Source organism: Hirundo rustica, chromosome 1 (genome assembly GCF_015227805.2).
Source record: "Hirundo rustica isolate bHirRus1 chromosome 1, bHirRus1.pri.v3, whole genome shotgun sequence".
NCBI classification, from domain to species: domain Eukaryota; kingdom Metazoa; phylum Chordata; class Aves; order Passeriformes; family Hirundinidae; genus Hirundo; species Hirundo rustica.
The window spans coordinates 43540566-43828923 of NC_053450.1; the positions used below are offsets into that span (position 1 = coordinate 43540566).

At 38.1% G+C, this 288358-nt stretch overlaps 2 protein-coding genes and 1 non-coding gene across 10 annotated transcripts in view; 2 read left to right on the forward strand and 1 right to left on the reverse strand.

The window, feature by feature from the left end:
* NOL4 (nucleolar protein 4) overlaps positions 1–48292 on the forward strand; it is a 190692-nt gene extending 142400 nt beyond the window's left edge. For all 8 annotated transcript variants that reach the window (XM_040081638.2, XM_040081648.2, XM_040081612.2 and 5 more), the window contains 4 exons: positions 12548–12661; positions 36621–36801; positions 40256–40336; positions 46340–48292. In XM_040081638.2, the coding sequence (XP_039937572.1) occupies positions 12548–12661; positions 36621–36801; positions 40256–40336; positions 46340–46533 (570 nt within the window). In that variant the 3' untranslated portion in view covers positions 46534–48292. The remainder of the gene's footprint in view (positions 1–12547; positions 12662–36620; positions 36802–40255; positions 40337–46339) is intronic.
* A 47080-nt stretch (positions 48293–95372) lies between these two features.
* Positions 95373–226181, reverse strand: ASXL3 (ASXL transcriptional regulator 3). The gene is made up of 13 exons (XM_040080988.1): positions 226012–226181; positions 201158–201221; positions 199251–199333; positions 167082–167190; positions 165627–165738; positions 155858–155979; positions 143367–143484; positions 142333–142452; positions 137728–137891; positions 113757–113853; positions 113178–113283; positions 105661–107602; positions 95373–103286 (listed from the first exon to the last, which is right to left on the reverse strand). The coding sequence occupies exons 1-13, from the start codon at positions 226179–226181 to the stop codon at positions 99615–99617; spliced, it is 6879 nt and encodes a 2292-aa protein (XP_039936922.1). The 3' UTR covers positions 95373–99614.
* Positions 226182–284840: 58659 nt separating this feature from the next.
* TRNAG-CCC (transfer RNA glycine (anticodon CCC)) lies at positions 284841–284911 on the forward strand. The gene has a single exon. It is a non-coding gene; the product is annotated as a tRNA-Gly (tRNA).
* The last annotated feature ends 3447 nt before the right edge of the window (positions 284912–288358 follow it).

The window sequence follows — 288358 nt, forward strand, 5'->3', positions numbered from 1 at the left end:
TTTTGACTTAAAACCCAGCCCTAGTTTCCATCAAAACCCCATATGTAAATCCATGGCACTATTTTGTTTTCATCCTAGCGTCTTTATTTTTTGTTTGTTTATTTTTTCGGTAATACCGGGTCAGAGATTTCTTTTTCCCTTCTTCATTCTTCCTGAATTTATTCCCCTGGATTTAAAAGTGCTATAAGACACTAGAGTTCACAAAATGAACTAATATGGATCTATACAAAAAGAAGAACAAAGCAAGGCATAAGGAGGGAAACTGAACTATGGACTATATAGTGACAGATTTCTTACCTAAAGTTACAGTTACAGATTTTTGCCTGGAAAAATCATGCTGTAAGATGGACTTTTCTCTAAAATGCCTATGCTAGCTGGATTCCAGTAAGCTCTGTAAAATTGATCCTGCTAGAGAAAAGCTATACTGAAGAAAATGCCCAGTGTAGTAACATCATAGTGGAAATGGCTTTGGCTTTGGGTGTTTTCTTGTATGCCTTAGCCAATTACTTATCAGTGAAAATTACTCCTTTGAAATCTTTCAGTCGATATATAGGTGTGCAAAACATGTTTAACGGTTGTAAAACACAGACATCAAACTGACAATTTGAGCATCCCAATAATTTAGTAGTTATAATGGAACCAAACTCATGAAGATTATCATGGTATACAACTGACAGTGTTTTCAGACATCGTTATTTTAATATTACACAGTAGCACAACAATGGGTAAAAAATCTTCTCCCTAATTGGCAGCTTCATTATCTCTAGAAAACCTATTTCCAAAATGGAGGAAAGTCAGAAGAAATTAGATAGTTACACACCTTGGGTTTAATGTCTTAGCTATCTCTCTGGCCTTTAGATGACAACAAAAACACCTCATTGTTACAAATAGATATCATTTAGTGATTAAACATACTATTTTTTTTAATGAATCATCTGCAAACCCATTGATTACATTAAAAAATTATTTGAGATGGTTGCATTTTACTGCTTTTCTCTTTCTCTCTGTCTTTCACTTTCCTGCAGTTTTTGCAGAATATTTATTAGTACCATATGTTGCTTTAGATGGTAGCTAGCAGTTTTAAGAACAAAATATCAGGCTTATTTGTAGGATAAGACCATTATTTGATAACACGAAAAGCGAAGACAGAAACAAAATTTTTGTGTGTGTTTGGCACTCTAATCAACTGCTTGGTTTTATTATTTGAAACATTGAGATAACACTGTTTCTGAACAATGGAAGCTCAGATGAAGAAAGACAGGTAGAATAAAGGACATCTGTACAGACAGAAGTGCCAAAGATTGACTGGTGGTGTACATGACAGATTGTTTAGCCCTCCAAAACAAAAAAAAATGGACAAATAGAAAATAAATATTTCTGACAATATACTAAATAGGATTAAATTGCATCTACTTTGACAATAATTCATCAATTTCAGCTTTCATGAAGCCAAATATTTTATTTTGCTATACTTTCAATTGAAAATGCTTACAAAATTAGGCAATGCTAGCAAGTCTCCTCACTGTTCCAATTTATGGTCTTAATACAATCATTATTCATGCTGATGAGCAGTTATGTGGCTGCTGGCTCATTTTTGTCACCTGAAAGACTTGTGCACGGTTTTGCAATATGAACAAGGGGCTACAGTCTGACCCATAAGAGCTGGGTTGGCTTTACGTCAGCACACATTTGCAAATGTTACTTTCATATGAATAAAGGTTGTGGGATCAAATTTATTCCTGGGAGGGGAAAAAGAGCAGAGATTACCAGGAATATGATCCAGATAGGCAATCTTTATGGTTCAGAAATATTTCCTGGTTTTATAATGTTTCATGACAATTTATTATGGGCTTTATTTCTTTTTAAACAAACAAATCACCCCCTAAAACATTGACTTTTTGCCCATAATGGAAGTGACAAGGCACTGAAACTCATGCCAAAAACTGCAGCCCTCTTGGGCCTGAAGGGATATCCATCCTGTGTCCCTGTTTGCTGGTAGAAATAGAAGCCAAAGACTATCCAAAGTCTCTGGAGGAGATTCCATCGACTTCCTAGGAGAATAAGTAGCATTTTATCTGTATGTCTTGAATTATTCTGAAATTTAATGTGATTCCCTTTGGGGTTTTAATTTTTTGATTTCTAAGTTACTGTATCACCATCTCTTGGTTATAGGCATTTTTTTAAGTGCTACCATGGACAGAGGCATTTGTCTACTTGATTGTTTTAAATGTACTTACCATTTTGGTAATGGAGAAGAATCACCTTTTCTGGTTAATAACATTTGTTCACAACAATCATGAAGGGGCATTATGCTGTTGTTTTGAATAAGGGGCTACCCTCAAATACAGCAAACCAGAATAATGATCTTCTCTGCAGCAGTACCTGTACCATTGTTATATTAAACAGGATGTCAGATAATAACCTCCACAGGAGATGTCTTTCACTATATACATGTTAAATACAAGTTTTTTTTATTTTGTTCAGATTCAAAATGCTACATTTGGGGTATCTAGTTGTATGAGAAGAAGAGAATATTCTCTTTTATGACATATGACAGTTCAGACTGTGTGTGGAACCGTGCAGCTATCTGCAGGGTCATACTGTAAAGTGAAGAGAAAATGTAAACACTGTGTTAAATTAGTATAAAACTGCATGGTAAAGATGAAAAAGCATGCCTGGAGCCTGATTCTGTCAGTTATTTGCCATCTGTAATCCCAATGACAGTTCTTACTGCAAAACAGGCCAGTTCTAGCTTTGAGGCAATAAAAGAAGCTCAGTCTCATGAGTGTTCATATTGTTAATTAACATGATTCTTAATATTATTATGTTTGAGAGATTATTTATAGTTATTCTGCTTCTACTTGTGACAGATAGTTGTCTGTGGACGCTGAAGCAGCTTAAACAGCTTCTTGTTACAAATATATCTTTGAGAAGCTCCCTTTCTCATTGGAAATGCTCTGCCCATTTGACTGTGCAGCTTGTAGTTGTGCAGTTTTCATTCTCACACAAGTATATACCTCAATAAGGCACTCAGCTTTCCTCATGAATTGAAAGATTGTTTTTCAACTCCTATTGTCTCTTGCTATTGGATTGCTGAGGATGTTCTCTTACTAAATTCTATGATCTTGCTATGAATCTTTCATTGGGAAGGAAATCTGTCAAATACTGAAATCACTTGCTTTTGGATGGGCTTTCTAGGTTGTGCTTCTGCCTGCATTGTGCTGTATTGTGTTGCTTTGAGAACTTAGGAGGTTTTTGTATTCTTAAAGAAATTATTTCTTTTTCTCTTCATTAGCCCATAAACAAAAGAAAAAAAATTCTTCCTCATTCTCAAAGACTGATATCAGATACAGGGAATTTGTGTACATAGATTAGGTGTTTTTTGACCTCTGTAGGCTATGCAAGAGGAATTTTCTCCCTGAAAGATAGTCTACTTCATTAATGTTTTTCAAATCCTTTGTGTAGACTTGTCCCAGCCTCTGTGATAGAGAACTGCCTATTAAAAAGAATTAATAGACGGTTGCTGGAGATATGTAACATGCATTTATTTAGTTATAGCCCAGAAAAACTTTAGATGCTAGAAATAATTGAATGAGGTTGAATTGTCTTAATAGTTACATTTTCTTACTACTCTCTGCTTCCTCCCATCTTCATGATCTCCTATGATCAGTCTCACTGCATTCAATTTCAAATTGCAGCTTACACTATCTTTTTCACAGATGTACCATTTTTTTTTGGTGAGCATCCCAATGCAAAAGTAAGACTTTAAACTCTTATTCACAAAGAGATTCTTCCTTTTTTAAGCAAAAGGAAACCCTCCTTCAAAGTACTTCTGTAATACAAGACAATAGTATCAAAGAAGTGTTCTCTGTTGGAGAGAAAAGGCTAGTCATAAATGCTTTTCATTGTCCAAAGACAAGTTTGTATGTGTAGGAGGAGTCACACTGTGCCTAAAGACAGCCCCTGATTTAGGTCCCAGTGCTGTTCATGTCAGCTCCTCCTGTCCTACTGCCAGCCTCGAGAACAAATAACTAAGCTCTGTGTCTTTCACTGCCACTGTCACTTGGCTGTGCCTGTTGGCTGAGGGAGGTGTTTTAACAATTTGTGACTGTGCTCATGTTAATCAAGGTGTTTTAAATATGTCTAGTGGCTTATCATGCATTTGTATTGAGACTGAGCAACTTTGATGTGGACTGGTTTCTGGAAGGGGGATGTTTTCTGAAATCTGCCTCATTAAGCTTACTTGGGGTAGGTGTTTAGGTTCTGCTTTTAAGTTTTAGAAAGAGGACTCTTTCAATATTTACTGAATTTAGTGCTGAAAAGTCAAGCTGCCCTTGAGTCACATGGGTTTTCAATCCTCCAGGCTTTTATGTCTGGAAAGGTCGTAAGCATTTTCAGGAAAATGTGGATCTGTAGATTCAGGGATGCATATCTAATTGATTAACAAGCTGGGAAGCATTAAGAAAATTATAACAAGAACAGTTACATGAAGATCTTCAAATACTAATAGAGTTATTACTTTGTGTTATACTCCACATTCTGTCAGTTGGGCACTTCCATTTGTAAGCATCTCACTCTTGTTTGATAGCGATTAATTTATTTAAGTCTAATGGGCAACTTGGTTGAAAAAGGCCGAAGCTATTCTCTGATACACTTGGACTTTTACCATTAGATATCATATAATCTTGAAAAAATATTTGAGAAATAGTTTTTCTAAGGCTCTTAGATGTGTTGTTCTTTTTTTTTTTTTCCACCACAGAATACTTAAGTGGATACTTTTGTGATCTTTAAGAACTTCCTCATAAATCTTCCTCAGATAGATTTTTGTTCTTCAATGACTTTTTAAAGTATAGGCAATTTTGGAAAAGTGAGCAGTGGAAGAAGTAACACTTCTTCTACTAACCTTGCAAAATAAAAAGAAGTTAGCTTTAAAAAAGACATGGTATTTGGAAAAAGAATTAAAACTAAAAGTCAAAAATACTTACCAGCCTGACAGGACTGAGTTTTCTACATCCTGTGAGAGAGGAAAATATAGGAATGTGATTTTTTCATTTGTTTCAATTTTTTGTTGATTTTAGAATAAAAGTAATCCCCTCTGAAATGGCAAGAAGTTCTGATTAGAACAAAAACCCCTTTCTATTGAAGAAACAAAGAATAGGTTAAAGAGTGTTCATTCTGTTTACCTGTAATCTTGAAATTTAAAAAAAAAAAAAAAAAAGTAAATATTTCAGTGGGTTTTGATACTGTGATTCTGACTTAGATTGAGAGCTCTTGTTGCAATGTTACTTGATTAACTGACCTGTGCCAAGAGTTTAAGGATAAGAAGACATTTCAGTATATTATTTAGGGAAAACAGTAAATAATACTAAATCATACTCAGTTTTCCTAAGTCCTCTGGAGTTTTGCTAGTAAAGTGCTATCAGTGTTCAATACAATCCCCACCTGACTCTGAAGGAGTTAGGTCAGCAGGATGATTCCTGGAGTTCTCTGTCACTGCAAAATAGCAGATAAATCTTGGATAGAGATAATTGTGCCTAGGTTTGTTAGAAAAATTAGGTGACTTTGGCTCCCTCAGCAGTCAGTGAAGCACTTAGATGAACCAGTCTGAAGAGGTTCATCCGCAGCTGTCTCATAAGTGAACAATGAAACAAAAAAGAAGCCTGGATGACTACTTTAGACAAAATACTTCATTTTTATGTGAATAAAGTCAGATGGATATTCTTGCTGTTGTTCACATAAGTAATTTAAGTAATTTTCCACTAGCCCTGCTGAAATTGTTCAAAGAGGCAGAGCCAGACATGGTCCCATATGGAGGCATAGCAGCAACAACAGCAGCATGGTGGTAGATTGGAAAGAGTAATTTGCTATACTTTTAGACAGGAATATGGATATGTTAAGATATATCTGGATTTATTAAGGTGCCATCATAATCAAGGTTCAATGTTTCAATTCAATGTATTTCAAAGCCTAAAACTTAAAAAAAAAAAAGTGATTTGAACATCATTAGATGTTTCAAAAAGCCATTTAGAGAAAATATTTATAGCTATTTCATTGAATCCTCTGGTAGGAGTTACAATTGGGTATTTATCACAAGACTGCAAGACAGAGAAAAATATATAAAACCCAACTGAAATGTAGTGCTAGAGGCATTAAAATGCTAGTCTAGTTGTTCATATTCCACTATTCTGTACTAGCAATTCATAGAATTCATTGAATTACAAAATTTTTTGGGAAGTGGGAAGTCACTTTAAAATTCATCTAGTTGCAACTCCTCTTCCATGGGCAGGGACAACTTCCACTGGATAAGATTGCTCAAAGCCCAACCCAACCTGGTCTTGAAGAGTTTCAGAGGCTCCCACTGCTTTTCTAGGCAATCCAATCCAGTGCCTCATCACCCTCACAGAAAGAAATTTCTTCCCAATACCTAATCTCTTCCAGTTTTTGACCACTATAAAAGTACATCTAGTATAGGGCAGTATTGTACTTCATTCAGTCTTTAAATTTAAAAATACACTTCTGAGTCCTTTGCAACTCTGCTGTGTAGGGCAGTTCTGTCCTCCATTTCACTGCATTGTTATGATGAAAAACTCTTATTTGAAGGTCATGTGTTCCCTGTCCTGTAACGTCTTTTGCTTATTTTCTGTGAAAAAGTGATATTTAGATATTGGACGCTATTACAAATATGTCAGACATTGTGTTAGGTCTGAATAATTTATTATGCGAGAGTTGTGGCATATTTGCAGTATTTAATTTTGGAAATGAATTGGTCTTACAATACCTGAGGAAAAAGCTGACACACAGGAGAACACTAAGGGCTGTCTAGTTTTTAGGAGCCCAATACGCAAACAAGTGCTTAGTAATGCCTTTGGAAAAATTCAGTTACTGTCAGTGAGGCATCTTAGGCATTCATCTTCAATTTCGGATGCCAGATCACTTTTGAAAATTTTAAACCATATTTTTTAAAGTTTGAATAATAGTTAAATAGTTCCTCATTCTCACATTTATATTAATCTCCCAAGCAGCAAGCAGTAGGAGTAGAGGAAATGGCCTCAACTTGTGCCAGGGCAGATTTAGATTGGTTGTTAGGAAAAATTTCTTCATCTGAAGAAATTGGAACAGAATGTCCAGGAAGTGGTGGAGTTACTATCCCTGGAGGTGTTTATAAGAAGTGTGGATGCAGCACTCAGGGACGTGGTTTAGTGGTGGAGTTGGGAGTGTTGTTTTAATGGTTGGACTCAATGATCATGCACATCTTTTCCAACCTAAATGATTCTGTGATTTTATGATTTATGTTAGGGTTTCTATGAACAAAATGAAGTAACTTGCATGTTTAGGTGTTTGCAACTGTCTTATACTGAAAGATGTGATTTTTGGTGTTAGTTTGCCTAAACTAAAAGGTAGTACTTATGCAAACATCAGCTTGTGATGTTTGGCATTTCAGCAGATGTACATGTGTGCCCATTATCTGACTAAACAGATAGATGCATTTATTCAGAACTGAGCCAGACCAATGTAACATATAAAAGTACGTAGACCAAACATTTGTAGGACAAAGTTAGCTTTTATTTATTTATACTGGATCTCAAAAAACATGCCAAAGCAGTAACTTTAGAGATGATGGATCTCTAACCATGGGTGGACTGCATGCACAGTAAATTACAAAATTCTTTTTAGTTAATATACTGCTCCTAGTGGTTTAGACTGAAATATAATCAGTTATCTTGTATACCAAAACATGGTAAATTTATGCCAAAAATTTACATAAGAAATTAAAGCATAGAAAATTTTGTTTAGATTCTATGTAGAAATACAGGAATTATGTGACTATGCCAGAAAAGGTATTTGGTTTTTCCCATGAAGATACTGCAAATGTACCTCACTTTAAACAGCACACTTGATGATGTTGCACAGAGTTGTTATAGTAAAAATGCATATTTTACAGCATATTGAACATGCTAGTCTCCCCTTTGTTAAAGAGTCAGAGATTATACCAAGAGAGTTAATTTCTAGATCAACTGGGCAAGGATTTCTAATTTCAACTACTAAAAATCAACAGTCTTGCAGAACTACTCTGTAACTCCAGAAAGGCTTGTTGTAAGATGCTTTGATATCCAGATCTAAGGAGCATTAAAATCATGGAAGGACCTTAATTAGATTTAACATACTTCAGGCAAAACAGCACTTATTAGACTAGAATGAAGTACTGAGCATTTTTATTTTCCAACAGGCAGCTTGCAAAACTATATCTGTCAATGATTTATAAATTCTTCAGAAAGACAAAAGAGATGAGTGTATATAAAGTTCAAACCAATTTGAACAAAAAATTATTTCTCATAAAAGCATCCAAAAGTGTATATCCAAAAAGGAGGTGGATTAGTGTGCATGTTGCTTTGTTGTCACTGTTGTCATCTACAAGCTCTGTGGTGGTCTCAAATTAGTTTCAAATATGAGGACTGAAGGTAGTTGGTCATCTCCCATAGGTCACTGGGGGAATTCCAGCCACTTCCTAAAAGTCAGTCATGTCAGAAATTGTGATAAACAAGGGCATCCCTGTGAAAATGCAATCTGGCAGGTTTTCCTTACATCATTTGTCAAAATGCTCTTCACCTACGTTGTGTTCGAAGCTGGATGTCAGTTGTGTGTCAGCTGAGGAGATGTAAAAAACCAAAACCGGATGTGTGTCCAAAATGTGACTCCTGCTTTAGTGCAGTCATGAGCAGTATCGTGCTTCCAAGTAAATACAAAGCAGTTCTGTATGCTGCTTTTGTGTGATGGACACACAGTCTGCTCAGAAGGTCTGTATTACACTGTTCATCACATTCCTTCTAAGTTTTATTCATCTCTTCACCTATAAAATTTTCACATGTCTTTTCTATCTGTCCTTGGGTCAAAATGACAAAAAATGTTATCCTGCCTTGTGATTTGCTACTTTTGGTAGATTAAGGATTGATAGGATTTCTTATTTTCTTTTGTTTTACACATGGGTAGTTCCAGTACAGTTATTTTAGTTATTTCCTGCTTTATATTACTGTGAAGTGAGAGAAATACCAGGCTGGGGCTGTGAAGGTTATGCCTCAAACAACACTAGGCACATTCTAAACCAGCTAAAGCTGGTTGAGGATTTCTTGGTAATGCCTTCCCCCCCACCCCACCCCCCCCTTTTTTTTTTTTCTTTCTTTCTTTCTTAAGAAATGTTAGTTTGTCAAGGGTTTAATATTTTGTCGTAAAATGAAACGTGGTTTTCTGCTGGTTCAGTGAGCAGGTTGTGGATCCAGGGATCGTGGGGGCAGCCTGGCAGTGAGCAGGTTGTGGATCCAGGGATTGTGGGGGCAGCCTGGCAGCCCCTGGAAAAAGTTCTCCTCGGCTCCCACATTTCCTGCTGCAATTCCTAACATGTAGGAACTGGCACTCAGCACTCAGCTCTGCAGAGGGCAGCCTGGGAAATTGCAAAATGTCCTTTGGGCTGAGGTCTGCAGGCTTCCTTCTGCAAAACTGAATGATATCACTTTTGCCATGTTTTCTAAGGCCTTTGAATCTCATCTTTCCCTTAGCTTGGGAATTGAGAGATATTCAGAACCCAACAGGGATGTTTGAGCTTCTTACAGAATTGGTTTTACAGCTGTAGTTATGAGAGAGATCATGAATAATCAGAAATAGAGAGGAAAAGGAAGCTGAGCTAAGCCAGAAAGAGGCTTCTGAGCTTAGAAGATGGAGATATTAATTCAGTTTATTTAAAAACAATTTTTTGAAGTGCTTATTTCAAAGTAATTTTTCCTCTTGGGCAAGTGTTTTCAAAATTGATCTTTTTGACACTTTACAGATATGGAATTTTGTGAAGCAGAAAATCTCCTTTTTAACAGCTCTGCTCCTAGTGACAGAGGACTGTGTTCATCTTCTCAGTCAATGCCATACTAGAGCTCTGTTGATAGAGCCTGAACCCTGAGCAGATGTGCTTTGCTAGAGTAGTTTACTCTCCAGGTGACTGGGCCATGTATTCATCACATTTTCCCTATGGTTCACTCTAGGTAGTTCTTGATATGAACATCTCAACAGCCAGCTGCAGTGATGATTGAGAGAAATTATGGGTTAACATGTATTTCAAGAGGAAGATACTCCAGTACCCGGAGATTTCCTCTTTTTGCAGGTGCTAACTTGAGTTTAATATTTCAGCAGTGAGCACATGACCACTACACCCCTTTTTAGAGAAAAGATAACTGCTTGATTTTTATCATAACACTTTTTTTTTTTTTTTGTAAAACACTTCAATAAGCATATTCTCTCCCATAAATGAATAAACTGGGAAAACTGGTGTTCAATTTACTTTTTGTTCAGAACATTAGGTTTTTCAGCTTATATATCACCTTCTAAAAATCCACTGATGTGTAGATATAGTTACAGGTTTAGCTAAAGACCTGAGATGAAGGAATTAACCAGGTGTTTGCTCACCATTTTCAAGAATAACATTGTGTGAACATCACTGTTACAGGACCACAGTGTGACTTCCATGCAGTCAACAGAGTGCACCTTGAACATACATAAACCAGTGGGATGTACAGCAGTGCTCGGCCAGCAAATACAGAGAGGAATCTAGTGTGATGCAGCAACAAATTCAGAGTAACATCACCATTCTAGGGATGCAGTTTATTAAATATAATGCTTTGTCAGTGAAAGCCTTCCACACAGACTAACTTCGTCCTCTGGAGCTCTGAGTAGGGTGTCTACTTGTACTGCATGTAATGTTAATTTCTGTCATGACACTGGAGTTTACATCAATAAACCCTTATCTCCTAGGCTGAATTATTTTCAAACTGGAAACAAGTTCAAGAGTTTGTTCCGTCAAATCAGTCCAAGTATAATTTTTTGTAGTATTGCAGCCTCTGGTTGCCTTTCTTGTGCTGCTGCTATGCTGATGCCAGAGACCTTGTCCTCATGTAAGTGGGGAGAAATAAGCCTATTGCACTAGTGAGGAAGACCCATAAATCCCTATTTCTGAAAGCTAGTTCATCTTCTGGTCCCAGACAGACTGTAGTCCCATGCTTTAGAGAAAGTAGAGTGCCAGATTAAAATTTGGCATTCTGCAGAACATATCCAAAGTCAGTAAATGGACTTCAATTTTTAAAGGTAAAAATCTTATACTGATAATGGCTGGCTCCTCATTTTCTGAAATTTTATGGAAACCATAAAATTGGTTGAGCCTATATAATTAATCTGAAGGCTATTGTCTAGGAACTGAATGGGAATACCTTCAAATTTTTCTTCCAAAATTAATTGACACTTCATAGCAGGTTCATATCCATGTTTTTGGGAGTAAGAAAGTAAAAATCTTCAAAAAAAAAAACCCAAACCAAACCCCAAAAATCAAAAAACAAACCCAGAAGCAAAACAACAAAAAAAAGCAAAACCCACACCCAAACCCCCTCACACATGGTCAAATCCTCAGTAGGTAAAAATTTACATAGTAAATGTAAATTTGGGTTCAATGAAGCTTTGAAAATTTGTAGAAGTTTGGAACTGGGCTCAGTAAAATGCAGTCTCTGTAATGGGCTTATATGTACATCAGTATCTCTGTTATTATCCCCACTTTGTTTATTTTCTTGGTAATTCTGATATGTCTTTGTATATTAATGAAGAAGATTATTATGAGCTTCATCTTTTAGGAAGATTGTTTTGTATGTAATCAGGAGAAAAAAAAAAAGCTGTGTAAATATTCTTCCTAATGAAATGGTTGGCAAAATCATACTGGAGTTCACAATCAGCAGTGATGCTAAAAAGGTTCTATCATTCCCTTTTTTGGAGGGGATTCACTGCACCTTTAACTTCAAATGTGTAAATGCTATGAAATTAGCGATGACAGGTTTTGAATCGGAAAAATGAACCATATCTAGTTGAACCACAAAATATCTGGAGTGCTGGAAGGCTGGCATTATCGAAAGAAAAACAGATTTTTTTTTTTTTTTTTAAGTCGTTTTAATCACATCAGTCATGTTGCAGCAAGGAATGCAAATATTCATATACTACAGATTGAGGCTGCTCTGAAATGTTCTGACAATCTGTTAGGTTTTGAGTGATGTTTCAATGCTATCACTTGAGTGGGTTTTTTTGTTGTGGTGGGTTTTTTTTCTGTTTTTGTTTTTTTTTCTTTTTTTCTGTATGACTATAAAAAACACTACTCATCTCTGTCACATGCTGCACAGGATAAAAAGCCTTTCAGTTTTCTTAACAAGAATCAGACGGCCAGGGTGCTGCTGGAACGCAGAGAATATGCCACTGTCTGTTCAAAGTACAGCTTAATGAGCCAGACTAAACACACTGGACAATAGAGCTGTGGGGGGAAAGGGCTTCTCGTGGATCTGTGGATCAGCTGCGGCTTTAACATCTAACTAGTTTCATTTTTCATCTTTGCAAGTTCCATTTCCCTGTTTTGTTGGTATAAACTGCATTTCAATGAGCAGACTTTCCTGCCTAGGTGATGGTATGGTGTACTTTGAAAAAGGATGTTGTGGATTTTGCTAGGAATAATTTCTGTGTTTCTTTTTCTCTTTCATAGTCACGACCTATTCCCTCACACCTTACTTCAGCAGTTGCAGAGAGTATCCTGGCTTCCGCCTGTGAGAGTGAAAGCAGAAATGCTGCAAAAAGGATGCGGTTGGATAGACAGCAGGTACTGTGTTGTTTGGGGGTCTACCACATCCATATTTATAAATGCACCGGACTCATTTACATAGGATGCCATGCAGAAGGGTGGTGCAGCCCCTTATATGCTTCTTGCTAGCAAGATTATTTAAAATACAAAAGCTGTAGGTTTTTAATGAATACACAAGCATGTCTTTGTCTATATTTACATAAGCTGTGTGAGGGTGTCTAATATATTTATAATGTCCAGCTGGATAAAGCTATATAGTTACTTTTGGATGACTGTAGATTTTCGGAGCATAATGTGTAATCTCTATAGAAGAAATAAAAAGATCACAACATGGAGTGGATATAATGTACATAAATAACAGAAATGGTGCATGTGTTCATGAATCAGTGTATTTATTTGTGCACATATTCTCTTTCAAAAAGTGTATGCATTTTAAATATAAAATGAAATAGTGTTACTGACTGAAAATATCTATTTGCCTGAAACAGAGAAGTTTCTGTGCTGTATAACAAAATGCTGTCAATTAACTTACTAGTGAGTTTTTAAAGCTTGTATCTTTTTTTCTTGTGTGATTAGTCACCTTTTGTAGTGGATGTTACAATTTTATTACATTTAATTTTCTGGAAAAATGCATGTTTTCTTCTAGTTTTTTAAAATCCAACTGGTAGTTCATTCCAGGCTTTGATTATTTACTCACTTCACAGATACAGTGAAAGTCTAAAATTCTTATTACAAAGGCTATTATGCTTTATTTCTCTTCATGATTGTAACAAAGTAAAAATCTTAGTGATATCTCCTGTGTTCCAAAATGTGCTTCTATCATGGCAGATGAACTTTTATTTTGTAGAATAGAACATTTTTTAAAGAACATTTTCCTTTTATGCATAGTCCATTGAGTTCTTTCAGGTCATGCCCTGACTGTATAAAGGACTATTACTGCTATACTTATAAAATTAATATTTTAGGATCTGAGTGTGTATGTTGCTATTTCTTTTTGCTGTGATATTTTCTGCTAGTATTTTCATTATTGTGCTACATTTGCCTTAAGATTTACAAATCACATGGGATGTCAAGGCATTGTAATATTTACTATAATTTAGTTTAGAAGCAGTGCTCATTCAGACTGTGCAGGTTTAATATTCTCTTATTTGCACTCTGATTTTTCAGTAATAATAAAAAGAAAAGCTACAAAGTCAATGTGCTCTTAGCCCAAGGGGAACTAGAAATGACTTGCCCGACCATCAGTTACTTTCATTGCACAAAACTAATGGCTCAATTCCTTGGTCCAACCAGGATGAGGCAGAGTTTTCAGGGGATTTAGGTGAGAATCTCTTTATGCTCTTCAGGGAACCAGACACCTGTTGAAAAAAAATCAATATTAAACTGTAGTCAGAACTTGAAAAATGTATCAATATGATTTTTTTTTTTGGTAGTAGTAGTAGTAGTAGTATTACTCTCACAGAAAGATTTGGTATCATCTTTGGGGGGAGAGGCATTTCTTTACTTTTCATTACAGAATTAAAAACCTGTAGTCAGAATATCTCCCAACTCATCACCTTAATTACAACAGTGACATTAAAGTAGCAAAGCTGCCTGTGAACAATGGGTGTTGGGTTCTGCTGCCTCTAGCTCTTCCCCCTTCTTGATTGTTCTGGCAATGCAGTGGAGTTGCAAATAGCACCAGCCATTTGTTTCAGCAAGCAGTAAATTAGCTGAGCTGGTGTAGCTTTGGTGCTTGCAAAACTACTTGTGAATTCAGGACAGAAATGCTGAGTAGATATTCTGAACATGCTGGAAAAAATATGGCAGTGTGTGTTGGGTAGCTTCATAAAACTTAGTGAGAAATTTACCCTTCAGGGTGGAATAGAAAAGTCATTAGAGAAGTAGAAAACCCTGGGTTTAGCCCCAGCTCCATTTAAATTTAATTATTTATTCTGAGGATGTGAAATTAATGAAGTAGACAGAGAACAAAGCATTCCAAAATATTTCTGAGTATGGTATTTAATGGACAATAGTGTGCTCAGTTCATATGTTGATATGGGAACTGGATCTGTATCCTCACATCCAGAGAGTGTGACTAATAGGTAAAAGGATTCTAATTTGCTTTTTTTCCTATTTTTTCCTCTTAACTTACTATTAAATTTCCTTTACTTTTCTTACATATATCTAAAATGTTATATTTTCATTAGATTTTTTTTTTCTTAAACAGAGAAAGATTGGAAAAGTTCAGTTCATCATGTTGTTTGTCATTCCATAGCTCTTACAAAAAACCCCAAACAAACAAACAAACAAAACCCCAAACCACCCCCCCCCCAAAAAAAAAAAAAAAAAAAAGGTCCCTTATTTTCCAAAATTGGGTGTTATACCACTAGGTAGACTCAGGCTTTGAGGATATCAGTGAAAATTTGTGAGGGACAAAGGGGAAATAAGATAAATAAGATTTTGATGATGAAAATTACCGCTTCATAAATTATATCAAAAGATTTTCTAATTGAGGACAAGCATTAGACAGTCATGGAAAGTAGATTGTCAAGAGGATCTGGCAAAGGCACTCACTCAGTACTTCTCCTCAGAGCTGAATGGAAACATTGCATTAAGGCTGCTTTATTGTTGCATGCAGTACAGTGAAGTTCCGCCTTTTGTGTTCCAGGCAGGTGATCTGCCTCAAAGTGAGACGTGGCACTCAGTGCCATGGTCTAATTGATGTTCTGGTGATGTTCTTGTGATAGGTTGGACTCAATGAGGTTAGAGGGCTATTCCAACCTAATTGATTCTGTGATTCTGTAATTTGTACCTCCACCACATTTTTCAGAATATTACCCATATTACCCATTAATTAATTAAGAACACAGTGAGTATTATGCCCAATACCGAAGCTAAGATAAAACTTTGCAGCCTCATGAACTCCTTTTCTTGTCTTGTTTATACTCTTTCCTTCTCCATTTTTCCTTTTCTCCCTAATACAACGCAGGACTTCATCAGGAAGTTCTGAGTATCTTGCATGTATGTCCCTTATGGAAGTCTCTATTTCTTAAAATGACTTGAATTTCCAAATTAAATAGGTTTTTTGGCTATAGATAATTTTAGCAGTGATTTGATGAAAAACCATCTCATTATTGCTCAGCAAAAAGAAGCAGCTTAAAAGTCAAAATTAGGGATGCTTTTAACACCTCATTTTTTTTTTTAAACAGTGTTGGCCATGCTCATGAGTATTTGCTGTTTCTTTCACAAGTGTTAAATGTGAAGGATTGGCTTTTTATACCTACAGCCCCATGCGCCCATTTGTTTTCTCTCCAGAAGAAACCTCCTCTTATCTGTGTGTGTCTCTGCACACACAAATACTTCATCTTATGGATTACTTTCTAGAAGTATTTCTGATAGCTGCAGTGGTTAATATAACCCTGATCTGGGGCAGTGTTAAGTGTGATAAAGTTAAGTCTGGGTAACAAAGAAACCATCCTTCAACCTATGTCTTAAATTCCCCTTATATGATGTTTGTATTTCCTAACGCAAACCTGAAAACTTCTGCCAGCAAAAATCCAATTTTAAAAAATAAGTTAATGAAATCTGGTCTCATTGGCATCACTGTCTTATTTTCAATATTGGGGTTTTTTCATGACAGGAGTTCATTTCTTAATGGGAAAAACCAATGTTTTCTTGTCTTCCAGGAAACTAGTAATTTTCCATAGTTGTTGTGAACTGCAACAATAAAAACATTGTCAGTTTATGAGACTTCTCTTTAAGAAATATAATTGTATTTACTAGGCCGTGGTAGCTCAGAGTGTAATGCTTTGGCTGTCTGACCATGCTAGATGTTACTCAAGTGCTCTCTTAAGCTTCAGTGCATTTTCATTTTCTTGAGATCAAGGAGTGTTTGGTTGGCCAGAAGCTTTAATGCTAAGAAGTTATATATTTTATACCTATTACCCAACTGAAGAATCTTGCCACTTCTACTTTTAAATTCTGCCTGGTACCAAAAATAATTTATTCTGTTGAACAATTTGTATGGATTTATATGTGGAAATTGTCTAGGTTTACTGGTCGTACTGCTGAACAGTGAGATGCTTGTGACGCTGGGCTAGATTTGGTTGATCTTTCCCAGTCTAGATCAGGAAGATGGTACAGAGGCAACACAGAGCTTTTGTGTCTTTCTCCAGAGCACCTCTGTTGAGTCTAGGTACTGAAACAGAGTAACTCTTGAATTTTAAAGACATTGTTGATCACAGTTTATGAAAAATATAGAAACAATAACTGAATCCACCTTACATGATTTTGCTTCGATTAGAGATAGAAGAGGTGTTATTTGAATCCTTAAGATTTTCTGTGCTTCTTCTCCTGGGATAATCCTTCAAGATCCTTATTATACCCCTAGCAATATTTGGTATGAAGCAGTTGCATTAAGTTCTGAACTACAAAGAACAAGGAAGTCATGACACAAAGTAAGCAGAGCTAAAATACAGCCCTATTCACTTGTATTCATTGCATATGGTGAACAATATAACCATTCTTCTTTTGCCATGCTCTTCACTCTACAAATCAAATTGCATCTTTGTTGGGCAAAAGAAGCATGGTTAAATAAGTAGAAAAATCTAGGAAAAGTAATCCTGTCATTATGCCCTGGGCAGTGAGCAGGGGGGCAGGATATCTGCTTTATTCACTCCGGAGACCTTGGTCTCGTGGCTCAATTTGTTGTTGATCGCAGAAATTGAAGTTTTGTTCTAAGAGCTGAGCCACTGTCAGTCTCTGCTTCTTCCAAACCGATATGCATGTGCTGTAGTTTTTGTAAAACCTGAACCTGAAACAGCGTGGAGCAGGGCTGGCCTATGAGACTCTGAAGAAAGGGAAGCTGGATTGGTGCTGCTACTGTTCTGTATGAGATTAAAGAAAACCCCACAAAACAATGAAAAGTCTTCAAGAGAACGTGTAGGATTAAATAGGAATTTATATACATCAGTATGCGAGAGGACCTCCCTCTTTATTTGCCCTAAAGAAGATGAAGTAGTGGAATCTATCTGTAGAAAAGCATGTAAGAATGATAGTAGGAAAAAATGCCTTCCCCTTCATTTGGACACAAGTTTTTTTTTGTAACAGCTGCATTTTGTTTAATTGGTTTTTTGTTTAGAATTTATACTTTTTGCATGCTGTCATGTTGCAAAATTTATGAATGGGCATTTTTCTCTAATTGAAATAAGTAGTTTTTGGCAATCAAGACAAAATGTCAGCACTTGGGAATGAGGAGACAGGATGAATATGGGAAAGCAGGAAAAGAGCTGAATCAGAGAGTAATATGACTGTAGAAGTATATGAACCTTTTTATGGACATGTCATGTATAGTTAGCCAAATCATTTAGAAAATTGATGTTGCTTCATTCACAACATGTTGATTTGTACCAGTTAGGAATCTGGACCTTTGAGAACACATTGTTATATTTTCAGATAGAATAGTGGTCACATATGACTGCAAAGCCAGTGGCCTGGACGCTCTTCTGGATTCAATCCATATCATTTTAGCTATTTTTACTCCACTTCAGTGACTAATGTCATGGAAAGGCTGCAAAAGCGTGCATGATTTTTTGATCAGCCAAAGGAGGGAGCTACATGCGCTTCTTTCATCTTTATACCCTTACGCCTTCTTTGGACATTCAGTGTGTGATTCTATTGTAGACACACCGAATGACAAGTTGAGCCCAAGAAAAACTTAACCTCAGAGGAAAATGAAAGTTATTGTTATCTTACATATTTCCCATCCTAACAAAGGCATTTCTCAATCAGAGCTGGTGCTTTTTAAAGTAGTAGTCTCTTCACAGAATGCTTGTCTGTCAGTATTTTATAGAATATACATGATAAGAAAAAATTATTCTGCATTTCTTTTTTTAAAAAATATGAGTTTAAAAGGTACAGTTTCCTTTCATTTCAGAGATTACATGAAAATAGCAGTAGTCAGACAACTTTATAGTCTAATAAAGGTGTTGTCCTCATACATTCACTTTACAGATATCACAACTCATTTGATGTGCTAACCTCAGTTAAAAAAAATCTTTGTTTATTTGACCTTTTCAAGTTGACAAGGACGAGTCTGTGTTCACAGAATATTATGCACTATGATGCTATGAAGCAGTTCTTTGTGATAAACACTGAATACATTTTTAAGGAAATCTCTCATTGAGATGACAGCTGCAATTTTTTTCCATGCTGTGACTTGTAACCAGCCAAATTAAATATCAGTAATCATCATGGTGGATGGAAAGATAAAAACTAACTCCCAAGGAGAAAAAAAAAATTAATGATCCCAAACTGTATGAGTAGCAGCTGAGGTCACTTGGTCTGTCCAGCCTGGAAGAGGAGACTGAGGGGTGACCTCATTGCAGTTCTGAGCAAGAGCAAGAGGAGGGGGAGGCACTGATTTCTTTGTGTGACCAGTGACAGGACCTGAGGGAATGGCCTGAAGTTGTGTCAGGGGAGGTTTAGGTTCGATATTAGAAAAAGGTTCTTCACCCAGAGGGTGGATGGGCATTGGAGCAGGCTCCCCAAGGAAGTGGTCACAGCACCAAGCCTGTCTGAGTTCAAGAAGTGTTTGGACAATACCCTGGGTACTTGGTGAGACTCTTGGGCTCTAAGAGACTGTGCAGGGCCAGGAGTTGAACTTGATGATCCTGATGGGTCCCTTGCAACTCAGCTGATTCTGTGATAAATTTGCAAATAGGCACTTTAAACACATCCTTCTCAGCCATTTTTGTTTTGGGGGATAAAAGCAAGGAAAAACTAAGGTTTTCAAAGAAAAAGCTGTTAAGGATATTGTAACATTCAGTAATTTTAACAATATTGTTTTTATCTGTTAGAGGAGTAGGAATAGGTGGCTGTTAGGTTTCTGAGAAATGAATTATGGCCTAGACACATATGCTGAGAGCTGACCTAACATTTGACTCTGGATAGTTGTCATAGCAGCAACCTGAATAGACCGGATCAGTACAAGAGCTAGTTGTACAACTGGATACAGGTTTTGTGCTAATGCAATACATCTGAATATTAATAAAAGTGCACATGCACTGCCACTAGGAAATCACTGACTGCTATGGTGTTTCCTTCTATTTATATCTTATTCCTAAATTTTTAAAGAAATTGAGGTTTGTGAGGAGATGTTACTGATCTGACTCCATACAATTTCTGCTGCTGTTTTGCTCCATGAAATAGGGGGGTTGACATAAAGACTCTTCAAGTACTGTTTTATTAACAAAAATAATGTCTGGCTGTTGCAGACCAGGACCAGTTTATGTTTTGATTAAGAAAGAAAGGAAATTACTGGTGGACAAATTACAGGTAATTGTGAAACTGCTTTGGAAGGAACAAATTAAAAATCTAAATTGCAGCGAGGGCATGGACCTCTGTTGCAAGATCAGTTTCTGGCTTTCAACAGTGACGGATAAGAGACTTTTAAGCCTTCATATTTGGAGGACAGAGAGAATTTTGCAATTAATGCCCAGGTTCTAAATCTTGACCCTGTGGAGTTTTTTCATTTATTACTTCTAGAGAGCAGGAAAGAAGGAAGAAAGGTATACATTTGTGTCCTTGATTGTATGTTGTTCTCTTTCCTGACAAATAGAGCTCCCAGGAGGAAGTAAAAAAAATTGTGTGGTTTTAAAATGTTCTCTGTATTCTGTTATTTATATAGTATAGTGGTAGATTTGGACAACATTGATTACAGAAAAGGGAATTATGCAAAACTATCTCTCAGCTGATGCTGGGAGATGCCCTGCTGAGGCAGTGCTGTTGTGGCAGAAAGATGCAAATGCAGAGAGAGCACAAAGAAGTGGTTTTGTGTCAGGGTGATGGAGTCCTTGTCACAGCTATTCAGTATGCAGGAGGAGCACATCAACTGTACATCCTTGTAAGAGGTGGAGGAGAAAGCATCAGGAGTTCCCTTCCTTTTGGGTTTCACAGAGCCTAATTTGCTCCAGAGGATGGAAGAAAAAAGGCACTTCATCCAAGTGGCAGCCGTGCATAGGGATAGGGCCATGTCCGACCTCTGTTGCATATTTATATAAGACCTGAGAAATTCCAGCTCAAAGTGATTTTTGCTTCAGAATAGGAGGCTTGTGGAGTCTTAGAAAAGAGCAAAAGGAGGCAGATGGTTCACTTAACATAAAGCAAACAAATAGAAATCGGAATCCCAGAAGAGGCAAATGTTACTTTGCAAAGAGCTCAATGCCTCTTATACTACGAAAGCTTTATTAATAATAGCTTTTTGTGTTTAGACATCTCTTTGTGATTTAGTATTTAATAGGGATCAGAATGACTTCTGTACTTCAGTACTTTATCCTTTTTTATCTGTGTTCAAAATGCTCACTAAGGTGACTCTAATATCCTTGGATACCCTCACTCTAGTTTGCATTTCAGGCCTTGTTCACTTCCATCATTTCCCCACCTAGTGATTATTTTACTTCTAGGTTGTTCTTTGGTTTGTTTTCGTGGTTCCAAATGATATGCCTTAACCACTGAGGCAAAAAAATGTTACGGAGGCACCGTTTAGCTGCATGTGGATTATTGTCAGGAGATCAAATTATGTACAAGTATGGGGAAGCTTAGCTTCCTACCCAGAATGCACTGTCCATTTTGTCAAGGGGAAGGAAATAAGTGGTATGCATTGTAATTTTAAATCCTGCTGCCTTTCAAGTCAGTGGCAAAATTCCTGGTTTCAGCAGTGCTGGATAGGGTTCTGTCATTAGCAGATGCAGCTGGAGAGGATAGCGAGGATCACAGGGCAGCCCCCCTCCCTCCACACTCCAGGCCAACCTACATTAGATTTGCTACATGCAATGGAAAGGAATAATGTGCAAGGCATGCAATTCCAAATAATTTCATGCCTTGGATTTTCAGTCAGGCCCCAAGGTGAACGGCTAATTTTTCACCTCAACACAGAGATCATTAAATTAGAAAGTGCTGTATTTTTTCAGGCTCTTTATGCTGAGCATGTGTAGTTGAATTTCAAGCTGGTGATTTCAGAATATACTTTAAGGCACCCTAAGCTGCAATAAGATCTTGAATGTGAGGTAAAAATTATGTCAATGTACGTTTTCTGTTCTGGAGGTTGATAAAGCTGAAGGCTCAAAAATGGAATATTTTGTTGTTTCTTGGACAGGAACTTTAAGCAATCTTGTCCTCCTTCCTACCACAGGTGGAATAAAAATGAACAGCATTGGGAACAGCTTTCTTCCAGGTGTCTTTAGCATCCATTTTATGTCAAGGAGGCAGAAAAGGAAAGGCCAGTGGAAATGTAGATATAAGAATTCTCTATTCAGGTCTGAAGATTAAGCTTTTAGAGTCAGGGCTTCTGTTTTTCCTGCTCCAGCCTTAAAAGCCAGAGATAGAGAGCTGTTTACTTGTCCCTTCCTTTCAAATGTCAAGAAGGTATTAAATGCGAAGCATTTTCTTGCCTCTCAGATGTTTCTATCATAGTTACAAGTGTGTCTTTCTTTTCCTGTGTTTAGCTAATGACTTCCTTGCACACACCCTCCTGCCCACAACACGGGAAGGGAATAATGCTTCTGATGAGTAAACTCCTGTTATCACACAGAGTTTGGGCCAGTTTAATGAAATCAATGCAAAACCAGTGTGCATGAGCATAACCTTATTTTTCAAGAGAGGCAAATTCTGCTTTTGGTTATTGAATTGGTAAGATTTAGAAGATTTTAAAGAGACATAAATTACTTCTAAATTCCAAACATCAGTTGCACAATAGATTCAGAAGTATTCCTCAATTAGAAAACACACTTCTGCCCACAGAAAATACATGTAGATGTGTATGCACAGACTGCTTATGTTTTGTAGCAAGGAACATGTTTGTGATTCAACAACTGGCTTGATGTCCTAAATTTAGAAACATATTTTTCCAATAAAAAAATTAGACCTATAATAAGCTTTGAGAGCAGGAGCTGAATGCAGTGCCTGAGAGCAGCACCAGCTGCTAAAGGGGCTAGGCACAGGACAAGGCAGCCAAGCAGGCTGTGGCCAGCAGCCCGGGCATTGTGCCAAATGAATTCTCCCCTGAAATGAGAATATTTGGGGAACAGATTTGCGCTGCAGTACACATATTTCATGCTTATTACTCATGGTGTTTCCTATTAAGCTTCAGTTTTAGTGTCTCCATTAATAAAGCAAATAAGAAAGTGTGTCCTCCAAAGGCCAGTCAAAGTTCATTTCTTTGTTTCTTCTAATGGCATACGCTACTTCGGTTTGATGATTATGGAGTCAAAAGGCCAGGGCCCAAACATCACTTCTAATTTACTTAATCTTTTAAAATACAGAAGTTCACTTCACAATACTGAAGTTAAAGGATGTATGCCAAATTCTATGAAAATAATTAGAGCAAGTCTTCTTCAGTAGCAAAATATTCTCTTTCTACTAAATAGTTGGAGACAGTGTGTGGATATCAAGTTTGCTTGGGTTTTTTAATACCATTTATTTTTAAAATATTTTATTTTAACTGTCTAAGTTAAGTTTTACTTGAGACAGTGTTCATAAACAGACAATGCAGACATACCCTGCATTGAATTCATAGAAAGAATTTTGTTTTCCACAAACAAGATGCTCAAGTTTTAATGCAGATTTGAAATAAAATAATTAGCCTTCAAATGTATCAAACACAGGGTACAATATCTTTAAAGTATCTGAACCTACCTTTGGAAAAAAGAACCAGTCATTAAGTGAGTGCAAAAAAGTAATTGTTCACACTCTAACAGACAAGAAAACTGGGGTTTGTGTTTGCTTGGTTTTTTTTTCTTAGAAGATCTGTAGCTTCCACTATAATTTACCCATGGAAGCAAAAGGATGGAATCTCCAGTGGGCTTACTTTTTTCCTTTTCAAAGTAGAACATACAGATATTTTTAAATAGTTGAAACTGAGGAAGTTAATTCAGTGCTGATCTCAAATGTTTCATGTCTAGGCTGTCATCTGTTTCTAAATGCAGAAGAATTTAATTTGGAATCTAATATAAAGTGCTTTGGTCCATTCTTCCTGCCACATGCTCCAATACCTGCAATATTAAAAGAAAGTCTGGAGCAGGAGAGAAATAGGAAGATTTACTCAAAATCCAAATTGTACCCTATAGTTTTCCATAGAGCCTTTTTCAGTGGTTGCATCTCCATATCCCCGATCTGGCAGGAGTATGGAAAACTGTTTTGTGTCAACAAAATAGGCTGGCAGAGGTGGGAGTGATATCAGTTGTATCGCAGTAGACAAAGAGACCTATACTGGGAGGTTTAGTTTTGTTGACCGTGATGATATTGTAGTAATAAATCTGCAAAGCTGGCACAAGCATTGCTCCAGTACTCCCACACACTTATCCTTGTGCGCTTCTTAAACATTTGTTTCATAAGTTTAAAGATTTTCTCTGTTGGTGCTCTGGTGCCACAGTCCTTCTTGCACTGAATGGAGTAATGCTCCATGGAGTAATGAAAATGTTGCCCATCACAGTCACTGGAAAATGGCATTTTGACAAGAAGGGAAAGAAACTCCTGCAGGAGTGCCTTACTGAGATAATTTCTTTAGGACAGTACACATAGGCATGAAAAGTACTGAGAAAAATGCTTCATTGTGATCATAAAAGTGGAGCTGCCTGAGGCATAGCAGGGCTTGTTCTGAATGAGAGGAATACACAGCAAAGGAGGAATTTCTCTTGCTTTGCATATTTCTGGTTCAGCAGTAAGTACTGCTACTCCTTTGTCATCACGCATCAGTTTCAGTAATACATTGATTCATTCAGCACCATTACCTGCAGGCAAAACCACTCTTGGGATGGCAAAAGAGGACATTGTTTTCTTGCAGTTTATGTTGTTTCTCTTTTGGAAGAAAAGTCAGATATTCAGACTCCTCCATTAGTACTGCCTGTCAATAAAGAAGCAGCAAAAATGATCAGTAGCTATGATCCTCTGCAAGGTGCTGGACTCTGCAGAGATTGACTTTGAGGAGGTTTATGTAGCAAGATGAGAATAAACATGACATAACCTCTGCTTCATTTCCCTTAAAGTTTCACCTTTATTTTCTTCAGATTCTTAGCTACTCTAATTCCAGCAGAGGCATCCTAGACCATGGAGTTCATTATGCAGTTCATCACTTTTGGGATCAGGCATGTACCAAATGAAGTCTTTTAGGAAAGAACAGGTTTAGCAATCCTGTGCCCACAGTCCTGTGTTCTGAGGGATCTTAGTCTGAGAGCTCTGTGGAGGTGACAGAGAGAAGGAAAGAATCCTTTCATATCCTGTGTCAGAGGCTGAGGGAGTTGGTGTAGTCTTCCAAGGGAAACGTTCTTTCCTTTAAAAGAAAATGTGGGCTGGCAGTGGGTGGGGAGGTGTAAATAGAGGAGATAAGGATTCTCAAGGTTGACTGCTAAGAAACAAAGCCTCAATCAATAACTTATCATAAGGTCCAAGGCAAGGATCATGCTGTGCTGTTCTTTAGGTCAGAGTAGAAGTCTGCCTTTGTTTTCTGCCTATCCTGAGAGGAAGAAATTCTGTATGAGGCCTGGGCCCTAACAATTCTCTTCCCTCTTCTGGCACCACAGGGAGGAAAAAAGTTCTACTTTGTGGTATTTCTTTGTGAGACTAGACGACCGCCGATGGCAAAAGGAAAGAGTCTGCTCTCTATCACTGAGTGGGATATAACAGCTTTTATTCTCAAGTCCTGCCCTACTTGTCTGGAGCTCTTCCTGGTGGCTCACTGGTGCCAGAGAGACCTAGACCCTGCCCGTGCAGGGGCTTTTTCCCCGGGGGGCAGCGCCCAGAGGCAGGGACAAGCCACTACCCAATCAGGGATAAAGTAGGAGTGGAACAGAGTTGGGTTACAGCTGAGCAAGGACAAAACCCACGCGATTACAAATCCGATGAAACACAATATAAACCCAATTAATGCATTACAACACTACTTGCCCTCTCTCCTGTTGTCTCCCTCTGCAAGGCAGAAAATGGAGGCTGAAGACTCTTCTGTTCTTCGCATGACACCTATGCCTGGACTTGTACTGCTTTCTCCGTAGGAAAAGTCATGTATATTTTGTGAAATACAGTCACCCATAGGAGTTTTGCCAAAAATCAAAGGCATGATTCCTATATTTAGCCAGGCCGAATCCTGCCTCTTACATGTCTCTACCTGCTTGTAACCTGGTGCTAGCCATTGTTGGACATGTGATTTAAATTTGCACTGAGGAAGTCACTGCTGTGCACACACTGTGGTGCAGTGTGCAGTCTTGCACTGAGCATCTGTCTTGTATATTTCAGAGACAACTTTCAATTAGTAGTGGTGGAATACCTAGCTAACGAAATTATTTCATATAATAAAATTCTTTAGAAAAATAAAGAGCATGATCAGTATGATCATAACTATGACATAGTTTATGAATGGTGATAACTGCAGCCTAAGAGAAAACCACCAGGAGCTATAGAAAAAAATAAATTGCAAGGATGCTTTCTACCATTAGTCCACTTCAAATGGGATTGCTCAATTGAGTTATGCATTTTAGTATTTCTTTTAATATTTTAATAATTCCTTTAATATTCCTGATGGGAAAAAACACACCAGGGAGAGCACATTCAAAAATCAACTGTCTAGAACTTCACTAAAGAGCAGTAAGTTTATCTTAAAGGCCACTGGAAAATATAAATGCTATCCCTTTCCATCTGGGCAGAGAAACACAGTCCTTTAGTAGAACACAGTTTCTCTTTCCCCAGGGACTGTGCCTCACAGTTAACTAAACTGTAGGTGTGGCTCGTCCGTGTGTCCTGGCTCAACCAGCAGCATTAGTGACCTCTGAAAGCTCATGTTGCAATTCTGCTGCCACAGTGGATAATGAACTGAAAACTATGAACAGTGAGCCCTCTGCTTAGGGACTGCTCCAACAAAAGTGGTTCTCCAACAGCTCCTTGCAACAGCCATACAATACCTCTTCCCAAAGGATGTTTTCTGTACTGCAGGTGATGTGGCACTAGTGAAAAAACAAGACTCAAATCCTGCAATATGTGTGGGAGATTAGGGACAGGCGGTCGGAAGATATCGTGTTGTACCGGTAGACAGAACCCCTCCCTCAACTCTTAGTTGGTTAGTGTCCTTGATAAGGTAAGCAACACCTAACTTGTAACGTAAGCAGACGGAAGTGATGTAGCAAACAGAGGTTTTATAACTCCATGTAACCAGTTAATAAACGCCATTAGCCGTCCACCACACTGGTGTCTGTGAGCTGGTGGTCCGAGCAGCCTGGGTGTGGCTGCCGTGTCGTTCCTGAACCAGGTCGCTACGCCTCAGTGGAGGTAACAAATTTGAAAACACCAAGCTTTTATTTAAGGTTAACATACCTATTCCAGTTTATAGATCATGTGTCATTGTATCAGAAATGCAGAAGTTTGGGATTCATTTATCTTTCTCCTACACAATAGAACCTTTTTATTTTGATCTTCTTTTTCCATGTCAGTCTTATGCTTTCATTGCTGAACACTGACTGATATAATTTTTGATGTCTGGTGACAACACTGATGGTGACAGTTCATTTCAGTGTTAATAATCTGAAAGCAGAAGGAACCTAGAAGATGTTCTAATCTGAAGCTGAAGCATAGCTTTCTTTTCTTGGCTCTATACCCTGTGTCAGGAGGACAGTTTGAAGACCCTTGAAGTGCTGGCAGCTAACAACATTTTGATAGGCACTCTTCAAGTTTCCTCATCACTATTAGCAGTTTAGATGCCTAACTGGACTCTGTATTACACTCAATTCAACTCAATTAGACTCTATCAATATTTCACCACCATCTAAAAAATTCTATTTATAGTTCTTTATCAGAAGTGTGGGAAAAAAAAAAATTATACTGGACTTCAGAGCAAAATCATCATTAATACTTAGACGTCTGGCAGTGACATGTTCATTACAGTTGCCTCTGCAGGCTAGGAGGCCTTTTCATGTAATCTCAGGGTTTTGGGCCAGAAAATTCTCCTCTGAGACTGATGTGCTCTCCATGTAATGATGAGATGATAGACTCACAGCTAAAGCATGATTGTTCAGCTTGGCTGGAATAGCCAGCTCCAACTGAGCTACAAATTGAGTAGTATGTCACACAAGAATGGGCTTTCTCATTTTTTATACATACTTGATTTAAGTAAGTAAAATGAAGAAAATAATGCAGAGAGCATGGCAGAGAAAAACAGTCTAGATCTGATAACAGGGAGTGGAAAACAACTTAGCAATCCCCCAGCTGCTCCTTACGAGAGGAGAAATAGTGTGCAAACCCGAAAAGAGCAATTACGTCCCTCTTGGTTTCACTGCTAAGTCCAGTCCTGAATTATCAAAACATTTCCCAGTCTGAGGAATATATGGCATGAGTTCTGTTGCATTATTTGAACTTTACTTCATGTTGTATTTTAGCCAGCTTGCTCAAATTTGCGTTAAGTACTTCTGGATAATATCTCAGGTATCCTTCTGCTAGCTGTAAGCAGACCTCATCCAGAAATCTAGTGCCTTTTCCTGCAATGCTATTTTGCAGAAAAACTAAACTTAAAGGGAAAGGAATCTGTCTAAAGGTGCAATTATTTTTTTAAATCAATCTGTACACATGGTTTTGGACACCAGGTTATGGGACTGTCAATAGATACATCATTTTAAGGAATACCGTGAATGGCCTGAGAGGTGGAGAAATACCCATGGAGAGATATTATGTGACAAATATAAATATAAATGTAAGTCTTGAAAGGTTATCAGAGAATAACTCTTCCCCTTAAATAAAATATTGTTGTGTTATATTTAAAGTATTTTCCTAAAGAGGCTATAAGATTCTAACATTCAGGTTTCAGCTAAGGTCCGGTACAGGAAGTTGAAATTTCAAGTAGATATAAATTTTTTATTAATAATCTCTCAACATAAGGACTGGAAATTCCATAGAACTTTATTCAAAATAGTTTTGAGGTAAGAAGGCATGATGCTACATGGCAACTAGGTCACGGGTTAGCATTACTATGTGCAAATCCAGAAGCTGTGGCAAATGCTTTGCTTTTCTTACTGTGAATACTTAAACTCTGCTGACTTGACTGAAAATTTTGCTTTTGTTCATTCCATTGTAGGAGAAATAAAGCTTTCTGGGGAAGGTAGTATCTTTTCTTAGATCAGCTTTTGGGCACAGAAGTTCTCCTGGTCTTGCCTTACATTGCCTTCATGCTGAGCTTACAGCTGTAAGAGCACACCCTACAATATTAAAAGAAGTCCTTTTTCAGGGCTATAAATATTCAGTACTTTAGATATGAAGATCAGCCTATGCAAAGGACTAATCTGTAGCTTCATTTGGATTTCAAACTTAGGAAATTATGTAGGTCTATGAAACTATGAATTATGTAGGTATATTTTCTTTTTGTTCAAGCCTCACTAGTCTTGAACAGGCCTAATTCTGTGTCATTTATTTAGTAGCAATCCCAACACAAACCTTAGCAACTGGAGAGGAGAGAAATAATGTGCAATGGAAATCAAAATTGAAGTGAAAACTCTCATCCGTCATTTGCAGAAATGCCATTTCCACTATTGCTAAGCACACTGAGTCAACAGCCTTACTGCAGAATTAAGGGGAAGTATAGCCTTCTGTGATGTGCCAGAGTAATATTTAGCTGTCCAGGCTTCCAAGATATTGGCCATAAAATTAAAAACTGGGTTAAAAACTAGAGAGTTACTTAAATGTAATTAAAGCTAATAAAAGATCCAGTGTTCTGTCAGAACAATCTGTGTCATCCAAGCAGTTGGTAGAATCATTGCTGATTAAGATTACCTGACATTTCCCATTACAATACTAGGTGCACTGTTCAATGATAACTTCATGACCTTCAGCCCACAGGATTGCATTTACTGTTCCCTATGTCTTCCATCTGTTGAACTCTTTCAGAGATAATTACAACCATTTTCAAGAATGAGAAAAATTTTATCCTGTAGGTGTAGTTTGATCCTTAAGTATATTTACCATTTCTTAAAAAAAAAGTAAAAATAAAGCTCTGTGTGTGCTCTTGACAATATAATGGTGTCATTTGTACCAAGGATGTGACACTGGATGCACATGCTTACACAATCAAAGTATTTTAGTTGCTAAATTCTAATCTCAGTGTAGAAAAGAGGATAAAAGTGTTGGGGCTGGGGCCTAATGAGGGTTGACAGGAACAGTGAAAACAAGAGAGAAAAGGAAAGTGCCATTATGAGATGGGGTTGGATGAGGAAGTTGAGTGAGCTGAGGCTGGCAGTGTGATGGAAACTTTAGTCCAGGTGGAATAAAGAACTAGTGGTGAAAGAGGACCAGATGCTACTAATGAGAAATAATGTGAGTTATTGTAACCAGGAGCTGCTCTGGCTAATTATGGAACCTGGCTTTGATCCCTGTGGGACAAGATTTTTTGGGCTTAGGATACTTACGGGAGTCTGAGCACAGAGAGAAAATCTCAAATGGAACCATCAGTGTGTGTAACACTGATTAAATACAAACAAGGAAACAAAAGGGCTTGAGTTGTTGAAGCTGCTCAGGGTCTGGCATCAAGAGACTTTTTTGGAAAGGAGAGATTAGGATTTGCAAGGCAAGAAGTTTGAAACTGAGATGAGGAGTAGAAGATGAGACTGGAGAAGCAAGGAGGATGGGGTGAAGTCTCAGGTATTTCGCAAAGACAGAGCACTAGGTGTACACAACTGGTCCCGGCAACAGCAGATTGGTGTCTAAGAAGGGGCCAGATTCTGAGCCCTTCAGTGGGAGCCAGGTTTCAGGTGGCTTATCCTCCTTTAAATACCTTGCTCGATGCAGATGATGATGGCTGCTTTCCCTGGCAGCCGCTTCTCTGTGCAAAAGCTGAGATGGGCAGCGAACTCCCAGCCCCATAATTCTCTGTGGATATAGCAGGGTGTCTTGTGATATAACTTCTGAGTTTGTTCCCAGTTAAAAACTTCAGAGTTTTTAAAAATTAATTTACACAAAGAGAAGCTCATTATGTCGTTATGGTTGCCGAACTCAAGTATTTTACGTATTAGGTAGTTCTAGCTTAAAGTTGCCTTTGTTGCCAGAATCTCACCATCTGAAAAGCACTGATAAAAGTCCTATCAATCAGGAATATTGTAAGGATTAATTTGGTGTGCTTTGAAAAGTGTTATGTGGTTTTATCATGTTTCTATTTATTTTACTTTTGATTCAAAAATTGTAGAATTAAATTAGTGGGATTCAAAGAGAAAAAATATATGAAACATCTCCTTTCTTCTGAAGCCATATTACAAGCTACTGAGACCCAGCAAAAAATTTAAAGCCTCCTTTGTTTTTCAAATGAATGAATTTTTTTCCTATGCTGAAATAATGGAAGACCATATGCAAATAGGCTTGCCTATTTGTTTGAAGACTTATCTGCATTTGAGTTTTCCTAACCTCAAAGTGATATTCTAAAAGAAGTGTTTATTGACAAGAACAACAAGCAATGCACATTTTTCAGTTTATCTTATTAAAAAAGGCAGCATCAAGAAATGCGAGGCAAAAGAGTGTTTGCCTTTCAGTCTCCTTTCTAATTCATGGGGAAAAAGTCACACTGACTTAGGGGCAGCTAAAAGCTGTTATTTGCAGAGTCATTGATTTGTCAGTCTGGGAAGTACTGCATTATTGAAAGCAGTAGCTTAATGTGTGTCACCACCTTTGCGTTTTTGGAACATTACCATTTAAGCTCTTTTTGCAGAATTTTTGTTAGCTCTGTGGTGAACCAGTACTGGCCATGTGAATTGAACTGCACACACACTCGCTGTTGGGATTTAGATTTACATGTTAGCAATGCCTGATGCTAACAGGGAAGCCAAGGCAATAGTACTGCTCTCTCTTAATTGGAGTACACTGATTTTCCGACACTTGTATATATGAGGGATAAAAACTCAGTGTAGCACTCATTTGCTGGGGCTTTCTATTTCAACAAACTATTACTTTTTTTGTGTTATTTTGGAGGTAGTAAAGGAGATGGAGAACAGAAGGGATCAGTGACTCTGCTAAAGATGTTTCCATGAAAACTGTTTGAAAAGAGCTGTGTGTGCTGTGCCTCTGCTGGCAGGTGAACAAGAGGCTGGGAACTACCAGTGGGCTTTGCTCTTTGTCCTGACAATCTGCACCAACATCATGTTGCTGTGGATGGTTATTCCTCTGTAAACTATTAATTTGCTGCTCAGACCATCAGTCAGAGCACAGGAGGGTTTCTTCCATATACGTGTTATGCAACAGCTCATGGAAAATTTTCTTAGGAGGTGCTGTCCTTAGAGGGTTACTAAATTACTTCCCTGATTAAAAATAAAATCAAATAATTTTTTTTCTATCTGCTTTTTTGTGGAAAAAATGACTGTTCTCCCAGTGCAGACCTTGACATAAAACTGAGACATAAATATCTCTGGTGTATATGAAGTTGAGGATCACAGTAAGGATCTCATGCTTCCTCTTTTCAGGCCAACAAATAAGTTTTTATTTTAGCATGCTTTTGTACCTAAGAAATATTTTTCTATATTCTGATTTCAATCATTTTGCAGGTAATGTGCTCAAGACTTAAATTGCTTCTCCTCCAAAATAAATTCAGAAGAGAAATATTTTAGAAGGATGATTTGTTTCCTTTGGCATATAGTAAATTAAGATAGTATGAGTCACATTCTAGATGAACAAAAGTTTTATCTGCACCTCGGTCATACTTCTTATTAAAGGTAAATTATAATATAATTTAAAAATACTTAGTTAATACTTCAAAAGTTTAGTATATTGTTATGATGACAACAGTGTATGTTCCAGGTAGTTAGATCAAACCTGTCACTAAATGGTTAGTTAATTGCTAATGATTGTCTTGAAATTAAAGGATTTTTAAATAAAATTTTAAATAAATAAGCCTTTTCAGTGTAAACATTATATAGGGAGAAACAGGAGGTGCTGAATAACTAACAGAATATTTCAAAGATCTCAGTTCTCAGTGGAACAACAATACATTTTATTTCTGCATTACTTTAAAATTGAAAGTGGAACAACAATACATTTTATTTCTGCATTACTTTAAAATTGAAAGTATTTCAGGTGAAAAGAATGAAGAGAATGAATCTATGAAGAATGAATCTCAGGTATACAAAAGTAAATATGATAGTCATATTCTCCATCCCCAAGAAAAAGACAGACTGGCTTCTTTATCCTTGGCATGGCTGCAAGGAAAAATGGCACAACTTTGCCTTTTGAAGGACAAAACATTTCCAAAAAAATGCTTAAATTCCAGGGGAATGTATGAGAGGCAACACCTAACCCCCTGGGACCAGGCTAATGAAAGGTTCGTAATCCTATCAGTAGGGCTGAGGCCTGAGCTTGCTCAGAAAAGCTTGACAAAAATCCTGCCCTATTTCTGCGTGTAGTTATCATGAAGACAGAGGTAAACACTTAATTAAGGATCATATTTAATTTCTGAAATGTATGGCAACTTATTCATCATTTAGGGGCTGTATAATATTTAGAGGAATCCTCTTTTTCATAGTGTCCAAGGGATTAGAGTTCAGGTGCAGAACCAGGAGTCCTGGTCTTGGCTTGAGGATGAGCATCATCCTCAGCTCCTTTAGCCTGCCTGAGAATGCTTTCCCCCCTGGAGTGCCCAGACTCCACCTCAAGCCCCATCCCATGGCACATCACAGTGTTTCATGGGGCCATGATTAGTTCTGTTCAAAGATCCCCCTCAGTAGCACAGCTCCAGCCTTGGCTTTCTGACCTCAAATCTGCCTGTGGATTTAGTGTTAGGGAGCAGCTGGAAGGGAGCCTCCCAGGGCAGCACTTCTGAGAGGGAACTGAGAGTCGTGCTCCCTTTTTGTGTGCTAGCTCTGTAGCCCTGTGAATTGTGCATTCCTTCCCGCACAGTGGCACAGCTTCAGTGACGACTCCCACCCCAGTTTTGCTTGGAGCCTGGTTGCTAGGAGATGGCAGCTCTGAGTTCAGGTCCCCTCCTCGCCACAGCCAGCAGAGACCCTGCATCCCAGTTTTTCCGCCTCTTCACCATGTACTGCAACAAGTAGCCAGAGCTCTGGTCTCCCACTTCTTGGCCGTGTGCTCCAGAACACGTGGGCTGGTGTGCACCAAGGCGCGCCAAGCGCCCTTGCTGCATCCTCCAGCCAGGCTCTGCCTGCTGGGCTTTGCCAGGAGCTCAGTGCATCTGCTCTGCAAGAGACTTCCAGTTAGGGCTTCAGTGCCTTGACCAGAGGGGTTCTGGAGGACATGTAAATTCAGGGACAGCAAATCTGTGGATTCCAGACAGTGAGGATAAGGAGACCAATCCTGAGGCACTCTGCTCAGCTATACGAGTTAGTCCTGTTTGCACTGTGCCCCTTGAACACAGTTGAGTCCTTGATGGTTTTGCAGAAATTCTGCTATTGAGCTCTGTGAGAAAAATGAGGCTCTGAGTGAGTCTATGGCAGGAAGTATCATTTAGTTTTAGACATAAGGAGGCAGAACATCTGAGTCTTGAGAATGTTAAAATTTTGGATGATGTGTTAAGCTATGTTGCCAAGATAGAACCTTACTGTGAATTATGTGATTACCTTACTATGTATATTCTCTGAGAAAATAATATATTTTCTCTCACAAGAGACATCAATGACATTGGAGATAAAAGGTAAATTATATTAAATTTGAATTCCTGGCAAAAATATGTTGCAATTCTGGCTATTTGTTTAAGATTACTATTACTTAAATGCTTAGGAGACCACTTTGGCCAGCTCTCTAAAAAATGTAAAGTTTTGCCTTAGCTCATAGTACTGCCCAAGAGGCCCCATTATTACTGTTTATGGATTTGTCTGATGGTTCAATGTTCCGTATTAAATATTAAAACTTCTGTTAAAAGTATATATCCCTTCTCCTGAGTTATCTCCATTGTACTTCAGGTGAAAGTCTCTTTCACCAGTAAATACCTGCAAGACAGGGATGTCTTCATCTGAGAAAAGTCAATAGTTCTTTTTTGAGAAGTAGAACCAACAACTGCTTCTAATGCATACAGGGTTCACAACCATATTTTACTTCAACACAGAGACTGGATGCTGCTTGAACTATTTGATCTCTCTAAGTAAAAACTGTAAAAAAGGTTTCATATATTTTATAGAATTCCTAATAAGTTTGGTATATTTATGAACCATAAAAGGATTGTGCAGAGGTGAGATGCATAAAATAGACAAAATCTTACACAAAGGGGCAGTAATTTTAGCAGGTTTTTTGGGGGGGGGTTGTTTTGTTTTTTTTTTTTTTTTTCAGTTAACTACTCTGAAAAGGTCCTTTAAAAAACAAAAATCCATTTTATTTGAAAACACTGAAATATGTTTTCATCAGATGAGAGGGTAAAATCAAACCCCCAAAAAAGTCAAGAAACAAAGAAAATGTTCAAATACATATGAGTTGTTTAAAGCCAATATAATCATGGACAAAGACCCTCTAACTAATTAAAGTTAGAAAATGGTATGTTTATTCACCAGTGGGTGGCACGGGAGCCATCTCCGAAAGGCGTGGCCACCCCGAACAAGGCTTTTTCTCTCTATTTATTTTCCAAGATCTTCATACAATACATATGCATAACCCCAGCACCTCCCATCCCCGCTCTGTATTAAAATGAGTCTATTAGTCCTTCAGGCATGCACAATTCTTCTCTTGAATTGGGTTGGTGGTCTCGAATTGGGTCAGTTTTCTCAAAGGATGAAGTCGGGAGAGTCTTCATCACGTCTCTGTGACCCTCTGGCATGATCCAAGGTCCCCTGCTTTGTGACTGATTGATATGAAGTCCAGGTGCTGGCCATTGTTCTTACTGGTTTCAACCTGTTCTTATAACAGTTTGGTTACTCCACTTTTTCTATAAACAAGCTCATAATATAACAGTTAGCTCTAGCTTAGGTATCTAATAATCATTAACCTACCATTTACTGATCTAACTTACATCTTGATCGATATAAATTGCTTCTAACTCTTAGCTAAAATCTTAACTCTTTAAAATCATGGTTCACATACAGACTAAATCAGATTTTGTGTGACATCCCTGTGGCAGGATGAGCGGTCACACACTGATAGTTGTCCTTGTTTCCAGCTACTAAAATGCATTAAATCTTCTCTTAATGCTTTTCTTTATTTCACCTGTGTCATTAATAAAGTTGCTACTGTGGCATTCTGTGATCACAAGTGGAGGTGAGATACTCTAAGCAGTACATACAGTAAATACAGATGGGGAGTAATACACTTTCACCAGAAACATCTCCTTTCAGGGAAAATTGAAGGGCTGTTGTGCTAAATTCTGTTAAATATCATGCAGTCATCAAAGAGTCAAACAGAAAGTGTTGAGGAAAACTTAGGTTGTACCAACAGTCACTGCTCTGACACAGATAACAGTATTCAAGGTCACTTTTGTGGAGGTATCCCTACTTTATAGCCTTTGTGTGGAAGGGCACTCACTCAGACTTCTCCAAACATGGAAATGCAGTTTTATTCCATTTCTCTATTCCTTCTGTCATTTCTGAGACTAATACATCAAAATAAGTAGATGGTGCATTCTGTATTGGTTTATCTTATCAAGAAATATATGATTCTCTGACTTTTAAGAGTCACTCCGGTACTCAGGAAATGGTTATTTCCTATCCTTTCCCACTATTTCTGGACAGAGTTGGGATTTGAACATTTCAAATTTGAAGAGAGCTCTCAGGGTGAGAGGGTACATGTTCTCTGAGAAACAATATGGTTGGTTTGTGGAGCACAAATAAATGAATATTCTCAGATTTTTAGGAAACCTGTATTCTTGCTTATTTCCTTTGTTTCTTTTGTGCTGATATTTGGACAATCATAAACATATCTGTGCTTGTTTAAGATGAATTAACCTTTAATACTTTTGTGAAAGCAATAGATGTAGAATCTTAATGGAAAATACCTTCATATGCAAGGTGAAATGTAACCATAATTCCAAGCCTTTTCTTTTTTTTTTTTTTTTCTTCAGGATGAGGCTGCTCCAGCTGACAAGCAGTGCAAACAGGAGCCAGCCCAGGTCACTTACTCAACATCAGCTGTTTCTAGCACGCAGGAGGTGTTGTACATCAATGGCAATGGGACCTACAGTTACCATAGTTACAGAGGGCTCGGAGGTGGGCTGTTAAATCTCAATGATGCTTCTAGCAGTGGTGAGTTTCCTTACAAACTGTGCCTGTGTATATATGTGCCTATGTGTATTTCCCCCTGCCATACAGAGAGCTAGTCCATGGGGTTCAATATCCATAGGCTATTATCACATAATGAACAGGAGCACAATCCTGCAAACAGCTACTACTGAGCAAAATACTTACTCCCTGCATGCTAGTCACTTTCCAGTTTCAAGGGACTAATACACAATAGTGCAATCGTAAGCCTCTAAGAAAACAGAGTAAAAAAATGTCAGGTGAGATCTTCAGTTGGTTTGCATTATTTTATAGGACCTTTGTTACCTGAAACTCTGGAACTATGAGGGTTTATTGACTCCCAGGACTGTATTTAAAAAATGTCTCAGAGGAGGGAGAAATCCCTGTGGTTTTGCCCTGGCTCATTCTTCTCTGGCTGATGAGAGTGCCAATTCAGGTAGAGGGGCTGACTTTGGCTAGATGATAATTACTCAGCTACAGCCTCTACATTTGGCATGCTCAGCAATTTTCAAAATGCTATCAGCGCTGCAGTCTGAAAGGAGTTATTGGGGTGCGGTGTGCTGGGGACCTTCATTCACATCCTTTTCCTCACCCTCTGCCTGCAAAATTCTCCAAGGTCTGTGGACAATTCGTGCTAAGTTTTCAAAAGCCTTTAAATAGATAACACTTTAGTTGTTAAAAGTCTTTGACTCAGAGTGAATGATGATTACAGTTGTTTCCGTACACGTGAAGGCACTGAATATGGTCTCTGATAAAATATTTTCATAAGAGTAAGACAAGCCATGGAAGTCTGTTGTTTCTTTTTTTTTTTTTTTTTTTGAAAATGTACAAGAACTTTAAAATTGCCTTTTACATTATGTCCAGAGAGGATCTGAACCAGTTTCCACTGAAAACAGTTGGCGTTTGCCCTTTTACCCAACTAAGAGTAGGATTAAGCTCCCCATGTGTTATTTGTCAGCATAAGCCATCAATATTGTCCTGGTTTATATAATCTTAAACTCTGAGGAATCACAACTGTTTTGTGTACTTATTTTTCCCTTCAAACTTCTTGTAATAAGATACATTTTCATAACTCCCATTTTGCAGTGGATTGTGGTATTTAGGCAAAAGTATTCTATGTCACTTCAGCATGCAATTTTAAAAAATTATGTACAAATTAGACATCATCAATTCTTCTTGCCTTCTGATTAGAAGCTGCATCTTCTTTGTGCCTTTAACCTTGAGGACCCCAGTGTATTTTTCACAATTAAAACTCAAGACAGCTTTGTATAGAGACATATGCTCAAACATTTTTTCTTCCTTGCCTTTCCCTACTTGCACTGGACAATTTTATCTGTATGTCCTTTTACTTGGAAAGACTGGTAAGCCATTGTCGTCCTCCCATGTGGTTGTGCACAGTTGGAAGGTTGTGCAAAGGTGTCCATCTTCTCCACAGGGATCCTACACAAACCAAAGTACATAAGCTGTGAGAAACGAAAGTCTTTGTGTGCCAGGACTTGGAAGCCAGTTGTTGATGCTGACAGTCTAGTTAGCTTGGTGATTTGTGATCCACTTGCCGTTTCAGGAAGATCATTAGGAAAGTTGTGGAACGCAACTCCGTCCGTTCCTTAGTCTCATTGACATAAAGCCAGGAGCCAGTCTAATTATCTCTCAGATATTAAGGGTAAATTGCTCTGGCTTTGCTAGCAGGTTTCCCCACAGAAGTGGGAGAACTTGGAGGCAGTGCCATCTATCAGTCCTCTCTGATGTGTCCATTAGTAGACAAGACAAGTGGTTGGAGTTGCAGTTGACAGGGGTAGCCATTGTCCTCGTGACAGACCTCATAGGAACCTTGTTTGCAGTCATTATGCTGTTTCAAGGACTCTTATTCCAAACATATGCAAGGCTGTTAAAATGGTTAATGAGATACTTCTCTGGAGAACAGGATATTTACTCGCGAATTGTTTTCAGGAGCTAAGAACTAATTTAAAAATGCAATTCCTTTTCAATATAGTAACCTATCAAATGTTCTTGCCACATTTACAGATGTTCTCCTGGTGTAAAAACAAATATGCACCTCAGTCAGATTGTGCGTATAAACAAATATGGTCTGTTATTTTGCATCTGCTAAAACAGAAAAAAAGGAAGTGGCAATAGCTGCAATAGCTTTCTAAAACTCACTGCTTGATCACCTATTTCTTCACCTTCCCCCACAGTAATATAATAACTAATGTCCAATTAACTCTCTGCCTAGTAGTCCAGATGATGTAGGTATTTTGTATTCTGCGACTCGTTTAATTTGGCTATTTCCTCCATATAAAGGTCATCCCTACTCTGACCTTACAGACTTAGCTATCTGTTCGCCCAACTGTTTGGTTGCTCTGGCTCAGAGACCTCTCTCTGCCTGCTGTTGCAGAGCTTCACTCCGCATGGGAAGGTCTCTCCTTCCACATGGCTAATTATAGAGCCATAATTAGCTCCTCACACAACTGCACGGGGCAAGCCTTCATGAAACTGCTCAATATGAGCAAACAGAATGTAGCAGCTTGTGCAATGACCCCTCCTTTATTATGGGCTGGCAAAAAAGCACAGAAGGAAAAGGCTTGGTCTTACAGCACCAAGATGTCTTTTCCCCCTCCTTTTAAACTTTTTAGGCCAATCCAGCTTGGCTGGAAACATTCACCAAGCAATCTGTGGGTTGACATAGTCTCTGTCAGCCTATGTGCATGGCCTGGGGAGAAGCCTTTGGTCATGTTGTGTTGGATTCATTTAGATGGTAAAGGAGAGCTACTCTTTGAAAAAAGTGGATTTCCACAGCTCTCTTTTTTTAAGTCTAATGCAGTTCCTGTTACTGAACTGAATGGAGAACCTCCAAGGTGCAATAGCTTAGTGAATGTAAACAAATTTGCCTGCCAGCTCTTAGACAGCCATAAAGGCTTCAGCTGTCCCCCCTCTATCATTCCTGAACTGAGCTCAGAAAAATATCCAGCTTGAGGGCAGGAGGGTGAGGATAGGAAATAATGTTGGGAGCAAAATCTCTTGATACCACCAGAATCTACTGAAGTCCCTGCATGTAACCTGAGCATCTCCTGAGGCAGTGGGATTGGCTTGTATTGGCTTCTATCTCCCCATGTATTTCAGTCCAGTGGGTTGCTGTCTGCCCTCTCCTGATGACTTTCAGCACTCTCTGAAGTCATGTTGGGCTCCTTGGACTCATGGTCTTTGCAGCTGCTTCATTTCCTGAAGTCCATTTCCTCTAAGAATTGTGGATTTTTTTTCTGCTGCCATACCTGCGTTGCCTAGAGGTGATTTCGGACTGTTTCTTCTGCATCACTGTCTGGTTTTCTACCCAGAAATGTCAGTCAATTCCTTTTGTGTGTATAAAAAGAGGATGTTTCAGACTCAGTGTTGTGCTGGTCATGCAGGATATGCCCTCATGTCACAGTAAGACAAAGTGTTGTGTCTCCATTTCTCTCCATAGATCTGCAGCCTACCTCCACCACAGCCACAACTCAACACTGCATCCCAGGCACCACGAACGTCCAGTCCCCTTCCAGCTCAGGTGAGTTCCTTGGCTGAATCCCATTAAGTTCACACCACGGCAAACGTGGCCCTGAATTTCTTACCCATGTGCCAGTCAGCCTTCCTGCTCCCGGTCCTTCTGCATCCTGGTGCATCCTCCAGATGGTGCAGCCCTTCTGAAGACAATGGAGCTGCTGGGGGAATCTCCCAGAGGAGGTGCTGCTGATCTCCAGGGATCAGCATGACCATGCTGATCTGCAGCAGGGAGAGGAGTACTGAGCACTCTTGTCCACTTGTTCTTGAGACAGCAGGGAAAGGTGCCTCCTTTCCACATCCAAAAATTTGGTCAAGTTGTAACCTTCTGTAAAATCTTGGCACTTGCATGATTGATAGCAGTGATAAACTTGGTGATGTTCATGGTGACAAACTCAGGGGAAAAAAACAACAGATAAGAATATCCAACATGTAGCTAGTTTTTAAGGTTCTGAGTGGGTTACTTACAGGTTGGCTAGCCAGGATGTAGGGGTTACATGGGGTTTTTACTGTGGTTCCTCTCTCCAGGTTTTCTTTATTACTCTACTCTTGCACAGTCTTTTGTGTTCTCAGTGCTACCCTGATAACATCAAAGTGGAGAGAGGGGAAAGAGAACACAGTTTGTCTCTAACACAGAGCCTGGAGCATGAAGAAACAGATCAAGAGTGATAGAGTTAGGAACCTGGGACAAGATGTTTAATCCCATTTAAGAACCCAAAAGGTGGGGTTGGAAGAAGTTAAATGGTTTCACATGTATTTTGGCAAAAGGGAATTTCTTGCTGGAAAATGCTGGCTGATTTTTCTGTTAAGATCTTCCCCACATTCCTCTTCCTCCTTCCTCATCCTCTTCAAATTGTCAGATACATGGCACAGGCAAGTACTACTCCATTCCCACCGCAGGGTCGGAAATGGAATGTCTGTGGATGTACTGGGCAGTATCCTACTCTCCTACCTCTGTGCAAAGCTGAGGTGACAACTGTTAAGGAAACACAGTATAGACCTCATAATTAATCTCCTGTGGTGGATTGAAAGGACATAATCGTTTAATCACAGACCACTCTTTCCTGATCACTGAAAATGAATTATGGCTGTAGGCATTTCTGTGTTTCTCATATCACTTTCCTCAGGCAAGACAGCATTTTTTTTCCTGCTGTCTAAAGTAGCAGAAGATGTGTCTTCCAGAGGGAGAGGTGTAGAAGGGAGAAAGAAGCTTAAAAAGTCCAATTTATCAGTCCCTGTTTTCTTGATTTCACCTGGCACTTGATACAATCCTTTTAGGCACATCTGCTCTATGTTTGAAGGCAGGAGGAAAAGAAACATTGGCAGATACATAATATCACAATAAAGCATTCTTATTACAATAAATACATACGTTCTGGAAGAAAAGGTAGCATACTTTGATAGATTTTTTTCTATTTAGTTTTATTGGAGTATATAAAAATGTAGTCCAACCTCTTCTCTAAAGCCTCATGGGGAAAAAAATGGGAGAGGAGAATAGATGCAATGGAAAAAATACATACAAGAGATTTCAAAGCATGGGCAAATGTATTTCTCTCTAAATAAGTGTCACTGCTTTTTGCATTATCACTGGTGAAAAAGGTTGCTTGACTACTAATGAATGAACATGTATATGCTTAAGCACATAAAGCTTTTAAAAATTATTTTTTATTCTACATTATTATTTACAATAGTGATCATCATTTTGAGAGTCACTGACACATATATTATTCTTTCAGTAGTTGTTAATTATAAGATTTATAGCTACCCAGTGACAACATACAATTCTTAAGGGAATTTTACTGAGTTGATAGTGTATAAGCAATCAGTATCAGCACATCTACATCTGACCCATATTTTGGAATTTGATATAAATCACATTGCTAATGAGTAGTGCATGAGGCAATAACTAGTTCCATTTAAGTCTCGTAATTTACAGAAAAAGCCATTTGTTCCACCGTGTATTTAGTGGCAGACATTTCTAGCAGCTAATTTGATAAATGTTTGTCTAGCACATGAAGAGTGGGTTTTTAGAGTTTTCATATTCAGCCTGATGTGGTTCCAATGAAAACAATTGCACCTCATAGGGGAAATTAGGTCAATGTAACTAGACAGAGATTGTAAATCAAACATATTCCCACGTTAAAGTGTCAATCAGGTGGCCTGAACAAGAGACAGAAGAACAATACTTTAGTCTTCTGAAATAGTATAAAGGAAAGGGTCTGTCTCAGCAATTTGTTTAATCCACTGCTTGTGAGAATGTTGTGCTGTTATAAAAACATGGAAGGTGACAATTTTGTGTTATGGCAATATGCACTGAGAAAGAAAGAAATGGAAATAAGTCTCTTGTCTTAATCACTGTGATATATGCTTAATCTTGCTCAACAGACATTGTGGAACCTGATAATGTTTGCAATCAAGACTTAATAGTCCTGAAGTACTCCAGAATAGGAAACAGTATGCTAAAATGTGCACTAACATCTTGGAGGAACCTGTCACTGCAAAATTCATTGCAAAAATATTCAGTTTTTCCACTTTGCCAGTTTCTTGTTCCTGTGAGGGCTGGCAGCCTAATCAATAATGTTAAAAACACTGAAGACATAGTAAAGATAGTTATTAAAAGATATGATGGTGAAGCTGTTCAGCTTTTTTCAGATCTAGTAACCTGTAGTAATGTCTTCTGGAGATAGATGTACATGAAGTGTCCTTAACCAGCTATTTTAAGCCTCCAAAATAGCTGTGATTTATTTTTCTGATTAAAGAGATATGGTAGGTAGGAGTAAGGTTTAGGTTTCCATGTTTCAATGGATGATTTGCATAAAATTACGCGGGAAAAATCTACAGGACAAGAAAGCACTTATAGGTTGCACTTATCCCTTGGTTTTTAAGTGACCGGGTATGACTGATGAAGCCACAAATAAGTTATAATATTGTAGTATTTAGCAGCCTGGCCAACCTTTGAGAATCTCTATTACTGTCAGTGAGTGTCTATCATAGCTATTAAAAGCTGAGACCAATATAACACATCCTGGGACTAATCTCTGAGTGAGGTGTTCTCCCAGATATAAAGCTTGGGCTGTCATAGGTAAGCTTTAGAGGTAAGATGTAGGGGTCACATAACATAATTAAAAGAGCTAAAATCCTTATCTCTACATGAAGCATGTCTCTTTTTTTTTTTTTTTTTTTTTTTTTTCCCTCTGTTCCTTTCCTGAAAAGGCATGGGTGTTTTCACTGTCCCAAAATCATAGCTATGAAATTTTCTCCGTGTGTGTATTCCTTTGGGTTTTTTTCAAAAACCCCCTCAGGGTTTTTTGGTTTTTTTTTTTGTTGAGGGGGAAGGAGGACAGCACTGTGGGTTGTTAAGTACAAGGCAGGAGCTGGGGACTGAAGTAAAATCCCATTTTCCTAGTAAATAGAAGTAAAAAAAAAAATAAAAAAAAATAAACCTACCAAGTAGTTTGAAGAAGCTGGGTATGTTAAAATTTGAGATATCTTATTTTCTTTGTATACAAGAGCTCTGACAAAACAGAGATCTCCCAGGTCAAGAGGATTTTTGTGTTGTGATTGTCCCTTGTGTATGCAGACTGCCATCCAGCTTTTTTCCAGTATCTTCAGGATCCAAAGATAAATATTCTGAAGGATTAAAGAACTTTCTTTGTGAAAGTTAATCCAGACATCTAGGAATACAGAGCCAGCCAGATCTTCACACTATGTAAATAACTGTGACCCTGTAGAATTGTGAGGACTTAGACTGGTTTGTGCATGATGGACATCTGGTCTCCTCCCAGTTTTACTTTCAGAGCAGTGCACCATCAGTTTCTCTAAGAGAAACCTGAGAGGTATGACCAAGCACATTTCCATGTATATTTTATTTATGAGTGATATAAACTGACATCCTATTCTGTCACTTAAAATATAGATTACCAATGAGAAAAGCCCTTCAGTTACATTTCATAAAATGATGTGCTCTGCTGCAGAAGCTCTGTTCTGCCAGATATTGAGTGTGTGCGTGTGTGTGTGTTTTTGGCAGTGTCATGAATGAAAGTCAAAGAAAGAACATAAAAGTTAAAGTAGCACAATGCCCTCAATATGTCAATGGCAGCTTTTTCACTACTGCATCAATAAATATAGAAGTCTTTAATGGCTTCTTACAATAATTCAGCCCAACTGGCATTATGATTGGTATACCATTCTTCCCTGTGCTGTATTAAGATTTTATTTAAAAATATCCTCTGAGCTGCTTCGCAGTCATCATTTTCCTGCAGCATGAGGTCACACCAAAACAAATTCACTGAGCTAATTGTGCTTAATTTATCCTTTATATGTTGGAAGTCATTTAAAAGTCGGTTCATTTATACCAGTGTAAAACCAGATAATACAAGTTGTAAGGCTAAATGCTGCTCATTCTAGTTGCGTACTAGGAAATCAGATCTAATAGGACCTTTTCTGTTTGAGGAGTTTCTTTTCATAGTCTCAGCTCTGCTTTTATTCACTCAAGGGGAGCTTTTTTCTTAGTTTCGGATTTTGTAGGGACGATACAATCTCCACATTTTTTGTGGTCTCACCTGTACATCTGCACAGGCATAGAAAGAAAATTAAATAAGGTTTATTACCAGATCTTCAGTTTCTGGAAATCAGACATTCCTTTCCATTAGTGCTTATGACTGCAAATCTGTGTTTTTGAATTTTATAAATGTTGTGGGATTATTTAGAGTATGAAGTGTGTTCTGTGTTCTACAGCTGCATATGCTATATTTTAAAATTATTCCAGTCTTTTCTAGAAAACCTTGGCATTGACATATATTGTCCTGATCAAACTGAGGAGTGACATTTTTCTTGTTGGAAAGCAAGATACATTACTTTGGATAGTTTGGTCCCAATTTCCATGAGAGTATTGAGACTAGGGTCAGGCTAGACTGATCTTCTGCCTGCCTATAGATTTGCTACACTGCCAAAATGAGAGAGTAGTATTTCCTAGATTTGCACAAAATATACTGTTAAAAAGGTATAGTTGCCTTCTATGTATGTTCAAAAAAGTCCTCAGTCCCATTCTACCTGTCCATATTTACACTGCAGGAAGAAAAAATGGGTTAGGCAGAAATAGCAAACACTTCATTAAAGCACAATGCCTCTTAGCTGGTTAATAACTCAAAGAGCCAAGGAAATTCCACACAAAGCCAAAGTTCATGATGGCAGATGTTTTGCCAATCACAGTAACCTGCAGACTGCCCTCAGGAATGCTGTCTTCTGTATGAAGTATTCATGGTCTTGAGAATTTTTTTTAAGAAAAGTGCTAAGCATATTGCTGTGAGCTGCCAATACAACAGCATGGTTATTGCTGCAGAATCTCTTGTCAATGTTCTGGCCTTACAAGATCCTTGCAATGTGTTGCCAGCTGTATGCAGCCCTCACAGATGATGGTGTGCTCCTCACTATGGGAGCCAGATTGTCACCAGCCTAATCTCATTCATGAGCAGCAATTTATGTAAGTGATCAGACAGCATCAGGCAAGTCATGTGGATGACCATTTATCTACGTCTGCAAGGGGTTCAATCTGGCCACATGCTGATTGAAGCATAAAATGTGAAAATAGCTGTCTAGAGAACATAATTTGGATTTTCTGTGATAAAAATTGCGAGTGTGCATATTGCCATGAAGCCTATGATGGCAGTTGGAGCTGGGGGAAGGCGCAGGAGATGAACCTTCTGCCGTCATTGGATCCTAGAGCAGGGTTTGGAGAGCAAGTGGCTCACACTGTTGGAATATGCCCCTGGAGGGAAATTTTCTGCTGGCAGTGGACTTGCCCACCATGTTCTGTAAGTGGGGTCTGTGATACAGAAATGTAAATTGCTGTGGTTCCTGTCAAGGTGACCGGTAACAGAACACTTACTGCTTATTTCTGCTACTTGCAGCTGAGAGCAGGTCCTACTAGTCTGCATTTGTATCTACAAACCTGTGAAACATCTTCGGCAGCAAATCTGAAGCTTCTTTTCTTTTCCTTTGCTGTCTGCAGGTCCAACAGATCTCAGTATGAAGAGGCAGTTAGCAACCAGCTCTGGATCCTCCAGCAGCTCCAGCTCCAGGCCCCAGCTGAGCCCGACTGAAATAAATGCAGTGAGGCAGCTTGTGGCAGGGTACCGAGAATCAGCTGCGTTTTTATTGCGCTCTGCAGATGAACTGGAAAACCTTATTTTGCAGCAGAACTGAGTCATGTGACCTTCACACCGGCCTGGTCTTATCTCAGAATTTCCACTAATGACATTTTGATTTCCCAGAGCACACACTTCAGTTACTGCACAGTCTTTTAGGAGAGTTAATTACCATAATGCCACACTGTTCTTGATCCATAAAGTGATGTGTTAAGGTGCTTCAAGTGAACTTTGACCTCTGGTATTTCTGAGGTACTTTACTGTGTCCAGCCTATTGCTTTTGTTTTAGTGTGTCAGCATAAATATCGAAAAAGTGGCTAGAAATTAACTCATTCTAACAAGTGGAGGAAACAGAAGATGCTGTGATGGTTTTTTTAAAACGAGTGGTTCAAGATCCAAGTGCAATATTAGTGGAATGTGATACTGACTCATTGGACTTAAAGCTGCAGTATATGGCAAAACATTGCCAAATGTCCTGTTGCTACAGGGCACAATTGCAATTAAAAGGCTCTTGTATTTTAAAAAAATGTAATTTTTATAAAAAAAACGAAACAAAAGATTTTTGTTTTCATTCAAGATTTTTCATTTTTACTTTGGTAAACTTTTTCACTGGTCCTGAAAATGTTTTGAGGAACTATTTTAAGTCCCCCTTCCCTCTCTTGAATCCCTGGCTGTGCCCTTGTCCCCAACTTCATATTCTTTCTACAACGAGTAACTCTTGATGCTGGATAATTTCCTCCCCTGTGTACTGTAAATTGCCATCTACTGAATACCTTCCAAAGGAAGTATGCATTTCTGCATTCATGCCATTCTCAACTCCATTCTGTAATATATTGCAGCTTTATTAGCAATTAATAAAGAGTTGAGTGTTTTTTAAAAAAGACATATCATTGAGAAAAAAAAAAAAAAGATGATTTGATTTCTTATGGTGAGCTCATCTGACTCCATGATCACTGCTGCTGTCTTATACGAGTCCCTCTAGTTGTGATTGGATATAGATGATGAATGTTAAGAGGTTGCAAGTGACAATCTGAAAATTTGCACTCTTGTGTGTATTTATTTTTTTTCCTTAATTTAAACAAAATTCTTACCAAGGAAGGTCATAGACGCTTCTGGTATAATTTGTATAATTCCCAGGCCTAGCTAAAACCTGTACAAAATTGTAAGTGGATGCAGCTGCAACTATAATAAAACTCTTCTCTCCCCTTCCCCACTCTTCCCAACCCCTCTATTTCTTATTTTATAATATTGATTACACATTAATGGTGTTTTCTTTGTGCACTATGGCAGGCTTCTTTTTAAGTATATAGAAAAATATACTTTAGTTTATGCTTATTGTACTATCTGTTCTGTTGTTTAGCTTTTGTTGAATAACAAGTTTCTTGTGCATTCCTAAATTTGCCTTATTTCATGTACAAAATTTTATGTAATTCAGTTTTTGACAATGAGTTTAAGGCATCAGTGATATTTTATATCTACTTGTTACATATAGTTTTCCAAGTAATGACTGTGATTGTGACCAAGTAATGTGCACTTTTTCTTGTAACTGTGGACATTGCTATGCTTTTTTTTCTCTAGTGTTTCTAGAATTACTGTTGCTTACAGTTATGTAAAAGAAAAAGAACTTTTGTGATACTGTTGGTGAATATTAATGTGAAAAAGCCTATGAAATATGAGTATTTTGGAGGTACATAGATACACAAACATCTCTAAGTTGTGGACTCATGTTCACATATTTAAATGAGAATTCAAAACCTGAGGGCTGGAATCATTTCCTCTGTTTTGTTTGGGTAAATAAACAGATTTCTGTGTTTAAATACATGATTGTGAAACATTATAACATTTAAATCGAACAGCATTTAAAGCTGTAACTATTACGGTCTTTAAACAGGGAAAAAGACCTTCCAGTCTAATTCATGCAGCACCTCAAACATAATTTCTCAACATTACTGAGTAAATCCAGTAGGATTGAGTAACTAGCATATATAATTTAAAGTTAGCAGGAGAGAACACCACTTTGCCATTCTACATTTTTTCTTAAAAAACGATTGGATGTCCTTTTAGAGGCCGCTGTTCTTGGATATGAGAATATTGTTCCAAATCCTTACAGTTGTTTCCCATCACTTAGGAGGTGCATTTGTTTCTAACATCATCTCCCTGTGCCCCTGAAAGCCTACAGCTCATCTCTGTCCTGGATGTGGGGTTGCTTCAGATTTTGTCTCACCAGAAATTCAAAAGCCCCTTTAGACCCAAGAGCCTTTTTCCTCTCTTTGACTTTCAGATATCTACACTCCCTCCTGTCTCCTGCATGCCCAGAGGGGATGAAGCAGGTACTTTGTGCCAGGTCACTGTGTTGTCCTCACCCAAAAAAAGCTCTGGCATATGTCTTCCACACACAAGAGTGGCAGCTGTGCCTAGGCTTCCAAGTTTCCTTGGTCCTGTTGTGTAGGGCAGTCACACTGCCAACTAAGCAGCAACCAGCAGTTTGCCTGAGGCTGTTTGCCAGGCAGGAATCATCACCTGAGCAGCCTCACCACTTTTGAAACTCTTTTGCTAAATCCAGGTAAGGACAAGAAGCTAGAGGACAAGGAGGTAAGAATTTTAATTCATTGTTCTATCCTCTGATGCCTCTTTCTTCTCCCTCAGTTACTCCTTCTCTTGACGGAGAAGTAGGAAAATTTGGGTTCACCATACAACCTTCAAGGCCCATGACTAATTTCTCCTTTATCCAGCTCCATTCCCAGCCTACTTTGATAGTTCTCCATGTCTTCCACAATATGTCTTCTACACGCATCCTCTTCTTCTGGGTGCCTCCTCCGGAATATTTAGGGTCTTCTTCAATCATAGGAGCAATTCATGTCCTCTTAAAGTCTCATACAGATACTGTGTCCTCAAGTGGTTTGTCTATACCAAATTCCATCAGTCAGATGGAATTTTTTATTCTACAGCTGCTTCCACCCCTACGTACTGCGTTCAATAATTTCTTCTTTGGAACAATCACAGATTCAATTATAGTTTTAACTTCCTTTTCTAAGAGGGTACTGAGATTCAGACCTATCCAGTGAAGGAGAGTCCATAAACCTCCGTTGGTTTTTGTGTGCACAAATCTAGATCCAAGCATTGCAACTAAATTTGTCCTCTTGAATCCAGGTCTCAGAGCCACCTACTTTGTGTCTGCTTTGAACCTTCTAAGGTAGTAAAAGCACAAGGGAGAACATCTTGCTCAGGCACCCAACGACAACCTCAGGGTTGTTTCTCTCATCCACATCTTCTGTAACAAAGGCCTGATTACCTCAGCCTAAATATTGCTGTCAGGATAAGGCCAGCTTCTACCAACATGGGTGTGTCCACTGAGTATGACTGTTTAAGGCTGCCTTATATCCAATATCCTTCTTAAACTAGTGCTTCAAGTCTGGAGAATGTCTCACTACGGAACTTCACCAGTGCAGACTGGCAGGTGCTGGTCCTTCTTGAGACAGCCTCCCATCTTCCCAGCTGTCCTGGAGTTTCTTTGTGAGTGGTCCTGTCATATCTCTCATCTTCAAGGGATTGCTGGGCAGGGAAGGATGGTAGGAAAATGTCATAATGTCCATAAATTTCCCTACAAAGTACCAAACCTGACCATGGTCTGAGTGTGTTGAGTCTCTTTAGGCTTACATACACACTGGGAAGACAAGTCAGTCATCCAGTCTTCACTCCCTGATTTCCAGGGTAGTTCTCATGGACAGATGTGGGTAATATCTTTAGATGCAGCTTTGGGTTATGAGAGTCGACAATCTGGCAAGCTTATCAACTAATCAGATTGATTTACTGCTTTCAATGGCTGCTGAGAAGCTGGAGTCAGAACACATGAAAAGAGACCTGGAGTCAAACATTTTTATCTAGATTGGCACCTTGCTGCCTGTCATTGAAGGATAACACCACCCTACCAGCCATACCAGCCATGGTGAGTATCAGAAGCAACAGAAAGAATTGACAGAGGTAAGCAGGTATTTTAGAGTTCTAAAGCTGCCCATCCTCTACAGAAAATAAATTTTCTGAATGAGGGAAAGCAGGTGTGTGACTGTGGCTATAACACTAGTTGAAAAAAACCAGAGTTATACTATAGTGACAGGATATTGCTGCAATGGCCTGAGTCCCTGCTGAACACAATGTAGGCGGAGGTAGGTTTTGTTGGTAAAACTCCATTGAAAATGAGGAGCAATTTCATTTCTTCGAAGTGCCTAGCACTGTGTTAAAAGACCCCATAAATTTGTTGAAGCTCTTTTTAATCTGGCTTTGAAAGTCTTCTGAGGAATTCATAAGGAAGACATGTTTTTCTATATAAAGAAAAGCTGATCTTGATAGATCCTGAAGTAAGGATCTAGTCTGGGCTCCACCTACTATTGAAAAACACAAGCATGTGAAAAACAATTGTGAAATAATGGGAGAAATCAAGCAATGTCATACACGTGGTTACTGGATTAAGTATGTAAGAATATAAAATGTCTGTGCTGAATGACATCAGTTGTTCACAGCCTTGTAGTCTGTCTCTGAATAATGTGTAAACCAAATAAAGATGTATTAGATACAGCAGGCCAGAAGAATACAGCAAGTCTATAGCAAGGATTTCTAAGTGCACGTCCAAGGATTTCTAAATGCAGGCCTACAACAGCTTGATGCTGTGGTGGGTTGTCCCTGGCTGGCAGGTAAGTCTCCACCCGCCCTCACACTCCCTCCCCACAGTGGCACAGGGAAAAAAATCCAAAGAGCAAAAGTGAGGAAAGAAACTGGGTCAAGCTGAGTAAATGAAGAATGAAAAAGAAAAAGGGATGCAGGGGTAATCCCTCATCACTTCCCTTCATGAGAGGTAATTCCCAGCTGATTCCCAGGCAGTGGCTACTTAGGATGTGTACCCTACCCCAATTCCCCCTACTTCTTTTTGGCCTGGCCAAGAATGATGTCATGTGGCTTGATATATCATTAAAAAATATCAGGCAAAAAGAGAAATGGGTTGCTTGAGGCCACGCAACCTGTGAATACCTGGGTTTGTTGACCTCTTTCCATTGTCAGGAGTAAATCAAATGTTGTACAACATGGTGCAGAAATGTTTTTTTTACCTCTACTCAAATTATCTGCTTAAATCTCTTTTTCACCACTGAACAAAGGAGCACAAAGGAGCTGGAAAGGATGGAAAATTACTAACTGCTTTGTGAAGAGAAACTTTATGTTGTGCCACATAATTCAGCTAATTTCCCAGAGTCTGGGTAAAGATATTCTGTGCAAAATTTTTTGCTCCTTTTTCTAATGATGTCTGGAAAAACAATGTAAGGGTTCTAATTATTGTGATTATATATCTAAAACTTTTCTGTGAGTACATCTTTGCTGTAATTAGCCAACTATGATGTAAGGAGAGCTGGGAAAAGGATCCAGCACACAGATTGGTTTGTCTTCCTTTTCTTGACTCAGCAGGGAGGTAAATTACAGTAGCTAATTAAAAAGAAACAGTCTTACTGAATTTTCAATGTTTTCTAGAAAAGAACTTAAAGTTTTTCTTAATATTCCCCTGGAAACTTATGTCAGATAATTTTTCTTTAATTCCTGCGAGGCTGCTGTTTTGTTATTGTAGGGTTGCTAATCAGTTCTTGGTGCTGTTTCTTTTCATGCTCACTCACAGCACAGTGAAGTACTCATAGCAGGAAAAGCAGCAAGAAAAACTGGAAAAATAGGTGGGATAAGTACTATTAATATTTCAAACATGTCTCTGTTTAACTGTTTTAAATTAATTTTATTTGTGGTTCCCAGCTCACAGTGCTTTAGCACCACGAGCTTGACCTATTTATTTCCTCTCATATTTGGTAGTAGGAAGGGGAAGATTTGCTCTGTGGAGAAATAGCTTCTAGCTGAGAAAAGCTCGTATTGCCCTAGCCAGCAGACAGCCTTAAACAATGTTCATTTGCTGCACCTGATGTTTGAAAATTGCAAGCTACAAGGCATGCTTAACTCGTAGCACCATTCTCTAATAATTAGGGAATTTCTTTTTTTTTAATGTCTTTGTCCAATCTAATTATACTATATTAAACCATATATTAATTGGTTTAATCTATACATAACAACGAAATAAAAATAAGGATTTAATATAAATCCTTAATATCTAGCAGAGTTGGAAAATTTGTCTCAGGGTTAAAGTATAAAATCATATGATTTCTCCCTTAAAAAAAATTACTATTAGTATTGTTTGTTTACAGTATATGGAGTCCAGATTTCTTCTGCTACTGGGAGGAAATCTCTATGGTGTAAATCCACTTTCTTGTTTGGACTCGGCTGTCAGGAAGACAGCATATCCCATTTAGTCTCCCTGCCATTCATCATTCTGCTGCCCTACAAACAATGATGATAAAGGGTTTGAAATCATGGCAAATTAAAAAACTACCACACAGTTGTTGACTAAATTTTAATGGTCCAAACACTAAATCATTTACATTCTGGTAGAGTCATATAATCTAGTAACTGTTTGGATTGGGAGGACCTTCCAAGCTCATCTAATCTGACCTCTCTCCATGGGCAGGACTTTCAAAATCCCATCCATCTTGGCCTTGAACATTTCCAGAGATGGGGTACCCACAGCTTCTCAGGGTAACCTGTTCCAGTGCTTTACTATCTTCATTGTAAAAAATATCTTCCTTACATTCCATATAAATTTACCCATTTTCAGTTTAAAATCATTTCCCCTTGTCCTGTCACTGCAGACCTTGGTGAAAAATCACCTTCTGTCCTTCTTATGTATCAAAAGTCTTCTCTGGCTGCTCCAGAGCCTTCTTTTCTCTAGGCTGAACAACTCCAACTCTCTAAGCATTTCCTCATAATGGGGGTGTTCCAGCCCTCAGACCATTTTTGTGGCCTTCCTCCAGACCTGCTCCAGCAGGTCCATGTGCTCCTTGTGTGGGGAACTCCAGAGGAGGCCACAATTTTCATTAGGCAGGCAGTGTCAGTCTTTCTGGCCTGCAAGCACTCATGGTTGGCTTGTGTCCAGTTTTTCATCCACCAGTATTCCCAAGTCCTTCTCCAGTCCCCATCCATCCATTCCCCAGGCTATACTGATACTGAGGTGCAGAACATTGCACTTGACCTTGCTGAGCATGATGAGGTTCACACTGATCCACTCCACAAGCCTGCTAAGGTCCTTCTGGATAGCATTCCAGAGGATCCAAACTCTTGGCTCATTGTTAGCCTAGGAGAGGGCAGTTATGAGTTCTGTAGGATGCTACAAAAAAGCTCTCATTCCCAGTAGCCTTTTGGCTGGGGGCTGCATTCCCTATATTTCTGGGCTGAGAAGTATCTGGAAAATCTCTGTGGAATGATATAGCTTAGGTCTTGTGGGCAGCTTGGGAATGTTTCAGTGGTAGTTCAAAAACTCTTCCAATGGCAGCTTGTCCCAGCATCACTGTCATCGGGAATTCAGGCTGATATTTTAGAACTTGAAAGAGAATTCCACTGCCAAGAAACTGAGAGAGAAATGTGGTTACTAGCTGCCTCTCTGTACATCGTGCAAAGATGGTACATTTTTAGGATGCAAAGCAGTGAAAATTGTTCTTCTTTGCTTAAAAAAGACCATCTGCCCATCCTTGTCACTTAAAGAGGGCATCTTTTTATTTTCTTTTGAATGGGAAAATGAGAATACTAGCAAGGATACTGACTTTTTATTAGGCTTCTCTTGCTCCCCACCAATAAGAGGATGTCTTTGTTATGGTAATACAGTGTGAATGGCAAAATATGATGACAGAAATCAGTGGGTGTTGGGTGTCTGGATGAGCACCAGGCCCTGAAAGGACTCTGCAGACCCAGATCTGTTTGTCTGAAGTTACTTGAGTCAAGACTCAACTTGACACATTTTGAGAAGGCACACTTTTTGTTCTCTAAACTTATATTCATGAACTACCAGGAACTGCCAACTACAAATTATGGAGATTTTGTCCCAGGCTGTGAATAAAAATTATTGGGGCCACTCCTGAATGGGAAAAGGAACGGAACCCATTGAAAAAAGATCAGATCTCAGGCTAAGACTTTTGAAAATCCTTATAAAAATGAATTCACCTCAGTCATAACTTCAGGATTTGGCAAATGTCACAAAGAGGGTGCAATTGCCTACCACCCAGTCAGTTCCTGAGCAGTGGTCCTGCCCAATTGTCCCTCTTTTCCCTCCCTCAGGTTGTATATGGACCCATATGGTGTGTGTTACCCCTCTGGCCTGTTGGGGTCAGCTGTCCTGCTTCTTGTGCCCCCCATCCTTTTCCCTGGTGGGGTGGTATGAGAGGCTGGAGCATCCCTGGCCACTACAGAGCAACAACTAGAACACCAGTGTGTACTCAACGTTGTTCTCATTCTAAATCCAACCACAGCACTACACCAGCTACAGGGAGGAAAATTAACTCTACTCCACCCAAAAGTGGGACAGTTGATAACACATCTTAATTATAATACCTTTTCCAGCAGAGTTACAGCTGAGCTGGGAGGTTTGCACCAAGTACTCTGATCATAAGTTGCTTTCTAGAAGGGTGACAGCTCTAGGATGAAGGTAAAAAGCTCATTTATTACTGATTGAGACTCCTCCAATACAAAAAAGCGTAAGCATTTGGGTTGGGTGCTACAGACTCTGTGTTCATCCACTGAAACCTCCTAGCTAATTTGGTATGTTCACTTGTAAAATTTGCCAAGTAGTAGATTCAGCTTGAATGCTAAGAAATGGTAAACCACTCTGAAGTGGGCTAGTTGTGACAAGCAGGCTCACTGTGGTAGCTTCGCCTCATGAATATTTCACTGTTGTTGAATTCAACAGAGACCAGACTTCTTCCCAAAGTATTTTGAGATACCAAAATAATGTAGTGATCTTGTCTCATTTCCTTCAAGAGTGACAGTATGACATGCTGGAGGTGTGCTGTGTAAAACCCACTCTTGTCAGAGAGGTTGTATTACCAATCAAGAAGTTTGGGTTCTGTTCTGCAGATGGCAGTGCTTATCAGCCAACGCTCAAGTAAGACTTGGGTGATCAGCCCCTCCAGGTCAGAGGTCCAGAAAGGTTTCTCTGTGGGTGTTGGTGAGCCTGACTAAAGGGTTCCATCAAGCCTTGCCTGACTAGAAGTCACTCACAGGCTCCTTGTGGTTAACCCTGTACCATGGTACCTTCCTAACCTCCATGCTGTCTTTTCTTGCACTCCCTCTTCACTGAATTTGCAGGGTTAGAGTTTTCACTAAAACGAAGTGTATATTCTTAAATATTTTTTGCTTCCGTCTGTGCTGAGGAATCCTTTTAATGAGCCTCCACTTGTTTTTTCATGTTAACCCCTTAAGAATCTAGAAATTCAATTATAAACATAAATGTCTTAAAAACAGAAGAGTACCTTCAAAATACGGATTGAAAAAATCATTAAAAACACCCGGAACAGATTTACATGATTCCTGAAGTTTAGAGTAAGAACTTTGCTGAGAACATGAAGCAAAGGTAGACAAAAGAAGGTTTAGACATTTCTAATAAGACTTTGAACTTCAGTTTTTATTCTCTCACTGAATAGCAACAGGCACTTTCATGTGATGTGATGGGGGTGGGTTTGGGGTTCTTTTTGCCGCCTTTAAAGGGCTAAGATAAATAAATTTTAAAAAAAAACAAACAAGCCATCCAAACAACAACAAAACCCACAAATAAACAAACAATAAACCCCAACCGCCCCTCAAAAATTTAACAGATGCCTTCATTGGGAGCAGGATAAGTGTTCAGGAGAAGTCAGCAGTCCAGAAATCAGGTCAAACTTTAAAACACTGCTACTTTATTCTTGAAATGCAGCATGCCTGTGTCAGGAAAAAATTGAAAACTAAACACCCTGCCTGGCATTAGCACCAAGCTTGCTGTTGGCAAGGTGAGAGAAAACTCATGTCATGCTGTAATTTGCAGCAGTTCTGAACGGATGTGATCCTCGTTAGCGCAGACACCTGATTGCCTATCCAGCATATCACAGTTCCATTTAATTGATTTCCCAGAGTAGAAAGCCTTTTTTTTTTTTCTTTTCTTTTTTTTTCTTTTTTTTTTTTTTCTTTTCTTTTTTTTTTTTTTTTTCTTTTTTTTTTTTTTTTTTTTCCAGAAGGATGAAACCAAAGCCATCACAAAATTGGACATGGCTGAGAGTTGTGCTTTGATGTGTGGGACAAAAATATCTAACTGGACTGCTCTTAGACAGCAAAAGTGAATCTCTTTCTTCAAAGGAGAGGTTATCATTAATTTCTTTAGAGAATGTCACTTGTCAGTCACTTCCCCACCCCTTTATTAGCGTGCCCCGCTGAAGGGCAGGTACCATTCTTAGAATGAGAGAAACTGGTGTATTCCACAAGCATCAAAAAGAACTTTTGGGGGCAATGACAGAGGTTTTCATTTGCAGCACAACCAAAACAAAGCCAATAATATCTGTGTGGCAGTATCTAGCAAAATTAACCATGCTTTTAACCAATTATTTAAATAAAATTCTGTAATTATTAGTTTTTATTTAACCACTTTATCTCCTGCTCCACCAAGAATTTTCACAGGTTGCTGTATCATGACACCTACTGGTAGAGATAACCAAAATAAATAGATGCAGCTCCTTCTGAATGATGGAATAGATGCATCTGCCAAGAATGGGATTTTTGTTTCCCATTGGAGTGATGTATGTCCATTCACATGGGCAGCACAATCACTGCAGCTTGCAAAAGGAGGGGGTTTGTTCAGACACAACAGTGTCTACAAGGGGCAGCTGCAACCGGGATCAGTGTGGCCCAGGGTAGTGTGGCATCCCTGGTCCTGGGGTCCAGACAGGCCAGTTCATTTTATCTTTGGCTGAAGGGATTGTGTAAATGACACCACCCCTATCTGAAAGGTAGAGCTGCTGATTTAACCCAAGGCTTTGGAATGCTCATCACGGACAAGCAGCTTCCACAGTCACATCCTACAAGGGCTGCTGAAGTTAAGCCTGAGTTCCTTTTATTTGAGGTAATGTAACCGTTGATGGAGTTTTCTGAAGACATCAGGGGTGGATTGAAGGTAATGTGAAGAGAAGCAGTAGAACCACACTTTTATAACCTTATTTTATTGTTATCATCATCAGGGGGTTTTGTGACTTACACACCTTCTCCTTATATCATCTGTCTCATCCACACAGAAAACAGATTTGTAGGAACTATAATCAGGTACTTGTGGCTTAAAATTAAAATAACATATTTTACCATATCACTCCATCAAAGGGTGTAGAATTTTCCAAGGTGTTTCTAAACCAAGCAACTTCCTGACATCTCCACAAAAAGCAGGATCTTTCCACTCCTCAGTGCTAACTGCATTGGACTGTGACTTTTCCAAGTCAGACCCATGCTTGTATTTCTATTACCCCCTGGAAAGTCACCTGCTTCCCTAGTGCATCCTGTTTCATTACTGAACAGACTTTCCCTATTTGACAGCACACCAGCAGTGTTTTCATGTCTCAGGGTATGGTTTACCAGTGAGCTATTATGTAACTCTACTCAAGATTTTGAGATCCAGTCTAGGTTTTCTCCTCTAAATAAATTACCATAACAATGTCACTTATCAAATTGTCATCCCTGTAAGTTCTTGCACTGTGCATAAATCCATTTTCACACTGCGCAAAGCAAAATCAAGAAGCTTCTCCATCACTTTGCAAGCTGTATGTCTGGCCAATACTTCATAAATCATTTTATGTCACACAAATATGAATGAGAGCTTAGCTGTATGGAGAGAGAGAGAGGAGCAAAAGGTAGTAATGATACCAGCATTTCTTATTTGTTCTTAGCACACAAAAGGAATTTTTTTTTCCTATTGCAGTTTCCAAAGCAGTAAAACAGATGGCACAGGTTCACAGTGGAAAATGTACCTTTTGCTTTAACCATTTTGAAAACTTCATTTTGAGATACCAAAGTTTTTGGTTTTGTTTTTTTTTCACATGACTATCCCTTTAAAAGCTGCAGTTGTATCTTGGACACATTCAGTTGGATTTCATCTGGGAGAAATTTTTGGTGTTTTTACATTAGTTAGAAGGGCTCCTAAGCATTTACCCCATGGTTTTGTCAGGGAGGAAAGTGCAGATATGAGTTTTTTTGTTAGATCCTTTTTCACTACAGCTGCATTACCTCAGTAGTTTGTGCACAAGACAAAAATGTACCTACAACTTCCTTCACATGTATTTTCTTTTTGCAAATGAGGTCTTGCTCTTGGATATTCCTTTAAACAGTAAATTACCTCTCACCTGAAATAAGACAGCAGAAGGAGCCTTCTTGTTAGATCAACCTCTCCTGAGACCTGTTGCTGATGTATTTACTGTGCATCACAGCCAACAGAGGCCGAAGCAGGAAATTTGTCACCTAAATCCTTGCAGAAAATGATTGGGTTTTTTCCCATTGATTTATAGAAGATAAGGTGATACCTAAGACATGTTTTTTCTTAAAACAAACAAACAAACAAACAAACAAAAAACCCCCACCTTAACTGGCTAATTATAGCTGCAACTCCACTTTCCACTTCCACTGTCCTATTTCATCCTGGGTAAAATTTTGTGCCAGTTCACAGAGACAAGTAAGTTAAAAGGTAGTACCTCTCAAAGAACCAGATTTTCAGCTCTTTCATGGTTATGAGAAATCCCTTCCCAATACCATTCCCTATAGTAGTGCTATTTACAACCTCAAAGGATGGCTTGCAAGTTCGGTGAACTGTCCAACACCATCCACATCCCTATGCACTGGCATTGCACCCCTCAGCCTTAACAGGAAAGACAGCTGCCACTTTGGATGTCCTGAAGGTCGAGCATGGAGCAAAGCACCTGCCTGGACTTAGTCATGGAAACAAACCTAGGTATAAACAAACATGGGGAAAAAAAAAATAAGGAAACTAATTCAATTTACACATCTACGTCTAACTGTGTGTAAAGACTGTGTAGGCTGCATTTATGCTTTATTCATTAATCCTCCCTTTTTCTGTCAGGGTTTTCCAAGGTTGATTATTTAGTAGCCCAAATCCAATCAAACACATACCATTACTGTAGTCCCTTTTCCTACCCTTTCCCCTATGTCTGGGGCAAGAGGGAGCAGCACTTAGGAGGAGGATCAGTTCTGTGCTCCCAAACTCAGAGCATCCCCACCTGCTCTTGCTAGGGATGTGGAAACTCTACCCTTAGGGATCCCGGGCTCCTGACAGAGCAACCAAGTTTTCACCTCTGTTCAGACAATGAAAACCTTAAGCCTATCCTGAACACATGAAATCGGGCGTTTCTTTTCTTTGTGTGCCATTGTGTGTGTAAGAGGAAAGAGTGTGGATCAACAGCTGCCTTTAGTCACCACAGTCAATCGGCTTAAGAATGTAATCATCTACAAAAAGGAAGGGAGGCTAAACTGCTGTCACTTGCTGCTAATAAAAGTTACAACATTAAGCAACAGTGGGAGACAGGCCTTTGTTCACTCCAAGTGAATGTTTGGCTCTCCATGTGCCTTACACTGTGGTAACACCCTACACTGAGAAGGGGTCTCACAATGGAATGAACTTTGAGGAGGCATTTCTTCAACGTGCTTCTTACTCTGCCGTTCATTTCCAGTGTCCCAGCTACCTTGCTGAACATTAATGCTCAAATAAAGCTTTTCCTTCCTCCACCGTCTAATTCTGCACTGTTAGGCACAATCCAGTGGGTTTTTTTCTTACATTTTTCAGGGGGTTTATTTTTTAGCAGCAGCTGGTTGGCTTTGGCACAGTAATTACGGTTGTGTCATACATTCAGTTAGATGGCTGCGCTGCAGGACCGAGCAGACAGGCTGTGAGGCAGCAAGTCCTTACTTAAACAAAAGAGAGCTTTGATAGATAATCATATTGATGAGGAAAATTATTTAAAAATATTTGCAACAAAGTATGGGCTCAGTTACTTGGCAGACACCATATTTTAACCGGACTACCCCTTTGAATATATCATCTCTCTTAGCTTATTTGGGATTGTGAGGTTGAGGGGGTGGTTAGCAAAGTTTAATTCTCACATAGTGAGCATTAGGAAGGATGGTGAAGTCTTGTTGACCTAAAGAAGAGATAAACATTTATTCAGACTTCTGCATTGTCCACTGTTTCTAAGGACAGATATGGGAAGTACCTTGGAGGTAGAACTTACCTGATGTTCAGATCTTTGTGTCATTTCTGAGACCATGCGCACTATGAACTGTAAGGAGGTCATAAAATCATTTTAGCTAGACAGACACTGAAGAGTTACCAGGAAGCAATTCCCTGTTTCAGTGCTGCTAATATTCTGCGGTGAAGGAAGAAAACCAAGGCTAAGGCAACTGAGGAAGCCCTGATGAAAAGAAGAATTCAATATCTAGGTACAAGACATGAAAAACCAAACCTGACATCCTAACCAAAACAACAGTCCAGTTGATTGATCTACTGGCTATTTCTAGTTGTTTCTGTGAGGAATCTCAAATCTGATGGGTTTTCTAAACTCTACAAACTAGGTTAATACATAGCTATAGCTGTCTACATAATAGATATTACACTGAGGCTCTTGGACTGGGAGCAAAAAAGGGCTGACCTTCCAATACAGAATGATAAAAAAGGAGGCATATTTTAGCCTGTCAGTGGACCAAGTAAGATTCTGAGACTAGTTTATAATTTATGTTTTGTTGGGGAGGATGAAGTCAGAAAGCCCTATAAATATGATTGCTTAGATTCTGAGAATGAGAAACCTGTAGGTGAGATAGAATTGAAAGTAAGTTTTGATGTTTGAGATGTCCTAGCTACTGGATGTCTGGGAAAACAGTTATGTGACCAGCTGAAGGTCACCTGCACCTAGACCCAGAGGTCAAATGGAATGTCCAGTCTCACCCCCAATGTATGGTTCATCCCACACCTGTACCCCTCCCCTGAAGTATCAGGTATCTGTAACCCCATTGGCCCAAGCCCTGTTCCAGCCCACCTTGAGACCCCTTATCAGGGGGCTTCAAGGGTGGGTTGGTCTCTTTGCTCTTGGCTCTTTACTCCTCTCTCCCTACCTCTCCGTTCCCCCACCTCCCTAGGTCTTGCCATGAGCTGCAGCCTGGCAGCTCAGAGCAAGGCCTCATATCCCTTACAATAAACCTCATCTTCTAAAACCCAACTTCAGAGATCTCTCGTCTACATTCATCTACACTGTCCTGGAGTCCACAGCAGAGAAACAATTTCTACAGTGTTTCTTTTTTTTTTTTTTTTTTTTCTGTTATAGTATTGTGTAACATCACCAGTATTTGGAGAGCTTAGGATGACAAACTATGAAGATTCATTTAAGCATTATTTTTCCTCTGAGCTAGCTTCTGTACTCCACTCTGTATACACTGCACCTGGGATTACTGCAAGCACTTAACAAGTGCTTAATGTAAGCCAGCATTAAGTGCATCCAAGATGTTGGGACCAGCCCCTTGACAGAAATCTGAGTGTGACATTTCAGATAATTCCAGACACTTACAGCACACATTGCTGTCGTTCACGATGAGAAACTCTTCTCTGTGCGGGTCAGAAATCACAGCACGCCTTGAAATGCCCGAAGCGTGACTCAAAAACAGCAACGAAAACTTCTAGTTTGAGTCATTGCTCTCCATTCTGTGCTGACCAGGTTAACAGTGCCAGGGGCCTATCCACCAGTGGAAAAAGACAGGCAAGGCACTGTGAGGATGTGCTCCCCTATCTCCCAAAAGCGGGCCTTTATTTCCTGCACAGCTGCCCAAGGGAAAACTATGAGTTATCATCCAGTTATCATCTGGTTATCATCCGTGTCCATGGATGGATCTGGTCCTGATGGCTGCATCTGACTCCTAATGGATTCAGGGAATGTGGAAAACAACACAATAACCAAGGGCTAACCTGAGTAAAACACCCCCACTCCCTCATCATAGACCTGGATGAGGTTTGACCCAAGCCGGGTTTGGCAGGAATAAACTTCCGTAGCTGATGTGCAAATAGGACTGTAAGTCATTGCCCTACTCCACGGACAGCCAGGGGCCTGTTGAGCCCTCCTGCACAACCGTGGGCTGCACTCCAGGATCTCCCCTTGGGCAGGGGCTCTTCTCAAAGTTACTCCACAAGACTGAGAGATTTCTTGCTAGAATGGATTCTCAGTAGCAATTCTCAGATTAATATGTTACTCATATTTAAAATCTTAGCTAAGTGGTATAAAGGATGGACTGTGTTAATATAATAATTTATAACCCATTGGTCAAGTCTGGGTGTAACTCTGGATCCAGCTGCACCTAAAATCCCTTCTGAAATGGAATTTAGGATAAAAGGGGGTCTTTTTTGAACCTCATGACTCAATGGGAGGCTCTCCCTGATAGTTTTGTCTGGCCCTGCCCTCCATGCAGTAAATAACCAAGTTAATAACCTTGCCAACAAATCTTGTTAAGCCACTGTTGCATTTACTATCAAACTTTGTTAAATTGCTGGTTTATATCAATAAAATATTGCTACTTCTTTCTTATGAGTGAAGTGCATTACTCTCTCCATAACAGGCACTCACAAATAACACATGGAGCTCATCCCCTGAGGGACAGCCAAGCTGATGGCCCAGGGAAGGGGTAACAACATCTCAGTTTTCCTTGGGAAGTCTTGAGCTTTCTCACCTGAGCAAGCACTAAGGTGCTGATGCCTCGCTGGTTGAAGTACCCAAACCAAAGGGCTCAGCAACAGTCAGAGGTGAGGCATTGTTCTGCACTGAGGTTTGGCACTTAGGCTGAGATCCTGAACTGCGAGAGACAGCCTGAGCTTCCAGAGCCCTTCAAGGAAGGAGAGAAGAGCAGCCTTTAAGCCTGACAGTTATGTGACTCCCTGGTGCAGTAATACCAGAATTATGTCATGGGAAGATTTAAATAGAAAGTGTTCCATTTAATGGGATTTTGGTCACAGTATTGTGGCTCTCTTTAGCAGCATAAAATGTACATTTAAAGCACTGCCTCTTTGCCGTAAACTTCTGGCTCATTTTTCTTTGCTAGTGCTTTAATGGTGGGCAATTTTTTTTCAAAGGGAGAAATGTTCTGCAGCACCATAGATGATTCGATGCCTTAACGTATTGCACTGCTGGCTGCTGGAGGCAAAATACTGCCTCTTCAATTTATCTGTGTTATACGCTAATTGATTTAATTGTAAGAAAAAGGAATTAATTATGGACTGTAGAGATAATTTCATTGAACAAGAACTCTACACGAGACAAACAATATGGCATTCCTTCTTCAGTTGAAGATTCTTTTTCCCTGGCTTGTATTTCTCTTCTTCAAACCCCTTGTTACTCCACTTTCTTATCATTATACTGAAGAAGCTCAGGCTTTGTGTGTGAAACCTGAGATAGGGACAACAGAGGAGGTGAAATAGAGGAGAGAATAACTGCCAGAGAATATAGGGGAAGGGAAAGTTGATGAGGGTTGTTGAAGTAAAGAATGAAGGTCTCTTTCTTCATTTTTCATCACAGCATCCTTTGCCCCTATCATGTGCCCCAGTTCCAAGCGGGAAATAGCACAATTCATAGAGGACCTGCCCAGTCCCACTTGAAACAAACATGTCTCTTCCATTCAACAACCTGCTCTCTTTTCTGAGGCAGGCAGCAGCCCAAGAGCCGATACTGCTTTCAGCAATACAGCAACATTTTAAATAAAAAAATAATTTGAACATACAGTTCTCCTACCGCCACCAATACAAATTGGTAAGTGTCACACTCCTTGATGGAGTCCCACCTTTTAGCTAGAGCTCCTGAGGGCCCTTCCACCCCTCAGGCTAGAGTCAGACTCCCCCCCACAGAAATCCCATCCTTGGGCCAGTCATCATACTTACAAGTAGAAATAAGTCAACAGTACCCTACTCTATTCCACGCTTCTCCTTTAGGACTGGATATATGCAGAAAACAGTTTCTTAAACCTGCTTACTACTCTGTCCCCTCAGTGCCACCAGCCAGTACCTTCTGAAGCTGAGAGTCTCATGATGTCTCCTCTCAACAACCTCCACAAAAACCATTAGCCACTGCCAACACACTTTTTTTGAAGACCATAAAACCAGTACGTAGCTTTCACTCTGAAAACTTTTCCTGATGTCATTATTATTTCTGCACATTCTTCAAGCCTTGGCTACTGAACATTTCTGCAAACATGTACAAACAGTACATGTTTCAAAGGTTAAATTGTGATTTTAGTAGTTGTTACTACATGTTCAATATTTGCTTATAGATATAACATATTTGAAATTTTTAAATGCAGGCGGAACAACTAAGTGTGATTGGTATGCAAATAAGTAATAAAATGCAAATGTGATATGTTAATTGTACTATCTTTAGAAAAATTATGGAATTTCCCCATTAATTATACTTTGCAGAAATACAGGGGTTTGTGGTTAAGGAGAAAGTAATTTCCCAGTTCCAAGTGGTCCATGCGGTCTGAAAAGTGCAGCTGCATCCATAAGGTCCCACCTCATCTTTTCTTCTCCTCTAATTTTCAACATCTTGTTTTTCCTGCTCCTCATGTTCTGTCTGTCTCACTTTCCCTGCTTTCTCCCAGCCCACAACCACCAAGGCCCCTGTAAATGATCTCCAGTTCCATGCTGTGTGCACAGCACATCGCCCACAGCCCATCAGTGAGAGAGGTCAGGCTCTGTGTGCTTGCCCACATGCAGGAGAAGGCATTTAGTCTGTAGTTCATCATGGACCTGTATGGTCCCCTTTGACCCCACTTCTGTCTGTGGCTTACAGGTAATCTCATTCTCTTTGTCCTTTTTGTTTTGTTCTCCTTTCTGCTCCAGGGCAGTAACGTGGAACCATTCCATACACCAACCATGTTGTAACACCTCTGCTGAACAGGTAAAAAGGCTGTGTCTCAACTCTCTTGGTAGTTCTGAGCTAACATTTGCATCCACCCTCCAGCAAAGAATATGGGCCATTCTGTAAAGACAGAGTAATCTTTTTATAGGCACAGTGGGCAGAAAATAAAAAGTCCTGTATTCAAGGGCACTCCTCGTCATATGAAGCTCCTTATTCCTTGGTTTCTTGGTTCAAATGTCCTGTCCCTGAGAGTGTTCAAGGCCAGGTTGTCTGGACCTCTAAGCAATGTGGTCTATTGAAAGGTGTCCTTACCTACAGCAGGGATACTGGAGCTGGACAATCTTTGGGATCCCTTTCAGCCCCAGCCATTCTATGACTCCATGATTATATGATGATTGTGCAATGAAGCTTTTTACATGCTTGTGATGACCTGCCCATGGTACCTTCTCATCTCCCCACTGAAGTCCCAACACCCTTTATTCAGCTCCAGGTCCTCTGGTAAAGGCTTGCCTGAAAAGGTGGGTTCCAATAAGCCAGGCATGGCTGAGCTGCATGTTCTTCATGCTGGTCAAGATTTCCCAGCTCTTACCTGTGATCAGAAAGCCCCAGCAGGTAACACATGCCATTTCCAGTGGTGGTATTGCTGAGGCTCTTTGCTACCTCAGTTTTGAATCTCAGAATTTTTGAACTCACTTCAGTGGGAGCAGTGGGAGCAGACCATCAGAAAGTGTATAACTATGTCCTGGTTTGAAAAGACAGGTGTCTGCTAGGGAGAGGCAGGCCTCTCTAGGAATGGGGAATTCAAATCCTTCCCTCCGTGTTATTATATTTTGGAAGATTAAAAAAAAAACTTTTCAGTCAGAGCTATGGGGAAAGGAATAACAGTCCTTTACTAGTAACTATAACAGGACAGACAAACAACAGCAGCAATTATATTAATAGTAAAACAGAACCAAGAACCCCGAGGGGCAAACGGTGGAAGCTCCGGCGCTGATGGCTGGAAGCAGTGGATTGTTCTCGGCAGGCAGGGGGGTGTCCTGGCAGGCGAAGTGAGCAGTGCTGGAGAAAACTCGCAGAGGCTGGACCCGGGCTGACCCAAAATCCAGCAGGGCAGCGAACAAACTCCGAATTCCTGGGCGCTCCAACAGATGATAGAACTCCCAGGACCAGACTCCTCCGTTAACCGTGGACTCCACGCTGCTACCAGTCGCCCGACCGTCCTCCTCCCCGGAAAACCGAGAGCAGTGAGCCCACCACCCTCAGCTCCCGGGAGCCTTTTCCCTCCCCCAAAACTAAGTGATCAACTTCCTTTGTCCAGGTTGAGCACCCTTTAACTATCTGTATTTAGTCTCCTAGCAGCTTATGGGGGGGCGGGAAAAAATTCCACAGGAAAACTCAACCCCCAACAAACTACACCAAGTGTATTTACTGATTCAAACATTTTCCTCTCAGCAACATCAAGCTTACCCTCCAACAGCTTTCACTCAAGACACCCTTTGATCACTTTTCCTATTCTACTTTAATCTTCTTCCCCATCGACCTCTGTCATGCTTTGCTTTGATACAATCATCTACTTCCAAAGTTTTCTGTCCTGTTACCCATTCCATTTTTGTCTTTTATCTCATGCCAGAAACTGCATTTTCTTGGCCTTTACACAGCAGTTCACCTGATGGCTCTGTTTCAGAATACTACTTTGAACTTTGTTTAAAGATAAGAAGTAAAAGTCATGACACATAGCATTTGCTAACAGTGTTTACTACTAGGTGGCACCTAATGTAACTCACTTATTTTGCCCCTGAAGAAGAGTTACCAGAAATGGACCCCAGCATCCCACTGAATCAAAAGTTTTATTGGTTAGTTTTCTTGATCCATCTTAATTTAGGTGTTGGTCAACACATCCTTCAGCTGAAATCCTGTCCCACTACCTATCTCCAGCATACAGCAAATGAAGAGATCATGTATTAGAGAGCAATTTTAGGCGTGACTTCTCTAGATCAATAATAAAAAAGTGATTAAAAAAAACTTTTTAAGGTTTTAAATATTCTTTTTTAAACTCTAAAAATGTGAATTACATGGAAATGTGTAGTAATCTGCACATAATCCTGTGATGGTCCTGCAAGTGCTACCTTAATCACAAATGGTGCATATTAATGAAGGTCCTCACCAGATGAAAGAGAATGTTAAAGAGTAGTTGAAGATTGATGGATTTATTACAACCAACTTTGACTCGCTCTCAGATTGAGTCAAACAGCTTCCAGCTACATTTCTGGAAGAGGGGGAGGGGGAAATCCCAGATGACAGATGCCATGCAGAGCAAAGCCCTCTCTAAAAGAAAAGAATAAATCATTTATGTACAGTATTCACTAAAAACTGCAGGGGGCAAGAGACTGCAGGTTTTCCTTTTAATAAGGAAGAAAAATGCATATATAATAACTGCTCTTAGAAACATACACAGTGCACAGAAACTGAGTCTGGATTACAGACATTCACTTCTCCAGGACAGAACATTGATAAATTACTCCTGGGTTACTAATCTACTAATATTATCAGGATTGTCTTGTTACAAAACAAAAGGAATCTCTACCATTATCTTTTTAATCTGTGAGTTTCTCTCATTCAGTGATCAGTCCAAAAGGCACTGTTACCTGTCCATGTGCACACAGTCCATTTCACTCAACATGGAAGAGGCCACAGAGTGCAAATGGAGTTGGGAACAGGAGCGGCTGGATGGGGTTTTCAGGAAGTGGGGGGTTGGTCTCTGTCACTGCTGCTGGACTCATTAATTCAGCAAGGTCAGTGATTTTAGCAACTCTTGCCACAACTACTTTCTGAGTAGGGATTTTCACTTTTTCTTTTGAAACAAAACACAGTTCTGAATAGCAATCCATTGACTCTCAAGCTTCATAAAAGCAGAGCACCTATTTTCATGCTAAAGCACACAGGGAACATAAACTTTGATGGTCTAATTTATGGCAATAAATTGAAAATGTACTGGTTCCTCCTTCTCCTGTTATGATTGCTATCACTTGTAGGTCTGTAGGCTGCAGGAGCTTTTATCCAGGTGGAAAAGCCTCTGTGCCAGAGCCAGACCTCCTGTCTGCTCCTCTAGCGTCACTCAGGATGGGAGGGCAGGGGCTACACCCCTACAGTCATTCAGCCACTTCTGCCTGGTCAATGGTCCCTTGAGGGCCATTAGCCACAGAACTCTGGAGAGGAGCTCTGAGAGACTATTCCTGATCTCTGGCTGCATCACCTCGAAGAAGGTGCAGCCTGTAAACATTTTTGGCCTCCTTTCATGAGTTATGCTCTCAGAGGACTACCACAGCAAAATTACCTGGCGTCTCATACACTGAAGTAACAGAAGCACAATACATCACATGCATTCTCAGAAGGGTATTAATCATTGTAAGATATATTTTTATACATATCAAAGACATGATTCTTTTCTTCAGTGGCGCATCTGTTCTCTTTAGGGGGAAATTTGTGACTACTGACACTGATTGCACCGATCTCCATCAATGGAGCAGAGATCACGTCTGTGGTTGAGAATCAGCTAAGGGGCTAACCTGCCATGCCATGTTTGTGGAGGCAAGAAAGTCCACCCAAATCCAGGTTCCATGAGGAAAAATGACCCCATACTGAAACATCAGGCTGTGGCTGGCAGGTCTGATCCCTGCCAGGGCTCCAGAAGGCGCATCACACCTTCCTCCTGCTGTCACCAGCACGGCACTGATTCACCCAATGCAAGGACTGGGCCCCATGGGCTGAAGAGGGTAAAGTCTGAAGTGATTGTCAGTGTTTCTCAAACATCCTGGCCTGGCATCTGTTGGAGGCAAGGAAACATGAGCATATCTTATCTCTCTAGGCCCTTGCTGCTATAGCTGGTGTGCACGTGTTGCTGTCAGCTAAACCCACAAACTGCTTAATGGCAGGTACATAATAGCCCATTAGTTCAGGTCTGCCTGGGATGCTGGCAGGTGTTTACATGAAATTTTTTGCCCTGCTTGTCATAGCATATAGGACAGCCAGCACCTGGCAACCTCGTACCCAACAACACAGCCTTTAATTGCTCTGAAGCAGTGGCAGCAGCTGACTCCAGCCTTGTTAAATAAACAACAGGTTCTGCACCTGCCTGAGCAAAACCCTGACCTGTCTCCCAGCCAGCCAGTGGGCACACAGGGAGCCCTGCCTTCCCCCTGCACAGCAGCCTCAGGGATTAGTCAGAGTCTATCAGTATTGATTTGCCCTTCAGCATCAGAGGTTTGCCCTGCTCTTGTCTCGGGAGTATTTTACTGAGCCATTGAGACATGAAAATCTCCCTAATTAGATTTCTAGTTTATGGATAATTCTCATCACACACACTCACACAGCCCCACAGACATACGGGCTCAACAATAATGAAAAAAAGTACTATGGCACAATAGCCAAATTCCTGTGCCTTGTAGAGTGCTTTGATACAGTACAGAAAAATTCTGAGTTATTTCTGACTATCTGAAGGCTGGGTAGAAGATAGGACTACTTATTCTCCAAGGAGGGAAGCTGTGCAAAACCCCTAATTTTTGTTAGGTATAGCCATCTGAAATGAGAAACTTGTGTATCCTGACTGGTAACAGGTGAGCTGGTACTCTCAAAGCCATACATGATTATTTTTTCACTCTCTTGCCTGATATATTACATATTGGCACCTTATTAGATTCTACAGTAAATATACTTGCCTGGATCTACAAACTTACCAAATCAGGAGAAATAGTGTGGAGAAGGAATTACCTGCTGCAAGGATATTTCTCCTCAGGTATTTTTTCTTCCCTCCCCTTCTTGCTGTTGAAGGTGTGCTCTGAGGGGCACCACAGCATCTCTCCCAGCCTCCAGCCAGTGGCAGGTACCTGAGGAGGCTGCACATGAAGCACACGTGTGTAAAAAAGAGTAAATGCAGAGAAAGGTCCTTGTTATTCACACATAAGACAAAAGCCACTGAAAGACACCAAAGATAGCAGAACAGATACCGCAAAGATAGTGGAATTCCAGGTGAATGCTAGAAAAAACCAAGAAAATATGTCACCAGAAACGTCAAAAAAGGTGACAAAGAACAAGATGGTCCCTTTAGGAGCTTTAAGGGGCTTGGTTTGGGGCAGCACTCCAAGACCAGAGCGCCGTGCTAATTGGGCTCTCTTCTGATTCACAGAGCAAGATTTCCTCCCTTTACAAGTTTTCTTTAAAATTAAAAGGCAGAAAATACTTTGTGGCATTTCTTACATGGCAGTTTTAACACGCATACATATAAAGGACCATCTTCTGGGTCTCTCAGCTAGAACAGAGATGAAAAGGTAGAGCAGGAGCACCACATCTACTTTGTTGTTGCATACTCCCCCAGACACAGTGATATATTAACCATGCTTTGAGAGCATTACATTTCTGACAGGGACAAGTTATTTACTACTGATAGCTCACAAAAGCAAGCTAGCACAGCAAATCCCCTTCACCCAGTCCTACAGGGCTTCAGGTATCAATGGTCATCAAGAGACTATTATTGGCATGTAAATGGTTTTTTCCAATAATTTTTCATCAGCCTGTATTGCAAACACAGCTGATTATAAACACAGTAAATGTTGTTAAAGCATGAGACTGAGCACCTATGTGCCACCAGTGACACTGTCCATTCTCGTGCTGTACCTCTCAAACACTGCAGTGCTGCAACCACTGCCCAAGGAAAGTCCTGTGTTCTTAATAGGTTCCCTACTCATGACACACATCAGAGGTAAAAGTGATTTTATTGAGCAGCAGTGCAGGTTTTGGCTTAAGTAGCTCTGAGGGAATACTGTCTTTGGCTGTTTGTGGGATCATGTTGCCTTCTAGTGGCTGGCCCCAGCTCCCTGTTGCAGAAAGGTTTTGGGATAATCTTCCACAAATATATCAGGAATGCAGAATATTTTCTAAATTCTTTCTAGGAGAGAAACAACTCAGACGTGAGTCATGCTCTGTATTTCTTCAGAGGCAAGAAAAAAGTTTATCAAGATAACTGTTTGGTGGTGTTTTTTTTTTTTTTTTTTTTTTTTTACACACTTACTGTTTGAATGTCTTCTAGGACAAATTTTGGATGTGTTTTAACACAATGGAAATTTATCAGTTTATGGTCCTCCATAGTCTTGTTCCTCCTGCATGAGGTCAGATAAAGAAACAAAATTTAAAAATAAATAAAAGTTGAAGTAATTTCATTTAAAATACTGATTGCACAACAATCACAAAAAGTGGACCTGAAGGAGAACTCAGGGACAAGTTTTGCTGATTGGACTCTGAGAAGCAGGATGGCCTCCATCCTAGGAGTGGGGAAAAACCAGGCACTGCTGAAAAGTATATATTTGTTGGGGAAATACTTAAATCAGCAGATTCAGGAAAACAGGAAGCAGGAGAGAAAGAGAAATTACAAAGTCAGATGAGGCAGTCTCCCTCCCTGACTTGGTAGAGGCAGAATTCACCAGTGATGCAGTTAACCAAAGGTCTTTTTATCTCTTCCACAACCTGCCTGAAAAACTAATTTCATCTGAAGCAGTTGCATTTGAAAGGTGATGGCTGCTTCAACCAAATACTCTCAATGGGCTTGATATTGTTGGCCCATGTTACTTGCAGGATCATCAGCAGGGCTGGATCCTAAAATATTATCTAGAAATGCAAGGAAAGCCATCAAAAGAAAAGGAATTAGAAATTACAGCAGGAAAACAGTGACTAAGCTACATCACTGAAAGAGAGACACACGAAAATGGCCAAAGCTGTGAATTATTTAAAGAAATGCAAATATAGAAGACAATATTTTCCTCCTCTGATACACAAGACCAAGTCTTGGGGGTCAGTGAAAAAACAGACAGAGAGGAAACAGAATTACAGCTGAAAATTAGAAGCAGAAGCCAAATCATTGGAGGAACAAAGACTGGATTGTCAGCTCACAGGGTGAAAGAAAATGCGACAGCAAGTAAAATGCAAGGGGTCTGCTACAAGAGAGCCAAAAAAAAATTAAAGCAAAATGTCAAGAAGCTTGAAGAAAAGCCTTTCAGTTGCACAGATCACAAAGAGTTCAAGGACAAATGTATGGGCCTGGAGAGGAATCCAGTCATTGGTGATGTGGACATTTTTTTATGATTCAACACCCCAACACCTCCCTCCTGCTTCAACACATAAGGGTTTTATTATCTCAGAAGAAATTTGGTCCTTAGCACTGAGGACTACTGAATGACTTAGCTAGTGAAATAAATGCTTCAATTGAAATGGGATGTTTCCTCTCAAACAATTTTACACACGTACAGAAGAACATGATGTAAGAAGTCAGATTAAACTGTTGCAGCCCTCCCTCTTGGCTCTGCAATCTACGAATATACTTGTAACTCTTGGCTGTGTCATCCCCACCTGCTCTCCAAAGCCCATCCCATGCACACATTGCATGCATGGGGAAAAAAAGCAACGCATACATGAGCAGCAACTGTCTTCACCACAATCTGCACGAGGTAAACATGACAGAGATGAGTTAAACACAAGAGTATACCAAGAAAAATCCAAGTCTGTTTCTTCTATTCAAAGTTCCAACTGCTGACTCTTGGGGAACTGCCAGTTTGAAGAAGGCAGCTCATATTCCTTCAATATCCAAGCAGTGAGACTGGTGGAAATACAGGTTTTAGACAACTGTAACTCTGAATCTCCTGCAAAGTATAGGAGCATCAATTGGCATACAGTGGAATTGCCCTTCTCTTTTTTAAGCCAAATGATCAAAAATAAAATGTGCCTTGTGACTATGGCTTTTTGCACAGTAAGATTGAATGTCTGCTACCCTAGTAAGTACTGTGTAGAATATTCCTTTCTGTTGGGCCAGTGACAGAATTGATGCATACAAGTCTGAATTTAACCTACCAGCTGACATGTTCTTTTTTACAAGAGGCCATCAGCCACCTTTTTTCCCATCTTGTTAGATTCTTGGGTAACACCACCCTGCACAACAAATGCCAAATGATTTGAAACATAAAGTCCTCCAAATCATCACCTGCAAACTTGGGTCACAAAAAGAAAGAAAGAGAAGGAGAAGGAGAAGGAGAAGGAGAAGGAGAAGGAGAAGGAGAAGGAGAAGGAGAAGGAGAAGGAGAAGGAGAAGGAGAAGGAGAAGGAGAAGGAGAAGGAGAAGGAGAAGGAGAAGGAAGAGAAGGTGGAATGTTAGAAAAGTTTTACTAGCAACTTCCTTGTTGTTTTGGTGCTTTGAGAAGGTCATGGCTTAAAACTTAGTACTGTTTTCTAAGGAAATGTCATCTAAAATATTTATAGGGATACTTCTTGGAAAGAGAAAATACCCCAGACTGCTGTAAAAATTGTGGATCATCTAATGAGTTGATCCTGGGTGTAATGTGGACCAACTACATAAAGCCCATTGGAAGTTATTTTGTTGCAATAGTCAACACCTTTCATATGGGATCACTCCAGATGATTCGTTTTTACATACAGATAGAGTTTGGTTGTGGTAAACAAGTAAATGTATTTGGTATAGGATAACTAATCACTGAAATGGCCTTCCACTAACTGGAATACTACCTCACTCTAAATCAAACAAATTTACCCCTAAACTCCCCAGCTTGAAAATCAGCAATTCCTTTTACCTCAAGAAAGATTAAAAACTCAAAATCCAATATTTTTTGTAAGCCTGATAAGGCAAAGGTATATTTAATATTTCTACAATAGGATTGTTCCAAAAAGTCACAGCATACACAAAATGAATGGCATTGATGAGACAGATTGAAAGTAGAAAAGAAAGTGGAGTTCAGATTTTAAATAAAAAATAATTCGGTTTAAGTTAGATGAAATAGTGCCAAAGGAGAATTCAAAATCTTTTTCAACATTCTTCAGGTTCATCATAGCACATTGATTAAAACCCACAATGCCTGTTCCTTAATCTTCCAGAAAGGATTAATGAGCAACATAAGAAATGTGGTACAATATTAGTGCTCATGTCTATGAATTTAGATGTTCACACCACCATTCCATATTTCTAATTTGATTTATTTATGAGAGACAAAAGTAAAGGCTGGTAGCACTTATGTCAGCATCCCCAGCTAGGCTTCACAGAGGCAAGGTTCTATCCCCTTGTGGACAGAAGCAAAAGCTTTTTATTCCTAAGGAGGTAGTTCTTATTTTCCAGTGTAAACTGTGCTAGAACCACTTGTAGATTAGTGTGTATATAACACTTCACTATGATTCTTCCCATATTGCCACCAAGACATAAAAATTTGTCTCCTGATACCCTGTGCCTGGAACCATATTAGCCTCTCCATTTGCAAGCAATGGGAAGCTCATGGCATGACCACAAAATGCCATCCCACGTTCCAAAGAAGTGGCAGCACATGACTGATCTCATATGAAGAACCCTAAAATACAACCCACAGAGCTTTTCTAGAAGGAATCCCATTCTAAACAGGGAGAGTTGATTCATCTGTTTGCTTCCTTTTAACTTAATTACTCACTCAAAAATGGAAGTGTTAAAAGAATATCATGTTTCTTAAAATCATGAGAAACTGAGTTATGCCTGCATGGCATTTTGTGTACTGCCATTTTCATATTCTGCCCACACTTGGAGTTAGCTAGAAACAAGAGAGCTCTGAATGAAAGCTAGACAGCCATGCCTGCACAAAGCTGGGCCCAAGCTAATAAGCCTTGCTGAGAACCAATTATTTTGTTGTTGTTGCTGTATGTTGCTGATTCATTAGCATGGCTATGTAGCTTCAAGTAAGGCTGTAGCTGCCATCAGCGAAGTAAGCTTACATCTGCTCAGGACATGTATAGACACATTTACAGACTATTAACAAAACAAGAGAAGAGAAACAGAGGGGTTTTTAAATTACAAACAATAGACTTGGTGCCTGTGCTGCAGTCATCTGCAGCACGACAGTCAGTGCAGTCAATCTGCTATTAGTCAGGAAGCATCAACTAATCCTTCTATGTCACAGCTCAGGGAGCATATCACAGCTCCCAGAGTCACAGCTCTGTCCCTGTTCTGCTCCCAAGACAGCCCAGATGGACCCCATGACTCTTGCATGGGCCATGTTACAAAGCCAACAAATGGCCTATGATTTATCTTAATTTTCCCTTGCTAGTCATTGGTTTGGTCTCTTCTTCTACAAATATCGTCGTTACAATGATGGTTAGTAATAATATGATTTACAGTAATGGCATATTATCCATTACTAATTGCTATTCAATACTAATTGTCTCCTTGAAACATGTACCAGATTGGACCAAGATTTAAAGACAAGAACAGAGCAAGTGCTTAGGAACTCGGACCACTGAGGACAGGCAGGAGAAGGTTTGTCTGTCAAATCTGGAGAAGGTAGCAGAACAAGATGGTAGAGTATAGCTAGAAAAGAGGCTCTGCTGTGCTTCCGTGTGGAAACTCCGTAGCTGTAACACCAGCTCTGCATCCGATGTTAAAAAACGTCTCTCTGGAGTGTGAGACACCACATGTCAGAAGTGTACTGTGAAACATATGTTCATGTTTTCCCTTAAGATAGAGTATTTCACATTTCTTCTTTCATGTATACTTTAGATTACAGATGAATCTATTGTACCAAAATACGAGCAACTGCTTTCCAATATGGGAGACTGCCTTCCATGTTCAGCCTCCATGATTTTGACTGTAAAGCATTTCAGCAGACTCTTGTATATTGATATTCATTACCTGTATGGTTTGCATAACAGACGCAAAAGCAGCCAGTCAATAATATCAGCTCATATTGGCCAGCTATTCCTACCCTGAAATAGGAATGCCAAGCTTTAATTGATTCACATTCATGCATTTTGTAAATATAATTTAAAATTAACATGTACAAGAAAGAGCACATTGTTGTATCATGTGGAGTAACCTGGGGATGTACTGCAGCACAAAGCTGGTGTTCGAGACAGAACTAGTCAATAAAATGCAAGGCATAATTTGCCACTGAATATCCCATGAACTCCAAATGCTGGCTGCTACAAAGCTGTAGCTTGGTCTTGTGCTACCCTCTGTGGCTCTCTGCATGCCCCAGGTGAGGCAGAGAGGATACAAAACATGTCTGAACAAGCTGGGTACCAAAATACCTCTCTCTTTCCTCTACAGCACACTAAAGAAAGAGAACGCCACCTTGCACAACTAATTAAACCCCAAAACTTAACTCACATGACACGATCCAAATATTTTACAGAATCATAGAGGATCTGTAGTTAAAAGAGAGCCGTAAGGAGCATTAACTCCCTTCTCCAAGCAGGACCAACTAGAACTAAAGCATATGGCGAAGGGCATCACTGGCATGCTCTTTGAACTCCAACAGGCTAGGTGCCATGACCTCTTCCTTTTCCAGTCACTGATCACCCCCTCAGTGAAGGAACTTTTTCTTTAACCTGAACATCTCCACATGCATTTTCCATTTCCTTGTGTTCTACTGCTGGTCATCAGAGAGCAAATAATCAACACCTCTGCCTCTGCTGTCCTCCTTGGAGACGTTGGAGACTATGAGGAGACCACCCTTCAGCCTTCTCTTCTCCATGTGGAACAAGGCAAGTAGCCTCAACCACTGGTATTATAGCTTAGGAAGAATTTCTTCACAGAAGGAGTGCTTAGGCATTGGAATAGACTGCCAAGGACATGGCAGAGTCACCATTCCTGGAGGTGTTTAAGAAAAGACTGGATGTGGCACTTTGTGCCATGGTCTAGTTAACAAGGTGGTGTTTTTTCATAGGTTGGACTCAGAGGTCTCAGAGGTCTTTTCTAATCTAGTTGATTCTAGGGTTCTGTCTTATCCTCAAGACATTTTGCCATCATGGTCACCCTTCCCTGGACATGCTCTAAAAACTTTATGTCTATTTTGTATTGTGGCTCCTGACAACGCACACAGCACTCGAGGTGAGGCCTCCCCAGGGCAGAGCAGAGCAGAGCAGAGCAGAGCCAAGCAGGACAATCCCGTCCCTTGTCCGGCTAGTGATGCTGTCCCTGATGCCCCCCAGGACAGTGTCGGCCCTCCTGGCTGCCAGGGCACTGCTGGCTCATGTTCAACTTGCCTTGGACCAGGAACTCCAGGTTCCTTTCCACTGAGCCACTCTTCAACTTCTTGCCCCGCAGTCTGTGGGTGTAACCAGGGTCACTTTGTCCCAGCTGGACAATGCAGTACTTGCTCTTGTTAAATTCCATGCAGCTGGTGTCTGCCCAGCTCTTGAGTCTATCCAGATCTCTTTGCAAGGTCTCTATACCACAGCTCATCCTAATTTAGTGTGTCAGCAAACTTAATGTACTTTGAATTCTTGCATCCAGATAATTTATAAAAACACTACAGAGCACTGGCCCTGAGAAGGGGCCTGGGAGAATGTCACTATTGACTGGTCACCAGTCTGATATGACCCCGTATATCATAATCCCTTGTGCCCAAACTGTGAGCCAGTTGCTCACCAATTCCATGATATGTTTATCCAGCTGTGTGCTAGACAGATTATCCAGAAGGATGCTGTGAGAGACAGTATCAACAGCTTTGCTAAAACCACAAGCGCCCCCATCTCCCCTTGGTCAACTAGATGGGTGACCTTGTCATAAAGGGGAATTAAACTTGTTAAGCAGGGTTTTACCCTTGTGAACCTGTGCTGGCCAGGAATAAGGACTGCGTCATCTCTCAAGTGTTTTTCAGTAACTCCCAGAGTAACCTTTTCCATAATTTTACTAATCACTGAAGTGAGATGGACAGGCCTGTAATTACAGAGGCTTTTCTCCTTACTCTGCTTGAAAACTAGGACAACATTTGCCAGCTTCCAGACAAATGAGACTTCTCCAGACCCCTGAGACTGCTGAAAAATCACGTCTGTGATGACGTGACATTGGCCAGCTCTTTCAGTACTGTGAGATGAAGACACTCACCCTTGCTTTCAGGAGCACTGGCAAGAATTTTCAGCTATTTTCTTGCCTGGGTTTGAGTTGGAATTTTTGCTTTTTAACAAAATAACACCCATTGAAAAGACCCAAAACCCAAAGGAAAACTGCTCTGCACAAACATTACCATTACAATGACAGCCTAAATGAAAATGATAATTAAAAAAAAAAAAAAAAACCAAGAATTAAGTAGTTTGTTTAAGTTAAAAAAAAAAAAAAAAAAAAAAAAAGGTTCCTTAGGCAGAAGAAAAAAAGTCCCTTCAGCTGTCTTCCTGCCAAGTCAGGACTAGACCCTGGTCCTGCAGCTCTCCAGTTCCACAAACAAGTTTCCCTACACTCTCTGTTGATGATGAGAGGGACCGTATTTCATCCACCAGCACCCTGATGCTGTAAGATCTCTCTCTGCCCTACATTCTTATCTACTGAGGACTCATCATCTAGTGTTTTCCAGGAAAAAAAAAAGCAGCTCACTGATGAGAAGAAAAAGATAGCACAGAGCAGCTGCAGCTGTAATTGGCTGAAGGGCTAACAAATGACCTAATATTCTCCTAGCTAGGATTTATCCAGCTGCTCGCTGTTCTGATTAAATAGGACTAATCCATCAGGCAAATATTGCTTTGCCGGTTCAAGAAATAAACTTACCTGTTTCTTAATTTTTCTTTAATTTTATTATTAGAAGATAGAGTACAACTTCTCTAATGTAATGTTTGTTCTAAATTATTCATGGATAATTTCATAAATTAACATATAAACCTGCTCCCACAGAGCTCTCTTACGAAGCTGCTATTTCTGATCTTTATTTAAAATTGTGAATTAAAACAAAGCATGGGATGAGCTACTAAAACTCACAGACTTTTCTATCAGTGAATGTATTTCATACATGTTACAGGGTTTTTCCCAGTACTTGGTCTCTGAAATAGGAAGCTAACACAGTTAAAACTTGCATTTGATTGATTGCTATATATACGTATAATTTTCCCGTTTCTGAAAAATACTCCTCATTCCAAGATAAATACGCCCAATTAAATTGTAATCAATATGATTTTTTTAAGTCACTTGGTCCCCATAATGAGAAATAGCATAAAAGGAAAGTTAAAAATGATTGAACTTTTGACAGTCCTCACCTTATTTCAGTTTCTCTCTCCTGATTCAGGGTCTCAGCATCCAGCCCTTCAACCCTTTCCCCTGAACACCTCTCTGTGAACCCACCAGCCACACACCACTACCTTTGGATATTCTGCTACTGCTGTAACAGAGCGCTTTCCATCTCATCATCACCTTTGTCTTAGCCTTCCTCACACTGAGGAGAATAATGATGAAAAGGCCCAAGTGTGGTGCTATGAAAGGAACAAAAGCCTTTAGTACCAGATAATGCACTACAGGATATTATACATTTGTTTCAGCTAACATTATTGCCCTAGTGCTAGTAAACCTCACTTGATCTGCAAAGTCCTGTCAGGAGAACACATATTAAAAATATTAATTAAAAAAAAATTAAAAAGGGAAAGAAAAAGGGAGAAAGCAGGAAAACAAAACAGTATGGGAGCTTCCATTTAGAGCAGAATCTTGTTATGCACACCCTGAATGAGCAGAATATTCCTTTTCTGGTGACATTTGTAAAAGCCAGTTTCCAACACTGTGTGTCTTTTTGCACTGAAATATACCACAAATCTTTCCTGTTGAGCCATTCAAGAGCTTAGCATGGATAAAAAACAAACAGAAAATATTTACTGTGTCAGCACTTTCTTTCCTCCGTTGCCCATGTGACCTCCATCAATATCATGTTTCACTTCTGTTCCATATGGCTGAGTTCGTGTCTCAGGATCTTACTCCCTGTCAGGGCAGAGGTGGGTATGGCTTCAGTTCTGGGATATTCACTATGGAAACCAGGAAAGAAACTGGAAGTGCTGGAATATTTTTTTTTTTCAGATGTAAATGCTGGAATGGATCCTGAAAGAAATAAAAGACTAGATAATTTATGGATGGAAGATCCAACTTCCAAGTCACTCTCTTCCTTTAAAATACACTATGCAGTTTATCTACGTGAGAAATGGAACAGCACTCAAAGCTGCAAGTTGACTAATATTTTACCAGATGGCAATATCAGGTGAAATATCAGGGCTTTACCAGATCCGGGTGGCCAGATAAAAGATTAGATTTTGGTGGGGCTCTGGCTGACAAGGTGCATGTTTCAGCATTAGCAGTGTTCACAATTTTGCTCTGTTCAAATTGAAAATCACAAATGGAATTCAAACTTTTTTGTAGCTATAGAGTAAGACTCCATGATCCTGATGGGTCCCTGCCAACTTACTGCAGTTTATGCAAATAATCAAAAGAGTCAAAGGAAAGAGTATAAAAATTATTACTCTCCAATTCATATTCTTGTTAATGAATCAAGAATGTGCATGCATGATCCTGTTACCTTGCTTGTTCTGATTTCCCATCTGCTCAGAAACAACGGCAAAATAGAGAAGATAACACAAACGAAAGGTGCTATGGATGTTAAGTGCAAGTGACTATTATTACTGAAAGAGCTGTGTATAGATATAGCTTTTCAGCAAGAAACTTAGGCAACCTACTGTCTCGCCTGAGGGACACAATCACCAGCCACAGGTTCATTTCAACATTTCTGACATTTGGTCCTTAACTCTCTCTGACATCTGGGAGGCCCTTGGGACTTAGCCCTCCTGGCAGAACAGGAGGCAGCAGTCCCAGGGAATGGGTTTCTCCTGAGTAGAGCAATCATTTTCTTGTGCTGAAATTGTTGATTTTAGCTCCCTGCTAAGATCACTCCCCACTTTCCATCTTCATCTTTAAGCTTATGTGAAACTTGTGTTCTGTATAAGGCTCTGAGAAGCTGATCTAAAAAGAAATGTCAAGGCTTTTATTGTTATAAAAAACAGAGCCTTATAAAATTGTGATCTTTAAGCCTCCTCAGTCAAGTAAAGCAAGAAAGAAAATTATTTCTAAAGGTTTTAGTAAACAGATCTGAATTTGCCATCCTGGGTAACTGAGTACTGCAATAAAATGCCAAATAGAGACTAATATATACTTACATCCTCCTAATTTCCTGGTTTCACTAAATCCAATATAATAAAATTGGCAGATGCTATTTTATCTACTCAAGTGATTCATGAAGGGCCTGGAACTGCAATGCTACAACAAGACATGACATTTGTGCTAGAGTTTGGGGGTTTTTTTAAATAAAAAGGAATGACTGGCCAAGGACAGGTGATTGCTTGTGATTTGCCTAGCACAAAATGACAAGTTTGTCACCTTTACCTACAGAGGAAAGAAAATTACTGAACTTGGCTACTATTTATATATGTATTGCCTACCCAGACTATTTTGAAATTGCTGAAGAGAAAGTAAAATAAATTAAAGAAATAATGGAAATTTAAAGTTAAATTAGATATTTTTTCATGTCACCTTTTAAAATTATGTTAATTGGTATGCATTTTTAATGACAACATTAGCACCAAGTAATAAAAAGTCAGCAGGATCTACATACGGATAAATAACAACACACTAATGATAATTACATAAACCTTCTGTATAGTGACATGTGGGTCAGGAATTGAATTTGCACTCTCAAATTGAATCATCTATCAGGGTCCCACATCATCAGTAACAAACGTCACTGGTAGGTTTCATTTGCCTGGGTTCAGACTGCCCTCATGGTTTTGTTTGCTAAAATCCAATAACAGATTATGTTTCAAGGCGAAATCTTGACACCTAATGGTACTCAATGGGAGTGTTGATTGCAAAAGTGTAGCAGAAAGATTGCAGAAGCAGCATTTGCGTTTGAAAAAGAACCTATTTCAGACACTTAGAGAATGTAATTTCTACTTTATTTTTTTGGCATTTAAAAGGGCTTTTCTGATAATAAAAGGACTGATTTTAGTGCATGTGTTCACAGTTATATGCTGACATAACTGCCTTGTTGGAATGGGATCTTTTTAAAGTGTGTGACTTTATCAGTGAAGTCTTATAAGACTGAGCAACGAGTTTCTGAATTACTGAAATCAGGCCAAATAGTAAATGATTGAAGGCAAATGGAAATGTTGCCGTTAGTTTCAGAGAAAATACGCATTTTTACAGCTTTTTTTTTTTTTTTTTTTTTTGGACATAATGGAATATGCTCTCTTGTCATAACAGAACAAGATGACAAAGTAGCTGAAAATAATGCTCATAAGATCAGAAGAACATGGTACTTCCAAACATGACTTTATTCTGCGGTAACAGGAAATATTAGGCAGAATAAGTCACATAACACAAGGTGTTTTGGAACCCTGAACATGGCATCTGCTCTGCCTTGCTTTAGGCACAGGCTGGACAATGTTTTGATTGTAAAGCCTGAGGTACACTGACATATGAAAAAGAAAAGCTTAGCTACTGTGTTGAGCACAACAGGCAGCTTTTGGGTACCTGGGGGCTGCATGGGAGAAGGTCACAAGTTGCCCTGGGCAGGAAACAGGTAGATCCACCCAGCTCTGAAAGTGGTGTGAGCAACTCATAGCCTGCAAATCTTCAAGGAGGAGATTCTGAAGAAGCACGTGGTGCTTCTGCTCCAATGCACTTTGGAAAAGGTGGCAGCCACAAAGGTCAGGGGGCACACGGGAGAGGATCTTGGGCAGATGCGCAAAGGAGCCACAGGGAAGGAGACGTTTTGGGGCACAGAGGTGAGGCACTCTGCACAACAGAGTGGGGACAGCTCAAGGGACTGCAGCCTGAGAGCACCCATGAGGGACTGCAGACATGGAGCAGGGGGAAAATGAGCAATGAACAGCCGAGAGAAATCATAAGGGGCAGGACTGCCCATGCACCCATGAATGAATAAAGAGGGGCTGAGGGTAATCCACAGCAAACCGGAGGCAGGGTGATGCTAGTAAGAGAAGTAGAGGTGTTTGCCTTAAGCCTGGGAAACAGGAAGGAAAGAGCTACTTTTTTATTTATGACACACCCCCCACAAGAAACCTGAATCAGAAGATGGTGCTAACTGACATGAGATCAAGTAAAAATTCCCCCGCTTGAGACTGTTTCACCCATGACACCTTTTTCAGTTGCAATGGTTGAAATAGATAAGATCTAGTGAAATGTTTGACTTATAAATACGTTGTGGATAATGGAGAATTTGCCATAACACTTGATGCTTCAGGACCTCTTTACAGAGATTCATCAGATTCCTGTCATTGTTAAAAACATAACTTTAAATTGCTCAGTTTATCTTCTAGCCAATGTATTTTTTTACACCTACAACAAATAGAGTTATCTATTAAAAATCCATGTTCAAGTCACTTCTTTAACTACCTTCAGTATTAGATACTATGAACCTTCAAAGGCTTTGATTTCTAGCCTTTTGCAAGTAATTTTACAGCTATTTGGCAAGTTCTTACCAAGTTTTCATATTCATTAGTTTTGGACATGTGAATTTGTGGGGTTTAGTGGCAGATGCACAAAAGCTAAAGAGAAACGTAATACCATCCCTACATTCCAATTTAAATCAAACTGGAATTTTCTATGGCCAAAATATGATGCACTAATTTGTTAAATCAGTCAAATAAATTTGATGATTATCCATGTAAGAGTAAGAAATTTTCAACTCAGCCTGTGTTTTTGTGAATTTTAACTTGGACCGATATTTGCTGTCTTAATTCAATAAGCTGTTGCTCAGTTTTCATGAGAAAAAATAAAATTAATTTCTGTTCATACTGCAGATACAAAACTAGTGGGGAAACCATAGTTTCCTGAAAGTCAAATTGCATTTTTGAAAGTAGCAAAATGCTACTAATGGTTCTTAGAAAGGCCAAAATAAAGATAAGGTTAATTACATATTGAAGTGCAATTTGCATTTAAAGTTAAATAATAGGGAAGTATATTTACTCAAATGTTTCAAACAAAAGGGAAAGAATTAGCATTTTCTTCCTGGAGTAATCTGTCTACTTTTATTTTTAATTAAACTGGTTATATTAGGTAGGTATAGATCATTAAAATAATGAAAAATAATGCATTTAATCTAGAAAGAATCTAATAGTCTAATAGAATATATCTCCTCTTGAATATTTCTTAATGAGGCCAGAACTCCAACTTGTGATTTTGAGAAATTTTTTTAATCCCAAAATCCTAACTCCAAATGCTTTAGTAGACTTGAGAAGCCAGAGCTACATTCCTTAGCACATACTACAGAAAATGGGTGATTAGCCCCACAAAAGGTTGTTTTATACATGTTCTGTTCCACTTAAGTAACTTCCTTGAGTCCAGTCACCTCCCCCAAAGCAATGACAAGGGATTGAAATGAGGAAGAAATTATTGCAAACATTCAAAATAATATATATATATATATATATATATATATATATATATATTTAACAAGAATTATTCAGACTTACAACCCTTGAATATAGCATATAATGTGTTCAAAATGGAAATGTCATCTGGGCTCTACCCATAGTTACCTCTTCAGCATACCAAGCACACTTTGGAATCCTGCTCACCAAATGTCTTCATCAGATGTTTTGGGAATCAGTAATTTAGTTGTAAATCCTGGTCATCAAGATTGATAGACCAGTTAATACCCACGACAGGATCTCCGTTGCCCTATATAACTCTAATAACAGAGCTCTGAGGTGGTATGAACAGGGTGGTCACCAATAGAACCTCCCTTTTTCTTTCTTCACTGAATGCCCCTTCAGCAGAAAATGGGAAATGGATGGTTGGGACCATCCCTTCACACAGCTCACATAAGCCAAGATTTAGAAGAATTATATTGGGACTTGTGATACTGCATAAACTGTTCTTGTGGGTTTTTCCACTTGTTTGTAATTGAAAGCAAAGAGAAAAAGGATATTCAAAAGTTAAATACTGAAAAAAAAAAAAGACAATAATAAATAATAACTAATAATATTACTAGTTATAAATAATAATTAATAATTATGAATGTAATACTATTTTATTTCTTATAATAAAGTTTTAGTTCAATTTTCAAAGGAAATTTTCCCCCATTTTTCTACGCATTTTTCCACATGAGAGGAAAGTAGGTATGGAAGAGATATAGAAGGTTAGAAGTGGAGCTGGAGAAAGGTTACATTTCTGAGGCAGAGGAGAGATCATGAAAAGCTGAGAGCCTTGATATTGTGGCTGTTCTTGCCTGAGGAAAGAGAGAGACTGTGCAAGAGACAATGAAAATTCCAAAATGACTTGTAAATACTGGGGAAAGGAATTCTTGCCTCTATTAGAGATCTGAATTTTTCTTTCTGCCTTCTGTGAAGTAAATTCTGGCTCTCAGAACTACAGTTGACTAACACAGCATGTTTAGAGAGAGAAAAGAACCAGATTATACTGAAATAGACTTGAGGTGATAAATGCGTAATGCTGAGCCCAACACTATAAGTGAGCTACATCTGTATTTTCCTCTTGAGAACATAAGCTTGTTAAGCTGCTGAATGAGAAAAACTGAGAAACACAACAATGAGATCACGACTACAACCTGCAACCATGTTAATCTTACACTTAACAGCTTTTCAGCGAACCACAGTAGCAAATGATAGAAGGAAGATCAAAAATTAAAACAAATCTTTGCGCAGACTCAGCCCCATTCTTAAGGTATTACTGCCTGAAAGTGTGTCTCTAGTGCAGATGCAGCAATTCTGATATGCCCATACTCCCTGATGACTGAGGTATGCCTGTAAAGTTATGCATCTCGGGCTCCTTGTCTGCTTGTGCCTTTACACGTGACCTGAGCAAGTCACATACGGGAAATAAACCCTGTACATCTTGACAGGCATCTTGGCTTCTTCTGTGACTGTAAATTAAGAAGCATCCAGGACTTTTTTCAGCAATTAAACACAGTCATGTAGACTAATACACTGTAAGAACAACTTCTGCTGAGGTGCTGGCCTGTACCAAGAAGCACAATTGCAGGAAAGTCCCAGTGTTAACTCTGCCAGTTGGCCTTGGAGCTCACAAACATTTCCAGACACAGGTACAAACATTCCCAGATGTCAGTAATTTAGTCTGTATGACCTGCTGTCCACACTGACTGCAGGGCAAGGTCCTCCTGCCTAGCAGGGCAATAATTCCAGCAGAAAAAGACTTTGGCAGATATACTCTGTAACTACAATGAAACTTACATGCATAACACACACAAATGCATGTGTAATTACAAAGTAATCATGATTGCCCCACCCACATACTTTGGGACACTATTGTAGCTTGGGACTTATTGGGACACTTAATGTCACACTATTGTTCTACATCACTATGCTTCATTCCCTGTTGCTCCAGAGTGAATATGTGAATATGTGAATATGTTAATTCATGCAACTCTTAGCAGGAGGATGAGTATAAAGTACATTTGTAAGTTTTAGAGTGCAAGTAGACAGACAAGTGAACAGTAATAATTTTGAAATATAAGGAAAGGTTATTGTGTAATACCAAGTATTTTTTAATAAAACCCTATCATTTAAGCAATAATAAACTTACTTCCCTATGCCAACAACAGGAGAAATTCTGTGTGTGTGAACCCCATACTCTTTAATAACATTTTGCATCAAGCAGAAGAAAGATTATTTTTGAGGCACAAACAAGGAATGTTTACCTTTCTAAATGTCCGATTAGCATTTTTTTTTTTTTCACACTCCTGCATCTGCCAAAATTGAGACCTCTCCTTCTTGTTCAAATGATAGAGAATTTATTTATTTTCTGTAACAGCTGGGGGCATCACTGCAGAGGGCTGATTGCAGCAGATGCAGTGTGTCTGGGGCTTTCCCCATTTTTCAGGTGGTTTTAGAGTCCCTTGCCCCCCTGCACAGCTCTGAGCCAAACCAAAGGAAGAGACTGAGTCTTCAGGTTTAGATTTTTCAAGGTTGCATACTTCGTTTATTGTTTCTTACCTTACAATTTTCTCAGTGTCCAACAAGATGTTTGCCGCGGCTTGGACTTCTCACATCTGCCCCCCGAGCTGGGTTGTCCTTATCTTTTATACTAATTGCTACGTATTTCTTATTTACTATTTCTTACCAATGTCTATCACTATTACTAAAAAGGTCATCTTTACTCTGACCCAACCCTGACTAACTATTTTGTGCCATGTCACTGCTGAAATGGAGTGAGGGAAGGAGAATGAAGAAGAAGGAGACAACGCCCCAAATTCTCCATCTTGCTCCCATTCATTTCAATGCTAAGAATCTAAAATTACTATTTTTTCACCCCGTGATAAGCTAAACTACTATTTTTCACATTCTTGTGGCCTGTAAACCCTCTCTCAGTTTAGGAAGTTTTTCCCATGGACTGAGATCAAAGCCAGTGTCTCTCTGAGCTCTGGGCTGGGGTCCCAGACCCCCCTGCCCAGGTCCCTGACCCTCCAGGGCAACCAAAGGAATGCCCTGGACTCCAACAGCAGTGGGGGTTTTGCTGCACTTTCCTTGGTTGGATGTTCAACTTTGGGGTCTTCTGCATATGCATATCCAAACAAATCACAGTCTATTCTAAGGGAAAAAAAAGAATCAAACCATAAATAATTCCAGTGGTTTTCTTTATTTTCTGTGTGCATGCTTTGAACGAGTCTTTACTCCATGTACATGTAATGCTTCTGCATGAGGAGACCTCAAATCATATATTAATATTAGAGGAAATAGATTCCTCCTTCTTGACAAGTGACGGAGATCTATTCACAGGTAAAATGAACATTAAGTTGATTTAGAATCCTGTAATAGTGAACTGGTATCCATTTACACTTCCTAACACTGGAGCAAATAACTACCAGATGTATAGCCACAGAAAACCAGCCAAAAAATAGTAAATTCTGCAAAATGTGTAAGAAAGTGAGGAAGTGCATCTAATTATAATTTAGTGTTTATGACAGCTAAATTAGTCCTTTGAAATTATTTTTGTGTGGTGCATAAAAGGGATTTAATCCCTTAGGCTCTTCATGTTTACATATGAGCAGACATTATGCTCACTATTTCTTTATGATTTTTCTGTAGTTAGTATTACAATTCATTTTCTTATATTCAGTATGGACCCTTCTTTTTGTTTCAGGACTAGCTGTAGCTTGATAAAAACATATGCTGTGTCAAGGTACTATTTTCTTCATAGTTTGTCTTTATGATCTGAACATCATAGTTCCTCTCTTGTGTATTGTACATTATTGACCTAGAAGATCTTGAAATTGATTTTACCTTTTAAATTTTAGAAATTTTCAATAATGGTTGGGAGGTATTTTAATATTTAGCTTAAAATTACTTGATAGGTTAGGATTGTCATGAAGTTTTTTGGTGTTTCTTTTTCAGTTCACACAAGGATTTGAAGCAGTGAATCAATTTTTACTGCAGAGAAATGGTACGTGATAGCCAGGGGACAACTTTTAACAATGGTTCCTCTTCTGGAGCACTTCTTTCCTTGAGGAAAAGTAGCAGCCAAAAAGTGATAACCTATAGTACAAGCCTATAATGGTGAAATCAGAAATGTCCAACAAAAAATTGTTTGATCAGGAAAGGAGATTAAAAACAACAACAAAAAAAAGGCATTCTTGATGGACATCAGCAGTTAAGAGAAACAGTAAAGTGCCAGCTGATCAACTACTTTAAGGAGAGGGAAAACCACACCTAATTATATTGATTATTATCAGATATTTAACATAATTGGCACCAGAGAGAAAAGGGTATGTCTCAGTCTTACATAAGTTAGAGAGAACATCAATGAGCTATATGTTTTATACTGATGTGAGCACTAGGACTGTCACTGTGAGCACATAGCACTTGAAGTGGGGCTGATTCTGCTACAGGGCTACCAAGGCCTATCTTCCAGAACCTGTGAAATCAGGTGATGCAGGGAAAACTGGAGAAAGATGAACATAATAACCACCTACATTAAAAAACAAAAACAAACAAAACAAAACAAAAACAAAAAACAAAACACAGAAGGAGTGACAAGGGGGGTTAGTATCATCAGCTTAATTTGATTTTCTAGAAGAGTGTTAGCACAACTCAATGGTTTATAAGCATTCTCAGAGATATAAAAATAAACCAGATACGGTCAATATGGATTGGTCAAGAAGAAGCTGAGCCAACCTAGTCTAATCTCCCTCCCTGACAGAGAAATAGGCTCTGTGGACTGAAGAGCAGTAGAGCTCACATTTTAAATTTCAGTAAAGCTTTTAGCATTATTTCCATGACATTTTTATAAGTAAACCAGAAAAATAAGGTCTAGGCAAGACTTTAAACCAATTAGTCAAAAATGGGGGGAAAACCTTTCATACACAGTCATAGAAGCAGCTGCAGCCGAGTCAGTTCTGGCTCGGCTCCAGCTCCTTGCAGTGTTTTAGTCAATGAGATGAGTGCTGGGAGACCAAGTTCTGACCAGAAGACTGGGCTTGATGACTTACTGAGGCCTCTTCAACAAGACTTATCCTGTGAGAGCATGGTCCTCTTTTTCTGAATTTGCAGATAATACCTACCAGAGAAATACCATAAGCTTCTTGAGACATAGGACTGGATTTTAAAATGATTTGGCCAAGGTGAAGTTATGGCTTAAAAGCTTATGATATCACTAAGAACTGATAAACAGAGTATTCTATACTTAGAAATAATTCTTTCAATACAGTATGGGGAAGAAGAAGCTAAAAGCAGCTTTATAGAAAAGCATGCAGGGGGTTACTGGGCCCCAGTGGAACCCAAGTCAAAGAGGTCATTGACAAACCAAACACTGATCTGGGACACAGGGTACAATTTTAGCCTCTAGGGCATGCAGATCAGACCAACCTTTCTGCTCGGCCTCAAACTGAGATAATGCATTCACTCCTGGGATCTGAAAACAGCAGAAGGAATCTGAACTAACCTGAGGGAGTACACAGAAGATCAATGAAAATAAAAGGGGTTTAGAAAACATGACCTATCAAGAAAGGCTGATTATCAGGATTATTTAGATTAAACAACTGAAAAGCAGGAGAAAAAAGAACAGCCTAGATATCTAATAGACTGCTGGAAAGAGTATAGGAAGAAGTTATTTTCCATGCCTGTGAAGCATAGATAAGGCTGAATGGGCTTAAACAGCAGCAAGGAAAATCTGGGTAAAATATTAGGATAAGCCCACTAATTGTAAGAACAGTGAAGGACTGAAACAAACTGTGCCCATGAGTGAGGGCCGTGCAGGGTGGGTGAAGCAGACCTTCACCACCTCCGCCAGCACCACCCTCAGCAGTGTGAGACCACAGAGGAGCACCAGAGACAAGTGGGCCTTCAGATTTCTGGCAATCGCATTTTTTAGGTTCTAAATTATGTGAGTAAAATCAGCCTTCTTTCTGCAGCAGAAGAAATTCAGTAATACTTAATCCTGATTTAAATGTACTTCATAGCCCACTTTTCTAATGTTTTGCTCTGCTCCAGTTGTCCTTAATCTTTTTATTTTTGTAACTACGTGACAATCACCAGATGCCAGAGAGAAGAACTCCTTGTGACTGACACCTCACATGTATTTCTTTCTATTTCATTTTCTGCCAAAGTTTCTCTAAATCCTTTTTTTATTAAGTATTCAAGTACCACTTGCACCACTGTACATCTAATTCCTCTCTGTTGTCACTTACATACTTCATAAAGGTCAAAAAACATAGAAGATGCAGAATGGAGAAGGTACCTTCCCCAAATCCCGTAACACTCTTCAAACTCCCTTGAATCCCATGGCTGTCTTCACTGCTCTTCCACTTGATTTTGAAGCAACCAAAAAGACAAACGCAGATTTCCCCTCCAACTTAGATTAATTCATTCTAGGCAACATGACGTACTTGTCTGAAATAGGTGACACTGAATATATTTCTGGACTACTTTTTGAGCTGTCCTACACAATAAAAAACATAATTAGGACCTGTGTGGCAGTGCAAGCAAGTAATTTCATAACCAGGAAACCAATGTTCTAAAATTCCTATTTTAAGAAATCAAAACAAAAACCATTATTGTGAAAAATGTTGATCATACAGTAACTTAAATCTTATAACCAGAAAAAATACCTTCAAACATAGTTTTTAAGAAATGAGCCATGAATTTTTTGTCATTTTATCCTATGAACTAGCTGTGGACTTTTTTCCCTAGTCTCAAGCTATCTCCTTATCCATGCTTCTTTCCTGTGACTGACTTGGCTGACACTGAGTTGGATTTCTCCAGTCTTAAGAATTCTATGATTTTATCTTTGTTTATTCTGTTTTCCTAATATTCTGAGAACACTTTGGGCTGGCTGAACTGTAAATGCTCACTTCTAGATGCAACTTGGGACTAGGGCTTGTTCTGACTCCTGAAGGTCAGCTCCTGATCACCCTCAATAAGAAACCTGAGGCATGGACTTTTTCATTCCATAATCTAAAGGAAGTTGGGGAACATGTGTTACTGCATTTCCACAGCTAGTTTTATTATTTTTCCCAAAGACTCCATCTTATTCTGCACAATGCAGAGGTAAATAAATGAAGATCGAGGCATTGAGTCCAAGTCTCTCCACGACTGTCCAGATTTGCTCCTTTAAATGCCAGAAATGCATACAGCAGTAGCAAAGATTCTGCACATCAGATGTTGGGCTGAGAATTCTCAATCAAGGAGAATGAAAAAGTGATTTGCTGAATAGATCTGAGCAGTTGGGAATCAGAAGCATATAAGACTACAGCAAGGACCAACCCTCACATCTCCCCCTTTATATTGATAACAACAGTAATTTATTTTCTCAATATAGCAATGATTTCTTATTAATAGAAGCCAACTACCCAGTATAATCAGTGCATTTCCAAATCTGTATTTTTTTTCTATGTGGGATATTAAACTATTCTCTGCCCTGCTGGCAGATGCATGAGGATGCCAGAGATATTTAAAGAAAGCTCTCAGTTTTTGTTGGAAAGACATGGAGATAGAACTGATGGATGAACTAAGCTCTACAAGATCAGGACAAAAGACACAGAACAGAAAGGTGACCTCTACTTAGAAACTCACATTTATCCAGAGTCATCAGCTTCCAAATATCATAATCCAGGTATTTTCCCCTCATGACTGTGTGAAACAACTGTTGATATCATCACTGATGGTGAATCAAGTGGTATCTCCCAAGCTCCGAGCACAAACCTTCCATATTTAAAAGCAAGTGCCTGACAATTAACTGAGATACCAACTTCTCTTATCAGTGCCTCTTATGTATTTGCAGAGTGCCACTGTCCCAGTTTCTGAATTATCTCAATGAATGTGGCTTTATTTCTATGTCTAGCTTAGTTTCTACAAAAACCCAGCTGTACAAATACTGTACTCTGCCTCCACAAGCAGTTACCAGCAGGTAACACATGACTGTCTACCTTCCTTATCATGGAAAGCTGCCTCCAAGGTGGTGGTGCTCCAAGGTATTTTAACTGAAGAGGTTTAGATTAGATTTCGGTAGGTTTAGATTAGACATTAACAAGAAATTCTCTACTGTGAAGGTGGTGGGGTATTGGAACAGATTGCCCCGAAAAGCCTGTGGATGCCCTGTTCCTGCAAGTGTTCAAGGTCAGGCTGTTGGGGCTTTGAGCAACTTGGCGTAGTGGAAGGTGCTCCTGCCCATGGCAGGGGAGTTGGAATTAGATGGTCTTCAAGATTCCTTCCAATCTAAACTATTCTATGACTTGCATGTTCCACTGAAAGTCCTGCCATCAAACAAAGGCCAGGCTTGATAACAGCACACCCTTGGCACACCAAGCTGTGGTAATACTTTCATATTATTTTCTGTGGAGCACCTCAATACAAAGAGCTTTGTTCTGCCACTCCTCATCCACAAGCGACAAAGGAAACTGCGGGGTGGGAAAAAAAAAGCTCTGCCTCTGGCCTGGGGAAGAATTTTTTTCCAGTGTATCAGTACCTCTTTTCCAGAACACACAACTCAGACAGTGCCAAGAGCAGGAAAGGATGATGCGAGCTTCGGGGCATCATTTCCACTGAAAGCCAAGTTCCAGGACTGGGGAGGGGGAAGGAAGGCTTGCTTTCACTACAACTAAAGCTCTGCATGAAAGGAAGACAAAGCTAGAAACGCTCTGCATTGGCGGCAGGCTCTCTCGGCGCCGTGCGCTCCCGCCCGGGGACAGGAATGCTCGGAGCCCGCAGCAGCCTGTTTTCTCCTGATGCCATCTGCTGGCTGAAGCGCCAGGGTAAGGCTGGGCTCGCCCAGGCACACACAGCACACCGACATAAAAGCCATCACTCGGCAACACTCGGCAACACTCACCTAGAAAACCCCAGAAAAACTGAACACTTATTTTTTTTTTTTTTTTTAGGATGGAATAAAAATGCGCAAAATTATTTTACAGGTTTAAAATAAGGGAAAGGACAAAAGTTAGTATTTAGCTAGTACAGCTTTAACAAAATAATTTACATTGCATTGCTTAGATGGAAAATAATTTTTAAAATAAAGCTGTTAACTGCCAGAAGCAGAGCTGGTCCCTACTTTGGCACAGGCCTATGCAAAAAACAAAACAAAACAAAAAAACAAAACAAAACAAAACAAAAAAACCCACAACAAACCAAACCAAACCAAACCAAACAGAACAAACTAAGTTAAATTATCTGGACGACAGTAGATGCTGAGGAGCTTTGCTAGGTGGGTGTTGGATACGAAAAAAAGGTCACTGAATTATAAATTACCGGGTTTGATATTGCCTTCTTTCTGCATTTGGACAGATTTTGGCAGACAGAGCTGTCATCTGCCGCTAACAAGACCCTCAGATGGTATCACATCTGAAATAATAATGACAGGAGGCTGGACAAAAGATGGCGTTTAGTTCTGATATTTCTGAACAAGCTTGTGAAAAAGCTGTTTGTTGTTCATCCTGAAACATTTTGCACCCTCAGTAACAGTACTCAGAGCTCTCTTTGCAGATTAACATGATGAAAATCGTGTGGTTTTTTTTACATTTTAATATAATGGCTACTGAATTTCCATTTGAGGAAGGCCTTCCAGACCTGAAGAAATAACTGCTTGGAGGAATGTAACTTGGACTGGTCGCCTTTCATGCACCATGGACATTTAATTTCTTCTGCTGTGGGAATGGAAAATCAGGGAAGTGCATGCTGGGATAGTTGCTGTTGTTAAGGATGTTCTGGACGGGATTGCAGAGGCAAAGCACTCAGCATAAACTACCCAAAGTAATATAATCACTTTCATCCACAAACTATTCTACTTAAACAACTTAGTATACAACACCTTGTTTTATTTTACTAGTGTAAGATGATTAATACTTGAATTACATCAGAAGTCATTCAAACCATGCCTTACATCATCGTAATTGAAAAATCCTTTACAAAGGGCTGATTTCTCTCTCACATTTCTAGTTCATCAACCTGTACATACAACGGATGCGCACAAGGAGGATCTCCTGCCTAAGGCACTGAACATAAAATAAATAAACAAATGACAAATATTATTTTATATCTTTATTTTTTTTTCCAGAATATTTTAATATTGAAGCCCAAGTTGTTATTTTCATGGGTAAGGGAAGGGGGAAAGGAAAGGGAGAAAAGTTATGAAGACAAATTATTTTATTTAATTTATGGTTTTGTGAATGGTCATTTCTGTAGGCAACAAAAGGTTGTTTTCTTAAAAAAAAATAATAAAACAAACAGCACCATTAAAGAAAGCATGATCCCTGAATTCTAAACAAAACACTGTCTTGAAACACAAAAAATTGCTAAAATGCTTGTTTCACCCTGTCACATCTGGTGGGGTAACAAAGCAAAGCATAACAGCATTAAACTGTAGCAATCTTGCTGAAACCAACTACACCTCCTTCTGAAAATTCAGAGAACCACTTTCCGAGCTTGTCCTGTGGGAATAACATTTTCTTTGGTAGAGGATTGAAGGAGGGTATTTACTTCACTGAATGCGGATAGCAAAAGTATCTATGCACGTTACGGATCTCCCCAATAAATCTGTATTTCTCATGCACGTTAGGTATGAGTGGATTTCACATTGCTGTTATACTGAAGGAGTAATACTGCCCTGTAAAGGCATAGAATGGCTAATGTTGAACAGATGTAAACATTCAGAATACTGACATAAAAAAAAAAAAAAAAAACACTAAACAAACAAAAAAAAAAAAAAAAAAACCAACAAAACATACACACAGAAAACCCTGTACTGAAAATGTGAATTGAGTTAAGTTTCCATAAAGCAGGAAAAATATTTTACAGCAGTACAAGAGAATTATGGCAACAAAGTAAAGCACTTTTCTTGTAACATTCATGAACAGTACAAATACAACAAAGTTATTCTACGGACTAAATTATTCTTTAACTATCAAATATAGTACAAAGCGAAATATTATGTGCTATAAAAGAAGCAGCTCCTTAAATTAGACTAAAAAATGCTTTTTTTTTCTTTTTGTTGGTTTTACAGTGACAAAGCATGATGATTGAAGACAACAGGATTTCACAGATTCAGAAACATTTAGCTACACAGGTCCATGATAAAGCCACTGAGTATTTCGCTGCTTCCCCCTCAGTGTTCCGCAGAGCCACGGAAGATGAGCCGCTGCGCTGCTGCCAGGAAACTGCAGAAGTCATTCAGTGTTCAGAGCAGGGCCCTTCATGCGTGTCAGCTAAAATGATCCCTTTTGGTGACACTTCTCAGGTCATCTTGAGTGTTTATCCTGGTACTTCACCACACCTTGGAGAAACTGCTAAACCAGAGGCTACAATAACGATTCTGAAATTGTGCGTGTGTTCATAAGGGGAAGGGGGTGCAGCATAAGGTAATTTTACTTCAGAAATTGCATTATAAAGCACCATATGCACCAGCTTAAAAACTGTGCAAGGAATTGCAGGGCCCTGAAAAACCATCTGCACGTTCTGTAGCTTACCCTGACAACATGCACCACCCTCAAGAAGAAAGTCTATAGTACAGAGAATATACCTTTTGCTTTATGGCTCAACCTTTATTTTTGTCTTTTAAATGCTATTTCATGTACTAGATCTCAGCAGATAAATAAAATGCAAACAGGGAGCATCCAGTTCACCATTTCTTAATTATTTTTTTTAACATTATTTCAAAGGGAGTTTCTGTTTGGAAAATTATTTCAGAACAGAAACACACAAACACACCCACTGCAAATGCCCTAACATTATCTGCATATCTCACAGGTATGCAATTAAAACAATAAAGAGGGAGTGAAGAAAAAAGGGTCTCTCCCTCTCATCCAAAAGTGCTGCTCCAGGGGTAGGAGTAGGGGGACAATTTTGGAGACTTAAAAAAAAAAAAAAAAAGGTAAATTATACATGCTGGACACTGGGACACATACGTACGTACACACAAACACAGAGCAGTGTGTTCTTAAGTAATTCTTTCACCACTTTTCAGTGCATAAACTATTAACAACCCACGGTGCAAACAGCATGGTCATTAGAAAACACGATGACATTGAGCCTGAAACCTGAACAATCAAATAACAACCAAAAAAGGAGCAATTAAAAATTAGCAACTAAATGTGACTGGGTTCGTACCAAAGGCCTAGGGTTGCTCTCCCCTAAGCATTTGTGTGATACCAAAATCCACGTAAGGTTTTCAGTCACACTAGGATTCAATCAGGCTCTCACATCACCGTGGTTGCTTTTGAGTATTTTTATACCCTAAACCTCATCCGTAACAACACTTCACCACTGTTGCTAACTAATTGCTCAAATTTATTCCTGGTGCAACTCCAAAGACTCAAAAGTGACAGGAGTGGAACTGCACTATGGAAGAGTTTGGTCAGTCGTGTAATGTAACATAGCACCATCCAGTCTAAAACCATTTTAATTACATTTTTTCACCTCACACATGCAAGTTGCAATCCTGATACAAAAATGACAATATGACATGAATGAGTGACCTACCACGTTAGTCACACTCTTACCCTTCAAACAAAGGAAAACTATGCTGCGGCCGGAGTTTATTTCCGTATTATGCCAGTCAATACAAGAATTATTTCCAGATGCAAGTACAAACAAATATTGACTTATGTGCTGTGGACAGGAAAACTTGAGCTAGAAATAAGGATTCCCAGCAGGCTTATATAAACATAGGTAAACAGAAGTCTAAGACTGATTGCTCTCTTTCTCTTTTTTTTTTTTTTAAATAGAAGATCCTAGCTCTACCAAGTATAGATACAATGCAATTCCAGTACAAAGGCTCCTCAACTATGAATCCTATATACGTTAATTGACTACACTCATGCTTACTCATGAGCATTATCCAGTTGTTCTTTTGCTAGCAGCTGGCATAGCAGTAGATGCTAATTTTCACTTGGTTACTTTTAGGTTTTTGCTTGTCTGGCTTATTTTCCTACCAGAAGACCTGAAAGTGCTGAGAAGCTGTTCCTTAGTTCACATGTCATATTAAGGAGCACTTTTGTATAGAAAAAAAAAAAAAAAAAAAGTATTATTGTATCAGCAACAAATTTGTTAGTTATTACAAATGGCCTTTGTACCACAGTGTCAAAAATAATATAGATATGTTGCTAATTACAATAAAAGAGAACATCAAGGTGCACCATAGAGCTTCCTATGACAGGAATGTATTCTGTAGATATTCCAGCTCACTTTTAAGACAACAAACGGCATTTATCATGTTTGTGAAAATGGTCCCGCAAGAAAATAAATATGGTTCCTTCATTCAGCAGAACCTCACTAATATGCCCCTGAGTCAGGGAGACCAGTTACAGCTGATGAAAAATACACAAAGATCAGATTAAAAAGTATGCTCTATCATTCACATTAGTACTTCAGAATGCAACAGTTCACTGCACAATGAAACCAAGCAGTCTTACATCCCACACATTCTTACTACACGGCTCTCTTAAAAGTGTGCAAGGAAAATCAGTTTTCTTGAGCAGGCTGTAAGGTCTTTGGATTAGTGAGGTTCTACTGTGATGGTAAAAAACCCCAAACATTTCTCTTGATACTGAAATTTGGCCAACCACACATTGGCAGATGGATGACTTGAACTCCACGTTGTATTCTTGAAGTGGGAGTAAAAAAAAAAAAACAACGTGTTTTCATGTCCCCAGCAACTGCATGTGCTTTATCCCTTTATAATATTTTCCTTTTAGGTGAATAGGACCCCAAAATCACCATTTTTCTTTTCTGCTGTTATGGTGACTAGCACATCCGGAATGCAGCTATAGTCCTGAATGTAAATACAGTACTGGATAACTACTGAAGGTTACTTTAAAGATGCAGTATCCCTTTTAAAAATACATTTTGCTTCCAAATTTCTAAAAGGGGCCTGACTTCCTTTGAGAAAAAACAAAAAAAGTCGGTGTTGTAAGTATTTCTAAGAATTACTTTATATGGCAAAACTCTCAGATCTTATTTAAATAGAGTAACTCACATAAGAGGAAAAAGAAATTATAAGCCAACATTCAACCAATATGCAATTAAAAACTTTCCTTACTCATTCATCAGAAGAATGCACCATTTTTAGGCTACAGAAAGGCTACAACCTCAAGAACCAATGACCTATATCTGACCTTATTTTTATATATATTTGGGACTGACAAGTCTAGTGGATAGATTAGAGAGAAAAATACAAATAAAGACCATTTGAGTGAGAACCGGGAAGAGAAAAGAGGTTTCTAATCTCCAGCAGAGAAGTTACTTTCTCCAGACTCCACTGAAGCCCTTGTGTTTCCAGTGTTGGTCCCGCTAAGTCATCACACATACAAATCTTTCTCAAGGAATCAGAAAAGAAGAGATGATGAGTAAGATTTGAGTTCCACAGTTCCTGGCAGGCACATAAGAAAACTTCTCTAACCATTTAAAGTCCTCTTTTAAATTTCTTTTGTTAGGTGAAGTGGCTATATTTTAGCCCTAGATAGTGAAAGTCAATTGAAGAAAACAATCTTTTCAGCAGAAAGACTGCAAACTGACTTAGAAGCTACGATGGTCGGCACCCTGCACCTTGCCACTACCCCAGTCACACCAGTTGCTATTCAGTGTGTTATTCATTCTGCATAGTTACTCCACTTCTTAACAGTGCTATTCTTCCACTGATCTTTAACCTGTAACTTGAATCAACTATCAAACAGTGGAGAAAAAAATGTGCTGCACTTTGTGCAAATAAATAGAAGCTATGAATGACATGCATTAATGCATTTTTCTTTTTTTTTTCCTAGCACAGCAAGAGAGCTCATGGATGCTTCAGTAACAAGGCTTTTTTTTTTTTTTTTTTAAACTACTTCTACAGGTTTCCTCTTCTTCCCAGAAAATGGCAGTCAGGCAGGATAACTAAGTTCTGAAAGCACCACGAAGAAGAAAAACAAAAAAAGTGGGGGAAAAAAAAAAAAAAAAATCAATCCACTAATTGCAAACCATTAGCGGCCTAAACTGTTCCAATTTCTCTGTTCCTTTGTCCTGCTCTCCCACGTTGATAAGGGATACTGCATCTTTGACTCAGTTCCTACCGCACCACCAGACAAGCTACACACAGTTTGGAAGGCCCTATGCAGTCATCATGACAGAAGGCTCCGCAGCCTTTGCACACGATCATGGCTTTCAGCCTGCAGGAGCATTTCAGTTCCAGCTCATCGGCGTTGCTGCTGTCAGCAAATTTCTGAACCGGGATCTGCGCATTCTGGTTAGACAGGCCTGTGGCAGTGTTTGAACCACTTCCTAAAATCCCAATCGATTTCTCAATTGCAGATGCTGCCCTTTTGAAACTTGTGCTACCAAAGTGTATTGTTGGATAATTTCCACAGAGCTGCTGCTGCTGCTGCTGCTGCTGTGGGTGCTGCGTCTGTATTTTCTGAGCAGCAAGTTGGGTAAAAGGCTTCTGTGGCTCAGAAAGTAAATAGGAAGAGAAATCTGCATTTTTTAATGCAAACGCTTTTAACTGTTCTTTCACTTCGTTCTGATCATAGGAAGCTTGTTTCATGCCCAGTTCGCAGCTGCTGCTTAAACCTTCCTCAAAAGAAATAGGTTCAGATTTTATATTGCTACAGATGCTGGCTGGCTGAGGCCAACTAAGTCTTTTAGTGGTTTCCATAGTAACTGTCGGTTGTTTTTGATCAGAGGGGACTTCTGCATTTGGGTGAGGAGGGGGAGGAGGTGGCAGGGGCAGAGGGGGAGCAGGGGGATGCACTAATGTTTTACTCTGCAGAGTTTGAGAGGCACTGGCAATGTCATCACCTTCCTTAATTTGAATATTAGGGGAAAACACACTTCCTAGCCTCAGCTGGTGAGCTGCTGTAGAAATGTTCACGTCTCCCAAACCCTTCTGTTCCAAGTGTCTGCTAAAAGCAAATGTGTTGCAGCCAGGTGGGCCTTTTGAAGTAGTTTGCAACAAAGCTGCTGTAGGAATGGGGCCTCTTGCAGCCATGGACATTTGGTAAAAATGCTGTCTGTGTGAGGTACTGGCTTCTGCGTGAAAGCTGCCATTTTTATCAACATGAAATAAGCTCTGCTGGAAACTGCATGAAGGCAATGGTCTCCTCTGCTGCTTGATCTCTGGGCTGTGAGCAATCCGGCTCTGAATGGCGTGTTTGTTAAGCCACTCCTGCTTAAATGGCTGTCCGTGCCCTAGCTGATTCATGCTGGAACTAATTACACAAGGAGCCACTTTAACATCTGTGTCCATTGACACCTTCCCAGGCTCACATTTAATTTGAGCATGTTCCCCTATAGTCCTGGCCATCCTCTTTTTCGGATGGTTTTCACGCTTTCTGATTTGTAGCGGGGCTATGCTGCCTGCTGTAAATCCTTTACCATCTGGATTAGAGTTGGAAGCATGTTCAACAATGTTCCTCTCGGCCACTACTGTTTTACATACTGAGGTAGTTTGCAAAGGCAAAGGAAGCCTGTTAATTTCTAGTTTGGCTCCTGATCTGGGCTGCGGCAGCACTTTTTCTAAAGGCAGATTGCCTTGCAGTAACTGTGTCACTAAGGGATTGTTGGCCTCCACTGATGACAGGCGACAGCTAGAGCCCCCGGCACTAGTGACTCTCTTTAGGGTTTCTGTTGTAAGGGACAGGGAGTCTTCCATGGAGTCCGCAATGGATGTCTTGGAAGTCTGTGGTGGCTGCACACTCGTGGCTATTTCTCCACTCTGGGCAGGCATTTCAGTAAAATCCTCCGTGTCCATCCTGAAGCACTTGTCAGACTCATTAGTTTCCGATTTAACAGGAAGAGCAATGCTTGTCAAAAGACTCCTGGATTGCTGTTCTGACATTTGTGTATAACTGGAAGGTTCGCTTTTGACATTTTTCAAGCAGTTTTGCTCTGTGAATTCCTTATGCTTACCGGAGGTAAGATGGCTGACTACTGGCTGGTCTGTATTCATCGCCTCCTCATCACGCCAACAAATTCTATTGTTAGTGCTGTACTGATTGGCACAGGCAGCATTGGCTTCATTTTTCAGTGCTGTAGGACCTCTTAGTTGCTCAGCAAAGCCTTGGCTGGTAGTAACCACCTCAATTAATTTATCTTGAGGAGCAAGAGGCACTTCTCGAAGACTTGAACAACCTGCCTGCAAGTTTTTGCTGTCTTGCTTTGCCGTAATGGTGATAAAGCTGGAACTGTGCTCAAGGTTTTCATTAGTGACCATTTCAGGCCTGCTTATGACAGAGACCTGAGGACAGGCTATACTTTGTAAGGCAGCTTCTGTCCTTACAGGTCTGCTCTGCAGGTCAATGCTGCTCTCTGTATTTTCAATAGAGGAAGAAAGTGCCAGACTGGAATTCTGGTTCGTAGTGTGGTCAACAATGACTTTACAAGGTATAGACCTATTCATGGCAGTTTGTGTAAAGCTCAGTGGATGAGATTTACCAGAGAGATCCATCCGGTTTCGCACTCCAGAGCTTTTTTCTAAGAGATCAGCATTCACTTTAGTAGCATTATCGTAAGAGCTTAGTGTCACCATGTTACCAGTAAACATTGAAATGGGTGCCCTTGCAACAGAATCTGCTGCTGCAAGGGACTCACTGCAACTTAAAGCGGACCTGGCGGTATTGTGGCTGGAGACAGCGCTCTGCTCGCTACACCCGGTTATGGCTATCTTATCAGAAGGAAATCTGTTGGTAGTCCCCACTGGCGGAATCAGTACAGAACTACCAGAGAGATGATTTGGCAAGTTACTTGCAATAGATGAAGCTGGCACAGTGGCATAATGACCGGAGACTGCGTTATTCACATTGCTACTGGGTACTGGCAACCTTTTGTCATCGATGGCGTTTGATAAGACTGTGTTGTCTATGGAGACTGGCACATTACTGTTATCAATACATTTTGGTCCAACAGTTATGCAAGGAGTATCAGCCCCTTGGATGGTTTTCAGCATATTTATATTACACGCCGAAATTGCTGTGTTTGTGCTGTCAACAGACATTAACACAGAGGATTTATCAACAGAACTTGCAAAAGAAAGTTCTTTAATTGCTCCAGACATAGCAGTGCTGCAAACACACACAGAGACTGAACTTTTATTATAAAGCACTGGCACACTGTTACTTTCAGCAGAGGTAGATGAAATAATTTTCTCACACAATTGTGGCACAGGTATATTTTCATCAGAACTGTGCACAGCTATCTCAGTAGCAGTTTCTGGTAATGTAGCTGTGTTAAGGGACTGCTGCAATAAAGTGGTGGTCTCACGGTGATGAGAAGACTTGTTGCTAGGGGACCTGCAGTTAGGATTAACTATAATGACACCAGTAGAACCTTCAATCTTTGTGTCAGTAGCTGTTGGTATCTCCAGAGATGAGGTACTACTTTCCTTTGAGCTAAACTGTGACTTTGATTCTTTATTAGTCTGGAGTAAATGAGCTCTGGCTTGATGCTTTGCAAATAGCTTGGCCTTTGTTTGCTCCTTGATGTGTGCCAGCGTTCTTGTCTTTCCACCTTCGCATGGGGTCCCCATTGCGCCGGAGACTATGCTGGCAGCTGCTGCTACGGCTGCTGCAGCTGCAGCTTCTCTTTGGGCTCTTGCTTGCTGAGCTCTTGCTTTGATATCTGCCAGAGTTCTAGCCCCAGTGTTTCTCCCACTGCTGACTGATGTACTTGGGGAAACTCGAGGTTCAGGTTTAGAAACAGGTTGGCTCTTGATGATAAAAGGCGGTCCAATTTTTGAAAGCTGAATCTAAACAAAGAAAAAGGAAAAAAACCACAGTAAATTTTAATGAGATCGTCAGCTCACTAAAATAACCAGCTGTCTCTTTAAGGTGCAGAGAATGGTAATGAAGGGAATTACTGTGCAATGCAGGTGGACAGAAGACTGTTAAAACTTAATGACATTTATGCTTCTATATTCTATCATCCTCCGGCGTGAATAACTGACACCTGTATTAGCCTACTTACACTGATACTTCTGACAGGAAGAAAGATTGAACTGGATGACAACATGATGCTCATCATATATAATCTGTCAGAACTGTTTTATATTCAGAGCATCTACCTGAGATGCTCGGCAAGCCTCGTGCAGTGATACTGGACAAGAACCTGCAAGCAACCCCTTCCTGCAAACATGTGAAAAAGTAACGATCATGTAGTGTCTTTCTCCTTGGTCAGCAGTGATTAAGACATCAGGAACAGCCTTTGTTTTGCTTATAAACCAGACAACAAATCTTGCCATTAGATAGGATGTAGTGGTATCTCCACTGAGCCTGCTTTCCAACTTCCAGGACAGAGGATTTAAGAGGTGCAAAAGAAGTGAGTCACTAAAGGATACGCCTTTCCTTTCCTCACTTGCATTTTTAAGACTCACTTTAGTACAACCCTGGATAACTCTTATATCACTGCACTTTGAAAGTTAAATCCTCAGGACTATAAATAATAAACTCACAAATACTAAAAATTTAAATACCTAGCGCTTTAAGAAAAAGAATAACCTGTAAAATCACTGGAATTATTAGGATGTTTCCAATTAGGCATATCATTTTTCAAGATAAAGAATCTTGGAACCACTTTGTAACTCATACACTCTCTCAGGACACCCCAAGTTTGGCAAAAAAAGTTTCCGTTTCTTAAAATGGACATATGTCTACTGGCTGTCCCTAGCAATAGAACTTAGTGGCTAATGCTATGACTTTTTCTGAAAGGAACTGAGAAGAAAACTAGGTAGTATTTGTAGAAAAAGTAGTTGTAAGGTATGATGGGAAGTGACAGCCACATGGCAGACTGACTTAGAAGAATTGGGGTTCTTTTTTCCTCTTTTAATTACAAAGGATGGGGGTTTGTTGGTGAGATGATACAAGAGCCAAATATTTGTTACATAAAAAGCATACTAGAATTGAGTGCCCACAATTTTTCAAAACATTCTGCTTTCAGTTTCAGCAGCAACTCTTTTCAGTTTCCACTCTGTATTACCAGAATTCCTAGAGCTCTAAGTGCTTTGGTTTTTTTAAATTATTATTATTGTAATGACCTTTTTTAATTCCCTAGTGATCTATTTTCCTCTATGCTTAGAGAGTTATTAGAATTTATTAGGCTAGATAGACACCTTCCAAATATGAAAGAGCATCACTAAATTCAGAAGGGGCTAACTTCCAATTGCATCACTGCTCTTAAAAATAAATTAGCTGAAATATGCTTCTGCACTAGTGATTAAAGCAGTTAGTCTATTTGCCCTCCCGGCCATATTAACAATGTTCAGTGGCTGCAGCAGTTAAAAATAAATGCAGAAAAGGGCATTTCTGAATAATCAGGAACTAGTATTGCAAAGCCAATAACTTAACTGCAGTAAATTGGATCTTAAACTTGGCTGATGTCATCAAATATGAAATTAAAAGGGTCAAAACACTGAGCCTATATATAACTGAATCTACAGAACTCTCTGTTATTAAAGAAAACCCTTTTCAACTGAAATATACTTTCTTATATGGCAGAATAATACACATAAAAGTGTTTGCTTAGGTGGCACTTTCTTTTTACCTTTCGTTTTGCCATTAACAAAGGTATCTATACATATATAAATCAGATATTTCACCCTGGTAGGTCCCTGTTTCTAGTTAATTCTACAGGGAAATCTTTCATTTCAGCCTATCCCAACCCTTGGGCTTGCAAAAGGATCTCAACTATTCTGACTCGGTCCGCTTGCTGGATTAAGGTGCTGGTTGTTTTTCTAAGTGCTGGTTATGATAATATTTATTAGTCATGCTTGCTGGAGAAGGCATACACAGAAGAACAAGCACAAAATACAGATGGACAATCAGAAAAACAAGTGCTGCATGTGACTGATAGGGAAGATCTTGAGTTAGATTAAGCCATGGATCCTGGAGAGCTCTCCCACACACAAAATCAATTTTTTAGCAAAGACCCCTACCAAACAACTGTAGATATAGCTGTATCAGAAGTAATTTGACACGGTGGAAAAGTAATAGTAAAGCAAAACCATCCGTACTAACAGCTCTTATACATCCCCCAAAAATACACCATGCACTGTGCCTGTATGCAGTTCAGAGACGGATATAATAAACCTTTTGTTTCCAAGCCACCCTGTTCGTTCATTACTTTACCTTAAGGGGTGGAACTCGGGGTTCCTCTCTGGGTGGCTGTTCTTTATCAGGTGGACTTGTTGATGAAGCATTACGATTAGGCAGATCATCATCTATTCTAGCTCTCTTTTCTTTACAGATTCCAAAACCGTGCTGTTCTGCTGTTTTCCTCTTTGGGATCTCTGGGTCTCTACTTTCATTTCTTGCTTCCGGTAATTTTGTGGTTTCTAAAGACTTGGAAGAATGTGAACTCTCTAGACGACTTTGGGTGCTGCCTGATAGCTTGTGAGATTTACTTCTGCACACTTCAGAGAACGTAGCTTTCTCTAGAGATGAGGTATATAGTTTATCATGAGGCTTTGATGGAAGCAATTCGATATTTTTGCCAAGTGAACCTTCTGATAAGACAGATACCTCTGAGGGCAAGAGTGTACCTTTCTTGTCACTTCTTTGCTGAACACTGTGATTTTTATTTTTGATCACCTCTGGAGGAGTGTGTTCTGGGATGGATGCAATGTAGGATTTCTCAATTTCAGAATGTGACTTACATGGCTGATGACTGAGGCTTTTGCTTTGGGACTCTTCCAATACTGAAACATCAGGTATAATTGTCAGCGGACCAACTTTCATATTTTCAGGGGCGCTCTGAAGTTGTTTTGGCTGAACAAGATTCTCTTCTTGAACCACCTTAGGAATGACTGAGATTTCTTCTTTCAGAGTGGGAAGCGAGTCTTCCAATAAACATGGCGATTTCCTTTGCTGCAAAGCAAGTCTTTCACTGCTTGGGGAATTAGAAACTGGAGATATCTCTGATGGAAGAGGCAAACTATTTGTCACAAATGTTTCAGAAGTTAGAAGGACAGAAGATACCGAAGATGTTTCTGACATTAAAGGCAAATCAGACATTGGAGATGTTTCTGATGTTAAAGGTAAATTAGAAGCTGGTGATGCCTCTGATGTTAAAGGTAAATTTGACATCAAAGATGCTTCTGAGGTTACAGGTGAAGTGGACATGGGAGAGATTTCCGACATTAAGGGCGTGTGCAAGTTTTCATCACTGGCCTTTTGCTGAATATCACCTTCAACGTTTTCAGAACTGGACACTTCAGATGAGCAAGCTGTTTCAAGAGATGCTGGAGTACAGGGTTCCTCTGAAGTTGACTGAGTGTCTCCTCCAGGAGAGGCAATACAAACTTCAGGACTTCCAGAGGAAAAGGAAGTTTCAGAAATACAAGCATTCTCAGACAACTGTTCTTCAGGGTCGCTATGAAGCTCCATATCCACTGCAATGCCTCCACCAGTGAACAAGGAGCCTTCCAGAGCAGAACTTTGCATTTCTGGCACAATTAGCTCTTTTGCAGACTCAGAATCCTTCTCAGCTGTACCGCTGACAGAGTTTGTGGATGAAGCTGATTGTGCTGGTGATATGCAATCCTCCAGCTGATCTATCACAACTGACATCTCCTCCTGAGGGCATTCTGATTTCAACTCTACTTTAATTTCAATGCGAGATACAGTATCAGTTATATCATTCATCATGACACAGGACTCAGTGCTGTCTGCAAGCTGTACTGCCTCTGTTTCCTCATTTGTGCCAGCTGGACTTACAGACTCCTCAGAAAATTCATGTTCTGGCTTATGGTTCTCCTCTTGGCATTCACAAATACTTGTCTCGACCTCTTCAGCAATTTCCTCCTGAATGACTGATTCTTCAGGTATCAGTATATCCTCAGAATCTGCTGTTAGATCCTTGACAGGAACCTGTTCCATACTACAATTAGATGGACTATAATCTCTTTCTGGTAAAGGCGGAACTTTAGCACCTTTCTCCTCTTGATCCTCAAAGGTTGCTTGCTTAGAAGGACCAGGTGTGCCAGAAGATGTGCACAAAGAATTGCTTTCATCTTCATCATTGCTCTGCACTGCAGTGAGCTTCGTTGATTCTCCTCTTGACATTCCCAACCTAAAGAAAAACAGAAATTAAAACAATTATTTCCATCACATTAAGGATGAGAGAATAGGCTAACTTTTCTCACCCACATTTTTATTTGTAAAAAATACAGATTTTATAGCTTAAAAGGATGACTTGCTTAAGTGGTGGCTATAGAGTTTTATGTATTTTGGAAACCTAACTACTGAGATTTTCTTACAAGTGTTAAAAACTAGGAATATTTTTAATGTAAGTTATCTCTCTGTTTACCTTCCTGATTTATTTTTAAATTTTTTTTTCTTCAAATACTAGCACTATCTTGCAACACTGGTACAGCATCCATTGCAGAAGAAATGCGCAGCTCCATCTTCTTCTAGCAGGAACAGTTGTAAAAGAAATCCCTTTTCCCCTACTTCACCTGCTTTTAGGGTCAACACAGCTAGCAATATGACAGAAGTTTAACATTCTCAAGGAGCTCAAAGATAAATATTTACAATCTATGCATTCACTCTCAGGGATGAATTGCAAAGGAACCATGTATACTATGCATGCTTCTGAAGATTTTCTTACCTTTGATCCTGAAAAGACTAGTTTAAATAAAGTTTTATTACTTCAGGAGAATTAAAAAAAGAAACCCCAAAACAAAACTAAGGCCACGAGATGAAAAAAAAAAGGTTGTTTTAAAAAATGTATGTGCTCTGACATCCTCATTCCATTCTAATGGAGTACAGACAGCACCTTTAGTATGATTTTCCAAGCAGACATTATGCCTCAGCAATTCCATAATGGTAGAAAATACAGCAAAGCTTGGTGGGAGGCCTTAAAAGAAATTTCATGGTCTTAAGGATCTTCTAATCTACTAAACAGATCTCTGTTATCATTTTAATCAGAAAATAAAGAATACAACGGAAACAAGCAAGCATAAAAGATATTCAGAAGCTATGGAACCAAAATTGCTTGTCAGTGTGTAGCCAGAGGATACAGAGATATAAAGGCCTTTTCAGATGAAATACAGAACATGTAAAAAACCAAAATCTGTGGTTGTACATTTTAAAAATACTGAACAGATGTACTACAGTGTGGTGGTGCAACTACAGTGAGAGCTGTAAACACAAAAAACCCCACAAAACTACCCAGCCTGGAAGTGGCATCCCAAAAAGCACAGTTAATTATTAGTATTACCTACTACTAGATACAAATCGTGAACAAAGTCTCCCTATGCTATCAATAGGCTGGGGAAGGATCCTCTAGAGAGCAATTCACAATTCCCACACTGAATGCATTTCAGAAGATGTGTCTTCCTTCTGTATAGACTGTTAAGTTCTCCATATGGTCTAAGTTTAGGTTATAAGTTTAGATGAGTAAACTTTAGTTTACCAAGGTTTTGGTGAGTAACTTCCTCTAAATTTCCTTGTGTTAAGGAGCCAAAGTTATCTCAGGAAGATGAGAAGGGAAAACAAATCCACTCCATTACTGAAAACTGAATCAATGGTCTATTTTCTTTAGCTGGGTTACACCATGAAAAGATACTGCTTGATGGTTATCTTTATAGACTGAAAATCCACAAAGGCATGAAGGACAGGATAAAGCTGAATGAAACTGTCATATGGACACTACACAAATACACACATTCTAGTAACATATTGAAGATAAAAACTGTAAGGGAAATAAGATAAAGCAGATTAAGGCCAGCAGAACATGTACTGAATCTTAATTTTTTTTTTTAATATTGGAAATACTACTATGTTGAAGAAGAAACAAGTGAAGAAAAGGCTTTCTAAAGAAGAAGGCTCAACATCAGCATGTTTAAGGTAATCTCAGACTGCAATAAACAGCTGATCTATCTTCTCCCTTAGAGAAAAAGATACCCAAAGTTTGCCAAACAGCACAAAAAACATGAGGGCAGCATCAGATTTCAATGAAAGTACTAAGGATAGGATTCAACTGGTAAAATAAGGGCACTTAGTCATCCAGTAAAAAAAAAACAAAAAGCTACTCAAGGATGTATGAATGCTGATATTCTAGTGCTGTGATAAGTAGTACTGGGGGGAAAAAAATGAAGTAAGAAAAGGATTAAATCAGCAATAAAATTTGGAGGAGGTCTACCCCAAAATTAAAGCTTTGAACTAGCTGCTATTACTATCCTGACATGTAACTCTCAAAAGTGAGAAAAGAAATAAATTTATTGACATAATAGAGTATAGCCCTTGCAACAAGCAACAGAAGAAGCCAGAAGAATGTAGATTTTTTGCAACATGCATCAGCTGATCCTAGATAAATGACTGCAGAATAAGATTTTGTATTTTGAAGAAAGTCAGAGAGTGGAAAAATGAACAAACATGAGGAAGTGGAAAAAGAACCAAAATGGATGGAAGGAAAATGCAACTGACAGTGCCACGATAAACAGCCTGGGCACAGATAAGAGCAAACACAAGACGCAATGCTTAGAGCTAACAGGGAAAAAGCACACTAAAGTCTTTGATTGCCATCAGCTGTGGAGTATATAAAAATGTTTACTGAGAATCTGCATCTATTAATGGTCCTTCTCTAGGAAGAAGGTGAAACTTGAATTTACTTATAGAATATTAGAAGATCAAATTCGCTTAAGTCAGAGCAAAAATACTACTCTAATTGTGAAGTGAGAAATTTAGCCTGCAAGACATTCATTTTGCAGACAGCGCATGTGAGAAATAGCTCAGGGAAGCTTACAAATTCTGCAAGTTCAGTCAAATCAATATAGCTGAAAAGGGACAAAGCCCAATCATTCTGAAAACTAGTTAAAAAACCAAAGTGAAAAAAGGTAAGAGAATCACAGAGTCACAGGATATCCTGAGTTGAAAAGGATCCACAAGATCACCGAGTTCAACTCCTGCCCCTGCACAGGACTGCCCCATGAACCAACACAAGGTAGAATCTACAGCAAAAGCTACCAAATGACATGTATCATCACAGACTGAGCAATTATCTGCCAAGCACTATGGTATCGAGCATTCAGCCAGCACAGCAGGACTGCTGGCTCTGCAGATTTATGAGTGTCATCCTCTGTGCATCTGACAGACATTTTTGACTAAGGAATTCCTGTGTTGCTGGTAATAAATTTCTACTTCTTGTGGAAGGCCCTATACAAGTACCTTACACAGCCCTTTACTCCATGAAAGGTTAGTCACTGACTCTTGTCTTGATATACATAATGAAAAGCTATTATGTTCTTTTTCTAAAAACCTAACTAGTATTTTTTTATGCTAAAAGGATCAACACTTGGACTAAACTGAGGTCTCAAAGCTGTTTACTAAGAAATTAAGCACTTTACAATAAGACAGTCTGACATATTAGGAGCCTAGAACTTCCATTGTAAGTAAAGATAAGGTGCTGCAGAAAAAATACACTGGGGAAGAGCATCTAGCAAGGGTGCAGAAAATAAAATACTAAAATGGATCTGTCCATTTCTTGCCTTGTTTTCACATTTCCCAGTGGTCCAAGGCAGCAGATTGTGAGAAGTAGCACTTTACTGCAGAAACATTTTAGTTAATCTCTAAGATAGTCAGTTATATGAAGGGCTCCCTCTGCCCTGGATTTCTTAAGCAACAAACATATGACAGCAAAACTGAGACAACTTATGTAATGATGGTTCCCAATGAATGATTTTTCTGCTAAGTATTACGCATACACATGATTGAGTAGACAGTGAGGTAGATTGAGAACTGGCTGAATGGCAGATCCCAGAGGGTTGTAATCAGTGGCACAGGGTGTATTTGGAGGCCCGTCAAGTGGTGTCCCCCAAGGGTCAATACTGGGCCCAATATTGCTCAACTTACTCATCCATGACTTGGATGAATGAGTAGATGTCTCCTCAGCAAGTTCACTGACAACGAAAAGCTGCGCTGAGTGGACGATACACCAGAGCCTGTGCAGCCCTTCAGAGGGACCTTGACAGGTGGGAGAGATGGGCAGAGAACTGTCTGAAATTCAGCAAAGGCAAGTGCAGGGTCCTGCACCTGAGGAGGAATAACTCCAGGCACCAGCACAGGCTGGGGGCTGACCTGCTGGGAAGCAGCTCTGCAGAGGACACAGGGGTCCTGGTGGACAACAAGCTGTCCGTAAGCCAGCAGTGCCCTTGTGGCCAAGACGGCCAATGGTGTCCTGGAGGCATTAGGAACAGCATTCCAGCATGTTGAGGGAGATGCTCCTGACTCTCTGCTGTGCCCTGATGTGGCCACAAGTGGAGTGCTGTGTCCAGTTCTGGCTCCTTGGTACAAGAGAGACATGCAGCTTCTAGAGATGGTCCAGTGAAAGGCAACAAAGATGATTAAGGGGCTGGAGCATCTTTCTTAAGAGGACAGGCTGAAGGAGCTTGGCCTGCTCAGTCTTGAGAAGAGGCAACTGAAAGGAGACCTCATCGATTTCTGTAAGTACCTAAAGGGAGCATGTCAAGAGGATGGAGCCAGGCTCTTCTCAGTGGTGCCAGGCAATAGGTCAAGAGGCAACTGGCAGAAACTGAGGCACAGAAAATTTCACCTGAATGCGAGGAAGACTTCACTTTGCAGTGACCAAGCACTGGAACAGACTGCCCAGAGATGGTGTAGATTCTCCCTCACTGGAAAACTGCCTGAATGCAATTCTGTGTCATGTGCTCAAGGATGACCTTGTTTGAGCAGGGAGCTTGGACCACATGAGTGACTGTGGTCCCTTACAACCTGACCCATTCTGTGGTTCTGTGATATAACTAAAAATATTTTAAAATAAAAAGAAAAAACTCAGTAATTTTTAAATAGCTAGTTTATACTTTATAATATGCTCTCAGTATTTTTAAAAACAGGTATAATTCTAAGTATTGATGAATTAGCTTTTAAAAATAATTTCTAAAAGGAAAATTCTTGGATTTTAAGAAGATGTGAATCTCCTTAAATTTTATTTCTTAAAAGAAATTAAGATAAGCACCGCATCTTCAGCTGCTGAAGAATGCCATCTGTGTATCATCATCATCAATGAAATTGTGCTGACTTACCCCAATTGTGCACCTGGAGTGATACTATATTTAATTTTAGCCAGTTAAAGGTATTTATTTATTCTTTGCATCTCACTTATAAAATCAGATTAGTCATTGTCACTTTTGTTTGTCTCTAGCTAATATTTCTTCTATGTCATATATAATTCTCAGGCCAATGTGCCATCTCAGTCAAAAAATAGAAGACTCTATTTGATTTTAGTAACTTTGCAACTAGCTTAGAAAAAATAAAACAAATGAAAACATATTACAGAAATATTGTTACTGGTCTTCTCATCTGTATAGTTTACAGGAGGGAGAAATTGCCCTAATGCTATATTTAAAAAATAATTTAAAAATATTCACATGCCTGTGTCTTAAGCTCTCTTTGGAATGAATTTTTATGGATGAGTTATGACTCTTTAAAACAGCAATTGTAATGCAAGTGCAGGCACATGCCTATAATTCTACCCACAACTTCTTATATTGGGGAATGACTGTTCTTGATAACTGCTTTATTAAGTTTTACAGCACATGACCGTGCTATGTGAAGCATAGAATTATATTTTCATTTCCTCCTAAAAGAAAATATTAAAAAATCCTTTTATTTGCTTCAGTACTTACTTTTCACCGTAAAACCTTTCAAAGAATTTTTCTTTCCAAGGTTCTATTTTCTTTTCTTTTTCAATCTCTTGTCTGATGCGCAACTGCATTTCTGGTGTAAATTCTCCTAAAAAACAAATACTAACATATTGAATAAAAGTTGTCAAGGATTAATTTAATACAGGTAATTATAAATTGTGGATACAATGATGACGTACAGTGATTTCTGATACAGTCATCCAACAATGTCAAGAAAAAAATAATGAAAACCAAAAGGGAGAGTGACATAGAAAGATTTAATTTACCATATACCATCAGTATTTCAAAGGTATATTGGCAGGGTTTAGTTGCATGGATTCATGTTTCCAAGGCTGACAGTGATGAATATACTTGGGGGTTTTTTTAACTGTCAAAATAAGCTCCCACAGCAAGCTGCAAAAATGTACTCTAAATTCAAAATGGAATCGGCAATTTCTCTTTTGCTGAATTACTGGTCTATTACAGTTCCTATTCTACAAGTATTTCTCAAATGTAGAAAAACAGACATTCTTCATAAAAACAATTGACCTTGGGCAAACCTGAGAGCAAGCAGAGAGTTACCTTCTGCCAATCGCTGTTTCCACCCTTGCGCTGCATATGCGAAGAACTCGTTATTTAGAGCGGAGCTACTGAGGCGCAAAACTCCATCGCTCCCCATCTAGAAAATAAGCCGATGGTAGCAGAAGATAGTGTCAGAAACAGCGTCAGCCAAGATCACATCAAAACAGAGTTTCAATTAGGGGGAATGGGGGAAGTGCAGGCAGTGGGAAGAACACAAAATGACTACTACTAGAACAGCATTTTCATGATAGTCGTTACTGTAAATGGAAGTGAGCTAATCCAGCATCAATGTGCTCTCTTCAGTCATAAGTGTTACTGATGATAACTCAGTTTACGACTGATTGATGTGCTTTAATCACAGCCCTGTCTTGAGACTATGTCTACAGGCATTGAATGCAGTCAAAAATCAAGATCATTATTGTACTTGTGCATCTGCTGATAATATGGTACAAAACAAATTAAATAAATGCAATGAAGACAGTAACTTTGCTGCTTCTAAATTAACCTAATACTCATGTTAGCTAATAAGCTATACTGGCCAAAGGGTGGATGACAGGCATCCTTAACAAAAGAACTGATGTAAACTCAGCACTGAAACTGAAAACAGCTCTACTCATCATTTTATAGGCATCAGAAGTGAAATCTGTGGAGGAACATTAGAATTATTTGTATTTTCTACATCTGTCAAATATTCAATGATAAGACAACATTAAAATCACAGTATTTTTTACAATAATTTTTAAAAGCCATCCAACTATTGAGCTGTCTTTTACCACAAAACTTTATGCATATTTTCAGGTTTGTGACTTATTTCTGTTTCCGATAGAATTCTAATAGTTGAAAAAAGTAATTATATGAAACAAATTAGCAGTGGGTATCACCTCTAGGATAATAATTAGTAAAAAAAAAGAAATAAAAAAAATTTTAAAAAATAGCAAATTAAAAAGAGAGGAAACAGCAGTAGAGGCAATGTTGCTAGAACACTCTCACTATTACCTCATGGAGCTCTGTATTTCACTAGTAATACAAGCCCTATTTTGAGAAGTCTTTGCTAATTCACTCATTGCCTAGTTGACATCCTGTCCCACAATTATATCAGAGGAGTAAACCAGAAAGATGTGAAACAGTAACCAGAAAAATAGCAATTAGCATGGACTCTGAAAAAGAGGCACTGCTAAAGGCATTTGGTTACAGTAAGAAAATCATATGTGTATGGTACAGAGCTCCTCAGCAGAATATGAACCTACAGAACTGCTGCCTGTGCTTTCCTGCTATATGGCATTGTTTTGCCAACATGTCAGATAAGTTGGATTTAAGTGGGTTGGATATGTAAGATTTCTATACATCTCATGATGTGGGTTATGGAACACACGTGTATTAATTACAGGTAGGTTATGACTAATGCTGAAACTAGAGGAAAACTGGAAAGCAACAGTGAAACATGCAGCAGAAGAAGCAAGAGAATAAAACCAGTGAGGTGAGAAAGGCAATAAAGAACATGTACTTACTGTATAAATTAAACTACTATGACACATTATCTTCCTTCTGCACAAACTAATTTTGTCAGAAATACTTAAATTCCACAATTATTACATTAAAGAGGGATTTTTAAATATCAGTCCCTCTTGCACCTGAAGAAACAAACCAGTATATGGTCAAAACTAGCACGTACACAATCTTCTAGAAAGGTCAGATGCAAAGTCACAAAGAAAAGAATCACAACTTACTCAACAAATAACTCTTTGTTCCTCTTATAAAGGTGCAGAAGCTACCTTAAGTTTTAACATAAAAGGAGATGAATCAGAAACACGGACTTGCCAACATATGTTCTACTCCAATCTTTATTAAATTCAACATTTTTTCTTTAAGCCTGGCAGTGTTTTGAGAAAAGAGTCATACAGACATTAAATTCTAAAAATATTTCACCACATTTAACTGCAGGCTGTGTCTGAAAGCTTTGGACCTCCTGAAACTCTATGGCTCAGCTGATGACAAACAGCGTAGCCATAACACCAGCCAGATCAAAAGACCTCATAGGAAAGTGATTTGTGGACAATAATTTTCTGTTAAATTTTCTGTTAAATAAGCAAAATTATCCAACTTATTCTAAGGTCACACCTCTATTAGATTTCAGGAAAGCTGGAATGTACCACAATAGGTGGAAAGAGATTACCACTTGTCAGCCGCAATCCACTATCAGATTGCGTTAAACATAATTTGAAACCGCAGCCAAGTGTGATTGAACTATTTCACCAGACTGCATAAATGAAGAGCAGTATAAAGACGGCCAAGTTATATTACCATGTGAATACAAGAAGAACAGTATTAGCTTCATTGTAATCCTGTTGTTGTAAGGATAGGAGAAAAGCAAGCTTTGCAGGAAGTTACCCCACCTTTTATTTTTATTGGGTAATACACTTCAGAAAAAAGTGCCAAGTTTCTGGGCGCAAATTTCTTAACAAAATTTCAAAAAGAAACTGTGAACCCCAAGCTAAATGCTAAGAAAAGGTCCAAACAAATTCAAATGTGATCTAGTTCACCTGAGAAAAAAGCACAGGCTGGAACTTCAGAACAGAAAGCAAATATTAGCAAGGTCATGGGTAAAGGTCATTAGTTCTTGTGGACCAGAAAAAAAATGCCAAGTAGTAAGCATCTTTAAAAAAAAAAAAAAAAAAAAAGAAAGGGGAAACAAACTCCCAAAAGAACAGCAAAAAGGGAGAATTTTATTGGCTACCTAAGAAGAAAAAAACATATTATAGGTCAACTAACAATGGAATAACAGCCCATTTGTGACCAGTATCAAAAAACAGATAAAAACTTCACTGACCACTTCAGGTGCAAATTGCAGCAGCTTACAAATCCTGGGGACCTATGTCCACAAGACTAAGAAAATGATGTTAAAGATGCTTAGGTTAAGAAATGTAAGAACAGTAAACTAAACATGAAATCACTGACTGACTGCACGGTAGTCATTGCCACTGAGGAAATGGCAGAGAAGGGCCTTCCCAGAGACTTGTGTTCATGGGTCCACATAATTCATGGAAGATTTATGTAGCTAAAACAATCAAAATCTAAACTCAACACAGAAGGTGGACATGCTCTAATTAATTAGTGGAGAAGCTTACAGTGATCTGTTTTAACATAACACGAAATAATCATTTCAGGCTTAAACATTACAGCGAAAATAGACATAATTATCTAGACTTGGTACACATATGGATCCTAATGTAAAAAATGAAAGGAATAAAGAGCTGTGCAGCCCCAGTGACTTCACCCAACTTGCTTAGGAATTTGAGATCAAAGAAAATGTTTGCTGGGAATGGAACAGGAAGGATTTATTCAACCAGAAAAAGCTCAGAGAAAAGAAGGAGGACAAAAACACTAAAGAAACTCATTATGGCCAAAGAGATAAAGAAAATGAAACAGAAATTTTGAAAATGTTATAGAAAGAATAAAGCACTATGGAGAAACTGGATGCCACTACCTAAACTAAACTAACAAGTAGTTCAACCATTTAGCTATTTTCTTTTCATTTAAAGATTTATACACAGTGAAAAACAGTTTGAACAGTTTGGAACAGACAAAACCCAAGTAATTTTACATCCAGTTGTTTTGAAAGAGTACATCAGAAACAACAAAACTAAAAAATATGTTTATGCTTTTTCTCAATACCCTAGTCATGCAAAATCAGGCTAACATCTTTTATGCTCTGTTAAACTTTGAAGGACTAAGAGGTCATCCTTCTACAATGTTAGCTAACAACCTCTACTGAAATATTTTCTTACTTCTCCTGGAGAACGCATTTTCAACTGAATCAACAAGTTAAAGTGGAAATTTTGAAGCCATGGAGTGTATTTATTTCTCTAAGCTCTGATGATAGAGACAGCACAATTAAGCACTAGTTTTAAATTAGAATTTGGAGAAACATGCCAATAAAGCAGTTCTTAAATACACTGTTAATTTTTACGGTATTCAAAAAATGCTGTCCAACAGAGACAGTGTGTTAATGAGCTGGAACAACAAACATTTCTTGGAAAGTTTATGTTTTATTCTGCTGGGCTTTAAATTTCTGGGTTTTTCTGATTAAGCACAATGCTAGAATTGTGTTTTCTAATTAATACTTTCATGCAGAATTCACAATGGCTTTTGAAAGTTCCTCTTCTTATTGAAAGCAAACAAAAAAACCACCCAACCCCAAAACATATCTGTTAAAATCCAGCATCTATTTGCATTACAAAGCAAATGTCAAACACTCTTATCAGAATGAACCGAGTAACCTTTCTAGAACAACTACTTCAATTATTTTCCTCCAAGTTTCACTGAAAATTCTCTTCTGAAAATAAGGCAGGGATTATTTTTTTCGCTACACCTGAAGGTGCATATTGATGTTTAGTAGGTATACAGCAATTACTGCATAGGTATGTACTGGCAGGTTATCTGATTTTGGCTAGAATCTTGAAAGACAAGGAATTAGTCAATCAATTATTTCTTTATCTCTTTCAAATGATTCAAAATTCTCCTAATATATTTATAAAACTTCCAGTGATCCACTGTACACAGTTCTTGTGTAGTATACTGTATTTGTCACATGAAAGCTTATGTTTGAATATCATGCCATTTGACCAGAATCATTGGACAGTTTGCGTTGGAAGAGACCTTTTAAAGGTCATTTAGTCCAACCCCTCTGCAATGGGCAGGAACACACTGAACTATCAGAGGGACACATTCACCATCAGGTGTCTCAGTGCCTCATCCAAACTGACCTTGAAAGTTTCCAGCATGAGGCACCTACCACCTCCATAGGCAACCTGTTCCAGTGCTTTATCACCCTCTTCATAAAAATCTTTCTTCCTCATAACTAATCTGAATCAACCTTCCTCCAGCTTAAAACCATTACCCCTCAGGCCCACAGCAACAAACCCCTGAGAGAAGATTTTTCCCATCTTTTTTACAGGCCCAGCCATCCCAATTCTCTCAGCCTTAGAACAAAAATACCAAACAAAACCAAAACTGACCAACAAAAAATACAAATACAAATGCAATCAAAAAAATCAGCAAAGGAAGTGAAGATTCATCCAAAAAAGGGTGCAGTACCATTCATTTTTTTATACCCTTTCTAAAAATTGTTGCTAACTCTATATTTTATCTCAGGGGAAGAACAAAACTACAATTCACATACTTTCCCAAACGTTTGTAAAAGAAATTACCTACAAAGAATGGAAGAGATGAGAAAATAAATTTTGATGCTTTTGCATTAAAACTTCCAAAATATTACAAATGAAAAATTTAGGAGCATTTATATCACACAGAGGAAAAATTACATTTTATTTATGTGTGCAGAGAGACACTACTGCTGTTTTGTAACATGAATTTGTAACAAATTTATTTCTCCAGTGCTGGACGCCAGCATTCCACTGACCTGTGATTATTGTACAGTGCAGATGGAGCATCTGAAGATGCAGCAGCTTTAGTGACTGACATCCTGAAGGGAGACACTTTAGAGAGCTTTATGCTCAAGTATTGACTTGATATGCATCATCTGAAATGAGGGAATGAGGAGAACAGAGACTGTGTGATGAACCTCAGGAAGTTGTTGGTAGGTATAATACCTGCAAAACCTACCATTTCCCCTGTTCTTGATGTCCCTCCACCTTCACCCTAAGAATATCGCCAGACATGAGATTGAGTGGATCAGAAGTGACAAGAAGGCTGTAGGAATCATCATGGAACCTAGAGATCTGTTGATATTTTTATCAGCTGTGATAGACATATACTAGTAATGAAGTGGTGGTTTAATAGATGCCATAGGCCGAATGGCTTTGTCATCTTCAAAATGTGGCGATGCCCCAAGAAGCTTTAGAGATATGGCAAGAGGTAAGCAGTGATTGAAAACAGCCCTTGTGGAGGAAAGGAACATGGTCTTGCTTATTTCTTCAAAATGTGAATTCTGTATCTATATACACAGCCCAAAGGTATGGGCAAATGAAATTCAAATAAATCATGTTCTGCGATCCACCACCAAAATAAGTTTATTTATAAAAGGAGGGGTTAAAGAAGAGGATAATGTGATGGAAGTGGTACATTTATTTCAGCCTTTGATGTCTGAACACTAATGCAAGAACTGCAAATGGTACGTAGGAGGACTTGGAAGATTTAGCTGACAATCGACATTTTTGACTTAACTAGCAATATGACTATTTGATAATTCATGACTGATAGTAATATAAAAGATTGAGCTTGTTTGTGAAAAAAGAAGAAAAGAAAAAAATGACAAAAGAATTTTAAAAATGTGATTTGAGTAGGCATACTTTCATAAATGCAGATTTAGTTGGAAGAATCCTGAAGAGCATGGTGCTAGTGAAAAAGGAGTTAAAAAAACTGTCACAGTTCTTTAAATAAACAATGCTGACCACATGGAGTGCAAAGCCTCCTGCAAAGGAGTAATGGGGATTGTACAATAAGACCACATTGTCTTAGTTAGGATCTTGCTGTTGATCTCACAGCATGTAGGGAATGGAAACGAGGTCAACTTACTAAGCAAGAATACCACAGCAGAACATGGTATAATGGGCCAAAATTAGACACAGTTGGAAAGGGACACATCAAACTCCAGAAGAAATAATTCTGCAAGTACATTAAAAGCTAACGCTAAAACTTTTTTTTTTTTTTTTTTTCCCCCATGAATCTTCACCACAAATCTACTGGGTTGAGGTGCTTAATACAATTAATACCAGCAACAAAAGGCAAAAGGGTCAGAACTGACCTTGACCAGGCAAGGAGCTCAACAAGTATTACTTAAATGCATTCAAATCATCTAGCCTGTTAAATGCCCAGAAATGGATCTATTCCAGAACTGCTCAAAGACAGGATTTTGAAGAAATGATGAATACAAATGCAAAATTATACCTGCTAGCACGTGTATAATCTATCTATATATAGCACATATGTATCACCTGTGTCTAAAGAAGGGAATAGGAACAGCTAAGGACTTAGAGACTTAGCCAGCTTAAGTCCATGGCCTATGCACATACAGCCCATTCTTTTTTGTGATACTCTAGGATGTCCTGCGATACTGATATGCACATATTTTGAGCACACACAACCCAGAATCTACACTCCCCCCATCTTCATGCTCTGGAAAATATGTGCAATGGTTAAAGCACAAGGGATAATCATAGGATCATTTAGGTTGGAAAAGACCTTTAACACCATTGAGTCCCACCATTAACCCAGCACTGCCAAGCCCACCACTAATCCATGTTATCACACCATACACAACTGCCTGAAAATTAACCAGGAGTTGAGCAACAGCCAACACAGATCTGTCAAGAGTAGGATACATCAGATCAGTCTATTTTCTCTCAGACAGCATAAAAAGCCTTGTGATGGAAGAGAAGCAGCACAACTTGTGTGTCTTGATCGTAACAACGCAGTGCTGTTAACATTTTCTTAAGCAAAGCCAGGATATATAAATTGTAACTAGGTCACCAAAGAACTACTCAGAACTCTTTACTTAGGGAACTATTGTTTATTTATTATGAACTGGGAGTCGGTGTATTCAGAGGCGTGATAAAAAGATGGAAGTAGTTTGAAAATACTATCAGTCAAAGAGCATGTAGAGAGAGAACATCAGAATTCTCTTGATGGTTTTATGAATTACTTTGGAAACAATGGAGATAAGCCGGGCATTGCAATAGTGGCAATTACAAAGTTTGACACTCTTGTATAATACAGAACTAGAGAAATGCAAAATAATGAAACTAAGTGGCTATGCAATAGTTCTGTAGAAAAGTACTTGTATTGATGAACTGTTCAAAAACTGAATATAAGTCAACCTTGCAATTGCAAATAAGGTGAGCACAACACTCTAGCTGCAAACACGAATACTGTGTAAAAGCAGAGAAATGAGTTTTGCTCTCCTTGATGTTACTTACCAGTTGATCTGGAGTAATACATTCAATTCTGACTGATGCAACTCAGAACCCGTACAAAATGCAAAGGAGATAAATGAGGCTAAGAACAGACTTAAGGTCCTAGATCTACAAAGACTGCATGATTATGGTCTGTTTCTCAAGAAAAAGAAACAGAGACAGCAATCTCCACACTCTACACGTAGATGCCAAAAAGAACAAAGAGTAACAGCCAGAATTGCAGCAAGAGAGATTCAGATCAGACCCTGAGGAAAAAGTTTTCTATCAGTGAACACAACGAAGCACTAGCTTTCTTTGGGAGAGGCTGTGAATTCTTCACCACTGAACAGCCAAAGAAACTTTTAGCCAATATACAGAAAAGCAGTCATTGTTAATTTTGCCTCAGTGAAGACGAGATAAATTTTCCTCTTTTTTTGCCATGTTTTCTATGTCAAGATGGTATAACAAATTGTCAACTGTTAGAACATCATTAAAAAGAATACTAAAAGCGCGCTTGTGTATATTTAACTTCTGACCAATCACCAATCTCCAATTTCAAAGAAAGGTGCTTAAGAGTCAGTCCTTGCATTCTGGCTTCCAGGGTACTAATTTTTAATGCTCTTCCAGTGGAGTCACTCTATGCAGTCTAATATAACTGACTACAGCTTGTGATTCATATCTGAAAGAGTCCCTCATTTGGATAGTGACCTTCAGAAACACTGTGATTTCATAAGATAATGGCTTAGCTTGCCCACATGCAATTAAAACCTAAGATTACACTCAGTTTCTGGAACCATCATGCTCAAACACAAACTCATTGTATCTGCTACCAGTTATGCTTCATGATGGCTGGAGGGATCCTTAACCCGGAACAACTTTTTTACTAGCAGTTGATACCTTGAGTCATATTAAAAGTCAAGGTAGATACTTTCTGCCCTGAGGCTGAGCGTGGCAACCCTGTGGAAGAGATTTCTCATTAAGCCCAAGACACAGAAATTCTCATTAGGAGATACTGAATGGCTGCAGAAACCAGTATTATAAAGCCATATACTTTGTCCCTACCAATATTTCAGTACAAGGTACTAAAAAGTAAACAGAACTTATTACTATATGTGCTCCTGTTAGTCCCTGGACTGTCCATGTTCTGACTGACACATTCTTCGGAAACTAACAAGATCTGCTTGCACTTATAAAAGCCTAAATTCTCTACAATAATGCAAAACAATCATTATCCTGTTCACTACTTTGGGTAATGACCTGGGAACCAATTACATCAAGGAGTTATCCCCAGCTAGAGCTCTCCTTGTTAAATAATAGATGGCAATTATAGAACTTAACTTCTATCCATTTGCAAAACACTTTTAAGTGAACTCGCATGTATTTCTAGTATGAAAATAATTGAGTAAGTTTCTCAATTCTATTTCCTACAGAATACTGCTGACTATTCAAGTATGCCATTACCTATCTAAAAGTCATTTTTCCACTTATACAACTACTATTCAAAAGAGATTGTGATAAATGGGACCAAACTAAAAGGATGCCCAAACAGCTGGCAAGTCTGTAATAGAGAATGAGTGTGAATGCTGGGTCAAAAGGAAAAGCAGCTGTAGTTGTCACAAAAAATCTGTAAGTTCTGTTAAACAATGGCTGCATTTCCGATGGTAGTGTTTCTCCTACACAACTCAGTGCTAAGCAAAGATGTTTTATTTTTCAGTACTTAGTCCTATCTGAGTGGTACCATATGGTAACAATATCAGATCAAAGCAGAAGTTGATAATTGCAAGGAATAGATCATGTAGATAAAGCTTGTGAAAGACCACATAATAGCCAATTACTGGGAAAGCTGTCAAATAGAAGTTTTCTATTTCTATTTAGTTTAGCTGGACTAAGACTGAAAAAGGGAATTTTAATGTCCATAAATATTTCAGTCTGTTTGATATAACTGCGGCTACTACTCATATACATGCATCCACCAACTATTTATATCAGTTGAACTGTGGCAGCAATAAATACTAACCTTAGTATGCAAAAGACTTCCATGGGTTAGCTGTCTACTGTATGAAATACAGCAGTTGATTGTATTAAATTTGATGCTCTTCACTTTTAATTATGTCCTGGTAGATTAAAAAGCTCAAGTCCAATAATTTTACTTTAGACATTTTTATGGCCTGTGCAAATTTTAGTGCCCTTTTCTGGGTTCTTTCCATTGCTTCTAAACTGAACTGGCCATGCTTAATATTGAAGATGACTTAATAGTATTTATTTAATGGAAAAGGTATTTTATTTAGTGCAGCTTCCCTGGTGCTGTTGTTGCTTAAAGGTTGACTGAACAGATGTTTCTGCTGAGCTGTCCATAATCACGACCATATTTTCATTTCAAATTTGATTTAGAAACCAGAAATGTAATAACCCACATAGTTTCCAGTAAAAAACGGTGTTCACTTTCCTACACTCAATCAAAAAATGGTTTGGGTTGGAAGGGACCTTGAAAGATCATCTAGTTCCAGCCCCCTGCCATGGCCTGAGACACCTTCCACTAGGCCAGGTCGCACAAAACCCCATCCACAAGAAGTAAGTCCCTGTACATATGATAGATAACCTATCAAGTTAAGCCACAAGCCTTTAATTCATCTCCCAGATCTGAGAGAACCACACTGAAAGTATTAACATGTTTGTGTTATTGAACTATAATAGCACACTTCAGATGGAAATAAAAATCGATTAGTTTTTAATATGATCAAGGATGGAGAACTCACAACCTGTGCCCTCACTAAAAAAAGTTTTACTTCATGTCCTTATGAAAGCTCCCGCCTTTTGGTTTGTACCTACTACCTCTGGTAGTGCCACATCCTTTTATACACATTGGTGAAACTGCCCCTGGCCCTTCTCTTACCTAGGCAAAGTCCTAGAACTGGACAAGGTACTCTAGGTGTGGGCTTACGAGTGCTGAGTTAGATGGGATGGTCTGTTAAAATCACATCACAATGGCATCCATGCCATTGCCTCTTCTCTGACCCCAACCCCTAAAATCTGAATCAGACTGTAATCCACCCTATAGAAGAGGTCCACACATATGCTGATCCTCTTGCAGGCAACAACCACTTCCCTTTTCTCTCCTCCTGTCTTTTGTTTCAAGAGAAGCAAAAGCCTGTCAACAGTTCTGATATACATAAAAAAAGGAAAGAGAAAGGTGCAGAGAAAGGCACAGTGTAATATTGGAGAGAAGCAAAAAAAATGAGGGGAGTGAATAGTTAAGGAGTTGATGATTACCAAGTTGAGTACAAAACATTGATGATTTCAGGTCTTGAGGACACAGATGGTAGGACTGTGGAAGAAGTAATGCAGCTGAAGATGGAGAGCATTTTAAAAAAATAGGCCTTGCAAAAACCCACAAACACAATAGGACAGGAACTGCTTCTTTGCCTGAAGATAAGATAACACTCAGAGGCTCATCTCAAACAGAAAAATGCACACATTTATACAGTGTCATGACTGATGAAAAATCTATCCTTTCTTAAACCAGTTACCATGCATTTAAAGCCAACAGTGGAGAAGTTTCTGAGTAAGAAGTATATAAACAGGAATATAAGAAAAATACTTCTGACGAGATGCAATTACCTTCCTGCTGGCCTTTCTGCTGTTGTGACCACAAAACATCTACAGTAACACTGAGAAATTCATGAATGGTTAGAGATAGATCCAACACTACATAAAGACAGCAGACAGAAATACATACATACATACATACATACATAAAGACAGCAGACAGAAATACATGGTCTGACCCAAGAGCTGCTGAAAGAACAACAAAGTCAGCCACCACAACTTCAGGTCTGGGGCGGTGACACAGATAGGTACCAACGCATCCCATGGCTCTCTCAGCAATTCTGATGCACCTCAGCTTGAGTGTTCATGTTTACTCTGTATAAGCTCTCCTCCATGGGTCTCACCTTTTCACAGTAAAGGGTAACATCAACCAGAATATGGCTAATTTTCTTTAGTTCTGATTATGAAGTTATCAAGCCTTATAAGAAAAGCTCTTTGTCATTCCCACCTGATCACTGACATAACATGAACAGTTTGCCTCCAAACACAAAATGAAAAGACAGATTTTGAAAACAGATGGTGAAAGTGATTCTGAGTATTACTTCAGTCCTATAAAAAATAACCAGATTAAACTCAGAAATGAAACATCAAAGGATGAAAAAGAAAATATCTACTACTATAGGAATAATTGCTTCAGACATGAGGAGAAAAGTAAGAAGCATCTTCTAGAGAAAGAGACAAAGACCTTTTCCATCTTCACTAAAGTGGGAAATATGCCGAGTAAGACTGAAGAATTGCAAACATATGTTTTCAAAATGAAATGTGACTTGTTAATTTAGACCTTGTCTAAATCAAGAAGACAAGTGGGATAGCTATATTCATTCCAATACACTGCAGTGTCAAAAAAGACAATAGAATCCAATCTGTTTGAGCTCAGATGCAAGAAATTACATGAAGAATTTTAGATAAGTAATAAATCTGGCAAAATGAAAAGATAAAGCATGCTTTAAAGTGAAACAAAATCCATGCAAAATAGAAAAAAACCTAGAACACACAGCAAACAGTACTGTCTAACTGCATTCAAATTCTAGAAATAACAGTTAAACCCCCTTTTTTCTAATACATAGTTCAGGTAATTAGTGAATTAGTCAATAATTGAACCCAAGCATGTCAGAACACACAGAAAGAAGCAAGTATTTATAAAGGTACTAGAAAAGGCATATAAGCCTGGGGAAAATTAAGGAGAAAAGCATATATGGATTGTGATCAAGGCAAGCATGTATGAAAACTGTTTAAGAAAAGATGACTAGAGACTCAGAAAGTGAAACATTATTAAATTATCCAAGAATGCTCATATTTTGTGGAGAGTGCAGGAAAAGGGATAAAAACAACCAGGGTCTATTCACTTAGCTTTTAATAGTAAAATTATAGACATATACCTTTGAGTAGAAGCAGAAGGTGAGGGGAAGTTACATGTAAGCATCTAAAAGTCAGTCATTTTTGATGACTGTCAAAAATGAAAATCCTGCATCCAATCCCTTTTCTCTACGCTTTAGAAAACACTGCCTTTCTACACAAGAAAATGGCTGCATGTCCTTAACACGAGAGAACAAGCTAAATGAAAGCTGAGATTAATAAATAATTCAAAGAATAGCAATGTTCTGAAATAATTAGGAAGAAAATCTCAACATTTTTTTCCCCTTTTGTATTTAAGCCAAACAAATATATTGGAAAAGGGTGAGGGGAGAGAAAGGTGAGGGGAGAAGCAGAGAGAGGGTGGGAGTAAGGGTGAAGCGGGGGAGAGTGCTGCAGAAGCACGGATGGATCACTTCTGCTCGCTCTTCCTTTTGCCACACCTGCATCCAACATCCTGTTTCAAGTCCTCACCTATCTTCAGATTCAGAACAGTGAGGAATGTTTTGTTCTCCATCTAATTCCAATGCAGCCCTACAGTAGAGGCACTGCAGACCAACATGTATCACTTAACTATTAGCACTTTGCAAAGGAGACATAGTTGGAACTCTACACACTGCAGTACTGCAGTGCACCCTTAACAGCTACATAACTTGGAGCATATCAGTCTCTTGTGCCCATACACGTTACCACTTATGTCCACACATTAGTTATACTCTCGTAACACAGCTCCTAGCAGAGTCTTTTAAAAAGGCACTTATGTGAGGCACTTACTTTCCCACTGGAAGGGAGGTGCTTTACCAGTTCTCTTTTTTAAGTACTAATAATTCTGTCAAATATAAATGGAACTTGTACTGCATACAAAGTCCTCTTTTCCTTTAAGCACCAACAGCTGTGCACTATACTTTAGAAAACTTGCTTGAAGGGAACAAGACGGGAACAAAAGCTTCACTAGTCTGCATCAGAAGAACAACCTTGAGTGAAGGGCCCCTCAAACATCAGAATGACTTATGGGAAAGAATGCTGCAGAGACAGCTGTGGATCTTGTATTTTTTAGCTTTTGGGGGGCACAGCACCATTGCCATGTTCTACTAGATGTTCCAACTGAGTTTAGCCTTGCTACAGACCAAAGCAAATACAACAGTTCTGCTAACACTGCTGCAAAATGTGCTCTTAAAGGTGAGATATTTTAAACGTGACAAGAGCTTGTAACTAGGCCTTAAAAACCAAAAAAGAACTTCCACAACATGGATGCGGCAGGGTGGAAAACACTGATTCACGCTTCTGAAATACAGTGACCAAGCCTGCAGCAACAAGAAACTATGACACTTAATCAAAAATGTAAAGCTTTCTATTCACATATGTAGACTTACTGATACTGAGCAGGACCTCTAGAGATTACTGCAAACAAGCAAACAAGAATTTCATTACCACATCAATCAGAGCAGCCAGACTGCAGTGCAATTGCAGTGAGCCTTTCTGGACTGCCTAGGGAAGCTGAAAGAGTAGCTTTCTTGTAGCAAAAGACAACTGGGATTTTGAAGTAAAATGCTTCAGCTTTCAACTCATGTAAAGTGAAACTGATGTTTGCTGGTAATACATGACTGTGAAATACACACATACACCATCCACACAAGTATGTTAGGTAAAATAAGTATTAACTTCCTGCATAAGAACAGAAGGCCAGCTGGGGGTAGTAACCTGTCTGAAAACCCTTGGCTAGCTCAGCTCAGGAATCAGACCCAGAATCTTACTGAAAAGGCAGCTTAAATCTCTGGAACTTCTTCATACATCTAGTCTGTAAGATATTTGTATTAAAACTAACCTAATAAAGCTGTACAAATAAAGCACACTATAACAACATCATGCTGTCCACATCAACTGGTAATAGGAAGAAAAAATGTCAGCTAAAGGGAGAAATGTGACATAAAATGACCTTCAATTACTGCACACACAGAGGTGCCAATTTAACAGCTTTTTAAATCTGCTTAGGTGCAGATGACATATGTTACATTTAACCTTCAATTGCAAATGTTTTCTCCTCTGAACTAAATGCTTTTGTCATAACCCTAAAACTATTTCAGTGTAAAATTCAAACATTTATAGGAACACAGTAATAAATATTTGAAAGCTACTGATGACAGAGAATGGAAAAGGACACAGCTAAAAGGTTGTAGTATCAGTAAAAAAGGCAACTAAGTAATATAAGGTGACCATTTAACTACCACTACACAATAATTCCATGCAGAGAAACATAAAATAAACCTGGAAACAAATAATACACACAGTACTAATTTCTGCAGTTGATCCTTTTATAAAGGCAATTCTGCACAAATCCAATGGCAAATATAATCCTCAAGCACTGCTGAAGTAAATAAAACAAGCAGGGAGATGGTTACATTGGTACAAGAAACAAACTGTGAAAATCAAGCTTCACTTACTCTCTTCTAATAAAAAACTAACATACAGTAAGATACATAGCAAATACTAAGTGTTCAGAATATCAGGTACCAGACTTCTCTTCTTGTCTTTTACAAGTAAAAGAATATTTTTTATTATCCATTACCCACTCTCCACCACAGAATTCCAACTGATGTGCTTGGGCGTAGGAGTAATTTGTGCACATCAAAAATAATGGTTACCATTTGCTATCATTGCTCAAATTGTAGGAGCAGATATTAAGCTGATTCATACTGCCTGAAAACAAAGAGATTTGAATTGGAATTCTGTAGATAACATTCCCCAAAATTACTTATTATTTTACATGGAACAGAGTAAATCACTGACATCATCCTGTGCCTTTTCTCAATGTAAGGTGAGAAGGAATCTTTACAAGGTGACAGATTCAAACTGCACCAACCTAAAATGAACAGGCCAAGACAGAAACACAGAACCTGTGCTGACCTTAAAATAAAAAAGGATGCTGCGATACGATTGCTGTGATATGATTGCATAGCAAACATAGCATTGACCCAAGGGACAGTAATTATTTTGGGATTCTCTAATTTAGAAATCAAAAGAAAGAGGATAAGGTTGGTTTTGACCCATTCTAGAATCTTTTGATTTGTACATCATGTTTTTCTATTTAGTAGACTGACCTGCTACAAACCTGAAATATTCACAGGCCCTTTTGCAATACTACATGAGTTAAGTAATTCTTTAAGAATGCTGAAATTTTTAATTTAAGTAACTGACTTGACTATCTAAAAACTATAGGTAAAAGATAATTGCTAAATTTCTTTCAATAAACAAGTAAAGCTGAGACAAGATATAACTACTACTGGGATATCCTGTACTGTTTTAATTGTTCATTCTGAATAGATTTGGTCTGATAAAATGGCAGTGCTACCGAACACACACCTCTGAGGTGGCTTTGAAGTATTTTTGTAGGAAGAAATTCACATCCTATGTGAAAGGGTGGGGCAGGTGCAAATCACAAGAGACACAAAAGAGCCCAACATTACCAGAAGAGAAAATTAAATACAGAGTTAAATTCTCAAAGATCAGAAAGGTGTTAAGCAGTCATGAAGTTCGGAAAGACACACTTTTTTTTCAGAGCATTCAGGAAAGAACATTTTGTTTAGCTCTCTAAGGATTAGTAAAATCACTTCAGCTTTCTGCAACTCTTCAGATAATGTTACACCTTCTCGCCTTGGAAGCTAAGTAGGTGGGTGTGCTTCCCTTCCTTTTGCCCATACCCCAGTGTTATGAGCAGGAATTTGACTTCCCAGAAGCACCAACAAGGAAAGCTGCTATAGACACAACATTGCCAACTGCCATTCATTTTCAGCAACCTGTTGTACAGACCTGTTACTCATCCTTGCACAATATACGTTGTTTAATAAATACTTAAAGACTCACTGATGTCATACAGCAATCTAGACATGGAGAGAAAATTCCTGCTTTGAAGGTGAGTATTTGCTGAGAGGTGGTCAAGAAGGGTTCTGTTACATGTAATTACCAGCTTGATGTATCAATGTCAGAAGTAGGTATTTGATGAAAAATCCACTATTCTTTAGCTGTAGGATGTTCTAATTAGAGCTGTAAAGCAAAATACTTTGGTGGAATTTGTGAAAACTGAAATCTCTGGTGCAGAGACTATACTTTCCATGTATTTTCTATACCCGCATGTTTTTCGTATTTCCAGCTCAGTCATACAGTTCTCCCCAGGGAATCACCCAACAGGCCTCTGTATCTGCTGAGCTTCAAGGATTTTGAGTCTGAACCCATACAGATTAATGAAGAGCAGAAAATTGGGATGTTCGAATTTCAGTCATGAGGTTCCTGGTATCCAGTGATGCAAGATTTTGGAGCAGTCTGCTAAACAGACAAGTCTACGACATGGCTGCTTCTCAGGCACTGAGCTCTTCTCTGTGGTGACCAGTGACAGGACCTGAGGGAATGGTCTGAAGTCGTGTCAGGGGAGGTTTAGGCTGGATATCAGAAAAAGGATCTTTTCCCAAAGGGTGGTTGGGCACTGGAACAAGGTCCCCAGTGAAGTGGTCATAGCACCATCCTGACAGAGCTCAAGAAGCGTTTGGACAATGCACATGGTGTGATTCTTGGGACCGTCCTGTGCAGGGTGAGAAGCTTGACTGGATGATCCTCATGGGTCCCTTACAACTCAGGATATTCTATATTTCTATGATTTGAACAACGTCCACATACTTATTCCCTCTGAACCCAAATCAAAACAAATAAAATCCTTGATAAAATACATCTACCATAACTGCCAACTTGCTACTATTTCTTTTATAGGCTTTTTGAATACAGAAAATTACACAAGGCCTCATTGCTACTGAAATAAAATTCAAACTAAAATGCAGGCTGAAATAAATTTGAATTGTGATTATAACTCACGACACAGTTTATCTGTTCCCAAGGGGGGAAAAAAGGCAATGATCCTATTCTTCCACTTTGTCAAAAAATCTAGCTGGAGTAGGAAAAATGACAGCATGAATATCAGAAGAGTTGTTCTCATCTTTTTCCATTCTGGGACATCTTTCCTAAGGCTTTCTGTTCCATGGGTTCCAGTAGCTTCCTGATAGCAACCAAAAAACTTGAAAATGAAAGACAGATCAGAAAACACATCCCAACAAGCTCCTAACTTGGCCCTGAACCTTTCTTGAACACATTAGACTAACCAAGGTTGAGACATAAGTCATTTATTTATAATAAACACTCGCACACAAAAAACCAGAAAACCTCAACTCCCTTAACTAATGGTTACTAAAAATGCTTATTCAAACTGACACATGCATGACAAGTTTTGGCTGAGTATGATTTAAGGAGGAGGAGTTATAACACCCAGAAAAATGGTGTTTATGACAGAAATGACAAAGAATCATTCATCAAGGGGTTTTTCTATGTGGAGCAGTAATAAAGCCTAAATGAGACCGCACTTCATTAGTAATTTATTTCACAGCTCACTATATATACACAAATAGCATTACTATTACATTTTTATAATGCCATTTTTTACAGTACTTCACATACTATATCCACGTGGTAACACAGAAATGCAGCTTTCTCTGGGGAAGACAGCAACTACCAACTGTGAAGCAGCACACAGGGAGGAAACACTTCTGAGCCAGAAGAGCAGAAATAAGAATTTTCAGACAAATCAAGAAAAGGACAATATAAAACAATAAAACCGAACCTCCAGAGATGTGCAGCTAACTCAAAGAATAGTGTTGCACCATTTTTGCTTGCCTGATACCCCATTTGAGTTAGATAAAAGAGGAAAACTGAATACCCTTGCCTTGTTCAGTCAGAGTGACAAACAGCAGAGACCCCACCAGAGCTCCCTGGCTAAAATTCTCTCTCCTTTTATTTGATCCTTGAGCAATACACTGGCATTTTCCGCTTGCGATAGGAAGGAAAAGAACATCATTTCAATTGCTTTCGTCAGTCTGTATCTGGGATGCCACACTTCAGGCATAGCCGAGGACATATCCTCAGATATCAAGAAAAGAGATGCATTTCTTTCTCTGCTAAGACTTCTGCAAAGTAAGGAGTCAGGACTATTCCACTCTCCACCAGAGAACAATTTTCAAACTTTCACACTTAGAGGCCAAACACTTCCACTAAATCTCCAGAGATGACTGGTGACTCCTGCCTTCCAAATGCAGGTGAAATCCTGGTATGCAACACAAAATCTCAGAATGCTATGAGAAGATGATAGACAGAATGACACCTGCAAATGTCTCATCACAACATTTGCTTGCGAAGTAACAGCATCCAATTATGTAGCGTTGTGCCTCTGAAATAACACATTATATGCATTATGTGAATGTTTTTGGAAATAAAGTTAAAAAAATGCACTGCTTTTAACTAGCGAGGCATGTTTCAATTCAACAAATATTCTCTTGATTTTCTTGCCAAAAAAACTCTGCTGTAAGAACACCGATAAGAAGGTAAGTGGCTTGTCAGTTGTAGATACTCCATTTTTAAAAATAAATTTTAAAGTAAAAACCTTCTAAATAAAGCCTCGTATTTGAAATGTAATTTATGAACATTGGGTCTTTGATGGTTGGAGAGAAAACATGATTTTACCTACTACGTTTTTTTAGTCTTTTCTGATAAATTAACTAGAAAGAGAACAAAAAAATCAAAACTATGAGAAAAATACTTGCTGGGCACAAAGTTAAAATCTTTTTGAAATGAAAAAAGTTTTAGGAAAACTTGTCAATATTGACTTTGACTGCATTGTGGGACTTTGAGAATAAATGCATTTATACTGTTTCTCCTATGAATCTTGTTCTGATTTTCTTTCTCAAGTGTTCTGCTATTAAATGCAGAATTATGGTCCACAACATACTGTTATAATGCATTAACTGGGTTTATATTTCATCGGATTTGTAATGTTCTTTTCTATCTGTCCTTGCCCAGCAGTGCCCATCCCCCACACTGAGATGTAACCTAACCCTGTTCCCTCCCACTTATCCCTGTTTGGGTGGTGCCTCTGGGCCCTGCCCCCGGGGGGAAAAAGCCACATCGGGGGAGGGGCCAGGTCTCTCTGGCATCGGCGAGTCACCGGGAAAGGTCTCCAGCGAGCAGAGCAGGACTTGAGAATAAAAGCTGTCACCGGGAAAGGTCTCCAGCGAGCAGAGCAGGACTTGCGAATAAAAGCTGTAATATCCCACCTGGTGTTAGAGAGTCAGACTCTTGCTTTTGCCATCAGCGGCCATCTCGTCTCGTGGGGAATTCTACAACTGGAGCCCAAGCAGGGGCTTCAAGCCACAAAAAGTTCCCAAAAAGCTGGAAGAACCACTTGGGGAGCACGTGGCCGAGGAATCTCACATAAGTACGTGAGTCATGAAACGTAGCCCACCCACGCAGAGAGAGACCCGTCAGGCTTGGCGTTCACTGTGGAGTCTCCGAAACACAGGATTCTACAGGCCAGGGCTGCAGTTTTCTCCCTTGGGCTCAAAAATCCCATTGGAGTGCTGCAAAGAAGCCCTAACGCATGGCAAGCAGCTCCCAGAGAACGTGACCGAATGTTCGTGGAAATATGACCCTGGGATCAGAGACTGGAAGCTCTTTTTGCACCAAAATGGGTCAGTCTCAGGCAAAAGGAGTGGTTGGGAAAGAAGGGAAAGGAACGCTGGAATTTTGGTGAGTATTACTTTCAGTTTTCTAAGGGAAAATCTTTTTCAGAGGTGGAATTCCTCAGGGAAAAGGGTTTTTTTATTGTGGAAGATTTTGCTTTCAGAGGAAACCTTCAAAGTGCTTTAATAGCACGCTTCTTTTGCAGCCTGGGGGGTGGAAAAGGACACTGTTTCCCCTTTTGGCTTTTTTTATCTCCAGCAAGTTTTTTTTTTCCTTTCAGTTTCTCAGTCACAATAAAGAGGACACAGAAACTCAAAATCTGAGCCAAAAATGGGTGCTAGGCTGTCTGTTCCTCACAAAAGAGTCTATTATTACATTTTATATACCTTGAATAATGACGAGACCCATTATTCAAAGAAACAGATGAAAAAATTAACTCTGTGGTTATTTTCTCAGTTTCCACACTTACCATTAGAGCAAATAAGCTCCCCAGAATTCTGGGAGGCTATAACAAAAAAAAAAATAAGTTGAATCTGGCTCCTCTAATAATAAAGAAGATGCAAATTTTGCCTTTTATAGCTTAAAAATTAAGTTTGCATTGCAAAACCAAATACAAAGGAAAAAAGGCCAGTTCTTTGTGAATTTTCCCCACCTTGTACCTTTGCAGGCAGTCCAAGTGCTCAAAACTCCCATCTAGGGAGTCCCCAGGTGGGGGGGTCACAAGATGGAGGGGATTCCCTTGTCCAAAATGGCCGAAGCCATGTGCTCCCGACCCACGAGGACTCTTCCTTTGTCTGACCCCTCCTTCACTTCGGTGCTGCCCCTGGCACTGCCCTCTCCTCTGACTCTGCCCCCTACCCTCAAACCTCCACCCTCTGACTCCACAGTCCTGGTTCCCGTGCTCCGAAGGGGGGTGGGGAGGGGGGGAGCCGGGAACCCGGAAGCAGGAAGCAATCCCAACTTTTCTGCCACCCCTTTCACATATCAACAATCAAAAAGAGAGGGTGCTGCCCACAGTAATTGGGACCCCTTCCCCAACAAGCGATTCAGGGTTTATGCAAAGCTCAGGCCAAATTCAAATATGAAAGAGAATACTTTTTCAACTGTTTAAAAGCAAATTTAGCAAGAAATACTACAGTTCCCTTAGACCTCGAAAAAGATTTACTTCCGGAGCTTTGGCAAAATCCTGAAACGGCTGTTGGTAATAAGAATCTGCCAATTCAACTAGCAACCCAGCCTGGTAAGTCTTTCCAACCTTATAGTAAAATAAAGCAGCTTCCATCAGAACTTTCAGTAACATTTGTGGAGTGTTTAACATGAGATATCGAGTTACAGGTTAAGAATAAGCGAACCCAGGAACAGGTCCTGGAGGAGATGGCTCTGGCCCATGCAGACGAACAGTGCAAGGCAGCTATCCTCAGCCTGTCCACAGAACCAGCTCCAACTTTACATGACATGCTCCAGGTGTGTGCCAGGAAGATTCCCTTCATAAAGGCTCATCAAAACCACAATTCCAGAGTCAAGCCACCACAAAAAGCTGCTGCAGACACCGTGCTTCCTGTACCACGGCCACCGCCCAAGAGAAGAACAACGTGTCTCTTGTGAGATCAGGCTGGACATTGGGCATCTCAATGCCATTTAAAGAAGCCATTTCTGGACTTTTGGGACAATGGGGACGGGAGGTCTCAAAGGTCTAAAGGGAAATTTTTCAAAGCAACTAGAAAATGTAAATGTTAAACTAAATAATCTTGCTTTGTAACCAGTTCTGCCTTTCAGCAAAAGTCACCAGATATGATAGTAAAGGATCCAGCAACCAGAAAAACAAAAAGTCCTCATGATCAGGTCACCTGGGGTCATGGTATGCCTGTGTGTCCACTGCCCCAGATCTCAAATGGGTTCCAGCTGAGGGGGTGAAACCCTTCATCCCCAAAACTGCAAAACCCCCTGCAGAGGGCCCACAAGTGGCCAGTGCTGCCTGGAGGAGGAGAAAGTGCCGAACCTTCTCCTTCTAATTATCATTATTCCTTGACAGTGTCTTTCTAAACAGTTTGCACTAAAGGTTATTTTCTTTTGCAACTTTAAAGGTACTCAAGGTCCGAACTCTGAGCATCTCCCATGAACCGAGCCTTCCTCCTTCTTAATAAGAAAAGAGGAAATGTTGTAAGGCATTAATTGGGTTTATATTTCATCGGATTTGTAATGTTCTTTTCTATCTGTCCTTGCCCAGCAGTGCCCATCCCCCACACTGAGATGTAACCTAACCCTGTTCCCTCCCGCTTCTCCCTGATGGGGTGGTTCCTCTGGGCCCTGCCTCTGGGCCCTGCCCCCTGTGGGAAAAAGCCATGGCAGGGGAGGGGCCAGGTCTCTCTGGCATCGGCGAGTCACCGGGAAAGGTCTCCAGCAAGCAGAGCAGGACTTGAGAATAAAAGCTATAATATCCCACCGGTGTTAGAGAGCCAGACTTTGCTTTTGCCATCGGCGGCCGTCTAGTCTCATGGGGAATTCTACAACATACAGTATCTAATTTGATAAGAGGCTGAGTAAACGTACATCAATACAAATTTTCTTCCTCTTTTTGTGTCATATTGCACTTCTTCTCCCTGCTTTAGTGGTAGACTAACTGCTAACAGTTTAAGAAATAAAACTTGCAATACTGAAATGAAATACTGATTTAAGGTGCAGGTTTTAATTGCTCATTTAAGTGATCTGCATTCTTTAGTTACTATATTAAAAGAGGGACCATCTGCAAAAAATATAGTGCCCTATTTGGGTAAATTAATGAGTCTGAATTAAGTGCATGAGTATTCCCCATTGAAACTGGTAAGACTGTTTGAATGCCTAAGTGAGGCAGGTGAGTAAATGAAATCTCTTTCCTATTTTAACTACTAGACATGCTGGAAAGACTTTTTTCCCCATGCTCTAAGAAACCCTGCAATCTGACAAACAAATGCAGGAAGGACCAGACATTGTAGGAAAGATCATGAAACTGGAATTTTCTTTCCAGCCTGTTACTCTCAGAATCATCTCCTCAACAGATCTGAGCACATAGCCATAAGCTCTGGAGATGATATTTTTATAAAAGGTGTGAATGAGTGGATTCACTGTGCTGGAGCTGAGAGAGCTTTTACACGTAGGCTTGTGTAGAGCAGGTGAACAAACAGAACCAATATTGACTTGGACATTGCTGGCAGAGCACCAAGGAAGATCTCAAGTGAAAAGAGGCTCAAAATAAAGGAAGTCTTGAGAATGAGAAGTTTATCTTCAACACCATAGGTTAAAAAGATAATTAAGTGATTTGGCAAGAAATATTTGCTGCCCAGTTTCCATTCAGACAAATCAGGGCGCTGCAGAGTTTTCAGGAAGCAAAGAAGCAGGAGCTGGTTTTCATAGATAAACTTTACAGTCATTCTACATCTAACAGTTTTATCTAAGAAAGTATGGAGATTTTCTAATTCTTTCCTGGAACAATTCCTAGACAGTCAAATCAGCCTTTGCAAACACACTGTAAAAAAGTCTCATTAAAAATAGAAATATTGTATGATGCTACTTACCTGCCTGTCTACTTCTGGAAGCAAAAGCAGGAGGTATTGTTGAAAATGCTGAGGTAAAGAAGCAAAGGTGTGTTTATTTATTAAAGCCCTCAGGTTAGTGTTCACTAGAATAGATCCAGGTGTTTCTATGTCAATATCCTCAGCTTTGGTCCATTTCAAATGTCCTGGAGTAAATAAACAGAAATAACTTTAAACATAAAAAAGGAAGAAAGTGGGAACAAGTCTTCTTTTTAAGTTTTTAGCTCTTACTGTAAGCTCTGGAGAAATGGTATTCTGAGAAGGGTAACACAGTCTCTTCTAGGTGTCTTAACAGTTTTTATATTTGTGTAATAATAATTATTACATACAAATATATGTAATATTTGTCTCTTGCATATAAAATATTTTTTAAAAATGCATTTGTCTCTTGACCTCTTATGTTCCAGTCAACATCACAGCTGATATATTCTTACTTCCAGCTCGAGACCAACTCAACAGCTGCAGAAAATAATCCTGTCATGTCCTCAACAATAATTATATAAGCACCTATTTTCAAGCAAAAGGCTGCTTGATGAAGCTGATGTGAATCAATCATTATGGACAACTTCTCTTTTGCCACCAGCAGTGCCCTATGGCTTACACAACTTCTCCCACTGCATCTGCTAAAACTACCTGTGTGATCAAAGACATAAGATTCTTTAACACGTTAATGTCTGAAAATATTACAACAAAAAACAAAAACCATTTTTCAGAATTTCCCTAAGAATTGATGATCTAAAATGATCAACACACAGAAGACAGCAGCAGGAATTGTGACATTAGTAAACAGGGTATGTGAGGAATGATACAAACCCGGGAGCAAGATAAAGACTCAGCAGAGGGAAAGGGAAATACTCATATGGCTCATGCACAGCACTACAGAATAATGTCTTCTTACTTTACACAGAGAACAGAAGGGCTATCAGCTTAAACTCTTGCACAGAAATAAATATATCTGTTAAATGATACTGGGAAAAGAAAGCTTTCAACCACCAAGAACAAGGAGATGCTGGATTAGATCCATGGGGAGGTATTACAGTCCCATCAGTGAAAATCTTCTAAGAATATTTTAGACAAATACCTGTCAGTAAGGACAGATGCATATCTGATTTTGATCTATGCCTGATGAACAAATTAGATGACCACTGGAGATCCTATCTGGTGTGATTTTGTCAGCATCTCTTGGATAATATTTAGAAGATACTTTTTAAAGCTTCTTAAAGAGCTACCTGCTTCAAGGTGTTTATATACTGCTACAATCCTTTCTTTTTTCCTCTAAGTCTTAACATATCCAAGTCCAGGTGGCTGGAGAAACTCAAAAGCTTCTAACCCCTCCCAGGAACCTTCTTCAAGTTTCAGTCTGTTGTACTTTCAAGTATTTCAAAAATGGTGTAAGAGGGGCCTGAACTATATAAAACACAAACTCTATCAAAATCTCTAAAAAAGTGATTAAAATTCCACTGCTATGATGAATGATGGCATTTGGCATTTACATAGGACCTCCCAGCAACAATTACAACTGACATGTTAAGAAGAATAAGTATGTTTTAAAAATGAGAAAATTTGGGCCAACTGATTATTAGGTATGTCTCAAATGCTAAAAGCTACTTAACAGTTAACATTAATAGAAAGAATGCAATTATGCTTTATGCTTTTCTTAGAGGACCTATGGTGGTCTCTTCCCTAAAAGTCTGTAACTACAAAATGTACATATGCAAGAAAACAAAGATCTGTAAATTCTAAAAGCTCCACTTCAGTCACAGCCTCCCATAAACATTCTTGTAATTTTATTTTATTTTTCAGCAGCCAATAGTAACTGAATGAGACAAGGACTACTTTGCACTCAGCACAGGATAACTTTTTCCAACACATATTTCTAATATACTCTATTTCAGTACAGCAAGGACTCCATTACCAACAAATGAATGCCCTGTTGTACAGGACAATTGCATGGAAGAAGTGCTCATTTTCATGAAAGCATCACAATAAACTAGCCTCACCATCTGTTCCATCCACTAAATATAAATGTAAAAAGAACACAGTCCCTAAGCATAACACAAGTTGTATGATGTACTGAATTTTAATGCCTGTATGTATATTCTCTTCTTTAATCAATACAAAATACATATCCCCATCTTCTAAGTTACTCCAAATTAGAGCAACATTTTCCCCAGCTAGCGCTTCAAATCCTATGGGAAGGCATACACACAGAGATAATCCAAACTGAAATACGATACATGACTGCAAAATCAGTAACATCCTCCAGTGGCACACATTCTCATAGCATGAAAAGCCCAAGACAAAGAGTCAAACCTACATTTTCTGATATATTTGACCTGCTATCACTTACAGAATACTATGGAGGTTTTATCAGCCTCTGGAAGAAATGTGTTTATTGCTTCTAGGCCAGTAGGGGACTGTGGATGCCCACCACAGTCCTACTTAAAAAACCCAAAAACCCTCAAAACTTCTTCAGAAGAACAACAAATTCTTTCTCCTGTACCCTTCCTATGGCTAATTTAGGATCTGTATAGCAGGTCCCAAGTTTGGGAGCACAGAAGTATGACACTATTGCATCACTAATCATCGCACTGAGAAGAGTTTATGATAAAACATGTGCCAAAGTTTTTTATGTTGTTTTCCACAGAGAAAGATATTTTGAATCCTGATATAGTTCAGGGGTATCACTGTCCAGATCAAAAATAGAAGCTGTAAGACAAGAGAGAAAGTCAGGCTTGCAGCCTTGGAAAATAAGAGTTTAGTCTTCAACATAGAGAATTAACCATAAGAAGATGGGAACGCCATGGTTCTACATCAAGGAATAAAAATGAAAACAGAAAGGACAGAAATCACACAGTTGGCAGAATCTGTTAATTAAAAGGGGAAAAAAAAAGTAATCATATTTAATCAGAGCTCAGAAAGTCTACCAAACACATGTAGTGAATGTTGGGCAGATCAGCAGAGTTTCAGACAATCAAACAATATTTGGACCTGAACTGTGCACTATACAGAATGCTGGACCCATTCTCAAAGCTGCTCTACAACTGCACTTTTAGCATCCCAAGAAATGTTGTATCATGAGAGAAACACTTCAGCAGGTACAAGAACAGAAACCCTTAAACCTTTTACAAAGTTCCCTGCATTCCATGCATAGTGTCCCAAAAGGACAGTAGATTTATTTTCCAAAATCCACCAGAAAACCCCTGATGAATTCATTTGATATCATCAGCCAACAGTTGATGTCATATCTGAAGATGGGAAGGAATGTATACTTGAAATGACGTATCTCAGTCTTAAATGTAGAGAAAAATTACAGGAAATCATCTAACATTGAATATAACTTCACGTAGCAAAAGCTGTAATACTGAAGGAGTATTGTCTATTCTGAATAATGATGTTGGATCAACATAGAGAACTAGTTATCCACATGGGACTGATTGCTAATCTGCAGAAGGATCATGTATGAAACCAAAGTACACTTTCATGGGAGGCTGTGATACATTAAGGCTTATAGGTTACACTACCAGGAACCAGCAATAGCACATTTAACAACTCTCCTATGGCATTTAGGAAGTAAAGTGCCTTGGAGCTACTTTACAGGATTATTATATATAAAAATAGGACTAGGCTGGACGATTAATAAAGAAGAACAATCTTATCCCCACAAAGATAGACATAAACTAATTTCTAGGATTTAGCCACTACAAAGAGCTTGTTTTTTATCTTTTCCAACACGGTCACATTGCAAAATACTTTTCTAAATGATTCAGCATTCTGCTGAATGCAAAAAGTACTTTGTAAAGCTAAAGAAACAGTTACATCATTACTTGACTTCACTTAAGCAGAGACAAGACTCTTAGTGAACACTATATTTTGTGCTCCCTAGGGAACTTTTCCAATTAAATTTCATGCAGAGCAGGAAAATCTGCCTATCACATGGAGATTAAGAATTTGCTCTTAGCATACCTTCAGAGAAAAATCTTTCTTAATTACAGAACATGATCCATGAACCTCACTTAAAAAAACACAGAAAATAAAACCAGAAAATGTATCCACCACCTCAAGAGATATTGCTTCGAAATAGTTACAGATCCAGCTGAAGAACTAAATAAACCAAAGAAGGAGAACCAACCAAAACTTTAAAGCCAAATCTCCATATGACATGCAATAATGCAAAGAAAAGAGAATGTTAACTTCTAATTGGGCAAGCATGTAAGCAAATATGCTACTGTCTCTGGGAATAAATGCATATTAGGCAAGCAAATTCACCATGAAGAAAGAATATCTGTTACACAGGGCCCCATCCCCCCAAAAATCATAACATAACAATCAGAATCTAATTGCTAAATCACCTCTCTGCCTGCAGTTGCTTAGATCTGTCAAACTTTAAAAAGCAGCCACTGAGGACAAAAAACAAAATTGACCATGGATTTTCCAGGTAGACAGAAAGACATCTTCCTGAGAAAGGGTCAGCTGCTGAGTTTGAAAAAGGGACAGGTAAACAGAAAAATAAAAATTTCCAAGGGAACACAGACTTTAGAAAAATATCAGTATTACAAGTAAGACATTTATTTTACTCCTACTCACCTAAACCAGATTTTTTTAATCTCTTTAAGTGCTGGCTTGTTTGCTTTCCAGTTGGAGACTTTTGCCCATGTTTCATCTCTTTATCAGAACCATCTGCTTCACCATTTTTAGATTCAGATCCTTTGGAAAAAGAAAAATCCCTTAAATACGATGCTTTTGCACTTTTACTAACAATCCCCTCAACACCCCCTACACTGTAAACAAACAAATCAACAAAAATTAGGATTTTAAAAATTTGACATTTTCTTGCTGAAAGGAAATATATTTTTCTGGTCACAACACAATTCCTCCTCATCAGAGGAACTGGAAGTAAAAGCTCAATAAATCAATTAAGTGCTGAAAACTAAAGTTTACTGAACACTGCAGTCAATAAAAACGTTCAGTGATCTAATAAAAATAACATAGTTCTATAATGCCCAGGAGATATGTTTAAAAATATTTTAACCTTACGTTATGGGACAGTAAAGCAAGCTAAGGCTGAAAAAAGATAATTTCTTTTTGAAGAAACATTTAAAGAAAAGATATGTTTGGAAATACAATTGTCAATTTGTGTTAAATGTAGAAACAGAAATCCCTTAAAATTAAGCAACTTAACCACTAGAGCTAAAGGTCAAGGTTATGCTGCAGTGATAAGCATGGTATAAGAAGAAGAAAAGCTAACAAAAGGATTTGAGCATTGCAATGCAGAACTGAGACACAAATTCACATTCACAGAGAAGCTTGCCTTCCACCCCCTCCTCTTTTTATGGCATTGAATACCAGCATGTGGTCCTCCATTAGAGCTTCAGAGCCAAACAAAATGTTACTTTGCATTCCTTTAAAGCTGCTGCTATTACCAATTGTCATTTTACTGCGTGCCTTCAGTTCTTTACTAAAGAAAAATCTCTATCCTTGAGACATGAGTCTTGATAAGGAAATAAAGACGTTAAACAAAGCCACCCAGTGGAAATATTATTTCAGCAATTCCAATATCTGATTCAGAGGAAGGCTCTGTGACTAGAGCTGATCTTGCAAATGGTTCTTTAGCTATTTACCTGAAGGTGAATCCGACTGCTCATCGGACACCTTTAATGGTGTCAAAACAACACGAGGAACAGTCTTGTTTACCATCATTGAGACTCCATTTCTTCTTTTCTGCTGTTGTCTCAAAGCCTACAAAAACGATAACAAAACATAAAACTGTAACAAAAAATAATGCTTGTAAGTGAAATACACATATTTCTCTGCCATTAAAATGAATCCCTTAAAATAAGCATAATTTACACAGCTACTGACTTGCCAGACTTCACACTTGTCCTCTTTATGTCATTTTCTTTTAAAATACAAAATCAGGCTTTTGTTCCTTTTTTTTAATAGAGAAAGAAGATGCACCTTAGATCATTTTCCAATCCAGATTTGACAACAAAGAAGCAGTAACTGTTTGCTCTACCTTAACAGCACAACGTGATAACCCATGAAATGTGAAAGTAAGACTTCAGAAAAAAAAGTAGACCCAAAATGTTTGAAAACCAGAACAAAAATATATATGTCTGCACATCTCTCGCAGGTGCATCCTCTCCAGTATACTGCTCAGTCAATCAAGTTAACACAGAGTGTCATCAGTATGTACAGCATGTAAGGACTACAGTATTGATGCACTCACTCAGCCGTGAGTAGTGCTGCACAAAATCACTGAACATGGCAGGAATCATTTATTTTCGTGAAGGGAATCAGTCCTAATCTTGGAAACCTTGCAGCATTTGGCTTCTGTCTGTTTGACTTTGGGCATTAACCTTCAGAACACGAACATGATGGTGTTCTGGCAAATCTGGGGAAAAATGATACACTAATAAATCTCTACAAATGGTATTGCTTTGTGTTTCATAAATGTATCAAATACAGGGCTGATAATGTAATATAAAATATCTACAGATTAGAAATAGCAAATATCAATCAGACTGTTTTATATGGAAAATGATACCTCATTCAAAAGGTCTTAAAACATACAAATATGAATACCTGCTATTTAATACTTCTGCAAGCATCAAAATTCTAGAATGAATCAGAATGGGCTGGGCTTAATACAGATCTCTCCTAGCCTCCTGTCTATTTTTCTCCATTCTTATGTGCAGTCTATTTTTACAATTGCAATTTGTGTTATGAACCAGGGGGATTTATCAAAGTAATACCATATCAACAAAGAATTATTTGATATGAATTATCCCTATAGGTTTATGAGCATGAATGACTGATGCCCTATAAGGTTTAAGTCGGTAACTTTAATGGATTGTAATACCTTTCCAAATTGTTCACAAAGCTAAATAATAGGAAAAAGAACCTCTGAGAAGAAAGAAATCAATATTGGTCTATTCCTCTAAATAACATTCTACACAACGTAAAATACACCAGGCTACATAGAAGCTATTTCATGGATTAACCCATTCTATTGTACTTCTTAAAGGACACGTAGGCACTGTGCAATAAAAAGCAAATTAGAACACTTGAAATCAAACAAAGAGAGGAAGCTTGTCAGATCTGCATTGAACCAAAGAAGCAGCAGAAAGCCATAAAGAATAGCCTATACTTCAAACATTTTTGAGACAAAAAATTCACACTGGTATCGAGCAAGCACAGCCAGACTTGTGGACAGAAAATTCTAAAGTGTTAACATTTCTCAGAAATTCCTCAAAATTCCAAAAATTACCCTGCAAACCTAAGTGTCAAATCAGGTGATCCTTAATTAACAGTAATACTATAGAGACAGTAGAAAACAGTTCACTAAAAATTAACTGAAAAGACTGGCAACATCTGCACTACCAATACAATATGACCACAACCCAAACTTTGTGTCATGGTACCCCACAGCCCAATTTGCCTCATGTCATCCTCATTTCCTCCATGCAAGGCAAATGGTTAGAGCCCAAACAATGCTCCCTGTTCTCCTCCTGCCTCCTTCTGACTTTCCAAGACAATTTCTACCTCCACCAAGGTTCCATTGCCTTGCTGCCAGCATCCATATGGAAATACCATTTTAATGATTTATACAGCCACTGTGGTAAAGGCAGACTCTTTGTCAAGCCTCGCAGATGATTCTCAGTGCTTAGACTGAACTCCCGCGAAGGAGAGAAAGGAACCAGTGGCGGATCCACCACCAGTGACAAGCACGCAGTGTTCGTACACCTCAGGCGACACACGTCCTGCTGGAGTGAGGGCAATGGTACCCAATACTTGTCAGGAGCACCACTTACCTTCTTTTCTGTTTCTGCCAGGCCCCCTGTGGCCCTTGAGCACACATTTATGCAACTCATCTGGCATTTGCAAGAAGCAGAGGCCAATAAATGCCCATGGAGCACTAACACAAGACACTCCCAGGACAGTTAGATGAGGAAATACAGCTGGGAGCAGACAAAAAACTATTTACTTCGAGGCATAGCACACTTCTTGAGCTACAAGCTAAGCACCTCTATATGTGAGGGTTAAGCACAAACCTTAAAGACACCATTTCCCTTTGACAAACATTTGTTTTTCAGGGGTTCTTTTTCCCTAACATACATTGATTCACTGCCAGTCCCTTCCCCAGCTCCACCAGTTTCACAGTGCAAGGAACTGATTACCAGAAAGGGCCCAAGTTAAGTCTGAAAATCAAGCTGACAGTAAAGCTACACACATCTAAAGAACAAAAAAAAAAAAAAAAAAAAAAAAAAAAAAAAAAAAAAAAAAAAAAAAAAATCCAACCCAAATAAGTCCCCAAAACCCAACACCGCCCCCCCCCCCCCCCCCCCCAATGTGGACATTAAATCTAAGTAAAATTTTTAACACAAAGTTAACGAATTACCAATAAATTACCCTGTGTACAGAGAATAGACACATAATCTTCCCAATGCCTGTCTTTTCATTTGTTAAATGAAAGTTATGAGACAGAGGAAGAGGGCACAAAGATATGAAGTAAATAATCTAACATATGATTTGCAGGGTAAAGAGATGGCTGAGATGCACAGGCATTCCTGTTGTGATACGGCCAGCTAATCACAACCGTTTTGTGCTAAATTCTCCTCTGAATTTGAAGCTGCAGGATCTGAAATTTTGGACAGACAAGTCTTTGCAAGACAACACTAGGAGCAACCCAGCAGTGGGAGAAACTGCTGACTGACACCCAGTTACAAGAGAAGCCAAACACCAGAAGGAATTAGGTATAAACAAAGGACAATCTCTGTTGTCTCCACCAAGGACAAATATATAACTTCTCTACACCTAGCCTGAGGGATATTAATTTTAGAATACAAGACTACTGTAGGATAAGACAAGAATCTTGTAACCCAAGATTAATTCTACTCAGCCGGGAAGTCAATGAGATTATTTCAAGTGAAACATGCACCAAATGCCTGCTATACTGAGCTTTTAGTGCGCCAAGCTAATTTAGTGCTTTCCTAGTCACCACGACCCAATAAATCAAATTTGTAACTAGCACTGAAGAAAATGAGAAATGTTGTAAGTTATTCCATGGAAAAATGGTTCCAGACATCACTATAGATACAGAAACAGTAACCAACACATACTAGATTGTCATCTTTTACTGACACAGACTTTTGCATCTCATCCATATTTAGAGATATATAAACTTCTAGCTGGACTTCCTACAGAACTGCAAGAAATAGATGATGATTTTACCAAGCGGTAAGGTGCCACTTTCACTACAGAACATTACAGAAAAACACAGGTAGTGCATATGATAGCTTACATAAAGAATATTTTTCTTCAATGAGACTCTATGCTTACATTTCAAATGCATTCAATCACTTAATGCAAAAGGCTTGAGTTAAAAAAGCTGCACGATTTAAATACCTAGAATTGATCACTGCTGAAGTATTCTCTAAGACATGACTGCCATCTTATTTGTACAACAAATAAATAAAAAAAAGAAAGAAAATGAAAGTTCATGTAATATACAAGTTAAAACATTACAAGCTCTCTTAAAATTACCACCAAAATGTAATACTTACATACAGCCTTTCACAAGCAGATTTGCAAAGGACATCTGTGAATCTCTCGCACATAATGAGTATGGAGAATTCCCAGTATTCCCATTCATAAAAATGAACCTGTGACCATCTGTTGAATAACACTGCCATGGTCATTATATAGTGCTTGGCATAATTATTTGGTTTAATGAAGTTATTTTTATTGCCAAAATCTTTAAGTAAACTATCAATCCATTTTCATCCAAAGAATTCAAAATAAAATAAAAAGATGAGAATTAAGAAAACATAAACTCTGAAGATAGACGGCAGAAGAAAAATACCGTGAAATTAACAGTGAACTTCTAATTTCAAGTGTTTTTTTTTTTTAATAAAGAGGTGACAAGAGCAAGGTTCCTTCTTTTTTTCAGGGAGTTTCTATCCGTATTGGAGTACAGCAGTATTTTGGAGGTTTCATGAATGCCATTATATGCTCTTAAGAATAAAAATTTAATGTTTAGTGGATCTTAACACAGGAAAGACTTTTTCACCCATGTGACACAATGGTTGACTGTCTTCAGGAAAAACTGATAAAGTCATCTTTCAAGCAGGAATGAAAGGAAACAATATAAACTAAAAGGTATCTGAAGATGGGGGCAAAATACCTCCCCAAAAGAGCACCAGAAGCAAAATGTCAGCCTCTGTGCTCTGATTTTTACTGCTGCTTGGTAATTTTTTTTTATTATTTTTCTTTCACACATCTTTTCAACTCAGGATGAAAAAAATAGAGCACAAAGATAAACCATTAAGGCAGAAAACCACTTTCATTTGAGCTTAAATGCATGACACGCTGAGAATGTTAAAAATTAAGTTATTATCAACAAAGACATGTAACACTTGGTTGCATTAAGCAACATCGTCCCAGATTTCTACTTGTTCCATAAATGTCAAGTCTACATTCTGAAACTCATGTAATGAAACATAACCTTTGAAATTTCACACATTATGGATCAGAAATATAGAGCTATGGAATTCCTCCATTCTGCCATGTGAAAACACAAGCTATGATACACTGAGCAAAGTCTCTTGCACAAAATAAATAACAACTCTCTATCATGGTTATGGATCCCAAATTGACAAAGATGAAACAGGTTTACGGTTTATCACTGATTCACTTAACACCACCATAAAATTCAGTCTTTGTCTTCTCTCTCACCCTCATTTTGTCAGCAAAGTTAGGAGCCTTTAATTCCCATGTCTCAGTTAAATTAAAATTTCTCAGTGGCAGCCTGTTTCACAGATAGACAGAGCAGTTAAACTAAAGCAGTAAGCACAAAAAATCATGATGAGTAAGCCCATTATTATTTCCTGGATGCCACTAATTCTTATATTAAACATAAACAAAGCACTGAGTTATAAGCATGTGACCATAAGATTAAAATGCCATAAAGATGTCCTATGGAAACAACTACAAAACACAAAGTGCCATTTCCAAAGCAAATTAATTCACTTCCAACCAGACTAGTACACTGAACATGTTGGTATGGTGCCAAGTGTACACAATTGGTCATCTGGAGATGAAGAGTAGTGTCAGAATCCGCAGGATGGAAGTTTGGAAACCTGGGGTTTATTTTCAAACAAATGCTGATACCTTCTTAAATAAACATCTATTCTTGTCCCATGCCATCCTCCTACCTTGTGATAGCTACACCTGTATTTGGAATAAAAATAATATCTTGGTGTGTATTTGTTCCTTAGGTCTCAGTAGGGCTCAGGGTCTTTCTGTAGGACTACAGTACACATTAACACTGGACATTTACCTGTGTACCAGCCAACACTGAAGTGCTTTGACCTTTGTGGGGCAGAGACAAGGAGATTTGTCTGTTCACATGTGTGTCTGTACACCTGCAAGCCAGCACTGCTTTCTACAGGATTACAGCAATGCAGTTACAGCTATAGTTGCTGCAGATCACGACAGACTGCAAAGTAAATGTTTTTGGTGCTTTCCCAAGCACAGAAAAAAGGACAAAAATCACATGTGATGTGTTCAATGCCTGTTTTGACTTGCATGTGAACGGGAATGATGATGACATATGCATCAACTCAGTGAAAGCCTTTTTACAAAGAGAAGAATTGGGATTTTTTTAATGGTTTGTGTAGTATTAAATCAACAACATCCATCAGCTGAAAAGTGTTTTATGGGGAAATCTGTTCTTTGGCACAACAAAGCACATATAGGTAAGAAAACAGGTTGTAGAAAGCAGTTTAAAAACAAATTAAAATAAAGATAGAAGTGTCAATACAAAATCTTAGAACGGTAATCAACACTTTCCATTAGGTGAAATTTTCAAACACACTCTGCACAGTGGCCAAAGCACACAGCAGGGGCTTCATGGTTAGACTCCCCAGATAAAAAAAAAATCTCCTCATATTACCACTCAGAGAATTTACATTGCACCAATGTAAGCAATGTAATGTCCTTCTGCCTGACATCCTGTTTCAGCCTGGGTACTTCTGCTTGCCCACACATCCTGAGCACACAGCCTTCTGGGGACCTCCCTAACAGCTCCTGGAACCATCTACCATTTGTAGATAACTGCTTGTCAACATTTTGTAGGAGGCTTCCTAGAGCTCTGAAGAGTTGTGAGCTGTTCCAAATCCTGCCTTTCCCTGAAAAGGCCAACACTTTCTAGGATGCACTTCAAAATCCAGGCATGAATCAGTGTCACCTGGGTATAATTTCATGTTACAAACTATTCAAATCAAAAGCTGTTCTTTTTACATGCCCAAAAGAAGATACTCACTTAGATATTCACTGCCACTATAAGGAAAAATCACATAACTCCACTGGAAAAACTTAAATGGGACTCCAGTCTCTAGTGATCATATTTTCATTAATACAATAGCAATGACCAATCCATCTGAAATAGTTCCCCAGCCTACTTAAGGGACAGGCTGCTTAAAGAAACACGTTATCAGACAAATGGAATGCTTTGAACTAGGCTGATATCTTCAGCGTGGTTACCTGAGACTTGGAAAAAGCAACTGCGTCTACAGAACAGAAGGAAGAGAACACTTTCAACCTATATTTGGGAAGAAGATTCCACTATGCCACAGTGGTAGGTTTAAACAAAGGTAATGCTCATGCCAGGACATATTTTAAGTGAGGGATACTGTCCTATACTGAGGTAGAAGGGCAACTACACTTCACTGCTTAAAATTGCTTTAAAATTCTTTAGTTATTTCTCAGACGAAGAACTTCTGTAAAATACATTTATTAAAACAGAAAATGTGCAGCAGTGCTGTAAAAAGCATGCTGTGCAAACAACCCCAGAAGAGAAACAAGCAGAATGCTCCAGCAACTGGGAGGTAGTTATTAAAAAACAGTACAAAAAGAAAGCAGGGATTGTGTGGATTCCTGTCCCTTTCCTTCCATCACAGGTAAGGGCTGAGGACCACGGGGATGACCCATGAGAGAGTCTCATAAACATTGTCTTGTGTCTTACCAAAGCACTGTGTTGAGCAGCTGGTACATGCTGCCCATGCATAGGGACCTTCAGAGGGACATACCGTGCAGCCAGCCTTCGGGCAATGCATGTATTCCCTGAACAGCTTCTGCTGGAACTCTTGCTCTCCCAGCTTCTTTTCCCCATTATGCAGTCTCCCTGCCATAGTTTCTCTGTCCTCTTCCCTAGACTTGTCTTGGCAATCAGAAAATCAATTTAGTTTATCATCTTCGAACTTCAATTTTCCGGAGCGCATTTTGTAAACTCCAGTGTCCCTTCCCATGTCTCTCTAGAAGTCAAAAAGCAACATGTTTTCCTTCTTTTCCATTTGTTGTCAGGAAAATTTGTCAAGAATCATCACTTATGTTGCCAGACATCTGATCAAATGCTTCAGTTAGGGAGCCAGAATTCTCCAACTGCGGCATTGGTACATTTGTTGAATCTGAAATGAAACATAAGGAGGTGGTTAACAGAGACACTGAGCAATTGCAGAAAATTCTCTATAATGAGGAATTCTGTATAAAAAAATACCTCTCAGTTCACAGTGGATTTTCAGAACCTTTCAGGAAGACACCCTGCACTTAAATTCTAAGTGATTAGGACAAAATCATAAAGATCTCTTCTGTCACCTTTGCTTCTTTGGGGTGAGGAAGGGAAAGCAGGGCAGGCAAATATATCAGGCTTATATTAGAGCATGTGAGGGAGCAGCTGCTCAAATGAGTCAAGGAGAGACACCACAGACAGACTCATACTGGATTACTTCCTAAGGACAGCAAAAGGCCTCAAGATAACCTGCATCTGGCTGTAGTCAAGGGAAGAAGTCCTAACAGAATAAATGTGGAGGGAGCAAGACTGGTGAGTTTGCTCTTCCCTCAAAGAAAGGTAGGCAGTGTGAGCTGAAGACAGGAAAGCAAATTCACACCAGCATCATGGGAGATCAGGGTTCTACCTTCAGTGCCAACCTAGGCACTTGGACATCTGTGTCCAAAATGAAAAAAAAGAAACAAACGAGATCTTGATAAACTAATTCTATGAATTTGGGTAATTCAGGGCTAAGAATTACAGTTGAGGTAGAAATATCAGCCTGAAAAGTTATTTTGAGCTGTACAAGTCTAATGTCCTACAATTCAGAAGCAACACATGAGCTAAACCATAACTTCCCCATAGCTCTATTACTGCTTGGGGCGTGACAGCATACAACTGAAAAAAAAATATAAAGGGGGAATGGAGCTGCCATTTCTATTACGAGAACAAATCCTACAAATGGGTGCCTTCCTTCTCATTAAAAACCTGCATCTACCCACTTTATGAATTAAATAGTGGCATACATACGAACCCAGCCACCAAGCATGCAGACAAAGCCCAAAGTTAAGGAAAACAAAACAAACCATGGCAGTGACATACCTTGTGTTGATTCCCTTATTTCCTGAGCTTCTCTCCTCCCAAACCCACTTGGCTGCTGTCTCTGGAGTTTCTGTCTCTACAAAGAGATCTGGATGCCCAGCACAGTCTCAGACATGTCCTGGTTCTGTATTCAGATCCTGAGTCTGAATGGAGTATCCTTCTCTTCTCCCAACAGAAAATTTATGGGTACCCTTCTTGGTGCTGATTCCAAAGTGCCAAAAGGGAGGCAGGATTTTCTTCCATGTCTGGGAGGTCTACTATCATCCCAGACACCATTATAGCGCATCTTCAAGTTCTTTCTCCTCTCTTGGTACTGACCCAGGGAACACCTGGTACACTGACGGGCAAGGTGCTCTTACACTTGGCTATCAGAGTCCAACAGACACTAACACCACCTCAATGTCCTGGATATTCACACATTCTCAGTGTTACCTATGTGAGGCCAGTTTGCAGGTATGATCGCTTCTTCTGAGAAATGTTCCAAGAACATCTTGATAGATACAGATAAATCTGTACACAGCGAAGACTTCCACAAAAAAAGTATCACCTCAAGTCAATGGAACAGAAAGTGGACCAGAAAGAAGCATGTAGATACTATGCCATGACTTGATGTCCATACTGGAGTTAGCCTTGTCCAGAGCAAGAATAATGCACACAGTAGTGTGACCATGTACCAATGCTAGCAGATGCAGGTGTAGTTCAGTACTTTCCCAGGAAGAGGTCCTTATATGGGTCTGCATGCCAAAACTCTCGAGTGTGAAAATGAGGTAAATCAGTATGGAACTGATCAGCACTGATAGGAAATCAGTGTGTGACAGCGTGCCATAAGCCTTCTTTTCAAAGGTACAAGATCAGCAACAGCTGGGCACACGTGCCCAAGCACTTCCAACAGCACAAGGGAAACAGAAATCTGTAAAATCTGCCATCAGAAAGCCAAGCATGAAATGCAGCTCTATACCACAGGCTCTTTTGTCTATACCCTCATGAACAGGAACTGGTTTGTGGGAGATTACACTCAGAGTAAAGTGTAAGCATTTTACAAGAGCAAAACTGAAACTCTGTCAGAAACCAAAGGGAAGAACAAAATACACTCAGTGGTAAAACACGCAAAATCTCTTTCCCAACAAGGACAGCATGGAAGGTGGTGAAGCTAGAAAGTTTCCAGATGAAAATGGCAGCCCAGCCTTTCAAAGGTGAGAACATAAGGGCTGATCTGTGACACCTTATGAAAATCCACTGCAACTGCAAACCTCCTTAGTCCCTGCAAAACACCCCATATCCACTGCTACCTGAGAGAAATCAAAAACCAAGAGCCGGGGCTCAAAAAATGCCCTTTCCTCCATGCATCTTGCAGAGCTCAAGAAATGCAGCATTGTGACTAGTTTCATTCATGAGAACATCCTAAAATGAGGGCTGTTACAAGCCAAACGAGATTATTCTTTGCAATCTAAACCCAGGAATATATCTCCAGAATTCATTAAAAAGCAAATCATATGTAAATCCAGCACACAATAATTTAAAGAGAATTACATATGAGTGGTTAATAAGTAGATAAACAGTAGAGAAAATGTTCTATTTCCAGCTCAGATCTTCAAGCAGAACTGCACATTACCAACATCCCTCTCACTTTATTTTTAGAGGTTACAAAACAAATACACACAAGATCAAAGTAATGTGAAGAACCCACTGGTTTTAAATAAATTGAGTAGAAAACTGAAAACTACGTTATAGGTTTTCATTCTTTGAAGACTGTTTCACAGTAGATGAAAAGCAATAGCTAAGGAAAAGCCCATTACAATATATTATGTACAGTATATATATATATTACAAGCACTCGCTGTGAGTATGATGGTGGCTTATCGTCTGTTACTTTAGCATGGAATCAGTAAGTTTGTTATCAGTTTTAAGAGTGTTGCATAGTGTGTCTAAAAGCTTCTTCTGGATTCAAAGGTTTGACGGGTTCTTTGTATGAATTTTAGGTACTATGCATCCATAAAAGCACTTGAAAGATTGGAAAGTGAAATAATAAATTTCCAACAGCAACTTTGTAAATAAAATCACTGTTAAGGTTTATTCATCCCTGCTACAATACCAAATCAAACCTGCAAGTGTATATATGGCAGTAGCCTACACCGGAAACTTTAAGAGAAAACAAAGCAAAAATCTACTATTCCATCATACAAATGCTCACTTGTCTCACATTGTGCATAGAGAAAACATTTTGCTGATAGCTGTAATGCTACTCTCATACTCTCAAGTACAGCATCTAATTACCACCAACCTAATTAAAACTAATTTCTTTTTATCGATTACTTAACTTTCTGATGTTGCTTTAACTCTACTGCCTTAGGGAATGTTTCCAAAGATTCTCATCAATGTTATGACTTTTTATTTTAATTAAGCTATTCTGATTAATTTGCCCTTTTAAAATCGTTCTCAATGCTATATATCTGCTAAGTGACAAATGGTAGAGTTTAAACAATTACGGAAGTTCAAGCATTTGTGGCTTTGCTCTTTTTTTTTTTTTTTTTCCTTCTTTCCCCTTCGCCTTTCGCTCTGCCTACTTCTCCTTTCCCTTCTGCCTAGGGAAGTTCACAGATCACAAAAGATCTGTATAGGAGAGTCTCCTAGAAGTGTAAATTTTCACAACTATCCTAATAGCTAGTGAGCTGTTTTGTGCCCACTGTTCAATTTTCCTGAACAAACACATGTAAGACCTCAATCCAATAATCCTTTTCAGTTCTCAAAGCCTCTAAACACAGTATTACCTCACATGAATGATAAACATCTATTAATTTCACTGGATTTAAACTCAGCATGCATGAAAACAAAAGTGTTTAGAGGAGATATGGACAGGCTTTGCTAAACTTAAGCCTAAACAAAGAACTCAGCAATAAACTACCCCATGAAATACAAGATCTCCATTAACCATTAACTAGTAGAGCAGTTGTGAGAAAAATTGCAACATGAGTATCATCTCATTATGCTAACACTTTAGAAAAGTCACAACTAGAAATGGAGGAGAGGTAATGACAGGGGCTTTTTTTAAATTCTAGTTTTTTAGTTTTTCTCTTTTATTTTTCTGGCTGTAAGCTGAATTTGGCAATGCTGAAAAATAATTTTCACATTATTATGCTTTCAACTAATAGGTGTCTGAATAATCAGCTGATTTTGCAAGCTTTAATACTTATCATGGAACCTAAATCATCCAAATCATAAGGTTTTTTTATAAAAATAACCCTACACCATTTTTATACCCTGCAAACACAGTATGAAAAAAAAAATTATATGACAGATCATTAAGAAAAACTAAACAAGTATACCTAGAGTCTTTCCTCTCTGCAGCACTTCTTTCAAAATGTTTTGGTTTTTTTAAATTTATTTTTAACCCCACATAAAATTTTCAACACAAATGCTTACACAGGAAAAGCAGGGGTGTGATAATATAAAGAATTCTGCTTACTTGAAATTGACTTAAGTGTTTACTGCACTTAAAACCCCTTTAAACTCAACAAATAGGACTGTACCCTCGCTAAAAACACAGCAAAACCCCCAACAAAATGCCACTTATCATAGCACTAAAAATCTTTAGAAGACTAAATTCTGCTGACATCCCATTCACATAGGAATGACAGAGATGCGAAAGGGAAGCCAACTGACGATCAGTCAACACAAGCTTACCTGTTTAAGTGCTTTCTTTGTGTGCTGCTGGAAGGAAGATACCAGCTTGCTTTGCACCGGTGCATTAGTAAGGCTTGAATCACGATTGGAAGACATTTCCTCAGATGTCTGCTTTGGGCAAACTTTATAAAAAGAAATAAAAAATCAGAATACTGTTATGGGAGTTATCTTCCCTATTTCTCGGAGAGTCATAAGGACAGAAAAATAAACCAATACAAGCAAATGCCTCAAAAATAAAAAGCTTGCTATAGAAAGTTCAGCTGGTCTTGAGGTCCACATCAGCTGAAAATCCACCCATATTCTAAGTAAATGCACTGCTTCACAAATATTTGTAACTCATCATACCCTTTCTATGCAGTTCAGGAGGCCTTGCATATTTTGCCTTTCAGTTTTTGAAAGGTAACTGAAATAGCTTAACAACAGATTTCACATAAAAGCTAGATAAAAACTATCTTCCTCATCAACACATTTTAATGGATTATAAGATATATAAATGAGCATTTATACAAGAGACACTGATGACCTCTGGATCTGGAAAGATTCATACATAGGTAACTTCATGCCAGATTGTAATGTCTTCTTAGGAGCCAGACTCACCTTTTTTACAAGTACTTTTTGGTAAAGCTAAGAACACACTTCATTGTTTAATGGGTAGACTGGAATATCCTGCAAGATGAATTCTGGTCTCTCAGGTAATACATGCTGCTATACTTGTCAGCTTTCTAAATAATACATGCTTTAATGAACAAATACTACAGTACTTGCATTAAACAGCCTCTTGAATAAATGCTGCGTGTGACACAGAAAAAGTCTCCTGGTTAAAAATAAATGAAAGTATGATTTTTTTTTTTTTTTTTTTTTTTTTTTTTTTTTTTTTTAAGCAGCTTTATCAAACATATATGAAAGCTGTGAGAATAGCTGGAGGATCCTATGAGTCTTGGTGGTCAGAAAACTCAAATAAAAGGGTTGTAGAAACCTTTCCGCTCTTAATGCCTTGCAATTACTATTACTCTCACTAGTAACCTAAGACCGCCCAGCTAAACCAGCACTGGGTCCAGAGATGAAGCAGCTTTTCTTTCATTCTCCTCTGCTGACACAGTTCAAGTCTCCCTTCCAGGAGTGTCCAAAGCTGGTTTGTGTGTTAACATACCTTCTTTATAATGTTTTGCAGCAGTAAATGGTTTTCCAAGATTTGCCATACTTTGCACACCACCAGAATAGCCTGAAGACACTCAAAGAAGCTGCACAGACATGTGCCAGAAGTAATGTAGCCCAATGTTAATCTATTTTCTCTGCCCATCTTTCAGTGGGATGAGCAGATACCCCACGTAGCTACGTCCCATGCCTTCAGCAATGTTTCTCAGAAGAAACATTGTAATGGTTTAATTTGTGTTTGTAAGCAAAAAAAAAAACCACAGACAATAAAGCTATCAATAATTAATGGCCACCATAAGATGCATGTGATATTAAACCTTTTTTTTTCACACTGAAAGAAAAAGTAACTAATACTTAACTCAATAAGAGAGAACACATTCTATGGCACTGCTGTTATGTCAAGATAACTGTCATATTAGACCAATTTTTTTCATTACCAGGTAAGAGAAATGCTATTTTGTCACAAGATATGTAACTGATTTTGTTTGTCTGTTTGTTTGATGGTTTGTTTTCCATATACTTGCAGGATTTGTCAAAATATACAAAGAAGTTGCAACACAAAACAGATTCTGAATTTACAGAATCACCTGGTTTAAATCAATCTTTTCCACACGATGAGCAAAGCTTACTATTAAATAAGACAACGTAAAGGAACTGCAAAGTGTCAGCAGAAAACAAACAATAGCTGGTTTATATAATCCAAATCATGGCAACAGCTAAGCTCCTGAGACAAAGAACGTCTACACCAAAATAAAAACATGACATTTCAAATTGTCCAGATTTTGTCTTCTCCTTCAAAGGAACTTTTTTTTTTTTACTGTGTTCTGGCAAATTTTGAGAGTCAAAGAACTGAAGAAAAACACAGAAATAGCATGTGCACACAAACCCCAAAGTTAACGCATTTAAAAATCCCAAAAGAATGGAAACCAGTAAACTTAAGTGTCCCTCCTAAAACAGGATAAGATAACAGTACCTGTCATCACAAACATATTCCTCTTCCCCAGAATGACTGAAAGTCGCATTACCTTCTTGTTGAAAAGGAAAATTCTGATTTTTATTATGGTGATCTAGGATATTATCCAGGAGCTCCCCTATTTATTTTGGTGATAAAGTTCATCCTGAAAAGGTTTGACAACTATCTGATGATAATGAACACTACAACCATTAACCTTAAAGTCATGATACAGCAGGAATAAAAATAAGCATTGCACTGTATTAATTTTGTACTTTCATTCATTTCTCTTTTAACAATAAACCTGGAGTTGTGACAGAATTTATAAGAGTCCATACTTTTTACTCCTATCATTACTACAATTTTGCATAAAATATTATCATGTACTGGTTTGCTTTGCTTCTGTTCCTTTGAATCTTTTACAACAAAGTTAAACCAAGAAACAAGGACTGTTATAGTGGGTTAAACAACTGGAACTGAAACCCACTGAAACAATAAATAGCTTCCCATCACTATAATCACTCCTACAGATACACAAAGAATACCTCACTTCAGGCTGGTTCTTTAGCACAACCCAAACCTAGTTTGTTCAATTTTGAAAAGAACCCCGACTTTTCCTGTAGTTCATGATTACAGAAATAGACACATGAGGTTGAAATTTGCTGCTTAAAATATTTAAAATGACACTGTGATTAAAGAAACTCAACCTAATTTATTTAGAGCAAATGATACTTCCTTTCTAAAACTTATTTTGGACGTTGTATTTTTCTTCATATATCTTGTAACTTAAAATAATAAGATAAAAGACGACTATTTTAAATGTTACTTTTTGTGTTTTAATTAAATTTCCATTTCCATTTAAATCCAGCTTGATACAAAACATGGCTATGAACCTAGCCATCTAGTAAATAAGAGATGCCATTGTCTATTTTCCAAAAGTAGAAGATACAAGCATTAAAAATCTAAATACATTCTGTTAAATTATACAGTTGCTTAATAACTTATACAATCTACTCACTTTATTAGCAAAAAATACTACTAAAATTGACATATAGACTTTATTTAGAGGACTATCAAGATATTGTTTAAAAACATTATTAATTGGGTTTTATTCTGTAGGAAATTAAGTACAAATATGAGATAATAAATAATTTTTTTTTTTAAACATGTTCTGCTACTTAATAATTTAAATCAATCTGTGCCAAAGTGTGACTGTATTAAAATGCCTGTGACCACATAAATTGTCATTATTTATTTCTTAATTTCTATGGATGAAGTCCAACTGCTTTTCTCTGAATGAGTCAGACATAAAGAATGGGAAAAATAAGACAGAAAGATAAATAAGTGAAGTCACCATTGATGATCCTAGTGAAAAAAAAAAAAAGCCTTTAAGAACAAAACATTTTGTTAAAGCATTTCTCCTACAGAAACCAAAGACCACAGTAAAAGAAAAACAAATTTAAAGTGTTCTTTGTAGGTATTTACAACTTTGGAAAGCTGCAACCACTTATTCCATAAGAGCTGAAGATCCACAAATATTATCAGATCCATGTTCACTTGAAAATCTGTATCAGAAAAGAATGCTAAAAATAAACTGGGTGCTGGGGAAGGAAAGAAAAACCCTGAAAGAATGTGACAGATAAAGGGAAAATATTTGGGTAGCAAATAAAGAGGATTCACCATTATTGCTACAGTAGAAAAAGGAAACAAGAGTGGTTTTAAGCCTACAGGAGGCATTTCCATTTAGTGGAGAATAATTAGGCTCCATTCTTTAAATCGGCTTCCTCAAGGGCCAGGACCGAGTGAAGGAATAAAGAAAAAGCAACTATTAAGCCGTAAACTGTTAGGTTATGAGCTGGAGGAGCAGCTGGGTTTCTGAAGATAAGACCTCCTTAGTGAGTGTTCAGAGACTGTTAACATGAACCATAGAATTAGAATTACTTAGCAAAAAAAGTGTGTTAAAAATGTTTTTGGCATACTGCATTTAAAATAACTTCCTCCCTTCCATTTTTCCAAGACTAGTTTTGTTAATTATTATGAAAGGCTGTAATTTATAAAAATCAGCAATGCTGTCTTTGAATTTCAAATTTTACAGGCTATCTCTGTTATATTTTGCTACCTTTTACCTTTCTCACCCAAGAAATTACATCTATGTAAAACATATTGGAAGATACGTTTATTCCAACAAACAATTTTTTGAGGAATACAACAAAAAATATTCTGTTTCCTTGCCACTGAAAGGTATTAGGAATAACTGTAAACAGATTTATGTAACTAGATGGACAGAGAAATTCCTGTCCAGTAAAGAGCTTATTTTCCTAAAATCAACAGCACAATTAATTTTGATTTCAGTCAGATCATATTGATTTAATATCAAGCCAGCAAAACCAACAGCAGTTTACTTCTTTTTTTTTTAAGTAACCACAGCAGATGAGAAGGATTGTTTACTAATGGCCACATTACAAAACATAAATTAATATTGTTACCATATGCTAAAGAGTAGAGTCTACCTCAAGCATAAAATGTATGCACACACTCTGGAGATATGAAATTTCAGAGAGAACTCCCTCAGGAAAACATACATAATCTCTCTCTCTAAAATATCCATAAAATTCAATATTTTCTTTGGGTGACACAGATCTATACTTGTATTGACATAAATAGTTGCACTTTGCCAACACACATGTATTGAGTAATTCACCTCCGCAACTCTTTGATCTCTAGAGCCCTACTTGCCAAAACTGAATAATTCAGAACTCGGCTGTTGCCATCAGCTCTTGAAAATGAAAACCAGTTTGGGAGTTAGTTAATTGTATGAATTTGCCAAAGCAAACAAAACCAGATGTATACATCAAGGGTACTACAGTGACTGCAATATTCTTTCTAAAAAGCAATACTAGCATTGTGAATTAATAAATAGTATTGAATAGTACTTTTTGGAAAAAGGCATCAAATACTACATCAGCTTCGTAGCTTGCACTGAATCCCATTATATTAACAGCATGTTTTTGAGCCCAAACATTTCACAAAGCTTAGAAAACTGTGAATCCTTATTCCAAAGCAAGTCGACATTTTCCACTAAAAATATACAGTCTGTCATCACTAAGCCACCAATATCTTAGACCTCATTAACTACTGTACAGGAAAAAAAACAGATGAGAAACATCCTCAAGCTTCACAGTATCTTCTATTATTCTTCTGACTCCATTCAAGCAGTAATGAAACAAAAGAAGTTAAGCTCAATCCCAGGTACCATATTTTTATTTTATAGTTGCAGGAAGATGAAAGTAAAACACGCAAAAAAATCTAAGCAAAGTGACAAACTACCTCTTGTTGATGGTTTACCCCAAACCCTATGTTTGAGCTGCGACTCCACTGCTCCTCTTCTGCTTTCAGAAGAGTCTATCTCACATCCAGATGTTGCCATGTGTCACAAACATTTTCAGTAGAATCATCCAGTATTATTCCCTAGAGACAAGATGCTAATAGTAACAGGCTTCACTGAATTGCCAGGAATTCCATTCCTGGAAAGGAATATCCAAATGCGGACTCAGGTTTCAAACAGTGGTGAATATACATTCCTCACTAAAGTTATCCTAGGGCTTCTTAGACTAAAAAGCACAACGTGTTCAAAAACACAGTAGCTACAAAGCAAAATTTTAGTATTCAACATGAATGTGATCCTCTGCTGTCCATCATACTGTCAACTATCCCTAAGAAAGCTGCCTAAGGAATTAACTCTGCCATTTCATGTCCATAGCTGAAGAACATACACTTCTAGGAAATGCTGAAAACCAAAGTATCTCAAGAGGAGACATATATTGCTCATATTTGGGCATGTATCAGAAGCCCTGTTTGGGCTGAGATGGGGAGGGAAGTCACTCTGTAGCAGGAATTGCTGTCTCCTCCACACTTATATCATTGTGCATTCCACTGCATCGCATGAAGACCATTTTCAATCAACTGCACTCCATGGCTGATGGATTAGCCCTGGCTTCAGACACCCTAGGGACAAATGCTTTTTGAGAAATGAACATCCTATTGATAGGCAAAAGGATATTATAGTCATCATTTTCCCAGGCAACAGTAACTGGGATTTTAATTCTTTTACCCACTGCACCTTTACATGCCATGCCTGAATTTGAGGAAAATGGAATTTTAAAGATATGGGACTGCTACAAAGCATCTATTAGAAATCCCATTCCAAACAAAATCAACTGTAGTGTAAAGAATTTCTTTAACATATACCTTTGGAGAAGGTGGGGAAAGAAAAATTCTCCACAGCATCTGCAAAATCCTGAGGTGTGACTATTCCACTTGTCCACTTAGCAATGCTGATGTGGTGTAACAGGTTTTACCAAGTCATGTGCTTATAATGGTTAGGAATTTTTATATTATTATGCTAATAAAATTGTTCAGTAGCCTGCGTTTATACTGCAAAAAATGTGCCTGCTGAAGAATGATGTGATTCATCCCTGCCTGAGTGTCAGCTGGTACTTTTTATTTCGAAATACTATGGTCTAAAAGCCCACAAATGGGCTGAGGCTGCTGCTTCCAGCTACATTTAAAGAGGCATTTTTTAAACCTCTGCTAAACAATTTCTGATCACTCTGTCAGAACTGGGTCTTCTGGACTCTATCAAAGTGGAAAAGAGCAAATAAAAATGCAATCAATTAGGCAATTAGGAATTCAATGTGCGAGCAACGCCCATCCTCATATGTATCGCACGTATTCTAAAACACAAGTCAGAGGATTTCATGAAGTGTTTTTTGCACTGAACTAAATGCTACTTTTATGCCACAGAATGGTTTCCTGGAAAGGAAAACATCCCCCAACTTTAGTGTGAAAAGTGTAATTGGTCTGTTAGACCAAATATTTTCTACAGATATAACTCTTCTCAAATATTTACACACTGATTAAGTCACCACCTCACCTTTCATAAACTAATGAGACCATCCCTATTAAATCTCGGAACAAAGGAGGTATTTGTTCACTCAGGACTTCTTATGTGTCTTTTCTAAATCCTTTCCTGTTTACCTTAATTCCTTCTTACAGCTATAATGAATGCAATACACTGGTAATCATTTAACTAGTGCTATACCCAAAGGAAAATCTGTGCCTATATTCTTTAATCAGTGCTATCAGAATTATAGTCTAAGAACTGCATTGGACTAATTAGCAAAAGCATCTCATTATTGTTCAATTTATTCTCTGTTGTGATCCTTAAATGCTTTCCAGATATACTGATTTATTGAATACATATTTCTGCTGCATAAATATGATCTTTTTTCTTTGCTTGAAAGTCTAAAAAAAATCATGCTGTTCAACTGCAATAATTTACAAGGCAATCACAAGAAGTCTCAAAGTTACTATTTATTATCAATACATTTAAGCTAGAAAGTTTTCAAAAAGTATTGACATAAAAAAATATTGAATGAAGAGTGGTCAAATCACATCCTTCAGAGCAAAATGCCTACTGTGGATGGTGATTCCTTTGCAGATTAAATAATTTGTAATTTCAATCTACCAAAAACTGGATGCATTGTTTTGACATGGTCCTATTTTTAAGGCAAGCCTTCTATATTGTAAATGAAATCAGAATTCTAAGTGTATATAAATGATATCTTTAACAACAAACCTGCAGTCACAAGTAAAGCTATTATCAAACATGTTTGGCAAAATGATGTTCTGTATTAGCTGACTGATAGACTATTTATGAAATACACGCTGCATTCTATTCTTAATTGATCACACATCCAGCATTGGCCTTTCTGTATGCAAAAGACTCATCACTGCTGTCCTATTTACTTTTTTTTAATATATCCATTGATAACCATTGCAGGACAAAAAAAAATTAAAATGCCTTGTTCTCAAAATGTTAAATATACTGCAGTTTACCAATATTTGTTAAAGATGATAAATGATGGAAAATTCTCGGCTTTAAAACCAATCTAGGTGTAATTTAGTGCTCTATTTCAAAATGTTAAATTTTCGCAGCTTCTCTTTCATGTCATCACAAGTGCTATAATTATTTTTATTACTGTGAACTGTGAAAATAGTACATAGCCTGCTCCCAGTCAAAACCCAGCAATTTTCTACTTCTGGAATTATGACATCTGATTTACATTCTGTAACATCCTATTTACATCCTAACACTCCTAAATAATTGCCTGGGTGTTTGTGGGTTGGGTTTTTTTTGTTTGTTTGTTTGGTTTTTTTTGTTTGTTTGTTTGGTTGGTTGGTTGGTTTTCTGTTGGTTTTTTTTGGGGGGGGGTTGTTTTTTGGTTTTTGTTTTTGTTGTTGTTTTTTTTTTTTTTTTGGTTTTTTTTTGTTTTTTGTTTTTTTGGGTTTTTTTTTGCCATGATTTTTATTTGTTTATAACAAGTAACATCAACTTTTTCAGCTTTTTCCTCTCTATTCTTCCTGCAGAATTTCAGGAATTGTGCATCAACAAATTTTCTGAGTATCAAACAGGAATTATTAAAGAACTACAAGCATGTAAATTCTCTTAGAGACATAGCATACTCTACATAAGCATCAAACCACTGCACATACGGAGTCTGTTAACTTATAGACATAATATTGCAAAGAAAATGAAGAAGCAGAGACGTTTAATAACTCTGGATTTTTGTTTCCACAGAGCTTCAAAACTTCAGTCCTAGACAGACACACAAGGTGCCTTGGATAGCTCTGTTATTCCTCTCACTGAACACTTTACGATTTTTCAATGCTGCAGGAGAGCAGCACAAAAACTGCAGTATCTGTCCTATAAAGGGGCAGCCTTGGAGCTAAATAAGTTGCTCAAGTTAAAAAACTAAGTCTGTAGCAGAAGAGAGCATGAGCTGAGCCACTGTCTCACCATATACCAAGTAAGTCAAAACTGCAGGCTGCAGTCTAGCAGTGGGACAGATTGTGATGAGGCAGCAGAAGAGAACTGATCAAGGAAAGGTTTATTTCAGAAGTCCTGGACAGTCAGATTTTTTTTTATAAAGCATTCACTCTATAATCATTACATGAGTGTAGTTATAATAATATTGACTTCTGTTACTTGCAAAGTAATTTTAGGTGACTGATGTTCTCTTTATGACTATCTATTAACTCTCAAAAAGGAAAAAAAAAGTATTTCTAAGATTGTAATTTTAAAGTTATTTGAATGTTTCAGTTTGCCATTATCTTAGAGGAAAAAAAAATGCACAGCATCTGATACTTCAAGATGTCATTATGTCACCATGGCAAACAGGAGTACCTCTGCCTGAAAGAAAAAAAATACAAATCTTTGTCCTCTGCCCAGAACTCTACTGCGGGACCAACCCTGCATGTCCACACTGAAATCAATGAGATGTCTGAATCTGACAACTGTCAAGTCTGAAGTCTAGTAAAGGTAAATTACTCTTTAGCTCTGGGCCCTAAGCCAAAAAATTACCCACTGAAAACACACCCAACAGCACTATTCTTTTTTTTTTTAAACCCTAAGTCAAATAAAGGCACTTAGCATTCCTGATTCCTTCATAAGGCCAAAAGAGAGGGAGTCACTCAAAATAGTTCCACTGAGTACAAAATATTATTTATATTGCTTAGAAATCACACCACGAAAATCTGAAGAAAACAATACTTTTTCTTTCCCCCAACTATGTCCTCTAATACTGAGATTAAATCACCTACCACCATTTTCTTCTCCATTATTATTGTTAGTCTCAGCCATTTCAGTGCCATCTAACTCAGATTCACATCCTAAATCCAATGTTCCATCAGTAGGGCATGTTGATTCTTCTTTCTACAGTTAAAAAATAAAAATAAAAATAAAATTAGCAAGAAAAAAAATCAATCATGATCCTGCTGCATCTCCGAAAATAGATTACTGCAGTCTACTCTCATGCTTACATTTCAAAAAAACCAAGAATAAAATAAAATATGCTTGTGAGGTACTCTAGAGAGAGCCATAAAAACCCAGACTTTCGTGAAAATCTTTCAAACTAAAAGCAAAAAAGCTGTTTTGTGAGGTCATAACATGCTCAAAAAAAAAAAAAAAAATCACATAAAATGCAAGATGTTCCACTTTTTTTTTTTTTTTTATTAACAGAAACAGACTTGTGTGGCTGTTAAAAAAATCCTAGTTTTCCAGTTGAGTGTCTACAACACTGCAGCAAAACACAAATCCTTTAATGTTGCTTTTCTGCCATTGCCTGTTTCCTGAATTCAAATAGCTGAAGCAACCTGGAGCTCACAAGCATTGGAGTGATTGTGAATTCCTGGACTTGTGCCAAGAATATCTCCCGATTTAAAGAAAAACAACAGCATTTGTTCTAGTAAATTAGGAAAGACAGCTTCTGAAAACTATTAACTCAATTTCAAGTACAGGATTTTTAGTTAGCAGGAGCAGACAAGTCTCTATACTTTTATATTTTTATACCCTTACATCATATACATCTGTCATAAATTACAAAAGATCCTTCCCCCCAGCTCAAAATTTTAGTTGACTACATTTACACTGCCAAGCAGATAATCTCACTTTCTTTTTTTCTCATCTCTGCCTCACATTATTCCACTTCTATTGTGAAACCTAAGTTTGATCATGAACAAGAAAAAATTTCCACCCACAGTAAACATCATGTTCATATCAAAACAAAAAAAAATAAAAAGGAATATAAATAGAATAAAGGCAAAATTCTAACACTTTAATTATATTCCTTCTCAAAAGCAATGAGGCAACCTTTGAATTAAAACCTGATTTATATTAGACTTGCAAATAAATTTTTACTATTCAAAAATCAAACCTTAATACAATTACTTAATTAGAAAGTCAGTGATCCTCTTGAGCTCACTACTCAGAACAAAGGCCTTACTGTGAACAACTCCAAAAAAGCAGCATTTTAACTAATTTATGTGTTTTTTATACCATGTGCCAAATTCAAGAACACGTATATGCTTTCTAGGATAAAACATTCAATGTTTACTTTCATTATAAATCCTTTTAAAAGACATCTGAAAGCAGTTAGAAGGACTATCAGGTCATTTCCTCACCAAAGAATCTAATCTGTTTACCTTTATATCTATTGAGACATTCATAAAATGGATTAATAGCTGTATGTACAATCCATATACAAAATTTAAACTTACTTTGAGAGCATAGAGTCCTGATTTCCCAGGGATTTTGAAGAATGTTCCATCACCTACACGAGTGTTAGTATGAAGCATTGCATTCAGGCAAGCTAATGGAGAGGTTCCACTGAAAAATAAAATTGTGCAGTCTAAGACTGAGTGCCTCTTGTAAAACTATTCCCTCTATTTTTTAAAAAAACTCATGCTTGCTTGGCTTTTTTTTTTTTTTTTTGTTCCCTCCCCCCCCCCCCCTTTTTTTTTTTTTTTTTTTTTTAATTCTCTCAACCCTGAAAACATCTACATTACAATAACAGGCCAGTTTCAAACTTAATCATATGCATCTGTCCCCTAGGCTTGAGGCAAAAAGTCTGTGAATTATAATTATGCTTTTCTTCATACAGCAACCAGCTCCACATTCTGAAAGAACCAAAGTCCAAATATTTATGTGAAATTACTTCATAAATAACACCATGAAGCCTCATTTTTAAAATGTTACAGACAATGCGGCTGCTGCACATGAATGATCAAAACAGTACCAAGTTCAAGGGCAGCTGCATCCCATAGGATGAAAGGCAACAAAAGAATAATAAAGAGCTGAGAAAGAAAAAAATTTAAAATTAAAAGTGATATATAGTAAAGCCTTCTTCTGGCTCAACATGGTCAGCATGAATTATTATACACAAACAATAGCACATTTGTGCCTTTTATGCAGCATTATCTTTTCTAATTAGAATTATTTTAGAAATTATTAGACTGACCTCCTCAAGGTAATGACTTTAAGACCACTGTGGAATGCATGTTAAAGGACTATTTAAAAAGAAACACAACACATTAAGGAAAAAAAGAGTATTTGGACAGGGATATCTTTGTACTATATACATGTTTACATCAGAAAAAGAAAGCAAGCACTTCTACCCTAGGTAGATGTATTCTATTCAGAAAAGTTGATCTAAAAAATGGTGGGGAAGAAGGCAGTCGTAAATTATTTTATTTAATTTTAATTTAAAAATTGAAGTACAAGATCTGTAGATGTACTACCACATCTTTGTCCCCATTTGCTGGCTACTGTACAACACGGTGTACTCAGGGACTGAATCTGAAACTGTGCTTCTTCCCTGGGGTCCCCAGTCTGCACGCACGCTCATCTTTAGCCACATAAATATATTCCACTTGGTTAAGTGGAACAATGCCTGTGCATTAAATTAAGTGCATTGCAAAGTATTTCAGGATTAATTATATACTCTATAAACCAGGAACAGGGTTTCAAAGTTCATCAGACACTACTCTTCTTTATTCTGCGATATTATAACACAACATCCAATCTTGGTTGAAAATTGCACGTCTGATTTTTTTTTAATACCTGAAACTGGATTTAAATGGTTCTGTTTCATATGGTTATGCTTTCTGTTGATTTCTGTGGCTCTGTTACAACAAAATTCATCCTTACTGTACATGTATCATTATTTTAATGTCAAGATCAATACTGTGGCATGCTCTTCCGGTAAAAATTAAACTATGAAGTGCCCTCAGGCCAGGAAGTCCTGTCTCTTGTAATTTATTTAGTACAGGTCACCTAATGTATCATATTACTAGATCTAAAATTAAAAATTGCAGGTAAAAATGCTGCTTGATGATAAACATATTAGATATGCAATAGGCATTTATTTTATGGGTATTCTAAACAGGATCAGCAATATGAAAATTCTGGCAAGTTTTTGTTGTTTCTTTTGCTTCCCTGCAAGTAAAACTAGCTCCACATTTGGTTTTGATATAATACTTTAACAAAATACAAACCGAAATATGTTGGAAATTAAATGATACTGCTAGCAGTGAGACAGAAGACATTAAGAGAGTTCACTGAGTTTAATGATTACTTAAATACTTTTGTAATATGTAGGATACTTCTCTTTACACATTTCCCTCACTGTATTAATGCTTGACAAGCAAAGACACAGAGCATTTAATACAGCAGTCATGGTTGTGTAATTTCTTCCATATGTTAACATACATAACGTGAAGCAATTTCAACTCTCCCAGACTTGGATCTTTTTAGTGAAACAGTATCACCGATTAAGGCTTTCTCTGCAAGACAGAAAGAACTTGCTGACTCTGCAGCAGAGCACAAACTTGGTATGTCAACAAGAAACAAAATTGGGTGTGCAGGTATGCACAACTTGTGCATTCTCACCTTATTCTTATGGAGATACTCTGGATTCCACACTTAATTTTTGGACATCATTAACCAATTAAAATGATACAGGATGAATGAACCCAAAATAGAGGATCTGGCAACATCTCGTGATCACTACTGTGCTCACAGCAGATATCTTAATCTTCAAAGTCTAGACAACTGGCAAGTGGACAATAGAAACCACTCACTGACTTAGAAAGAAACCCATATCGGCTACCGAGCCAAGAAACAATTTAACTACTGCTACGCTAGCTTCTTACAGATATCTGCAACTCCTAATGGCATGCAACCAAAGGGCCATATCCACCTTTCTTGAAAACTGGACTCAGGATGTCCATAAGGAGCACAAAACAAACCACACAGAACACACTTACGTTGCAAATGAAAATAATCTGGGAACACTGAGAGGTGGGATTTAATTTTGAGCTAACAGATTAAACTGAAGTTCCATGGTTTCCTTTGTCAGTGCTGCTTTGACCCATGTCAACAAACGACTTGCCTATTCCTCTGTCAGCACTGGCATCCTTAAAACACCGGAATAAAAATCCCAAATGTTACACAGAACTGATGCTGGAAATGCTTACAACACATGCTATCACAACACACGCGACTGTGGTTCAAAAAGCCAGCAACCAAAGATCCCATGATGCAGACTTATGTTTGAATCATAGAGCACTTTCGGAGAGATCTGCACTACTTATTGAATGCTTTCTAAATTCTCCTACAGCCTGAGGACATGCTCCTGCTGCTCAGAGCTCCTGGCATGTATTAATACAGCAGTCAAGGCATGCCAATATAAGGCTGAATATCTCTGAGTATCAAAAATGGCACAGCTTGACCTAAGTTCGTGAAACACTCCAAATCAGTTCAACTTTGATTCAGTTAAATGAAATTGGATACAATAATATTCTACTTTGTAACTTGATACCTGTGAATTTTTAGAGCCATAATATATTTTAAGTCGATATGCTGCAAGTTTTATTGCCATGGTCGGCACACAAGAAATATATTTACCATTTACAGTCCTCAGATGCAGAACTTTCATACTATTTATCATCATTTGGGTGAGACTGCTTTAAACCACTGCAGTAGTCTAGAAGTCATTCATATATAGAAGTTACAATCTGTAGCAGTATGTCTTTAAGATTAGTATTTTTCTGCTTGTATGTGTATTTTATATACATATACATCTAAACACATATACAAGCAGTATTACCCCCCCCACACACACTTTCAAAAAGGTTTAAAAGATGAAAAGTTACTTACTTTCTGTAAAAGTGATGTTAAGATGTTACAACAACCAGCAACATAGGAAAGAAAAGAAAAGAAAACACTCATTAACCTTCCAATATAAAGGTTGCTAACACAACTTGATCATTTAGAAGACATCAGACACTTCAATGTTTCATAAATTCTCTTTCCCAAAATCACTATAAGCTGGTAGTACTCAGTGCACCCCTTCAAAATCCTTGTACATTATCAAATCAAACTCTGCGCCCCAAACTCCCCCAGACAAAAATGTCTCCAACATTTTGTGATTTTGGGCTCCCTCTACTGGTCACACAGCCGGCGTCACCTTAATCGAAATGCCAGACTTTCCACACATCAATCTCTGCTAAAACATGTAGGGGAAGTACAGATTTCTTTACAGTTACTTCCTCCTCTGCCACCCTCCCCAAAACCCTATTAAAAATGTGTAAAAACATCAGCAAAAGTGGTACTTATTTTTACATAGTAAACTTCTCAAACACATGGTTCTGTCAGAAAACCCAGAAAACTTCTGTGGTTATGCATATAACTCTAATGGTCTTTGCTAGACTTCTTGCCAAGAGACACAAATTATGATCTTGGCAAAAAAAAAAAAAAAGGATGTCTTAAATATAGAAAATAAATTGACTAAAGCTGCCTTGTCCAGGCAATATAGTGTGGCAGACAGTTGAAGTTCCCTGACACTTTGCAGGCACTTTGGGTCCTGCAGCAGGCAGCATTTCAGCCACTCAGCCCCACTGCACGAGGTGTAACCCCCTCCTCTTCCGGACATGTCCCCAAATCTGATGATGACTGCTGTAAGAGGAGCACCTAGGTGTCATAAATTTGTTCAGTATTTATTTGTTTGAAATCATCTGCTCTTTTTATACACATCCATAAATAGTCACAAGGGAGCAATAATTTTTACTCACTGCTAGAAACAAAGTAAAACTGAAAGGCTTGTGAACTAATTTCTAGGCATGATTTGAAGTCACACAGAATACAATACGTTCATAATGCATGGAAGTTACACCAATTTTAAAGTGACAACAGATAAAGAAAATAAAACTTATCAGGGAAGGCTGCAGAAAACCCACTTGTGTAGTACAGTAAAAGGAGAAGTAAAAGAATGCATAACTGTAATTTTCCAGAAATATGTAAAAAGCTGTTGAAGTCAATGGAGATGCATGTTCTTCATGGCCACCGGCGGAAGAAAAAGAAAGTTCATGCATAGCCTAAAAGGGTGAATGTAGCTGCTGATGTTCTAATCAACACCAAAACAGAGCAGGGGAGCTTGTAAAAGGACCTTCCTCAGAAGACCATACACACACCAGTCCTGGCAGATACACAGACTGGAACCCAGTCCTTGTATTGAATGACCTCTTGAGCATCCATCCAGCACTATAACCTGTGATTCATGATCTCTTCATTAAATTGAAATTTTGGTTAAGCTTGAGGTTAATCATGTGCCTTAAGTATAATTGCTCCAACATATACAGCAGCCAGAAATGGTGGAAAATTGACTCAATGTCTAGTTGTGCATTGTTTGCTGAAGTGTTCCACACAGCACCGCATGCCTGGTGTGATGAAGCCCTTTGGCTTCCCCTTAAAAGCTCTCCCACAATCTTCAAGGAGCCATGTTCCCACAGTCCTGCTGTCAAGATTCAGCAAAATGTCCCAACCTGCCTCACGAGATTATGGCTGTGACCTAGCCTGGGAGTGACACAGAAAACCACCAGGAACCTAAGCAGCCATAGCAAGATGAGAAGATGGCTGTGCTCTTTATGAAGATGACAGGCAAACTGCTGCAGACCAGTCTAGAGCTGTTCTCCCACAGCCAAGCTTAACTGAGCTGGCGGTGCTGCAGCAGCAGTTAGTGCTGGGGCCAAGGAACATTCTACCAGCATGGGCTCAGAAGGAACAACCACAAACAACACAGTGAATTGAAGACTGAATAAAAACCCCAGATATTTTAATATATTCAAATGACACAGGACCCTTCCTTTGGCACAGAGGGAAGCACAGGTAAATAGAGGAAAACAAAGCTATTGGTGAGTGCAAGATTTCCCGCCAACCACCTACAACATTTTCAGCAATAAACGCATCAAGTCAGTCTAAACAAACCAACCAGTTGTCCCTGGCTGGACATCACTTGCCAACCAAAGCTGCTTTATCACTCCCATTCTCAGCTGGGCTGTAGAGAGAAAATATAAGGAAAGGCTCACGAGGTAAGGACAGGGAAAGATCACTCAGCAATAATCACCATGGGCAAAACAGATTCGACTTGGGGAAATAAGAATCAAGTTTATTACCAATCAAATCACAGTAGGAAAATGAGAAATCAACACAAACTTTAAAACACCTCCCTTCCCTCCTTCCCGGGCCTAACTTCACTCATGGTTTTCTGCACCTCCCCCCCAGCAGAAGAGGGGAACTGGGAACAGGAGTTGCAGTCAGTTCATGACACATTGTCTCTGCTGCTTATCCCTTTAGGGCGGGGACCCCTCACACTCTCCCCCTGCCCTGGGGTGGGTCCCTTCCACAGGGTGCAGTCCTTCAGGTCCATGGTCTTCATCACAGGCTGCAGGGCAATCTCTGCTCCAGCGTCTGGAGCACCTCCTCTCTCTCCTTCACGGACCCTGGTGTCTGCACAGTTGTTCTCACATATTCTCACTGCTCTCTGCAGCCATAGTTGGTGTTGTGCAGGGGTTTCCCTGCTCCTTATCTCTGATACCCCAGAGGCACCACCATCGTGGCTGGTGGGCTTGGCCTTGGCAGCAGTGGGTCTGTTTCAGAGCCAGCTGCCATTGGCTCCATTGGACATGAGGGAAGCTTCTCACAGAAGCCACTCCTGTCACCTTCCACTATCAAAACGTGGCCATGAAAACCCAAAACACACAGGAAGACTGCAAGCAGTGTATTTGCTTTCTCAACCAACATTATATACAGACTATGGATTCCAGGTACAATTGTACTCAGCCATCCTTATTTCAGTAGAGAAATCATGACTAAACATGATAATCCAAGCTAAACCAATTTAAATTATCAAACAGAAAACTTGATTTGAACAATCAATTAAAATCTTGCTTTTGATTTTTTCCATTTATTTTCCAACTGCAAGGTTAATTTGTTCATTGCTTGAAATGATTAAAATACCCAAATCAGCCAATACATAGAGCTTTAATGTAATCTCACTTTTTATTTATTCAGAGATTATAAATGTATTCATCAATTATCTAACTTATTGTACAGAAATTAATCCATGTCATATTTTCCAATGTTAAACTAGCAATGACACCATATTTACTAAGTCATTAGAAGTGTATTTCTGTCAAATAATTTCTGGAAAGAACCTTGATTCGATTAAGAGACTGACTTTTAAATGCTGAACAAAAATAGACTAGATGTGTGGGATATAAAAGGAAAAAAGGAGAGACTTTCCAAAATATCACATATCCAACATGATTTATTAAACAATAAAACCATCTCTTAATATGTGGGTAGTAGGTAGCTAGGGAACCATCTACTATTTTTATATATACAGTCTAGTGAAACTGTAGAGCTGGAAGATCTCAGCCTCTCACACAAAGTTCTTATTCATAAATTGGAGCAATAAAAAAAGCATTTTTCTTTTTGAGCTTCCAGTTGGCTTTTTAATTTTAAAGGGACTACTAATGAGAACTACAGAGAATACTCAATACGAACAGTAGACATGACTGTCAAAACTATTTATGTTCTGAACTCTTAACCATTTAAGTAATAAAGTCATAATAAATAAAGTCTGAAGCCTTAAGTTATTTGCTGAAGTTTCATAGGAATTGAAGTACATACAGGTTGAATACTATATATACAGTCTGTATAAATCATACTTCAGGTTTATTTCTAACATAAGCTCTCCCGCTTGAATATTTAAATGTATTTTAAAGGACTAGAAGGCAATTCTTAAAATAACTAATTTTTTTAAGTTTATTTTCAACCATTTTTTATCCACATTAACCAGAATTAATTAACACCAGTTTTGTTCTCATTTGGGCAGCACTGTCAAGAAAATTTTTACATCTCTGGTCTTACTTGTGCTTCAGACATGGTACCTGACTTTCAGCCTTTGGATATCACCAAATGGGCTACTATTCTTGGGCAGAGCGAATAAGCCAGGCTATCAGGCAACAAGACAGAGTAGTACAGCTCATTTGTCTACAGTGTCACAAACTGCAAATAACTACCATAAGATGCTAGGGGAAAAGACCTATTATTTTTACTACTGACATTACTTCATCCTCAACTGTCATACAGATTTCTAGTTTTTCTAAATCAGATGGAGATAGAGACACAATTATTGGTAGTATGATGGAAAAAAAAAGGACCAGTACAGATGTAACACAACTGTCGTAGATACCCCAAGTCTGTCTCACAAGCTAGCAGCACTTATCCATCAGTTTTTGCTGAAGTTAACCAAAGTACTGAACCCCAAATATCTAAACCAGAAGAACTAAGCAATAAACTTGAACTCTGCCCTTTGCAGCTTTGAGGGAGTTACAAGCAGCTGGAATCACAGTTGACTAAAGTGATACATCACCAAGAAACGGAACCTTATCAATATCCTTAAAATATAAAATTATCTGGAGCAATAATGTATAAAAACTCAACTTGTATCTGAAATTCAAGCTAGGTACTATGAAAAGGGGTTTGGGTTTTTGTTTGCATTCTCAGCAGGAAATCTCATTTACAATCTCAGCTAAGTCTAGTTTTACATTATGAATTAACCTAAACTTGAATCAGGGAAGAGTCAATGAAGCTGCTTTCACAGAACAGGTTTATTACTCACTCATATTACCAAACCACCTCTGAAGCATTAAACAACACTGTCTCTCCTTGAAAGAGAGATGTACAAGTGTTATTCAAGACTTCTGTGAAGAACATACATAATAAACAAGTACTGGAGCTTATGCCACTACCCTTAGGACCAATTTCTACTAATACTAGGATCCTCTTGCATGTAGCAATCTCCCCCTGGGCCTTTTGTACATCTAGATACAGTCATTGTGCGCAGTGATTACAGGGCATTAACACGTACAATAAAGCACAAATGTAATAAACCTCTAGACATACATCATCATGTCAAAACTAAGGTGGACAAGTGACTAAAACTGCTAGCTGAAGGCAAACAGGACAGAAAGACAGGGAATGCTGGTAAGAAAATGTGGCTTTTTTTCTTTAAGAGTTTGCCAGACTGGCTGTATTCACCCACAGTCCATTACAAGTGACTAATTGACCACAGCCAAAGATGTTTCTTGGAAAGCAAAGCTCTCATGCATGGCTACACATAAATTTTAATTCTAATTCTCTCAGTAGTTAAGAGTTTGGCTCACTTTTGCAAATGATGGCATAGACTTAGGCATTTTTTCACCTTTTAGCTGTATTGCAGCACTATCGTATTTCTGATGTTTCTTTTTTGCCTCAGGGGTAGAGATTACTGAAAACACATCTGATCCTGCCCTCTGCTCTGTGCAATGGCCTTTCATAGACATTTCAATCAGGCTTGGCATTTCTACCCTTACCTTTTGAGCACTATGTGGTCTGAGGCCAAGGTAGACCAAGTTCTGATACTATACAACAGTGGTAATGAATCTTTTTGTTATTTAGAACAAAGTCTATTTTATCTCATGGTGCTGGCAGCCTGAGAAAACTTCTGATCGTGTCAAACCTAGTGACAACAGCCACAATAATGTTTCAGAAGAAAACAGCAAATGGAATTCATTCATGCTGAAAGAGTAGCTTTATTATGACTCCTCAAAAACAATAAAATGAAAAGCCCCGTGAACTAAAGTTCACTGCAAATCTCAGTACTCCTTAAGCCAGGCAGGCTTTTTCCCTTTTGTTTTTTTTAAACATTTTCTGTCACAAGAAAACCTTTATTTATAAAAGTTCCAGTACCTGTGTAACATTTAAGTGTTCCTGAACAGAATTTTATAGAGATACTCTTATGGATTTTCTCCCAAAAATATTTGTAATGTATCTGAAAACAAGACACTCTCAGTATAGCAGGTAAATTTGAGAAGAGAAAATAAAAAGTGCACAAACCCACTGTAACAATGCCACATAATATACTACAGACTGAGAGATATTAACAATTTTCCTGAAATTCAAATACCTCTAGCCATTATTTTTCCTGATTACCCTTTGCCAGCCAGGCCTCTGAGTAGTCTCCTTGAATACTTTGAATGTTCCATAAAGTATGTTTGAAACACCATGACACCTCTTTAAATGATATTCACATATGGCAACAAGCATTCCTCAACCAGAAAGGAAATGAGAATACAAGTTTTATAGAGAAATGTTTACACTTCTCTGTGCTGCCTAACACCTGGGAAAACCCCAGGTTTTTCTTCTTTGTGAAGAAAAATCTCAAAGAAAGGATATATGTAAATGCATTTCTGCACTTTGAATCCTTACCATTTTATTAGATGTAGTACAAATAATACAAGAAAAAAATCAATGCTAACAAAAAAGGGCACTTTAAACATGTTGTTGAAATACACAGGCAAATATTAAAGAGTACCTCTTGAAATCATCCTGAAAGAAAAGTGTTTCAGAAAGAAAATCATCCCAAAAGAACAAGAAATCAGCATGCATCAGAGAGAGTCATGACAGCCAAGGTGTCCCCTGGACTGAAAACACCCTCCTCATTCAACACCACTCAAAAGAAACGATTTGATTTTTTCCGTATAACAAATTATTATACTGGCTAAATGACACAGTTCTCTCTGACAGCTACTTCCTATTCAAGAATGTACTTTTTTGTCCTCTTCTCCTTTAATAAAATATTTCCTTTTAACAGTTTTAACAGATTTCATTAAAAAGCAGTAGTAATTTTTCATTTTCTACTCCAATATCAATAACCACTATGAAGGACAGAACTATAAATAAAGGAAAAAAATGAATTCTTACCACATTAAAGGAATTCTGTAGTAGAGGTTAAAGAATAGCTTTCTTAAAGAAACCATGGTTTTTATATATACGATGTCTTATTTTAGTATCAGATTTCATAGACCCTTGTGGGCTTTAAATACGTATGTTTAGAAAAATGAAGTAATGACTGTGCTACAGTCAAAAATGTACTAAACCCAAGAAAAACATTGCCACAAAATGTGCAATATATAAAATGAAAAAAACCACCCCACCCTTCCAAATATTTTTGGCTTCAAGGTGGGTGAAGCTTACTCCTCAAGGAAAAAAAATTGTTAAGGTGGAAAGTAAAGTGACTATGCTGAACAAGACATAGTCAATAATCACTGAATGCCTTTTGGCCTCTAAAACTTAATCAGTCTACACAAGGGACCTCTATGAAATTATCCCAAGTTCTCTTGTTTAATTTGGCTTTTTAATTGGCCAGTCTCCACAACTTCCCCTGCAGTGCTTTAAGAATATCTTGTGTGTGCATGTGTGTATGTGTTATTGATATACAACTGGATAGTCGAATGCAAAATAAAAAATACATGCCAACCCACCCCACCCACCCCTCCTCCCGCCCCTCAAAAAAGTTACAGATATTTTTAAGAACATTCAGCTCCACCAAGTTCCATGCCTTCATATTATTAATACTGGTAGGAATTTCCAGAAGTTATCTAGTCCAACCTTCAGCTCAAAGCAGGGCCACTTAGATCGCAGCCTTGTCCACTCACGTTTTATGCAATCTCCAAGAAAGGAGACTCCACAGCCTCACTGGACAACCTTCCTCCTGTGCTTAACTGCTCTCCAACTGGGAAAGTATTTTTCTTAGTATCAAACCAGAATGTTTCATGTTCCAACTTGTGTCGTCTGCCTCTCATTCTTTGCTTCTCATGCTGTCACTATGCAATCTCCAAGAAAAGCCTGGCTCTGTCTTCCCTATACACTCCCATCAGTTAGCACTGGAGTGCCACAGGATGCCCCTGAGCCTTCTCTTCTGCTGTGTGAACAAGCCCAGCTCTCAGCCTCTCCTCATATACCATATGCTCCAGCCTCCAGCCAACTTGGTGAGCCTTCACTGGATTCTGATGTACCAATCTCTTTCCTGGAATAGCAGGCCCAAAACTGGATATGGTTCTCCAAATGTGGTCTCAAAAGTGCTGAACAGAGGGGAAGGATCAGTTCATATGGCCCGTGGGCCACAGTCCTGCTAACAGCCCAACATGGGCTTGCCCTTCTTTGCTGCAAGGGCACATTGATGGACTAATAGCTGCCTTGTTAACCACCAGGACTCCCAAGTAATTTTCTGCATTGCTGATTCCTGCCCTATTTGCCCCCAGCCTATGCCACCACAGATTACTGTGTTCCAGATGAAGTTGTTCCAGATGAAGAAGGACCAAGCCTGTGTTGAATTTCACAAGGCTCCTGTTAGCACTTTTCTGCTGTCTAGATCCCTATGAACAACAGCCCAGTCTTCAGTGTGCCTACTGCATCTTCTAAACCTGCTGAATGTGCACTCTGTCCCATATTCTAGATGTTTAACAGCAGCGTTACCAGTAACAGCCTCAGTATCAATGTGTGAGCAACATCACTTAGTAACCAGTCATCAACTGGAGTTGGCACCTCTGATCAAAACACTTTGGGGCCTGAAGTCAAAGCAAATTTCCGTCTACCTTAATGTCCACTTATTGAGATCCTGTGTCATTGATTTGCTGTGGAAATCATATGTGGAAATTTACTATGGAAAATTATGCCAAATATCTTGCTGAAGCCAAGGTAAAATATATCCACTGCTGTCATCTCATGTACAGAACAAGTCATCTGAACACAGAAGGTGAAGAGGCTGGCCAGGCCTGATTTGCCTCTTCTCACTCATACTGGCTCTCTGCCACTCTCATCCACCAAGGAAGATAAAATAGCCTTCCTGGACCCTTTTGCCCATAGTTTGACCAAAGCAGCCCAACCTTCATACTCAGCCAGACCTTCCATGTTCACAGGTAACAAGTCCAGGAAGCACATCACCTACGCCAAGAAATTGTCTTCCAGGAACATTCTGGCTTGCTTGCATCCCCCACAACTACTGTGGTCTGCAATAATTGCAAGTTGCCCAGCAGTTACTTTAAGGCCTCATCAACTTCTTGGCCAGATGGTCAGCAGCAGATGTTTACCCCAGCACTACTCATGTTGCTCTGCCTCAGGCTGAGTACTCATTCCAGGGCAAAGCACTGTGCACTTCCACCCCTCCTTTTGAATGAGCTGCCCCTCTCTGTCAGCCTGTATCTCTCCATCTATGCACAGTAGCATCCTACTGTGTGCATTATCCCCGCCGTGTGTAAGGTGCTCTGAATGTGCGGACACTGCATTAAGAAAGTACACTATTTCTCCAATTTTGCTTTTCCCCAGACACTTCCATGATGTCCCCATGCCTTTAGTTCTCTTTAAATTCCAGCAACCATCACATTAAGTAGCTGCTTCAAAGCCCTCCAGAAAAGGAGATTGAGATTGTCAGCAAAGATGCCTTTGCCATACTCCATCTTATGAATCCTGTCCCTATTCAGTTGTCCTTGTTCCTCAAAGGGGATGCTACGGCTTTGCCTGTGACACCAGTCACATAGCCAGAGCTGGACTTGATGGATGTGTCCTCTGCCACCTGAGCATTTCCATCACACAGGCAGGATTGAGAAAAACACCACCTAAGCTCTTCATCCTTGCCACCAGAGCTGCAAAGTCACTTTTAACATACCTGGGCTCACCCCAGTAGTATCGTGGAAACCACATGGATGAATGCCAAGGGGTGAAGTCTGAGTGTTAGACAACCCTCAGAGATGTCCATCTGCAACATCTGTGATTCAAGTACCTCTCGGTTTTTAGTTCTGAGATTCAGGTGGTTTTAGAGTCTTTTTGCCTTCTGCAAAGCTCTGAGCCAGACGCAAGAAAAAGACAGAGTCTTCAGGTTCTGATTTTTCAAGGTCACATGCTCTGTTTATTGTTTCTTACCTTACAATTTTCTTAGTGCCTAACAAAGGTCTGTGCAGCTGCTCGGGCATTTGATGACTCCTCGACTCTTCTTGGACTGGGCTGTTGCTATCTTTTATAATAATTGCTACGTGTTCTTTATTTATCATTATTTGCTAATACCTATCACTTATACTAAAAAGGTCGTCTCTACATTGACCCAATCTCCTGAAACTACTTTGTGCCACCATCACTGCAGAAAATGGAGTGAGGGAAGAAGAAAGAAGCAGCAGGAGATAACGCCCCAAATCTTCCATCTTGCTCCTATTCTCTTCCATTCTAAAAACCCAAACCTACTGGTTTTCACCTTGTGATAAGCTAAACTACTATCTCACACTCTTGTGGCCGGCAATCCTTCCTGCAGTGCAGGAAGCCTTTCCCGTGGACTGAGATCAAAGCCAATGTCCCTCTGGGCTCTGGGCCAGGGTCCCAGACCCCCCTGTCCAGGTCTCTGACCCTCCAGGGCAGCCAAAGGAATGCCCTGGACTCCAACAAGTACCCAATAAGAAGTAAACCTCCAGCGATAGCAAGTACACCGGGCTGGAAGACAGATCTTGATATGATCTCAAGTAACTGTCACCCTCATTTTCCTCTTCATGTACACAACGTGGCTGAGCCTCAGCTGGCTCTGATTGTCTCCTCTGACAATCCTACTGATGTCCCTCCAGTGCACTACACCTGTCCTTCTCTGCAGGCAGAGAAGCCTTCTTCTAGTGCCAGAAGTTGTAAATTTCCATCTTTCCGATCTTAGGATCTCTATCCACAGTGAGCTCATGATTACTACCACAACCAGTAAGTAGCCAACAAAAGCTATCTGTCAGAACTGATGGAGCCAAACACCTATAGGCGGGCCCTGACATGCTGCAGCATGCCACCAAAGTTCCCAGAAACAGGAGCTCCCAGGAGATTTTCCCTGAAGCTTGCTCAAGAAGACTGGAAACTGCTGCAACTGCTCCTTCTCTGATTAGCTGCCTCTGCTGGAGATCTGCAACAAAGTGACAAAATATACTGCAAAAGAACAACAGGACTTCTGAGCTGCTGTACCACCCACAGAGGAAGCCCAAGCAGCATCTTGTAGACAGTGGCTACATTAACTCGGTTGCACAATGAAAAAGGGAAAAAAAGGAAGAATAAAGTGTTGCCAGCAAACCACTGTGCACCAGGCCTAGTTCAGAAGACTGAACTAGGATTCCTACTTTATCATGCTACACCAGGACCATAATCCTGATGCAAGTCACAGCTTCCAGCCTTCCACACTCCTTCCCTGATTGATTAAAAGAATTTCCAGCTTTTCTTATCATCCACAGCAGGGACTTCTGTTACCGCAGCTGTAACACCACCCTGCAGTTATGGCAGCAATAGTGCATTTCTGTACCTCTTCGTAAGACCACAGAGCAGTTTCTGTTTTCACCAACAAGGTTTACACCAGGACTAATACCAGACTCATGTCACTTTCTATCAGCTCTGCCACCCAAAATAGCAGCTTAAGGGGCTTCCCTCTAAGGCAGACTACATGTTCCTGCCTCCACAACATGTTCTCCCCCCACATTCCTTTCTTCTTTATTTAAAACTTGATTATTTCCCCAAACAGCCACGTGAATGCTTGTGCCAGCATCCAGGGAGGTGGGCAGCCCAGAACAGGAAAAGCAGCTTGGAGAGAACAGGATTATTCTTTCAGCTACAATATTGGTTTACAGTAACTGGAGAAGGATGGCCTCAGACTGACACAACTGGTTCCCATTTCAGAGTCCTCAGAGCAAGGCCTGTATTTCACCTTTTGTCAGCTAAGGCACCGTGCTCCCTGCAGCCGCTCCCGACCCGACGTGCCACATGCAGCTGGCTCGCCTCAGCCGTAACCCCTTGGGTTGCTGCATCTGGCGCCAGAGGACGCAGAGGAGGGGAGAGGTGGGGGTACCACCCTGCTGAGGGGAAGCAGAATTACCAAGCTTGATGGAGCCCCACACACCCACACGCTCCTCCGCTGGAGCCTTTTGTCATGTTCCCGGCTCTCTCATGTGATTTCAATGCAATTTCCTAGTCGCTGCCACTAAAACCAATTGCAAACTAAATTTATAAAACTTGAAGATGGGCATAGGAATATATATCTCTTTTCTTCTCCCAGTAATAAAAATAAAACACAAAAGGTAAAGAGGTAAAGGACAACATGCTGTTAAGACCTATCCGAATTAAATTCTAAAAGGCACGTGATGTATGTCAGTGAAAACTCTTAAATTATGGCAAGATTTAACCACTTAAAGCAGCACTGCCAACCAAAGTACTATATAAAGAACTTTACTAAGTACTACACAGTTTAAAAATATTCTTTATATTTTATGAGAATTATGGATTTATTTTTTCACATCAGAACTCTTTCAATCTTTAATATATTACTGAATGTTGAGCTACCAGGCTGTAATATGACATTACTTTATTAAACAATATTTCTTCTTGATAGAAACAACAGCAGGAAAATAAATTGCTATGCTGAACTTGAACTGATTCCTTTTATTCTTTTTTACTATCAAAAATCCTACTCAGTTAACCCAATTAAACTGGCTCTTCTTAAAAACTGCCGCATGCCAACTTGCTGGCCTGCCAGAGTTTACTGTGCCATTTGAGCCACACCACCCACTCGCCTAAGTAATCAGTCCAAACCAGTAAGAGAGTTCTTAATGCTTATTACAATTTCTTTCAAAATTTTTACCTAGAAATAATGTATCTATTCATTGAATGGCAATGCTGAATGCAAAATTGGGTTATTTTAATACAGGGATTTTACCACTTTTACTTGATGGAAAATAATTTAAAGGGTCTTGGTTGCGACATATGAACTCTGTCAGTTAAAAATTTTAACTTTGCTGCTAAAAGCATTTAGCTACAGATACTTCAGCCACAGTGAACTTGCTTGGATTTCATTCCTTTTCATTATTTTTTGCTCTTTTCTTTTCTGTCTGCTTCTCTTCAGTTCTTTCCCTTTTCTTTTTCTTCTCAATCTGCTATTTTTATGCCTCACTTTTTTCTCTCTCCCACTGTATGTATTTTTTTCTCTTTTTAATTTCTCTCTTCTTTCCTTTTTATCTTCTCTCCCTCCCTTCTTCTTCAGTGTCCTGTTCAATCTTTTCTGCTTGCTTTTTTACTTTTGTTTTCTTTTTTGTTTTCCTGTATTTTTTCTAGTCTTCTCTTTCTTCCATTTGTCCCTCTTTTCTCCCTGCTTTCTTATTTTCTCTTTTCTCAGTTTTAGATTTTCTTCTTTTTCACTTCTCCTCTCCTTTTTTTTTTTTTTTTTTTTCCTTCTATCTTTATTCCTCTCATTTCTCTTCTCTTTACCTTATTTGTTCCTCTCTTTTTCTCCCTTGCTTTTTGTTTCTTTCCTCCTGTGGTGGGTTTGCCTTGGCCAGCAGCCAAATGCCCACCCAGCCTTTCCCTCCCCCTCCCCCAACAGGAAACAGGGAGAAGAGGGGATGAAAAACCTGTGGGTTGAGATAAAGACATGGATATTTCTTAAAAGTTACAGTTAGAGACAAAACAGAGTCAACTTGATGAAAATATATTTATTGCAAATTAAAAAAGAAAAAAAAAATTGAAACAACAGCTTTCCCCTTACAGGGTCAACTTTTCTCCTTCATTCCCAATTCTTCCACCTTTCCCACACTGAGTTGCACTGAGGGACAGGGGTTACACTCAGTCCACAACTGAGCTGTTCCTCTCTGCCGCTGCTTCCTCCTCACAGTTTTTGTCTGCTCCAGCCTGGACTCTCTGTGGGCAACACCTCCTTCAGGAAATAGCCAAATGTCCCAGTGTCATGTCCTCCACTGGCTGCAGTGCAGGTATCTGCTCTGCTGTGACCCTCCACAGCCTGCAAGGGATCCTCTGCTCTGTGCCCAGAGTGCCTCCCTCCCTTCCTCCCTCCTTCCTTCCTTCTTCTCCGGCCTTGGTACTCACACCACTGTTCCACACTCCGTTTTTTACCCTCCTCTTCTGCTGGTTTTGCCTTTTCTTAAATATGTTACTCCAGAGGTGCCACTATCTCAGCCTCAAGGCTATGTCTGGCCCTGCAGCCCCACACTACCAGAGCATTGTCATGAACACCTCTTCAATCTGTCTTTTCATCTTATTTTTATTTCCCTTCCCTCTCTCCTTTATCTTTCTACTTTCCCATCTTCTGTCTTTGCTTCCTATCTCTTCTCTCTTCCATACTCTTCTCCCAGTGTCTTCTCTCTTTCTCTCCTGCCTTCCCCACCTTCATCCTGTAACTTCCTGTTCTGATAAAAGAATCATATTTCTTTTAAAGCAGAAATAAAAAATAATACGAAACCTTTTTTATGAAACAAGAACAACTGAAATCCCTAAATTTAATTTTAGTTTTGTCCATTTCTATTCAAAACCAAAGAAAGTGCACCATATCTTATGCTTTTTTATTCACCAAAGTTGGAAAATCTCCAGTTTCTTTGTTCCCTCTCTGTAGTTTTCAATTAGGACATAACTTCCAACTGAAGAAATTCAGAATTTTGAAACTAAATGTCAAATTCTGGCACAATTATGCAGAAGCCACATGCTTATTTTTAACAACCAAAACATTGCAACTAATCCAAAAAGAGAAAGCTAGAACATAAAAGAACAACCTATTTCTACACCTTCAGTTCACATTCAACCAAAAAAAGAATAAATTCTAAAGTCTGTCATATCATGTGAGAGAATAAATGAATAAAAAGTATCATTCCTTTCCTTACAGAAGATTTTTCTCATTATTCTTGTACTTAAAGAGTCGATCAGAACTTGAGAATGTGGAAGCTGGGAGTAACCAAGAATATAATTAGATCTGAAGCAAATTACTGTTTTCTAATACTTAATACTAGGAATAAGTAATACTTATTCCTAGAAAAACAGTTGCATAAGCAAGACCACACTTTCACCCTAAACATTAAAATAAATGTAACTTCTACAACTTTGCTGACTAATACATGCCAATTATGTGCATAAAATATTTTTGTTAAGAGCCCTTGCCTGTAAGAAAAGCCTGAAAACAAACACAGAATGGGCAATCACAGTACACCCTGTACCTTAAAAAAAATAGCAGTGTATGATTCATTGTATTGTGTCAAATTAAAATATTTGCATTGATGTGAAATGTTAAAGCTATACTTGTAGTACGTAAGGGAGTTTAACTTGGCAAAATAGCATAGTAAAACTTTTTTTCCTTCCCTCAAAGGACCAAGCAGATACTTTTATTTTTGCATTTTAACTTACTCCAGCTGTTGCAAATTAGTCTATTAGTAGATCTCCTTATTCTTCTTTGACTTAAGACACTCCATAAGTCTGGAACTGGGAAAATTAAGTTTCTATTTAACTTATAAATAGAAGTCAATCTAATTTCAAAATGTCACATACAATGTTTTCAAATTATAACAAAAGAAACCATCAAATATTTTGTGAAAATATAGCATTGGTAACAAAAATAAAAACTTTGGACTAGTCGCTTTTGATAGCCACATCATTCCACCTGAAAGGAAGCTTGCTGAAGTCCTTATTAAAGTCCCTTTAAATGAAGGGAGCTGAGCCACACACGTCAAAGAAACTTAAACTAACGTGGATCACAAAAAAAAAATTCAGTTGTAGCCCAAATTTGCTTTCTGCTTTTAATAAAAATTGAATGAGAAGTAGAATAATAAATTAATTAACAGTACCAATCATGTCATTAATTCCTGGATTGTATCTTGTGTACAAATAATCCTGTACCAACACTAGTTTATATAGTTCAGTGTATCATTGGACTGAATGATATTTTGATGCAATAGTTTACATTTAGATCAGCTAGTACTACAAACAGAGGAAGATCAATGGTCGGGCTGGGTTTAGTGATGTTGGCTTCAGATGAAGGGGACAGACAAGAGTACAAATATAGGGGTTTTTTTTCCTTTGCAACGACTGTAGAGGACATGTTACATTTTACACAATGATTTTATGTTTGATAATGCTTACCTAAAGTATTTAGCAGTCCAGAAAACAAAAACTCCAGGTGTATTGGTAACATAAAAAAAAAAAAAAAAAAAAAAAAAAAAAAAGAATAGCAAGTATTAAGGGCCATTTGCAAGACAGAATAGTTGTCTGGATCCCACACTTGTTTTATTTTATTTGCTAATTCAATATAAAAGCATGCCAGTGAATCTCTGAATGGTGTATCTCCATGGATTCTGAGAGCAAATAACTGTGTCTTAAGCAAGCTTATTGAAACATTAATAATGCAGCAGTAGCTATGGATGTTGCAAGATCCTAAATAGGGTGACTCAGCTATGTGCACTTGTTTTTTTTCTTGCTGGAAGTAGTACTTACTGAAAAGAGCTACTAGAACCCATTTTCCTTTCCTCATATTACAAATACAATGAAAACCAAAGGAAATGGAGAAATCAATTTGTCCTCTTTTAACTATTGAGAGCAAACAGTTCTTGAGGAACATTTGAGCTCTTTCCCATACTCAGCTCTTGGAACAACTGAGCAAAAGATGTATCTGATTATAATTTTGTGATTTACAATTTATATGCATATAAGGGCATGTGTACATGTACAGTGATGAATATGTGTCTGTAGGTGTTATTTACACGCTCAAGTCCATAAACACAATTTCATATATGCAGTTTTTAAGTTCTTTTATTTATACTTTCCTTTGAGGTATACATTTTGGTCCCCCGTTCTCTTTTTAATATTGTAAATATCTGTCAGCTGCTCAATGACTGGTTCTGGCATACAGCTATCATAAAACAGACTCAGTGACAAATGTAGAGTTCATTTGGATTACAAATAGAAGACAGCTTTCTAAACTGCTGAACGAAAAATCAGATCTTGAATAAAACATTTCTACTTCACATGACAGCACATAAGCAAGCAAAATATGTTCAGGTACTTTTAAAATTCTGTTTTGAAATTACAAGGATGCATGTAATTTAATTTCACAGTAATTAAGACTACCTATGAGCTCAAATAAAATGGAATTGCTATCACCTAGCTTTTTTTAAAAAAAAAAAAAAAAATAATTCCTGTATGTAAAAAAATATTCTGGATAGTTATACCTGATCTGTCCTTAGACAGTGAAATTCTGAGGCTTTTTTGGGGGCCAGATTCTATAAAAATGTACTACAAAATTTTAAATTAAATGTGCCAGTGCATAGACATCAACCTCCCTAAAAGAGAACTAGTAAATTTCTCAGTTAATGCAATATGAACAGCAAATAAACAAACAAACAAAAAACAAACAAACAAAACCTCAAAGATTTTTCTGTGGTTTTTCCCCCTACAGCTAAGGAATGGTTTAATTACAGGTAGACTGAAACATACACACCCATATCTTTATGGAAACATAAAGACATCTACAGCAAATTGCTCCAGAGAAATTAATTATTACTAGAAAATGGTGCTTTCATAGAAAGCCTGACAATGTTTTCTTCTTTCACATTCAAGTAAAACAGATTTAATTCAGTCTGCCAGAAATGGCTATGCTTGTGCTCTGTGAAAAATATGCTAATGATGAAAATAAGGACTTGACAACTTACTGAATACTAAGCAGAAAATCTGTAATGAATTGCTTGTGTTGTACTGTTCAGTTTAGTCTCTTTTTTTTTCCCCCCTCAGTTGCTATGGAATACTAGAAATAGCATAAAGAAGATTATACTATTTTGTGGGATGTTCTGCCTGTCCCTTAAGACAGAATGCTTAGAAATAAAGACAAAAGTCAGCTGTGGGATAAATGAAATTCAAAGCAGTAATAAATAAAAGGCTTAAATAGTAACTTTTCAATGCAAAAGGGAAATACAGAGAACAAAACAAATGCCAAAAAAATTCAAGCCCAACAAATAAATCTCAATCAGCAACTAGCAAGTTGAAACCAAGAGTAATTCATTTTACACCTGCAAGGAAAAGCAGCTTCTTAGGTTACTTGTATGGTACAACAAAAGCTCATAAATCCATTAAATGCAGGCATATCTTCAAGTTCTCAGCCAGACTTCAATTTTCACTGCAAGCTTTAAGCCTTCAATAGATTAAACTCTTCTCCTAAGTATGTTTTACCAGAGTGTACATTCAAAAGGTGACTCCTTCTAGCTCAAGTGTCTGTATCCTTCTGTGTTTGAAATTTTTATATATATGGCTGGTCCTGACTGCTTGTGTGTTGAATTGCATTTGTCCAAATACTACCTGAAGTAAATCCAGTATATTAGTCTTGCCTTTTCCAAGCACAAGACAGCTGAGCATGGTTATTGGCTACTCAGCAACTTACATTTTGCCCATAACCAGCATCAGTTATATCTATTAGTTATATCAATTACACTGATATTAAGCTCTCTTCCTTCTGATTTTTATTTCAAAACCACAGGTTTATTACCTCTGTACTTCAGTGTTAATTTGTGGTAGATCTTAATTTCCAGACAATGATGGAAAGAACAACACATTCCGTCAACTTTCAGTTTCCCTAGAATATTTTCAGAAATTTTGTGTCTGGACAACAATGCCAACTATTATTGGAAAGCTCTTCTACGTCCTTGCTTCTCTTAAAGTGATGCTGGCAAAACAATGAGATAAATGCAGTAAAATAAGAGAACTCATTTAATCTACCTACCTTTCACACAGTCATACAACAGCAGCCAGGCTTTGGAAAAAAACAAAAGAAAAAAGTCTGTAGACTGGAAAACTAAATTTCTTCAGTATTTTTTTTAAAAAATTGATGCTTAATGCACTACATTATAGGAAACATACTAGATACATACAAAACAAAATAACCACCAAACCAAACAAAACCCACCCCCAAAAAATAAACCAACCCTAAAACTTTCACTGCTGGAGGATGGATTGAAAATACAGTGAAACTTCCTGATGTAACTTCAGAGAGTATCTGATTGTTTTGAATGCATTTAGGTCTTTTGGATATTTTTATTTAATTTCTCTTTTTGAAAAAGAGACACTATTTTTAATGCAGAATTACTCTTCAAAGCACTGAAACATTAAAGAAAAAAAAGATCTGTAGCATACAGTGTAGTTACACTGTCTAGGAGAAATATGGGAAGACAGATAGGACACAATACACTCTTCTGGTAACACAAATTTATAATATACAAGGTTTCTCTTTTCATCAGCCTTAACTACACATTTTTGCTTTTCAGTCTCTTTCTATAGTAGTCTGCACTGAGAGACACAACATAAGAAAAAGCCAACACAACTTAAATTCTTTCATTAAACATAGAAATATATTGATTGTGGTAGTGCAAAAGTTATTTTAAGTTTTTGAGTTTTTAAGTGTTTCATATAATTAATTTACAGTTTTTTATAAGAAGTTTTGTAACATTTGTTCCCTGTACCCCCGTTCTTCCCAATGGCTCTTACCCCTTATATTGCTGTCAATCCTCTCTCTCTCTCTCCTTGGGCGCCCTTGTCTGTCACTTTGGGACCCTTCCCCGAATTCTGGAAAGTTCCAGGGAGGGTGTCAAGTGATAGGCTGGTGCCCGAGGAATCCCCTTTCCTCCATCACTGAGTGGTTCTCCTGTTGAATGTTTACATCCCTAGTTCCACCCTGAGTTAACCTGGTTAGTTAATCTGTTGTTACCACCTCTTGTTCCTTCTCCCCCGTTTAAAAGTTACCGCCCGACCATTGTTCGGGGTTTCTCCTGAGCAGCAGTGGTCAGGTGTGGAGCCCCCGTTTGGTCTCCCCCTCAATAAAACCCTGATAACCCTGCTCAGAGAGTCGCCATTCTATCCATCGCCGTGGTCGTGACTACCAACGAGCCCGTCGCAGGGTGTGGGGAACCAAGATCCCACAGGGAGGAGAGAGCAAGTCGAACTAGCGACTCCGACCTAAAGCGCGTGTGCCGCGGTGTGGGACTGAGCTGGCCCGTGAGCCTGCGCTCCCACGCGCACAGTGGACACCGGGACAATTGATAAAGGAATCACTATACTATGAAAAACAACACTGGAATTGCTGAACAATTTATATTATCTAGTCACAGCTGATGTCCCTCTCATACTTCAAAATAAAACAACCTTTAACAGGAACTGATGTCATGACTGCATAAAACCAGTAAATCTTTTAAGATCTGCACTGTTATACATTATTTATTACATTTAAGAGTTGCTGGATTTCCACTTGGATTAACAAAGGAGTATCTTTAACATTAAATTAATGGAGGTCTTAATTTCAGAATATTAGGCTGTGATATGGAAGAAAGACTTGGATGCCCTTAAACATAAAAAAAAAATAAATTGCAATATAGATCTTTAGAACTTGAAATGTTTATCATATCACAAAATCTAACTATCATAATTTTTCCTGTTATAAAAATATACATAAACTTTTAAAATTTTCACATTATCTTCTGAATTATTATAAACTTGAATATTTAAAAATCCTACAGGTCATTCTCCCTTACCAGGAAAGCATCGGCCAAATAAGAAAAAACTTCACACAGTGCTTTATACCACAGATTAGGCTTGTGTGGAAGGAGCAGAAACCTAAATAGCACAAGTAAAATAAAAATAGTTTAATAGCACCTAGGAGACAAGTGTGTCATACAGACTGGATTCCTGTTTTCCCAATCTCTGCAGATACATTTTGCAGAACTGTTAATAAATGGAAAGCAAAAAGCTTTATGGCACATCTCTAAAAAAAATTAAAAAAAAAAAAAATCAAGCAGGACTATTTCCTATAATTTACACAAAAGAGGGAAAGCTTGTTACCATGTATGCTTTAGCAGCCAAATACACAGAAGGATTGTACCAAATGGAAAACTGAAGTCCTGAACAGCAAAAGGGAAAACATGCATATGGAAAAGTAACAGCAACACTCTAATCTTAAAGAAAAGAGAATAAACGGTCCTAAAATCTCAGTTGACCAAAGAATGCAGGAACAAACTTCAACATAATGACAAATCAAGGGCTAAGTACAAAAGAGGAAACCATATGAACTCTTCTAAACCAGAAGCTGAAGGTCGCAGACATGGGGAAAAAATGGAATTGCTTTATTTTCTCATAATTCTTCCTGGAACCAAATTAAGGAAGAACACTTGATTGGCCCAAGCCAGAACATTAAATAAATACCGGGATGTTTACAATGTAACACTTGAGAAAATTTCAGGCACATGGAATGGAATGGGGTTTGAGGCCACAAAGGAAGGGAAAAAGGATGACAGAAGATCAGGGCAATTGTTACTATGAGATGGGTGACCTTGTACAAGAAAGAAGGAAGATTCATCTTGCAGAAACTTGTGGGACACGGGGCTGCATGTAGATGGGAACTAGTAGAGACTGCACAGGCAACACCAATTTAATGGACAGGACATTAGCAGCAAAGGAGACAAGGACCAGGTTATATCCTCAGCTCTACATTCAGCTTTGATAAATATTACATTGCTTCTATCTCCACTCTCTTTTTACATATGCTCAACTAATACTCTTATCAGTAAGTACAGTATCCTCCAAAGTATTCTGTGTCATACTCAAAAGCTACTTACAATTTAAGATATGCCATTTATCATCTGAAACTCAAAATTAAATTCATACCTTAATTATAAAGATAATTTTGTAAGAACCACTGACATGCAGACTGATTTTATTGGACTGTTTATTTAAGTCCCTAGACAGAGACTCCACTGTCCTGTGAAGGAAAGAAGAGCAGCATTTAAATAAATAGAACACTCCAGATAATTTCTAAAATACTAAAATGTGGAGAAGAAAATAGGATAACAGTGGCTCAGGAAAAAAAAAATAAAATTCCGAAATGTCTTACATTGAAATATAGGTGTATCTTATAGGTATACACAATGGAAGACTCACCAAGACCAAAAAATTCTTCATCTTTGCAATTTAGTGAGGGAAAGCATTTGAGGTTTTATTATTTAACATCTATTCTACATCTCACTCAAAATCAGTTTTCCAAATCAATACAAAGGTGGGATTACTGTCCCACAACAATATAGATTATTGTTCAGATATAGGCAACAGTAGGGTAATCACAATGCAGCAATATGCAGTCAAGAATTCACAACTCTGATCTTAGGCTTGAGTTAATGCCTTAGCTGTTTCTAGGGCTACATCACTATCAGAACCTGAAATAATTATTACAGAGGTGACAGGGGTGTGATTAGGCAAGTTACAATTCCAATGCTGGAATGCAATACAGAAAAACCACCAGTGTTTACCAGGTTAAACTGCATCAAACATAACAATGCTGGGAATTGTCTAGGCAAGAAGGAGCAAGCCTGAGATTTTCAGCTGGCAAATTGCTGCTATCAGAACTGCCTACCAAATTAGGTGGTCTGTTGTTACGCTGGAAAGAACAGCGTTTCAAAGACACGTCTGAAGTGAATTTATGCAGAAAGACAGGTTGTACTGAAAGTTTTTTCTTTCATTGCTCTACAGCCAAAAGCCACATCTGTAGAAGCATGAAAATCAACCTAGTAATGTCAGGCAAAAGAATCTGAATAGCTTTTTCCCTCTCTCTCCATCTCGGCTTCCTTTCAGTCCACTGCAGGGAATAACTACCTTCAGAGAAAACAGTACACTCCCTTCAGCTGAAGAGGCTCCCAAATAAATTCTATCAGACATATGCAACCACAGAAGCCTCCTAACTGTCTGTGCTCTTCCGTTGGCAACCACAGCCTTAAGACAAAAGCTGCGGTTCTTTCAATTAAATTTTTAAGTGCTTTTGGTAATTGCAGAGCATTTGGGTTTTTTCTTTTTTAAGTGAAAGATAAAAACTGTGACTTAATAATTATGAATTACAGTGACATCTTGGAATGACTTAACAGATGAAGAAAGTAAAAAATTCTCTGACTGCATGCACACAATGAAACAAGGAACCTGAAAATGATAAACAACAGAAGACAGTTGCCAGCTCATTTAGCCTATTTACAGAAACAGCAGCATTCAGAAGGGATTTTTTTTAAGTCAATGGCTCTAAGGATGAAGTATGCAAAGGCTTAAAGAGACACTGTCAAAAAGATCAAAGGATTTACAAGTGACGGTAATATTTTCAGGAGTCCCCTCTAACTTCAAAGCTAAAGACAGACCCTGCACGGATCATGTGTTTTATTCCATTGATGACTCCACTCTGCAGTTCAAAGTGGTTTTAATTCTAGCTAACCCACTAGTTTTGTATTTTTTGCACAAAGACTGTAAATCGAGTAAGAGTGTCTTTGAGATTTATTAGGGTCATACTTTGCGCTGCTTTCCTAGGCTCAGAAGACTTAATATGTTATGATATCATTCATGATAAATATTATCAACACTGTGGAGTGCAGAAGAAACTGCACTATTGCCAGTGGCAAGCATCTCTTCTTAGTCTTCTGAAAGACTACTGTCACAACAATAAATCAATAGATAGCCTAGTCTTGCAGAGAAAAAGGAAAAATATGCAGATGAAAATTCAGAGGAAGAGGAGTAAATACAACTGATGCTCTGATTCCCACAGCTGAAATTAAGAACAATAAAAACATCAAGAGAAAGAAGTTTAAGATTTCTACTGGAAAATGGAAAACAGAGTGAGACAGTTATAAAACTCTTCTATGAATTACCTGAACAGAATAATGCCATGGTCAAGTTAGTTGATCATACCGAAGCCAATTACTCTAGCTGAATAGCAAAAACACTATGAAATTATCCCATTCCAGCATTCACAATCCTTAGTCTAATGGAGGAGGAAAGTAAATAGTTAGCATAGCTGTGGGCCAAAGTTGTACTCCAAGAAATTAAGCAGCTTGTCCCATTTTGAAAGTTTATTGGCTTTTAACTTGTACTAAGAATCTTTGGCTTTCATCTTATCCAGACAAGTCAATTTCCCAGCCTTACCATGCAAAGGAGAATGGGAACTACAGAAAGCCAAGACATAATCTACGGTTATTAGCATCAAACATTTATCAGAGTTTGGCTGGATATTTTCCCCTAGGACTCAAACAATGCGTACGCCCAAGAACTCAAAACTGTCCTAGAAAAATTCATAGAAAAACGTGGATGAAGGGATACACTAGTTCATTTCCCTAGTTCAAGGCAGGATCAAACAAATCTATGTAATTCCTGACAGACACATCGCTACACCGGGTTGTAGTGAGACCTACCAACCTTTCACATCTATTCCTCGGCTCATGACAGGAATTAGTGATTCCTGTTAAAAAACACCAAACTTTGTACTTTCTAATTGGCATCTTCTCTTCGTACAATTTAAAGGCCTTATTTCTTGTTCTGTCCATAACAGACATTCAGGATAACTTACTCCTTCATTCTTTTCGTGTCTTTTGTGTAGCTGAAGATTTGCTATGACTATACTCAATCATCTCTTCCTTAATCCAAACAACTAATTCACACCAGCTTCTGCCTTATTTTTATCTCCCTGATAATTCTAGGTGGTCTTCAATTGGTCCTATTCCTCACAAAGGTGCAGTGCTCCAAACAGAGTGGAACAGAGAGCTTACTTCTGGTTGGCTCTACAGGCAATTTCCAGGTAATGACAGAAAAGGACAAAACCCAGAGAAAAGAAAGACAGGGAAAGAAAAGCATCTGGCAAGTTTCTGTGACAGTACTAGGTTTACTTGAACCCATGGGGGAGGAGCAGCTAAAACACTGAGCATTCTTGAAGGGATGATTCTTCATTTTTAGGAAAACAAGGGAGAACACAAAAAGAAGAGAAAGGGCTTCAGGAAATTAAACTTCAGCAAACTCACCCAACACAACATGCACAAAGAAATTTCTGGAAGCACACCAGCAGTAAGGAAACTGACTTCCTCTTCCAAGAAGGGGTTGGCACTCAGTACTTACACTCAAAGCACAGGAGTTCTAATGCCTAATCAAAAACCTGTCTATGATGAGACAGCTGCTAAAACCAACACCAGGAACAAACATGGAAAAAATTGATTAGATGATAATTAAATAAATTAGGTATTCTCACATCAGTTAAATGTGCTGAAGTCCACCATAGGTAATTAAAGCTGACTAGATCAGTCTCAGAAATATCAACAGTAAATTTTGAGAATTTGTAGAGGATATCAGTGATTCCAAGAGAATGGAAAACACTCGGTGATTAGCTTTTAAAAAAAATGAAAAAAGACAGGTCCTAAGAAGTAGAGATGCAGCAACTGAATTTCAATTCCCCCAAAATATGGAATAAAAATTATCTGGAGGTATTTAGCAGATAAGAAGTTGAGTAATAGATAGGCCTGTCAAGAACAAGTTACTTCAAATCTATTAAAATATTCTTAGTGACATAGCAGCAGACCCTGTAACTAGAGCAGCAGTAGGTATTATATAGCCCAGCTCAATAAGTTTTTGGTCACTGTTTCCCATGGAGTTCCATAAGAAAAAAGACATATAATGCTACAAAAGAAAATCAGTTCTACTAAGCAGGTGACACTAAAGCTTGGAAAAGCTGCGTGCATGCTGGATGACAAGAGTACATTGTTAAAGCAATTTTACTGAATTTGAGAAACAGTCTGCAGAAAACCTAAATACAATTCAGTAAGGGAAATTTTAGCCCAGAACAAGAATAAGTAACAAAAGAAATGCAAGATGGAGAACAACCAACGAGGCAGCAGCACAGGGGAAAAGGAACACCAAGGTGAGAGTGGATCATACTCTGACTAGTAGTCTGTGTCACACAAGCAAAATCAGCAAAAGCTCATGCTAGAGCATATAGACGGCATGTGGTGAGCCTAGAAATTTACAGCAGGGCAGGGAAATGTTTTCAGGACAGAAAATCCAGAGCACTGAGCTCTGAAGTGAGCTGCTGTCTGTTTTCAGAGATTTCAGTGTCCAGGTCGGTTGGCCTTCATCAGCAGCACAGGCATGAATGTTAAGAAAATACTTCTCCCCTCCCACCACCACCCACAGAAGACATCCCTGAAAGGTTTGCCTTAAAAGTTTTTACTCCTGCTAGGTAGCAGAAGAACGGCCTGCCTGCTGACCATTTTACAACCAACCAGCATAACGGGAAAGCTTCTTAAGAAACAAAAATGAGTTCTTTTTTTCCCCAAGATGTAAAAAACAAGGTAGGTGTATAACCTCTCACGGGGTATACCAGTAGAGTTTTTTTGTTTATTTTCTAACATATATCTGGTTTGTAAATTTGGAATTTAATCCTTTCATATTTAATTATATCAGCAATATAAATGGGCAACTTGATGTCTTTACTGCAAAAAAAAAAAAAAAAAAGAAGAAGAGGCTGAATAGTCTGACAGTGTTTTTTTATAGATTACACATAATGACAATGAGATGGCTGAAAATTATACATTATTCTTCCAGATTTACTATCACAGCAAAAAGCTTTAGATTAATTAATGCTACAATATATATGAAAAATGACTAAGACAATTAACCTCATTCATCTATAAATGGAAGAGTAGAGAGGAGCATTTTTAAAGAACTTAATGTAGAATTGCCAAGGTCCTACTGACAATGATAATCAGTATAAAGGAGTAAGTAAAGTGTATTAGTGTAGTAACATTCCTGGCGCAAGTTCAGGCTTGGAAGAATACACAAATCAATACAGAATAAAATATGCTAGTGCCATTCTGCTGCTTATGGCCAGGTGACTGCACATCATAAATTTACATCCCTTGCTCATCTTAGCTGGCTGCAGCAGAGAAACCAGGAAAAGACCATCTTTACTAACAGCAAAGGCACCAACTGGTGGGAAGGTAATGAAAGAAATTGCAGAGCTGGAAGAAGCGAACAGGAGACGCTAAATTCAAGTACTGTGAAAACCAAACATTACTGACATGCTGAGGCCCAATCAACAAATCTGTGCATGAAGTTCAAACCCCTTATTGGCTCCTACTATGAGTTGGGCGCATGGGTAACACTGAAAGTTTGTCCCTAATCAATATTGAAAGGCAGCAGAAACACAACTTTTAAATTAAATCAGAAGTTAAATGAAGATCCAAATACTTAGAAATCAATACAGAAAAACATTTTCTCATTTTACAATAGCAGAATTTACAATGTTTAGGCTAAGCAGTTTAGGATGAAAATGTTTCAAGTATAATGAACATTGAATTTTATCCTTCTCAGTTTTCTAGAACTCATGACCACATACGGCATCCTGCAATCTACTACACTGTCACATATACCTGCATGTACCATGAATAAAAATCAGAACAAATCTGAATTACTTTCCTATTTCTCTGCAATTCTCAGTTTCCTAGTAACTGAAGAAATTAAAGATTATCTAGTTTGGAACCTCTTTAAAGGAATCTTTCTCTTACTATTCATTCTGCAGCAATTAAAAAGGGCTTTGACTTTTTCTACATTTCTAATATAAAACATTGCCTTCATTCCTTTCCATAGATTATCCACTCAAAATTTTATTCATGTACTGATCACAAAACCAAGAATTTTAAAATTAGAAAGAAATGCTATTAGCAGGCATTAGAGCCCCTCCCATGCAATTGTCTCATATCACAACACATAAGAAAGCAATTAATTTATTGCTGTGAGAAACAGTATCCTAATTGAACAGATAGTCAAAACTGCGGGTTTTTTGCATTTTTGTTGTGGTTGTATGCAAATCACTGCAGTATAACACGTTTGGACATTCATTTTCAAAAGTTTTCATCCCCTTGCTTCCTTGGAATCATTACCAAATATACTCAAAGCAATTTCTTGACAGGAACGAAAGCACTTGAAATCCGTAAAAGGTGGTAAATTCAATTTCACTTTCCATACCATTTCTTTTGCAATTTTATCAAAATATAGCTATTATGAGACTGCCAACAAAAAAGTGCATGGTTATGCTGTGCAAACAATCAGAAAGATTGTGTTCTGTTCTGTTTCCTAGGAACAACAATGAATTCAGTCCCATGATTACTTCTGGTTCACCTTTACGTGGACTTTGAAGTTCTCTTGCTCTGACCCTTAGGTTCTGCACTGGAGGAACATAATTGTAATAAAAGCATGTCTCCCTGTGCTTTGAGACAGCAACAAGTATTAATTTATTAAACCAGAAATTTTTACTATAATATTTGAAGAAGAGACAATGACATCACGTAGTAAACACCTACCAGCCAACCAGTTTTTCCTTATTTTCACTTCCTGCCCAAGTTTCCACTTGAAGGTCACTAGAGGACCTAGCAAGTATACAGTCACCTTTGAGAATAAAAAGGTGCACATACATCTGAACCAGGCTGCAATGGAAGACAACGATTGGTTTCCACAGTCTCGGGATAGCACATCTATCCTCTAAAAGGATAATTACTATCACTTGACTCTACACCCAAAATACACTGTTACCAAGCTGAGTTGCTCTATCAGTTACTGTATCCATGCTCTGCAGACGCCGACTAGCTCCAGCGTCCAAACCTCTCTCACCTTCTATTCCCAACATAATCTCTGTTACCACAGGCAACACCAGCAAGTCCCAACAGTCATTTAAGTGCCACACCATAAACTCAAGTGGGAAGTGCCCCAAGCTTCATCTTGCACTTTCTCCGTGCACACAGTGGCAGAGGTAACCCAGCTGACAAGCTTCAGTCCTTGAGCAGAAATGAGATGTAGCACTGGGCTGCCTTAGCAAATGACACTGTCTTTCTAAAGACAGGCCACTGGACTGGAGCTGGCCCACAGACTACTTTGGTAAGATACAAAGTTAAGATACAGTCACTAACCCTTTTAAAAGCCTTTAACTAACAATCAAAACCCATCAACTGCTATTTCCCACTTTGACATTGGGAATCAATTAAGCCAGCACTTGAAGTTTTGTAAAGATTATACACCATTCCTAGATGGTTTTCAGAGATAGCAGAAATATAGAACATACAAACACTGACCTTGTTTCTTTTAACCCTTCTTTCTGAATGACTTCCAGTATTTGTTTTGCAGTCATTGGTGAGTTGGGATACTTTTCCAATGCCTAAAAAGAAATAATAGATGTAAGTGACAAGATGCAGCTGTCCTGTGAATCTGAAAGGTTATGTGATCCTGCAGTTTTATGCTGCCGTTTGTAAAAGGCAGGGAACGACAGTGTTGAGACTGAAGTCCTCTGTCTGTTGGAAGGCCAGATACAACCCAGGAAACTGCAACAAGAAAAAGATTTACTTGCTGCTTTTGTACATCATCTGCTACATCTGCCTGGGAAAACTCTTACCAGGTTACAAATAAAAGAGTTGGAATACACAACTGGTTTTAAGACACAGCAACAAATTTTCTTTCAGGCATGAGGAGAAATACATAAAACACAAGAGCCAAAGGGGAAAAAAACAAAAAAAAACAAACCGAAAAACAACACTAGCACTTTATTTGGTTTTTATTACTTTAGAATTCTTTGAGGTCATTTTACTATTCTACACTTAGCTTTGCCACAGAAAAAAAAAAAAATTGGCTAAAACCTTCCATTTGTAGACCAGGAGCTACTGTAAGAATTGACACAGTGGGGTTTCAATTTTAAAATGTCTTTTTATTCTAAAAACAATGAAAAATGAAGCAGTCAGAACAGTCACAGCACACAAGATGCTACATGACAGAGTGCAGTATATTTTTCCAGTTCAGCTCAGTTTTCCACTCCTTTGCCTTTTCCAATTGAGCCCTAAGTAACTCAGTCCTCTTTACAGATAGAACCATCTAGTAAAAATTTTTCTGATTTTCCACTTCCTTTTCGTCCCCATCAGCTTTACGCTGTTAAACAAACAGCCGCTCTTTTGCTCATGTAAAATACCAGATGGATAGCCCTGGAAAATGAAATCCTTCAATCAGCAGTAAAAGGTGTAGCACAGGCCACAGCAAGCGAGCTTCCCAGGGCATCTTGCCAACATATCTCAGCCAGAACTTGCATTTCTACCCTCTGTGAAACTATGAAATCAGTTTGGTCTAATTCAAATGATCCTGAGCTTCTCTGTAATAGTTAACAAATAATGGAAATCGTGAAAGCAGCTCGTACTGTGTGGATACCTGCCCACTAGGAGCTAACTAGAGACACCACCAAATCATATCACAAGTCAAACTGTGAAGGGGGCGGGCCAGGGCTGTAATTCAGCAGCTCACCTAAAGCGAAGGACTGCCTACTCACTGCAGCTTGACCAGCTCAGCCCTTTTCTGCCATTTTACTGTTCCGATTTCTTGCCTGTTCTCACAGCCAAAACACAGTTTACCAAATCCTGCATTCTTTGTTACAGATGAGCTTTGTATCCTTTATCTTTCAGTTCCACAAAGGAAAAGGTATAGGTGAAAGTTACACTAGAAAGGTCAGGGAGCTAAACTGAGCTTATCTCATGTACATCAATAGGCTAGATTCAAAAGGGACCCATCAGGAAAGGAAAACCAAAAGGTGATTTGAAAGGAGAAAGAAGAGAAAGTTGGAAAGAGTAAAAGTACAGCAATGAGTAAAACCAGAAGAAACTGTACAGGGCTGGGAAAAGGGCCATTGCACACAAGGGAAGAGAAACGATATGATGTATTAGTGACAGAACAACAATGACACATTGGAGAAATGACAGTGCATATAAAGATTAAGACTAGGATGAGAAAAGATTAATGATGTGAAGAGACAAAAATGGAAACTTTAACCTTCAGAAAGAAGACAAAGTACAAGGTAAAATGAGAATACACCAAAATAAAGGGAAAAGAGGACCAAACTGGGAACATTCCAGAGGGCAAACTGGAAAGGACAGGAGAGGATACTACACTGTACTGGACATGGCTATGAAGGAAACTGTGTGCACTTGAAAGCGGGGTTACTCACTGTGGAGGATTCCCTGTTTCTCTTCCTGAGTACAGTCCCCTCAGCACACCTGGGCAGCTCCTCCCTGCAATTGAGAAAATTTGGGTAGCCCTGTCCCCTTCTCTACAACATCACATCCTACTCTATAAAGTCAGTAAAAGTGCCAAGTATTACCATGAGAGTTTGACAATAATGGGAAAGAAACAATAAAGCTAAGCAAACATCAGAAGTCACCCTGTCCTGGACAATGGGAGAAGGGAGAGCAGTTTGTGCTGAGGAAGCTGCACTGAATTGGTTGTGGAAACAATGGCCAGACGTACAGATACAGAAGATCATCTTCACTAAATAACAATGAAACCAATGAGTAGGTTGCATAACACCATTACAGACAGTTTAATGAAACCCACAGGGCAGATTTCAAATACCACAGTATGGAGTGAACAAATTCAGGGTATAATGACAAACTGAAATGCAGACTGTAAGACAGGTTGAAAGTGCTGGAGTAAATAAATGCCAATTGTGTGGATTGGCTTTACCCTGGACAGGTAGTGTGGGCTGCAGTATTCATTCATATACCCCATGAATTTAGTTCTGTTCATCTAACCCTTTAAACCCTGTTATTTAAAGAACTGTTCATACCCTAACTGAAAAGCATAAATTCTCTGATTTAAAGACTACTTCAGCTGAAAATCCTGTTATTATGTACATGAATAAATTTTCTTTATAGTAACAAAGATTAATTAGCAGAGAACTTTAGTAAGGATGGTTTTTTTCTGCCCCATGCTGTCCATTCTCACCACCGCTCTTCCTCTCCCCCCAGTTTTAGCCTAATCATTTTTCACAATAGGAAAATAAAAATAATTAGTTGTAAAAACCTTTCAATGATAATATAATTTTCATTCCTCAGTTATGGAAAACAGCATCAGAGTATTATTAAAGATTCTGTGAGTTAATGAATACATTGAACTGTTAATTACACTAGTATCCCTTGCCTCTGTATCCCACCACTAACACTGCTAAAAGCTTGCAATTCCTTTTGCATTTCTAAGACTTTTAAAAACAATATTAGAAATTCAAACTGAATAACTAACTGTGCCTTAAGGCAAACAGAATACTAAAATGCAGAAGGAATAGTTAAGTTATAGGCTTCTCGGTCAGACATAGGGGGACACATCGGGGAGGAAGACCTAATTTGTTTTAAATATCTTTCTTCTTCCTCCCACTCCATACACCAACGCTTGTATCATATATGGGCAATGACTAATAATGCTGAAATTAAAGCACACCAAAGTACTATTGTGAAGAACATGACTGTTTCAATATATTTTGTTAAAAAGGACAGTGGCAGAAGAATGGTTTGCACTGACTGCAACCTCTATCACAGAAGATCAGATATTTATTCCTATTATTCCTGCTCTATTTATTCCTGCCATTCAACCATAGTCTTAAAAAGGGACAGCCGCTAAATAACTGGGACAAATAATGTGATACCCATCAGGACAATCAGAAAGAGAACAGAAGTAATCATGGCACAAAACACATTCTTGGTGTTCATTCAAACCCTGGTTAACGGCTCAAGGAGAAGAAGGCTCAGATTATACCAAGCACAGTGGAAATCACACCTCCCAACAAACGGTAGCAGCCGGACAAATTGTAGTATTTGTGTCACCTACAGGTATTAACTCGCAACTTCAGAGATATTAAATAATCACAGATGACACAAACACATGTATTCCCAGTTCACTGGAAAAGTCATGTCAGTTATATGGGACAAGAAGAAATACAAACTCCTTTTCTCACCAAGGCATCTATCATCATCTGTGTGTTGACAACTACTCAAAAAAAAATCAGTCACACCGAGGAAAAACACTTCCCAGTGAACTGTTAGCAGGAAGACTAGTGCAGAGCCAAGACTTTCAGCTTTGCACAAGAGAGAAATCATGAATGCTCAGCTTGCCTACAAAATCAGGTGACTTCTCTGTAACTGATGGAATTATTAGTTTAATATATACACACAGATGCTTGTGCCTACCTGAATCAGATCTGCTCAATCATTTGCATTTTAGACACTGAAGAGAACACAGCAGAGACAAAGTGAAGAAAGGCAAACCAGAGAGCTGGCCCTCCTGCTACCCATAAACATTCCTGCAGAAAGTGGGAAGCTTTGCCTGCAGCTATCAGTTATCACACTGACAGAAAATAATTCATCGAAACAAGAACCAAGTGTGTTCTGATACTGCATTGTGGTCCAAAAGCAACAGGCTAATCAGCCTAGTGGGCTTCATGCTGCTGATTGTGTGACCATACAGTCTGAAACCAGCCAGAGATTGTTCCACTTCTGGATGCTGCTGGCAGGGATCTGAAGGTCAGGTAGCTGACAAAAATCAGGATCATTTTATTGTAAGAGGCTGAGCCACTAGTCAAAAACTTAAGCAATTTTCCTTAGAACATTATTGAAAAAAAAGTGAGGAGGAAGAAAAAGAGGAACATTATAGCTATTCCCAGCGCTCCTACTCATCAGCTAAAAGACAAGTCAGGCTGAACTACACAATGGACAATCTTGACTGCCCAAAGAGAGCAGGCTGAATAAAAGAACAACAACAAAATAAACAACCAAACAAACCCACCAAACAAAACCCCCCAAAAACTTTCTTTCTCTTAAGCAGAAAATATAAATTATTTTCTAGCCACCCATTACTAAATTAATGATTTGAAAGACGGAGTATCAAACAGGGTACAAGAAATAACAGCATCTTGGAAAAAATCCAGCATTGTCTTCTACAGCTGCTTATGTGAGGTTAACAGGAGGACTGACTTCTATTGTGGTAAATGCCCCACTCAAATCTTTTGTGTTCATTTTTGATTAACAGCTTCAGTTTTTGGGGAATTATCAGCGGCTTGGTAAAAGTTCAAAGCCCTTTGTGTGAAGAAAGATGGATAAGTGGTTTGGAGAGGAGGGGAGGGTACAGCGGGAGGGAAGAAAGGAAGTGCACAGAGATGGATGAAGAGGCAAAAACAGCAAGGAGGGGTGCAGATACATGAAAAAGAGGGATGATAATAAAGGTAGGTGCACCATGACCTATTATAACACAAGTCCTCAAACAGGTATTCACAGAACCCTTGCTGATAGTGATCAAGAGAAAGGCAAATAGTGGTTTCCAGGTACTAAAATACTAAAAGAACCTAAAACAGGAGTAACAATTCTCCTGGTAGGACTTTTGTCTTTGAGCGGTTGAAATTACAATAAGGAAATTATAAGATCTAAGTAGAAGAAGGTGCATTTCATAAGACATGTCACTCTCAGTATGCTCCATACTATGAATTTGTCTTTGTAAGTCACTTGACACTACAGATAACCAAGAAAATAAACATCAAACAAGGAAAGGTCCAAAGATGTCACATGAATAACAAAGGAACATATAAAAATACGACAACATAATGAAATATATTAAGTTTTAACATCAGTTTTGTCCATACTTGCTAGTCCACACTTTTTTAGGTTCAGAGGTAATGCTACTGACCTATAGAACTCAAACAGTTTAAAGCACACTCATAAAGTAATTTTCCCCAGCTCTCTTTCAGTGAAAAGCATTTTATTGTTCCTTTAGCGTGAACTATAGGGAACAACTGGCCAAGTGTTTCCTGCAAGAAAATTTCTACTATAGAATTTAAAAGTTGGTCTGAAACCATCTAGCTTTGCTAACCTGCCAGATACATAAGGCATTATCATCATATTCTAAAATACTGAATGAAAGAAAAGAGCGAGAAAGAAGCTGAATAGTTTCTTTGTTCATGCCATTGCTTTAACCAGATCATTTGAGGCTTGTTCTAAGATGTCTGAAACTTTTATTGTTCTTTCCAAAATTTATAATGTCATATTTCAAATGGATATAAAGGCAGCTTTGGAAATTCCAGATAAATGGTACTCTTGACATTTTGAATTCATAAGAAATTGAATTACAATTCAGTTAAAATTAATATACAGTTGGGCTATTCCTTTAAAAGGCACAAGCTCTAACAGCAGTGACATCCTGCCATTGCTAATGGTCTCATAGATCACAACACAAAATGTAGGATAAAGTTTTTAGCTCTAAACAACTGACTTATTATAATAACTTATTGATCTGGTCTAACATGCTGAAAAAAATGGAAACCTTTATATTCCCCTCTTTACTAACACAATCAGCCTGTCCAAGCAACCAGGAACTTTCACTTATAGGATCTGTCAGGACAGATCCATAAACACCTCAGTCACATTAGCAGAACGAACCAAGGGAACACACAGAATCCTATCAGATTCCTAAGACCAGGATCAAAGATACCCCCAAGTGAGCACAGTGTCAAATTTGCTACCCCAGTACGGGTTCCACTGTTAGCAGCAGGATTACTAACAGCGACTTCAGTTCAAGCAATGGAGCATCCAGATTCCCAGAATAACTGCTTAGTTCTGACAGTGCCACATTCAGTGCCACTTCTCCTTAGCCATGCAAGCCATACCTCTCCTTGCATCCTATTGCAATACTCCATTGCCTCTCACTGTGCCTAGCCTTCTCCTACTCTCAAACTGATACTCCCATCTTCTAAGGTGTTCCAATAACCCTAACATGTATATCTCACACCTTCCCACATCCCTGCCCAGATACCTTTCTTCCCTAATCCTTACCACAGTACAAGCTGACAGGATATTCCTATGTCCTCTACTCTCTCAAACACGAGTGCATTCATACAGATGCAGTTCATGCCATGGGTTCCCCCAAACCTGCACACAGGCACACAAGTGCTGCATAGGTAATCCACACTGGTACCTTGCTGGCAGCACACGGTAGCTCTTAGGTGCTGACAGGACAAATTGGGATGTGGACCTCCTCTGGCTTGCAGACCTCTTGCCTACTTAAGAGCAGAAGTTTCACCAGCACTGACCCAGCTGGAAAACTTGGGTAAAAGCTTTTAAAACTACAAATCATTATTTTAGAGAAGAGACAAGGAGTAAAAAAAAAACCAAAACAATCTTTGCCATCCAAAAGCGTTACTGAAATTTGTACCCACTCAGTAATCACATAGGCCATTTTCCTGAAATGCCTCTAATTGTGGCAGGAATAAAAATTCTCCTTTGGCACCAACTTGGTAAAAAAAAGGGAGAGACCTTGCTTAGGTAACTAATAGAGCTAAATGGATAGCAGTACCCTGTCAGCTTCCCTTACATTACAGATAACAGAGCAAAGAACTACTATCACTGTGAATACATTCATCCCTACTAAAGAAACAAAAAAACCCCAAGAAACACCAAACCTTAAACATATTTGTCTCCATATACGCTGTTTTCTCTATTGGAACATGATACAGATTTTTTTTTTTTTCTGAGGCATGGAAAGGTTTGCTATATAACTTATGTTTCAGCATAATAGGATTAAAAAAATAATTACAAAGAGCAAAACTCTACAGAAAAATCAACAGAGAGAATGAATATATGTTTGTTTCAGAAGCTTTCATCGCTTTATTTTCCTCAGGCAAGCGTAATGTGTAAGGGTTACTTTTAATGTGAGAAATAAAATTCCTACTGGCAACTCTCTGAATGTGTCAAATTTAACAGGAGGTGACAGTTGTGCTGATTTTCTTGCCATTGCTTTACTATCAGAGCTTATCTTGTTAGACAGTGTCCTAAAGATACTAGCCTAAGACTTCTATAGAAGGCGAAAAAGAAAACGGGAGAAAACAAAAGAGAAAACAGAAGACATATAAAATATTTTAAACTATGCATTCTACATAAATATTCTTATATATTAGTTTTGACCACTTCAAACATTTCATCCGGGTATAACTGACTCACTAAAAGGAGAAGTTTAATGCTGCAACTGACATTGATTCCATTGATGCACCATGAATATATTTGTATTTATAGAATGTCTAATGACAGCAAACATAAAACCATAAAAATTATACTTCCATTTTAATTGTGTGGGATAGATGGCAAGAAACTAGCTCATGAAATTTACAGCATATTTTGATGCATTGGTGAACAAACAGGATAAGTCACACTGATCCTCTTAACCTCAGAAGTGAAGTCCATAAATTTCACAACTCATTTGTCTGGACTGTTCCTCACCCACAGGATGATACACCCTTCAAAATAATTAGCAAATGGACATGCAGAACATAATTAAGAATCCTTCTTAATAATTGTATCCCAGAAAGAACGACTACAATGTGCCTAATGCATGGAAAACACAGAATTAAATTCCTGAGTGATGTACAGCAAGAGAAAAAATTGAAAAAAATAGAAGTCCCTTGCAATCACAGACACAACAGAAATCCACGTCTGATTCTTTAAGTTTCCTCAGTCCACCTGTTCAAGTACTGAGGGAAAACGGAAAACCAAAATTTCCACATAATGAAAAATTTTGATCCAAAACCAATGGCTTGGTTTTGGGGGGGACGGAAAAGTGTTGTTTGTTTCAAACAGGACAGTATTCTTTCTTCTCCGAATAGACAATAGAAAACAGCAGAGTTAAGAGTCTTTGCATGTTATGCACATTTTTTTCCTTCCAAAGTCTGCACAATTATTTCACATCAGGTTTTATTAGTCTGAGTCATGACATCATTATGTACGGAGTACAGTTCACTGGCACAATCCAGATCTACTGGTTAAATTGCTCTGAGAACAGATATGATAAGTCATGTTTTTGAACTAAAGAAATACAGCCTTCTCAAAGAATGTATAAAGAGAGAATTCTTTTGTTAGCTGTCAGTGAGATTTTGCTATCTCTGTTAAATATATAATGGTTAGTGTCATAACAAAGATCAGCCATCATGTTACGGCATTTATCTTCATGACTGAAGAGAGGAAGGGCTACTGTGATTTATTCCGTCTCTGCTCACGAGACGATTAATGTCATAAGAGATTAGCCTTCAGCACTGATTTGTATACAGAATATAACACAGGGTGGAGTGGGATGATGAGCAGTTTTAATTGCCACAAGTTTGGAAGCCCACATTACTTACGTATGGCACGGTTGACAATTAGTCATCTAAGATTTTCAAAAATAGGAGAATATTTTGCAGCTCACTAACTCATATCCACTTTGTGTCACTTATTTGTTCAGTCCTTCTTAGCAGTGTTTCCACACAGTCCCTTCCCCCAACTTATCACTTAAGTCCACCCACACTTGTCCTCTTAAAAGCATCACTTATTGTAAAACTGAAGTCCATACTGCTGGTTTATGTCAATTTTTGGTAGCATCTGTTTAAAGGTCTAAAAAAAATACACTATTTAACAACTATTACCAAGAAACATTTGTCACAACACAGGCATATTAGTAAGAGTATATAATGGCTCTGTATCTAAGCTTGTATAAGATGTATAAACAGCTGTCCTCAAGATTTGAGAAGTTACGTGCTCACCTCTTCCCACGGACCTTGAAAAATAATCTGACCATCCTAAATTGAAGGTAATAATTTTTCAAAAGCTTATCACCTTGGAAAAATGCACACAGAATGTTTTGTTTACATGCTGCTCACTTCTTCTTATGGAAGAAAATACTTCAAATAATACTGTAGTGGGAAAAAAAAAAAAAAAATCAAACCAAAAATCCACCATCATGATAAGCAAAAGTTCTGTCAAAAAGGGAAGAATTATTTTTCCCCTAAGCCAGAACATGAACATTCTGCATCTTCTTAGATATTCTTTTCTGAATACTGCTTAATCAAAAAATCTCTTGACAAAAAAAGGGGGTTTTGTTAAAAATAGCAATTCCTTACCATTGGTGTACATCAAACAGAACACATTATTAAAAAGCGCTCATGATAAAGTGTTATCTTTATCTAGGCTTCTCAAATATTGACTTAAACATTTTTATCAGGCTGTTAATCACATCCACATTTAACGTGAGCAGCAAGTGAGACCAGTCTTGACAGTCAGGTAACAGGGCAACATTACGGCAGGGAAAAAGTACTGTGAAAGCTAAGGACATTTCTTATTCACGGTAAATGGATAGGGGAGAAAAATCAATGGGTCCTCATCAGTACAACTGTCTACCAGCTGGATGCTGATTTTCCTTAGAGATTATAACCAATAAGGGCAATCACTTGGCACAGGTGAACAAATTCAATAGGACCTCCAGTCTATAAAAGAGAAAAGTGATCAGTGAATTCAAGGGTGGAGTTCACCAAGAGACAAAACGTTGATTGTTAAACCAACAGTTTGCAATCAGATCTCGAAACAAAACACAGAACATCTCTTTCCCAGTGGGGGTACAACCTGAAACTGCTCAGTATAATCTGCAATTGTTGTGAAGGTTCCAAACTCCTGACTCGGCCTGAAGGAATTATTTCAAACTGCAAGACTGGCTGACCCCTCCAAGTCAAGCTGGAGTGGACCGACCAGGTTACAGCATGAAACGGCCACCAGCCACATACATCATGCAACTACCACCACCAAACACCAGAATCACAGCAAAGTAATTGGTCAGCAGAGGGGAATCACAGAGGATTTCGTAAGGGAATATAAAAGCAGACTTCTGATAAAGCTGGGCTTCCTGTTCAAGACAAGCCTCTATTTTTAACATCATTGTACATTTTTTATCCTAAGACCCCTCACTATACACTGAACATATGAACTGTTACCTTACAGGATGGTAACCGTAATCCAAGAAAAGCAAACAAAGAGTCAAACATGGCTGTTATATAGTATATTCTGTCATGGGTTCTCTGTTTTTTCTGTGAGAAACAACATAGGTACACGTGAAGATCTGAGTTTTCCCAAAGTCACATCTCCTCAGCAAATGTAGGACTAAAAATTGTCGGCTCTAGAAAATGCTACTGGGAAATAAATTCAATGTCTATGGGGTTTAGGCATACAATTTTATACTTAATGTTTTAGAAGCAGACAATAATACATTTTTAGCTATGTGGAAAAATGATCTATTTTAGCTGTAGTGAAAGATTACAAGCTTGGGTTTCTGGCATAACTACTGACTTCATCTCTACCTTTGAAACAATCGGAAACACAGGTTCACTCATGTTGGAAAACACCTCCAAGATCATCGAGAACAACCTTTGACCAAACACCACCTTGCCAACCAGACCACAGCACTGAGTGCCACATCCAGGAACTTTGTGAACACTTCCAGGGATGGTGACTCAAACACCTTCCTGGGCAGTCCGTTCCAATGCTTAAACACATTAAAAAATTTCTTCCCATTGTCCATCCTGAACCTCCCCTGGTGCAGCATGAGGCCATTTCCTCTTGTCCTGTTGCTGGTTTCCTGGAAGACCATCCCCCCCCTAGCTACAGCCTCCTTTCAGGTAGAGAATAGAGAATAGAGAATAGAGAATAAGGTCTCCCCCGAGCTTCCTTTTCTCCAGGATAAACATCCCCAACTCCCTCAACTGTTCCTCATCACACTTGTGCTCCAGACCCTTCCTTGGACTCACTCCAGCACCTCAATGTCTTTCTTGTAGTGAGGGGTCCAGAACTGAATACAGGATTTGAAGTGAGGCCTCACTGATGCTGAGTACAGGGGTACAATCACTGCCCTGATCCTGCTGGCCACACTACTGCTGATGAAGGCCGGGATGCCACTGACCTTTCTGGCCACCTGGGCACAGGTGGCTCACGTTTAGCCACTGTCAACCAGCACCCCCAGCCCCTTTTCCACTGGGTCGCTTTCCAGTCACTCTTCCCCCAGCCCGTGGTGCTGCCTGGGGTGGTTGTGACCAAAGTGCAGGACCCGGTACTTGGGCTTGTGGAACCTCACACCACTGGCCTCAGCCCACTGATCCAGCCTGTCCAGATCCCTCTGCAGAGCCTTCCTGCCCTCCAGCACATCAACACTCCCACCCAACTTGCTGTCATCTGCAAACTCACGGAGTGTGGACTCAATCCCTGTCGGGGGCTTACCCGGGCATTCAGGTGGTTTTAGAGTCCTTTGTCCTCTGCACAGCTCTGTGCCAAACCGAAGGAAGAGACCAAGTCTTCAGGTTTAGATTTTTCAAGGTTGCATACTTCGTTTATTGTTTCTTATCTTACAATTTTCTCAGTGTCCAACAAGATGTTTGCCGCGGCTTGGACTTCTGACGACTCCCCCCGAACTGGGGCTGTCCTTATCTTTTATAGTAATTGCTACGTATTCTTTATTTACTATTTCTTACCAATGTCTATCATTAACACTAAAAAGGTCATCTCTACTCTGACCCAATCCTCACAAACTACTTTGTGCTAATGTCACTGCCGAAGTGGAGTGAGGGAAGAAGAAAGAAGAAGAAGGAGACAACGCCCCAAATTCTCCATCTTGCCCCCATTCACTTCAATGCTAGAAATATAAATTTACTGTTTTTTCACCCTGTGATATACTAAACTACAATCTTTCACACTCTTGTTGCCTGCAATGCTTCCTTAAGTGCAGGAAGTCTTTCCCATGGACTGAAATCACAGCCAGTGTCTCTCTGAGCTCTGGGCTGGGGTCCCAGATCCCCCTGTCCAGGTCCCTGACCCTCCAGGACAGCCAAAGGAATGCCCTGGACTCCAACAAATCCCCTTGTCCAAATCACTGATAAAGATATTAAACAGGTCTGATCCCCTGGCTGTCCTGCATGTGCTGCATAATGACACTAAAGATGATCTGTTCCGTAACCTTCCCAGACACTGAGGTCAGGCTGACAGGCCTGTAGTTCCCCAGATCCTCCTTCCAACCCCTCTGGCAGGTGGGCATCACCCTGGCCAGTCTCCAGTTCTTCGGGTTCCTGGTTAACCAGGACTGGTGATAAATGCCGGAGCGTGGCTTGGCTCTTCCGCAGCTCCCTCGGTACCCTGGTGTGGATCCCATCTGGCCCCACAGACCGTGGGTGTCAAGTGGCACAGCAGGGCACTGACTGCTCCCTCCTGGATTACAGGGGGTCTCTTCTGCTCCCTGTCCCTCCTACCAACTCAGCAGGCGGCTGCCTGGAGGATATCGGGTCTCTCTGTTGAAGACCGAGGCGAAGAAGGCATCAAGTACCTCAGCCCTTGCCTCATCTTTGGTTACAAGGTTCCCCTCCGCATCCAATAAAGGATGGAGATTTTCCTTGGCCCTCTTTTTGTTGTTAATGCATTTGTAAAAACACTTTGTATTATCTTTCACAGTGGTGAACACATGGAGTTCCTCTAGCTGATCTTTCACCAATCCAATTTTCTGTCTACAAGACATGATGACATCCTTGTGCTCTTCTTGAGTTGTTTGCCCCTGTTTCCCAAGGTCATAAACTCTTTTTTTCTCTCCAAGTTCCAGGAAAAGCTCCTTATTCAACCAGGCCAATGTTCCCTGATGGCTCATCTTTTGGCACCTATGGATAGCCTGCTCCTGTGCCTCTAAGATTTCCTTCTTAAAAGGATCTCCAGTTTTCCTGGACACCTCTGTTTTTAAGGGCTGTTTCCAAAGACGATCTCTGAACCACTGTCCTGGACACGCTGAAGACTGCCCTCCAGAAGTCCAAGATAGTTTTGGTGAAGCCCTTCCTTACTTCTCTGAGAACTGAAAATTTCATCATATCATGGTCGCTGTGCCCAAGATGGCCTCGGACCTAGAAACTCCATTGGGAGATTCTAGGAGAATCTCTCCAGTGGGAGAATCTAGATTTTGTTGTTGTTGTTGCTCTAGTTATAATACGGGCAAGATAATTTCAAACCAATGAATTCTAATAGGAGATCTTACTACCAAATCAATGAGAAAGTATTTCAGATGACAAAGTGGTTTTCTTTCTCAATTATTTCAAGGGCATTACTTGTAATTTCAACAACACTCCTTTAGCCATGATAAACCATAGCACAACTTGTTCTAAAAATAAACTGAATGTAACATCATGTAAACACAGTATTTTATTTCCAAGACAAAGGCCCTGTATTTTATAAAGTAGAGAAGACAGACTATTTTTTTTTTTTTTTTTAATCTTGGTATTCCATTGAAATCCTTTTACTCTTAAAGTCTGAGAAAAATTTAAATTTTAAAGATAAAAGTTTGGGGACTTTTGCTGATGATATAATTAAGTGAATGGTAGAAAAATTAATATATAAACAAATTATATAGGATCTTATCACTGAATTGAGAAAGTGAGGCTTTTTCCTAATGTTCTTCTTTGTCAGTCAGATTTCTTTTTTTACTTCCTTCACTATCTTTGCTATTCTACTTCTCATTGGTACAAGAACACCTCCATTTTCTTCACTGCTCCCCAGTACAGTACTGTCATTTTTCTCCCCAGGATTACATCAGTATCACCCAGGCACACACTCTTTTCACCACATGACATGCCAACAGACATAAACCCAGTTTTATTCTCTCTTATTAATCCCTGAAAATGTATGCCAAGTGCTAAAAGCAATAAGCTTCATAACTACTATTATGTATGTATGGAGTATTTAAAACTTTTTTTTTCAGAACATTAATTCTCAGAATGTTTTTCCCAGAACCCTTCCCTCTTCCTCCACACGCATATCTTTCTATAAAATTAACTTCAAAATTTAACAACACTTGAACTCACTCATGAAGCTTCTTGCCATAACAGCTCCAACAATGCAGATAACAGAGAACAGGAGCAGTGGTTTTTTTACATTTTCTTAAACTTTTTATTCTCTTTGCAGCTCTTTCAGAAGCATTTCCCAACTACCATGCATATATAGCAGCCTCACTTATCCAAGCTGCCACTTTTGTGGATCTGGCTCAAAATGAAGACAGGAGCATTATTTCACTCTATTTAACATTACTTTATATAGCTTGAAACATTTTCCTACAGCCCAGACACTAATAAAATTAACTAGCACAACAAAATTACAGTATGAAACTGAGTCTGTCCTCATCAAGGACAGTTAAAATTGAATAACAATGACAGAGATATCATTTTCATGTTTATTTTTTTATTTAATAGAAGAGTTACAGATTATGAGAATTATGGAACCACAGAATGGTTTGGGTTGGCAGAGATTCTAGAGATCATCTGGTTTCAATGCCCCTGCTTTGGGCAGGGACACCTTTCACTAGACCACATTGTTCAAAGCCCCATCCAACCTGGCATTGAACATTTCCAGGGAATGGGCGTTCACAACTTCTCCGGGCAACCTGTTCTTGTATGATTAGAAAGATTTGATAATGTGTCAAACAGTCTATTTCCAAGCAAAGTAGCTAACCCTATGAATTGCTAGAGACAGAAATGTTCTATTATGCAAAATATAAATTATTTAAATAAATAATAATCAACAAAACCCCCCAAACAAACAAACCAACAACCCATAAAACTCAAATCCCCCAACAAAACAGGTTGCTAAAGAAAAAAGTTATTTTTATTACTATTTTATTTATTTTTACTATGATGTCTTAGATTGTTTTTTGGTTCGTTTATTTCATTTTATTAAGCAGATTAAAAGTCAGTAAGACAACACTTTTCTGATCTAACTTTCAAAATCCATACAAAACATTTTTGATCCACTGTTTTGCCTCCATTACTCCCAATTTTTTATAGTTCCCCATCTTCTATTGAATTTTTCACTGTGTAGTTCACAGACCACCTGAAAGACTACCTTGCTGGAGTCCAGGAAACACAATAGCTAAAATCCCTGCTCAGAAACGGACTTTATTCTCAAGGCCTTTCACTCTGCTCACTCTCATTATTGTTACTTTCTTGCATCACATCCTGCATCCTTCAGTCAGTCATGCAACCGTTTGTTCACACTTCTCCCATATTTATACTCCCCTACACTGGAAAACTCCCCAGGACAGCCATATAAGAGTGCTGAAGCCTCCTCCTCAAGTGCCAATGCTGCTGGGATGGGAGGCTAAATTAACAACCCAGAATGGTTGCAGCGAACATCAAACATTTACTGCCACAGGCTGATCAGTAGCACAGGTACTGAGAAGCTCCCGTGGAGGTACACTGTAAATGCAACAGTCATCACTGATACATCTATCAAAGGCATGCAGTAACTTGCACAGACAGACTGATAAAAATCTCCAAGTCTACCTTGTAAAGCCACAGCCCTCCACTTTTAAAGTGCTTCTACCAATCCAAGCCAGAACATGTTTAAACATCACAACTACTTAGTGGGGCTCACTGTCACTGAAACACTGTTATTACAAAGAGCAGGAAAGATCCTTCCTCATAAGACAACTGCAGCATTCAAGATGGCTCCAAGCAGTAATTCCATTTTCTTTCAGTGTTTGCACCTTGGGAGCCAATCCATCGCTCTAAAAACCACAGATTTCAAAAAGACATTTTCTAAAGACAAGGGACATCAGTTCAAGACAAAGTCATAGGGTTGGTTATCCCTGACATTCCACTCAGATGGGTAGTTCTCGTTCCAAAAGCAACAGGGGAAGTTGGCACTGAGTCAGCTCATCCCTGAACACTGACTGGCAGAACAGGATTTTAGCATGAAGAATCTGACTGTGAGATGAAACAACCACAAAACTGGACCAATCCGAGAGATGGGAACAGCATCCGTTTCTTGCTATTGATAATTGTCCATGCAAAGGATGCTGAGGTTCATTATGGGCAAATCAAATGTCCCAGGCATTGTAGCCTCATTTCTGTGATTCTCCCAGTCAGTTTCACAGGCCTATAACCCAATACCTGAAACCCTACATATATATATGGTTAGGACTGCAAGTCAGGAATTCAAGGGACCACATCAAAACATTTAATCTTTATTCTTCTCTCCCACCAAGTATTTCCTCCTCGGGTATCTAGCAAAAAGGACTTTAGCTGTTGCCCAGGAGGGCACCTTCATAAAGGTACATACCTATGGAGCCATGGGTCATCCTGAAACGAGTAACAAAAAGGTATTAACATCTCTTTAATAGTAAATTACTTGAAGATTTCTTCTACAGTGAATTCTGACCTTATTCCACACTGAGACAATGAGCCTCACTACATTATTCTACATTCTAATTTTTAAAACAGAAGACGTGTAGCTGCAGAATGTCTCAAAAATCTGCATTATGAATGAAACAAATTATGGAATAGATTAGAATGCATTAAGCACTACTGATCTATGTACAAATCTGCTGCAGCATTGCTGCATCAAACTCTCAAAAAAAAAAAAAAAAATCAAGAGACTAAGCCCAAAATGCCTCAAAAAACCAGAGAATATGAATGAGAACCATTAACTGGATATAGAATTCTCAATCTGTACTAGAAAACTGATATTTTCTGTCTAGTCACTGTCAGAAAAAAACCACAATGCATTTGAATTCTAAATCATGCTCACTGGACAACTTTTCCTAACAGTTTTATTTTCTTCATTCTCCCATTTTTTAAAGCTGAAAGTAAAATTTCACTAAAAGAGCAGATTCTGGAAAAGGCCAGACAAGTCATAGTTACTATCTGTAATCAAAGTTAGCAATTTTATTGATTTCACAAAACTAAAACTAACTTGGATTGCATGACTTCCTTTCAAGCATAAATAGACAAGGTGACCTTGACGCCCTTTCCAACTCCACCTTCTATGATTATCAGAGTAATGCTCTAATTAAGATGATTTTCTCAATTGAAACACCAAGTTCCAAAGAGGTTCTCATTGGTCTTACCAGATTACAATTTCTAAATGACTGAAATGCCAAATGAGATTAAAGAAACTAGTACGATCAGAGAATGTAATGATTTTGAGATAGCTGCCAGAATCTTGGTCCAGAAGAATGACAGCAGGCTGTGTACAATAAGGGTCTATTTTTTCCCATTACCCTTGCTAGGTAGTATTGGCAGGCATGCATAGTGACATGGAATGTCACATGCTTCACTGATACAGCAATGCCAGCAGGTGATGGGTAACTGGGAATTTTGAGGCATAAAAAGAATTAACATTTATCTAAAAATAGGTATCAACAGACATTCAGTTTCAATTTACGGGACATAAATAATCAAACCAGATGGTATCACTTCATGAAAAATATTTAAGTACTTTGGCAACACAACGATAGTGATAAAGCCTCATTTTACATAAAAAGAAGGTTCAAGTCACAAAAGTAGGAACAAATCATATGGGACATTAATTTGACTGTGATTTACTAGACTAGACATTTCATCAGGCATCTCACAAAATATGTGAACCACTACACCGTTAGGTGGGTTCTCCAGGCTGCTCAGAGTCAGCTGAAATGCAATTGAACTTTGACCTTCAAATGCTTGAAATATACTTCAGCTAAGGCTCTCTTCCCTCTTTAGATGTCAAGTTACACAGGAAGCTAACTAGGATAAAACAATTATAAACACTGATTGATTCATTAAATTTTTAATTCTGTCTATAAGATCTAAGCAAAATCACAAAAAAGAAAGAGAATACCTTTGAGTTCTCCAAAGGAAATAACCTAGTAGCTCAGGATCTCATCTGTCAAGGAACATTTCTGAAGTTGTAGAGGCTTAGGAAATGTTATCTGTAAGTCAGACTGTGTTCAATAGGATGCAACTGTCACTCGCTGGATAATGATCCCTAGAGCTGACCCACTACAGGAGTGAGGAGAGTCTCATCACAGGCTTGTCTACACCAATCTCTGCATATAGGAGGACAAGTTTCAAAACACAGCATGCAATACGTACCTTCTAAATAAAATACTTTCTGATGATCCAAAATTCTGAACAATAATCTAGGATGTGACCTGGAATATCTTTTACACAGAGCTATATCCCAGTCTTCTAATGAGTCTGATGATTCCAGAGCAACAGACTAAACTGTGGCTGCTGATCCTGGCAAATGCTGTCAGACAGAAACAAAATTTGATGCTACGCTGTAAAGCAAATCGTAAGATTCCTAAGGTACAAGAGGTCACATCAGTCATAAGCTGCAATGCAAAAGCTGAATCCCATACATTAAAAAACTCAAGTAAAAGGTCCTCCAATATTGAGCAAGTCACATGCCAGGATTCACAGATTTTGTCCTGCTGAGCTCAAAAAGTTATAGAGAGCTGAACCCTTAAGTCAATGGATGAAAATATCAGATCACTCAGACATTCCTGTTCCAATGTCAGAAACACCAGAGCTTGCTTGAACCAAAGTTAATGGAGCTCCTCTAGACCCTTTCAATACTAATTGCTACCCCTAACCACAAACAGTGCACTGACACCAAAGAAGCTTCAGGAAGACAGCATGTACTGCCAGATGCCTTATCTGTCTCCTGACAAATGTGATATCTGAGTGAGAGCCCTATCACCATTCACAAAGTTGTAGGTCATCCTTTCAAACCAAAATTAGCTGCAAATAATCAGTAGGCACCTCTCTCCCATTTTACATTCCCAGCAAGTACATCTCCCAAGACAGGAACTCCAGCAACAGAAAGCTATCTGGTGGGACTTCTCAAAAAGAGAGCAGCCTCAGAGGGCCAGTATGTCAACAATTTGTAGTTCTTTGGGGAAGGTAATTGTCATTCAAACTTAGTAAGTGACTAAATGGACCACTTATGACCAATCTGTTGTGCTTGAGCAGCACAAGGATTTGCTACCTGAACTCACGGGGTGAGCAAATGGCCTGTACCAGGATGTGCTGCTTATTGTTCTGCATTTGCATTGGAAGCTGACCCAGAGTGAATGCTAACATACTTGGTTTCCTCAGTCTGCAAGTTCCTCAGAAAGCAAATTTGCTCAGTTTCATCTGGAACCCATGGAACTTAAATGAAATAATTTCCACTAATCACATCTTCTCCCAGGTCTTGACAGCACAAAAGGAGGCCTCTATGAAGTTACTGCTACTTACAGGGAATACCAATACCATTATTACCACACTCAGCAAACCAGAAAACACTTTGAAGCTTACAACTTTTAAAAAAAACAAACAAATGAACAAAAAAAACAAAAAAAACCCCCAACCCTGCCCAAAACAACAAAAAAACAAACCAAAAACAACAACAAAAAACCCAAACAAACAAAAAACCCCCAAACAAACAAAACAACCCACAAAAAATCCCCACCAAAAAAACACCAAAAGAAAAACTATTACTCCAAAATCAAGAGGTCATGCTTAGCACATGATTCTCCACATGACCACAATTTGCTGATCACATTATAAAGAAGAAAGGAGCTCCAGGAGGAAGTACAGTAAGTCTGGCTTTCCACCTCGAGAACAGTATGCTACCTGGTCCAGACTAAGATGCTGCAAATGGCATGGCTTGGATACAGGAAATTGGTGAACTGGGCTAGCAAATCCAAAGCTACCTAGCTGTGAATGGTGGTAGGGCCTTGAGTGTGGTTAGTGGAAACTATTTCACTGTGGTTGCACATGCAACTGACTAAATCTGCCCTAGGAAGAAGAAAAAACAGAACAGTTATTTCAACAGAAAATCCAGTATGTCAGGAAAATATCAGCTCTTCTACAGAGAAAGGTAAGCCAGAAGACACTGGGAATATTCACTGTAACAAGGAACATTAAATCATACCTTAAGGCACTGAGAACACCTTCACACTATTAAGGAATGCTCATATTTAGGTTCCTGTTAGGGTTTTCTCCTACGTTACCCGGCTTTGACAGAAGTAACGTGACATTACTGAGAACAGGTCCCATTTCTGATAAGGTTCTTGCCTACCTAAAGGTCTGTAATTCCATGGGTTAAAGGGCTGTCTCAAAATAAAAGAGTTAGAATCTCATTTCTCTTGACCTACCCTAGAAAAATGCAAAAGGTGAGCCAAAATAGATGACATTGTTTGTAGATTTTTTATTTATTTTTTTCTAAACTAAAAAAAACAAAACAAAACAAAAAAAACCAAACCAAAACAAAACAAACAAGCAAAAAAACTTAAACTCACACTTATTAGTGGTATTTCACACTAACAAAATAAAATATTGACAACTAAAAGCACAGAAGGTAGGGGGGAAAAAAATGCAGGTTCAACCTTGTCTAGCAAGTGCAAAAAATTACTCAATAAAACAAACTGGAGGAAACCCTAGAGCCAACCAAACTAAAATATATCTCTTCAAAGCAGCATTGATTGTGGATCAAAGGGAAAGGCCATCAAAACTTCCTAAGCCACAATGCTTCTGCTTTTCTGAAAAAGAATTAACTCAGAACAAATATGAAAATAATAGCAGGTCTCTGTTAAGCCAACAACAAAGAAATCCTTAATACCATAAAACAAAGTTATGTCAAATTTTCTGTTTTTAAAGATACATGAAGCTCCTTTAGCACAATGCCTTTAAATGTTATCTATAGTAACAAAATCAAAGACTTAACATAAAAGTCAAAGGGATTATCATCAATGGTCTAGCTATGGCTAGACTTTCTACTTTTCTGTTTCATTTGTGGTCTTCAAATATAAAGATGCAATACAAAAATACTTCCATACCACAACATGATCTGTTTTAACTACACTATCTCAGCATACCAGATGAAGTAACAATCAGCTTTTGGACAGCCAGCCACATTAAACAGTAGCATGCAAGCTAACAATTCCAATGGTTGGTTTTCATGTTTTTTTCCAGCATCAGTTTCCCTAACTAATTAGCATAATTTTCTTGAAGTTTACAAGAGGAAGCAAACAGCTCTTAGTTGAGAGCTGGATCCTGTCAGGAGACTACTGCAAGAAACACATGAATCAAGATATGAATATTACTCACCCAATATGCACATGTCACCTGAACGGCAAGGACTTGCCACAGAACTGTAAAGCATGTAAGTCTTCAGTAACACAAGAAAATCTTTCTTTCAGAACAAAATTTGGAGAAGCGCAATCAAAAATACTAGAGAGGCAATCCAGCACACAAATAACCAAACCAGGACTACTGTTCTCATTCTTGGGATTTTCTTCTGCTTTACTGTCATCCTGTGGCAGGGACTTAACTACACTTCAAAATACCACTTACGGGAAAGGGCAACAATAAGGGCAAGATATTAATTAAAAAAAATATCCTCTTAAAGTATCCATAAACTATCAACCTTCATAGGCAGATAGTCTATGCTTCTGAGCTCTGCATTCCCAAAGTGACCAGTATCCACTCATTCTGTTCAGGCCTTTGGTTTAAAGTTCTACAAATAACATCAGATAATGTCTAGAAGTCAAATGATAAAAGTTGGATCACTGCAGCCTACTTAAAATTGTCATCAATTCTTATGCAGCAGAGTACCCTTGGGCATGTTTTATTCTGAGTATTTTTAATTTCAATAGTTTTTATGCAGAATTTTATGACATTAAATTTTTAAGAGGCAGAATTCACTATTTCAGGACTTCCAGCAATAGCTTGAGAGTCCTTTCAAAGTTAAACAGATAGAAGACTTTTCATCTGAAAGGAATCACTACAAATTGTTTTAACTACTCAAGTGTTTAACCTTTCTATACAATTTTAATGAGCTCCATGTATGATCAGAAAACAACAATACAGCTACATCAAATGAGGATCAACTAAGAGACAAAGGAAAGACAGGATGTTTCTCCTGCTTCCTTGAAAGGTTTTCTTTTGTTCTCATTCTTTTAAGTGTTCTATATTATTCTATCAGACACAAAAAGCAGAAAACTGGCATGGGGATAATGCCCAGGTCATACATAAGCACTGCTGCAGTCTGCTGCAAAGCACAAAGTGACTTGCCATATCGGGTCTACATCAAAGACATGCCCTTTGGCAGGTTGTAAAGACAAGTTGCGATTTTGTCCATAAAAATGTGTGTTCTACAAAATGGGCTCTGTAACATGAACTGTTAGTGGTATGCCACCATTCCATTGATCCTGCACATGCGTTCATTTCTCAGGAATGCTTGTAAGCTAGGCTATGCCTTGCCCTAAGATAAGCAGACTTGCATGAGTAAGAAAGCAGTGTGTCACAGACAGAAGGATTTGACTCTCTTCCAGGAGAAGAAAGGAGACTTCTCCCATAAAATGCAACTTCTGATAGAGGGCATGCCAGTGACTCCTGCTTTATTGCCTGTATCACATACATGGTATTTACAGTAAGAGATTAATGTTATGGGAGACCTTTCCTGCTTATGCTTTAAAAATTAAGAGAACAGCTTGAAAAAACACTGCATTGCGGGAGGTTTTCAAAGACCCCTTAATCAAATACTGAAAATGAGTAAATACAACACTGACAGTTAGTCTGGAGCCTCAGCATTTACACATTACAATGTGTTTTAAGACTGCCATGTAATTTATTTTTCTGCACTACTTCTGCTTTTTTCATTGTGAATATGGGAAACAGAGAGCTGTGAAACAATTCCAGGCTCAAGTCCAGTTTTTGTGCTCCTTTTTATCCATAACTATTATATGGTACATTATGAGTTTCTATATAGGTTGAATACAGAGACATGACCATATCAATTTCTGTCATAATTACTGAGAGGGAAGCAGTAACAGAGAACGAATGAGGCAAAAGTGTAGCCACAGAAGGAAGATGATTTTATGACTGTGAAACAGAACTACTAGAGAGACACTGTTGGTATTATAACTACCTCTCCCACAGATTTCCTGAACAGCTTCGAGTGAGGTACTTAATCTTTCCATGTCTCAACTCCACATGGGTAAAGCAGAGGTCAAAATACTTAACCTCATAGGCATGTTGCAAGTATAGAAACATTTGCATTTGGGAAGCTACTGGGTGCTGCTAATAATAGCTGTGTACATACAATTGAAACATAAAATAAAAATCTACTTCAGCACTGTTTGAAAGGTGTACGAAAAATGAAGTATGGCACCTCACAACAAACAAAGAAAACATAATTAAAATTCTGCAGCTCTAGTGAGTGAACTTGTAATAGTTGGGAAACTGGCATGCAAGTACATAGTATAAAATGTACATTGTAATATATGGACATGAACAACAGAGTGATAAAGCAATGCCAACAATGTTATCTGTATCATTTCATACTTTTTAGCACTTCACTTTGAAAGCCTAACATTGTTGCAGTGTAAGGGCTTTTATAGAAAATATACAATGTAAATATCCATAGAGTTGCTCTAAGCATTAATTTACCCTCTTTTTCCTAAAAATAATTCAGCAGTACACAATTTTACAACATATTGATCTAGGTAAGTCATGAGTCGGTTTTTGTGAGTAGGTATCAATCACTTCATTGTTTACTTGTCTGTGGAAAGAAATTGATTTAATCAAACCTTGCAGTAATACATTATTGATATAGCCCAAGAAAACAAAAATAATGAACCATCAAGGTCCTAACATAAAACACTGTAAGGAGTAGCAATTTCAGCTTCAACCTTTTACTGTGATTTGCAAACATATGTGACTACACACAAGTAGCAAAGACCAGTGCAAGACTGTAGATGGTCTGAGCAGCAGTACGCCATTCATGTAACAGACTTGGGACAAGCTCTGCAGAACTTGGCAACCACAGGAGGCTGGACAAAATCACACTGTGGACCTTGTGTATCTCCACCACTTACATACAGCAGTGTATCTTATGTGCTACTTGATTTTAGCAAATCATCACTCTTCTGGGGGGAAATGTGAAGCAATAGGACATCGCGAAAGTAAGACTCTTAGCCCTTCTCCACAGCAGTGGCTCAGCCTTTGTTCTCGAGGCTTTAAACTTTTCCATGTATTAGACCACAAGGGAGCAGCGATTTTACTCAATACATAATAAATTCCTTTATGCACGTTTATCAAACAAAATACAGCTTACAATGGTAACTGTAGCAGCAGTTTGAAAGAGTAAAGTTAGGACAGCAATTTGATTTATTTTATACACTTTTGAAAGCATGTTCATCAGCTTAGAGCATGGAGAAACAAGTACTGTAGCAACATCTGCTGCCAAAACTACTTTGGCAAAGGTGAGTGAGTATTTTACTGCAGTAAAACTTCTGTTACAATCACAAGAAATAAGAGAAAACAGTAGCGATACCATATCAGAGCAACTTCAGTAGTGCTGCATTATTACAAAATGTTGAGGGATGTATAACGAGCCACATCAGAATTTAGCAGTGCCTGAGCCTACAAAAGTACCTCGATACAGCTTACAGAGACATCTATAGGTAGTGTCTGTCTAATACCTTATAGTTATTTACGTAGGAGAGAGAGGCTGAACTTCCTATCGAGGAATCCATATAATGAGGTGAAAACATTTTTACAAGGAAAGTGCTTCACAAATACACTAAACAAACAATAGTAGTAAGATAGCATTACCCACTACCAGAAACAGATGCAACACTAGTAACGGCATGTTACTTAAACAATTCAGTCTGTATCAGAGATGAATAAAAGATAAAGTTCATGTAGATACAAAAAAAGCAACGTAGCCAGCAGCCTATCCTTCCAGCTTTGTCATCTTTCTACGCACTCGGCTGGAGCTGAACCAGACCCAACTTTGCAGAAGACACGCATACGGACGTGTACAACCATACGTGCTGTACCGTGCGTAACTATTTGTTGTAAAATTCCTCGAATAGAGAGAACCCAGACATACTCCGAAACGGGAAAACAACATAAACAACATACTCTGTTACACTTAGCGAACAGTAATACAGAATCATGAGAACAGATACAGTAGGGTAAGGGAGACAGTTTCTTAATGAAGTGGGAATGGACCGAGTCTCCAGAAGCAGCTTACATTGCCCTGGACATCGCCCGGCTCCGCGATGGAAGTAGAGAGAGTGAAGCGAAACCCCATGTCAGAGTTGCCTAACGCCCCTCACTCCTGTCCTGCCCCCGCTAGAAGGACGGAAAGGCAGATCCCGGCTATTTCACTTTTCTCTAGATTAAAAGGAGGGATTCCACGGGATATCTGATGCACGAACTTCGCAGACATAGACACGATCCCTGGGTATTTACACACACGCACATGCAGAAAGAAGAAAAGAATAGAGGCATTTCCTCACGCACACACCGCGGAAGGGACGTAGGTATTTCTCCTCTCCAGGCAGGCGGGGACGGACGGGCGGCAGAGCGGCGGGCTGCCCGGACCGCCAGCGCGGCTCAGCCGGGCACACGCACCCGCACCCTCCCGACGCTCCCGCACGGACACTCCCGCGCTCCTTCCCGCTCCCTTGCACACACGCCCCGGCTCTCTCTCCCTCGCACTCGGAGTCTCTCGCACACTCCGTCCCCCAGACTCGCTCACACGCTCTCGCTCGCTCTCTGTCTCTCCCCCTCCCATCCCGCCCCACAGTGGCCCCGACCGCAGGCAACAAAGCGGCGGGCGGGCAGCGCGCCGGGCTGGCGGCGGCGGGACGCGCTCACCCCGCACACACACACACACAATGCTGCCGCTGCCACCGCGGCACCTACCAGGCGGGCAGCCTCGGCCCAGGTGCGGTCCTTCTTCTTCCTCTTGTCTTTCATGTTTGCATCTCATTGAGGTGGTTCGGGGGGGGGGAGCGGGGGGAGGGCGGACCGGGAGCGGGGGGGGGGCCCGGAGGGGTTCCGCACGGACAATGATACGGTGACACCGAGCTCTGGAGCCCCCGGGGCGGGAGGGGCGGGGGCGGAGGAGGAGGAGGAGAAGGAGGAGGAGGGTGGGGGCAGAGGCTCCCCGCGGCGGCGGCACAGCTGTGACAGCTTGAGGGATGCTCCGCCGCGCTCACAACAATGCGCTGTGACGTCACGCGGGGGAACCGCGCCCGCGCCCAACATCCCCGCGGCGGCGGCGGCGGCGGCAGCGGCTGCGCCCCCCGCCCCAGAGCGCGCCCTCCCCGCAAGCCTCGCGAGAGCGGGGCCGCGGGCCGGGGGCGGCGGCGAGGGGAGCGGGATGGCGGGCCGCAGCCGCCGCACTACAACTCCCGTGGTGCTCCGCGGCGGCTCCCCGGGGACGCGGCGCTGGGGGCGCTGCCGGGGCGGGGGCGGCGGTCGGAGGTGGCAGCGAGGGCGGCCCTCTCGGCCTCTTCTCCTCCCTCTCCGCCTTCTGCCCGCTTCCGCGCCGCGCCGCGTTTAGTAAAACCAGCCCAGCGTCCCGCCCGGCCCTCCCCGGGAGTGCGAGCTGCTCGCTGGCTCTTACTTACGGCTGGGGCAGTCCCCCGCCCCGGCGGTGCCCGCCCGTGCCCTCCTCGCTTCGGCAGGAGCCGCCGCGGGAATGCCGAACCAAAGCCAGCCCCGGGCGGGCCGGTGCCAGCGCACAGAGACCCCGCGTTAGCGCTTCAGCTCCTTTTCTTGTCGGAACAGGAAAGAACATCTTGTTCCAGTGTGTAAACAAAGGGACTTGATGTGCTGCGCTCGTAAAACCGCCGAAGGAGGTTTTCTTTAATTGGATGACCCAGGATTAAGATACCCACGAAATGCGGAGCGAAGGGACTTGGCACACCTTCCTGAGTCGCAGGATATTGTTATGCGGGGTTTTTTTTTTCACTCTTGTTTCCTCCCTTCGCCCAGATATTAAACTGCGTTAGGAATATTATCGAAATACGTTAGGTATTTTTTGTTTGGATTGAATCGAGTTAGAAATTACTCAGGGTTTTCTGTATCCATCTATTCAGTGCTCCGTATCCTTTGTCCTTTCAGCAACACCCGTGTTAACGCCTTGCCTTATTCCTTTGGTAATAATTAACCTTATTTCTCCATAAATACACAGTTTGGGGGGGGGGGGGGGTGGGGGAAGAATCACGCCCAACTACCACAATGCTTAGCCTGTTTTATCAAGAAAAGGAGCCGGACAACCCTGAGGATCTTCAGCCACTGGAGGAAACAGAAGAACCTGATAGCATCCCCCAAACACTCTAAATGGGTGCTCACATAGTCTGGTGTTTTGGCTCTTCCTTCTCATATTTTAGTGGGAAATGATGCATGGAAGATAGCACCTTTCCAGGTTTCATGATTCACTCCCACTTGTATTAAAATATTAAAAATATAAGCAAAACAAAATTCTATTAAAACAGCTGCTTCTAAATTTAGTTTTGGTTCCAGTCTATGTAGCATTAAGCAGAGGATTTGAGTATGCCTAAGAAATGTTATTGAGAAAAATGTTGTTGCAACTGCAATGTTTCAGGTTTGACAGTGCGATTGTGCAAAAATTTTTTACAATGAGCCAGTTGTGGAAACATATTCCTTTGTTATTTACTGAATGCTGTCTTCGTCACCTTATTAACATTTAGAAAGAAAATGTTTTCTGGTTTTGACTTAATTTTACCTTTTTATGTCTCTGTCCTACTTCAGGTATTTTTTTACTTTTACATTTCCTCACCTTTAGTGATTTTGTATTCCAAATCATGCTGGTTTTATTCACATCTCATCCTCCATGCTAAAAGCCTAAGTAATTGAATACTTCATTACAACTGCCTTTGAAATACCTTCATTGTTTTCAGTATTGAAAATACAGCAACATAAAAAATGTAGGGGCATTTATCAATCATTGCCATCATAATTGGCTGTTGGAAGACAGAAACAAATATTCTGCGTTAGTTCCCACCTTTTCATAGGTAGCTTCTTCACATACATAACATGAACTTCTGTTACAAAGGTGTCTGTTGTTGCAGTGGTGGTGTTGGACAGAAAAGGACATTTGTAGGGAAAAGAAGTTCAGTGAGCCCCTAAAACTAATCTGACTTTGTGGATTTTTTGGTTGGTTTGGTTGGTTTCTAATGTTGTCTGCTGCAGTCAGGATTAGGCTTTCTTTTAGTATTTCTGTGGATCCCTGGAATAATCTTTGTCATTCTACATCCTTTCTATAACAAGGTGAAGAAACAAGACCAGTGTCATGCTGTCATTTATTTGCATCATTCCTACACAATCCAGATGCTCTTAAGTCATAGTACGGTTTGGATTGGAATGGACCTTAAAGATCATCTAACTCCAACCACTCGGCCATGAGCAGGGACATCTCCCACTAAACCAGGTTGCTCAATGCCCCATCCAACCTGGCCTTGAAAATTCCTTCCGTTCTTCACGAGAAAATGGTTGGGAATGCTTAGTGGCACTGCCTTTGCTGGAGAAAGAAAACCTGTTATGCTGTTTACTGTATTGGAGGACGCACTGGAGAGTGTCCACCAGAGCAGAGAGCTGGGGGGGTACTCTCTCTGTTTCATTATGGGGAAAAAAAAAATAGAAAAAAAAATAGATTTTTTTGAGCAATAAATGTTTTAGCTGAATCCAATAAAGTTTGCCAGCATACACAGAAGCCAAGTGCCTCAACAGAACAGTACACTTCTGCTTTAAGGGAGTTAAAAATCATGTGTAAGTCTAGAAGCACAGCAGAAAAAGGTCAAGTTCATCTTACGGAAGAAAGTATTTGCTATTGATTATAGATACTATTTACTGCATAAATTGGACCTGACACTAGAGGAGATCATAACTGTTGCTTCTCTAACTGAACTTGCAATAGGAAAATTGAGAAATGGGGGACTGCCTTCAAACTGCAACCATTGGAACTATGGCTAAAAGCTCGGCATATAAAACATGTGTATGTGTGTATGTGTGTATGTGTGTGTGTGTGTGTGTGTGTATAAATAGTTACAGCATATTGTAAACCAGATTGGATAACCTGCAAATACTGCAGAAAATGTTACCTTAAAATACATAATGAATTTTTACCTAAGCAATATTTATGTGATATTATGGTACCAGATGTTATTGTTTTTACCGTGGATGGAATCAGTTGTTTATTATGGATATATTGTGTCCAGTTACTTTTTCTTGCACCTGTAGAATGGTCAAATGATGCTAAAATAACATTGGAGGCTGATTTCTGAGCTTCAGTACTCAATGAATGCATTTACATGAACTGCTTTAGAAGTTTTAGGCTTGTCATTATCTAATAAGCCACCTGAAGTACATTATTCTTGTTTCCTGCACAGAAAAATTACATTTGATGTCTACTTCCAATTTTTATTCTTGTGTACAGTAATACTCCTGTTAAGCAGAAATCTGTGACCTCCACTTCTTATTGAACTGTTTATATACATAAAAATATGCATTGCTTCAATACAATGAAACACTGTTTCAATACAAATTCCACTTTCAGCTCTTACAAAAGAACTAGTATCAGCTGGTACATGAAAATGCCATATGTGTGCAGAATGATTTATTCACAGCATGACAATTTAATCTAATGTGCCACTTTTACAATGGAAATTATATTCTCTACAATTGAACAAGAGATGCTGAGTTACAAGATGATAAAAAAATAAAAAAAAAAAAAAAATCCCAGAAGATACTAATGGAGTCACTGTATTTCATAAATTAGTGTTAGCACAGTGGTTACAAACAGCAAACCAGAAAATTTGGGGTTTTGTGGGCGGGGGGAAACCAAAGCTGTTGGGATTGACAGTTGACGGTTAACCATTTACTGATACTGGTGTCATAGTTGTAGAGTGTGTTTCATACTATTTATTTAAAGAAAGCCTATTGCCAATTATCCAGACAGTTTGAGCTTCACAGCATTTACTACACTTAATGGAACTTTTCTCTTTTAATCATACACCATAGGGACCTGAATCAACATCCCGAGCTTTTCAAATATGTTACCAAGTCATAATAACAAGCTCAGAATCTAATACTATCAGGATGATGTTACTGTATTTGCAAAGTCTCCTGAAGGTGACGGAAAAAAAACCCAGATCCTATAGGCTATACTTGATACGGGAGGGTGAAAGTTAACTCATATGCACAGAGTATTCTTTTATTGAGCATGCCATCTCTTCTTTGAGATTAGTAGAGGTCATACAATAGAATATGTAGAAGAGATCACTCTTCCCCCCTCCCCCCAAAAATAAAAAAGTCACAACCATATTTTTCAGTTCTCAAATCAAGGTGTAAATTATTTAGGTACGCCTTAATTATGTACATTTATTCCTAACTGTGCAATATGGGCTGAACTATTAATAACAGTGCACAGTAAAATCTTAAGTTTACCTGAAACCTATCTCACCATAGCAAATTTTCAAATAATGAAAGCTTTGACTGTAAATACTGAAGATTTATTCTCTTGGCTTTAGAGTTCCCCACAATTCTTGTTACTTTTGTCTCAGACCAGGGATGGCCAAGTACTATAAATGTAGGGTTATTTCCTTTTCTCCCTCCTATAGCTCTCTAGCAGACAGATAAACACTCAGGTCTTTCTTATGGTACTACAGCTGATCTAATAAATGTGATTGCAGCTAAGCTGTGATCCACTTTGTCCTCCCAACGTGTGAGAAGTGATACACCCAGCATAGAGAGCTTCCCAAGCAGTCACCTTCCAAACTACCTCCAGGCAGCACTTCCCTTGGCCATGCTGGCCATCATTTCTTGTACTACAGATATGGAACCACCCTTTCCCAAATCCATAGGGACAATTTCTGTGAGAAGAATGTTGTCTTTGAACAATGGACAGTTTACAAGATATCATAAAAATGTTGGAAAGAAAACATTTCTTTGTACATACACAGCAGAAGAGTAGAGAACCTGCCACTGAGGCATTGCACTCCAACTGCATATAGATCACACCTCCTGGCAGTTCTGTAAACCTCAGAGGAGCAGGAAATATCTGCAGATGGCTCACAAGATTACTTTCATTTTTATATGACACAGTTTAGTCAAATCAAAACCAGAGCAGCTGATAGTTTATCTCATCTGCTTTTTTTTAGACGCTTATCTAGTTGATTATATGGAAGTTGCCGCATGGATTATAAATATGCAATTATAAGAGAAAAAAATTTAAAACTGTTTACTTGTAGTGTCTGATTTAACAGAAATTACATATCTTCCTATCAAGAAAGAGATTCCAGAATTCCAAATATATGGATGCTATTCTAATATCATGAATGAACTTCACCCACAAGATGGACACGTGATGAAATGTCGCTATAACTTATATAGAATTTCAAAGAATTTTGAAGGTGTCTGGGAGGAGTTACAGGCAAAATTTATACAACATACTCATGGTAAGCCTCAAGTTGTCGCAACAAACCAATGATTGCAGGACAAGTACTGGTATCCAGAACCTGATATGAAGGATTGAAGCTTAATAATAAAACTACTTACCAAAATTATGACAAGTGACTCATGCAGTACCCTTAAACCTTCCCCTTGCAATTTTTTTTCTGTGAATGACTGATATCATAGTCAATTTTGGCAATCACTTTTTTTTTTTTTTTCAATTATTCCAGCTATGTAGCTATCTTTCTGTAATAGACAACCATAAAATGACCCAACAGAGAATTTACATTGTGTGAAATCTGCTGCTACACTTGCTATCTGATCTGTTTTCACCCAAATTGAAAGATATAAGAATTAGTACCATTGAACTTCTTACAATGGATTTCTTCCCCCCCCCGCCCCCCGGGAATATATATAAAATGTCATCGTCAGGTTATGGTAAAGCTGATAAGGAACTAGAATTTTAAAAGACAATTCACAGATGACCTGAAAAAAATGCAAAAAACAAACAAACAAACAAACAACAACAAAAAACCCCCCAAAAAACACCCCAAAACCAAACAAAACCGCACCCCAAAACCAAAAAACAAACCAAAACAAAAAACCCTAAAACCAACTAACCAAACAAAACCCCCACAAACATAACAAATGAAAACAAATAACCTCCCCCCACCAAAAAAAAACCCAAAAAACCCCACAAACTTTTAAGACCTTTTCAATGGACTAATGGCAGATGTAAGGCGTAACATGCCATGCATGTGATCAATGTGATCACATAAATAACTTCCTAAACTAAGCCTGGAGACCTACACACTTTGAACTAAATGTTGCTGTGTTGAGATTCAGATACAAAACACACACTCCAACGTCATGAAAACTAATAAAGATCATGGTTGTACTACAGATATGCAATTCAAATTTGTCTTTGTAAGTTCAAAAGCCTGGAATCCTGTGAAAAGGGAATTCAGAATTTAAGTTGTCTCTCGAGCTTGTTGGAGGAAAAGGACTACATACATATAAGCTATCTTTGGGATAAGTACACACCTGCTTGCACCTGCATGCCAAAGGCAACTTGGAAATATTTTGAATAGTTTGTGCATAATGGATTGCTTTCCCTTACCTTCTCTGCATTGCAAGATAAATGAACAACACAGTCTGCTCAGCCTTCTGCTGCTTGCAGGTATCTACCTACATGCATCTGCAACTTTTAGACAATAACAGAAATAGGAGAGAAATAAAATATTAGTTTATTAACACCACAGACTTCTTAAGAAGGAGAATGGGGATGATGCAATGCTGGCAGAGGACATTTCTCAGGTGCACTGATCTGAAAAAGCAACTTCAATCTGGGGAATTCTTTTTTTGTGTTTAGTTGAGGCTCTTGCTGGAGAAGTGGTGGTGGGTTTTCTATTTTGCTGCTCATTTATGGCTGTGAAAGCAACCATCAGCTACACCACATATCATATGATGCTTCAGCACAGATTGATAACCAAATCTGGTCTAGATGTATTATATTATATTTCTCTGTTTGAGCTGTGCCAGTTCTGCAGGAAGAACATTTTCTCTCCTGAAGTTAGCAGACAAATCTGTGAATGCTTGGAACAAAGAAAGACATTGTGGTGCTGGAGTGTGTCCAGGGGAGGGCAACCAAATTCATGAAGTATCTGGAGACTAAGTCCTTTGAATAGTGGCTGAGAGAGCTGAGGATGTTTAACCTGGAGAAAAGGAGGCTTGGGGAGACCTTATCACGCTCTACACCCACCTGAAAGGAGACTGTAGTAAGGTGGGGATTGGTCTCTTCTCCCAGTCAACTAGTGACAAGACAAGTGGACATGGTCTCCAGCTGCACTAAGGAAGGTTCAGGTTGGACATTAGGAAGAATTTCTTCATGGGAAGGATTGTTAAGCGTTGGAAAGGGCTGCTTAGGGAACTGGTGAAGTCACCATCCCTGAAAGAGTTCGAGAAATGACTGGACATAGCACTCACTGGTTTAGCTGGCATGGTCGTGTTTGATCAAAGGTTGTACTCAATGGTCTTGAAAGTCTTTTCCTACCTTAATGATTCTGTGATTCTGTAATTCTGCTGATTGAGGCCCCAGCTCTGCAAGACACCCCATTCACACCAATACTTGCCGTGCCAGTGCAATTTTACATATTGTCTTATATTAGCTATTTAAGTGTAATATGATAAAAGCCAAATAACACAGTTATTAAAATGACAATATTTTCTTTATTAACCATGAAAAGGTATGTGTTGTAATTTACGGCAGAGACTGGTCCTTGGGAGTGTGAGTGTAATGTGGTAACCATATCAGATATTAGTTTGTAGGCATCATAATGACAAAAGTATATACATATATATCTATGTGTGTAAGTTGAAGTTAATGCACATTTGCATATATACTCTTTTTAAACTGTTAATAAATGATAAGTTTAAACATAAACTTATCCATCCAGTAAATGTTAAGTTTAAACATTCTAGGAATATCACATGAGAAACCAAGACTTACAAACATGCTAGTGAGAACTATGAGGTTAAAATTTTTAATGTCAGTTTTCAGTGCTTGGTTTCTTCAATCATCTTTCTGTTTTTGTTCTCAGCTACTCTCTGCTATATCTCAGATGAACTTATGCCCATGCTTAGACAATTCTATTCCTCTGAGCCATCCACTTTCCATACTCCAGCCATTCAACCAGAGATCACTTAGACCTTAAAGAAATAAAGAAAAATAGTATTTGATACCACCATTTTCCTTTTGTAAGAAAGAATTTCCCAATATAGTTAAGTAAAACTTTCATTTCTATTCACATATACAGTTCATCATGTTCATTATAGGCTACAAAATTAAATTAAAATATAATATCAATGCTGAGCATATGACATATCACAGTTTAGTTGGCATGTATTTGCCCACCCAGTAATATTTCAAAGTTTAAAGGAAGGTGAAGTCTGAATCCCTTTCTATTCCCAGTTCTATACCTTTTTCAATTTAAAATATGTGAGTAGCCCACTGAAGTTCATCAGACTAGCTGTGTTAAGGAAATATTTAAACATTAGTAGAACCAGGCTCCCAGCATGGCAGCATGTAATATGTGCACTGGAAGCTATTTGCCTGGATTGCAGAGGGCATATGGAAGAGAGACATACCTATGATGTTTGGATCTGCTGTTTCTTTGTAGATTCTTAAAAAATCAAAAGTGAGTGTAGCACTTTTCTACTATGCCTAGTTGATCTTGTACTAAGATATAGAGATAACTTAAAGAAAATAATGTTTTAATTCTCTATTTTCCAGATTTTTTTTTAAAGCATCCTTTTAAATATGTGAGTTTATGAAGTTAAGAAAGTTAATTTTAAGTGACCATTTAAAATTAATTAAACAGAGACACAGATGACTTTGTATGTTCTTCTAGAAGAATTAACACCTATGGATTTGTTCATTTTCCTCACTGCACATTGAATGCATAACTACACTGGGTTTTATATGGCCCTTATGAAGTTCGTGGACAGGGAAGCCTATCAACAAATTATGATAAGTTACTGCAATGCTTATTTGGAAAATGTAAGGATCTACATGGCAAATTACTCTTTTTAGAGCCTGAGGCTGAGGCAGGGGCAGGAAGTAAAGGTGGATTATAAGCGGGTGCAAAATTCATAATGAAGGTTTATAGGACTGTGAGCTTTGTTGATCAATCACTTCAAATAGCTGCCTTTTGGGTTATACTCAACAATTATAAGGGGGAAAACCTGCAAGGAAGTTATTTGGGGAAATGAAAGAATCTAACACATTTTTTACAGGAGAGTATAATTTCTGATAACTGCATTTATAGCTGACTTGGTTTCTCTACTCAATTTGCATTTAAGAGACGATTAAAATAACCTTATAATTTGCTGCATTCATCCTGCTACAACTTATGTAAAAGGAAAGAAAATAATTATGCATAATTACTGAAAGTGTTTGCAAAAGAGTAATATTCTGAATGCATAGCAATTACCCTGCCTTTATAAAGGCCAGCCATTTGCATGCATCCAAAATAAGACTTTTTATAAAAAAGGAGAAATTTCCTTTATTTGATTTAAAAAATCTAAATTGGTTATTTATAAACAATCAAGATAACTGGTACAAGGAGTGCATTACGAGCAGTTTTTCAAAGCGCATGAAAATGTTCTATATTAATAAGCATTGTGGGGATAAAACATCACTTATGCCAGTCCAGTTATAATGATATTTTAGGTAGATAAATTAGAGTGTTACAGCTCAGCAGCAAAAGGCCTACTGTAAAACTTCCTTACACAACATATGCTAAATTCTTAGATGCAAATTTGCCATTGTGGAAGGGGCCTGCTCACAGCCTATATATCATTTACATGATGCATGGCAGTCTACATTACCTATTATGCAGGAGCATACTATAGTGAAAATACCAAGATGTGTTTTTAATCTTCCATGAGACAGAGATCACTGCTATTTTTCAGCTGATCGGTGCTCACTAAGCAGCCCAACCACATCAACTGCAAACACAGTCTATCCCAGGTCTATTTAGCCTATAAGTGAATGTGTCCTAGCAATTTCAAGGAAAAAAAATTCGTTTTTAATTTTCCACATCAGGATTAGTCTAAGGTTACTAATATGTATACAATGCTGTTCCTCTAATTAACTGTTTTGAAGATCAGTTCTGTAAACATTTACATGGAGGATTAGTTTCTTGCATCCATGAGGTGATGCTAAGAAATATTTCTCATGCTCACAAGCCAAGAAAAGGCTGAGATGCCTGAATTAGGCTCAGGCATGAATGCCTTAATCTAAAATCATATACCCCAGCACATTTTCCCTAGATTTTCTTTGCCTGGAAAAGTACAAAATCCAATGGAGCTTCCCTTTTGAGCTGCCCATTCTATGCATGCTTGATACCATGCTGCTTCTGTGCATGTCTTCTGTGAGCAGCTAGGCAAGGCACCTGAAACTCTGCCTTAAAGGTAGCAAGCAGTGTGTGATGGAGCATCTGGTTACATTTAGTAAAATGAAAGTTTTGCTGAAATAAAATAGTCTACTAATAATCAAAGAATTTAGTAAGGCGCCTAATTCTGATTCTGAAAAATAGGAGGGTATTCTCTTATTTGCTTACTTTAATGCTGTAGTTATGCTTTTAAAAAGAGTGAATTAGCTAGCTAAAATATACAGATTTTCTTTCATAAGATCAAGTTTCACATAAAATTACTCTAGCTTTACTTTTGTGGTTATCCATATGTTATTAAAACATTCTTTTCCTTTGGCATTTCTTCTGCGGGGAAGAGGTTGGAACAAGTTTCAGGTTCCAGAATAAATGGAGGATGGTTATTCTGGTCTGAACAAGCAAAACTGTGGTTGCTGTAGTCAGGACTGCAAACCAGATTTGGTTTAAAAAGTATCATATGTGATCTTACAAGGCACAGAAGAAAAAAAATGTTTAAATCAAGATGCTGCACTGTTGCAGAAATTCTATGCTTGATTCCTGGCTCTGCTCTTTCTTTGAATCCCTGGAAGTCAGTTGCTTTTTCTCTAGCACAGTTCTCCAACTCGAACTAGAGATATTAATATTTAATTTTGTCCTCCATTTGTCTTCCTTGCTTATTCAAATTGAAAGCTTGTCTGAACAGGGACTGAAAATCTCTTGGTATGTATACATCATGAAATAAAGAAGAAACCTGATCTTGGTTGGGTCTCTCAGGCTACCATATGAAGTAATTTATATGTATTTCTATATATATATTAAGGTAAGTTGTATGATATTAAAAAAATTTTGCAATGAAAAATTATTGCCTCACTTTTCATTAAGATTTCTAGGGAATGTCAAATGTTAAAATGTCACATGGGAGCAGTCCAGCCTGTGGATTGAGGGGGAGAAAATTGTCAGCTGGCCAATAAGAGCAGCTTTCTGGATATTTTGTGCAAATGGAACATCACAAAGATATGAACCAGTAATAATTTTATCAGACTGCAAAACTGATTGAATTTGGCGGTTCTGTACAAAGGAGTTTCCAGCACAGATGCTAACATAGGAAAAAAATTATTATACTAGTAGCTGTTTATCATTTCTAAGGAGAATTCTCTTCCTCTGTTTATTTTTGAATAAGAAATATTATTTATATGCCTGGATCTTTTCTTTCCTAGTAATTCGATTTTCTGAAGAGTTTGAGGCTCTGAGGATGGTGAGATAAATTGTCATACCTGTGTTCACTTTCAAAGTGTTCCTTAAACTCAAATCTCCTCAGGTTTTGCAATTTAATGACTGAAAACCGCTATACCAAACATTGTAAAACATAGTCAAAAGGCTTAAATTCACTTGAAGTTGGTTAGGTTTAACTTGAAGAAAATTACTCTTCAAAAACTACTCTTTACTGCTTAAAATACGAGCTACTGAAGAAAAAAATCAGCCATGGATTGTCATGCTTTCCTACCAGAAACTGTGGAGTCAACATGATTTGCCTTACTTGTGTAACTCCTATGCCTCTGCTTTCTAATATTAAGACTGCACAAGCTGTGGCAATGATTAGGTCTACATTATTTTAGTATGATTCCAACACTATTCCAACACTATTCCTGCTGGTTTTTTTGTCCCCAAGTAAATATATGCACATGCAAAGGGATGGAATTTTTTTTCATCAGCAGAGAGCGTGAAAAGGTAAGAAACACTCGCCAGATAAATATTTTTTTATGACCAAACAGAAAGACATAAAAATAATTATATGTAAAATGTAATAAATTGACTCTTTTTGCTACCACTGTTCCATTTTTTTCCCAGATTGTTATTCTCTTAAAATGCAAAATCTCAATGTTCTTTGAACACTGGCACTAGTGTCCTATCTTCTACAGTTGGGGATTTCAGGTTACAGAATATTATTCCAATATTACTTACAGATTTTGACCTTTACTCCTAAATGACAAATTTCAATAGCTTTATGGAGTTCAGTAATCCACAAAGTATATTTGTTCTATACAAACAGTCTCAGTGTGTCCATAATTGTTTGATTAAAAATGTAAAAAGATTGAGATGCAGCTAGTTTGGATTTATGTACTTATGATATTTTTTATTTGTGGTTCATTGACCCTGGCTGTGTGCCAGGTGCCCACCAAAGCTGCTCTGTCCCTCACCTCCTCAGCCAGACCAGGGAAAGAAAATATAACAAAAGGCTCCTGGGTGGTGAAAAGAACAGGGAGAGATCACACATCAGTTACTGTCACAGGCAAGACAGACTCAGCTTGAAGAAATTAGTTTAATTTATTTTCTATCAAATTGGAGTAGGAAAACAAGAAATAAACTCAAATCTTAAAACACCTTCTGCCATCCCTCCCTTATCTGCAGGCTTGGCTTCACTCGTGATTTTCTTTACCGCCTTCCCTGCAGGGGTGCAGGGGGAACGGGGAATGGAGGCTACAGTCAGTTCATCACACACTGCCTCTGCCACTGCTCCCTCCTCAGGGGGAGGACTCCTCACACACTTCCCCTGCGCTAACGTCGATCCCTCCCATGGGGGACAGTCCTTCTCCAGTGTGCGTTCTCCACAGGGTGTCAAATCCTGCCAGTGAACCTGCTCCAGCATGGACTTCCCATGGGATCACAGCCTCCTTTGGTCATCCACCTGCTCCAGCACAGGATCCTCCATGGGCTGCAGGTGCATCTCTGCATCCCTGTGATCCTCCGTGGGCTGCACCATGGGCTACAGGGGAACCTCAGCTCCAGTGCCTGGAGCACATCCTGTCCCTTCTGCACCGACCCTGGTGTATGCAGAGTTGATGCTCTCACACATTCTCATCTCATATCTCCCTCTGACTGCAAATGAAGAGTTTTTTCCCCCATTCTTAACTCTGGTATTCCTGAGGTGCTGTCACCATCACTGATGAATTTAGCCTTGGCTGGCAGTGGGTCTGTCCTGGAGCTGGGTGGCATTGGCTCTCCAGGACATGGGGAAAGCTTTCAGCAGTATCTCATAGAAACCACCCCTGCAGCCTCCCTCTACCGAAATCTGGCCACACAAACTCAATACAATGCTTCAAACAGTTTCCTTACATTTTGTTTGGAAACTGATACTTTGTTCTTCCGAATAAATAATTCAGAATATGTACTACATTTGTAACTGAGGAATGAAAGTCAATACTATTCATAGTGCTGTTGACATGCCTTCTAGTAATTTATGGAATAATTATGACCATATTTGGGATATATCTGTTCCCTACATTTTGATTTGTCCTCCTCCAATACATCTTGACAATGTTGTTATAATTCATGTGTATTGTACAGACTGAATAAAGACAGTCAATTCGTTCCAGACAAATACATTAAAAATGTAAACCAGCTGTTTGGAGCTCAGTTTCTTCATGAGACCTTTCCAGTAGACATTTAGTTAGTAATGAAGGAATTCTCCCTTTCTACCCTTTGTTCTTAGTGCATGAGACCACAAGTGATAATTAGTATTGAATCATTATTTAAATCTGTTTAAGCCTTTGAAGAATTCAGATATTACGTGCATGAAATGCTTTATTTTAGGAAGTGAGTGATAGGCAGCATTGTACGTACATGGAAATAAGTCTTCAATAGCTTAGCAACATTTTATACAAACATCTAGCTTTACCTATCATAATTTTCTCAGATTTTAATTTTCTCAATTAAAAGACCTACACAAAGGTATAAACTTACTTCCCCTTTAGTGGTGATAATTCTTCTTATGACTGTATTTTGCAAGTGTTCTAATCTGTAAAAAGTGTCAGTCATGTTGAAAGAGACAAAATATTTCAAAGAACAACACAGACAACTTTCAACTGATGTTAGTGGAAATTTAAAAATGGGGCATTGGACTCAGGAGCAGAAAATCAGTAGGAATTGATTTCATGAGATCTGGATTTTTTTCCAGCTCCCACTATATAACCTGGGAATGTTGATTTTTCAAATTTTATTGAAATTCATGTTTCTATAATATACAATACATAGCTCATAGGCATCATTCCATAAGCCTTAGAATTTCCAAGGGTAGCAATATTAACAAGTAAAAATCACAACTAATACTTGTCAGCACATGTAGCATTCTATAAACCTGCATTCGTGTTGTGTTTCTTTATGATTTAAAAGCAGAATTCCATCAGCAGGGACATGGCTATTCACATCATGAAAACAACTAGTTCTAAAAGTTTCATTAGAAGCTAACAGATTTGTCATGTTATCTGAACAGACTAACTGAAAATATAATTAAAATATCAGTGTTGGTTTTATTGAGAGTAATCAACATAATTAACCAACTCTCTTCTGTTTAAATTGACTATTGTCTTTAGTAGACCATCAATAATTTATTTAAACTAATTCCTCATGAAAATTAAGTATTAATTATGAAATTACTGTTTCATAATGGTACCATAAAAATGCAGATCATTTGCAGATAAAGATTGGCATTTTTAATTGTTTTTGTGCACTACTCGTTTTCTTTCATCGTAAGTGAATAATGGCTTACTTTCAGTTATTAACAGGGATATTCCAGTAATATTAGAACATTTAAAAACCTTGACTCTTGTCGAGATGTATCTTGTCACAGTTACCTGGTTATTTACAGAAATAAGAGAATAATCAGTGTCTGATTGTTGATTAAAACAGCTCAGATAAAACATATATGAAAGAATGAGACTACTGTCATTTTTACATACCATTTGATAAATAGAACTCTTAGTAAATCTGGCAGGATGGGGAATATTGACTAATTTTACTATGTGTATTTGACATAATTATGTGTTAAGAATTGTTTCTATTTCTTTTTGTCTCTGGCTAGAATTTTTCTTGTGGAAAGCTATAGAAGAGACTCTGATTTGGGACAATGATCATTATTTAAATGTAACAGAAATATAGGCAGTACAGAAATATATCTGCACTTCATGCACCAAATATATTAGCGGGGATAGTGTTATTAACAGCAGCCATTTTTAGAAACAAATTGCAGAAAGAGTTTTACTAGTAAATTGCAAGACCTACAAATGAAGATGTGATAGGTAATGCATTTGTTTCTGAATGCTCATGTAACCAGTAGAGCATTACTTTGTGTAGATATTGTTTTTGTAGACTGTGACAACAGTATAGAAGAGCTGTTCAGAGAAATGAATAGATAAATTTGGAATGGAATATTTTTCAGACTTAATATCATTTTGGTGTTGAAGGAAAGGACGTCTACGTCATAAAGAGAAAATAATTGACTTTATCAAAGGAAAAGGTTTCAATTTGACTTGTATTTTTAAATGCTATTTTGCTGGAAATATGTATTTTGCTACACTGCATTTGTAGATTCTGATTTAGAGTGACATTCTCTCCCTGTCCTTTACCCGCCCCAATTTACATTTTGTTTGAAATGAAAATTTCAGATTGCAGCTGCATTTAGTTTCCCTTTCTATTTCGGATAACTCCTTCAACAGCCAAACACCTCTTCCCAAGACTCTTCTATGCTTCCTGTAGACTGAACCTTCAGGATGCTTCTGGGTTCTCACTTATGCTTCAACAAAGTAGTAAAAAATCTAGATAATAAAGTAGTGCATCTTAAGGGAAATAAAATTCTAGGTATACCACTAGAGAACTTCTGAGAAAATATTTCCACTGCCAAAGTCCACATAATATTAGCACTTCATGAAAACTCCTAGCTTTTGTCAGATAATTCTAGTTTACTCAGTCTATGACACCTTTTAATTAATCTGTATGTGCTGCAGAATTTTTTATATGGCAGGTTGTGCTGGCTTGAAGGCAAAACCAGGGAGAGACTCCAAGTCAGAAAAAAACAATTTAATAGGAGAGAGAAAAAAAAAAAAAAAAAAAAAAATAAAAAAAAACACATGCAATAGTACAAAAGATCACTGACAGAGTCAGAATACAACCTGAAACCCTGGTGGTAGCTGTCCAGATGAAGCGGTCTTGTTGAAGCAGTGTTCCTGCAGAAAGGTCTGGTAGCTCTTGTCCTCTGGGAATCCAGTGGATAAGGCTGCCTGTGCTGTCCCAAATCCCAGATTATATCCAGGTGGGAATGCTTGGCTCCTCCCCCTGGGTGGAGCATCTCACAATGGACTGATATCATTTTATCAGTCTTGTAATGGGTCCTTGATTGCCCATTAAACAGAGATAGCTCCCGGAGGGAGTTATCTATGAGTCATGCAGCAGGGCATTGATGGGCTATTAACAGAAGATAGTCTGGAGGGAGGGGGCACGGGAAACAGTGGTGCACAACTTAGTTTCAACATCTCATGTAGATGGTGATAGAATACATACTTTGGGCACATTTTACATTGTAACTTAGGACACAGGACCTTGCAATGGAATCCAAAAAAGAATTCTATTTGAAATATGGGGAAACTACAGCAGTGGTATGTTCAAACTACTGAGGCCATTTAAATTACTATAAAGAAATGAAACTTTTAACATGTAATGAGCTCTTGACAAGTTTGCATGGCTTCCTTTCCACCTTTGTAATAAACATATGCTGTTCTTAGTTCTGAATGTATCTAACATGTTTTACAAGTATTAAAATAGCTGTTACTATCAAGTAAGATAGATGGTTAATAGTTGGCATACTTGGACACACCAATATGAGTAAGTGATCCATTTTTTACTTTCTCTTTTGGTCTTTTATTACATATACTCCTAGACAATTTAGATAGTGAGTATTCGTGACTGTAAAAGTTTAAAAAAAATCTGCTGTTTGTTCACAATGTAACAAAACCTTTTAGAATGCTTTCTCAAAATCCATTGCATATATATTCTTTAGTGCTGTGCTCTCACTAGATAATGTACCATGAAAATAGAAATGAATAGCAAAACATGATTTTATTATTCAGTAGTATCTGTGAAGAAAATGATGTGAAATAAGAATGACACTTTCTCCAAGTAAAACAAACATTAACTGATAACATGCATTTTAGACTTATCTGAAATGTTCAGTGGATCAAAAATTCATTATATTCATTGTAGATTTTCAAAATCCAGGAAAAAAGTCTCTTTCATTGTTAGATTCATTAAAACTTTTCTTACAAGGGAGACTTTAATAAGAATTCAAACTAAAAAATGTAATTACAGGTCTAAGAGCATCACTGCTGTGAGTGTCTGGACTATTGTCAGTACATATAATTTAATTATTTGCATAATCTAGACAGCATGCTGATAGTTAGAAAAGACAATTACTTTCTCAAAATTCACCAAAGTGTAAGCTGGTTAATCTGCTTTCTTCTTGAAAATTAATCAAAACTACAAAATTTTGAGACCTAAGATCTTCTGTGGCACAACTTTTGAATGACAGTTCTGACAGGGGAGATGCGTATTTGAGTGTATCAGTTGCAGTCTGAAAAAAACTGAAGAATATTATGACAACAATTATTCTTTTTATCTATCTTAAATTATTTTCCTTAAGCTTCATTTAAGCTATATTATAAATAATGAAAAATATAATTTGCCATATGTGAGAGATAAGACTAAAATTATTGGCAAGGCTTCAGCTTCTAGACAGCTTCCAAGTGAATAAACACTTTTTTGTTGCCAGGAACACACTTTGGGAGGTATTTATATTTGCTGTTTATCACATTGTTAAGTGTATTGTAAATTTTATTTTAAAAAATTGGAAAAGCATCTCAAATTTACACCACTGCCTTCTGCTGCTGTTATTATTATATTGTGTATAAATATTGTCAAGATTTAACCCCTGCTGGGAAGTAAGTACCAGGCAGCCACTCGCTGTGTATAATTATGGTAATCTAAGATATATTCAGGGGCCTCTCCTGGCTCAGTATCATCTTATAGGACTGCTTAGTTAAGGAAGGGATCCTAGGGGGGAAAAAAAGGGAAACAATATATATACTTTTTCTGTATTAATCGTAATGAGGTCCTCTAGATTAAAAATTTGTTTACGGTATATGCCTCTTTTTTTGAGTTGTAGGTGTGTATGTGTTAGTTCACACATTAGTCCCAACTAAAGCCTGAGGAACATTTGTCTTTGTCCAGGGTGGATTTCGTATGCCTGTTCAGATAAAGATTCATGATCTACATTGTTGCAAAGTAAGAATTTTAAAAAGGGGAGTAATAACACTGAATCAATGCAATAGGTAGTGGTTTCCCTAATGGGCAATTTCTAGTTAGGAATGCTGACATTCTTCTATTAATGTACATGCTCTGGATTATGTAGAAACACAGATCCATATTTTATGATTTCTTATCACAGATGTATTTTGTAGGAAGAAATGCTCAGTTGGTTTCAATCAATGTTTTGTTTTTGCTTGTTTTTCAAAAATTGATTCTTATGTCATTCTTAAGTCTTTGGTTCAGAATTTTCCAATCCATAACTTACTTTTAAATGAATATAAAGTCAAACATAGTTTTGACTTTACAAACAGTATTATATCCTTCCACACAGTGATGCATTTCCATATCTATTATTAATGCCTTTGTTGCTACCCTCTACTTTAAATTACTTTGAGTGTATTATGCCTGTAGCCTATGTTTTGTGTGCATTATTTTCACATGCTTCACCTTGTTTTCCTGCTCAGATCTGAGTGGGGATTTTTTCTTTTTAAATTCATGGCAGCATCTTCTAAGTTATCAACAGCTCTGTCACAAAAATTTGCATCTCTCACCTCATAATGGTTGGAAGACAATGTCTGTCTCCCTGCACCATGTATTTTGGTACCAGATACGATCTTTATCAGCTGTTCAGTGCAAACCTACTTGACTCAAGTGAGAAACTCTATTACTTTAGTGATGGTTTCTTTTAGACTTACAGGAATCAAAAATAAATTGGTTGCCCTGAAAGAGGTATATAAGTATCACCCAGAATCCCTGCCACAGTTAGAGAATGGAACAGAGACAGCATTTGTATACATAGGCAAGCAAACCCTGGAAAAAAGTACCTGATGGTCACAGAACTTGCATTTTATCACACAACACGTTGCAGTTTTGTGACAGGCTATGATGACAGTCATGTACAGGGATATTAGTTTAGGCAGCTAAGACACCATTTTTAAGCATAATATTTGACTTTCCAGCATTGTCATAGTCGCAGTGTGTTCTAAAGAGAGTTGCATGAATAATTGAATATTTGCCTTCTCAGCCAAAGTGAAAAATGTATGTGGTGGGAATGAGTCATAAAGAAACAAATTTGTGGCTTTTTACACTAGGAGAAAAAATTTATGCTAAATTAAACATACTGTTTGTGCTGTAACTTTTTTTTTTTTTTTTTTTTTTTTTCTGGCAGTTGGAAGAAAGGAAAATCTTGTAGACATCCTCATACAGCTGACTGCTCCCATTCAGTAACCCAGTAATGAAGCAGCCAACCCAGATGCAAGAAACCAATACCTACTGTTTCTCTGACTTATGTATGCAATTCCTTGAGGGATTAAAACTATGCCTCACCAGATTTGACTCAAATACTTCAGCATTTCACATGGAATCACAAAATAGTTGAGGTGGAAAGGGACCTCTGAAGGTCATCTGCTCCTACCCCATGCTTAAGTGGGGCCAAATACAGAATTTTTGACAACGTAATAAAAAAAGTGAGGTTTCTAACTTGCCAGAAAAAATCTTCTCCCTCCAGTTTTCATAAGAAGCTCTTATCCATTGCTAGAATACTGATCTGAAGTGGCTTGTTTTCATTGCATCCAACTAGTTTTCTCAGTTATGCATGCAATCTGAATAATTGCATTGCACCATTATAAAATTTGCAAATAAATTACTTTGAATACTCTGTAAGATGCAATTTAAAAAATCCTCCAACAAAATCTCTGTTTCATGCTTTTCCATGAACTTTTATAAAACAGTCTTGCTGCTTAGCTTTCTCTCCAATAACCAGTTTCTTTGGGGGGCTAGTCACATTTTGCACCGAAATGTAATTGCAAAAACTGGAGATGGGGCAGGAGTAGTACATCCTGCAGTACATTTAATATTCTCCCACCCTATATATTACATGATGAGCTTTAAATGTGATACAGCTTTAAATGTGAACTTAAACTTTCCTCCAACACACCAGGAGTTTCTCAGAGATGCAGAATGGGAAACTTGTTATGCTAGATACAATTAATTTTGCACTACTCGATTTGTAGAAAGAAGACATTATGAAGTGAATCTGGGACACACATTCTGTTTTCCCACATAAGACAATACTGGATTATTGAAATATTGCATGAAGGCTGAAAATATAAAAACTCTTTAAAATGAAACCTCAGGGAAAGGTTTTGTTCTGAAAATGTACTTAATGAAAATTGTGCCCTGCTAAACAAATAAATTTTCTCCTTGAATGTGCTGAAACATTTGTAGTACATTTAAAGAGCAATTGAAGCAGGGTGTCAACTTTATATGTTCCACCTAGCATTGCAGGGTTAGTAGGACTTTCTTGCAGTTTATACTTATTTATTTTTTAAATACTTATATTTATTGTTTTAAGCTATACAAAATTTGTGTTAAGTCAGTTACACTCCCATATATGTAATTAAAGTCACAACTTGGACATCTGATCATTTGTGCTGAAGTATGAAAAGGAAGAAAAAAAGGAAGGGAATAAATGCTGCAATATTTTAGCAACGCTCTGGTCCACAGCAGCTTGAGACTGGGAAAACTCTATTCCATTTCTTGAGATGCAGACCAGAGAGGTAGCACAGGAGAAATGTGAACTCAGGTGCTGAAATTTTGAGTTGTAGATGATTTTAGGTACCTCATTCTAAGTGAAAGCATTGAGTTAAGTTCCTCGTTAGCAGCTAGGTGTAGAAATACTGCTATGGATCCTGGCCTGGTGCTGCTTCTAATGTGGCTTAACATGCCTCCAGTATTTGGTCTTTCCTCTCCTTCATTATTTGAGAAGACACGTATTGGTATGTTTGCTCTTGTAATTGTGTTTTGTTCTTCATGCACAGAATTTCTCACTTGTGTTGCTGAAGGGAAGACTAAAGAAACAGACCCTGAATTTCAATATCACAATTCAGCATTCAATGCTACAAGCGTGGCTTCTTGCAACTTCTGGTTGTAGTGTATGCTTTGTGTGTAGGCTGGGAAAAAAAGCAGATTTGATCCCACATCTTCAGATTTTCCTGTTCTGCAACACACACTGTACAGACCATCTGCACTTCCTTTATGGACTGATTAGCATATATTTTACAGTCAATAACAAGAAAAAAAAGCAGGTTTGGAAGAATCCTAAGAAGGAGTAAAATAATCTGTGTTTTAGCATATGGTGTGCTTTCGTAATATTCTCTATTGTCATTTCACATTCTCTGGACTATGAGATAAATCTGCAAAAAATTCACAAAATAGCAACATAGATGTTCAGGATTTTCTTAGTTCTGTTAAAGTCTTAGTTGGTCTTTAATGAGGGTGAAGGGTTATAAGAAAGGTCTAAAGAGACATTCACTGGAAATACTTAGCGGGTAATGTGCTAACTAGGAGCTGAGGATCTGGATGGGTTTTTTAAAATATTTTATATGCTTGTAAATCCACACTTGCAAAATTTTGAAATGTTCCTTAATATACCTATAAGTGATTAAAATATTATGTATTCAGTCCTGCATCTTTTCAGCAGCTTTTAAAACATAACTTGTATTGTTTAACTGCAAGAATATTCTTAATGCTATTCTAAGGGGAAAAAAAAGGCACGAGAGAATGCTTTTTGTGAGATTAATGAATATATTAATACACTCTTGAAGCTGTATTCCCATGTATGAATAAATTATGCAGCTAACTACAAAAACACTCAAATTCTGGATAAATCTAGTTTTTACTAACACCATCTAAAATTTCAAAACTATTAGTTATCTGGCAGCTATCTAAATGATTTTTTTTCTTAATTTGTTTGAGAAATCTAAAACTAAGGATGGCCGCAGTACTATTATAACAATGATCAGAAGATTAGACAACACGTTCTTTGTTTCACAGTGGTTACAAAGATCAATAACTACTCTACTAGATCAAACACAGTAATGATGAAACTAGTCATATTTGTGACTCAAAAGAGTGAATTTTATAGCTTCAAGAGTAGTTTCTTTCTTCCTTGGAAAAGTACAGAAGAAAGCAAAAACTGTATTGCAAAATAAAAAGCGATTAATCAAAATATGAGAAATACGTGCAACAGCTTGGGGATCTTAAGTCCTGAATTTAGCCTGTAAAAGTAAAAGTACAGTTTCCATCACCTTTACCTTCCTTCCTTCAGTCAGGGCAAAGATTAAAATTGTGATTTCAAAGCCTATAAAATATTAGAACATTGTATTCATTCTCCGGTAACTGCTGTCCTACATTTTTCTTGGGTACTGAAGATTATTTTTTTGTTCTCTATAAAAGGCTATTTATTTTGAGATATTTACCACAATGCAACATTATTGGAGAGGTAAGTAGTAGTTTTGACTGCTTTTCAAGTTGCCTCTCTATTTACCAGGAGGAGCTGGCATTGAAAACACCATTGTTAGAACTGGCTTTGGAGTCGGTGTCTGTTTTGCAGGCTCCTTTGTTCAGTGATACTTGCTTCAAATGTTGAACCTACAGCACGGTACAAGGGATTAATGGTGGTACTGGCCCATGCCCCTGATGGAGCCTCTCAGAAGGATGAAAGAAGTTGTGTAGCTGATACTGCCGTTCTTTCCAGATGATGTTGTAACAGCTGTCACAGTAACTCTTAGATTTGCTTCATAGCATGGCGTATATGTTTACTAAAAATATTTTTAGTTACAATAAAACATCTATAATTTTTCTTTATCCTTTTGATGTGTAAATGAGGATGATAGTAGTAGTACACAGAAACTGGACAATATTCCTCGATGTTTGTGAACCATTTGAGTCTGGTATTTCAGACATCACACAGATGTTGCCAGGACAACAATGTAGATATAGTTGCTTTTCATATGAGAGAGAGAGAGAGAGAGAGAGAGAGAGAGAGAGAGAGAGATTTAATAAACTGGAGACTTTAAAACTCAATGCTTTTATGGGATTACTTTAGAAGTACCACATCTTTTCTTCACCAAGATTATATTGAGGAAATAAAGTGAGGTTAAAGACTTCATCACCCCTCTTTCTTTTTTCTCCTTCATACATACAGGCTGAAGTCAAATATACTAGAATTCACATAAAGTCTACACAAAGAAGTGATGAGAAGGACACAGAATACATGAGAAAGTGATTTTTGGATTTTTGGACTGTCTCCTAAATGTCTTTTTTTCTTTTTTCCTGTTATGGTACAAGGAGTCGAAAATGGAAGCAAAGGGCAATCTAGGAGCAAATACAAGTAATGCACTTTTTGCCTATTCCTTTAACTTAATTTTAACCTCCTACCTTTAAAGTAAAGGAGAAGTATGGAAGGCTGAGCATATACTTCTCATGAGGGAACCAGAGTTAGTTAAGAGTGCCATTTGAGCACTCCGTTTGTCTTAGTCTCTACTTAAATTTATGTGAAAAGGCTTTTTACATTGTTCAAGGATTTCCAGCATTTTTTTTTTAATAATCAAAACTGGCAGCAACCATGGGAACTGCTCTGGAGCAGGTTTATTAGTAACTAATAATGTATATATGAAAGAATTAAAGAGGCAAAGTTTGGCTTTATTCTCTAAAATATTAGTTCCCAAATTTTGGATGATGGCTGTTTACTCTTATAAATTTTCATTGCGCAATCAATCTCAGCAGCAAAGTTCTAACTGGAAACAATAAAAAAATCAAGGTGATTTCATGGCATTGGTGGTGCAAGCACTGGAAGATGGAAAGCATTGATTAGGCAGAAGTGGGACATGGAGCAGGTCGCAACTTTCCTCAGATCTGAGAAGGTTTGGGTTAGAAGGGACCTTAAAAATCATCCAGTTCCAATCCCCCTGCCATGGCCAGAGACACCTTCCACAAGACCAGGTTTCTCAGAACCCCTTCCAACCTGGACTTGAACACTGCCAGGGATGGGCTCATGGCTGCTGTGCCTGTAGGCTTGACTGAGTGCTTCATCAGAACATACCCTGAGCAGAAATTCCTTCTTGTTTTTCTGTATTGATCATATTGAGATGTACATTGAAAGTTGAGGGGCTGGTTATGATCCCAAATGAAATGTGATCATTTTGGGACTGGTCATGTTCTTTCAAACTGCCCTGACTGGGAAACTGAGTGTGTTTGCTAAACGAGACCCTGAGTATGATTTTGGCCATTGGTTTTGAACATAATTGACTTTTTTCTTAGATTATTTCTCCTGTAGTTGCAGCATGGCTGTCTCTAGTGACTCTGTGCCACTATCATGTACAAAATTGATACCTGTGTCTCCTAAGCCTGCTTCCCTTCTGAGAGGCTCTCAAATTTTGTAAATTCCCTTATCTTTTCAGAGTATACAGCCTCTGTGTGATTGGAGTTTGCCTCACTTTAAGGTGTGGTATTAAGATGTAGATATGCTAGTCAGCATCACACACACTCACACACACACACACACACACACACACACACACATGAATGATATATATATCTCATATATGATATATATATATAACACACACACACACACATATATATATATACATATATATATCTCATATATATATGCCTTTTTGGAAAGAACTTTCAGATGGAGCTAAATGAAATGATGACATGGTAACAGTAACTGCACTCTGAAACAGGTGACTCTTTCAGGTTTGATATTTTGCATAGAAGGACAATGTAGGTTTTGTATTTCAGACCATAATAGGCCTGAAACTGTTGATGTGAAGACAGAATGAGGGAAGGCATCCCCTTGTGAATGGTGATGTTAAATTGTAGGCTACCTGTAAGCATCTAAAAGGGCACTGGCTTCACTCCTATTGAGAAAAGTAAAGACACTTAGGATTATGTGAGTCTGTTCCTATAGATAAGAAATTAAAACTTTGTCTAGCAAAAATTGGATGTTTATATGATCTTTTAATTGTGTACATAGTGAACTATTAGGTATTTGAGAACAAATTTGTGATAAAAGAGAAATTTATAGAGAGAGTGGATCTAACAAAAAATGTGTTCTTTTTGCTCAGATATGTAACAAAATTTCATATAAAGTTTCAAAAATTTATTTCTGGGTTAATTTTGCTGTGTGGGGTTTTTAAACTTTGCTTGAAAATTCAAGTTGGATTGCTAAATTATGGGGCAAAAACATCTAGTAAAGGTAATAATCACATTTCCTATAGAAAATTTTTTTGGTTTAGGATTTCTCACTTTAGACAATGGTGAGAAAGAGTTTGCTTGAGTGAGGCAGCAGCTCCAGTTAGCTTGAGTATATTAGTGGTTTTATTATCTATTGTTTCTTCTCTAGTCTTTTTTTTCCTCTTTCTCTTTGTTTTTAAATTTTCTTGTCATGCACAGCTTTGTCTCAGAGCAGTAATTTTTTATGATCGTGAGCATGACAGGTACAAGAATGTACTCTCAATGTATCTATATTCAATTGTGTAAGTTAGTCTTTCCTTTAATGTTGAATCCTTGTAAAAATGGAGTCTGGGACTGTATAATTTAGAAATATTTTTCTATTAAATTTCTTTTTAAACAAATCTTCTGTGTAACCTCAAGACTTAACTAGCTGCTAAGATGTGACCAGTACCACAGATGTTAAAATGTATCTTACTCCAGCTGAACAAGAATATGTTTATAGTTACTCAGGACTCAATTTGGAATTTGGCAAGATCTTCTCCTCAAGTTAGAGAACACACAGATGTAATTCCATGTTATTTAGTGGTGTGTTCCCTTTTCTTATTTTAAATAGATTGCATGATCCTGCCAAATTTTCAACTCACTTTATTTCTCTAATCTTTGCAAGTGAACTATTTATATAATATACATAATGGCTAAAATTACTATTTAATGTCAAGCCCCTCTGAAACATAAAGTAATAAAATACATATAGCTTTAAATGAGAAATCAGATAGAGATGGATCAGCATTTTAAAATGTTCCTTTCTCATTTTTTCTCCTTTTTCTTTGAAAGAACATGGAACCAGCAGAACCATATCTTAGGCATGGCACTGAAGAACAATGAAATAATGCTGACTGCAAGCACTTACTGCATGACTCTGTCCCAATTTGGACACAGCATCTTGGTGGAGGGGAGCTGCAAGCTTTCTGAAGGACAGGATCCTTTTGAATGTGAAATGATCTTGAGAAGTCAGAGAATTGGGTATGAATCAGGAAGAAAAAGTACCAAGTATTATCTACAACCAGAAATAATGGATACAGAGGACAAGAAAATGCTAAATAAAGTATGAAAAGATCTGTAAATTGACAAGCTAACTGTGTCATGCTATTGGGATAGAAACAAGAGCTTTATCAGGATATAAACCCAAAAGCATTACCCACTCTTCTTAGGTGGAGCATCAGCTGGAAGGCTGTGGTCTGCCTGGACCTGGGCCAGCTGGGGAGAACTTGGATAAGGAGACCAGGAAAAAAGCTGGAAAGCATAATCTCTGGGGTAGGAGGGTGTGTGCAAAAACTTAGAAGAATTTGGTCTGTTTAGTGTAGAGAAGGAAAGCGATAGCAGTCCTCAAATCCTTAGGAAGTTGTTTACACAGTGAATGCAATCTGTTTTCTGTGTCCATACAGATGTGACAAGGAGAGTATATTATACATTAGGGTGGCTAACTAATGACAAAAATTGTTAAAAATCTTGGTTTAAGTTTGCCTAGACATCTGGTAAAAACTGGCAGTAATAGATATTAAAACAGATTTGACATGCATCTGTCAGAAATGGTTAAGGCTTAGTTGAAATTGCCTTAGATCTTTCAATCCATCGAGGCACTATTTTGCAAATGGAGTCTGTTTTAACATTTTTCTACACTTCTGTTACCACTAAGGGAAAATAATTTTTCAACCTAGTTTGACCCCTTCTGCTCTGTCATGGAATTCTGTAAATGCTAACTAAGTAATCAATTTATTTTTTATTCTTACAGATGCTCTGTCACATTTACTTGTATTGTCCCTTTCCAGTTTTGTCAGGTAGGCTTTGTCAGTTTCTTCTTTTTTTCCCCTTTAGCTCTCATTTACTTTGTCACCTTTGTATCTTTGTATTTACTCTACATATATTGTGTAATATATGTTTTCTAGCTTTGCTTGCAAGCTCTTTTCGTTCCTTGAATGCACTGTTTTTCTTTACTATTGCCAGCACCCCATGCTTTGTTCTCTCATTTTTGTCTTTTTATTTTCTATACTTTTCTTTAGTTTTTAGTATGTACAAGATCTCATCCTTTTCTCTTTTACCTGTCTATGTTTTACTGATAAAATAGTAAAGTTTAAGATCCTGACAAAATCTAGTTTGATGGAAAGGTAATGAAGCAAATGACAGCAGGGGCCCTCCAAGTAAAGAGGGGTTGATTTTGTATATCTAAGAATACAAATATATGCTGTCACTTTATATGGTTTGCTAGTGCCTGTACTCTGGTAGCTTTTGTCTCTTCTACTCAGATTTTGACAGATGGCTAGGAGTCTCAAAGATGTTAAACTCTTCCAAGTTTCATGAAAATTGGCAGGCCCAAATTATTTCCTTATCTGAAAGGAAGAAGTTATAAATTAGCCCTGTACATATTCTGTAGGGGAGCAGTCAGCTGACTGATACACCTCGAATAGCCAGCCGAGCTCCAAAACAGTCCTGTGCACATGCCCAAAAGGGGATACCAGGGGAAGCTAGGCTGGTCTCACTCAGTGACTCTAGGCTTAGTGACACTGGGTTTCTGTGAGGGAATATTTCACATGTATCTCTGCAAAACCAGGCTTCACTGATTCTAATGGTCATGGGGATGCTATAATATTTTTAGCGTTGTTTCTCTGTTATTTGCAACAGCCATGAGGCATCTTGTTAAAAACAGTGATTATTTCAAGTAATATGAACTTTCATTCATCCATCCATTATTCTTGATTTTTTTTTTTTTTTTTTTTTTTTTTTTTTTTTTTTTTTTTTTTTTTTTTTTTGAGAACTTGTTGTATCCTTCAAACTTTGTGGATAAATTCCACAAGTTCATGAGAAACTTGGCCCACTCATGCTGAGAAGAATCTGAGGACATAAGGAAAGCTGAAAAACTGAAAATGATAGAATGATATTGTTGGTACTTCAAGCTAGAAGCATTATACTGTGTGCTAAACAAATTCCTGGACTTCTACTTTGCATTTCTTTGTTGAAATGCATTGTATGATTGCAGGATTTTGTTCAGTGTATGAGATGGCTTAATAAAAAAATCTTCTGAGTTCCCAAGACTTAAAGTTTTCAAACAGAGATGATCTGTGCTGATGGTAACTATGATTTATTTGTCTCTGTTCTGTATTACCAAGCTCTTTCTGAAATTATGTTTGTATTTCTGAATATTAAAGTGAAAGGTACTGGTGATAATAAACTTGATAAGTATAAGGTAGCTCTGGAACAACACAATCAGTACTACATTATTGAGCAAACAAAGCTAGAGAAGGGAAAAGATGTAAGAATTCTAGCTCTGAAGTGAAAACATAGAAATTCCCCTGTCCTACTGATCATTTGTCCCATGGATTTATGGGATTGTTTTGGGGTGGGGATTTTATGAGACATTTAAGATTCATTCTGGGAGCTGATAAGGAAGTGGAAAGGAATTTGTAGATAACTCATAGGAGGGTTGAATTGAGTTAATTTGTTCCTGCTGAATGCATGTTTTTTAATGCTGCTGAGAAAATTATGCTGTTGTAAGACTGAGTGTCAGCATGCCTAGAGTGATTTTTTCTTTTCTGCTATTTCTTTAAACTAAAGACACACATAAATTTATCTTTATTCAATGTGAACCTCATTACAAATGATTAAATAAAGTAAGTGTATCCCAGGCTGTTGGGTGTGTTTATTTTTGCTAAAGTTTCTATAGCTATTCGTGGATGTTTGACTAATAACGTATTTATTATTCTAAAATAATAATTTGAATTTAATGACGACAACAGAACTGGCTTAATTATCAACATGGAAAGATAACTTAAACAGTACTTAGCTAATGGTTTAATAGAATACAAGAAAATATACTCTCATTATAAAAGAAAAGCAAATGAGTGAATTAAACAAGAATGTGTGTTATGTCTATAAATACTCAATCTAATTTTTTTTGTTTTTTCATTACTCTATTTTTAAAAAATGGAGTTAAGAAGTGTCTTCATTTCTAATGCTCAGAATAAGAGATGTGATTTGTATGAACATATGCAGCAATTATGCCAAAACTAAATTTCTTCAGTTCTGTGGTTACTATGGTAACAAAAATTCACTGTATTTCATTTAGACATATACAATAGCATAGAAGATGGCAGATTTCAGATTTAATAATATTTTCAAAAATATTGTGTGACACTGCATGATATTTTAATTATTTGTAAGGGGAATAGATCAAATAACTAACATGCTTACTAACCTGAACGTTGATAGCAATCATATTTAAAACATATTTGGGTGATTGGTATGGTAATAGCAACTTGGATGCTCATTTCTAACAATTGCATCACATTTTTTTGCTTGAGCATGGAGCTTGCTCCTGCTACTGTCAGGACTCTTTGACCTCACAAGAATGAGGAAGAAGCCAGTAGTTCTCCTGGCTGGTTTCTAGTCTTGCAATGTATGAGGCGGGACATGGAAACAGAAGATTAGGTAGCATCTCTAGTCAGAAATAGTTATGTTTTATGTGAACTCAAGTCACAGAATACGCTCTCGGTCTTAAGATATTTGTATACTCAATACAACTTGGTAGAAGTATAACTCCTCTTTTCCAATTCATGACAGAACAGTGGAACTCAAGAATATATAGAGAAAGAAAAGACATTCATGACTACGGAACAGAATACCTGGATTTAGTACTCTTATATATTACAAATTTCCAGTGTTCTTGATTTTCTTCTATTCCATTTTCTGTGGGTTGGTTTGTTTGTTTAGAATTCAGAGTTGCACTAAGGTGTGTGGAAGAATAGGTGTTAAGTTCATTTGAAGTGCAGATTGTCTGGCTGGAAAGAACCACAAAACTAGTGGAATACTGAGAAAAAATCAAATTTATTTTGATACAGAACTATTTCAGGTACTTGCATGACAGCAGTGAGATGTCAGCTGTAATATTTTTAGTTTTGTACATCATTAGAGGTTTGTGAGACATTATTTAATCTTAATTCCTTGCTTAAAGCTTAGAGTGGCTAGTGTAAGGGACTAGTTCTTGGGATCTTGTTCCTGCAAAAGGAAGAAAGCACAACCTTTTTTTGTCCTTTGATGATTTTAATAGTTTTCCTACAGTTGGTGGTGTATCTTAAGCCCTACAAAATTCTACATGAAGGCTTGTTTTCAAGTGGGAGACCAGACTATCACCATAACAGATTTTAATGCTTAAAATTGCTATTTAAAAAACAAAAACTACAGTTTTGGAATATCTGCACCAAATGTAGTTTGAGGCAAGAATTTCAGGTAGATTAATCCTCTTCTGTGTATTCTGAAGTAAACCTGGGCTGCATTTTGCATTTTTAAAAGGATTCACCGAATCACTTCAGGACAGGCAAAATTGTGCAATAAATTCTATGAACATCGAATCAAATGGTGAAATATGTTCACTTTCTGCATTTTCAGAAAGTGAACATTTGGAGGTCAGGAAATGATAAAGTGGAGATTGTTCATGGAATGTTAGCTCCTTTGAACTATGATTAGTTTATCACTTCTATTTAGGCTGACAATTTTGTGGAAGGACAAAAAATTTGAACACAAATGACACAGTCACAGTGAAGGAGGCATCAATGAGAATATTTTCAACAAATATTAAGCCATATCAAATTGCTTTTATGAGTTAGATTATCTCAATTTTCACTTAGTTTACTTTATGGTGAACAAAACTTTGGGTGAAGGGGTAAGTATGGGAATTAATGGAAAAAAGGTTCTTATAGAATAAGCTTTTTATGAAGCATATTTATGAATATCAGGAATGCCATTTATGATTGAAGAATAGTAGTAGTAGCTTTGTTAGTTGGATAGAAATACTAACATCTGGATGCTGTTCTCTTTCACTGGAAAATCTTTATCACAGGTTTTGCTTTTAACAAAAATTTTTAGTTTCTCATCATTCTGTTTGAGATGTTGGTATTGTAAATTAATTTTAGCAGTTGAATTATTATTTCTGCTACATTAAAATACCAAGAAAGTAATTTAAATATTGTATGTGTTTTCTCCAGTTATATTTAATAATACAGACGAGGTACAAATATTTTGAAAAATATATAAATGTGTGTATCTGATGAAATATTCACAACTCCTTTTTTACTTCTTCTTTACAGAGTTGCATGGAATGACTTAGAAGCTATACTGTAGTAAAATTACTAAAGTACTGATTATATTCATTTGAGTTAAAATGTTGGAATTCTGTTCACAATAACTATTCCCTAAGGTCAGAGCTATATGCTACAAAATTATGAGTGCTAAATCACTGGATTTGTCTTATTTTTTTATGTGTAAGACAATTTTTTTTTTTTTCATTTTGATAGCTACAGCTGCAAACCAAAATAGTGTAATATTTACATTTATTGAGGCTAAGATTGTCAACAGATATGAAGTGAGCTGTGTGTTGACTAATTTTTTTTTTTTTTCATTTCTCATATTGAAATTAAGTTTTTGTCATCAGCTGTGGATTTGTCCAATATCTTTTTTCTCAGTGTGTTCTTTTGCACTGTGGAATCCATCATTGTGTTGTGTAACTGATTGCTCATTGGGCAAGTGACGTTCTCACCTTTTTCTTATACATGCTCACAGATCAGGTAACTGTTCATACCTTGTCCTGGATATGTTACTGGCTCTATAAAGAACAACAAATGGAAACTGTTATCTTAAGATTTTCATCTGGATTTTGTTCTTTCATATGTAGTATTTTTCTCACCTTTCCTCCTTTCTCTAGAGCCATTCTGTCTGTCAATATTTTTTTTTCTGTTTTCCTCATTAAGAATTTCAGATTCTTTTGTACTCTTTGTTGGAGCTAGTATGGTCCATCTGGCCTGACTGTCAGGATGAGTTTTTAGGAGATTCCAATTTCACTTTACTGAGTCCAACAAGCTGACATCCTGTCACAAATACAGTTAAAAAATTCCTGCTTAACAAATCTGTGGATTTCTTTGAACAGTACTGAATCCTGCCATTGAAAATAATTGATTATTAAAATTTAAAAAGCCACCAAACTTGAAAAAAAGTTATTTATTAGCAAATGACTTGCAAGAGGGATTCATATAATTCATTTTCCATAATTTCCTGTGGAGAGTTCTATGGTTGAAAATATGATGTCTTGAAGCTTTGTTATATGTATTATCAATTTATTTCAAAAATACCTTTTCCATAGCTTTAGTTTGAAAGGTATTTCATTTTCTTGGTATTGTCCAGAGCCTCCCAGTCAGTTAGCTTGTTATGGTAGGAGAACAATAATAGGGAGTGAGTGTCAAAGGTCAGCCATGGATTCAGCATTTCTTCTGGCAAGACTGGCATGCTTACATTCCTTTAACATTTCTTTGGAGCAGTCTTGAGTTTGAGTTTGGTGGATCAATAAATGGAGGTGTGAAGAATGTGAAGTGCATATTTTGATTTTGCTCTTTGTTTTCTCTGACCGTCTCTTAGGCAACTGTTTTCCATTTTGGACAGCTTGGAATAAACATACCTCTATTTTTTCATAGTATTACTTAAAAGAATACAAATTACTAAAATCTATAATCTACCTGATCTCTTTTCCCAATATTTTGTGGTGATGAAGACTGTAGTATAGGTGTGGGGTGTTTTTGCTTTTTTACTAGTCATTTTTTGTAGGTTGATAATTCAGTTTGAAACTACAATTTACTAGGAACTTCTAAAATGCTAATTCTACCATCCAGAAGGTGCCTTCCTGGAAAGGTGATAAAGAATTTTGGTAAATTACCTCAATTTGTGGTCCTGGGATTTAACTACCTAAGTTTTCAGCCACTATTATTTTCTCAATTATGTAAATTATAAATAAATAATATGGGTTTTTTTATTGTAGTAAATTTGAGTTATACATTTACCTGCAAATAGGTAGATTTTTCCCTCTCTTACATGCCTCCTGTCCACTGAAATGACGTTGTTTCAGATTGCAAGCGTATGAACCTCCTTTTCTAAGCATATGAACCTCCTGAGAGTTTCCTAGTTGAAACTCATCTCATAGGTTATCCATTTTGTTTTCACATTTTTGCAGTTAGCATTGGCTACCACTGTTATAATAGGATCCAAAAAACAGCATATAATTTAAAAAGCCAGGTCACATAGTTTGAAATTGGGTTGTTTTCATTCTTATTTGCTTTTTAGCTGTAATTTCATTACTTAAATGGGTTCCAGTCTATAATTTGAAATTACATCAGCAGTTCAGTTTCTACATTTTCCTTTGTAGAAAAAGTGAAAATGGATTTGCTAACCTCTAAAAATATATCTGATACTTATCGTTGATATATTCCATTTTATATTTCCAGCTTGCTTTTATAAAGGGATTAGAAGACTTGCATGTAAAATTGCTTGCATTTACCAAGGAGGACCAAAGCAGGAGAAGAACAATGGTTTTTAATTAAAGCTTTTCAAAAATCTAGGGTTTTTTTTAATTGTTAGTTGCTCTAGTGATGTAAACAGAATCAATATAATTACATAACAGTAGAAGCAACTAAGTGAAATTAATGCTGGCCTTAAAATCTGAACTTCTGTGTTGGGCAAAGCCTATAAAGGCTTTGTTAGGGTTGTGTTGTGCAGGCATCCTGTGAAGGTTTCTGGCTCTAAAAACAGGCAGAGCAAGAGTCTAGAAGATGGGTTTTGTTATCTACTTTTGTGTATTGCCTTTTTAAACAAAATATTGCAAACCATTTCTTCCATTCCAGTACATCTGTTTATGATAAAGTAATTTTAAAAGAGCCTTATGTAACATACAGGCTGTTAATGTTTTAGGCTGGCACTTTAATTAATTAAAACACTGAGATTATTCTTTGAAAAAAACCCCAACAAGCAAATCTACAGACTGTATATGAAGGCTGTCTGGTTCTCTTTTACTGTTTAATCTCTAATACTGTTGTTATTTTTGGTCCATCTCCAAGGCACATTGAAGCATTGTATCCCTCTGAACTTAATTAGGTTAACGTTTCATGTTTGTAGGACAGCTTCTTAGATTTTTTAATAGCTCTAGTGCTAGGTTTCAGTATCTTGTTCTGGTTCCTGACACCTCTCATTAGTGACCTCTGCAATCAAGTTCCTGTGCTGTGTATTAACTCAATAGTTAACATTCAGTAGTGTGACACAGCATCATTTATTTCTGTAGCTATAAGGCTAGCAGAATTTAAAGAAAACTTACTTCTGAAATCCGCATGTTCTCATAAAACAGTTCATTTATGTTGTGTAGCTTTAAGTTCCCATCACAAGAATTACTGTTCTGAAACTTCACCCCTTCATAAGGCGGAAGCAAACATTTGCTGGAACTAAGTATTGTGTACATAAGAGTAGTCTAAGCTTGTCTCTAAGTCCTTGTGACCTTTTTCGTTTTGCTCGGGGTGTTTTTGTAGTAGCTGCCACATTTGCCTTTTTGGATTGTGATATTTTTTTCTGTTTGGACAAAATCCCTTCTGAGGACTAATGTAAAATCATAAGAATCAATTCATTTGGGATTAATTAGGTTAAATTAGTTACAGTGAATTGCATTTTGACCCTAGCCCTCTTTATCTTATCTCATTTCTTTGAAATTATTCCTTCATATTCTTCAAGCATTTTTTAATCTCCCTCCTTGTGGTTGATACTGTATTAAAAAATGGAGTAAGAGTTAGAGCAAATTGTGTGCAAAGTAATGGACTTAGCTGTTACATTCTGCATTAGTCATTTTCAAAACCAAAGCTAGCAAAGTTGCAGATTAAAGGAAGAAAATCAGGTATGACAAAATCTCATATCAGCCTGCAGATGAAGCTTACCAGCCTTCTCTATTATCTTTCTTTCTTCGGACAAGAATAAATGGATCACCACAAGGCAACATAGCTGTGCTTTTGTAAATACTTCATTACCCTATATTAACAAAGTTATCATATTCAAGATATATATCATATTCAAGAATTAGAATTAAAGGAGGAAGAATGCTTCCAGCTGGGATATTCATGTTGCTTTTTTATTCTTATAGGTACAGAAATACAGTTAATTAGGATTACTACAATGATTTTTATAAAAATTTAAATTTCATATTATATGTACTCCCCTAAATAATGCCAGAGAATTTAATTTACTAGTCATTATGTTTTTTCATCTACTTAACAGTTTTGGCAAATGAAAATATTTTATTGCAATCAGTATAGCATGATATCATAATGTAATATCTATATATCATCAAGATTAAAAGAATCATGCATAATGAGTCAGAGTCAAGCTGATTCAGTGATATCATCTATAAAATAATTTTTGTTACTAATCTTGAATAGAGAGTCAAATGGAGCTGTGCCATGTTCTCTCTTTTATAGTAAACAATGTTTTTTGTGAACACTACTTAAGGATTCCTTGATTGAAAGGTTTCATTATTATAGAAAGACAAAATTGAAAATGTTATGATTCTTTCTGTAGAAAAGACATTATCTTTTCCTAGTCTATATGGATTCACAGAAATGAACAGAAACAAGAATAAGGGGAACATAAAAAAAATGGGTAGGTAGAGGAAGAAACAATCCAATATGTATATAATTTTAAGGTGTTGTAAAATTTTCCCATTAACCTCTCTGAGAACATGATTAGTGTAATTTAAATAATTCACTTTTATTGGAAAAGTGTTTTCCAAATGTTAATAAATTTTGCATATGTCTACACTGCAGCAAGAAGATCTGGTAGCTGCCTGCACAGACAAGTTATATTTTTAAATAATTTATCTGCAATACTGGCAGTTATGTCATCATAGCAGCACATCAGGAAAGCTGTCTCAGATTAATATTCCACAAATGCTGTTAAATACTCTGCAGGGAAATTTCTGCAACTGCAGTAGAGATGCTACAAGAATCTAAGGTGCATGAACTACATCTAGATTTACAATATAGACATTAATTTGACTGCAAAAATTATATTGCCTCATTCACCTTTATTTAAAATAATGTGAGAACAGTGAAATTATTTCAATGTCATAATTTTTCATCAATATACATGAATTGGATAAACATTGACAGATCCAGATATTTATTCATTTTATTTTTAGCTTAAATTATTTCTGCTACTCTTGTGTGTATTTTCCACATCTCTTCTAAGTTGTTGTTACTTAATATACAGAGATTTTAAATATTCTGAAGTCTTTGGATGGTGACCTTATTATAACTGCAAGTTAAAAGAAGAAAAGGTAGGGTTCCTATAATAAGAATTTTTCATTAATGCACTTTAAAAAAGAATTAGGCATATAGAATGAAACAACAATGCTAAAAATATAGAGAGATTTTATTTTAATTTTTTATGTATGAATTTATTTATATATTTGATAAATTATTTCTAGCCATGTGTCCAGTAGACAAATAATACAATACAGGTATATTTCAAGGCAGAGACTCAGAAAGAACACAAAATAAGCCTGAATCTGTCGCTTTAAATTTTTCATGATGCAGAGTAACTTATGGTGTAGTTCTAGGTACATTCTCATCTTCAAATTCCTCTCTTAATCTTTGTATCTCATTCACTGAGCTGCTTGTCCCGGCCATTTTGCTCAACAAACCCAGTATTTCCCTGACTATTTTTACTTCACGTCAGATACATCTACTGAGTTACTTTGTGTTTGCCTACTTGTTTAATTCTTGTTCCTAAAACTGATGTTCCTGTTACTGATTTGATACCTCTTCAGGTCCCAGTTTTCCTGCCCAATGTCTTGCTGTTTTTCATTACTGCACGGGTCTTTTTTCCTATTCCCTGTATTTTGTGTTGAGCTAGGAAAGCTTCAATAGTATTTCTCTTGGTCTGTTTTTGGCATCGGCTTTTTCTCTGCGGTATCTTCTTGGCAAAGAGATATATATCTATATAGATATATAGATATATATATATAATCATTAATTTTTTTTTTTTTTGGTGGCTTTCTTCCAAGAGTTCTTTCAAATTTATGTGTGCTCAAGTTATGGATGTGTGTGTGATGTAACCCTGTGACCACAAGTTTTGTTCCATCCTAGCTGCCTATGAAGGACCCGTATGTGGCTTTAAGCCTCACATGGGGGCATAAGTGGGTGGTGATTATCTTTCCTCCCCCGGTTTTCAGCTCCAATAGGCTAATGAGCCTTTTAAGTGCTCATTGCGATGATTTGCTTGTGTTCTTGACTCCTTGTGTTACTTCTTTCCCATTCCTGCTTGCAGATTAATTTTGTTCCCTGCTCCATGTCTTATGTAAATGATATGAGTATCCTTTGAAATCTGTGTGTATCATCTGTCAAGCTGGAAGTCAGATACATTTAAATGATATATTAAGTACTGTTAAGTCATCCCATTTGCAAGAAGATAATTTACATGTCTTTATTTAGATCCATGCTATATTTTAACTCCTCTTGGATTTGAATTGACTAAATTGGTTATGTTGAGTGTTGGAAACTCTGGATTTTTTTTTCCTTTAGTTTCTTTTGTAAAATAAATAACTACATTACTGTTACAGGATATTTGTAATATACTCCCAAAAAAGAATTCTGTTCCACGTAATTTGCATCTTTAGTCAGAATATGCATTTTTTAAATTAAGTTTTAAATATTAAAGAGATTGTGTGCATTTTTTTAAACCAATGTAAACCTTTTAAGTACTGCTAGCCTGAGGCAATCCCATCTGTGGTAAATTGTGTGATAAAATTTTTGTTGATAGCAGTAAGGCCAAAATTTCACTCCAGATTTTAAGTAGTTTTCCTCCATTTAAATGCTTGGGGGTTTTAATCAAAGAAAGATTAGGGAATTATTGACTGTGGAATCAAAAGAGAAGTGTCTTGAGCCCTTGCTTATATAACTCCCATATAACTCCCTGTAGATCGGGACAATGGATGATGACCTCAAAGAATTTTTTACCAAAAAAAAAAAAAAAATAATAATAATAAAAAAAAAATATATAAATATATATATATATATATATATATATATATATATATATATATATATATATTCCCAAAGAAAACCCCAGACATTTTTGATAACCAAATGTCACAGGATGGAATGACTGGTGTGTCACCAGTAAAACAGTGCCGTTGAGATATTATACAGAATATTCTTAGAACTCCAAAGACTTTAATGAATTAATTGAAGCTTACTTAGAAAAATAAAATCAAATTATTATTCTTGACAAAATTGAGATAAATAGGAACTTGTACTGTTATTTGGAGATTACTTACCCAAGCAAAGACACAAAGATGAAAATTTTATGCCAACTATATTAACACATTTTTGTTGTGCTTTGCATTGGAAATAAGCTGAAGGAAAATCCTATTGAATGTGAAAGTTGTGTTTGTAACCAATTGTGCCTTGATAGATGTGAAGAGTCAGCTTTATCCTGAGAAAGGAGCTGGAATTCAGAGCATGTGTTTAAGCCTTCGTAAGGAACAATTTTAATCTATTTTTAAAGACGGAAATGTAACCAATTGTGCTTACTGTGAACAGGCCAGCTTTGTGTTGAGAATGAAGCTCAACTAAAGAGCATGTGATTAAGTTTTCATTAAAAATATTTTTAATGTATTTTTAAAGATGGCAAAGACGTTAACTTTGAAGCAGGAAACAGAAGCTTTGTTATTGAAAGTTACTGAGATAATTAAACAGCTAAAGGCTGATCATGAGGGAAAAAAAATCTTTGGAAAAATAGTGAAGGTACAAGCTTGACATGAATATTGTTTGTATATCACTTTGGAGGCTTCAGCCACTCCTTGCAGCAGTGCAAAAAGGTGCTGATTTTGAAACTAAGAATATTTGTAATTTTTCAGTCAGCTCATTACCAAGAATAAAAATCCAGATATGACTATGGTTGTGTTACAATAAAAGCATTGCAGTATTTACATTTCTGAACTTGGAACACTTGTATACATATCTGGGAAAAAAATGCGAAGTACTATGAAATGTTCAGCATTTTCTGAGAAATAACATAAGAGTAGACAAGACACTTAAGATGATAATATATACTTAATTTGAGGCAAGAAATGAGAAGCTGAAATGTTATTTATAAAATAGTACATTTGAGTTAAGCTGCAGATTAAACTAGAAATAGAAATATAAATTATTTGTTTTGAGAAAACTTAAAATGCGATAAATTTGAACAAAGCTCTCACATATTTAATACAAATTATTTGACATAACCATTGATATGTATCCTTAAAACCCCAGATTCTGAGGACTTCTTCATTACTTTTTGTAGGTATCTACACAATAAAATTAAAGAAAAAAATAAAAGGAAAAACAAGAAAAGGAGCTACTTAGCAGTTTGCTGTTTGTGTTCTGGCTCATGGGCAAAAACAGGTACTGCCTGCACCTGGGCTTTAGGAAAGCAGCATGATTTGTCACAGTAAGTCGCTAGATGTAAAATCAAGGTGGTACTCACGTGCATATTCTGGTGCACATCTCCCGGGGTTCTTTGACAAGCATCTCACAGTCCAGAGCGTGGTGGCAGTGCGAGAATCCTCCACGACTGCGTTTAGTGATGGGCAAGCATTGCATGAAGGTCAGCGTGTAATGGAGGTGAGCCGGTTGTTTAGTCCCAAATGCTTTTTACCCCCATCCCTGAAGACAAAGTGTAAAATAGTATCCCCCTCACAACACAGGAGAAAAGTGTTTGCTTGTTTGCTTTAGTCAATGGCTAACTTTTGACTTGGAATTTAGAAATCTGTGTTAAGGTGCTCACAGTCTGCAGAGGTTGCTCATCTAAAACGCCTCTTACAGATCGTTTATGCTGCTCTGAAAACAGAGGAAGAGAATGAAAAAAGACTCTGAACTAAAAATCGTTGACAGGTTAGAGAATGGTTTCAAGAGCAAATCTATGGCACTGAAAGGTCAATTTTACAGAAGTAAAGAACTACAAGCATAGTAGCTCAAGATTTGAGCTGCAAAAATGTTACCTTTTACTTTTTGATGTTCTTACCTACAGTGATGTAGCCGTAACTTATCTTTCTGTGTTGCTATATGTTTCTGCTGCTTTTTCCTTAGTGTTTAGCATTTTCTTCAAATACCAAAAGTTTAGAATTGTAGAATATAATTAGCACATTTTCTGTTCTGTTAATGTAAGCAATGATGCAGCATTTTTTTAAAGGTTAAATAAAGCAGTATTAATTTTAGCTGTGAAAATTGACCAGTTTCTTCTCCCTTGGTTTATCAGTGGTCTGTGTCAGTATGATGTTGTGTCCTTGGAGTAAATTTTGTAATTTTCAGGATTACACCTTTTCATAGTATTATCTTTAAGACAAAAAGTATATTAACATGGAATTGAGGATAAAGACGCTCAAGGGGTATTACAAACCCAGGAGATTAATTAAGAGTTTTCATGACCCATTCAGAATAGACACTGGATCCTGTTATTTCTTGAGACTTACCTTGGTCTCCATTATTCCTAGTTTCTGCTGCATCTATGTCCTGAAGCACACTGAGGTAATTACATTGATGTAAACAAGCTTCAGAAATCACTTTCTCTGAAATAGAACAAAAATCCAATATAAACCACATTTTGTTCATCTTAATGTTAGGCACCACTTTGTACAATGTAGAAAAGCCACTTGTTCTTGCAATATCTCTAAATTTTAGTAGCAATGAAATAATAATTTTGCAAATTTTGGATTTATGTCTTGTTAACACAGCAAGATTTATTGACTGTTAAGGGATTGCATTGAATATTTCATAGCTGCTTCTCAGAGGTAGAGTGTTTTTTACATCAGTAAAACGTGGTTCTCTCTCAAATTTATGGGAAAGTTTACTGTTCTTGAGATATTATTTGATTTTTTTTTCTCATCTGATATTCTATACTTTCTGTAGTTTTATACCAATACATTTCCCATCAGCTGCTACAGAACACCACCTGTAATAAGCTTCTTTTTCCCCTCCTAGGCAAAATAAGATAAAATACATGAAGCTATTCAGCAACCAGTGGTCTAGTCACCTGTTTTCTTGTAAAGACACATAGGAAATTTATGCCAAAGTCAGAAAAGAAAATGCAGAAAATGCAGCAAACTGAATTAAGACTGACTGTGTGGCAATCACAAGATAATACTTCCATGTGGCAACAAGAATATGTTTTGTGTAACAAGGAGAATATGTGTTTTTTGTTGGTTTTGAGTCTGTATCTTTAGTTTAACTTTCCTGGAACAATGTTCAATTCGGAAAGTGTCCCTGAACTGAAAATAGCTTTTGTATCAAGAGGATGTGGGATCTGTACTTGCCCTGTTCTTTCTCTGCACCAACATATGTCATACATCGCCATAGCCGGAGGCTAGGAAGCTCAGTGGCTGTTCTTGTGTCATAATAGCCTCCTCTACATATGCCTTAAGGCGAGGTGTTTTCGTTTCCTCCAGGAAAACAAAACCATCCCAGCTTTGAACAGTTGCTTGACTTACACATCAGGATGACTGAGTAGGATCTTACAAACAAGATTCACTCCTAATGCAGTATCTGATGATCTTTTTTCATCAATGTCTTTTCTTGGCCTTCAAAATGCTTATCACAAATTTTTCCAAGTCTTAGCATTATGACAAGGTATTTCCTAATCTCACTAGTTATTCATGGTGTCATTCAGATACTCACATTTCATTATGCTAATTAACTTTTTAACAGAATATTAAACGTGTGTTTAAGGTACCTTGGAGCTACAATGTCATTTTGATTGTAAAAGCTGTCAGCTGCTGCGGGTACAGAACCAAATATGTAAGAAACAGCCAACAGAGATTCGGGAGGAAATAGACTTTGTGAAGAAACACAGCCCTCTGCTGGAAGAAAAGCTGAATCCAAGGACAAAGCTGTGGAAGGTGCATGAAAAGGTAAATCTAGATCAGAGGGTTTGAGTTTCTTTTAGTTTCTTTCCAGTATGTAGGTGCCCTTTTAGAGAACCGCAGTCTGCTGGAAGTACCAAAGTCTGCTGGTTTGCATTTTGTGTGCCCGTGCCGCTACACGCAGGCACTCAGCGCCGAGAGTTCGGGGAGGATAATGCTGTTAGATTTTAAAAAAAGTCTCTTAAGCATACATGGAATGTAATGCTAACTTTTTAAGATGATTTCATGTGAGATTTTTCCTGGGAAAGGTAGAAGCCATTTCTGATATTTGCATTGATTCTCTTCACTTTTTTTCAGACATCTGTTTCAGAATATGGAGACATCGGAAGCTGTCAAAAAAAGTTGACAAGATTGAATTATTCTTTAATGCTGATGTACGTTTTTCCTAATGTATTTTCATTACTTTCCTCATGTGAATACTTGTGATATTTATTTATTGTAATATTAATAATAATTTTTTTATTATAAATGCCTGATGTGGAGGATGCTAGTCTAAATAATCAAAGTAGAACAAAGTTGCAGGTAGCTTAAAATTGATTTCTAAAACTGGATGGATACTGTGTCACCTCAAGTTCAGATATTATGAATAATTATTATGTTTTCGATATATTTTCTATAATACCTTTTAAGTACAAATCTAGAGTACAATCTCTTTTTCAAGGTACTTACAGTCTAAAATGGTCTCTTTTTTTGGTAAGTGATTCATAGTGTTGTTTCTTTTAATTTGTTTTATTTTGAATTCAGTTTTGGGGAACTCTGCAGTCATGTCAGAATACTTCTAAAATGAAAAAGTTAATTGCCTATTACACAAATAATAAAAGAACTATCATTAATTAGTTCTGAGTTATGAAACACATCACCACGCTATCAGTGCTATATGTTTGAAATTCTAATTAAAAATGAAGTTGATAACATTTTTTTTAAGTTATGTGTCTCTTTTTTTGTGGTAATGTCCTAAAATATATTATATGCAGCTAAAATATTGAGATGTACTAAAATAAAACTCATGAAGAAAACTTACAATATTTTTTAAAGGCTATTTTAAACAGTCTTTTTTTTCCCAGAGGGTTTTTTCCTTTCTTTCGAAAATTTGGCCCCGCATATCACAAGAAGATAGACTTATTGTTACTGTATCAATATATATATGTGGCTTTATATATGTATTTTTCTTATGTATATATTTCATTTCAACTGAATTTTTATATATCAAGTAAATTATCTGTGGCTTTTATTGTGCTCTGATTTAACTGTTGATTACATGGCTTTGGGTTTTCCTGCCATGATCTTAAAAAAGCAGCTGATACTTAGTTACCTTAGCAATTAAAACAATTATTTAATTTTGAATCTCTAATTTTTAATATCCAGAGAACTAGTTTAAACAGTGAAGTTAAACTAGATTCTAATAAAAATTTTGTATCATGTTATTTATTTATATTTATATTTATATTTATATTTATATTTATATTTATATTTATATTTATATTTTTAAAAGCAGAGACAATAGACATACATATCTCTATTTGAGCGTTGTTACAAACTGAGTGCCCTAATATTATCTATCCCATTAAAAACTATGGTCATTTCATTTTCTGCAAAGGCTGCACAGCCTTCAGGAGTAATGATTTTGTCAGGTGACTGAGTAAAACCTCAGTGGCTTCTTTGTACATTATTTCTTTCTTTCTGCTCCAGAGGTCACTATCTTCCCATGAAAGTAGCCACCTTTTCAAAATAACTCCAAAATTCTGTGACAGAATGAAACCCCTCTTTCTAGCATTTCTTTAAATTATGCAATTTTACGACACAGTCTGTTGTCTTTCCCTGGCACTTCAACTTTAAACGTCAATTTTTATACTGACAAGGATCAGACAAATCTTGGAATTGTTTTGAAATTCAAATATGATGTATGTCTTTTTTTATAAAATCTTTCAGCAAACTTGTTTTCTGACATCAAAAATGTGCAGTGATGTTCATTGTGAACTCATAGAAACACAAAAGACAATGAAAAGGATTGATGAAGAATCTGAAAAAAAGATGCATGTATGAGAAAATTAAATATGCTGAGATGCTATTGAGTCATACAAGTAAGAGTTATCCACTATGGCATTATAATTTCCTGTTGGTTTTAATAGCAGCAATCAAACTATAGAAAATTTGCTTTTAGAAATTATTTTGAATTCTTTTGGGGTTTTTTCTTCAATTAAAATAATAGAAGTATACATAAGTGTTTGCCTCTTTTGTCTTAGCTTGCATTAGCAGAATAAGGAAGACATGATGCCCAGAATTATATCCAATTATAAAGTTCCATGAATCAACTCCTAAAGCATGCCATTTTTGCTTCATATTACTTGCTTATGAATCTTTATTCCCTTTGATAGGACATTTTGCTATCATTTTTATTCACTGCACAAATTACTGGAATTTATCAAAATATCTTTTCTACATTTTTTTTAAATTAACAAACCAACAAAATTACTATATTGGATTGGTAGCTTCTATATGGCAGTGACTTTTGTTGGAGTTTCCTTGCTGTAACCTCTTGTCAAGTCATTAACCACTGGATTATCAAGTAGAGCTATAGTAACAATTGAACAGCACTAATAACCAGACAAATAATCCTTCCTTTCTATCTCTGAATATACAGACAAAGAGTCAGCACCAAAAGTAACTGTGCCAAAGAACAAGAATATCAAGTGTTTGATGTTTGGTGGGAGGTTACATTCGACTTTGCTGCATATGCCCACGGCTCATTGCCAGCTTTTATCTGGCAAAGTAACGAGTGACACCGTGGCCTTTTCTTTTTCACTTGAGATGAGGAAAGCTCACAGGAATAATTGAAAGGCAGCAATAAATTTTTTAAATACCTCGAGTGGCTGTAGCAGACATTTCTGTACCATAGCCATGTGCTAGCACTTGTTCTTCAAATATCAGGTATTTAAAAAACTGTGCATGCTAATTATGGAGTATATAAATTTCATAGTAAGTCATGAAATTGGGTCCATCTTATTAATTAGGAACTACCTGGGTTCACTAGGAATTTATATTCCAGTTTCATAATTCAAGATGTGCTCTGCACTACCTGAGTTGGGTCAGCATGCACTGTTCTGGTATTCCGGAGGGTTGGTGTTGAAAAGTGCCTCATGTACAACAGGGGCTGAAAAGCTTTCCTGATTAACTGATGCTTTATTCAAGGCAGTAAGACATGTTTGTGTTGTATGTGCAGACTGGTGTCCTTGATAACCTCATTTCAGTAAATGTCAATTTCCCATCCTGCACAATCATTGCAAAGGATTGTCCCGTCTCCCATTCCCTGTTTCTTCTAAAGGGTGATTTTCATTTGAAGTCACTGTAGAGCTGGCCTCATTAGTTTACCTAAGAGCTGTAAAGGAGCATTTACAGAGCTGAAGAAATGTTTCTTGCTACCAAATTTCATATTTTTTTAAGAAATGAGGACTTTAAAGGGTGCCTGTTATCTATAGATCCATTTATCATCTCAGGTTGCTGCCATGTCCCTTCAAAATGAGGACACTGAAGTTCTCTTACTGCAGGATCTGTTTCCATATGCTGATGCATTCAGATCACAGGAAGTACTGTGAAAGCAGCATATTGATGTTTTGTAGAGGAGATAATTTGTAGATGAGAATTCTGTTTATTGGACTAACAGTGGAATTTCTTGGCAGCAGCATTAGATTCCTCAGAGAGATGGGCTGTCTGTGTCTGCAAGACCACTGGGTGATTCCACAGTGCTGTGACAGTCTTGGTCTATGCATTTAAATATGACTGTGAGCTACGAGAGCTACTCTTACCACCAGCACAGGTGCAATACCTGTAAGAGCTGTTATTCACTCCTGCTCAGTGAATGCCTCTTTGCCCAAGGTCATTCTCATCTGTATACACCTAAGGTCCTACGCCACAGGCCAACCCATCTCTGCCCAGAAATCTTTGAACTCTAGAGGTTGTTACTAGAGGACATAAACTTTGTCGTTTTCATTGCTTACACGACAGCAGCACAGGGCCAGACATTCTAAAAAGACAAAAAGTAAGCAATGTGAGTAACAGATTGTTGTGGTTTAACCTTGGTAGGCACCTGAGCCCCACAAAGTGTCTCACTCACCTCCCCTGAGCCAGGATGGAGTGGAGAATCAGAAGGGAAAAAAGCCGCTGGTGGAAATAAAGACAGTTTAAAAGAAAAAGAAGAAGCCATATGCACACGGAAAACAAAACAAAAGATTAATTTACCACTTCCATGGGCAGGCAGGTGTTCAGCCATCTCTGTGAAAGCTGGGCTCCATCACACCTGACAGTTGCTTGGGAAGACAAATACCACCACTGACAAACAACCCCTTCTTCCCTGCAACTTGAGAAGCTGACCACGATGCCCTATGGTGTGGGATATCTCTCTGGTCAGCTGGGGTCAGCTGTCCTGGCTGTGTCCCCCTCAATTCCATGTGCACCCGCAGCCTGCTCGCTGGTAGGGTGAGGTGCAGAAAAGGGCTTGACTCTGTGTAAGCCCTGCTAACATCCCTGTGTGGAAACAACACCATTTCCAGCCCAAAACCACAACATAACGCCATACCTGGTACTATGAAGAAAATTAACTCCATCCCAGCCCAAACCAGTGTACTTATACATTGCCCATTGTAATGCTTGCTTTCAGTCTGTGAAATCTATTTTTGTAGGCTTGTCTACTATGAAGTCCAAAACAAAATCTTCAAGTAACAGAGAGACTAGAAGGTACAATGAGTGACATTTTAATTTGTGTACCAAATAGGAAGAATTGTTATTCTATTTAAACTGTATGTCGACTTCTTTAGTAAGATATGTTTCTTTCAAGAAGACACACAGTAGGATTTGGGAGTAAGGTATCCCAATCATCTCTGTGAAAGGACTCACTCTCAGAAATACATAAAGAAGAGGTCATAGTAGCTGTAGACATTTTCCCTTGGTTTTAAATTTTAAGTTCTTTCTTCAAGAAATAATTGGAACTAATAACTGAGATTGTTTTGCTTACTGTTTATGGTACTCTGTATGCCATAGTTAAGAGCTGCACCTGATTAAAATAATGTGAGTTGGTTGTGTCATTTTCAGTTTGTTTAGATTACAAACATCAGCAACTTTATTTCAAAAACTGTTAAGTGCTCAGGACCTTGAAAAACCTCTTTTAGTCCCACAGGAGTACTTGCTGCCTGCCTCAGAATCTTAGAAGTTACTTAGCCTTGAAGCAGAAAGTAACCCTGACTTTTGAAAAACACAGCACTCTTAGAGTATATTTTGACCTAGGCATTATCCACAGCAGGAACACATTTCTTTGGCTGATATGATTGGTGCTTTCGATGTCTGCAATCCAGGGAGATCTGCTTACAAGTCAGAGCAGAAACCTTACCGACACATTCTTGAACAAGGGAAGGCCGCTTAGATGCAATAGTCCCAGTTCTGTAAGATATCGCATCACCGTGGATCTCTTTGTCATTGGCACTAAACAGCAGAACTAAAGAAGGATCACAACTCTCCCTGTAATAAGTTCACCCCTAATATGAGAGCAGGAGGCATCTTGGTAACATGCATTCACTCGAATGGTGTTGCTGTTTGAAGAGTTCTGGACTTGCACTCGCAATGTGTCGATGCACTTGTAATATGGTCCAAACTGTCCTTGTCTCAGGAAGGATGAGACAATGTAGGATCAAAAAATGTATTTTTCCCTAAGATGGATAGCTTAGCAATACTGGAGATCTAAGTGTCTCTCTCTCTGACTTGTTCCTTTTTTCACCATGTCTAATTTTTTCCCTATTTTGATCCTAATTTTTAGAGTGAATTTGTGTCTTGGTTTTATTGAGTCAGGATAATTTTGACATTATATCAGAAATATTTTTTGCTAATTATATTTTATTACCTGTAAGGTAGATCCACAGTCAACACATTTGTTTTTAGTTAACTAGGATTTAACTTCTTAATTTCAGAACCTAGTTTGCATTCTGAAAAGAATATTAGAATTTGAAAAATTAAATTGTGGTCAGATATATAGCTGAACTGGAAGTATTTTATTACACGAAACCTGTGATCAGAATTTTGTAATAACACTTGACAAAGCTGGAGTGATTTCTGAAAATTGCCACATAATTCTTCAATTAATATCACTATGTATATCTAAGCAAAAGAAGATGTGTGTGAAGAGTATGAAATAATTCTTGTTTTTAGTGTATGTGAGCCTGGGAATGCAAGCTTCACAATGTCTTCATAATGTTTGGAATTTTAATTATTGTTTAAATATGTATATGGAGATGATCTGATCAAATACTCATTAGCTCCTTTGTGGGTTCCAGCTGAGAGAAATCAGAAAGCATGGACCTTGATTCTGTAACTTGTTAAGTTCATTGCAAACCTCATGTTGATTTTAATTATGGTAAAGATCAGGTACTGAGTAAGATGTATTACCAAAATGTCATGTGATTTATTACTATGCATTCAGATAGTCTGATTATAGTAACTGCTGCTAGAGGTGATTTTATCATGTAACATCAGAAAAAAATATTATTTAAAGTATTTTTTTCTATTTTTTTTCTTTCTTTTTTTTCCTATTCCATCATATACATAGTATTAAACTTTTTTCATTCTTGATTGGTATTAATAGACTGTGATCAGCTGCTATTCAGGTTTTTTCCAGTTGTAGGCAAATTGCTGTGGTTTAAGAGTTGAGTCTTAAGGTGTATGTAATAATAAATACTTCTGTGTATTGTCAGCTTTCTTCACTAGGTTATATCTTCTGTGACTTTGGACTTCTTTGTTTATAATTCTTTTATTTTTTCTAAATCAATTTTCATTATTTTCAATGTGCTTTAAGAAAAAATCTGTATTTTAGGACCTTTCTAAGATGTCTTCTGATTTTTTTTAATTTCTGTGATACAGTTTTCTGAAATGGGTTGAAAGGTAATACAAAGAGTCTTCCAACTTAAGCCATGTCACTTACTTAAAGAGGGATGTATCACTCTTATTTTTTATTCTAATATTTTCCATCCCATTTCTTGCTTAATTTAACCTTCTTAGCTTCTTTAACTCTGCTAAATGTTGAATAGACTTGCTGTGTGTTTGTGGAAATATGTACGTGTTTCTCTCAAATAGAAAAGGTTAATTTAGAATTTTAAGATGTGCCTAATTTCTCTGATCTTCTTCTTAGAGTTTGGACACAAAATAGTATGTGCTGTTTTATTCCCCAGTTGCTTAATTTGTCCTGAATTTTTTCTGAAGTTTTTTAGCTTGCTTCAACCTTTCCTGTTGAAATCACATTATATGAGGACTTTTCATTTCACTACTCCTGCCCTTTCACATAATTTGTAAATATATCAAAACAACAGATAGGGGATTTTGAGATACCATCCTCCAACCTATTATATCAATGAAAATTGGTCATCTGATCTTACTCCATAGTTTTTATTAATATTGGAATTTTTTCATCTTGTCTGGTGACTACTTCACTTTTTCAAGGTTTTTTGTGCAAGATTTTGTTCAGTTCCCTCTAAATTCTGTCATTGTGTGACAGCTTGAGCTTGGTTAGTAGTTGTAGGGCAGTGTGGGCAGGTTTTTTTGGGTTTTGGGTAGTCTTGGTGGGAATTGGGGTGCTTGAGATTGTTTCATGTGCAAGAAAGGAAGTGCAGTGTTTTCCCACAGCTAACACTTGTTCTGAGATGCTTTAAAATTTCTTTGTTCTTTTGTTTTTTGAAAGAAGTTGAGTCATTGAAAACCGATATAGTCACGGACAAAGACCCTCTAACTAATTAAAGTTAGAAAGTGGTATGTTTATTCACCAGTGGGTGGCAAGGGAGCCATCTCCGAAAGGCGTGGCCACCCCGAACAAGGCTCTTTGCTCTCTATTTATTTTCCAAGATCTTCATACAATACATCTGCATAACCCCAGCACCTCCCATCCCCGCTCTGTATTAAAATGAGGCTATTAGTCCTTCAGGCGTGCACAATTCTTCTCTTGAATTGGCTCGGTGGTCTCAAATTGGGTCAGTGGTCTCAAAGGATGAAGTCAGGAGAGTCTTCATCAGGTCTCTGTGACCCTCTGGCACTGTCCAAGGTCCCCTGCTTCGTGATTGATTGATACCAAGTCCAGGTGCTGGCCATTGTTCTTACTGGTTTCAGTCTGTTCTTATGACAGTTCACCTACTCCACTTTTTCTATAAACAAGCTCATAATACAACAGTTAGCTCTAGCTTGGGCATCTAATAATCATTAACCTACCATTTACTAATCTAACTTACATTTTGATCAATATAAATTGCTTCTAACCCTTAGCTAAAATCTTAACTCTTTAAAATCATGTTTCAAAGTCACTACATAAGTAAAGCCCCCATGATAATGGCCATAGGTAAATAATACCAAAATTAATCATCTATACTGACAGAAATATGCCATGTATGTTTTCTGTTTCACCTAGCTGTATGATTCCCTTTCATGTCGTGTGACAGTGACTTGGACTCTTGGGCACCCTGTAACCTGTTTTGCGTGACTGTAAATTAAACTGGAAATGTTAATGATACTGATTGTTTTACAAATATCAGCATTTTCAGGAAAAAGTCAAGTAGAAAATTCTTTTTTCTATCCCTTAGTGAAGAATTTATTTTGGGGTTTTCAGGAGTTTTGATTTTTTAGGGTTTTTTTGTTTGCTTTGTTTTGGTTTGGTTTGGGTTTTTGTTGTTTGTTTGGATTGTTTTGGTTTTGTTTTTACTGTGTAAATTTTTTTTGCAGCTATTTGCTAAACTGGTAATTAAAGTCATGCTTACATTACAGAGGAAGTAGATCCCTTCAGCTGCCATCTGAGGAGGACTAGAATAATGTAGTCTTGATAGGCATGAGAAAGACAGATTTGTGGTGGCACAGACTTGAAAGACTGCTCTGCAGTTCATACTCTTTTCTTTATGTTCAGTGGCATCACTGAGAAAATGATGAAGATTGCACGAAACTGAAAATACCGAGGTTGTTATAAATCACGCGGCGCAGTCTGTGGCTTACACACACGCATTGTGGCTGATGCTGCTGTAATTTTTCATGACAGCTACGACTCAGAGAGTTGTAGCTGATAAGCAATGTGAGAAGAAAATTACAGCCTATGACTGTTACATGTCTGTTGTTAGAATAATGCCAAATACTATTTGTATGTCTCTTTCATGGGACCTAAGGGAGTTCAAAATGCTGGGCCTCATGCTCGTGCTATACACAGCCTATGACACCTTGCAATGTAAGTCTTTACTACAGCATTTGATGAAATCTTGGAAGTAAGTAAATGAAGAATGTCTCTTAAATATTGTTGCAGAAAAGGCTCTTGACTTAGTGATGAAACGTCTTTGTGATTGTTTTTTCTTGTCTTATTGCAGGGTTTTTTTGGGTTGTACTGCAATAGTTGTCTCTAAAACTCAGGTACTGTTGATTTTAGTTTGGCAGTGGTCGATTTATTTTACAATATATGGCACACTTTGGAATACGTTATTGACCAGAGCAGTTCTCTTGGCAGCATGGAGGAAAATTTTTTTTGCCTGCTGAAACAATAATAAAAACAAATGACAAACACAAAGCCATTGCAAAATTTTTACCTTATATGCCTCTATTTCTTTTCCCTTTTTGTACAATCCATTCACAAATGTAAAAAAAAAAAAAACATTTTGCAGTCTATAATGAGGCCTATAACCATGTCTCATGGGAGGGTTTTCCTAATAATTATTGTGGTTATTAGTATCTTGTTCTGTAATTATGGCGAATTTTCCTTTCCTATAATGCTCTTAAATCTGTTATTCATAGTGAAAGTAAAGTCCTTAACCCTTCCTTTGACCTTGCCTTCAAATTCCTTTTAGCATGAACAATTGATGCCAGTGAAAAATTTAATCACAGATGACATTTGTCCACAAAACTGCAGTGAAGTGTGTTGGTTAAGTGAGGTTGGCTCTGAAGCAGATTCAGCCACTAGCAGAGTGCTGACTCCTATTTTGTTTAGTTAACATGTGAGGTATGAAACAAATCCTCACTTTTAGCTACTCCAATGCCCGTTCAGAGATCCAATTAGAAGTTGTAATGTTGGCAGGCTTTAAGTGTGAGTGAGCTGGTGGCATGAGTAGTTTTGTTATCTGGCTGAAATTGCATGAACTTCCCAGGGTGGATATTTTGAAATTATTTCATGCATACCTGTTCAAGGAATGTAGGAGAGAATCAAAAGAAATCCTTACTAATAAGGATCTGCTTTACGTTTTCCTTTATGAAGAGGGACTACCTTGGAGTATTTCCTAATAGATGAATCCACTTTGTGTGTATTTCTATTAGGAATAGGTTAAACATTCTGAATTTATTTGGACCAAATACTGTATGAAGCTAAAAGAAATAAAAGAGAAGATCATAAAGGATGAAGAACACCTTGAGGAGTTAGTGAAGCAAAAAGCAGAAATCCAGGAAGATGCAAAATGTTGGAACAGCAAAGAGTGAGTCTTGAATATTTATAAACAAGCAAGTAAATGACTATCTTTTATTGAAAAGTATGTGAATGCCTGAATATTTTGTATGTTTAAGAGTTAAGATCCTCTGTAAGAGTATAAATATAAATACAGATTTTATAATTAGAAGTGGTAGATTCTGTACAACTCTCTTGTTAATAATTTTGTTTTAGTATTGTTTTTCTGCTTTAATTATTAAAAATATCATAACCATCTTACAGTACTGTAAGTGTCCTGGATATTTTTAAGTTTTGGATACATATCCACCTAATAATTCTTGTCTTCTTAAACCATCTGGAATAATGTGTGCAGGCAGTGGGACAGCGTAAGTATCCTCTGAAGTTAGCAAATTTTTTAACCTGAGGTAACATGTGACACACTTTTACATCATGCATAACGATACCCTATTTTGCTTAAAATTTCCCTGTTTTCTGCTATATTTGCCTATAATTCATTTTGAAATCTTCTACTTTGTAGTCTAAAATCGGAACTGGTATTCCTCACAGAGCCTGACTATGAGTTTTCAGTTAATAAACAGCTCCTGTGGAACTGGCAGAAAATGCCTAGACCAGGATTTAGATGCCCACCACAGAACCTGTTACTTTTTGACATGTATGTTTATATATGTGCATGTATACAAATGTAAGTAAATATGAAATTAATTTTCTTGTACATGCTCAGTACCACTGTGGATTTTCCATCTGGATAACTAGGTCCTGCTAAAGATCCAGCAGAATCCAGAATATACATGGAGGATTTCTGAGAAGCTGAATGTACCAAGCATGCCCAGAATTTAAAAAAAATCCCCAAAATTTCTCCCCCTGAGAAAGCAAAGATACGTATTACGGACACCAATAAAAAGGCATGTTCTTGCCTTTTTATTCTAGCTGTGTATTAATTTTTTTCTATTACTGGTGCCAGAAATTACACTAACAGATATTGAAAACACAACCATATTCAAATAGAACCAGTTGTTAATAAGCCTTTTTTTGTCCTTTTATTTTTCTTTCTGCATGTATTTCCATCTGGGTTTGTTGGCCGCACATATTTCAGCAGGTACTACCTGGTTATTAAGACCAAGACAAGACAAAGACAGACATGTACAACAGGGATAAGGTGGAGCATGGATCTGCTCTTTTAGGTGACCACCTATTTAGCCAATTTAAGTTTAGCAAAAAGCTGATTTGTTATTGCCAATTTCCTTCAAAAACGTGGCCAAATTAACAAACTGAATACATATTTATAAGTAATAGTGGGTATTCACTGAGCTCAAAGTTATTTTTCTGACCATCATAGAAATATTTCAGAGGTAATTTTGTATATTTTGGTGACCAGGAAAATACTTTGATTGTTTTCAGTGGCTTCAGTGGGGTTTGAATCAGACCAAATGAGAACATGAAAATTGTCACATACACAAGTGTCACAAGTTTGAAGACAAGCTAAGTGATGTGAACTAATGTTTTCCAGCATTTTTTTTCCTAGCTCTTTTTTTCTTGCATTAATTCATGCTGATTTTAAAATTTATATGTGATCTACTAGAAGTGTTAGAACTTTTGACACTGTAGGGACAACTCTGAATTTTCTTTTTATTATGCTACTTGGATTTGCATTACAAAAGGTATCTATACGGATTAAACCTATTTTCTGTACCTACATGGGCTTTGTTTTTCAAAGATTATAAGAAGCTTTTCTTATGAAATTGTTCTCATACTTAACAATTACTCTTTTATTCTTTTGTCTTCAATAATTACCTGCACAGTGTGACACAATTTCAAGTAATTCCTGTCAAAATGTTTGCTCTAACAGCCTTGAAAGAAGGAAAAACATTTCTGAATAAGTTTTTCCTATGTAGTAGCAATTTAAAAATTAGGACATTTTGCTCATACTTAATCAGTTGGGGCTTTTTTTCCCCTGAAGATATAGCCAACCGGTTGTCTTTCTCACACTTCACCCAAACTATATTTAGAATCAGAGAATGGTTTGAATTGGAAGGGACCTTAAAGATCAACTAGTTCCAGCTGCTTGCTGAGGGCAGTCCAGTTTCCACTTCCAGTTCCTACTGTCCAGTTTCCTCAAAGCTCCATCCAACCTGGCCTTGAACATTTCTAGGGTTGGGGCATTACATTTCTCAGAGTATTTTACATATTGAGAGGCTTAACAACTTGGTTTTTAATCTCCTCTTTCTAGGTTAGCAAAGGTGCTTGGTTGCAATTTTTTCTCAGATCATGCTTTATAATTCCTAACCATTCAGATTAGGACTTTCAATCCCCAGCTATTTAGGAAGCCATCCAAGGACAATTGCCAGAACCCTTGAGAACCCTACAGAAGTGAAACAGAGCTGTGACATTCTAGTCAAGGTAACAAGTCCCTCCTTAGCTGCTGGGACATAGTCACCAAGGTTCTTATATAAACTTGTTCTTCATCAGATGCATGAGATAACAGTGGGAAATTACATGCCATTAAAAGTGCCCGCATCCCAATCCTGTCCTTATTTTCCCAGCTGTATTATTCCCTAAGACTTTTATTATCAACCTTGGTACTACTAGACCAAAAATCACGCTTGTTGTCTGGTCATATTCCAGTTGGACTGTCCTCACTGTATGAATTATATAGGTAAGTTCTGCAGGGATGTGATGATGTTTCAACTTCTGCAAAGGAAGGAGAGGGACAGAAATAAAGTTTATTGGGCTTCATGTGAACAGTTATGCCTTTATCCATCTAAAGCCACTTTAAATGATTTCTTTATCCTCTAGATGTTTGCTTCCGTATTTTTCCTTATGCTCCAAGTGATTGATCCATCACTGATTTGAGCAGAGAAGTTATGGATTCTCCATCTCTGAGAGTGTTCAAGGCCAGGTTGTTTGGGGCCTTGAGTTACCTGATCTAGTGGAAGGTGTCCCTTTCTGTGGCAAAGGGGGTTGGAAGAAGATGACCTTTAAGGTCCCTCCCAACCCAAACCATTCTGTGATTCTATGAATCTCTGCATGATTCAAATGAAGAGAGAGATTGAGATATAAAGGAAAATCTTAAGACTGAGAAAAACTTGAGATATTCTTCTTAGTTATACAACATATGTCATGTATGAATTACCAGGCTGTGAGTTTGCCCTCACTGAGACTGTGAAGCCTAAAGATTCTGCTAGGATGCACTGCAAGTGCAATGCAAAAATGCACATTATAGCAAAAAACATCCCAAATTTCCCTTTAGTAGTCTTCCTTTAAAAAAATTTTTTTTAAAATAAAATTTTAAATTTTTTTAATTATCACAGAGAAACATGAGAAATTTCTATTGCTTATGCTACAAAATATTTTTATATAGGATATTTGAATAACAAAATAGCAGCCCAAGCAGATGAGAGTGTGAAATTATCAGATTCTTCTTCTTAAATGATAAAACTCTGGAAGAAACAGTACTTTCTTTTTTTTTTTTTTTTCATGCAAATGAGTTAAAAATAGTTGCATACTTGTGTCTTCTGTGTTGGCCTGAAATAATTTTAGCTTATGCTGAGGTGTCTTAATGGTTTAATGCTCATTAGAAATCCATCAAGGAATGGAATCTACTGGCCGTAAATCAAAGAATTCTAAATTCTAAATTAATGAAGCATTGGAAGTTTGAAATGTAAAAAATAAGAATATGAGGAGAAAACCAGAGAATTTATGCAAAAAAATAAGAAAAACATAATGCCAGCAATATAAATATAGGAAGAAAACTTTATTTTTGCACTTAAAAGATGCCCATAAATGAACCTTACTTTTATTGTGTGTCTGTAAAATCACATTCCAACAATTTTGAATTTATCAGCTGACTTTTTTGATTTTACTTGAAAGAAAAATAGCTAGTTATAGAAAAAAGAAAACACATACCTTTAAAATGAGGAAGATTCTAAAATTGTTTTTTGTTAACAGAAACCTCAGTCCTCAAAACATTTTGGTAAAAACTTTTATGATTTTTTTTCATTTATGATGGCTATAAACATAGAATCTGGAATACTATTTTCTCTATTTTCCGTGAATTCTTTTAAGATACGCATATATATTTCGCAGCTTTTCATTTTATTGATTCTAAATATCTATAATTTTAAAACTACTGTACATAATATTCTCAGTGCAGGAAAAAAAAATCACATTTTTTAGTTCCCTCTTCCTTTGAACTCTGCTTGTATGCTGGTTTTATTTATCTTACAGGTCATTATCTTTATCCCAACAGAAACTTTGGATTTTATTGTCTGGTTTCAACAAAGTAATCTGAAAAAAAAAGTTATTGAAAACAATTAGATTCTTACAAGTTTTGTAGAAACTGGTGACTGAGATAAATAAATATATCCTGTCAGCATGAAAACATTCCTTACTCTATCCCAAAAATGCCATACCAGAGATTTGGGAAAAGGGAGGGGATAAAAAAAATGAAAGAAAGGAGGAGTTATGTTCAGAGTCCTTATTAATGGTCCAAGTCAGAGCTCGTACCTTAACACACCAATGTAAATCAATGATGGAATACAAATGGGTAATAAACCAGGCTTCATTAGTTCTGATGTTGATGGAACTACTTATTGGGGTTATTAGAACATTTTAAAATTAGTGACAGCTTTCCAAATTTATTATTTTCAATTTCATTGATATCTTTCTTGATCGACAGAATTTTTATTTCATTGTACCTGTATTAATGGAGAGAGATCTTACCTATTTTGGAAGCATTAACTGATGAACTGAAAGAGGAAATTCAGGTTTGTAAGAATTTGTAGACACGAATAGAGAGAACCAGGATTGAGAGGTGAGTTCTCAGCAGATTTGAGAAGCATTGAGACGGTGCTGTACACTAAAACTTTACAGAGTTCACAGAAAGACTGGGGATATTCACAAGAGAAATCTTTGGAGTATTATCTATTTCACATATAATTAGTACTGCTGTGAGTGTATCCTGGTCATTGTCCTTCCACACGTTTGGGAATTCAAGGAGTGCATGTGAAAGTTCAGGTTCAAGTCCCAAAGAATGACAAATTATGAAAAGTTCCCAGTAATGAGGGATTCCAGGAGTTCTATTTATATCTTCAAAGGAAGATCTGAAACCATCCTTTGTGAAGGAAATATCTTTTCAGACTGCCATTTAGTCTAGTCACAGGAAATAATGAGTGTAAGCTAAATGTAGTATTCAATTCAGAAGAAATGCATTTACATCTCGCTTTAGTGTAAAACCAGGGTTCTTCTAATACAATCTCAGATTTCTGTTTATTGCTTTCTTTTGATAATTAAAGTTAACTTTTAAATGGACTTTCTGGAATGCTATTTTATGGAACCCCTACATTTTTTCAATTCTACGTTCAAACCCACCAACCTAACATCTAATGTATTAGATCTTTAGAAGAAGAAAGCAATTGCTAATCTCTCTTAAAAATTAGAAGTTGTGTCCATTCCTCCTATGTGATACTGAGCGCAAGGTCAAAGAAAGAGGGATAAACATCTCCTTTTATCTTTTCTGGAGTTACTGACTGAATAAGAAATTTGTTTTAAGCAAAGGTTGTAAATATAGTTGGGGAGTTACCATTAAGTGCTATGAGAGAGGCAGGATATTTGGTTCTGCTCATATACATTTAAATTCTTTAGTCTGCCACTAATTTCTTCTTTTGTGCTATCTTTCCTTCATAATATGTTAGATATCTTGAATGAAAGAACTGAGGAAAAGCAGTGTATTTAACGTGATATTAGCTCAACTCCCATGAAGACTGAATATATCTTATAGATACTATTTGATCAGGGAATCTCAGATCCTTATGCTATGTACTGTTGCTAAATGCATGAAATTTTCATAAAGCATTCTAATTAATTGATTGATTTAAAATTAAAAATAAAGAAGTTAATTTCAAAAATTAAACACTTAGTATGCTTCTCAAATGGGGCAGAGTTCCTGAGTAAGCTGCAGGAGCTGTGATGAAAGTTTCAATACCTGTACGTGAAGTGGAGCATGGAACACATTGCACCAAAGAACTTCTTTCAGCTGCAGTCCACTTGCTTTTCTGCCTGCAATATTTATGTCTTTCTTGCATCCATGCCTAAAGTGCTTTGACTTCCAGAGTAATGTGTAGTCATGTATGCATCAAATCAATTTTGCTCCACATAAAAGGTATAGGAAGTCAGAATGGAACAATTATTGTTTAGTTGTTTTCATTTCTTTCCAGCTTCAGCACACATCTGCTTATTCTGCACTGTTGAGACCAATTACTGTCTTGGCTTTACTGTTTTGAAATTTTAGTCTTTTTATAACCATAGACATTTTGGAAGAAATCTGTGAAGCCATTTAGTCTTTGCCTTCACCAAAAGAAGACTGACTATTCATACACGTTTTAAGAAATGAACAGAAGACTTTTTTTAGTGTTTTCCATGTTTACTCTTTCAAAACTTCCCTAGGAAAAGAGAGTAATTGATTATCCAGTGACTTTTTATCCGTGTGTTTAGGATATGTGTTATGTTTTTCAGTTAATTTTTTTCTGGTAGAAAACTCTTTTTCCTGCATAGTCTTTATTATGACCTGCCTCTGAGGCAGGGTAGCTGAGGTTCTTTTTAATAGATCCCTTGAGGTGGAATAGAGTGAAATCATACTTAAGGATGGACACTTGCAGGGAAGCACCAGTGGTGTAGTGGTATCATGCAAGGTTCCCATTCTTGTGACCTGGGTTCGATTCCCAGCTGGTGCAGGAAAAATTCCCAACTCCCTGCCTGTGCCACAGGTCAACTGGAATTCATCAAGGTATAAATAATGTGTTTTATTCTTGTCCTTTATGCTTATGCTTTTTGCTGCTTGAACTTTGGGCAGGGCACCTAAGTTGCTGTGTGCTTTACCTGTGGAATCCAATGGTGTAATCGAGTGGTATTTTAAGTTTGCTTCTGTTAAAACATTCAGTTCTACTGAAAGTTTGCTTTTATGCAAATAAATTGTTTTATGTGACCTAAGAATTCTGGAAATGGTAAACATTTAATGGTAAATGTGATTTGTACTTATCAGCCTTATATCTAACTAACATAGCACTGCACCAATACAAAATATCTTATACATGGCCATTTATCATAAAAAAGATGAACTGAGACTCTTTGACCAATTTAACACTTTCAGGTAAAAGAGCTGTCCTTGACTCTTTCTTCACATCCAAAATTGATAGTTTTATATTATGTTTGGGAAGAGGGCCCAAAAAAAGCTCTTTAGTATTCAAATATCATCTCCTTCAAACACAAGAGCCATTCATTCCAATGAGTAGAAAGTCAGGCAAAAATGCCAGGAGGCTTGCATGGATGAACAAGGAGCTCCAGGCAAAACTCAGATGCAAAAAGGAAGAATATAGAAGGTGGAATACAGAAAGTGGAATCAGGGACAGGTAGCCTCAGAGAAATGCAGCAATATTGTCTGAGAATGCAGAAATGCACTTGGAAAAGTTGAAGCCGAAATGGAATTGAATCAGGCAAGTGATATCACAGACAACAAGGACCTCTGTAAGTGCAGACATCATAAAAAGAAGACTAAAGAAAATGTGATCCCATTGCTGCTTGTGGCAGGGAACCTGATGGCACAGGAAAAGGCTGCAGTGCTGAATTCCTTCTTTGCTCCAGTCTGTTCTGCAAGAGACAGCCTTCAGTAATGCTGGGTCCCAGGGACCAAGGGGAAAGGCTGGAGAAAGGAATGCATACCCTTCATGGCAGGGAATCAGATCAGGCAGTACTTATTCAAACTGGACATTTGTAATTCCATGGGCCTTGATGGGATGCACCCAGGAGTGCTGAGGAAAATTATGACTGGGAGAAGTGCTTCTGGACTGGAGGAAGGGAAATGTCACCCCTATGTTGAAGAAAGGTGAGAAGGAGAAATCAGGGATCTACAGGCTAGTCAGACTTGCCTCAATCCACAGAAAAGTGCCAGAGAAGCTAATCCCGCAAAACATTTTCCAGGCACGTTTCACAAAGGCAAGAAAGTCATCATGAGTAGCGTACATGGATTCACCAAAGAAATGTCGTGCTTGAGCAGTTATCAAACAGAAGTACTGGCCTGGTAGACAGGGGGAGAACAGCAGATATTGTCTGCCTGGACTTACACTGTTTCCCATTGAGACCCTCATAGACAAGCTATTGATCTAAGGGCTAGATGAGGTGAATTGAAAATTATCTGAATGGCCAAGCCCAGAGGGTGGTGCTCAGCTGCGCAAGGTCATTTTGGAGGCCAGTGTTGTGTGCTGAAATATTTTCACAAATGAATGTTCCACCGTACAATCAGAAGAATCTTATGGTTTAAATATTTAAGGATTTTTAGCTATTAGTCTTAGAAATAAGGACTTTAGAGGTGATTCAGATGAAGCCCCTGCTTATTTGCTGTCTTATGTCCTTTTATTAAAATGTGTTTATCAAATACCATTTAGGAGTCCAAGTAGACTGTATCACCCATACATCCCTTCTTACAATCTAAGTGAATCCTTCAGAAAACTGATGAATTTTGAGACACTGCTGCCTGGTCATGCTGATTTCCATTTGGAAGCAAATTAATTTTTTTAATAGTAATTCAGTAATTAATGAATTATTCAATAACAATTCAATAATATGAGATTGCTTCTTAGGATTTTTCAAATTTTATCTGTTTTGGAATTAGGGTCTATTTTTTCCCCTATCATATTTTGTTTTCTGAATGGTCATGGTAAGCCTTTCTCTAAGTCCTTCTGATCATCTGTTTGCCTTACTTTGTCTCTAGCAGACTTCCTGCCAAATGTGTTTGAAAAAGTAGTTGGTTTATGTGTCTTGAAAATTTTTCCAAATACTCTTATTTACCTTGCCCGATTGCATTTTTATATTTAAATAAGAAAAGTTCAGAATCTTTTCTGTTTTCCTCTTTTAGAAATATTTTCAACTGTGTGTCTTGCTAGTAATAGTTCCCCTTCTTTTAGTGACATTGATTTTTTTGGTTTTTCCAAAGCGTTTGTCAATGCTTGGCTCGCGTGTCTGTTAAGCCTCCAGTATGATATCTGTAAGTAATCTCCCTTTGGCTTGTAAGTGTTTTATTTTTAGATGTAGGACCATAAAATTTTTAATAAACTAATTTTTATGAAACCACCTTTTTTTTTTTTTTTTTTTTTTTAATTACAGTGTTGCTTTTTGGATTTTGTTGTTCTTTAAGCTGTCTTTGCAAGTGTACATGTTGACATTGGCTGCATGCCAAGTGCCCACCAAGCCTCTCACTTCCCTTCTCAATTGGACAGGGGAGAGAAAATATAACAATGAGTTCATGAGTTGAGATAAGGACTGGGACAGATCTCTCACTGAACACCATCACAGGCAAAACAGACTAAACAAGGAGATATCAGTTGAATTTATTAACAACATAATCCCTACCAGGACATTGAGAAGCAAAATAAATCTTAAAAACACCTTCTCTATATCCCTTCCTTCTGTCTGGGCTTATGATTGACTTATGATTTTCCCTAACTCCTTCCCCAGAGGGGCACAAGAGGATGGGGAATGGGAGATAAACTGTGGTCAGTTCATCACATGTCTCTGATGCAACTTCCTCCTCAGAAGGAGGACTCCTCGCAAATTTCCCGTGTTCCAGTGTAGACAATGTTCCACAGGAGACAGTGAGACAATCATCCACGAAATTGTCCTGCATGAATCCTTACCTTGAGCTTCAGCTCTTCACAAACCGTTCCAGCATTGGTCTTTCTGCAGGGTGCAGTCCCTCAGGAGCAGACTGCTTCAGGGTGGGTCCTCCACAGAATTAGAAGTCCTGCCAGCAAACCTGATCTGTTGTGAGCTCCTTTCTCCGCAGGTCCTTCAGGCAGTCTGTTCCAGTGCAGGACTCCCACAGGTTCACAGCTTCCTCTCAGGTATCCCCCTGCTCCAATGTGAGGTTCTCCACAGGTTGCAGGTGGATATCTGCTCCAACATGAACCTCCAGGGCTGTAGGGGAATTTCTGCTCCAACACCTGGAGCACCTTCTCCACATCCTTCTCCATTGATTTTGAAGTTTGCAGAGCTGTTGTTCTCATAAATTCTCAGTGGGTTCTGTGATTCTGTAGCTCCATTGTTGCCAGAGGCTTACCACGCAAACCCAACACACCTGGAAAAATCAGCAGCTGCTGAACTGACTGTGTTGTAGTGGTGACAAGCTG

What these genes read in the sequence shown, in the direction of transcription:
- ASXL3 (XM_040080988.1), bottom strand. Translation starts at nt 226,181, where the DNA reads ATGTTCTTTCCTGTTCCGACAAGAAAAGGAGCTGAAGCGCTAACGCGG. An exon ending in ATTAAAAAAATCTGGTTTAG is followed by an intron (nt 137,892 to 142,332) that starts GTGAGTAGGAGT and finishes TATTTACTCCAG; the next exon opens with GACATTTGAAATGGACCAAA. An exon ending in TTCCAGAAGTAGACAGGCAG is followed by an intron (nt 113,854 to 137,727) that starts GTAAGTAGCATC and finishes CTTATTTTCTAG; the next exon opens with ATGGGGAGCGATGGAGTTTT.